The sequence below is a fragment of the Balearica regulorum genome, chromosome 5, assembly GCF_011004875.1.
Source record: "Balearica regulorum gibbericeps isolate bBalReg1 chromosome 5, bBalReg1.pri, whole genome shotgun sequence".
In the NCBI taxonomy this organism is placed as follows: domain Eukaryota; kingdom Metazoa; phylum Chordata; class Aves; order Gruiformes; family Gruidae; genus Balearica; species Balearica regulorum.
The window spans coordinates 62,093,042-62,298,608 of NC_046188.1; the positions used below are offsets into that span (position 1 = coordinate 62,093,042).

General features: G+C 39.1%; 4 protein-coding genes across 11 annotated transcripts; 1 reads left to right on the top strand and 3 right to left on the bottom strand.

The window, feature by feature from the left end:
* Window positions 1-2,277: 2,277 nt before the first annotated feature.
* Window positions 2,278-114,212, bottom strand: HIPK3 (homeodomain interacting protein kinase 3). 4 transcript variants are annotated; one of them, XM_075755258.1, is made up of 17 exons: window positions 77,061-77,201; window positions 60,969-61,138; window positions 60,043-60,871; window positions 25,342-25,465; window positions 21,176-21,295; window positions 19,188-19,274; window positions 18,088-18,272; window positions 17,237-17,396; window positions 16,722-16,845; window positions 13,406-13,527; window positions 13,121-13,236; window positions 12,852-13,013; window positions 11,581-11,877; window positions 10,494-10,634; window positions 8,339-8,574; window positions 7,920-8,047; window positions 2,278-6,293 (listed from the first exon to the last, which is right to left on the bottom strand). In XM_075755258.1, exons 3-17 carry the CDS (start codon window positions 60,717-60,719, stop codon window positions 5,817-5,819), a joined length of 3,156 nt encoding a protein of 1,051 aa, XP_075611373.1. In that variant the 5' UTR covers window positions 60,720-60,871; window positions 60,969-61,138; window positions 77,061-77,201; the 3' UTR covers window positions 2,278-5,816. The 4 variants fall into 4 exon arrangements, with proteins under 4 accessions (XP_075611373.1, XP_075611372.1, XP_075611370.1 ...); XM_075755257.1 differs by having other exon boundaries at window positions 60,043-60,224; window positions 60,576-61,138; XM_075755255.1 differs by lacking the exon at window positions 77,061-77,201 and adding an exon at window positions 113,413-114,212 and having other exon boundaries at window positions 60,043-61,138.
* A 120-nt stretch (window positions 114,213-114,332) lies between these two features.
* On the top strand, window positions 114,333-165,507 carry CSTF3 (cleavage stimulation factor subunit 3). The gene is made up of 21 exons (XM_075755267.1): window positions 114,333-114,557; window positions 124,083-124,184; window positions 124,314-124,409; window positions 149,081-149,113; window positions 149,497-149,594; window positions 151,034-151,100; window positions 151,197-151,231; window positions 151,338-151,464; window positions 154,136-154,213; window positions 154,416-154,578; window positions 155,103-155,212; window positions 155,623-155,739; window positions 156,894-156,968; window positions 158,046-158,189; window positions 158,282-158,384; window positions 160,207-160,276; window positions 161,556-161,751; window positions 162,981-163,134; window positions 163,534-163,628; window positions 163,753-163,813; window positions 164,813-165,507. Exons 1-21 carry the CDS (start codon window positions 114,528-114,530, stop codon window positions 165,013-165,015), a joined length of 2,157 nt encoding a protein of 718 aa, XP_075611382.1. The 5' UTR covers window positions 114,333-114,527; the 3' UTR covers window positions 165,016-165,507.
* Window positions 165,508-182,010, bottom strand: TCP11L1 (t-complex 11 like 1). Of its 3 annotated transcripts, none has more exons than XM_075755268.1 (10): window positions 181,875-182,010; window positions 177,878-178,044; window positions 175,286-175,418; window positions 173,053-173,173; window positions 172,275-172,495; window positions 171,081-171,217; window positions 170,463-170,656; window positions 169,898-170,079; window positions 169,055-169,227; window positions 165,508-168,857 (listed from the first exon to the last, which is right to left on the bottom strand). In XM_075755268.1, the coding sequence occupies exons 2-10, from the start codon at window positions 178,029-178,031 to the stop codon at window positions 168,622-168,624; spliced, it is 1,551 nt and encodes a 516-aa protein (XP_075611383.1). In that variant the 5' UTR covers window positions 178,032-178,044; window positions 181,875-182,010; the 3' UTR covers window positions 165,508-168,621. The 3 variants fall into 3 exon arrangements, with proteins under 3 accessions (XP_075611383.1, XP_075611385.1, XP_010300145.2); XM_075755270.1 differs by lacking the exon at window positions 181,875-182,010 and adding an exon at window positions 177,521-177,699 and having other exon boundaries at window positions 177,878-178,014; XM_010301843.2 differs by lacking the exon at window positions 181,875-182,010 and having other exon boundaries at window positions 177,878-178,063.
* A 2,103-nt stretch (window positions 182,011-184,113) lies between these two features.
* DEPDC7 (DEP domain containing 7) lies at window positions 184,114-193,853 on the bottom strand. Of its 3 annotated transcripts, XM_075755262.1 has the most exons (10): window positions 193,710-193,833; window positions 192,418-192,537; window positions 190,970-191,361; window positions 188,173-188,296; window positions 187,121-187,310; window positions 186,140-186,354; window positions 185,120-185,262; window positions 184,794-184,919; window positions 184,615-184,693; window positions 184,114-184,427 (listed from the first exon to the last, which is right to left on the bottom strand). In XM_075755262.1, the coding sequence occupies exons 3-10, from the start codon at window positions 191,126-191,128 to the stop codon at window positions 184,213-184,215; spliced, it is 1,251 nt and encodes a 416-aa protein (XP_075611377.1). In that variant the 5' UTR covers window positions 191,129-191,361; window positions 192,418-192,537; window positions 193,710-193,833; the 3' UTR covers window positions 184,114-184,212. The 3 variants fall into 3 exon arrangements, with proteins under 3 accessions (XP_075611377.1, XP_075611374.1, XP_075611375.1); XM_075755259.1 differs by lacking the exon at window positions 192,418-192,537 and having other exon boundaries at window positions 188,173-188,303; window positions 190,974-191,361; window positions 193,710-193,853; XM_075755260.1 differs by lacking the exon at window positions 192,418-192,537 and having other exon boundaries at window positions 193,710-193,853.
* Between the last annotated feature and the right edge of the window lie 11,714 nt (window positions 193,854-205,567).

Here is a 205,567-nt window from a genome sequence, read left to right on the forward strand (position 1 = left end):
TGACCTTGGCTGCAATGATGAGCACAGATCCAAAATTCCCTTGCTCGCAGTAGACCTACCACAGTCATCTTGAGTCCTGCTTGTCTCTATGAAGAAACCTACAGATGAGCAGAGACGAGTGGCCATGCAGTGACTTCTCCACGAAGCAGGGGGCAGGCCAGGGTCTCTCTCTTTGCAACAGAACAGTTGGCATTTTTCATTTTGATGAATAAACAAGGCCAAATTTATGAACATCTCACTCCACAGATACCACCATGGCATGGAGTCCAGCCTCCAGGCACCTCTACCAACAGGGTGTAGATGCTCCCAACCTGCTACTTCAGGATTTAAGGAGAAGAATCCATTCAAATGTGTATTCCAGCCTCCCAGCATGAAGCTTCATTGTTCTAGCAAAGAACAGTCAGTGCTGTTCCCCAAGACAAGGGCAGCTAGAATTACCTGAATCTGCTTAGAGCACGTACCCAACTCTCCTAAAACGTACCTCCTTACGGGTGAAAGGTAGGAAGATGTAATTAACAATCACCAGCAAATCTTACCCATGATTCAACACATCTTCCTGCGCATCAGGATCTCGTTGGTGTCAGACTGACCATTTACATCATGGTGTCATTCAGTGTGGAAACAGAGGCAAGAGGGGCTACAGCACATCTCCAGCCTTCCCCAGAGCTCTGTACCGCACACGACACACGCTATCGGCCTGTAAGGAAGCTAAAGCTCTTTACAGGGGGAGCAGTAATATTTCACAACCCTACCAAAACTTTGACTCACGCTGCCTCCGTTGGTTACAGGAGCTGAAGTCGCCATATGCATGAGTGGCAGCGATTAGTGTGAATCTACCGTGATCATGGGGACTGTACTGCTTTGTGAGTGACACCAGACAGCAGCTTCTCTGTTGCCTCCCAGAGACTGATCATGGCTCCAAGCTGAAAACCTCAGCTAATTACTGAGAAAACGTAGCGTCGTCCTGAACCACCGTTCGTCCCACTACAGAGCTGCAGCATGCGACAGCTCCAGACTCTGAAAGCTTTCCCTTGAATGAATCTGCTGTCACAACTGCAGTATGAATTCGTCCTTTGTATGTAGTGTATGTCCCTTTCCCGTAGTGACAGGAAAAATACTCACCAAATCTTACACCAGTATTAGTCATGCTAAAGGCAGCTGAGAGGAAGATTACTTAGTCTGTCCTAGTTCTTCCACAGGACAGGAAAGAGCATAGGGGACAGTCGGACATTATCACTAATAAAAAGCAAGAATGGAAAGGACTTTACAGACAGCACATTCCTTCCGAAAGGCTTTCCTTGTTTTTTAGATGTTGCCAAAATCAAGAGTGCAAAATACACCAAAGGCAGTGGCCCTATTTTCTATGGGAAATGCGGGATATAGATACCAACATCAACAGCCATTTAGAAGTCAACAATAAGCGAGTCTAACGGCAAAGAATGAAAAAGCAGCAGCTTTCATCGCAACAGAGGTATCTGTAGAATTTGGAGAGAGATGCGTTTTCCTGTAGCCTAAGGTGTAGTGCTGCAGGAAGAGCTTTGCAGACAGTATGACCAACTTGCATTTGAGGAGCGAGCAGTTGTGAAAGATCAGTAACAGCGGCACCTTGTATTTAGCAAAGTAAAGCTTTCTGTCAATTCCAAAATACTTTGGTATCAAAAATATATTGCACTGTCATTTCAGTCTTTTACATTTCATTTCTGACAGCACCTGAAATGCTATGTTGAGCGCAGAAACCATGCTACTTCATAAATATGTGTACCCAACAGCCTGCTTCGTGACAGCTTCCAAACCAGCACTGTAACCCCACGGCAGAACGAGCACACTTGGCTGGCAACAGCACCGGCAAATGTGCCTTCCGTGGACGTCCGGGCCATACCGGGCCGGCCATCTGGAGCCACGGGCCGCGTGGGGCCACCTGCCGCAGCGGGAGCCCCTTCCTGCTGGCCAAGCAGCAGTTGCCACAGGCTCGGTATGAACTCCAGCAGCAGCAATGTATCTGCTGGAATCTGGGTCAGATAACCTTTTGCTAAGGTTGTAAAAAAAAGTGGGACAACCAGAACAAAGAACCTTCAAGGTTTGGCTACGCTAAAGGCAGAATCTCAAGATCCTCCTAAGCAAACCTTGAAAGTTAGTAATATTTAACATTTCAGAAAGAAGAGAAGCTTAGCCAAATGATATCAGAATTTTAGAGCCCTCCCCGGGAATCTTCATCGCCTTCACCTTAATCCAGCCTTGATGTAAGACAGCAAAAAAACCGAAAGCCACCAAAAGTCATCTGCTGCAATATATATTTTAATTCAAAGTGAATCTCGACAGTAATACACCATAAATTCTTATTTTGACACTCACCAAAATAGTCACCTGGAAAACCCGCTTTTTGTGACAAAGTACAGAAGGCTTGGTCACATTTAAATCACTGAGAACTAGAAAGAAATACTATCGCAAACTGTAAGAGACATTACATCCATAAAAAATTTTCCCAGTCCTCATATTGTAATATTGCACAGTGCAATTGCTACATGGCGAACTAGTGTAGCATAGAAATCCAAAGCAAAAAAAAAAAGCCACAAGTCTACAAATCGTTAAACAGTAACAGTTCAAACTTAGTAATCAAGTCTCTATCACTGGGTATTTCTAGAACAAGTCTTCCTACAGCTTGCAGTGTGATTTAACTTTTACTTAACACAAACCAAGTTAATTAGCAATAAAAACAGAAAATTTAAAAATTAAAACCAAAAGTTAATACAGTAGCATATTTGACCAATAAAACACCCTGAAGTTAAAAACCGAACACAAGAAATTCATATAAAATCTTGCAAATTAAAGTAATATGCAGGTATGTAATTCTGTAGTCATGCAGTGTTTTATTTAAAAAAGGCATTAAAACGGTAACGTGTATAAATGCTTCTCAGAGGATGACTTTTTTTCATGGAAAAGGTCCTCACCCTGAAAGCCTTTTTTTCTGCAGACGGGCCCCGGGCACTTGCAGCGACAAGAGTCCGTTCTCACAAGAGTGGATTGCAGGATGGGGGGAAAGTCAGCCGGTATATTGAATTTAAGCTGTGGCAGATTCCCAAATATTTCGTTCTTTGAAATGCAGACATTTATAGAATTACAACACATAGAAAGAGCAGCAGATCTAATTTGGGGCGCATTTACAGCAACTTTTTCCCGTGTATGATAGGATACTGTGGTGATATACAGATAATGGTGTTAATTTAACAAGCATGTTAGCTTAAAACTTTAAGCACAGTAAAAAGAAAGTACAGTAAATACATTAGACTAATGAAGATCCCCATGGCCCCAGAAAAAAAAAAATGCAGTATTTTTTTGTTGTCACAATACAAAATTCATTTACTCCATTTGCATTGGCGATACTTGGTGTGTCCATTGCCTGCAATGGAGTAAGCACCAAAAAAAGGTCGCTTCCCAACACAAGGGAGTGAACAGAAAACTATCTGCTGGACCGTATAGCACAAGTTTGAAGTGGTAAGGTGGATATCCAATTTGAGCATTTCCTTGACTCCCTATATTTAGGCTTTATATATGTGTTGATAAGATTTCAAATTCATCAGGATACTCCTAGTTTCTAATGTATACTTTATATACACACACTTGTACAAAATGCATAGAGTTGATTACTAAAAACACTGAAACTTTTGGGAAAAGTTAGGTTTCTTAATTTTCAGTGTGATTAAAAATGTACTGCTGGTATTTTATTTTTCTTTTATGATCTAATACTGTGTATTTTAGTTATTACTTTAAAAATAAATCAAATGTAGGCACATTTATTTCATTCAGACATTCATTAAATAAAACACTGCTTGTGTTAGTGGAGTAAAGAAAAAGATTACCAGTTATTAGCTTATTGACAGAGTTAAACTCAAATGCTTTGCACTCTTATTCCAGTCAACATTGCAAGGATTGTATTCCAGATTTTGTTTTAAAAAAAAGTTAAGTCAAGCCTGCAAGATGCAGCTTCTTAAGTGTCTACACAATGCCAATATGAAAACATAAAAAAATTAAGTTACATCAATACATCCACTTATATGCAGTGATGAGCTCAAAGTTAATGGAGATAAAATACTGATGCAAATAACACACCCAAAAAAACATATGCAATCATCTTCCATCATTTACAGTATAGTAGTTACGACACTTCAAACATGAAAACAAAATAGTAATTTAAAAAAGAAAAAAATTAAACCCAAAACCCGGCTTCTATTTCATGTAATTAGAGTTGTACAGAAATTAGAAGGCTAAGAAAGAACTAGTTAATCACCTAATTTCACAGCTATCTGAAGTGGCAATCATTATATAGCAGCTTATCTATGATACATTCAAGATAAATGATACAATTTATTACTTGCCCATAAGCTAAAACACAGCCTCAGCTTAATACCTTCTGTAAATCCCATCTCTACACTACAGTATACTTGAGGTCTATGAAAAAGTAGCTACCTTTTATAGGAAATGGATGATTAAGTCTTTGGTGCTGCAAAAGCAACTTCATTTGAACAAAACAAAAAAACGAAAGAGAGACACACTTCCTAAGGAAAAAAAATAATGCAAAAAGCATGTCATTTACGTCCCTGACGGAATGTATTAAATAAGCAAACACCCGCAACAGGCTAAAACAAATACTATAATGTAAAAAGACTAAAATCTCTCCCATGCATAAATGAAAGATTGCACACAAAGAACTCACATCTTTTCAAGCTTCAATAGTAAATATTCTGCTACTAGTTATTAAATACTGCATGGTTTGCTCAAGCTAAGATGAAACCACATCATGGATCAATGAGCACTTGGCTTTTTCTTTCATTAGCTAGTCAGTCATGCCTACCACACCTCTAAACTTTTTATTATATCCAATTAGACAAACACTTTTAAAATAAACTACTTAGGTTGTATTGCAGTTCCATTTACCAGTATGAAATAGTGTGCTGTGTGTCACTACTCAATAACTACTGAATCAACTTTTCTTAAGCACTACTAAAGTCTTGTCCTGAAGCTAGATCATTCTGGGGGGAAAAAGACAGCAAAATTCGGCTACAGCAAAACATGCTGCCTTCTCGATAAGGAAAACACACCCAATACTAAAATCATACCACACAAAACCCAAAATGAGCATTACGCTATCAAAAAATCAGCAGATCTGAATTTTTAAGTGCTGCAGTCCTCAACATTTATATATAAGTAATAACATTAACAACCTCAAATATTTAAGGCACTATGTGTGGGAACAGTTTACAATGCAGCTGAGATTATTAGGACAACAACATTTAAGAGCAATGTTTAGGCTTTTTTTTTTTTTTTTTGCCCATGCAAAAGACACATGCAATGTGAAGAACAACAGCTCAACTTTTAGATAAGTGACTCAACATTTAAACACCAAGATACGCAATACAAACAAGTTACTTCTACACTGTACTGCTGACATATGTGCATCTGTTGCTCTAGTTCTGTACACTGAATGGCTTCCCAAATGTAGACGTGTCTTGCACTAGTTAGAAGGCAATTTTATAAAAAATAGCAGGAGCAAAACCAGATTTCTGCTCCCATAAGTCACCTGTCTAAAGTTACTATATAAGAAGATAACATGACCAAAGACAAGTTATACCAAATGTGCAAAACACATTAAAAGTGAGTTTTTTTTAAAGCTCAGAGTTGTTTAAATTGCACCCAAGTCTACATGATTCAAAAAAATAATTTTCCTGTTGTGCCATGGCTAATATTTAATAAATACCATGTTTCTTCTTAAATCAAACTTCTGTATCATTGAGCTTCCTCAATATACTGTATCTGAGTTCTCACATAAATGGATACTGGCTGAGTTTTGTCGGACTCAGTGGAAATCCTGTGTAAGCAGGTGATGCTGCAATGTACGAATGTGGTGGGAAAATCGGTTTGTATTGAGTCTGATGAATGGTTGGGGAAGGTAAGAGACGGGGATTTATGCCAACTGGAACTTGGTGTACTATACCACTGGGATGAGATATACTGTATGTTGGATGTTGTAACAACGGTCTTGAGGTACACGGCGAGGCGAGGAGGTGGGCAACAGGCGCAGCAGTACTAAGGGGTGCCGACGACGGGTACGGAAGAATAGCAGGCTGTCCTCCAAGGTGGGTACTTCCAGAGAGATGCGCGTGCACGGTAGTGTGATTTGGACTTCCTTGCGGAAGGGAGAAAGCATGGCCGGCAACGCTGGCTGGGAGGTAAGGCTGCTGCCTCCGATGAGCATAGTTTCCGTTCCATTCCTGCGGCCCAGATCCAAAGTGCTGAACCTGTCCACACACAGAAATGGGCAGATCTTAATATTTCTAAGTATAAAGACAGTTTGAAAAATGGAATAATGCACTAAAACTAGTCAACTTAAAATCAAGAGAAATATAGAGACAGGAATAATTAAATGCTTAAACAAAACAAAACAAAAAAATCAGCTATTTAGATAGTAGCACAGACAGGAAATCTGACAATAAGAGATGGGAAACAGAAAACAAGCTATTTTAATGCTCTTGCAAAAAAAAAAAAAAAAAGATAAAATGCCATGCTGGGCTGTTTTAACAGAAATACCATGTATCACATGAGCAAGGTGCTTATTCCACTCTACTCAGCACTGGCTTGGCATCAATTGGAAGTGCTGCATTCAGTTTGGGCACCATAATGAGGCACAAAGAGGACAAATAGGAGAGAAATTTTAGAGGAGAGCAGAAAAAATAATAAACGGATTGAAAATATCTGAGACAACTAGGCAAACAGAAGTCTAGGGCTATGATCACAGGAAGATGTGGCAATCATTAACAGTTATAAAGAGGAAGACTAAAAATCAATTACTCCCATTAAATGATGCAGATGACAAACTATGTAGGGCATCTACCAAAGAAGGAAGGATCAGCATAAATTTTTGTAAAGAAAATAATGTTCTATGCTTTCTGCCAAGAGGCTGAGGAGCAGCAGTCATTGATGAGATTAAAAATTAATACCATGCTGATCATATTAAGGTTTGCTTAGAATTAATTAAACCAATCCTTCTGAATAATCATGCAGAAGGGGAGATTGTGTCACCCACCCAAATGTTTCTATCTAAACTATTCAAGTCATTATTGGTAAATCCTCTTATCTACATACAGCATGCTTGCATTTAGTATTTAACTTAAAATTTATTATTCACAGTTAGACTGCAAGACTTACACAAACAGGTGCTGCGCTGATATCAAATTACCTCCAGATATCTAACCAAAAGCTCAATGCAGCTACAGCTCAAAATTAATTAATTAAAAGGCGCTTAAACTTGATGTCATGTGTCAACTTCAGTTCTCAGCCACAGTCGACACATTTATTATGTTGTTGGGTAACGATGAAAGTAGCTTTTAAATTAACTTTGGGTATCTTCCAACATTGGACTGAACTACAAACACAACCTCTTCCCTCCCCCAGCTTCACTGCCTGGCAGCAAAGGTGAGGAACAGTTGGATTTGCAAGCTCTATCTCATCCCTGGACACTCAAACTACAAGCATTTTCATGCATACTACTAACAGAACAAGACTGAAATCAAACTGCAGTTTTTAACTGCACACTATGAGCATTTTAGCATTTGGATGTAGGAGAAAAAAAGCTAATATATTTGTCATTTTGTCTCATGCTTTGATTTTGTGTAGGCATTGATAATTTTCCCAGTGTGGCTTTTCTATCATCTTAAAAAATAAAGTCAGCTGCTTTAAGAAAATGACTGAAAGATACTTATGACTTGCCCAGTAAGTTGAAATCCATTTTTCAAGATTTGAACACTTCTGTAATCAAGCTGTTGAAAACCTGCAGTTGCTATTGACAGCAATTGAAATTGTGAGCATTCAGCATGTTTGGAACCTCAAGAAAGAAAAAAATATTTCTTAGATATAACTACACATACCTGACTGAAGTTTATATGTTGCTGATGGAATGCTGATGTCAGTTTTTGCTGACGGTTTCCTACAACAGAAGACTGGTTTATTCTTCCCAGGACAGACCGACCCTTTTTCAGTGGCTGGCATGTAGCATCTTCCAAGATATAAATGAACAGTGTTACATTTTTGTTGTCACTATTCTCTTCTAACAAAAGTTAGACAAAGTTTCATTTGCTTCAGGTACCAGAGAGAAATAATAAAATAATACACCAATTAAAGTAAAAAACCAACACAATTTAGAAGTGTTTATTACAGATTAGCAGATATATGAATAAGTCAAAATCTTCATATGTACGGCTACTGAATAAATATTCCAATTTCTATTCTTATCTACTGGTATAGGAAGAAAAAAAAAAAAAACAAAACAAGACATGAACTAACTTACCTGTATTCACCATCTGTTCATCAAGATGTAACGTGTTTTCAAGTCTCATTGGTGGTACCACTACTGTGCAAACAGCTGATTTGGTTTCAGGATTAACCGATGCTCTTGCTTCCTTATTTTTATTGGTATTAGCTACAAAGCCATTTTCCACAAATGGGCTGTCACGTCCTGAAGAGTCTGAAGTTGGGGAACCATCCACCGTATCACAGCCACTTTCCTGTTCGTCATCTGACATACTATCAAAAAATAAAAAGTACTGCATTGAAAAAAATACATTTTCATAATATAGATGCACTTTATTCAATTACCACATAAAATTTATGGAAGTGAAACTATTCAAAGGTGGATAAAAACATTACATTTTAATTACACAAGCACAGACATTCAGATGGCAGTTCAATACTCAAACTCTTTCTCAGAGGAAGGAGATAACTTCTACATGAAGACTTAGGTGTGCAACTCAACTTGCACCCGCTTTGCAATTTATTTCTTAAATAATCTTGTACTTATAAACCACCTGAAATTTAGATTTTTAGGTCAAATAAAAGGTCGAAGATTATTTCATTTCTTTCTGAATCAAAACATAAAGGTCTCCCGATGGTTATTACACTAGCAAATGAGAACATACTGATCTAATTTCCTTCTAGAAATCAGCTACATGCCGGAGTCTGCAAAAAAGCCATCCCTGGGGCCCATGAGAGTCAGGATGGGATAGAGTGTGCTGGGGAAGCAATCTGCACAGTGGCAGGCAGCTCCCTCTCATCTGCATATCAACCACCAGCAGCTACACTAGACCTTATCTACTGAAAAATTGGGTGTCTCTGAAGTTCCTCCAGAGAGCCCTGGCTCTGCGTGACAGATTCTTTTTCACATATTTAGATTAAGGAGACAAGCGCAACCCTTTATTTACACGGCTGTTGTGTTTATATAAGTAGAAACAGTTATATATATAAATTATTCATTAAAAGTATCATTAGGTCAGGCTGGCTGTTTAAAACAAAACTGCCTGTACAGACTAGCAGTTCCATTTCCTTGTCAATACATGCTGTGATAGAATCTTTAATCACTTTAAACAAACTTTTTTTTTCATTTAGACTCCAATCTTACTAATTCTGCACAAAAAAACTGTTCCGAGTTTGAATCACTCTTCTCTACATATCAAGCTATTCTACAGAAAATAGGAAGTGAACTGTAGAGTAAAACTAAAAGAATTGGTCATGCTTATGTCAGCCATAGGTTGCTTGAAAAAAAATAATAATTTCTATGAGATACTGAGTAAATCATATTAAATCAAACTTTTCACCAGTACCAGCAACTATGTATCTCAAATGTTTCTTGGACCCCAAATTCATATCTAGAAATCTGATAAGTGCCAAGTGCTCATAGCTACAACTAAAGTTTCAACATGTTAGCACCTGGAGGGCAGGGACCAAAATAAGAAAAGCCCCAGCCAGAACATCTCAAGTCAGTGGGAATGTCTGTGTCACAGGTCCATGTCTTATGAGTATCACACAGATAGATGTTTTAGTGTCAAGCCCTCAGGTACTGTATCAAAAATGCCATTAATTTTCAGAGTTATGTTGACTGTTTTTCTAAGAGTAAATTTTGAATAATGTACAAAAATGAAGACTAAGTAGACATCAAGCAGTGAAGATAAAAATATTTAAAAGCTGCTCATATGAACAGTGTTCACCTAAGTGAAGCTTACGTTTGGTAGAAGAAAAAAGGCATCAATGTCATTAGTGATTAAAATACAAGACACACAATGGGAGAACAAGAGGGTGCAAAAATTAATGATGTTCTGGTAACTTCAAATCTGTCACATCCTGCTTTGGCTTACTTAATTTTGCAATCCTAGAAGATTTTTGTTCTAAAGGAAGTTGCATGCAACATCCTTACATTTTCTATGTAAACACCATTCATTCAGTATTCTGAAAACTTCCAATGTAGCAAGATAGATCTGTTAGGAATGATAAAAGAACAGTCTACGCTGTGCAACTGCAGGCCAACAAATTAATTTTTAAATACCTCATTTGGCATATATATATATATATATAAAAAAAACCATAACAAAACGTTCACATTTTTTATTATAAACCAGAGTTTGCTGTATCCTAGGATCTTTCTTTTTACTGAAAGGAGCACAGCTTTTTACCTGTTGGATCTCTTGCAAGGAGATGGACTAGACTGTCCCGAGGAGCTAGTACTCAGAGTGCTATCAGGACTGCTGAGAGAACACACACGGTCAATGTTCAGGGTGTTCTGGCAGGCTTCACAGTCAAGGCTACCTTTACACCTGCCACCCAAAAAGAAAGTCAGCAAACATATCATCTCTCATTCGTTCTTTCCATACACTTAAGTGTATGGAATAAAGGTTTAATTATGGAATAAAAAGAGGTCAAATATTAGAAAAGGTCCCTTAAATGTAAACTAACATCCAATTCCTTGTTTCTTTTACATCCTAAATAGAATTTTAAACCTTTGCAGAGTTCTTTTGGAAATTCTAGATTAAACATGCATTTTTTAAAACCTACTAAATGAATAAATTTTTTACTGAATCAATACTAAAACAAGTAGATACAAGATTTTACTACAACAGTTCAGAGCTTTGAAACATTTCACACAGTTTAGATTTAAATACAAGTACCTCCAGTTCATAATCATTACAAGTGAAAACAAGTCGAACAAATATTAAACTTTTAAGCCCTCAAAGTGATACATGCTTCTTTGATAACTTTGTGAAAGAAAACTCCTTTGGGGGACCATGCTCAGCATCTGCTTTTATACCCAAATGCACATGTTTTCATACTGTTAGAGAAGTACTTTTTACCCGTATGTATGTAATGTTATCTACTGGATGCTACTGCTAGTATAATCAATATTGTTATTCTAAGCCAGAAGACTGATCTTAAACAAATAAATAGGGTATAACAGTATTAAGCAAAAAAAAAAAAAAAAAAAAGTATGCTGGACCTAAAAGTATTCAGTTTCGACCAAATCTGTTACAAAAGAATAGTAATTTGTTTCCTGTTGCAAATGCCTAATGCATACAGATTAATGAGGCAGACTTTTGAAAGTATTTTTCACTTTCAAGATACACTGCTACAGAGTTAACTTCTTAGTGAAACTTGATTAGAAGTCATTGTCTTTTTCTAACTCAGATTCATTAAATACAGTTGCTATGCTAAGACAGCTATACTATATTTAAGTAACACCTTAATAAAGTAACCATCGATTCTTACTCTCTGAGTGAATGTGTTCGTCCTATGTCATCTTCATCTGTGTCACTGCTGATGGTGATCACACTGACTGCTGGGCTGGGGGAACCGGCAATGAAGATAGCCTGGCGCTGTTTGGTTGAAAGAGATGAATCAGGGTCCAGCCTGACCGATGCTTCACAACAGTTACTTTCCTGTCCTTCTGAGTTATGATTGTCCTGTGCTTCTATACAACTTATTCTCTTTACAGCCTTCAAGTTAAGTATCTTTGGAGATATAAAGGCTGAATTTTGGATATTGGTATTTTGTAACACATTGCTCCTGTGAAGAAAACACACCATTTAACATTTAGTGAATCTCTACCAACAAACCTGAAAACTGTACTATTTTCAACAAAAACAAAGCAAGCAACGTAGGCTAAAACACCAAGTTTCTACACTAATACAAAGAAAAACATAAACCAGGAAAGAGAGTCATAAATGCTTGGCATATATGATTTCACACATTAATAAAAAAAAATAAATCTAGAAACATGCTAATAAGAAGCTATGTTGCCACATCCAAACTAAGTAATATCTAAGACTGAAATTCACAACAACATTAAACACAATACATTGAAAATCCCATTTTCTTATAAACGAAAAAAGAAACTAAAATCCTGTTTGGGTGAAAAACAAGTGAACAAAACCTGACGAGATTTCCTGAAAACAAAAGCTGGTAGCCTCTGGATTAAATCCTTGCTTAAAACCAGACTGCTGAAATTGCCCTCTGTAACCCATGCATTCCCCTTTACTGAGCACCCCACACCTTTGCAAATACTTTGTATGGCAGTGGGGCATATTTTCTTCAGCAAGCAGCTAAAGTAATTCTGGCCACCAGTGAAAGACAGACTATTAAGATGATTGTAAGGCATACTGCAACCCTCTTATATGGTATCTATTTCTAGTTGTCTAAAGCTGATATATCCTCATGCACATAAGCTTAGGAACATCTCATTAGAGCTACCTCAACATATTCTTATATCTTCCCAAAGGCTACAAAGACAACTTTGCTATCATGACAGGCACATACAACCAACAGGAACTAAAATCTCTTACTATTGCAAGTATTTTGCCATCTAGTCTGTATTACCAAAATAACACGGAAAACTTAGAGCAGAAAGAACAAATTTTCCCAAAAGACCATTTCAGTACAATTGTTGCTAACAAGCATGCCACTTTTACAGGCTATTCCCTTGCCCACTGAACAGCAACTACAGATACACTATCTCTGAATGTTAGAAATATTCCACCAACCTGTTCTGACACAGTTTGTTCCTCTTGGTAGCTGCAGGCTGAGGCCAGACAACATGTGCAATGCCCACACTAATTGGCTGAGGGGCAGACAAGGTTATCTGATGTGTTAAAAGAGGCTGCGGTATCACTGAATTGTAATGGGTGCCCTGGGTAATCATCTTCCTGAGGAAAAAGAAAGGAAATTTTAAATTGCAAGTCATTTGCATTGCATCTGTAGATCTTGTTAAACCAAAGCTGTTAAGGTATTGCACAAAAATACGCGGACTTACCCCCAGTCTCCAAGCCTCTGTGGGCCAGCCACAGGATCAGAGGCCAGAGATGTAGCAGGAGCTGCCACCGGCTGCCATGCAGGAACCAGTATTTGCTGGGTCTGATTTGACCATGTCTGTTGTGAAGCAGAGAAGATTTCATGATGCAAAGAACGCCTGAATGTACATTAGCTGCTTGCAGTTCAGCACAAAATAGAAGAGGGATTGCAACAGAACTCTACAGGGCAAAAATATTTACCAACTAATAATAAAACAAGTAAGATTTTTATGTTAAAGTAAGCCAACCTGAGAAAGGATTCCTGCTCGAATCTGTAGCGGCTGAATTGCGTGGGCTTGGGTCACCAACGGAACTGCGTTATCCACCCTCAGGGTGAAACTGGTGGGTTTACTATGGTTTGTAGGAATTCCTATCAGGGAGAAAAACACACACACGAGCTTTAAGCAAAACACCAGTCTTGCATATTTTCTCTGAGCAGAATGCAAACATAAAGGATAATTTTACAACGTTTTACTATTTTTTTTCTTGATGTGTTTATGATCTAATTCCATAATTTAGATTTTCAAACCAAATAAATCAAAACTGGAAACATTTTTGTGCCATTACATACATGCACAAATATTTGGTACCATAATTTCCAGAAAGAAACTGCCAATAGCTACTATTTGGAAACAGACTACTAGAAAGTGGAATGACTTTGGCAGAAAGTTCTGCAAAGCTAAGCATTTTATACTTTATCATACATTACGTTAAAAGTATTTGAAAGGAAGCAGACAAAAGTAAGCAGAACTGAATTTCAAAGCTTCTCACAGCTGACTCCTGGACATCTCATGCTCTGTATTTCCAGCTCGGTGAAACCCATTCCTCTTAACTCTTAATAGCGGGCAATGCCACACATGTAATGCCCCTGTTTGTTACCATTTCTTTTGTGAGAAACAATGTAAAATTTTCTGTGCATGCCATCAAATATTTGCAGTAGAATCCATAGTCCTTTTCCTCCCTTTATCAAAATAATGCTAACAGTAGCACTGTTGGAATATTACAAGAGCATAATAGGAAAAAGATGCATCTTATGCTCTGTATAGATTTTATTATTGTCACAGGAAAGTAACAGACACATAGCAATGCTGCAATGTTTAATATTAATAATAATTTTTGACAGAATAACAATAAACTAAAATGAAAGAGGATTTCTTTTTTTTCAACAAATTGCAACAGAACAGCTATGCTAGAAGAAAATACTGGCTAGGTAAATATAATAATTTCAGCTTTTAACTGCACCTTGTGTCTCGTGCTTTAGTCAAAGATTAAGCAACAGGCGTTTGGAGGTAACTACTAAAGAACTACTTAACTAAAGATTAAAAGCATTGGGTATTTTTTTAGATCTTTACAATAAAGGATGAAAGAAAATCTTCATCTGATATATAATTCTCTCATCATAAAACAATACTAAGTTATAACTATGCAGTTCAAAGCTTTTAATCTTGAAACACTGTTGACTAGTTTTTTCCACACAGCCATCTAGAACAGCAACTCTGCCAGAAGTAGCGAGCTTTAGCACTTCAAATATTTGACAGAGCAGCCAAGCAGGGAAACCTTGAAGCAGGGCCAGATACCATTAATATCTCTTTCCCTCCATACCAGCAACTCAACTTGTCGCCTATGTGATGAAAACAATATACTCCCTTCATTCAAGCTGTAGCAGAATTTAAATTTGGAAAGTTATCATCATACTAAGAATACAGTATACAGATCACAGATAAAGTATTTGCCTGTATCTTTTCCTTTTCTATAACTACTGTATTCATCTGGGTATAATGAAAATAGTAGGCTTTTAAATTGTGGAATATGTCATTGTGTAAAGCCTATATGCAATTTAAATAAGAAATTACTCAACCATACTAAGTGCTCAGAAGGAAATCTGTACGAAGCTATGCATTTAGCTCATATAGCCTCTGACACTCTAAATACTCGGAACTTTCACGAGTTCTGGAACTCAGGGTGGATGCAACAGCCACAAACAACGTTACTGATAGTCTTCCGTATCTGTCTTTATCTAAAGAGATAAAGACTTCCTGGGCTCTAAGCTTTGGTTAAAAGTGTTTTGGGTTGGGTTGATTTTTGGGTTTGTTTGGTTGGTTTAGGGTTTTTTTTTTTCCAGAGTGAATCTAGTGTGATTTCTAGAACTTCAAACTGCAGAGGGAGAATTAAGGAGGAGTTTGAAAGTAATTTTTAAAAAAACCTGCTTCCTATAGACTCCATCATTTCAAGATCTGATCTCAACATAAAGTTGAACCATCACAGAGACAAATAAATTGCATGCTTGGACATGAAGACTATAATCAAGTTAACTTAATAAGCAAACAATATAAACTACCTTTCCCTCTCCATTAAATGACTATTACTAGGATAAGAAAGGCTGGTTTTCATCAGCTCCTCTCTGATCAGCCCATTATAAACAGAAAAAACAAGTTATGCTTGATATGTTCCGAGATCTAAATGAGGTTTTAAAGACTCCTCCAAAAAAATAAGACCTAAGTTTGCATGATGCAAATGCATTTGTTTAGGGAAACAGAGGTCAACTATATTACCATGTGTCCTAAAGACACATATGCTTATTTGGTGGTTTTCTACACTGCGGAAATACTTCTGTGCTAGTTCCACCTCAGTTTTCCAAATGTTTCTGATAATTGAACCCTCAGCCAATTATTTCTTTCCATAAATACAAAATTGTATTTTTAAAACAATCTTATCCTTTGTAATACTGGGGAGTTCAGCCAAGCTGCCCTTTCCTCCTCACAGCACGATGCAAACAACATTCTCAAAGATTTATTTATGTGTTTTTCAGCCATCAGAAAGCTGCAGCAGTTCTGTCTCGCATTATAACTGCAGGATAGTAAATGTGACATTTTACGTAGGGCAGTTACATCCTTAAATGAAGCCCCAAGTTTCCAGATGTTTTCTTACACATTCACTTGGAAGTCCAATTAAAAAAATCCCAACTTTATTATCCAGATTTATCACAAGAACTGTTATATTTTCTTATCCTTATCCCTAAGATACCCTAGGGATGTAGTTAGGGGGGAAAAAAACCAAACACAAAACAACAAAACGAAAAAACACCCAAACAAAAAACCCAAGCAAACCACCACAACGAAACCAACAAACAAAAAAACCCCAAACCATGCAACCACCAAAAAAGAAACAAAAAAACCCACACCACCACAAGACCTACCACAACACTGATACTCCTCTCATCTTTCTTGTTTCCTCTCAGATTTTATTTCAGAATACCCTCCTTTCTTGCTTCAGCTTCCACATTGTGTCCCTCTGTTTTATCCAAGATTATATATATATATGTATACATACATAAGTGCGTGTATGGTATATGAAGATGGACTCTGGATTTCTGCAGATGCCGATTTGCCATTTCTTTCAGAAGGGTGCAATGTATCTGGATCTGACTCACATACTAATTTTTTTATGACATAATTTCTTCTAAATACATAGCTTAAGTGGATATAAGGAAAAACTCAAACACTGCTATCAGACAGACAGTAACGCTCATGTTTCAGGAACTGTAACAATTACAGTTAAACATACCTTGAATAGTTGGAGGACATATAATCAATGCCTGTTGGAAAACATCACTGCAACCAAACTGAGCAGTTCCTGCCTGCAATGGTATCCCTTGGTGCAAAACTGAATGGGCAGATGCAGTTAATGCCTATGGGAACAGATTCAATACAGGCAACATTATGACTGTGAATCTAAATCTCTCACACACTTGCCCCACCAGCTTATATAATAAACAACTACAGTAAGTTATAAAAATTAAAATTTCAAATACATTTCACGGGCAGCAATCCCGTTTGGCCACCGGAGGGCACTACAATACACTACAATACGTTTGCTATGGCAACACCAGTTTGTAACTTAATTTTGAAACATACTGAATTCTAAATGGTTGGTTGGTTGGTTGGTTTAAAGAAAACATTAGGAAAAAAATCAGAGTAAAAGAAGATTTTTGTCACTTACTAGATGTACTTTTTCAATTATGAAATTAATTTGAGAAACTGCATTAACAGAATTTATAATGAAAAAAAGATTGGGTTTACCTGACTTCTTACTGGACCAATTTTGGTAAAGCTCGCAGTCAGATTAGCTGCACTGCCTGAGGCAACTGGTCTCATAAGTGATGTTTTATTGCCATTACTTAAGTCATACAAATTTGATCTGCATTTGCAAACATCCATGATATGAAAACAGGACTTCACTCTATCAAAACCAGAAAATAAGTTGCTTTAATTAGTATTTAATGTTGTTAAATGTATAAAACAATTCCCCAGAACAAGAAAAAAAAAATAGTTCAAAGCCCACAGTTCCTAGTTTCACAGAATGGCATTATACACAGACATAGAAAAAAGAAATACTATTGCTACGTTCATGCCAAGTCTTTGTAATACATATTTTTAAAATCAAGAAAAATACCGCTATTTCCTGCTCCTTGTATCTAACACTATTTTCTAACAACTGCATACAAGCAGGAAGGATAGTAAACTAAATGGATGGAAAGCTCTTTCTTTCAGTGAAATGCTTTCACTCCATTCCTCGTCTCAAGAGGAAATGCTGACCCTGGTTCTCAGTGACTGACAGGAACTAAGGCTCTGCATGCTTCCAAAAATCAAGCCCGTTTCTGCAGTGTTGGAATTTTATCAACCAGGCATATAAATGATAATTTCAAAATCTATAGCTCTAAATATTACTTTTCAGAAAAAAAAAAATGTAGTTATTCAGTTTCCTTGACCAAGCAGATGTATCTAATATTATAAGCACTTGAAAAAATTCTCTAAGACATTACAAAAATGACAAAAGATTTTTCTCCCTGATAGCAGATGAAACAACACTATTATACACATGAATAACTGCAATGGAGATTTGAAAAAAATAATTTGTGTGTGTTACATACTGGTTGCTATGAGGAAAATCAAGGAGGTGCTTCATGGTAACAAAAGAATGGTTCAGGGTCTCAGCTGGAGTGATTCTTAAATCAGCGTCGATCAGCAACATTTTCTTCAACAGACTGACAAATTCTCTCCTATCTGCCTTCTCCGCCAACAGGTCACTTCCTTCCAAATCCATCACCATGTTCACCTGGCGTTGAACAAAACAGTCAGACAGAAGACACGCATATTGGTTTAACTCTTTCTGTTATTGCTTCTGCTGTAACATACTAATATTCAATGAGTTTATCATGTGGTGACAATTGTTCTGCATCATGCCCTGCTGACTGTCAGCTGTTTGGCATATGGTGAATTTGTTAACTTATCCCAGTACGGTTCGCTTGGAATTGGTGACTTTTTTCTGCACACACACTGCTCCCCTTGGACCCTCCCCAGCTAAAGATCCCTGAAGGCTTTTAATTCCAGTCTGGGTCTTGGAATTTAAAAAGTAAGATTTGGGATAAAGATCTTTGTATAGTCTAACTTAAACTACAGAGGCAGTCTTCAAAAAAGAATTTCCAACATGTATTAATGCCAATCTTGCAAAAAGAGTTGATTCTTTTTTCAGGATATGAAAAAGAACAAAAAATTTCCTTTTATTATTGACTAGAGAGTTATAAATCCAAAGAAAAGTCCAGAAACAGTTAAGGTTGGGGTTTGTTTAATAAAAGGAAAAAATAATTATATTGAGAATCATATTGTTAAGATAGTAAAATTATATTGGAAATTATATAATTAAGATAGCAGGATCCATACGCATTCATTATTTACCCAGAAAAGACGACAAGGTAGAAGAGAAAGCATACATTACACATAAAACTAAAGGGTTCCCCCCATCACAAGGACAAGTATCTTTGTTTAACACAAGCAATGACAAAGGAAGATCTTTTTATAAAGCCCAGAGGACTGACATAGCTAGACAATTTCCTCAGAGTAACACATACAGAGAATAATGGATATGACTGATATACAATAAATAATATTCTAAAAGGTGTTTATTTCAAACTAGTAAAATGGTTTAAAATCACATGTTCCTTTTGCAAAGGAAAAATGCTTTAATACTCACATGCACTATATCATCCAAACTGTTGAAAATATACTTTCTGGCCTCTTTAGACTTCATACCTGTCTCTGCCTCGTGCTCTTCCAATGTCTCAAAAAAAGAAAAGGAAAGTTGAGTATAGAAGTTGATAATAATGGACACTTACAGCTACAAAGTAACTTTACATATTTATCAGCCTAATAAACCTGTTTTTTAAAAAACCAATATTTTGATTGTATATTTGTATGCTGCTTTGCTGACTACTGTCATTTTCTAAATTGAAATACAAAAAATACTGACTTTCACATCTGCACGATTACGGTACTGGATTACAATAGATGGTTTGTAAGTCACACAGGATGTGCTGAAAGCCTAGCAAAACATTGTTTAATGAAACTCTCTCGTGTGCTTATATTTTTATATATCACAGGTTTTCTATTACTTGTATTTTACACATTTCCTCAAACTCAGACTTTTAACTCCTAAAAGCAGCAACATCATATCGCTGTAAATAACTAAATAATAAAAACCCAAACAAACAAACCCCAAGCAGGTTGTGTTCAATTTCTCTTCACTTTCTCTTTTCTTTCATTATTTTTATACTTTTATTCCTTTGCATACACAACAGTTGGTGTAAGTATTTTAAATACTGAAGTACGAAACAAACAATTAAGACCCAGAGAATGAATGCGATCACCTATCAGTGATTTATGAGCTGGAATACCACCTTCTGGTACAATTTTCCTCCTTAAACACAGACAGCACCAGGAGGCAGGTTTTGTTTTAAGAGTCCATGTTGTAGGAGGCAAGGCAGGACTGCAGGGAAAAAAATTTCTTAACATACAGATTACAAAAAAATTTCCAAAATTAACTTTGACCAAAAATTCAAGTAATGACCAACGGTCCGTACAAAAACTCCTTTCTTCCCCCAAAACAGCATTTAGTCTGCTGTGAGAGATTTAACCTCTGAAAGGTAACAGCTTCTGAAAATGAGGAGGGCTGTTTGCATCAAGAACTCATTTAGGTTCTCCAATACAAAGAAGCCAGATGTAAACTGTCACCTAATGATCAACCACCTGAAAAACCAGAAAACTGGAATAATCGGGATGGTATAATCATGGAATCCTTACATAACCTGAGCCGGCAGCATTACAGCAGGGCAGCACTGGCCCCGGCCACTTGGCCCAACGCGCGCTGGGGATTTACCAAATTACTGTGGAGAGTTACGCAACTCACGCTTTGAGCTCGTCAACTGTTTGTTACTGCAGTTTTATGGTAACTGTAACTGTTTCCTGACTTCCCCCAGTCCTCAGTAAATTTGGTGAAGCAGTGCCACGAAGTAGCACAATTTAAAACAAAAATATTTGCATAGGAAATTAAAGCTCTGCTTGAGGCCAGTGTGCTATAATGTTGCTCAGAGAGAAGGAAGGTGTGCAGACCAAAAAAAGTACAGTTTTTTACTTTCATCTGCTTTAATTGTACTGCAGCTTTCAGTCAACAAGGACTGTTTTAGCATGAGATCTGAAAGTAATGAGCTGTACGCAGTCATATTGTTTCTTAATCCCCTTTCTCCTAGGAACTGCTGGTCCTGAAGCCCGTTTTGAACAAATTTTGACAGAGCAGCCTGGGCCTCAGAGACAAATTCTTTAAAGTGAAGTGAAAAGCAATGACTGACCAAAAAAACCAAACCAACTCATTTAGTACCTCTGGAGAGACAAGGCTTAATTAGAATTCAATGCTTGCTCTCCATCTGGAAGCCGTGCACTGGCCACCAAGCCACCACACAGCCTGGTAGCTGCACCAGACCTGCCCCTGGGTCCACTGGTGGGGAGGGAACGTGGGCACAAGCTTGGAGCCCTGCTTTTGGGGAATGGGAAAAATGGAAGCAATACACAGCAGGGCTGATAAAAATCACAGGAGATGTGGAAGGGAGCTAACAATTATCATAGTGAATCTTGGCCCCTCTGCTCACAAAAATAATATACTGTTTTCTACTATATTATACTGTTTACCTTTAATCTCCAACTAGAATATGGTGTATCCGTCTCTCTACAGAAAAATCTTGCAGTCTTCGTTCCCATGCTTAACAACTGCTCTCCTGGCAAACCTTGAGTCTGTGAAATGTAACGAATCTGAGGAAGAAAAATAAAACATGGGAAATAATTTACCTCTGATTTTCAAAATCTGATCCACACAGTTAAAAACTTGTCATTTCTTTTAAAAAATGGCAAAATGAACGACCCTCAGAGCACCTTAGTTCAACAACTACATCTTACATAGGAGAGAAACCTAACACTGAGCACTTGATACTGCTCCTCTCCATTTCTCAGAGAAAGCCTTACATAAACAAACCTCTGAAGTGACCTATATAAGCATGCATTTAAAGTTTGGTCACAGAAATGAGGAGCTGGGGAGAGTGGCTGTCATTACCTCCTCAACCCATTCAATTCTAAATGTAGTATTTTCATTCTAAACAGGAAAATTAGTAGGGGTGCTTTGCTTGCGTACAGAAGTCTGGTGACTTTTTTCTAGCATACTGTCATTATACAACACTATAAAAATCCCTTTCGTTGCTGTTTCCAGAGTATCAGTCTTTCACATGTCTGACACACCTGCATTGCAAGCAAATGTTCTGCTTGGAAAGGGAGCGCGCGTACAAACTCTAGGCATCCAGCAAAAGATACTGTCCTTGTCTCAGAAAATCTGCTACTGAATGCGATGGGAATGGACGAGCTTCATGCCTGAAATGGTCAGATGCTCTCTTCCACTGAAATTATTAACATGCATTTATTTTAGAAGACAATTTACTACGCATTTTTCATTACCTTTCTTCTAGTTGATGATACAAAGTATTACCTAAGATAGTTAAAATTCAAGGCTTCGATAGAAATCTGTTAAAACAAGATGTTATGATGTGTTTTTAATTACTGTGCATGCAACGTTAACTCACTGTACAAGGGGGGGGGGGGTTATCCCAGAAGTAATATTTCTTTTAAAATCAAAAACTCCACCTTCAAGAAAAGACTAATTGGAAGAATAACTGGCAATAATTAAAAACCGAGCTTGCTGCAGGTTGGGATGGAGGGAGTGGAGATTTAGCAGCCAGGGCTGAAGGTCTGAGGGGAGCAAGGGCTGAAGGGCATTGGGCAGGGTCCCACACTTCACACCTCCACAGAGGGACTGCTGCCCCTGGAAAAGGTGGAGCAGCCAGGGGATAAGGGAGGATGGAAGAAAGGGAGGGAAAAAAAAAAATCAGCAGGAGAGCACAGTGAAATACACCAAAACAGAAACTGGGAGATAAGATGAATTCAATGGAAGACAGAGGACTTGAGAGCTCGGAGCACCTGAGGAGAGAGAACCTGATGGGCAGTAGAGAGGAAAGGGACATGAGAGGCTTCTGCTGAAAGGTAAGTGACAGGCCAAAGTGGGGAGGAACAAACGCAATGTGGCCAACTTTTGGTATTTGGTATCCTCCATAATTCCCTACATCAGGGAGTAAATCCCACTCTGACCAGAACTCTTTCTAGATCATTTAGTTGATTTCTAAGCATATTACAAAAGTCTTCAAAATTAGGGGGGAAAAGACAATGCATTTATTAAAAAATTCAGCAGTTAAGCACCTGTGCCTGGTTTTAATGAGTATTAAAGCTCAGAAGACATGGCTATTTTCCACTGAGAAGTACAGCTGTTACTGGATATAATCACAAATTAATATAGTAACTAAGAGCTTCCTTTCAAGACCTAGCATGTTGGTTGCCACATGCCAGGGGGACAGGGGCGAATGCAGCACAAAGCCCTTGCCTGTTTGTTTACTCAGTGACACAAACCACATAGCAGGAGGAAAGGAATTTCTTTGGGAGCCATCTCCTGCAACTGCTGTACTCATGTACACTGAGGAAAACCCTGAATCAAATTTCTCGGAAGCAAGTGTTGCAGACCTGCTTGAGCACAAAGACCAGGCTGACTAAAGTAAGGCAATTCCTGCTGATGCAGAGGAGGTTACAGCTCCTCTTCCACCATGACTTCTCTGACATGAAGATCAGACAAGTTCCTAGATGAGTTATTAACTGATGCTTCCTGATTGTTGCTAGATGAGTTATTAACTGATAAAACTCGAATGATATGTCTGACTAAATGTCTTTTAAACTCAATATTCACTTGTAAAGCAAACAGAAAATCTTATGGGCATTAAGATTAACCCCTAATCCATGTAGTCCTTTGCATGAAGTACAGCACCTTGGAAGGTGGATGTCACTGGTGACAATGCTGTTTACTTGCACTGCCTGGCAGTAGCTAGAGGTCGAGCCATGTTGGCCCTGGGCCTACAACAGCAAGAAACAAGTGACAGGAATACACTGTAATAAGGACCTGGCTCTCTAAAACTGAGAAAAGCTGAGTCAACAAGCACTATGAAGGTAGTGCTCTGCGGACTGTAGGAAATGGCCTTAATCTGCCTGGGTTTTGTATGTGACAAGATGGCTGCAGCGCAGTGGGAGAAAGAAAGTCTTGTCTTTTCAAATTAGACTCAGTATTATTCCGAAAAAAACATCTTCATAATTATGAAATTGAGCTTTACACTGCTACTGCTCTCTGTATAAAAGTCAGAGGCTCACAGCTACATAAGCCTGTTGGCACATGTTAATAATCTGGGCTGCTGCCATCATGACAAATCACAAGTTGATTTGAGGAAAGAATTGGGACTTGGGCAGCATTCTCCACCATTCAGATCTCTACTGCATCGTAAGTGACTGAAGATGTGATTCAAAGCCACATTCCACATCCAGAAGCAGCATCTGCCTGTATGTGAGATCATGATCAGAAGACCATGAACTGGGCTTACAGGTCCTTCTTCACCCACAGCACCATCCCTTTTAACAGCTACTTAACAGAAGTACGGGGTCAAAAGCAAAAGTAATTCTGGAAATTACGTATTTTGGGACTTTTTTTTTTTCAAAGTCCAGATCTTCTCCTGCAGTTTCTTTCAAAATAAGAGGTAAATAAATTTGCCAAGTTCTTGGAAAATTTTAAGACAGTATTATAGATTCTTTCCAAAAACAAATGCCTTTGCTTTTTCCTTAAAGAACATAATGAATTATAAGGTTGTTAGTTGTTTCCTCTCTTGTCCTCTGTTTTAACAGCAATACCCTGCACAAAGGTCTTCTAACTGCATCGAGGCCTCAACCCATGTTCCACTCATAGCTTAGTTCCTACCTGTGAAACACTGAATTTTGTGTAAATGAAGGAAACTGAAATATGAAATGTTACCAAAATCAACACAAAAATCAATATATCCCCTGACAGTGGTTTTAACAAAAGGATTTTTAGAAAAGTAGGTCTGATCTGTAAGCACAGGGAGCCAAAAGCCCACTATATGAAGATCAGGATTTGAATAACCTAAACAACACGTTGGAGGAACTGCCCCTAAACTGAATGTTGAATCAAAGATGTAGAAGTCAGTAACAAGCCACTGTTGTTACTTCTGGAATCTTCAGACTTCTTTGAAGTTCAAAACCAGGTGGGGATAGTCAGAATGCTGATTACATTCCTTCCAAATTTCCACATCATGCTAGAAAAATAAGACTTCTCTCTTTTAAGTGTTTTTAAATGGAAAATCTTTCATTAGAAATAACTTTTCTTTTTAAAGTCAGCTCACTAATGCCAATGGTGTCAGTAGTTGAAAACTCCAACAAAGCAAAGGCACAGCTTCAAGCTTGACCATTGCATGTATACAGTATTACTATGACAGCTGATTCTCGTTCCTCATGAAGTATAGGCTCTCAAATCTCTGAGCTATGCTGAGTTTCCAGAAAGCATCAGGAATTATTCAGAAGGCAACTAATCCTGACATCTGAACAGACATTCCAGAGTCAACCCCATTCATGGCAAGTAAGACATTACAATGCAATGATAGTGGCCACATTTATTTCGCAAGATAGGGAAAAAAACCAAAAGGACAACTTGACTTTGATTCAGAAAAGCAGCAGAATATACAGTTTGGTCTGGAAACAGGATTTATGTTTCTAGGACAATCAATAAGACTAAATTAAAAGCACTAAATAGTCTTCAAGAAATACTACTTAATAGAGGATGTTATTAACATTTGAAATCCTGGGTTTAATGATCTGAAATTCCTAAGTTGCATAAAGTGTGCATATGCTTGTGAAATTTATTCTACTACCTGGTCATATTCCAGTGCTCCTGGGTACAGTGGCCATCCAAGAAACAGCTCTGCAATCACACACCCTAACGACCACATGTCTATGGCTTCACAAAACGGCAATCCCAGTATGATCTCTGGTGCTCTGCAAATTAAACATAGTTACTGAATTTTTTCCTTAGGGGGAAAAAAAAGTAATTCAACAATCCAATATGACAAAAAAAGCCCCCAAAATCTGTTATTTGAAAACACAGGCTAATTATTTCAATGAAATAACAACATCAGCAATTGCACTTTTCTTTATCTAGATAATCTGTGATAAAATTTTGCAGCTCTGAGATATTTTTTCCTACAAGTATCAGTTTGCTATGTACATCAAAATAATTGATATGCCTGAAAAACAGAATGTCACTGATTCAACATTTTTGCCTTTCCTCCAGTATGTCCCAAATGATTCGTCCACTCAATGTCATATGCCTGTAACTACATTCTTAACACAATACAGTAATTTATCTCAAAAACAAACAAAAAAGTTTTACCTGAAAATACACTTGCATACTTCCCAACTGGACAGTACACTTAAAGCTATTTAAAATATCAATTTAATTACATAACTGGAAATCCTTTAATGCACTCAAATCAGTTCAATGTGATCAATTTTTAAATCACTTAAATGAAACCACTGCACTTGCTAAAGAGACCGGGTCTTATTTTTCACCTAAACCAAATGTGAATTATTTAACCAATGGCATTTGAATTTATTTCTGTACTCAAGAACCAGAAAAATTGGTATTGACACAGCTGCTAAAGGGGCTTGTAACATTTCTCTTCAGCGTGGAACAAAATTCAAGTATTTCACAGATACCCATTGCATTTGTTCTTTTTAAACCTTCCCTCCCAGTTCATTCAAGCTATTAACAAAAGGAAAAACAATTAAAATATATCTGCATGCTAATATAGAAAAAGGCCTGGAGACATAAAGTATTACTTAAATCATCACACTATAAAGTGATTTACTTTTAAAACACAATCTGTTGTTAGCTTAACGCATCACAGAAGAGTAGGAAGGCAGTTAAAGCTAACAGAGTAATTCCCATTGCAGCTGGGCAGAACAGTAGCATTCAACTGACCAGGTAACACACTGGTGGGGAAAATCGTGATTTCTCACCTATGTAAAAGCTTAAAAACCTTACACTTCGGCACATGCTGGTGTATCATACTGACATTCCACATACAAAACAGAATCTCTGGCCATAGTAAAGTTCTACATATCTCATTTATCTTCTCTTCTGACATTTACCTTTATCAAAATATTTAGTTTACCAAAATTTTAACTGTTTAACATCTTTGTCGGCAACGTGGACAGTGGGATGAAGTGCACCCTCAGCAAGTTTGCTGACAACACCAAGCTGTGTGGTGCGGTCGACACACTGGAGGGAAGGGATGCCATCCAGAGGGACCTTGACAGGCTGGAGAGGTGGGCCCATGTGAACCTCACGAAGTTCAGCAAGACCAAGTGCAAGGTCCTGCATACGTGTCAGGGCAGTCCCAAGCACAAATACAGGCTGGGCAGAGAACAGATTGAGAACAGCCTTTAGGAGAAGGACTTGGGGATATTGATTGATGAGAAGCTCAACATGAGCCAGCAATGTGCGCTTGCAGCCCAGAAAGCCAACCATATCCTGGGCTGCATCAAAAGAGGCATGACCAGCAGGTCGAGGGAGGGGATTTCTCCCCCCCACACACTCTGCTCTTGTGAGACTCCACCTAGAGTACTGCATCCAGCTCCGGGGTCCCCAAAACAAGAAGGACATGGAACTGCTAGAGCAAGTCCAGAGGAGGCCACAAAGATGATTAGTGCAATGGAGCGCCTCTTCTATGGAGACAGGCTGAGAGAGTTGGGGTTGCTCAGCCTGGAGAAGGCTCTGGGGAGACGTAATTGCAGCCTCCCAGTATCTAAAGGGGCCTACAGGAAAGCTGGAGAGGGACTGTTTACAAGGGCATGGAGTGATAGGACAAGGGATAATGGCTTTAAGCTGAAGGACAGTAGATTTAGATTAGATATATGGAAGAAATTCTTGACTGTGAGGGTGCTGAGGCACTGGAACAGGTTGCCCAGAGAAGTGTGGATGCCCCATCCCTGGAAGTGTCCAAGGATGGGGCTTTGGGCAACCTGGTCTAGTGGAGGGTGTCCCTGCCCATGGCAGGGGGGTTGGATGATCTTTAAAGGTCCCTTCCAACCCAAACCATTCTATGCTTCTATATGATAAAATGTACTGACTTCAAACAAATTCCAATTTTCATGCTACACTGGGACAGAGAAGCTATTTGTTGTATACAGTAGACCAAGAGCTGAAGCTTCTCCATCCCTTTTCACAAAGAGTAGCTGACAGAAGCAGAAGCTGTATGTAGACATGCTCCAAGGATGCACATTCACCGCCAGGGAAGGACTCTTAAGACTGCCCCAATCCCTGACCACTGAAACCACCCAAGCTTCTGCTACTGGGAAAATCCAAGACTTTCCACAGATAAGAAAGTCTACAGGACAGGATATTCTGCTAAATATTTATGCACTTTCTGTTCATGCCAGTGCTTCAGTTCTTCCTATCCTTGTCACAAACCCTTTTGGATGCGTGGATAAATCTTGTCACACTGGCGGTGAAACTGGAGAGGCTCAGTTTTCCATTGCCTTCAAAGATTTGATTACCATAAACTTCTAGGGATCAAACATAACGTATTTTTGTAATGCGGGATCACGACACTGCAGTAAGTATTAGCTAGTTTCATTATCCAAGAAATAAATCTAATCTATCCAGATGCCGCAAGACTAGAAATAGCCGTAAGAAACGTCTGCCTTCAGCCGCTGGCTGGGTGCCAGCCTGCATATGGTTGTTACAGATCTCTGCTAAAATACGCTTCCTTTTGTTGTATTATGTTACAGCCCTGAATAGTTAATGAACATACACACGGCCTATGGATATAGGGGCTTTAACAAATGCTTCTGCTAAAATAAGCTCTTTAAAACCTCTTACGTTTACTCAATGTTAGTATGTGCACTGTATAAAAATAGCCATGGTCGGCCAGTCTGTCGCTCATCTCTTTTGAGGGACAGGATTTCAAATAAAAGAAGGATAAAGGAAAGAACTTTTACTGTATTTCACAATATAATAATCTGTTAGTTTTCAAGAAAAGTGTTAACAAGTCTAAGGAAAAGAGACGTATTTAAGGAGACACAAGACCCGTGCTCCTCACTTCCCGACCCACCATTCAGAAAGGAAGAGGAAATAAATGTGCCCCCAAACAGGGCTACCCAGACCTCACTACAGTACAGTGAGCAAAACTCATTTTCAGGCTAGCTTGAAGCGAGGAACACAAAGAGCTGCTGCTCCACAGAAATGTCAAATTTGCTGGTTTTCAAGATCAGTGTCTCTTACCATGGCCTCATGCTGGTCCTTAAAATGGAGCAACTCTCCCACAGCAAAGTTACAAGAGAACTTGTACTGGGTTTGATTATGTTTAGATTAGTTTTAACCAACTCATCTATTTTTGATAAAGGAAAATGGTTAGTTAATGGTATGCTCAAAGGCACCTTCCCCCTCTCCCCCCTGCTCTCCTTTTAAACTTCCAGTTAAAAATCTATTTGGACAATCAGTGAGGAAAGGATTAAAGAGGAGGGAGTCATTCTTCAATTTTTATTTTTTTTAAGATGATCCACAGCTCTTTTGTCAGGTAAGAAATATTTTTACACACAGCTTAAAAGGAAGGTATTCCCTTTCCTAACTACAACCATAGACATAAAATTAAGTGGTAGGAACTCCAGATGTCCCAACACAGTCACCTTAACATCAGATCACTCAAAAAAAAAAAAAAAAAAAAAGACTAACTTAGACCTTCTCTCAAAACACCACCACCACATGCTACTGCTTGGTATCTACTGCAGATGACAAAACGCCCAGTACATCAGAAGCTACTGTAGTCCACAACTTAGTAAATAGCATCTGTTTTCCCATACCAAGACATCAACAAGGAGAACACCAAAATTTTCTAAACTTCTTAGGATACCAAATCTTAATTAAATGTACTTAAATGAAATTAAAAGCTAGATTTTAGAGAGCATCTATTTCCTTCTTATCAATGTTAAACATTAATTTCTTATCAGTGTTAATTAAACATTAATTAAAAACATTAACAGAAAACTTCATTTAGAAATTGAAATGCAATATTAATAAAGTGAATCCTTCGAGTGTAGTAAGCAACTATTCCTAGATTAAAACATCTGACATCCTTTCTCACTTGACACAGCACAGCTCAATTCAACTCTCTTGAAGCAGACTTTTTAGACATTTCCGACTGAAAAGATGAAAAGATGCAAATGAATATTTGCTTCAGCTGCTTGTTTGGATAGTCACATTTCTATTTATTACATCACAGACCATGAATATACATATTATTTTATAGATTTTTGTAAGCTTATGAGGAAAGAAACCACAAAATTTGTTCTGTTAACTTGCTTAAAGACCAGAACATTTCATAAAATAATTTAGCTTCAGCATGTTGCTTCATTCTAAGCTGGCTAACAACATAAGCACTTTGAAGATAAGTGAAATAATTCCTCAAGGGAGGGTTAAAAAACAAAACAAACAAGAAAAACTACACAAAAAATCAAAACCTTAGCACTGCAACAGAGAAATTCTTCCAACCTTTACACTGGTGGAAACAAAGAATAAAGAATAAAAATTAGACATATTAAAAAAGTCATGACAAAAACTGTAAGAAGTCAAGCCAATTTAAATGATCAATGATCATTACCTAGAAGTCTGCAGTCAGAAATCCAATTTAGACCAAAAGTTAACCGTTGGGGTTTAGCTTTTTCATTTAACGTACATAACAACAACTGAAGAACAGCATAAACCAATATAAACAGCAGCTTCCTAGAACTGCTAACTTTATGAAAAATTCTGTTGAACGCATGAAAATTTCTCAAATATGTTCCCACTGAAGGTCCTACTCAATTATACGTACCCCCTCACATAGTAAGGAAATGAGATTAAAGACTCAGCAATTTTTATTTCTATTTCTCTTCTGGCAGCATATCTATTGTCTACCACATGCCATTGTTTTATTTATTGACCACCAGGTTGCTACTCTCCAGATGAGCGAAGACCATATAAATACCCTCCGTCCCCTCATGTCTCCCACTTTTCAACGCATCTATGTCATCATCATGTCATCTACAGCGGTCATGGTGCCGTATGAGGAATCCAGAGCTACTTTCTCTCCCCAGGTGCTATTGCCTACTCCAAAGATGCTGGACATCAGGAATGCTGGTATATCCTTGGCAGCGTTACCTCTTCATTACAGGTTTTGCAGTAAAATTCCTTCCAAACAGGCATATAAGCCTTATCAAGCCACTTGGACTTTGCAATTTAAAACACACCAAATAAGAATTTTAATACTGTCTCCATAATTTTTTGCTTCTGTATATTCATATAGCTGACAGTAAATGCAGGCAGTGTTTCTAATACGAGCATGCACCACAAAATTTATACTCTTCTCATATAAGCTAAATATTATTACCCCTAATTATCACTGTTCATTGCAACAATGGCTAATACTTCATCTGCTCAGGATACAGCACACTGTCATCATTATAACAAATACTTATGCAAAGAAGTCATCAAAAGGGTATAACGTTTATCTTATTTTTATTAATGGACTTGTTCAAAGCCATCCTATGTATCAAAAGAACTCGTGTAAACGAATCCAATTTGCAAGAGTTATAGTCAAAATGGATTACAAACCTGAGAATAACACTTTGTCCCCCCCACTACCATTACTAGCCTAACACAAGCATATACTTTATGAAAGAATTAACCAGATATGAGTTGTGAGATATGTATTTCTTCTTCTAAAGAAAGGAGGTCTAAGATAAACATCAGATGCAGCGAAGAAGTTAATGAGACATGGTAATGGGCATTTTAACGAGTATTCTCATGTACAATTCATTTTCTTCTCCTCTTCAGGATGAAAACTGGTAGTTGGAGTGCAAACCTTTCTAAAGGATCTGCAAGAACACAGGAAAGACTCTAGGCTAGAGGGATCCAAATCAAGGTGGCAATACTCAGAAAAAAACCCACAGGCAAATACACTTCAATAATCTGAAGGGTGCAGTGGAAATGAACCATGTAATGACAAAATCTGTGGATGATGAAGGATATAAAGAACAGTTGGACTTCAGAAGGAATTTCAAATATGCAATTAGATCACAGTGACAGGCAGTAGAGCATACATGGTGTATATAAACCATAGTGAAAATTGACAGACATTATTTATTCATTACCCATAAGAATTAACAGGTTATAAATTAACCAACTTTACAATGAAAAAAAATCTAGACAACTTTACAGATTACTCAACAAAAAAAAAATAGAAATCTTACAATTGGGAGCAAAAATAACCATGATATCAGTATTTATTTTTAAAGGACAAAGACATACCAAAAATTATTATGTCTTATATAAAACTAGTGATATTCCCTCACCTTGAATAGTGTGTGTTCACTTTTGAATTCTGTGTTCAGTTTTGGTCACCCCCATCTGAAAAAGGATACATCAAATAGAAAAGACGCAGAGAAGGACAATATAAATTAAAGACTTAAAGAGATTTAGGTACAGGAAGAAACCCTGGATAGAACTATAAAGCTTCAGGAAAGAATGAATGAATGAGCAGTAACATTACTCAAATTATATATCAAATAAGGGAAGAAAAGCAGCCAGGTGTTTCTAATGCCCTGCCTCGCTATAAAAGACCAAGGAATCCCCCACCCCCTTTGAGATTAAAGGCTGATGCAAATTTAAAGTATTTTTTTAAAGCCAGGACATAATTAGCCTTTGAATCACAGGCCACCACTGAGGTAAAAAATCATTAAGAGTATTTAAGAATGGATTGACAGAAAACACATCCGCAGCAGTTCTAGGTTAAACAGTAAGGTTCATATCAATGTACAACAAAACCAGCTATCAACTGTGTAGAGTTGGAAGAAACTTGCATCAGAAGACACTGAAGTCCAACCTTCTGCTGTGGTAAACTTCCTCCAGCAACAAAATACCAGAATACATAGACCATGGATCTGATAACATACATGTATCTCATTTCCTACATATTAAAAGCACTATCGTTGCACAAAGAAGAGAGTTACTCAAGCAAATCCCTTGATCCAAACTAAAAAGTCTCTGCAATCTTCCTCATGGTCAGAATAATTTTTATTCTTAATGTCATTTTGTTAGAATAAGAATTATGTAAATAAAATTTATAGAAGTCTTAAAAAAGTCTTATTATAGATAGGACACTGTAATAAAAAAACCCAAAAAGTCTCTTGCTTTTAAGCCCATTGAGATGTTAGAATACAGATTGGTAGCGTCACGTATGTTAACATACATTTGAAATGCAAGTATGGCACACTATACCAGACAACAAGCTTTCCTCCCTATCCTTTGAAAGGATTGTTGCTATAATGCAAAATTGCATTATAGATTTACATTCACAATCCTGGCTTTTCTTGTACAGTTTTCTAGTGTTATTTTAACTATGCTATGATTAGGCATTAGGAAGTACATAACTAGCAAATTCTGATTTATTTTTTTTTAAACTCTAAGAAGGTAAGAGGATTTAAACTGAAAGCAAAAATGTAAGTGCTCAGAAAGAGACTCTGGAAACATTAGATAAGCTGGATAGGGCCATCTGTGTCTAAGGTGGTAGGAAATAATCAAAATCACTGCTTTATAATTTAAGACTATGTCACCATATATCACAAAACACAGGGAGAACAAATATACTCAAGAAGATATGAGAAGTTATCCTCCCATTCATAATTTCATTCCTCCTTTGAAGAAGTTTGGTGCACTACCAGACCCTCACGTGGCAAGTGATAGTGAGGACAGGAGGAAATGAGTCACTGTATCTCCTGTAAACTTCTAAGGCCACAGTATTGCTGTGGTGGTGTCCACAGCACTGTGCAGAAGGAATTCTCATTTCCCAGTAGAAAAAACCCTTCATTTTAGCATAATAAAACTTCTTCATAGAACTATGCAATATTCGACGGCTAGAAAAGACCTACTCAACATCACAGCCTTCCACTGTTACATAGAACGTACAAGACTGACATGCAGCTGCCAGTTTAACTTCGAACCCTGACCCTGAGAAGGAGATAGGATTTTAAAACCTTATATAGAGAGTGGCCCAAATATCTAGCTACTTACAAAAAGAAGCTAATCACTGCAAAAAAAGTTAATTTGAACACAGGGTTCACAAATAAATGAGGAGGGGAAAAAAAAAAGACAACAGCAAATCAAACCAGACAAATAAAGATAAATCTTAGATAATTTAATCAAACAAAATTACAAGCAAAGTGTCCTAGCATTCTTTTCTAATACTGAAAAAGAACTTTGATTTGAAAGAGCCATCACAAATTTTAACCTAATACACCTCTTCCACTTACCAGAAGTACTAAAGATAACAATTATTTAGTTATTCCTTTTTGATTTTTTCAGCTGAGAAAAAGAGATTTCAACAGATTCTTTTCTACTTATTCACTATCTCTAGTGAAATGAGATGTTGATTTTATTAAAACCAGAACATGTTTATGCTTCTGCCTTGTGATGATTTTGGTTTTCCTCAGAAAGACTGCAACTTACCAAATGATTTATTTATGTACTTGAGATGCTAAGCAGTTTTTGAATTACATGAAAATTAAGCAAAGTAGATACTGATGTAGCAATATAATGAAGAAAATTGTGTACAGAGAAGCCCTTCAGATGCTTTATTGGTAAATAAAGTCTGCAATTTAATATATTTTATTTACATTTTGGATAGCAAAGTGTCAATATTCAAAGCATCAGATAAGGTTACTTACTGATAACTGAATGTTGACAATATCCTTTGCGTACTTGCACTTGTGTGCTTTACTCTTAAGTGTGAAACCACCTTGCAGTGCTTTATCCTTGAGTCAGCAGTTGCAAAGGTGGTTGCACAGATGTTGCTCGTGTCCTCACCTGCAGCGGGGAGCATGCTCTGCCTAAATGCCACGCTCCGGTCGCACAGACAACGTCAAGGTGCTAAGGCACACAGTTTGGGTGGCACACCGAAGTCACCCCTGACAAGTAACTGCCTTCTCAGACAGGTGAGTTTCCTCATCTTCTGCCTTCCTACCGAGTACAGTTGTGTGTGCAGCCTCCCAAATCCTACCCCAGAGTACAGGGGATTACAGGCTGCTACAGGTGTGTACGTACGCATATATACACATGCTCCAAGCTCACAGATGTCTACATTCTTGTTTTGCATGTCTCTTACTAGAAAGACCTACACATCCTTTCTTCTGCAGTTTTGTAAGCAGTCATACTAACTCTCCGAGCTGCAATAGCGGCCTGCACATCTAATTTAATGAGACTGTCTCTATCGTACAGTGTGTTGTTCCTGCCATGCCTCCCTGTATGCTACAACACCTTCGGGGTTGGGGTTTTTTTTCCTCTCTTCTATCTTTTCTTTTTATTGGGGCAAGGGGAAAGGAGGGATGGGAAGAAAAAAGAAACAACACTCAAAAAAATGAAAGCATCCAAAATCTTATGTCAAAACAAAAACCCAAGCCGAGCTGGTGAACTCTCCAGATTATTTTTGATGAAAACCTAGCTTGAAATTATCTTGCTTGGAACAGAGATAAGATCAAACATTAGTAATGATTTCCAGCTCTGAACAAGCATGAAAGAAAAATGAGAACAGCACAGTGTGGGAGAATTCAAGGGCTCACAAATCAGAGATGCCAGATCTTAATTCTACCCCCCTTGGCTTTGTTAGTGTTGATTTTGTGGGAATATCAACTTACAACCCTATAAGGGTCTGCATGGACTTACAGTGCCCAAACACACCAGCTGAAGAACAGGGAGGGAGTTTCTACAAAAGAGTAACAAGCAGGGCAGTATTTGCTTTTAGCATCCTCGTCAAAAATAGCAAGTCAGTATTGTGTGAAGGTTTCTTGTGCTTTCACCCTGATGACGACACTCCTATATCTGAATTGAGGGTACAAAGTCATGGTGGGCCTAAAGAAGCAAGCAGCCTGATTCCACTGCAAAAACCCTTCCAAGGGACTCCCACCAGGAGCTAGGCAACAGAAAGAGGTATCAGTTTCTGATATGACCGATTAGTATGAGGGTGTCTCTTACTCATTTATATTCAAATTGATTCTTGCTTTGGCATAGTTCAGGTCAAATACAAAAGAATGCAAGGATATGGCTGTTATGTCAAGAATCATGTGAATTGTATGTTCCTTTATATTAACTAGCTACCAAAAAAACAAAACCAAAAACAAACCAAAAAACCAAAACACAAAAGGAAAATTCCTTTTATTCTGCAGGAATACTTGCAAAAGTTTGCCTTCCAACGCAGGGCAACAACAGGCCTGTCTGCTGCAGGTCTGCAGCTCAGCCCCAAGAGCTCGAGAAACCATGAAGCTATTTGAACTTCCCTTCTGGCATACATGTGTCGCACAACAGTTCTTCAGGTAGGCACGCTGCACTGGAAAGGCAAGTGCCATACAAATGCCTGAGAAGGTAAGAAATTCTCTTCACGTATTTGTCCGTTGTGAAAAGAGGTTTTGTTTTTTTTGTTTTTTTTTTTTTTACTGCTGATGTGTGCCCATCTGGATGATACAAAGTGATATTCTGATGAAATTTTGCAACTCAGACTGACAGATTCTGACTCAAAGTTACATTGTTTGAATTATAAAAAGCTCAAAAATAAACACGAATATTCCAGAACAGGCAGAGTGATGTCATGTCATTCATCTCAGATCTCCAGATCATTCTGTATTCATACGAAACAGTATCTTCATCTTATTTACTTTCCTAATAATGTTCTATGTAATCTTGGAATAAGGATAACAGACTGCAAAAGCCTGACTCGTAGACTGAAGGTTTTTGCCCATGACACAATCCTGCCCTCAAAGAAAAAATTTGTCAGAAGAAAAAAATTTTTTTTTTTAAAGTCAATATTTTCATTACAGAAAATTCATTACATTCATTACATTTTCATTACATTAAATGCTCACTAAATAAATGGAACACCAGAATGCATTTCACTCTGGATATTCCCCTATATGAAGTATTATCTAGGCACTTAATAGCTATGTCAGCTGCTAATTAAAAAAAAAAATAATAGAAACATTACAAGACAGATATGACAGAAAACCTACAGAGTAGCAACTGGGGCAGGTGGGTTAACATACATGAAACTAAATCTGCTTTCTCAGGGTTACATAGTGGAGACTTCTTGGTGCATAAAAATATTTTTAAACTCTTCCAGGTTCTAAATCTACTGCTAGATTCATACGCAACAGATATATATGTCTGGCACAATGTTTTATTGGGATGCGTTGCTTCCATACAACGATGCAGAAAAATACACCCAACATACAGTACACACTGACATTGAACAACCTTAATGTTAGTTTGTATACTGCTGTAGTAATTTATGATGCACTGGCAAGCGAACTGACTGGCTGCCCTGGCAAGTTTGTCCCATACAAATTTCTATGATTAGATCCCAGTGTAAATATGATACCACCAGAACAAGTCACATCCTCACCCACGGTTTAGTGATCCCACTAATGTAATCACGGGGAAATACTGAAAAGCCTAAGCTTTGAGGCACTCTGGAAAATCATCTGTCAATATTCTGACAAAATTAAGAAACTACATTTCGAAATTTAAAAGGTTATTCTCTTCCTCCCTGCTGAATGAAACCTATGGACTGCTAGTGAGGAAAATTACACAAGTCTATTTTGGTAGGCTAGACTGTAAGAGTTCAGCCTTCCAGTGTGTCACATCACCTGCTTGCCACTGCGCTGCAGTCTGCTTAAAGAATCCATATGCAACAGTCCCTTCACCTGTTTTGCTCCAGCCTTGAACCCCACACCAGTACCAGCCTGCTTGTTTTCCCTTTTTTGTTCTCCTTAGATACTTCCTCCTCTCTGTTTTTTCCTATTTTTCCTTCCCTGGTATCCCATTTTAATTTATTTGTCCTTTCCTGTTGAAAGGAGAGCCTCTCTATTCTTAGAAGAGTGTCAGAGCCTAAAATAAACTGCTTAACTATGTATCTATTACATCTAGATTGATGTCACACCAGACCCTGACAACATGCTGCAACAGGAATGTGACTAGAGCAAGAACCCCAGCATTTCTGCAAGCTCCACTTTGCAAAGATTTTTTAAAGTAACATTACATACAAAAACCTAGCACACTCTACCCAAACATACAAACATAGGGTGGGGTTTTTTCCATTTATTCTTCTCACTACAGAACTGCTGATATCGTTTTATCTCGCCTGATACCTAATAGTAAAAAACAGACCACACTGAAGAGGAGGAAATCAGGGTAAGCAAATTACACTGGGAATTCTTTTCAATCAAACCGAATGCTATAATTTTACTGTCAGAGCAAATAAAAGTTAAAAACAGATAGTATAGTTTAGAAAAATAATATAATAATGAGATCTAGATAATAATCGGATAATAATGGGAGCCTTTCATCTGAGCACACCCTTTGAATCCAGTCCGGAACACTAGTAATTGCAATCAACTCATTATTTATGGCTAAAAACTTCATTCTGTTCCCAATAGAGACCGACATCCACATTAGGAAAAGGCACACTTGTTGACAATATTAACAGAAGCAGCAAGGATCAAATAGACAGGGAACTTTCCCCTCATTTACAGAAGTGCTACGGCTCAAATAGGGCTGTAGCACGCTGACTGCTCAGTGTCTTGAGCTGGTGTTGTATATTAATTTTTGTCTCCAAGAGAAAAAAAGGAAAGGTAAGCTATCTTCACTGCGTGCTCTTCTCAATGTACAGAGAAAATATTACATGGAATTTCACAAGACTCTGCAAGAAACTCTGCTGGCAAAGTGGGAGGAGCAATAAACGTTTCCCGAACTTTAAAAAAATAATAGCAGTATTTACTTCAAAAACACAACTTGCCCTTTCATTTGAACTCTTCAAAAAATGCATTAATACCAATAAGGATTGTGAAGCACTCTCAATTCTGTCCTAAACTGAGAATTGACATACATACCACATAATATCCATAATCCATCTAAGCATCATACTACATCAAAAATATATTCTAGTTTCAACTTCCAAGTGACTTGCACCAAAATACAGAATCAAAACATGACAACTAAGAATTTATTCAAAATGCCAACTACTAACAAAAATTGCAAAAATAAAACCACTGGGAACCCTGACTATTTTGCATGTAACATAACCTTTGGGCAAACCTGGAACACTGCCCTAAAGGCTAACATATTATGAGAATCTACACAGTAGGAGTATTTACTTGGAACTCCTGCTCTTTGAAAAGAAGAAAGCTAAAGTTCAGTTAACAAATCTCTTCTAAAAAGGTATTTGTGATTTCCTTGGAGATGCAGGGAATTAATACTTGTTTTGTTTCCAGCATGTATGAATTTTCCAAGGGGGGGTGGGAAATCCTCAAATCAAAGCATTACCTTTTCTTAGTCCTAGGAACTATTTTTGGATTATGTTGTCATACCACAAATTGATAGGACAAACTTTCAAAGGCCAGCCCTATGTTATGTCACCACTTTTCAGTAAGGCTCCCAAGATTGGCCTAGCTGTGCCTTCACTAACAGAGTTAATATTTCCTTTTGAGTCAAGTTCATTAAGTTCATTACGTTTTTTACATTGTGACTTCTTCCTAAAAGTGAAAAACAATCTAAAAACGTAACTGTAACTTGTGTATGTTAAAGCTGGGAGGAAAAAATAAATAAATCTCATCTTGAAAGAAAAAGCCCACCTCCCAGAAGCAGCCCACCACTGCTCTGTTTCAGCAATGTCCCAAGTTCGCCACCTGCAACCTGAACAATCCCTACACACACGCTTCTGTCAGAGGAGGAGATCTTTGCAGTTTTATTCTATACTCATGAAGTTCCTGTAGTTGTTCTTGGTCACTGACATCAGCCAAAGACTATAGAAATCAGACAGGACCATTACCATCAGGTCAGTAGGATTTTTTTATAACATGAATTTCCCCAAAGTCAATTTGTCTGAATGTTTTCCTTGTGAAATCTTGATTTTAAGATTGAGAGCAGTAAAGAGTCAACTTTTTATTGACTCTATACAAATAAGAAATTATATTATGCATGAACAGGGTAGCATAAACTATCACAAGTAGAACAATATACTTAAAGAAATCCTTGGCAGTAATCCCACTGCCAAGACAGACCTATAAATTTGTTTAGAATTACCCAGGAAGAGTTGCTGTCAACCAGTCTTGAAAAGACTTTATAAACAACATACACGTTAATGATGCTGCTGGGACATAAGTGGCAAAATTATCAATTATGAAACAATTGCTGAGATGCTGGAATACTTGAAGCCTTATACAGAAATAACCTCTCGAGAATAAATAGTTGGAAACAAGAACAGCATCAGGTCTACATCAAAATCAAAATAGAAGAGACTCAGAGGCTAGTAATGTAACCTTATGAGGAAAAGAGTCCATTAGAGCATAATGATAAATAAGAATATTTTCATTAGTGATTTCAGAACTAGACTAGATGACATTGAGAAACTTTTTTTTACTATTATTTTCTGGCTCTGACGCTGCAAATGCCCTTCGGCAAATCAGTTTGTACTATGATTCAAGATTACAGATTTTTTAAAAACATACATAACTAAAAATAGCCAACTGGGAAAGATAAAATCCAGCAGACATCCAAAAAAATCCCTGAAGCTGCATTTTTTGAAAGAAATTTTAATCCGAACATAAGAATCACTACAGTCTACAAAACAAAGCGTATGTTGATGACTTATCAAGTCTAGGCATGGTACTGTGAGTACCTAAAGACAAAAAGCTGCTTTTGTGAAGTACCAAGAGGTCTTTACCTACACTTAGAGACCTCACCCAACTGTCTTCTGAAATAAAAGGCAAGATGGTCCTGTTCCAAACAGAGATCATTACATTCTGCTACCATTTTATGTTCTCCAAGGATGGTCAATGTAATATTACAATGTTCACTTTAAGGCTTATTAAGCATGATGTAGCAATAAAATGCATTACGATTACTAAGTTTTCTCCCAAAGGTGGTTACAATTCCATAGAATAAGAAGTCATCATATACATTTTTGCAAGTTATAACCGTAACAGTGGAGCATATTTATGGTCCTGCTGCAGTTAAACCTGATGTAAATAGGTTTACATGATTTATAAAACTATAGGTGTTAAGGTTTCTCAAAGATGCCAGACCTGTTTCTAAATATTTCTTTTATTATTTTACATGTGACAAAAATAGATTATCAATTGCATATCCCTGATTTCAGTTTAAGTTCATATGAACTGTGGCAGATGACCAGTTGCCACTCACTTGCTTCCATTATCTTTCCAATGTTAAAGAAGCATGGTAAGCTATCAGGAACACTAACCAACCAACCTAAAAAAACACCATCAGATTTTATCTGCCAAGATCAGGGAGGAGGGAGTGTTCAACTTTGGTTGATTGGTTTCATCAGGGAAAAAAAAAAAAGAAAAGCCAAAACCCTACAGTCAGCCTCAAACATCTGGAAAAAAAAAAAAAAAGATTGTGCTCAAATGTTTTACATCTGGAAGGTTTAAGGACTCTACAGCAGCATCTTTTAATAAAGAATGGCATGGCAATCTTAACAAGGCACACTGTTACCAGCTCTACCAACTTCAAGAGAGCTACTGAAAATAGGCTTTGTTCTACAGAATAAGCACATACCTCACTGTGTTGTGTATTTCTTATCCCCCACTGGTGCCAGTATACCCACTGAAATGAGAGACAAGTAAAATCGTAGAGTTTGTTTCACTGTTCAGCATAGAAGAAAAAAAAAAAAGTATGTTAAAAATCTATGAATCGAGAGATTGAAGTTACAATAGAAGTTAACTGCAGTAAGTCATCATGCATTTAACCAGCTATCTTCTTCCTTCTAGTTGATTTGAACCATTGCTTAACTGTGGAACCACTGTCCGTACCCCCAAGAAGGGGAAGAGGATGGGAGCTGAACAGTGTCCAGGGGAACTCTCTGGTGAAAACTGACCCCCAGGGACACCTGCTTATCAGGCAGGTAAAGTACAGAGCACTGGCTTCATAAACTTCTCCAAATCATCAGCGTGTCTCAATGCAAGCTTGCTATCATTTAAAAAGCAGTGTATAAATGCAAGCATAATTACAACTGTCATAACGTTTGGTATCTTCTAAATAGTAAACAGGAACGGGCAAAAACTAGCTGACAAAGTCAATGCTTACATGTATCAACACAGCTTTAGATAAAAAAGTTCTGAAATAAATACCACCCAAAGCCACTGCATGTGCTACTGCTTCAATAAGGAGTTATTGCTGTGTCATAACCATGTCAAAAAAAGAAATCCCAAAAATATCAGGGCAATGTTTACAAGTTGCATTATTATTTTAAAGGTAATTATTTAGCTAGAACACATGACTCGTATTTCCCTATGAAAGGCTCTCTACTTAACTGGATTAACACACTATTGATAGCTAAATTCCACTGCCGGAGGCTACTGTCAAGTCATCATTTCCAGAACAAACCTATAAGCTATTTTCTTTATCCTGTGCGCGACTATTACAACAAGCTCATCATGAATTTGCTCCCAAAGTGCTCTAAAAAAACAAAAAAATGCTGCAAAGAACATTCAAGAGATGCATGACACAGGATTACCTGTTCTAACGAAATTAGACCGTCCATCAGTCACAGGTTGGAAGGCTAAATACATTTTGCAGCCAACCAAGAAATTAACTCCCAGACATTTTCTAGGGAAAACAAATCCAGCTCTGCATTCTCAGCAAAGATTTCTCATGAAAATGTTTATATTTTTCCTATCAAAAGCACCACTCACAGATATATATGCTCACTTGCTCCACCCACTTCTTAATATAGATGCAATAGGTAGGAGATTTATTAATACATACATGGTGAAGATTAGCCAGGAGAGAACAGAAGTGCCCTACCTCAAAATAACATTTCTTACACAAACATGCATTCAGGGTAACGCTACTGGAAAACACGCCCTGTCTGCACTGCTCACCTTTGCAGAGCCCTCCCTCGTCCTTCCATTTCTGCGGGATGGTAACACAGATGTAGAGCAAGGTAGAGGAACTCCTGACCCCTCCATTTTTGTGCAATCACCAAGAGCCATGCCAATACAAGCACAGCCCCTCTTTTTTTTTTTTTTTTTTTTTTTTTGTTATCATCTTATTCCCATTTGTAGCATCTAACCAAAATCAGAAAGAAGCAAACTTGGAGTCACAGTTTGTTCCTCCTGTGCTTCACACAAAACAGAATCGATTTTAAAGTTGGGTTTAGTAACAGGAACAACAACAACAAAAAAACCCCTAAGTGGTTCCAAACTGGGGAATTTTGAAGTCTAACTTCCTTCCTCCTCTCCCCTCAACACCATTTCCTGATGTTAACAAGGCAGGGCGGGAAACAAGAGCACAGGCCCCTCCTAATGAAGGGCCCCAAAATGTCCTCATGAAGGGGCAAAGGGGAACAACCAACAAGGTTAAAGTACACAAGGAACACAATCCAAAGAAAACATTTTCATTAGGGACAGGCTGACGTGCTAGCTGCAGACAAAGGACTCAGAAAACAAGTTCCAGTTCTCTCATTCTGTACCGGCAGAAAGTACTACCCTACTGTACTCGAACTGAGCTGCTTGGAAAATTTCATGAGACCATCTTTCCGACACAATTTACCCTATTTTCCTGGGCTCTTGCCTGGCTCAGCAACATCAGCAGCCAACAATCACATTTCAAAGCATTGATCACTCATGCAATAAAATTGCCTGTTGCACCACAGAGCAGCTCCTCATCAGGACCTCTTTATGCAACAAAAACAAAATCTATTTCGTAAAACATAACTGGACTGTGGAGCTCCACTGCTGGATTTGGCCATGCCATAAGCGTACATGTTTTTAAAAAAGCAAGAAGAAACTACCTCTGATGTGCTACGACACACAAAAGGTCCAGCCTAAGGAAGCTAATGAGCTCAGACTGCCAGCAGCTAGGAGAATATACTAGGAACTATCAATATAAATGTACCTTCTTTGCTGCTTTGTCTTTGCTTAGGCTTTCGCTATCAGACACTATCAGAGACTGGATACTGTCTGGATCTTTGATCATTCAGAGTTGGTTTTCTATTCTTCAGAAGGTCATTAGAGGCTCACAGGAGTATTCTGCAGCCCATTGCCTCATCCCACCTTTTATTGAACCAGTTGTTTGATATAGGAGAAAAAGTGAGATTAAGCAAGGGAAGAATCCTGCTTTACAAAGGAAAGGATATTGTACTGACATCTAGGTCTACTTGATGTTGTTTCACAGCAATGTGTGTCTAATAGTTATTTTTATTTTTGTAAAATGTATCAAAAATATTACCCCATAGCATGCATTTGTCAGTTGCGCGAATTCCACAAGTCACATTTAAAAGCATGACAGTGTTCACATTTTTCTTGGGCAAGTCACACATGACTGATGCACAACAGATTTAAGAAGGAGGAAAAAATATTTTGACTGCAAAAGAAAATATTCTTAATTGCACGTAGTCCCTTTTCAAGGACCCTCTTTGCTTTCCTACCTCTTTTGCACACTAAAAATTCTACCACGCCATGCCGCCTTGAGCCGGTAAGGAGCGTGGGAAGGGTCCAATTGCGTAAGATGTTATTAAGGCAGCAAAGCTGGCTACTTAACTGAAGATACTTAACTACTCAAAATAATTACACAGATTAGCCAGTGACTCTCAGACCAAAGAGCTGCCTACCTGGAGCTTAATAGCAGTTGTTCAAACACAGCCTCCCCATCTGCATTCTGCACAAGGTATCCGTGCCCCAAGGGCTGGTGGTGGGAGATGTTGAGCCTTGTGTGTTTACCACATTTACCATGAGGCAGAACAGAACTTACCACTATTCCTGGTACACCCACTCACTTTCAAGTGATGGAAGGATCCCCCAGTCACGGAACTAATTATAGTATATCAATAAGGCAAATATGTCCCCCCAAAAAAGTTAGTTTACAGGCATAAAGTATTTCTCATTTGGAGCAGAACAGCAGGAACTTGAACTCCTAAGGATATCCCTGAAGAGGCATCTGCTCCAGATGCTGCGGTTAGAAGACAGTGCCGAGTGAAAATATGTGAAGAATCCCACATGGCAGTCCTTCAAATGTCAAGTACCAGAGTGTATTTTAGAACATTCTGGGGCAATTTTAATTTTTCAGATACTTTCTCATAGGCCTAGACATACAGAAGTTTGGTACAAAATACTATACACTAGTTAAAGCAAGTAAGACATAAAATATTTGTTTCTATGAAGAAGGGTAAAAAAAAAAATCAAACCACACAACAGGAGAAGAATTAAATACAGCAATGCACTGCTCTGAGAAGACAGTCCCTAAGTACAGGTATATACAGCTGCAGTTACCTTGACACGTTTCTGAGCATGCACTCTCTTCCCATTCCCCAACAGATTTTTGGGTGGGGATGTCTTTTGCTTTTTGGGGTTTGGGGCTTTTTTGTTTGTTTCGGTTGCTAGGTGGAGGGATTTTTGTTTGGCTTTGTGTTTGTTGGAGGGGAGGGGTTATGGGTGTTTTGTCTTGTTTTTGTTTGGTTCTTTTGTTTTGTGTTTTTTTTAAATAAAGTTCCCTGCCCTGTCTGCAGTCTTCTGTTGTTCTTGCAGTGGCAGTGCCAGTCCTGAGAAGTGAGCATTGAGTAATGAGCTGGAGAGAGAACTAAGAACACAGGCTCTCAGTAAACATCAGGAAATCACTTCCATTTTAGAAGTCAGGAAGCTTTTCACACATTTCTCCACAGGTCTTTGTGCCAGATTCTGCTGAAGAACAGAATCTGTTGTCATGCTGCACAAATGTGAAGAAACGTAACAACCACTGGACTTAATTATACGTTATTGTTTTTTCAGATTTGCACTACTTCTTTCCCCAGATAAGAATGAACAACCCCAGATCTCTATTTTGTCTATTTTAGACCCACCCAGCAACCACCTTATTTCTTATCACAGGAGTTTCTTGCGTTACCCATTTCAGAACTGCGACGGCAGGCAACCAAATGTCCCCTCCAACAAGCTGGTCATGGTCCATCTTCAAAAGAGGTGCTTTCTCTTGTCCTCAGCTCACCACTGAAAGTTATAGATGCAACATATGCAGAGCAACTTCAGAGATTTATCTGTAAGTACTCTCTAAAGATTAGTGAAAATGTCAAAGAAAACTTTCAAAGAATCTTTAAGAGGAACTACAGCAACAGTCTTGTGCAGAAGAAAAATTAAGCTATACCACTAGAACTTAAGAACTGAAGAATGAATCCATTCAGATGATCGCCATTAAACTACAGAATGTGTACTTTTTGATTTGCTAATACACACTAGCCTGTGTACTGCCTTTCATTTTTGCTTTCACCTTAAACCCTGCAAGTCAGACGCTTGACAAAACATTAAGAGAGTTCCTTCTTAAGGCACAGCCCCAGAAAAAAACTAAAATAAGGGGAAAATGTTTGAAAAATCTCTTTATAAACTTCTGAACCAAAGCTGAAATCAAAGCACAGCAGCAAGGGGAAATGAGTTGTTGTATCCGATTTTATGCACGCTTAAGACACACAAGCAACGCAATTCATGAACAACAAGGACTAAGGGCACGAATGCATGTAATACATGGCAAGGGGATGTATAAATAAAACACAACCACACTGCTATATATAGCAGCCTTTTATTTAAGCAACTAGAAGTGAACACACTAGCTTTCCAAAACGTATGCATTTTGTTACGTAGTCCCTGGCTCCCCAAACAGCATGCAATAGCCCCGCTGCTTCAGAACAGCACTGGAAGCAACCAGGGGGTCCAGCCCCACACCAGCCACCCACTCCAGCGCAGGTGGGTGGGTTTCTGGTTCCTCCTCTTCCTCCCGCTCTAGCGCCGCACCAGTTCCCGTTCGCGTCTGTGCCACGCACAGGGACATGGCTCTTCAGGAGCCATCCTGAAGATGCCCAACAAGCCCTTCCCTAGCATGCGTTTGAACGTGCCACCGGCAGACTGCATCACCTACTTCCCGAACCACAGGAACAGCGCTCCTGCACAGCGCTCGTCCCTGCGGTGACTCAACACACCTCCCCTGACACGTCAGCCTGGCACCCCCCATCAGAAATGTGTGGAAACCTAAACCATGCACAAACTAGGAAATCGCAGGTCTCCCGGGTCGGGAGGGGGAACAGCACTAGTTACAGAGTAATTAACTTTTAGTAGAAGTTTAATTCTCTCAGTAGGAGAAGAGCTGACTGTTCTGCCTTTGGTATTCCTAATTCATGTAACACTGTATTCTGTGACACGGTTAAAAGTGATACAGATTATCTTGGGGGAATATAACCTGCATACACCAGTTAACTAAACGATTTAATGGTATTACACCAGCATTATTTCATACAAGCCTGCAAGAGTCAGGCAGTGGTCTCACATAAGCTCAATACTCTGTGCATGCAGAATGAAAATGCTGAATGTCAAAACATAGCTACAAAACGGGAAACTGCCTACAGGCACGACCTCCACCCAATCTAGTAAACCTGCACTAAATATCAGTCTAAGTTTTGGGGCTTCTCTTTTAATTTTACACTAGACATCTCTACGCTAGAGCAAGGGAGGAAAGTCATTTGTACACAGTCTAATAACAATGCTACAGATTGAAATATAAAGAAAAAAGTGTTTGTCATATGTAAATGCTTAATAATCATAACCAACGTTACCTCAGAACAACCAGAGATGAAGCAAAATAAAACTCATACTAATTAGGTTAGGCAATCCTGAAGTTGTTCTTTCAGAACAGGAACTGTGTGGCTACAAACCGACGTTCCCAAACGGCACGTGGCACCACTCCATCACCATGCGCCCTGTGGGACAGTAATTCAGGAGGGCAGGGTGCAGTACTCGGGCATTAACAACATGCTGATTCCCGAGTACCCTGCTACGTAATACCCTACAGTGCTGCAGCTTTTTGCTTCTGTTCGTTTCCTAACTTTTTTGGTAGGTTTTTAACAACTAAACAACTGCTGCCTATATTAAACACTACGTTAAATAGGAAAATTACACAGAGCAAGACAACATTGGGATGTCAGTGGTGTTGGTCATGAAAAACTAGGTCTCAACTCAGTAAGAGTCTCATCCAGTTCATCTACTGGTAAGGCAGAGAGACCAGTAAAGAAACAGCAAGAAATAAACTTCAGTATCAGTTAAGCACTCGACTTTTGTAAGTGCCTCTCTCTACAGAAATTACTCAGCATCATCAGACGGACATCAACTTTAACTACAGAGCTTTCCCAGCTACTTTGCACGTACAGGAAAGCTTTTGATTTAAGAATACTTTCTTAGTGGAAGTTGTTGAAATAATTCCAGGCTAGATGAAAACCAAAGCACAGTCAGAAGCCATACTGTATAATCTACAAATTATATGTTCCTGTTCTACTTTCTAGGGCTCTTGTTACCAAAAATGCGGAAGCTATCTGCCCAACTTCTAGCTATTCTTCCAGAGATGTAAAGTGTCCAAAACTGGCTGCATCTCCACACAACACTATGCCCAGTGTGATTGTCTCATGATGGGAATAGCAAGTACATCGGTGCACAGACACCATCCTGCAATCCTGCGTGCCACTGCCAGAAACAGAGGAGCAACTGGAGGTCTCTCCAGCCCCGCTGTCACCCACTGGTAGCGGCCAACACAGAATTCATTCATCAGGTAGTTCTCTAGAGGAGCCAAAAACCTATGTCTTATTGTAAATGCAGAGGCTATACCAAAGTCCAAACCCCAAGAACTACAGCCACTTTACCGAACCCAGAAACTTGGCCATGTAGAAGATGGAGATGTTTTAAAATGCACCTTACAAACCATCTTTATCATGAGGGGAGGATGGGCATGTAGAAATGATGATGATGATGATTTCAAGGTATTAAAAACACTCAACAAAATATGCGCAGACAAATAGCATACTTTATATATAAAGAAATACACACTAGATCTTAAGCTAAAACAGTACTGGCAAGAAGTGAAAGATTAATTATAAAGAGTGAGAAAATTAACAGCTCAAAAATTTAAACATTACTGGGGTCAAAAAAAGGCACTCAGCACAACATCCAGTGCTCTTCACGTGAACAACACTTTTGACATCAGATCTTTTTCGCTAGTATCATTACGTGCTACTACCAATTTGTGACCTATAGCATACCTTAACAACTCAAACCCATTTTAAAAATTATGAAGTTTTTTCAGTTGATAGAACTACAGTAATATGCAGCTTTTAAGCTTCATATAGTCTTGTATTTATATAAAAGCCCTGTACATCTGCATGCATTACATCACTTTTTTTTAAAGAAGTTATGAAATGCACATATCCAAAAATTATTGGGGAAGTAAGTTTTATTGAGAGAAAGTAACAAGAAAAATAAAAAACTCTGTTCCAATTCGATTTCTAGCACCAATTTTTGCCAATTAAAAGACATTCTAAATTCACATTAATTTTTAACCTGCAACATCAAAAAGAAGTTCATTTGCATTATATACATTTTTATATACACACACATACTCTGAATACTGATACTGTTGCTAAAGGAACAGCTCTTTTTCCAAGATTACCTATATATGCTCTCATGAAAGATTTCATCATGAAGTATTTGGTGTTTTTAAATATTTTGAACACTTAGTATTGAATGATTGACTATAAGGATGAGAACGTATTACTCTCAAAAATATCCAAAAAGGCATTCAAAATACTGATAACAATTCAATTACGGTGCAACCCTGAATTAAGGGAACCACGTAAAGAGATGATATTTTGCAAGAGATTGCTGCACTGTCCTGGGACAACAGAATCATCCTTTGTATTTACAAAGGGGAAAACAGCAACATTTACAACAGTCCTTAGAGTGCAGAACAAAATTCCACAAACGTTTGATTTTTAGCACCAAGAAAGTTTCCTGTGCAAGCAAACTTCACTGGCTACATCTCAGTTGTACGCAAACAGCACAACTGGCAAACTGCTCTGTTTCACTGCTTTAGGTAGTTTTAAATGCGGTACTCCCAGCACAGCATATGCCATGGAGGTACAAGTGAGATATCCTGAATCCCATGGAGCGTTTGACACGAGTTTAACACAGAAATGAGAACAGGTTTGACTTGCCTACTCTGAAGATGCACTGTGACAATCTTTTTAAGAGTAAAGGCTTCATAGTTAGGCTCCTACACTGCTGCAATCCAGATAACGTAGCACATTTTGCAGAACACGTAGTACTTTACATTTGATATAAGATTCCAGATACTATGCATTTCCAAATAAGCTATTTTTAAGAATTTACTCTTGAAGTACATATTGTGCACTGAGAAAAAACATTCTGGTCATAATTCTGAAGTTATCTTTATGCTAGTAAACAAAGCTTAGACTTTTGGAAGCACGAGGAAATTAAGCAAACCCCAATGTATTCTGAATGGTTTAAGTTGGCCTTCACTAATAAGTTAGTTGTTTTTCCACTACTTAACACCAAAATCTCACCATTAGACTGCTAAGACACGAGAGCTGAAGTCCGCTTGCAGTCATACCATGCCATACAACAAGCTGGACAATACCACACGATGGAAGACAACATTTCCCCACCATCAATCTTCTGTGGAGGCTCAGTACTGCTAGGGTAGGCTTCTGATCGCTTCCAAGAACGAGCCCATGGGACAGAAGGCATCACCCCCTCTCCCACATACTTTGCAACTACACCTGCAGGGAGATTCAGTTTTACTAAATGCTTATTAGGGATACAAATGATTTTACTTTTCACTTCACCAGCACAACCTTGTCTGTGTAAAGACTCACCTACTCACACACAAGTAATACAGATTTAAATTACACTATGCCTGCCCTTTAATCAACTGTTGCTGTCCAATTACCAAACCAAGATTTTTAAACACAATGACAATTCACATGTTCTTAAGGTAACATCATAGTTTCAAAATGCAACTGCTTGAAAAATCTTATCTGTGAAATGCTTTTGGCTTGCTTCCCCCAGTCTCCTAAATCCAACTGCACTTGTTAGAAGGTATTTTAGTAACAGTCCAAACAAAAATCCCTCCAAAATATTAGCTAGCACTGTAAGATCAAGGAACTTCAAACATACAGTATAAAATTTGACAATAGGGACATTTCAGGCAACTTAGTCATACGAATTTTAATTTTACTTAATTACATTCCATATACTTATTTTTATGTCAGACACCTCTACCATTTTACAATTAACACCAGAATTCACAAAAGGGTTTTTTCTTGTCACTGTTTTGTTTATAATCATGATAGTATTTTATTGCCGGTTTTGGTCCGAACCCACATGAGTGTTAGATGTTTTAAGCATGCCCACATTATCTGTTTGCACTTGTTCAACCTGCTTGATTTCCAGATCAACTGAGGCAGTTTGTGTTCTGCAGCTAACGGGATGAGACCCCAGCTGTGGTACATCCTCTCCCCTTCACAGGCTGCGTCAGCAGAGCAGCAGCTCGGCCAATCTTTGTGTACTCAACCACGCAGAAGACTTCTTCCCCCATGCGTCTGCTTCATCCTTTTCACTCATGTCGGATGCTGTGAGCTGATGCAGAAGGTAACCTTACCCCACAAAACAGCTCTGCTTTGAAGACAAGCATGTTAGATGGAAGAGACAGGGGCTGACATACAGGCTTCGCTTTCGATCACGTTGATTTAGATCTAATACTACCTGCTCTTACAACAGAAAATACACAGCCATATTTTCCAAACAGGCACAGTGGGAGCAGTTAGACACAATATTTACAAATACAGCATTGTGGCTTCCACTGATATTTTCTGCAATTAAGATATCCGATATAGCCACACTCACTTACACAAAGATGTACGATGAAAAATCTTTGTGACATAAATATCAGTGCTGCGAGAAAAGGATCACATTTCAGTAGGTCTATTTTAATATGTGAAAAATAAAAGCTGCTTCCCAAAACTTCAGCTATGACAAACTTGGGTCTAACATTCAACCACAAAAAAACCCCCAAAAAACCAACCAACCAAAACCCCAGCAAGAACCAAGAGCTCTTTTGCCTCCAAGATTATGGAAGAATTTCCCTTCTGTTCAAACAGAAGCAATCTAAAGACCAAGAGAACCATCATCTGAACTCTGATTAAGTTGTTGCTCTTGCCATCACTATTAATTTGAAATCTGGGCTGACATTACTAGAATCTCCAGCAGGTACATGGTACTTTTGAATGCATCATGTGTTACGCCAGCTTACGTTACTTGGAAAATCTCTAGCTCACAAAAACGATCAACTCGAAGGCTGACTGCCATTTCATCCACTCCCATGATACTCCTCTGAATCTTCTGAAAGGATTTTAAAAACAAAAAAAAAAGTTGCAAATTTACAGTAACTCTGCAATTGTTTACCACAGCATGAAAAAACCCATTATAAAACCCAAAACACACAACAAAACCAAAAAAACCTACTCTTATTTTCTGCTTCTATGAACAGAGAATAATAAGGTATTAGAGAGCATGTTATGTCGATTAGAAAGTAAGAGAACTGAAACTACAGTTGTTATCAAGTAGCTATATAAACATGAAGTTACGATGAGCTAAGATTGCTGCTCCTGGAGGATACATATAACAGTTTTGGTTAGGTCCTAGTAATCATGAAATCAAAGTTTAAAATGGGAAGTCAATTAAACAATTAACGAACGCTATGCAAATTCACAAACAAAATCTTGCCAAATCAATAAAGCAATTTGTTCTGTGACACAAGCCACAAAGGCTTATCTTGACATTAAGTTCTGTTTGCCCAGATAAGAACATAAACTAGCAATCACAGCTCTGCAACTCTAAAGGAAAAAAAAAAAAAAATAAAAATAGCATTGACTGTCCCAATTCACTTGTAATAGCAATTCCTTATGTTTTCAGGACTTTTCTTATATATACTACTGACGGTAACCATGCTTACAAGTATAGCAGCTGACTTTGAACATGCTGACCTTGAGCAAGCAAATGACCTTAGCAGCATGTACTTCTGGCTTATTTCATTGCAACAGTGAAGCAGCCTCACCATCTATAGTAGTCTAGAGTCTCTGGCCACCACCCCTGACTATTTTAAGATATCCCAATACACTTCAGTGATGCACAGTTCAAAGTGATAGAATAACATCTGCTAGCATGTTGAAGTGCAAGTTGTTTACAGAGGCATTTTTAGCTTGTTCTCGTACTGCACTTCCTTAACTGACAGAAAATTCAATTTATAACAGAGCTTTGCTTTTTGTTTAAACATCTAAACCCCAAAATGTAAAAAAAAAGAAATTGAGCAAGAATTTCAGGCATTGTGAAAAGGAGAAAAGCCAAGACATCCCACTCTAGATAAAGCTTATTTAGAAACTTGAAGTATGTGACAACAATGGGTGGACTTGAAAAAGCAGTTGCTTCCTGAGATGTCAATTTTGCATGACTTCTTCCCTTGGTCATCCCTCTAGAAAATCTATATTAAGATAGGTGTTTATTTGTATACAAGTTTTTAACTGATATTTTAAACATATGTAAGTTGCATATTGATCTGGTATTAGGAGAAGATAACTGACAAGTTACTCAGATGCAATGTATGTGTTACGGAGTCATAATAACCCATCCTGCTGACAATCCTAACCTACAAAAAGAAAACATTCAATTTAACAAAAACACTCTCGGGAGGTACTGGGAGCCTGTGTTCTCTGGAGTGCCTGCAGTGACAGGGACTACATCTAATCAAGTTAGAAATGCCAGGGGGAAAACAAGCCTCTTCAGGAATTTACAGCCATGAGAATTTTTTCTAATTTTGAAGGAACGTATAAGAAAGAGGGAGAACAACAGATCAAACAGTTTTCATTAATTTCAGGGGGGGGGGGGGGGGGGGGGGGGACGGGACACGGGACGACAGCATAAGCTGCCGGTGGCTTATTCTGAAACTAAGTATGACGCTGAAAAACTCATATATAAAAAGCTGTCCTAGTGCAACAGCCTCAAGCATGCACAGAGCCCTCGCCACAGCCCAGCTCATGGGCAGTGATTTCAAGCCACACAACTCAACTACTTTATTCTTTTTCCAAAACCCCTTAAAGCAGAAGAGATCGCACCAGCTCAAATCACTCTTCCCAGCCGCAGCAGAACTGACTGGGCAAGTGAAAGCAATGTCAGGACCACAGAACACAATGATTATCATTCTTTCTCCATCCTCTCTGATCTTTCACGGGAGATGAGGGTCAGAGGACAGGGAAAAAGCCTGCTCTTGTCCAAAAGGAATATATCCAACAGCGATTTTTTCCATCTCTCTGAGCTCCCCTGCAACACTAGTGACATTTGGCATTTTGTCTGGAACAACTCTGTTGATTAGCAACTATCCTTAGTTGGAAGGCTGGAGGGAGGATATCACTGTCCGATTCAGGAATGAGTTGACTCCACTGAGTGCATCTACTCACATCATTTGCTCTTCCTTGTGTGCACATTGCTGAATAACTAGGATCATATTTTACTGCTGTCACCAGCAGAGCAGAAAAATATTTCCAACTACGAGTGTCCCTTAATAACCAGACACCTTCCATTCTGCCAGCATCACTCAAGTCATCTGTCAGCCTATGGCAGGTTCAGCTGGTCCCCCGTTTTATACGGAGATCAATTATATTGCTTCCCATTCGTTTCACTTTCCCAATGAATGTGACTATGCTAAACAGCAGTTTGCTTACGGATCAATGGATGCCAAGAGGAGCATCCTTCCGTGAGGAAAGTGAGCGCTTGTTCTTGAAACATATTTTCAGTAAAATTTCCAGCTGTACTCTAACAGCAGCATGACCTGACACAATATGATGAAATAGATGTTTTCTTCAGAGGCAGGAGGCAAAAGATAGGAAACGTAACTGCTGGGGCAGCTACACAGGCACCTGGAGCAGTGACTGTTCAATTCTCTTCGGAGGCTGCACGTAAGAGGCACACAATGAAGTAACATACTCACTCCTACACCTGCAATGGCTACCGTTAAGTCCATGATATTTGAAGGATTTTATGAATGATAAGTTTTGTAAGGTTTACTCAAGTCTCATTTTCAAAATCCTGCCTTTTAGGAAGACAACCCCAAATTACATCAACATGAAGGTGATTTCCCTTGAAAAACAATTAAGCAGTAACTCCTCACCACACACGCTGCTATAGTTTTCCCTTAGCAATCTAGTGCAATGGCAACACAGTGATGTGTTTTATGAGTTCAGTTGGTGTTACAGTCAAGCGACAAGCAGGAGAAAAGTATCAGAGAAGGACAAGGCTTCGTCATTACCAAACCCTGCCACATAGATGTTACCATTAGATGGAACTGTGCTTCCTTTAAACACAATTTTACCTGCTCTGAACAATGGCTGAACGGTAAGGGCAACAGCGATGTTGAAGGCATCGCTAACTGTCATTTGGGTGTAGCTAACAAGTAAAACAGAACTCCTGAACTGCTGGTGTTGCGCACAGCTGTCTCAAAAAGGGGAAAGGATACACAGGTTTCAACAGAAGTTTTTCTGGGAAAAAACAACCCACCCTGGGGAGGGAGTACCAGAAGAAAAAAAGAGGTCTGCTGCAAAACCAAACCTGAAGAGTTATCTCTGAACACAAAACGCTGAGAAGGCCATTGCTTCTCCAGCAACAGAAAGGAAAGTAACACAGCTCCCTGAACCAGATGGGCAGAACTGCCTTCACCATTGCAGATCACTCGACTCTTCTTGAAGCCTGCCATTTTCAAGCCCCTCTTCTCACACCTGCTTCCCTAAACACATCTAACCTCAGGAGAGAGGCAAAGCAAAGGAAAATGACTTCCAGACAGAAACACTTTGGCCTGGGACAACAACCGTCTGCCTTGCCAAATGAGCGCAAGACACCAGACTTAGAAATAAATGTATTGATTCTCCTCTGCAGCCTGCAACGTGCGGTAAGGTGAAAAGAAGCTTTTGATTTTGGATGCAACACTCCCCTTTTTGTGACTTGGGGCACAGCTGACCAAAAGGCCAGCAACATACTTCTCATACCATTTCCATATATGATAAAAGCTTGATCACCTACACTGTATGGTAAGGGGTTTTTTTTCTTTTCAAGATGTATACACTGCCTAGTTATTTACCTACTTAGATCACTCATAAAAGGTCAACAGTCTTAACGTGTGAGGCCAGCAGCAGAGAAAAGGCTTCAAATACCAGATCTCTCTAGCCCACAGCTATTAAAGTCCAGATCAGCCTACAAACAGCGTGTGTAAGCACAGACACTGTCTTTTAGGGAAAGAGTATTCGGAATAACATTTCATCTTTAAAACAAACAAAAAATAATAATCTGTGACTTAAGACAGCGTGTTGTGGTTAGTATTTATTCATACCCATACTCTAACTGTTAGCAATGTATAACAGTCAGGAGTTTCCAAAAGGAAATGAAATGTCAAAAAATATTTTTATACTTGTTAAGCATTTTCTTACTTTCTCTTTGCCTGACAAAGCTGAAACAGAAACAGGAAAGCATCACATCATTATCACTCCCTCCAGTTTGTCTCCATTTTTCTGCTTCTCTACATCCTTTAAAAATTCAATTAGTCTCACTTTCTTACAACCTCTCCTCAAACAAAAGTACTGTAATGTCTCCAATAGTCATCATTATGTCACTACCACTTCTGCTATAGACTAAGGTAAGGTAAGGCAGCCCATTGTCCATTCACCTGGCTGTATTACGTTCCGTGCCTTAAGTCCTAATCCTCTTATTACTTATTTATCCAATTCATTACTCACTTCCTCTTGCTGATGTAAAATACTGACACTACCATTCAACAAAAACACTGCAACATTAGACTTTGTAGCATTCTCCATTCTCACAATAATTAGCTCACAACAGTCCCATGAACAAGAAAAAAGAGCCAAGACAAGATTGGGGGAAAAAAAACCAACCTAACAACAACCAACCCTTTCTCTTTATTCACTTTTGCAAAGTTTCCTTATGAGTTTCTCCTGAGCGCTCAACGTACGCCTCGACAGAGACTGGCGGGCATACGCTTCCCATAGAGCAATGGAAAGCCTATTCTTGAAAATGACCATGGCATAAGTTAACAGCGCTGCCAGATATAACAGTTCCTCGCTTCTCGCCAGGCCACCTCCCTCCCACCTCCCGCTGGCACAGGCACTCTGGCAGATGTGGGGGCTGAGCAGAATATGGGACAGGGATGTGGTTAGTGTCACCCCCGGAGCAGGACACCACTGGCACAACAGCGTTGAGAAGCGGCATCCCGATGCTGCGAGGATACAGCCCTGCTTCCTCTCAATGTACACCATCATTTCAGGGCATTTCATTCCATCCTTTTCTAAGGCCTCAGATTCTAAAACAGTAATTTTAAAACCAAAATGTTTCCTCCTAATACCTTTTTCTTTAAATCCTTGGGCCTGGCCAAGTGCTTTTGCACATCAGAAAAGGCCAGGTTCACATCACGTTTACCTAGGAAGTATCTGTATAAATGTCAAAGCAGTGTGTTGCGCCTGTCGCTTGGTGAAGCGTAATCCTCATGCACTGTCATCTCTGACCATGCAAGGATCCCCACTGGTAAGAGTTACAGATAAAGCTCATGACAATACATATACATCTTAGCACAAACGATTTTCAAAGACTGTACACAAGAATACAGATGGGATCATGCTAATAAAAGAGGTGCTGTAGGAACAAGCATTTAAAAAAAAAAAACACATTTCCAATTTGAACTTTAATTGGATTAATTTAGCTTGAAGCTTTAAATAAAAATCTTTTTAAACATATGTTTTCTTGCTAAATAACCTAAACAAGCACATAGCACCACTGAGCTGAAGGACAGAATAAAAAAAGCCCTGAATGCTGCTTGACTTTTTTAAAGGGTTTGTTTCAACATGTCATAGACAAACAAGTCAAACCTGCATTATCACTCCCACCCTTTTCTAGTACAAAAAACATTTAAGTAGAGTTGTATTTTATGAATTAGTTCCTTATTTGATTCCTTATTTGACAAGAAGCACAATCTCTTCCAAAACAAATTCCATCTCAATACAACATGTTCTCTGAAGGCCCTTTTCATTCCTCTTTAAGGCTTTTCTCTTCAAATTCCCCTGGTATCATCTATTTTGAGACCTTTTGGATCAAATCCCTATTTTTCTGATATTATTTACCCTAGCCAGGCGCTTCCAAAGCAATAAAAAGAAAGTTTGAGAAACTGTATGTCAAGCTACACAAAGGCAATTTGAATCACACAACTAGTAGAGAGCTATGCATCCACGATGAAATCCTGAAAAGCTTTTTAGCATGCTGAAGTAAACTTTTTGCTGAAAATAATTTTGGAGCATAGCATCTTCCCCCCCCCCCCCAAAAAAAAAATAAGTCAGTTTCAAATTTATCTCAACCAATATTTAGCTTGAATATTACACCCAAAAAATTCAAGTAGATAAACCCTAACCTTTTTTCTTTTTGTATGTCCATTTTACTTTCAAACAAATACTGACATAAATGCTACTTTGTAGAAGGATTATAAAGCTATACAAGATAGAAGAGTATCATCTTCTACTGAACAACCTGAATATTTACAAAGCACTTAAGTGCAACTTAGTAACTAGGGAATTTTAGGTGCACATGTTATATGAGCCTATATGAATATCATTCACCATCATTAAGACAAGTACATACAACCATGAATCTTATTCTTGGGGGAGAAGGAATATTTTTGAATACGCACGCACAACAAACCCCACTTACTCACACTTCAGTGCATGTAATGCAATACAAGTATCCAAAATGCACACAACGTGCCAAGGAGTTGCACACTGATCTTGCCAGCATAAAGACCTGCTCAACCTAGTAAGCATGTCAAAATTCTACAGAAAGTGTAGGTGCAAAGGAACATCAAGTAAAAGAAAACTACAGCTAAAATTTGTACATAGGCAACTGAATAAGCACAACACCACTATGTCTAATAAGCCATCTGAAACAGAAAAAAACAATTTGGAACTAGTTAGTGGAGAACGAAGTACAACAGGACCACCCAGTCCGGCTGTCTACAACCTCTCCCTTTGTCAGTTCTTGGGGAGGAAAGAGGGAGAAACGGCAATAGCTCACAATAATCTGCAATTGCTTCAATAAATAAAAAGCCAAAATATATAAGGAAGTATTCTCAGACCACACATCTTGAGTACCTGCTGAATTACGAATTTGTACAGAACAGCTGATATTAAGACATTTGCACTTGTCTAGAACCTTGCAGAATTAATGCCGCCTTTTCAAGACTTGCCCTTTTTTGTACTGAGGGGCCCAAAAACACTGTATCTTGAGTGGTGTACAGCTATCGCACCAAAATGAACTCTCATGTGACTTAATTTCTTATTTCCTCTCATGCACGTTTTTATATAATGTGGAGATGCATCAATGCATATGGGTTCCCAGTTTAGTTTTCTGTTGATGTACTTTGTGTAGTTTTTAAACCCTTAGTTGCGGTTTGTAATTAAGTAATAGAGAAATGCAGGTGATGAATTAGAATAATTTATACAAGTACTGTACATGAAGTGTTCTTGTTTACAAGCTACAATCAAAAAAATAGTTGAAATTATTCTGGCATGAACTCCGATCACTAATTTCATCAAGCCTAGAATTACACTGCACAAGTTTTCACTTCCAGCATCAATATTTAAGATTTTTTTCAAATTACTCATTGTCCTAGTTTACAAACTTTTTACTGACTTGGCAGACAGCCAATACACAGGACACACTATTGCCAATGATGCAAAGCAGAACTGAAAAAGGTCTTCAATCAAGACAAGTTCAGCTTATAAAGAAAACAAAAGGACCACAGATGCTAAATATTAATAGCTTTTAAATGTCACACAGATTGGATAACTATATGAAGAAAAGATTAAAAACAGCAACAACAACAAAAAAAAAAATCAAAAATATACATCCACTTTGAGGTCAATGTACAATGAACCACGTACCAAAATAACTCTGAATGCCCGCCTGGTATCACCTTAAATGTTTAAGTATCCTAACAGTCACTAACTCCAGAAGTTCGCTGAAGTCCACAGCTGCTGAAGGCACTCAATCTGAACAGAGTTTATAAGAACTAGGCAAAATATTTACAAATGCTGGAGAAAAACAGAGGCATTTACATAATCTTTGGCAACAGGATATAAAAGTATGGCATTTCTAGTACACTGCCCAGCTGCTTACAGAAAAAAACCCATCACGTCAGGAAGGCAGGAAAGGCATCCTAATCAAGCACGTGATAGCTAATTTTTTTTTCTATTTTCCTTTTAGAAACTCTCATCAGAGATCTCAAAATAACAGCAAGTGATGACTTCAGAGTCCAACACAAAACATACTTCTAGAAAAGAATAGCACTATAAAAACATTCAAAGCAAGTATTCACATTTAAAATGGTAACCAACCACTTAATCTTAGTATGGCCTACACTCTTAGATGGTCCTTACGTTTTCCAAATTATTCTTACTAGCTATCTGGAAGTGTTAATTATTTAAGCCATTAACTGTAATAGATGCTAAAACTTTGTTTCATTGAAAGTTAAAAACAAAGGAAAAGACACCTACCTGTAATACCGAGATTGTAAATAGGTTGAACAAATAGTCTTTGACACATGGCTGGCAGATCCAAAGTCTATTACTTTAACCCGGTAAGGCTGCCGAACAGGATCCACCAACATAATGTTCTCTGGTTTGAGGTCAGCATGGATTAAACCCAGACTTTTTAGTTTTTTCAGTGCAGTGGCCACCTGTTGCAGAATAGGCCGTATTACTTTCAGTTGCAGAGGGCTGAATTTGTTTTGTTTCAGGAAGTCATATAAATTCTGTTCCAACATCTCAAAAACCAGACAAGTATGGTTGCGATGCTGAAAGCATTCATAGGCTCTCACAAAGTTAAATTCATCAGCATTTTCAGTACTTAGTCTTGCTAATATGCTCACTTCTATTTGTCCTTGGCGTGCATACGAAGGATGATTCTTCAAGATTTTGATTGCCACAATCTCATTTGTCCCCCTCTTCCAGCACTTCACTACTTGTCCAAAGGTCCCTCGCCCAAGGAAATCAAGAACCTCATAAGTGTTTTTCACAGAGCACAATACCTCATGCTGTACTAACTGGTAATCTCCATCTCCGCTTGTACCACTTTGTTTTGAAGTTGCAGCCGTTGTCACAACTGTCACTGGGTTTCCTACGTTGGTTTGCAACATTGCAGGCAGGATGGACAGCTCATCAACAATCTGCATCGTGCCGTTTTGATTATCCAGCTCTTCGCTCTTACGCTTCAATCCACATCGCTGGGGTCCTTCCAGGATATCTGATCGGCTTCCTTGCGTCCCAGTCCGAGGTGCCTCTAACTGAGCTTGCTGCGCCCGCGCTGCTAACGCTTTTGTAGCACCTGCAATATTTTTTAAAGCAACAGCATTTGACTGCAACAAAAAGTTCTGTCCTCGAGGTCTGTCAAATGGGTTTTTAGTCTGAAAGAAAGTACTAACCCTGTGGGGAGAAATTCCAAAGTTTTTACCGTTCACATAGATTTGCGGGTAGGTTCTTTCGTGGTACACGCAACTGCTTGGTTCTAGTTTGAGTTTCTTCACACTACAAAAGGCACTTGACTGGGTTTGATAAACATATGGTGGATAGACCAAGACTTGTGAGGCCATACCTATGGAGGGAGAGAAAAAGAAAAAGCAAGTCAGAATCCCACATTCACATTTCCAAACTTTGCAGCAGCTTCCTCTTGTGTAAAAAAAAAAAAAAAAAAAAAAAAAAAAAAAAAAAATCAGGACACCAGTATATTTTCCAAACAGGCTAGCCTAAATTTATTCTGTATTTAGTTTCTGATGGCCAACAGCAAGGTCCTCATGCCTTACTAGTGCACACACTTCAGCACACAAGGACTGTGGCGGCAGCAGGTTACAGCAGTAAGTGCTTTTGCTGGCTGCACAGGGCAGGACTGAGATTGTCTGCAGCAGACCACTACTCATCATTCTTTAAGTGGGGGAACTACCTTTGTGCTATTAAAAACTCAGCTTTCATTTAAAAACCCACAGCATTTCTACATACAAAAGCACCGCAGTGTTCAGTAACATAAGTTAAATAACCGATTCAAATATTTATCAATAACGATGTAAAATAACTTAAAAGCTTTTAATTGTGAGTCAATGCTACCTGTTACACAAAGTATCTGACCTACTCCTGGTAAGCACCATCAGGCTTCTAAGAGCAGACAGACAAATGACACAACTGTCAAAGCTTGAAGAATTTCACCGTGATGAAAGTAAAAGTGATTGAGCCATGTGATGGGGCCCAAAATACCTTAGGGGCATGTGTACGTTCACACAAACAATTACAACTTTCCGGGTACATTCAGATGTACAGTAATCTAACCCATTCACGAAAGGCAGGTGCTTTCCCTAAATTATATACTGTCCCATTGCAGAAATTTGCGTATCAGTGACACAGTTGTAGGGGTAGAGGCACGAATCTTTCCTCCCTCTTCAATTCAGATTTGGAAACTATCAGCCTCATACTTTCAGATATCCCAACTTCAGTGTTATCTCAATGACGTGGCCATAAAAACCTGCACTCTAAAGCAATCTGTTAAATTAACTAAGCATAATGTTCTACAGACCTACAAAACATGTCCCTGATCAAGATAATTTCTGAAAACTGGGCTCGTAATTGCAGGTAGAGAACTTACAAGGACAGATTTCTCACAGGAAATTTATTTTCAAGTGAATGCAAAAGGAAGAAAAAGAATATGTTTTTCTACATCTATTTTCTACATTCTGTATATATTTTTTCATATATTTTTAATATATTTTTTTCTGCCAACACAATTACTTCCCTACTAAGAGAGAAGTGAAAGTCAGAATAAAAGATTGTGGATAATTTTAACTTTTGAATTCCCAGTAAGGCTGAGATCAAAATTTCAACCTGACTCCACCTTCCTTGAGACCACCACTTTTTGAAAGGCTACACCTGTGCAGTCTCTCAGAAACAACACTCACACCTCAGAAATCAGTAACAACAAACAGTTTTGCACAAGAGGAGGCAGTGTGCCAGTCTGGGAAGCCCCCGAGCACAGCATCTCCGTTCTGCACAGCCCGTGTGATGGCACACGATTAGTGCCGGTGCCTCCCCGATTTTGCCCTGGACTGAGGACACTAGCTCTGCAGCGAGCAGGGCCACAAGCCCATCCAGGGTCTTGCTCCATGCTGTACATCCCTTTCCCAGGCACAAAGCAGAGCATCGGAGGGAGGAGGACAATGGCAGTGGTACCTGGCCCACACGTAGGATGAGGAATCTCAATTCCACTTGAAATTGCACAGATCTTGCCTCTCTCAGATGCTGTACCTTCCAGCTCTCTGCACTGACCCTGCTGTGTCCCCTTCCAGACCTGTCAAACACCAGCCTTAAACTTTTATGTCATATAACGATAAACACCAAGAAAAAGGCACTGGATGGACTGCAGTGTAAATGACTACAAAGTTTCATGGAAGCTATGGCTTGTATCAGTCCAATCAGCTCTCCAAGACAAATTCAATACCAATAACACTTCAATTACATCACTTTTTCATACAAAGCACGTGAAGATTCTGGCAATAGGTATTTAAATTTCAGATGAGTCACATAAAACCTGAGCCAGACATTGCAGTGACTCTGATCAAACGAAAACTAACCAAACACACAGCATAATTATTCTGAAGCTGTGATTTGATTTATGCAAATGAACATTTAAATATCTTAAGAGCAATTAAAATAATCATACCACCACCTCAGTTTAGCATCCTATAATGGTTTTTGCCCCAGAAGTAGAAAACTTCAAAGCCCTTTCCTTTCCAAAGCTGTTTGCCCAGAGCCAGACGATGTAGAAAGCTGGAGATAGCCAACAGCCAGGCCATCTCACCACCAAACTTTATGGGACTGCCACTGGCCTCCTGCTCCACACCAAGGGTTTAAGACTAACTCTCAAAACAGAGGCAAAAATTCTCCAAGTTCTTGAATGCTCTCCTAAATAACATAACCCACTGCAAAGTGCCTGGTGCACAGCATAAGCATATTGACTATGGGACTTACCCTCTTTTTTATAATATTTAAATTGATCATTTATCCTGATCACATTACTTAAAACTCCAAAATTAACCCTTCCTGACTGCCCCCAAGCATGCACACATACATCCAAGCCTACTTGGAGCTTCTGGTGCCACCTGCACAGCTCAGACCAAGCCAAACTTTCTGCCAGCAACGTACCCTTCCTCCAGTTCTGCTCAAACACCAGATTTGCCAGGTACGGCCCGAGGACCACTCGAATCCTTACCTGAGCCTGTTGGGACCACTGGCATTCAAAAACATATACATTTTCTATAGCTCATGCTATTCAAACCAGTCCAGAAAGACTGGAAACACATAGTCCCATTTTTAATTTCAGTTGGATGAGAAACACTGGGCTATCATCTTTTGGGGTTTGTGTGTTTCTTACAGGCTTAACTCCATGACCTTGAACTCTGATCACAGTAACAGCTCTGTTCTCAGATAAGAAGTGTTTATTGAGTTATTATGAGAACATTTTTAGCAATTCCAAGAAGGAAAAAAAAAATTAACTACTAAATAAAATGATAACATACCCCAGGAGAACAACCTTTGATGCAATCACGACAGACTGAACTAAACCAGTCAAATTTTACTCCAGAAAAGTAAAAATGGTCTTAGAGTTCTTGTAATTTCTTACTTTCCCCTGAACACTTCTCCTTTACCCCCATTATTTTCTTTGTCTTTTTTTAAACATGTATTTCAAGATACAATCTCATTTGGAGCAGCTACAGTATCTTCATATAACCAACGAATAAGATGTTCCCCTGAAACAGGCACATTGAAATCCTGCGGCGTCCTACACCTGAGACAGCTTAAAGGCCTCTGCCATGTACTCATACACAGTGCTCAGAAGACACTTCAGACAGAAGCGCACTCTTTACTATACATTAACATATAGACAATGAAATACACCAGAATGGCATGTAACTATCCAACACACCCAGCTGCTGGAGGTCTTTGCTCTGAGAAGCTAAGGTTATTAATAGAATAGATTTCCTCCCACCCAGAGGAAAACCCAGCCCCACAGCCAGACAGCAGAGCTGCACAACAAACCTTGAAGAAAAAGGGAAAATACCACAACGCCCTCTGCTATAACAGCACTGCCTTGTTGTGGGGGCTTTTTTGTTGGTTTGGGTTTTTTGTGGTTAAGGGCAGTGGTGGTTTGGTTTAGGTGTTTGGGGTTTTTTTTTCCTAGGGTTTGTTTTTGTTTCTGGGGTTTTAGAGTTTGTTGGGTTTTTTCCTATTTTGGGGATTCAGGTTACAAGACAATCCTATGGAATCCACTGGAAATACTGAAGAGTTACTGTGTTGCAGGAGGGTTTTGTTGGTTTGGGGATTTTTGTTGGTTTGGTTTTTTTGTTTTGTTTTTTTAAAGCAGGTCTTCTCATAAAAGAAAATAATATACTGCACATTTTCACCTACCACAGAGTGGATCTTTCTTTCCCTCCCCTTGTCACAAACAATTTCACTGAGCTATACGTCTTCACACACACTTCTCATCAAGACTATTCCTGCTTCCTCGTACAAACTGAAGCTTGTCAGACTATATCTACGTTAATAAGTCCAGCAGCGCAATAAAGAGTGGGATGTGTAGAGCAAAGCAGCCAGTGCTAAAGGAAAGAAAAACCTCATTCTGTGCTCAGGGAGGTTACTCGAGACTGAACACTCATGAGCAGCTGGCGCACATCTTCCAGTGAAATTTAATTTAAAATAAAATCCAAATATGTGCACTACAAGACCACTCCAGGATGCAAACCAAAGCAGAGTAAACAAAACCATCAGAAGATGGACTGAAAAGCGCAATCCCCAGGTGACGTACCACAGGCAGCCTCTGGCTACTTGAGTAGCTTCAGACTTGATTTTCAGTTTTAGTCGCAGAGAAGTCTGTCTGTTCCCCCTATGCACATTTTTAAAGCCCTCTTCTCCTTCCTCAAGTGACGGATGCCCATCATCTTCACTCCAGCGCAGTGATCACTCCCAGGCAGCAGCATGCACAAGCTGAAATTGGCTCCGGAGTTCTTCGGCTTGCTTTGCTCCAAGACTGAGGTTGCTGCATCCCACCTCACATGCCAGATGCTGCTAGTGAATACCGCAGGGGACACGGAAAAGAAAGTCTGCCTTGAGACACCTACCAATTATTATTACCTCTAGATAGAGCCAAAAAGACTCATTTCCTTCAAAGGGAGCCTAAGTCTGAAGCAGAGAGAATTGGGAAGTCTACGTTTGGCTTATTAAACATTAAATTACACAAAATGTGTGAATTTTGAGCAGTTAAGACTGTGAATTCTGTGCTTCTGAAGAAAGTACAAAATAATGAAGTAAATACATTTAAAATAAATTCATTGTTTATTCATTTAAATAAATATGTTTTCACAAAGTAATGAAAATAAACAGGAGGCACTTCACGGTTTGCCCCCTGTCCCCATCAAGCTTCTCTCTACAGAAACTTAGTAGAGAACCACATACACGTTGCTCAGCAAAAGGCAGCACCTCTGGTAACGTCTTGCTAACGTCTTGCTAACGTTCACCTAACTGTACCAATGCTCTTTACTAGATTCTCAAAATTACATCTCCAGCCTTCTCAAACGGTTCTAGGCAAATTCATCAACATGACCAATCTGGCAGACTGTAGCAACCTCGAGAAGCATAGGCTGTTCCAGGCCTGATCCCCATTAATAATTAACTATAAATTGATATTTCCTCATGACAGAGTAAGGGGGGATGGGGAGTGTAGCAGAGTAACTAGTTAGGCAAGATCGCTACAGTGGAGCTGAAAAGAAATTGCCAAACTACACCCTTAATTCTCCAGCAAAATAAACAGCCCCTTTTAACAGCCCCGGGAAGCGCAATTGCTGCGTCGCTGGTTTTGTAGTAAAATCCTGGCAGGCAAAGCCCAGCCAGTGACAGCCACCTCGGACTATAGTTACAATTTAACTCAAGAAAACTTGTTTTCCAACTTCTTTCAAGCCTCCATTGGTGAGAATCGGTTCCAACACACTCACACCCTTCTCACAGCACAGCTGGGCATCAAGGGAGGCTTCTAAAAGCTCAGTAACTTCCAGAAAATGCACAATTTGAGCAGTAGCACTTAGGAAGTGTTTTACTTACATTATGCATCACTTTGAAAACACCATAAGGATGTCATTTTTCCCAGGTAAAAATATTGTTCTTTTTGTATTAGGTACCACCCAACTTTGAGTTGTTTAGCAAATACAAATCTGAATTATTTGCTTTCTCTTTCCCACCAGAAGCAGCTTTGGTAGTAGCAGCACCTCTATGTTATTGTTTATTTTGGATATGTAGCCGAACAAGCTGTACTGATGCGAGTGCTTTCGTACCCATGAACTGTTCACCCTGAGGAATTCCCTTACTCCAGCTGTCTGATTCATAACAAAGCACTGCCAATTGAGGCTTCTTGCAATTTATAAAGGAAAACACATCCACAGAAAATACAAAAAAGTGAAGAGATACAAGCCCAGGGAATCCCACCTCCCGGCCACCTCGAAACCAGCTTTTCGAACAAATCTCTGACCAACGGAAGGGAGGAAGCAGGCAAAGGAGAAAGCACCAAGGTGTTTCAAGTAACACGTGCCACACAAATTGTTTCCTTGCGTGACCATGGAGGCAATTCTGGACATGAAACGCACAGGCGCGCACACACATGCATTCCACCACAGAGAACAGAGACGCAGCTCTGATGCTAGCTCACCAAAGCAGCCAGCACCCGGTTCTATGGGTAGCAACCAGAGACCCAGAAGTTTAATGACAATAACAACAATTATGATCTCTGATTAAAACACATAAGGTATTTCAGAGCTCAGGAATTTTGGCACATCATACACCAAGAAAATTAAGCTCAGCTGATGGCAGCCTTTGCCTGACACAAAGCCTCACTCCTGTACAGATCAGTGATGAAGGTTGAGGCCAGAAGGCCAAAGGTTGATTCCAAACCTGGGGAGAGTCCTAGTGGGAAGCAAATGATAAAATGATCCAATTTTTGCAGTTGTAAAACACAGTTACTACCCACTCAAGAAAAATGTTACGGGGCTAACTTTAGATTTGTGCAACATTTGAGATATTTTAAATCGGATGCTACCAATGTTGCATTGAAACTAAAACTATAAGTTCATTTAAGTGTGATGCAAACTAGTTTCAATTTCACCATTGTTTGAATACTTGGAAAGAGAACTTAGGCCATACACTGAACACAAACATTTTTCACACAAAATATCAGAGTGAACTCCTATGACTCAATGCTGTCATTTTTACCAGTAGCAGCACTGAAGAACACAATCGTTATATTCATATTTTCCACAAATATCAAAAGCTAAATCTTGTGATGCCAATATGACTGCAATCATAGTTAAAAAAGACAAAAGGAACACTACTTCCAGCATTTATTTTTCTGCTGGGCAAGAAGCTGTTATGCAACTGAAAAGAAAGCACAAGCAGCACAGTATTGGCCACCAGCCCCGAACGAGAGCATGTTCTCCAAATCAGAATGTGCCACCATCGACACAAACGGCGTATTTTAACCAGCCGGGGCTTGGCCAGACTAATCTCTTCTTTTAAAAGACTAATACTTTTTGAACCTGAAAACATTAGGCACGCTGAAATAAAAGTCCTGAACAGCGGTGTTTAGGAGAGCCCACACCTTCAGGATCTGCACGACAGACAGTGCTGAAGGATGTATTCGAACTATTGGTACCGTCTGTCACTCTTCGATGCAGAAAGAGGGATCACAATGAGTAGAGAAGTAGGATAAAGCCACGCTTTTTCCATTGCTGCAAGTATTTCCAAAAGATTTTGCCACCTTTCCTGAAGGAGAAATAAAATTTGATAGAGGGGTTTCACTCAACTGCCTGTTGGTAAACCACCTGTTCAAATGCTGCTTTTCCTTTTTTTATTTTAAAAAAATTCCTAAACAAATATGCATGCCATTTTTCCTTCTTATTTCCAGACATTTTATTTTGATTTCATTGCTTAATTCTGCATTCTAAGTCTGCTGGGCTTTCGTTAGAATTAGAAGCAGGCCAACCCATTAGAAGTTTCATTTTAGAATAGCTCTAGACAATATCAAATGCAGCTTCTGTAATATAAATCTAGAATATAAATCTAGATGGCTATGGGTATTTTCCTCATTGCTACTTCACCATCACAGAATGGCTGGTATGCCAGAAGCTCTGCATGCCCATGACAGGGTCCTACTTACGTAAATTGATTCTTCATCAAGTCCTCTAAACTACTCAAGGTGGAGAAGGCTCATTTAAAGTTATCTTTCTCCCTCTTATTATGAAAGATTTTCATCTGGACAAAGCACCCATCAGTATAGTGATGCAAAATTACCATTCTCCCCACAGGAGTTCCACATTAAGTTTGCAACAGCGCACACACAAAAAACTTGTTGAGCGCATCCAGTCTGACATGACACAAAGATCTGTGAGTCAGGGTCTACTGTTCCAAGAGAGCACAGTTCAGGAGGTGTATAAAACTGTTTCCTTATGCATTAAGAAATACCCAGGAGCAAGTAGCATCTGAGTTAAAACTTTCCACAAATACATGAAAAATCACAGTCACTCTTCCAATAGGACCAACAAGAACTTAGTTACCAAGCAGTTACTGAGTCAAGACAGCACATCGAGATTATACTCAATTCCTTCGGCAACAAAAATATTACAGTAAATAAGAACCTTAGCCTTTTTTGTTTTAAATTGGACTTAACTGCAAAGGAATTAATCCTACACACTTCTCTTGATTTATCTTTTTCTGCTACAGTTTTCAGGTCAGTCACTTCAGCTACACGCAGTAACAACTTTCAAACATATACTGACTGAGGTGTATATATATATATACACACACAGAGTAAGCATATGTTTGATAGGTTTTTTATATACATAGACACAGAGAATGAAAACTGTTCAGAGTCTTAATTATATTTTTTTTTTCAGAATACAAATTCCTTAAAACTGTGGTTTTAATATTTTGCTTTTAAATAACAGGTGCTTTTCTTTCATCGTAAGCAACAACATCATGAAGATCACACTGGTTGCTCACTGAAAACAGTTGTATAAGTTAGACATGGCATACGTAGAACAATAAAGAAGGAATGGAGGGAAAAATAGGTGTTTACTACTCCTTTCAGATTTCTAAAGACATGGATGAAGCAGTGTTTCCCATGGGCAAAAATCAGTGCATTAGAAATGCATATTCTCTCACAGAAGGCTCAGCCTTTTGCCTCTTAACAAATCAGTAACTGTAATAACCTATCTTACAATGTTTCCCAAAGCCACTAGTCCCTGTCCCCATCCAGAGGAACTTATTTAACCATATGATTTAACTATACAGAAAGGTATATGCAAAAAGAAAGGCAAGATTACATGCAGCATATGACCCCACTAGCTACAGTATAATAAACATGCGTCAGTTTTTCCTCTGTTGTGTTCTCTTCCATATTTAATAATCTTTCCATTTGTAGCATAAATAAACATTTTAACATTCACTCTTGTTTTAATCTTTAAAACAAAGTTTAGACATCTCTTCAGCTGAGTTTTGAAAACACATCTAGTCTCAAAGAGCACTTGTTGCAAAGAGTTCCCAAAATATTTATTGAGAAAAACTCCCACGAAGTCCTCTTGCAGGGCTCAGAGCTGACACAGTCAAAGGAAGAAGTTAGCCTACAGCACCATTTCAAAACCCATACAGAAAAGGTATTAAAAAAAATCCTTTAGAATCTCATGAAAGCAATCTATTTCTCTTAGGCTGAATACCAATTAATTTCTTGAATCACAAAATAAGTTGACATTAATAGATAAGGAAAGAGGAGACACAGAGCTTTTTTCTTCTCTTAGGAACAAAGCCTGTTCCTTCCAAACAGCTTCATGAGGAAGATCCCAAACACCAAAAATCCCATAGTAAACAGTTTCAAGTGCTGAAAAATATCAAGATCTTGTGAGGACCTCCTCTATCCCTATAAATAGTTTAAAACTTCAAAAACAAGCTGTGGAAAAAACTTTTCAACTGTAACAGACAGATTGTAGACAAACAAGCAATTATAATAATAAAAAAGAAGAAAACACAGAATAATTGAAAGAAAAAGGGTAGGAAGTAGCAGATGACCGAAGTTTGTAGGAAAACACAGGAAGGGGTTTCCAAGGCAATGATGCACATTAACAGCTTTTCAGTCAAAGAGGCAGAAAGACATCTTTCAAGAAACAAATAAAAAGCCTTCTGGAAATTGTGCAAGTTCCACCAATTGTTGTGTACCAATACAGGCAAAACCTGCATCATACGGAAGAGGGGAAAAAATGAGTACATTTTACTCAAACTACTGGAGTAAGGTAAAGGTTAACATACCATTTTTTGTAAACACTGACAAAGGACAAAAACAAAGTATTAAACAACAGAGACTGTGGAAACAGGAGAGAAGAAATACGCTTTCATAGCTACATATGAAAAAATAAATTACTGTTGTAAAAGTAAATCACTAAGGTTTCAGATAAAATTGTCCATATAGATAATTTTTATGAATACCTGATGGTAGTGGTTATTCTTATCTTCCAGAGGGAGCTTACAACACCAGTAAGAGAAAAAAGTTTCTTTGCTTTCCTTATAATAAACTTTACATCAATTATTAGTAGTGAAGTTTGTTTCCTCTCTGCACTCTTGCATTTCTGTGACAACCTTCTCATTCAGACCTTGACCCTATGCTAGCTCCTTTCTGTGGGCAGGCACTTGGTTCAGTCCGTACCAACAGGATCAGGGAAAGGTTCAGATGGCAGTTCACATCCAAAGACTCTGGGGAGGAGTCCTGGAGGGATGGGGCACACTAATAAAAGCAACGAAGATGCTCCAGCCCTACACAAAGCACAGCTGCACCAGTTATCACAGCCCCAGCTGAAGTTGTTCTACCAGCAGTTTTCCTGCCCAGGGACCAGTTTTGCTGTCTCACTTTATCATGCTTCAAGGCGAGCACGGAGTGAGGAGATCCACTTCCAACTCAAGATTCACCTTCTAATCAAGAGTCAAGTAAAACTAAAGTAAAACTCCTAAAATAACCCAAAGCAAGTTGTCTCAGGTACTTGCCCCAAGGCAAGGCAACAGCCAAGCTTCAGCTTTGTGATAAAAATCTTGTCTCACCCAGCAATTTAAGTTCCTGCCAATCTCATGCCTTGGAAGTTAAGTGTCCCGGTCACGTAAAACCGGCTGCAGGACAATACAGTGCAGTAACCTAAAGGAGCACAGCCTCCAGCGCAGAGAAGGGTAACAGACACTCAGGTGGGAGGATTACAGAGCAGTTTCTGACAGGGAAAGTGGCTGTGAGCATCTCCCAGCTGTGGGCATCTCCCATCTATTTTAACAAGGACATTAATGGGACTCTGCACAGGTATTAGGACCTGAGCTTTCTTGTCCCCAAATTATCCACTGCTTGTTCTGAATGGGTAGTTACTCTGGTGCTGTACATATTCAGCAAGTAATGCTTATACAAATATGAAGGGATTTTCATTTGACAATAGCTGACTTTTTACATGAAAAGCACTAATATTTAATTTGTAACATGCTTTAAAAAGCACTAGAAGAGTTTTCTAGAAGGGTTAAATTAATTTAGCAAGAATGGAAAGAGTCACGAGTTTAAGATTACTGATTTTAAAAATAGTTTTTTTGACGGGAATGTCACTCATCACGTGCAATAATAATTCTCTGTCCATAAGAATCCAATTACTTTTTAAATATTGAGATAGTTGCTATAGCTTTGGTCATACTAAAAATAGATGAAAATATTTCTTATATCTGTTTTATCTTTGGATATTTCACTGGGTCTTATTTTATTGCTGTGGTTTAGAACTTGAACTTAACATTTTTCTAGGCTTCATCCTGTTATACCCAAATATTGTAGGGCACAATAGAGCTGGAGAAAAGGCCATAGTTTGAAAAAGGAATATTTTCTAATTTTTCCTGAAAATGCAAGCTGAAAAAAAAGTTTACATAGAGCTGGGATGATTAGATATGTAAAATGAATAACACAGGGAGAGACATTTTGAAATTAAACTGATTTCAAGTCACTGAATAAGAAAAAAAATCAAAACTAAACTACTTGAATTGACTTGCCTAAAACACACACCAGTTATTTGGCTTTTCTTCCATTTTCAAGCAAAATTGCTACGCTGGAGATTAATGTCATTTTGTCAGAAAGTTACCCACTCTCAAAATTGAAGTGGAACATTAAGACACTATATGAAAAAAAAACCCACAGTAACATAATGTGAAAAAAATACTATAAACTGTACAAACATTATCCCCAAACTGCATCTAAAAAGACTCACACCAATTCTTGCCATCTTTTCCAACATTCACTATATTGAAATAAAACAACTGAATAATTAAGGGGGGGAAGAAAAAAAGAAAGTACGTACCCCATAGGAAACACTACGCTATCAAATAAAGTCACAGACTAAAACCCACTTTCACAATTGCATATTGTTCCTCTGTTCACCTGTCACTCAAAAGCTAGTGCTCTGAAGAGAAACAGAGCTTCAATCTCTCTAGAAATCTGTAAAAGAGATAGAGATGCTAAATTAAAATGGTCTATAGAGGGGGTGGGGAAAGCCAAGCACAGGTAACAGGATTTTCCAGGCATTATGCTTCATTATAGGTTATTTCAGGTCAAATACAGGGTGTTCACTGCCTGTAGAAGTCAGAAAAGGTAACCCATTTCATACCACTAGCTATCGAAAGTTGTTTTAAATATAGTTAACAACATCACAAGGTAAGGTGCACAGCACGCTCATCAGCCATCTCTAACATGCTCAGTGCTCATCCTTGCTAATTTCTTCATATTTAGTTTCAGAACTCTGGTTGGGTTGTGCATGAAATAGTTTCAGATACCCAAAGATCCATCTCATACTTCACCCGAACAATGATCTTTTCTTCCAAGACCTGGGTTGAAAGTAATACATTATGTTCCACTCCATCTCAGATTTTCAGTCAAGAGATCTGAAGAAAACTCATATTTCAATGACTCAGGAACAGAGACATTAACTCAGTAAAAGCTCCCCCAGCATCGAGCTCAACTCTTACTTCCCTTATTTTCAAAGGCAAGAAAATTTAATAGTTAGATCAGCTGAAAGTAAGTATTTGACCAGCTGTGAGTTTACATCACCCATCTACAGGAGCTTCACAGTTTCAGGGAAGAAGTGCTAAGGATGTTTTCGTCATCAAATTAATCCCATGCCAAGACTTGTGAAATTCTCCTGTAATCACACCATAACATCATCAGGGAATTGAAGAAACTCAGCAAACACAAAAAGGTACAAACAAGCTTTTTCAAGGTATGAAAGGTGGATACTATTTCACAAAATTCAAAAGTGAATGCGTAACTGAGGAGCGCTGGTATCACCACGAGGACATCCTACTTCCACATTTCTTCTTCCCTCGATGGAGTATCACCAGTTGATTACCAGGCCTGCTCTACCTGATTCATACTTCTGTTAGTCACTAGAGCAGTTTACCTCAGCTGTAACACTTCTGCATATGGATGGAAATAGTTATGTATTCAGTGAAGCTAAGGCTTTTCTAAAAAAAAAAAAAAAAAGCATAGATGTTCTGCTTTTTTCCACAAAGTTCTGTGCAGAAAGCAATACTGCCTACAGTAACTATTCTGTATGCGCACAGCAGTTGTATGCATGCCACAATACCTCACATTGCAATAACAAAATTTAGCTCAACTAAAAGTAGCTTTCCTTCTGTATTTAACATTCCTCTGAAATACATGTTCAGCCTCAAATGACAGTGCTGCACCCATTAGCAATGCTCTTCTTCCCCCACTCACACATAAGAAAGCCAACAAGAAAATTCCTGTTTCAAAATGCACTGGTTTGTCAAAAGAATCTTTGTTGCTATAATCAGCATACTGGCAGAATGGAAACTACAAGAAAAAGAATACATACTGTTAAAAAGAGAACTATTCTAAAACCAAGAAGCATGCAATCCCTTGAAATAGTACAGAGAGGTACATCCCTAAACCCACAAGCTTGGAGAAGCACAGGCAGACATTCCTACATGTTTAGGGTGGGATTTTCACGAGAATTAAGCATAGTTAATTCTGTTCTACCCAGGAGCTGGTAAGCTAACACTCTGCCTCTAGAAGTGCTGCTCAGCCTCCCATCCGCTTTAACGGACACAATCAATCTGACAGATGCTTCCTGAAAAAATCACCTCCAAAACAACGTTTTGAAACAACTGCTATAAATTGAAGCCCACCACAAGAAAAGCAGCACACACAAATTCTAACATTTCTATCAGTTGTGTCAGCTTCTGCAAGAGGAGTTGAAAGCTCACTCTTCCTCCCCACACCCTGTCTTTGTCTCCGCCGTCTCGTTATGCAGGAGCCGTTCTCATTTCCCTGTTTCTGTAGGTAGTTGTTTGAAAGATAGGAGGGAGGAAACATGCAAACGCAAAAAACCTGAAACAAAGAAAAATCTCAGGCACCAGCAGAGACTCCAGGTCAGGGGCAGTTTCCTGAGCAATTTTTTAATGAAACTTTATTCCAGCTGATGGAATCTCTCTGATTACAAAGTATCCTCAAACCCAGACAGCCACGCACCACCACCACAACCCAAATTAGAGCATATACCCAAACGTATCTATGAAAAAATAATTTACAAGCACAACCGATGCCACACCCTGAGCAAGCAGCAGAACCCGCACTCCAACAGAAGCCCCTGGTAATAAGTACATTAAATGAAAACTCTACCTAATTCCTGTTTTACATGATTATAAACATCACCTCACCATGCGCTACCATAAATGGCTTGCGGCAGCACAGATAAAGCAGTCACCGCTGTATGGGTTTTCTCCTGGTAAGTCCACGTTAACACCTTGCTCTATTTATCTGCGATCTCACCATGCCACTTCGTAATACAGTCTTGCCCTATTTTCCAGATACTTCATTAATCTCTTCACTGGCTACCACGCTTACTAGACAGTTACTGGGTGAATTTAAAACTTAGTTTATAGAAACCTTTAACAAATTAACTCTGTTACAAAATTATTGTTATGTCAGAAAGCACATCTTCACAGTCCAGCCAAGCTTTTCTACCTTGTGTGAAGGGTCCTGCTCTCGAGAGCACGGACTTTTTGCAAATGATGTAATGGGAGGTAATACTGGGGGGGGAATCATCACAGAAATATGCATTGTTATCAACAACTACAGCTGTACTTAATATATTTGTCTCTCATTTTAATAACACGTTTTCCCACGATTTAGAGATATAAAGTATCTGAAATAAACAAGGCTATACGCAAGCAGGAAGATGCAAAAACATGAGAGCACCACATAATTCCTGGGAAGGCAAGCCTGGGAGCTCAAAACAACTTAGCAAGTTAACAAAAAAGGAAACCATCGCAGCTTTTGGCACTGACATTTTAAGTCAGACGCAACAGTTAGTAACAAAAGTATAGCCTCAAAAGAAAGATATATATATAAAATTATGTAAGCACATAACACTGACAATTGAGGGCTTAGTAAACATAAAAATTTATATTAAGAAAAATCACTATTTCCTACAGCGTTAAACACATCTGCCAGTGTTACAATTGATACCACGATGAATCAAGAACCAGAACAACCCCAGCACAATCTCTGCTGCAATCATTACGTTAAAGCCACCAGCAATAACCCCTCCGTTTTTACAGAACTAGCTCTTGGGAACTGACCAAATTTTAAAGCGCCAACTTCCTTTCCAGTTGTTTTTATTTATACCGGCCCCTCAGCACCATTTGCTCCCCCCGCCCCAGCACCAACTTCCCCCACAGCGCAGAGGCGGGCAGCCCACGGGTCTCTTCTCGACGTTCAGGGCGAGGGACTGCGGCCGGGTCCCGCCGGGGCTACGAGGAGCCACCGCGGCGCAGGCAGCCGAGAGCAGGACCCGTAACGGGAGGAGCCGCCGCCGCGCCCGGGCGCCACCCGCGGTACCCCCCGCGCGGCGCGGGGGAGGCGGCTGCCGCCGGCCGGGCGGCCCGAACGCACCATACAAGGAGGAGGCGGCCGCGGCGCGCCCGGGAGAAGAGCGGGGCACCGCCGGAGCCCGCCCGGCCCCGCCGCCGCCCCGCGGCCGGTAACGGGCGAGGCGGGCCGCCACGCCTCCCCCCGCCGAGCGGCGGCGGCCTCGCCCGGCAGCCGGGGCCGCGCCGGCAGGCTCGGAGACAGGCGCTTCCCCAAGCCGGGGAAGGGGAAACTTCGGGGACGCGGCGGAACAGGCGCCGACGAGGGCGACGGGAAGGGGAAGCGGCGCTGCCCGCTCCCCGCCGCCGGGCTTCGGCAAGGGCAGCGGCGCACCGAGCCTACGCGGTGGGCAACAGCCGCCGCCGCGCCTCGGGGCGGGGGGCAAGGTCGGCCCCGGCCCTTCGCCCCGGAGCCCCTCGCGGGAAGGAGACGGAGGCAGCGCCCCTCTCCGCCCGCCGGGGACGGCCCCGCTCCTCTCCCGGCCGCTCACCTTCACGGATCGGGCCGCACTGGCGTCCGAGGTGGAGCTGGTGCCGCCGCCGCCCTGGGCATGTCCGGGAACGCCACGGGGAAGCGCCGCTTCGGCCGGGCTCAGCCCTTCACGCCCGCCGCTCCTGCCGCCACCGCCTCGGCCGCTGCCATCTTGTCCTGGCGGCTGGGAGGAAAGAGCCCCAGCTCAGCCCGCTCGGCGGCCCGGGCCTCCGCCTCATCTTCCCGGGGAGGGACCCAGCCCGCCCCCGGCCGCCGCCTCCTCCGCCTCTGCCCGCCTCCGCCGCTGCCCTGCCCGCGGCGGCCTAGAGGCGCCCGCCGCCGCCCATCGCCCCGGAGCGGCGAGACGAGCCCCCGCCGAGCGCCGCGGAGGGGACCTGCGGGCCGCGCCGCACCGAGGCCCCGCTCCGGCGTGCACCGGCCCCGCGCCCAGCCTGCGGGGCTCAGCCTGCGGAGCCCTCCCGCCCCCCGCCCCGGCCCGGCGCCTCAGCGGCAGCGCCCCCGCCCGGCCCCGCCGTGCGACGCCCGCCGCAGCCGGGAGCCGCCCCACGCCACCGCCCTCCACTGCCTCCCCTCTCCCGAGCGCGGCGAGCCCGCAGCCGCCCCGAGCCCTCTCTCAGCCCCCTACGCGCATAAACGAAACTCCTCCACCGGTCAGAGCTGCCCTGGCTCGGACAAAGCCGGGCGCCGGCGCTGTAAGTAACACCTGGCGCTTGTCCTGCCCTGTCGCGCCGATGAGGCGAGGCACGTGTGTGGCCATCCTCTCCCCTAGCAGCAGCTTAGCGGCGGAGCAAAGGCAGGACCCTCTGCCCCTTCACCGCTACGTGCCGGTTCCGCCGGGAAGCTGTGTGAGGACCACTTGAGATGCTCCTACCGCTAACTCTCCTCTGCCCGCCGTGGGCCTCCCTGGAGGAAGGCAACCTCTTGCTTTCTGAGAGCTCCCCAAGAAGCACCTGCAAAACCCTTAATAGTGACAGCAAACCTAAAGCTCAAACACCAAATGGCACTCTTCTTCCCCATCTCGTTAGCCAGCAACTCCCATAACATTCACAGATACATAATGATGATGCATGATGAGGAAACTGTCGTCAGGGAAAAGACCTGACTCCCAAGACTTAGAAGATGACTATGTGAGAATGAACACATGAACTCCAAACTGGTTTACATGAGTGCTCTTGCTTTGTAAGATGAAGAGACTCCCTTACCCGGCCCTGAAAAATAACTGTGAAGCACCAGCTTCCTAGATCTGGTCTGCCATCTTTCCCGGACGAGCAGTCCCTGCCACATTAGCCAGATACTATCAAACACACCTCTTGCTCTGCAAGTAACAGGACGGAGCAAACGTAATGACCATTTTGTGGCCCACATTACAGTTCAGCATTTTGCCTTGCTCAACTCTTGACAAAATAACAGGATACACCCTCATTAACAACATGCCCCTAATATTATACATCACTTAAATATTAGTGGTTGGTGGTAGGACTGGTCAACTTCTACAAACAGCATTCTTGACCCAAAATAGTATTCAGCTGATGTGGGGTGAAAAAGGAATTACTGTTTGCCTATAGTTAGCCCCAAGATAAACCCTCGGCTACAGCTACAACTGGACATCACATGCTTCCCCACCTCTTGCCAAAAATAACCAACAATTGCTGTATTTACTTGCACAACTACGTGTACTCTCCTATTTTTCTCTCACTACTTGTTCCAGTATTTTCAACACGTGTCTGCTTGATTTTAACCTTTATTTAGGTCCACTCGTTTTAATAAAGATTGTCAGGATGCTAAGTCAGAATTTAAATTAATTAATTGGAGAAAACAGAGTTATTGTATGGAAGTACTAAACCCTAACATTGGGGTTACTACCATAATACCACCAATACTCAAGTCTTGTAAGTACTGAGACATAAGTTAAGGGTGGGGAAAAATAGGTGGGTGTCAATGTTAGTAAATTATAGCTCTCAAGAGCCACTCATCACATCTTTTGCTTACTAATTTTATAAATATTAATCAAGCTTCTCTTCACACATCTCCTAAAAAAATAACATCCTACAGAATTATTCACACATTTTATTAACATATAATCTATTTTAAAAGACTTTATAATGTTGATAAACATTCTTGTTGATTACTTCACCATATAAACTCTAAAATGACTTAACAAAATAAAGCATTAAGTATATGCTGATTCAATCTGTAAGTGTATTTCATCCGCAAACATAAATTGGCATACATGTCACTCCAAATTAAACACTTGTGACCTACTAAAAAAAAAAAAATCCTCCTTCTCAGCTACTAACCAGTCTCGACATATTTTTTACAGCTGTTCTTTAGGAAATATTTCTAGCAGTTTTCTTATTTTTTACCACGCAACTTCTTATAGTTTGATAACCAAAACAATCCAAGTATGGTTGTAAACTGGAATGATACTGATCCTCTAAAAATAGACAAATTTATGAATCTAATGCTCCACTGATACATTAGCACAATTTTCACCAACTTTCAGAAATAGATTTTAATTTAGGTTTAGAAAAAAAGGGGGTGATTAACCTCTCCTGTTATACCGGTCTCTCTTTGGAGTTTTGAGTTGGCCATGTTTGCTAAATAACAGAGCCTCCCAAAGCATCTCACCACCGTCAGTTTTGTCCTCACGTTCCAGTTTTTTGCTAATCAGATCAAGCTAGACTTCCATTCAGCCTGCAACGGGAGTATCACCATTGTGTAATCAAACTCTGAAATCTCTTCAAAACTCCTTCAGTTGCTTTTGCAGAGCATAGCATCTCTTTGAAGATCCATTAGTTGCCCATACTTGGGAGCTGTTTCAATTAAAGGCTTCCTTGTCTTCGCTGCAAATTCCAGCAGTTGTTAGGACTAAAGGGCCTAAGCGGCACGAAAGGCCCGGCTAGTGCCGTTGCAAGCTGAAACGCTGAATGTCCTCCTTCAGTCAGCTACTTGTAAGGCTTACTTTGGCCACAGAAGAGTTTTTAACTACCCACAACATGTGGTAAGACTACATAGGTAAGCAAGTTTTTAAAACTCTGATGAACATTTCTAAGAGATGTTAAATACGAGTGGGGCTGAGAAGCCCACGCATGATTTTTTTTGTCATTGGAAAACAGTAAATGACTCCTTGTCCTAATTTTCTCTTGGCAGGTACATTTGTGCTGGTAGGTGACTGAGGGGTTAATATGGAAACTCCTGTTACACCTGTAAGTAATGTGGACTACTGATACCATTTGGAAGGGAGTGTTTTGTTTCAAAGTACTTAAGTAACTCTGTGGAAGGAGGCCCATGTCATTTAGATTCATTTATAAACTTCAGCATTGAAACACACACCTCCACAGGCTCTTTGTTCCTCCTCGTTTCTATACTTTTGCAGAGGATAAGCAGTGGTTAGGTATGAGAGCTCAGACTAGAAAGAAGAAACCAAAGTTATAGAAGAAGGTATTTCCAATAGACGTAATCTATTATGCAGCAAAAAGAGATGATCTGAGGACAAATGCAGGCTAGCAGCTTTTGGCAGCACACCTACCAATGACATTTTGTGCTATTTTTGTTATCAAAATCCCAAGTGTAGACACAGAAAATATTTTGGCTAGAACAATTTGTTTTACTCAAACTGCTATAAACTATATCATCAAAACACTTGTTACGGCCAGTATGAGTTGTTTATATCAGATGGACTCTAAATTCTTGAATGAACTTGAGTCCTGACCGAGGCTGTGCTATTAGAGCTGCCCAAAGGAGCAAAATCAAAAAGATAAGGATGGAGAAAGCAAGACCATACAGCTGTAATTCCATCCACCAGGCCCTTCACTCAGTCACTAATAACATAGGGTGCAATTGCGTGAAACAGCAAGCCACACTCCAAGCTTGTCACTCTGAAAAGGGAGAGAACTCGTTTCTTACAATTTTCTTGATCCGCTCCCCACACATCCAGTTAAATTCTCCCAGCGATACCTCTGCGCTGGTGTTGAACCTTCCATTTAGCAGATTCAACTCACCCAGCAAGAAAAGGGGTTTTCTTGGGTGGGTTGCATCAGCTCAGGAAAACACTCAATGAACATCAGAGCTAACACAAAGGCGGCGGTTGAGTTTTTCTTTATCACATAGGAGGCAGAGCTGCGCAGACTTCAGTTTAGTTTTCTGGATAGAAATTATGAAAACCAAACAAACCAGATGCGTGCTGGTTGGCAACGCGTTGTTGTGACCACTGAAGGTATCCAGGCTGTACTCACCTAACCTGAAGAGTACAAGTAGCAAGTACGGATCAACACAAGGAGGGTGGAATAGGGAAGGTTCTATTTCAGTATTTTTTATTTCTTTTCCTTAAACTTTCAGGCCATAGTTTTTAGTCTTTCCTACAGCCTCTCCCGTTTCTCCTAGGAGTTAAACAGGGAATTAATTTGTGGTAGGATTTCAAATTATAGCATTACTTTACTGTTTTTCACATTGGCTGAAATACTTTATGTTTAAAATATTTATCCTCCCAAAACATACAAAACTGGACAAAGTTAACTATTTTTCTATTCTCACAATTCCTTATCTAAAGTATTATTTTTTTAACTGATGTAACTGTCACTGAAATATGACTTGTATTATGAGAAACAAGCATTCAATGTGATGCATTTGGGTAAAAAACTTGTCAAGATCCAAATTCCAGCTGAAACCTATAAAGGGATCAGAGTTAAACCAATACAAAGCACTTTTTTAAAACATAAAAATTTAAATTTACACTTTCTACTGATTACCATCATATTCAGATGAACATAGTTCAAAGTTCCCCAGATCCCCTCCTCTTAGATTTGTTTGCTAGACACATCAAAAATCAAAATGACTTTCAAATTTAAAGGAAACATATACTTTGCTCTTTTTGCAAGAACTGGAAGGTCAGCTGAGAAACACTGTATTTCCTCAATTAAAAAAAAAAAAATCACACAGTGTATTTCTTTACACAGTTTACATTAAATCAGTTGCAAAAATAAGCAGAGGTATTCAAAGCACAAATTTCAGCTTTTGTTTCCACTTCATTTTTTTGCATCAAAATACTACTGTCTTTATCAAAACAGGGCCATGCTCGTGCCCATATAAATTTCTTGAAGACATTGCAGTTCCTTGTGGATCTCCTAAGGTATGCAGGAGAAGCAATCCACTTCTGTGGCTCTTCCAAAGAGGAAAACCAGACTGAAAATGGTCTTCTGCTTGCCCGTCTTTCTGCTTGTTTCTTCCTCGGCCCTTAACATCCAGTTCAAGGAACGTCACACACCATCCTGACATTGCTATTTCAAATTCTACCAAGTGTTAATGGTAACTCTTAGGAAATTAACTTGTCTTGCATGCAAAGATACCAACAGGGTGACCAAAATGATAACTCTTAGGAAATGCAGAAGGAATGTTTAAAGTCTTTTTGGTTATGTATATAAAAGCTGGCTGTAGTCTACTTGAGATGAACTGCCTCTTCTCACTTTGTAAGGAATGTTTTCTTTAAGAAAAATAACGAACAGCCAATTTTGTGCAAACTTACAGCTTTCAAAAAAACCGTAAGTGCTGGCTAAAGAAAAAAACAGCCTTCAAGAACTGTTAGGGTATGTTTCTTCACTGAGAATTAAATGAAACTGCTGGAAACCTCCTATGTTTCCTCGGATGCAACCCAACAGAAGCGGATTTGCAGAGTTGGTGCTGAGGACTTGCAATCCATACTAAATGCAACTGATGGTTGGACCACATCTTCTGGTTTAGTTTCAACCAAGAAGAATAAAGTTTGCTCATTCCTAGGCTGCTCTGCGATGCAACCAAAGCATGGTTAATTAGGATTCACAAGAGGATCTTTTTGGAAATGCACACCTCATCCAAACTAAAGCACTAATCCCCTTATTTTTACATCATCACAGAAAGGCAGTATGACTACACTATAGAAGAGTGATTTCTATGTATGGAGCAGCAGAAAAAACACAGAAGTGGAAAAATATCAAGGGTTATCTTGAAATTACATAAATAATTACTACCTCAATTTAGGATTTGCAGGACTTAAAAAAAAAAATTGTTTGTTTTCAACCTTATTGTTCTTTTAAGTGCCACAGTTGTTGAAAAAAACAACTGGGACAACTATATTTTTAAAAAAATGGCACCCTGCCAATTGTCAGAGATTATTTTATTCAGGGATACTGTGAAATGCTTATTTCTCTGCTAGTGCTCATATTACATCAATAGGTGTAGATTTGACAGACGCTCTATCACGGTGCCTTAAACTATGCTAAGTGCTTGTTATATTTCCAGAGGAACATAAAGAGTTAGAGTAAGGCAATATTCTACAGGGTAGTTTAAACTTCTTTACTGGATCATATAAACAGTAATGTATCATGATATTTTATTTTTCAGTCTATATTTTAATCTTCAGTCTCTTTTTCCTCTTTGTAAGAGCCAAAGCAGTAGATCATTCCTCACGCATACACCTTAGGAGATCCACAAGGAAAGGGTGTATCTTCATGAATCGTATCAAGACAACATAAATTTGTAGTTTGACACTAAGTCTTCTTGCAAGAGTCTTTCTAACTACCTATTTTCATGTAGTTATTAGCCTTTGTGGTGTCCGAGCGTCTTTCACATAAGTATATTTAATATTCATATTTTTTTTCTCTCTCTCCAGCAGGAAAATAATTTGAAATTATTGTTAGGATTAACAAATGTTAAATGTGAACAAATATCTGGTATGTTTCTATTTTTGAGGCACTTCGCAAGGACAAATACAGTATTTTACAGTATCAGAATACTACACAACAAAACTGTGAGAATCTGATATAATCTGAGAAAGATATATTCCAAGGCAATTGATGAAAAATAAGAATTATAACACAGAATCACACTGACAGATTAAAAAAAAAGACATTGCAGCTTTAAAATCGCTGGCATTAAAAGCTACACTTAATTTTGGAGTCAAGTAGCAACAGTAATCTGTTACCAACTTAATGATATCAAAACATTGGAAAAAAGTATTTTTACTTAACAAAAAAAAGTTAAAAACACATTGAAACACTTTTTCTATGGAAGAGAAAAATTACTTCAAAATAAAAAAATATTTTAAACTAAAAATCCGATGATATAGTGCTAATTTGCAAAATCTTTAGTAGAAAATATTGTATTTTTTATTGTTGTTTTAAAATGAGCATCATTTCTGCACCCCACACTTGAGCATATTCATAGGGTACCATCCACTAATATTACCAACCATTTAATTTTTACAGTTGAGTAATCACTTCTTTTTTTAGTGACTGATACATTGCAAGATCAAGGGTTGCAGACAGATGAACACCACAAATGTTCCAGCTGACCTCACTTTCCAAAATGCATCATTCCTACAAATAAACGTCATTAAACATAAGTGGGCAGTCAAACTACAGAATTAAAACATAATCCTGTGTTATTCAAGTGAGCAGTTGCTTATTAGCAGGTCTACTGACTCCAGGAAAACTATTGACTCGAATAAAGATTTCTGGCATTGTGCTTTTGGGACCATATTCTAAATCCAAAGCCTTTTAAAGTAAATAGTCCGATTAACTGACTCCTAGTTTAGGCTGATGTTTTATAGTGGCAAAGAGAAGTTGTTTTATCTTAATGGAGAATGTACCAATCTCCCCCACAAACCACAACAGACGGGAGTGAAGCCTAGTTTAACTCTAGCAGGCACTGAATCGCATCCAAGCCTATTTTAGAATTAAATGGAAGACAACCTCGTTACCTTGGTCCCTCCAACCTCACCGTGAAAGTACTCGAGGACTGAGCCAGGGCTTTGCGATAGCAGCTATAGTCCAACCACATTAAAAACAAAACACAAACCAAACCAAACCCCCCTATTGTTGCATTGGTGAGAGGTCCTGTTACTAATCTGTCTGTGGCACAAATCCTTCTGAGTCAATTTGCACATGGCTTGCAAATGTTCACCTACATCCTCCCTTAATAGTTTAATACATCAGGAACTTATCCATATGTTTTCCTACTTTTTAAAAGCAGGTATCTTAAAGTCTTCCTTATTTTCCCCCATGAGACATCATTAATAAAATGCCAGTTAAAAATATCTTCTGAAGATTTAAATTACCACATTAGGACTCTCCTCCTAGAATGAACAACAGAAAAGGAACGTTTTAATTACGTGAGTTGTGAAACTAGATCAAACCATTATAAGGAGGAAAAAAAAACCACCCAACATTTCCTTCTTTAGCAGAGAACATCTTTTCCGATAAATGTGTTTATTCTGAGATACAAATATTCTAATGATTTTTTCCCAAATGTTACAAAACTAACTTGTGCTTATTTTTACTTATTTTTCTGGTCCAAACCAGTAACAGCCCAAATCTGTTCCAAAGGAAAACGTGATGCTCAGCAGTAGTTTAATAAATTGTTTTGACCGAGTGAAATACACCATGTCCACTCCTAGTAATGAGACACTTGGCAGAAAGTATCACATCACAAGAACAATAGCAGCAGACTGTCATTATGGTCCACAAAATACTGTAACTTCAGAGCAATCTCTCTACAAACAATGGAGGGCAAGATAAGGTAACATCTCTACTCAGCTAACTGCATGTGCTAGCGGTGCTTTAGCCTGTAACATTTTAAATCATAGGAAAAGGTTTATAAATATTTTCATTTGCTGATTTTCTTAACATGCTGTTGTTAGCAAGACTTAGCTCACATTGCTTTCTGACTTAGATTAGACATTTTTTATTAAACACCAAACATGAAATACACTAAAATAACATCACTGCATCAGGTTTTGAAGACAACATGTCTACCCATGTAACATCTTAATTAGATTTGGGGTGAAGGAAGACAGGAAATCGGTTTGTTTTTCTGGCTTTATCATCTTTTGATATAATTACCACTCTCTGTTATTGGAACAGAGAGTACAACCCCACACATATATGATCTAATGTTTAAAAGAAGATGACAGAGCAGAAGTGGAAAGGAAAATGGCAAATCTGTATCTATAAATAAAAACATGATCATAGACATCATGTCACGCTCAACACTAAAATGAATGGCAATGAGACACAACAGGTGAGAAAATGAAGGGACAGAGACTGCAAAGCATCCAACATTATTGCCACACCAGGAAGACTGAGCCTTGATAGATCATGACGAGATTTTACTGCATGTGTACGTGCAAAAGTTTTAACATTATTTTCAGAGTTTTGCTACAACAATGAAATGATGTTGCTGTAGCTTCTCTTGGAGAGGATCACGAGCAATGGAAGAATTGCCATCAGGACAGAGGCACAAGAAAAGGCCCACAGCATCAGTCTTGGATGCTGTTTAAAACAGACTCAAGAAAACAGAAAACATTCTACAAATATGTTATTTTTGTCAACACTGTACTTGTGACTTAGAAACCACAGTTTCTACACTTCTAATATGTGCACTGAACCTCAAGACCATTTTCAGATTTTTAAATAAAAACTGCATCTCTCAGAATAAGATATGGCCTGGCACGTGTTACACAAATAGTATATCTGGCAGGGATTAAAGTACTTCCATTCAAACATCTTGTGCCATATTTTAAAAAAGAAAGGGTATACAGCTATTCCAGACAAATACAATTTAATAAGTGTAAATTAATTTATCCTCTTCCTACTTCAATGACAAAATGCACCTTTGTAGACTTATTTTTCTAAATGCATTTTATAAAATAATTTAAAAATAAAAAAATACAAATCTGAAAGTAGCCACATCTTTTACTTAAAATATGCTTTGTTACTCAATTGAATTTATTATTCAATTTCCTAAATGTTAAACACTAATCTACAGTTCTTATTCTGGATAATACCTCAAAATATGTTAGAAGAGTATCCTGTGAGGAAATATGTCAACTATCACTCATGTTTCACAAAAATACCTAAAGGCAGCTCAAGGTCATAGGTAAAAGGGCAAGTGTTAGGACACAGACTGAAATACCCCAAAATTAAGGCATGAAAAAGAGCAGAAAAAAGCACTATTTAATCAACAGGTACGGACTTTTCAACCAACCTGTCTGTAGAGTAAAAGCAATGCTGTTTAATTCATTGAATGTGATTTCAGGTGTTTATTTTTGAGCTGTAAGTACTTGTGTATATGTGTATAGCCAGTTTTAGATTTGTTTTTATTCACTTGTTTACCATTTATACTTAAGCAGAGATTACAAAACAGGGAAAGGACATGCACAGCTCTTGGGAAGTGGCATCCCAGGCCGTGGAAGTGGAGTCATTACTTGGACAGAAATCCTGCCTGTTTCCCCACACAACAGAGGTCCCAGGCAGACGGAAGGTCTGTGTTCAGCACGGTCTCCATGGCAACAGCGGTGGGCATCGCACACCGGGTACCACATCCTACACTACAGTCAACATGCAAAAAAGCAGACCTGTTACTAGTTTTGCTGTCCTCCTTATACCTCGTACAGTTTCCTTTTATGCCTGGTTTTCCTCTTTCTAGTTATTAATCACACAATATTATTATTATCATCATCACCAGCACTACTATCCATTAATCATAATATATTCAGGAACAGGCTGGGGGGGTCAGCAGCATCAGGGCTGGGCATAAACTTTCGAATATCTGACATAGAAAGGAAGCTAATGGACAGTTATGCACAACACAAGCAACGCTGGCTAAATGAATTCCTGGTGCAAATCCATTATGGTCAGTAAAATTATTTCTAGGATGAATGTGGCTCCAGATGCTTATTGATTAATGAAGAAAACTTGCACACTGAGTATTTTATTTATCAAGTATTCTTCATAACTCTTATGTATACAGCTATGAAGATCAATGCTGGAATAATAGCAAAAGTTCCATTTTCATTCAAGTATCTCCCAGTGCTTTATGTGTTGTAACTACTACATAAAATGCAATCAAAATCACATAATGCTTAAATTAAATTATTAATTAACAGGAGTTAGTGGAAACACACAGAATATTAGTATTAATTTTAACAAACATTAGAAAAGTAGCCCAAATTATGGACCAGAATTTCATGGTCGAGGTCACCTAAAACACAAAAGAAAATTATAGCTTCTGAATTAAATCTTACGGAGCTTGCTATCTAAGTATCAGAAAAGAGACAACAGATGGATTCAGATAGAAAGACGGCATATACAAGGAAGAAAGGAGACAACGTTGGCCAGCATTATAGGCAGAGTCATATCAGTGCACCAGCTGCCCGCCTTCCTCAGGGGTGCTTATTTCCTGAAGGAAGAAAGTTTGCCAGTGCCAGTGTTATTCATTATTGTAGGGCTGCCAACATTCTCCCTCTTCTGAAAGACATAAAAATGTGTATAGCATGTAAAGCCTGAGAAATACAATACCAGTCTGAAATCTTCAAAAAGTACATCACTGACATGGGTGGGATCAAGATTTTACTCTGCTATTTTCCTTTTTCTTCAAGTGCTGATTACACACGTATCAAAATACCCTCAAAAGCCAGTACTTAGAGATAAAAAAATTACTGAGAAAAGTAAAAGCAAAAAACAACAAAACAAAAAAATCCCCAACAACAAACAAAAAACACACACACAAAAAGCACCACAAAACCTGAACTGGATTCTTAGTGTGGTTCCATTCATCATTACATGCCATATAAATATGGAAATCAGCTTTTTATAGCCTGGCATGATGACAGCTATTTACTTGTGAATGTAAAAGTAGTATAAATATTTTTGTTTTAACACATAAAATGTAACTGTCAGTCATCAAACATTCTTTACTATTTAAAAATCATTTCTTTAGCAGATGCAAATTCATGTATTATACTAGAAACTAACAACTATTTCACAGCAGGGTATAAGTAGCTCTTCATTCATTTTTTATTAAATAGTTGTATCTATTACATGTGTGAAAGATTGCTTTAGCTGCTTATATAAGGCTTTAAAGCCAGAATTGCATTCCACTCAGCAGATGATACTGAAAAGCACTAGTTTATTTCAATAATTACTTCTTTAACTTTCTCATGTTTCAATTCCAAGCTGAAAATATTATCTTTAATTAAAAATACCATAGGAAATTGCTTAGTTATCTAGTTCTTTAGCAGTGTACTTCTTAGTATAAGGCACTTAAAACTAATTTAATCACTGTCTGCAGCCTTTGCACTAAGTGGTGCTTAAAAATGAGCTGGTTAACTCATGTGCCTTAACTCATTTGCTTTATATATACCCAAGAAAAAAATCAGCTCCTAGCTAGATCTCTGATCAGTGATGGAGTATCTTGATTGCAGCATTCTGGTCATTTATCCTTTTCCCCTTACATTTCAGTAAGCATATCTTTCAACAGTAGCCTCAGAAATGCCTGTTGGTCTAGGCAGACTCAATTCTGTCATTTCTAGCATCAATTGCATTTACATTATTTACAATTATTTTATATTGCCTTTTGTACCTTATTACCCTCACTAAGTGACTGTGGAATCAAACTTACTCATTAAAACATCTTTGGCAAAGCTCCTTTCTGAATAATACTTTTCATTTAGTTTCTTTTCAGAGTATAATTTTTAAAGCTTGACATTTATTAGACAAACAATAACGAAGTTGTGAGACTGCCCAAGTAATTTATTTTTGAGACCTCTTTCTAACCTTTTAATTTAAATCTTAATTAGGAATTAGTTTAACATGAGAAAGTGAAATCTATTTTTCACTCTAATCCTAAGTCAATATTAGCTCAGAGAATTATTTTATCTGAGCCAGAGAGCATATATTTTACCATTAAAAGTAATCTGTGGCAGGGAATATATTTAATGCTGCTTAAAAATTATTAATTTCAGTTCACAGAAAACTCACAATGTCCTACTTTCACAAATCACAATGAGAAGTCTGCTTTTTGTTTCCCCCCAGACACCTTAAAATAATTTTCTCTCTGTAGTCCTTCTCTGTATACTGGTCTCACTTAGTTGATACCAATGGGCACCTAGAAATGAGGTAGTTAACACATCTCCCGAAAGGTTTGCTTTAGACATCTGTAGAAAGATTCTTCTACCTAAGACACATCAAGACAGCCCTCAGAAGTGATTGAGCTGAAGTATATTGGAAAAAAGATATGATTTAAATGCAAGTTTGATTACATTGCAAAATGTTGACATCACTTATTACAAATATCTATAAAATCACTACACTTTCATGAATCCTTCCCATTTAGTTGAATCAGTCTTTCTTAGTAGAAAACCAGGTTTAATCAGTATTTCCCAGAAAAGAATGGTAAATATTGCAAAACTTGCTGAACCTAATCTAGGTGTTAATCAAAATAAAAACTCTAGTATTTTATTCTGTAGGAGAACCTTACAAATATAATCCCATCCATTGGCACTGGGAATGTGCAGGTGGTTTTGGGGGGGTTTGTTTTTTTGTTTGGTTTTGGTGTTTTGGTTTTTTTTTAAAAAAAAAGCTGTTCGTTCTTCCATCGATAGTCACTCCCCTATCATTAAAGCTCTTGAAATGAGTTTGTGTCATGAGGCCAACTGGTACTTCCCATTCCACAGCAGGGAATGCTGACTGACAATGCCTCAATACCAGTTTCTGACCAAGCAGTGGCTCAGGAAAACCATGGTTGCTGCCAATCATGTATTCAACATATTGCTCAGTTATCTGAAATGCTCCTTAGAAGGCTGGGAATGAATGACACCCACCAATGACAGTGGATGTGGGTAGCTGCACCCCACCATCATCTAGAAGACAGACACAAAAGGAAGATACTCATGCCTTAAGCTCATCTTTCTCTTCCTAGCTGCAAGATGGTGGGTAGTAATTGTACCATTTCGCCAAAGACTTTTCAATGTTTTTCAAACTGTCTCCCTCAGTCACGGAATGAGAGGCATATGGTCACAGACTTTGCAGTCACCTGCAGCATTTCCTGTCACTGATGCTGTTTCAATGCAGAGCTAAACCACCCACGGATGTGTCCACAGTAGCTATGGTGTTGCCTTCTGTCCTTGATGGTCCAGCAACACGGCAGGACTGAAAACCAGCCAAGGAATCAAAGAGAAACAATAGAAAAATAGTGTCAAAGAAAGCTTTATAGTAAATTCACTTTCCAGTTAAGGGAAATCGTAGTGCCCTGCAGTGGTCTGTCAGGAAGTACAAAATTAGCTGTACCATCAGCAAAGTTTTTAATTTCTTTGAATGAGATGATATTAAACTTTACAGTTAGTTCAGCTAACACTGTAGAAATTTAACGTTGTTAAATTTAATCACATTTAATAATTTTTCATCCTGTATTAAGAACACACTTCTCCTGGGCTGCACGATTATTTTTCCCTTTTCCAGAGCTCTCCCTCCCACATGCTCAAAGGTTAAGACCCTTCCCTTTCTCCTCGTGTGCCGTAATTCTGACTGACTCTGGGAACTGAGGTTTCTACATCGCAGTTTTGTGCCACTGCCATCACAGCCTCCAGCACAGAGGTGTGCCAGGGCACGCACTGTACTCCAAGCCTGCGTAGCTGCTGGAATGGTCCCTGAGGGGGTTGTCAGACAGAACCAAACTGGAATAGTTCTCATCTTTCATAGACACCAACCCGGCTCCTGCTTTAGCTTTAGGAATGGAAAAGCTGTAAAGGTACCATTTAATCAGCTGCATTCCCCAGTTTTGTCTTCCAACTAGCATTCTGGTTTGTTTTTTCCTACAGGTTTTAGAAAAAACTATGATAGTCAATTGATTTTCTATTAAAGGGCATTTTAATCTCAGAGTTAAATTTCTATTATAATTAAGTTTTATTTTGGTTTGGTCTGGGGACATGACAGTGGCTAACCCAATTCACTTTTATAGATCATATTAGATGAATCATAGATGAGGATGATAAGTTTCCTAGGTCATTCAAGGTGAAATAGAATTTCAGACATAATACCTTCTTACTGAAGAAACAATACTTACATGACTATTGAACAAATATTTGCAATAAATTCTAACTAACAAATTGCACTGCAGAAGGAATAGTGAAAACAGAGACACTCTTCTTCCAGATTTTGTGCTACATGTATCATATCAAATACGAAGCCTTGCCCTGACACGTACAAAGCTTTGCATAACAGTATGAAATCCCAGTGCTGATGAAACTCAGATTACCACCCACTGAAATGCCCAATTCCTCTCATGCTTTTTTGCATATTTTTCCCCCCTAGTTGGCTGAGCCATCTTAGCTATAGTCCTGAAGTGTCTCTTAGTTTCTGTGTCTCTTGGGGGGGGGGGGGGGGGGGGGGCAGTGTGTATGTGTAAGAAATTTTATTTCTAGTAAGAATTTTTATTTTTTCCTCTGTTTTTTTTCCTTTCTTATTCCTGAAGAATAGCATATTCTCTAGTTAAAAAAAAAAAAAGTCTAACAGTGTGAGATAAGGAACACTAATTAGTGGAATGACTTCAACATATGCACTTTAAATTTTTCAATTTTACACTATACATTAAAAAAAAATTTAAATTGATCAGCCATCTAAGTAATTTTGTACTGCTGTACGACAAAAACTCATTTTACAGAACAGTTTTGCAATGTAATGAAAAATAAGAAAAAAATTAAAGGTTGAAATATCAACAACATATGCTTTTTATGAAGAGCATACTGCAGGAACCGTCTCATCTCCATGAATAAGCATTTACTCATCCTTGTTAGCAGATATATATGCCTACTTGTCTTGTAACTTAACATTGAAGGCCAAATTAAAAAGATTAATACATGAGTTGCTGAACAAACCAGAAATTATCCATATAAAAAGTTTATTATTAAAAAGACTCTTAAGAGAACGCCAACATTGATTTGCGTTGACTCCAGGTGTTACTCTGCTTATTATTTGGAAGGTTGTAAATTAATTCAGTCGTGCTTCACTTTGACACAAAAAAGGTAAGATGCAAAACTGGAGCCAGAGTAATAAACTTTGACAGAAAGAAGACATTAATAGGAGCAACCAATGACAAAATAAACTGTACTTCTAAGCAATGGCTAATCAAACCTAAGAGGATTTATCTAAATCCTGTGTTGTACAGCTATCCAGATTGCTTTTCTGTCCAATCCATATTGTAACTACTCATTACCTACCCTTAGCTTTCTAGAAACAAGTGACATATCACATAACAAGCTAAACAGTATTACCTATTTTTGAACTGGTTTATAGTACTACTGTGTAAGCAGTTGGCTAATGCCCTGCAAAAATAGTTCCAAAGCTCCAAACTGTTTGGAATTTCTTTTTTAAATCACAAACCAAATGGTAACAGTAAACATTAATTATTTGGAGAGCAGCATTTGCCTTTAGAAGGGAATCTCTTTTTAAAAAGAAATTGTGGAAAAACAACTTTATGTCTGCATAGTTCATGTTTGGGTTTGAGTTCATCAAAGAAAACATACAGGCTAATAAGAAGTGTATTGTCAAAGAAACCCAAATGGTTACAGTTTAAAGGCTGCTCTAATTGATACATTTCAAATATCTGACAAAGAAGCTTCAGAATGTGGCAGCTGTGTGTCATGTATAGTTTTACTGTCTAAGTAAAGCAAACATACGAAGAGATTAAAAACATAGATTAAGTGTTTTATAAGCTACTGCTAGCCTACACTAGCCAGCTGAAGGCTTTAAATAATTTAATCCCTTCAGCAACTGCCAGTCCCAACTGCAGTACTGAAACAAGGTCTGAATTCAGTTTGAAACCCAACAGGTGCAGTCTAATACTGCTTCCTTAGTACAGCTACTGGTCTATGTTTATGCTTGTAGAGGACAGCATATTCTTAAATTCACCATGGCATTAATTAAATTAGTCTAAGTGCCTCTTGTTTTATCCCACCTTCTACTATCAAATTTACCTCAGACAGTGCTCTGTTTCTTTCCCCTCCCCTCTAGAAATGCTCATCCTGCCAGATGGAAGACAAAGTTCTCAAAAAGCTTTTAAAATAGTTTTTTCTTTTTATATAACTTATCCAAAAATACAAAATAAACCAGGGAAACTGAACAATATAAATCATTTAATGCTGATTTTATTAGCCTGAATTTTAATATTTGAAAGTGGAAGGAGGTACATACAGTTAATGGCAAGCAAAGTCTCTCATGGCATATCACCACTTGTACTCAGTCTTTTCTTCGGATAATCCAGGCAATTTAAATTGCACCTGATACAAATAAGCTATTTCTCACTTTTATATGCTAATTATTCTTACCAACATTTGCTAGTAGCACAAACTAATGCATATTATCAAAAGTAGTAATTCACCCAGAAAAAAGTCAAAGTACAAAAGCAGCACTACTATGAAGCTCCTACCAACAGTAACAGGGTTGGGGTTTTTTCCCCCCCTTCTCTTTCAAGGCAAGGACAGTTTAACAAAGCACAGGGAAACACTGCTCAGTATCCTGCTTCCCACAGAAATTTAAAGGCCAACCTATATTTTTCTCCAGTTACAGGACAAGAGAAGAGGAAAAGTCCCACCACCTTACGTCGGTTTCCCTCTGCCAACGGAGCTGGAAGATGAGACAATTCAAGGCAGGCCTTCCTTTCCCTTTCTTGCAGCCTGGGGCATACTCATACTTGGGATGCATATGGAGAGTTTTCTCTCTCAAGCAATTAAACATTGTGTTTGGCATATGCTAATGACAGGATAGCACTACCTTTTAATGCAACCTTAATTCAAAATTTTCTCATGCTAAAGTAGTAAGGCACTGGAGTAATAAAGCAATAGATCATAATTCAATGTCATTTGATCAATCAATCCTATAAGATGCCATGCAAGTGACATGCAGGCTTATGAAAATGAAAACAGATTAAAAGTACACTAAAACAAAGTATTTTCTTAAATCCCAAGCTGCTCAAGATATTAATACCTAGCTAAAAAATGCAAAGGTTGTGATCCATAAAAGAAAGTCTTGTGACTACAACAAAAAGTGAACTCTGGTGCACCAGCAGATTTCAATTTCCAATAATTCTATGAGAACATGGATGAACAACACTCAAGTATATTAAAAGTATGTTTGAAATCAGATACAATATGATTATTTCCACAGTTTTGATATATACCGAATGCAACTTTTAATTATTAACCAACAACTATTCTTTCAATTAGACAAAATAATACAGGTACCATACTTTCTCTATTTTAAAAGCAAATGCATTGAATTGCACATTTTTGTTTTATAGTTCATTTAATATTGATGTAATACAGTTTTATTACCATTTAAAGTGTGTTCTCTCATCACACTTGTACTTGCAACCCAAAGTGAATTCAGAGCTAGTGATATGGCTCTGCCAATTAGTTTCTACAAACCTGAAATTTAGAATTCAGGTTCAAAACCAGCTATTCCAGTACCGTAACTTTTCAAAGAAAGAAAAGTCAGAAGGGCAGAAAATTTACAAAAGACAGATTGCAAGAAGGCTCTGTCAGTGATAATATCTATATTCTATTAACAAAGCCTAAGTAAAAGTTTTAATTCAGAAATGCCTATATATCAAATAACTTACAATATTTAGGGTATATAATTTCAGTCCTGTAAGAGTGTATTTACATGAACAACTTTTAGTCACATGAATAGTCACTGCCTACAAATTCCTTGTGTAATCTTCTGGGATTAAGAATTTGCAGAATCAGATCTTTGTTAAGTATTTAATTAACATGATGCTAACTGATGCTAAAAAAAAAAAAAAAACAAACCAAAATAAAACCAAAAAACCCCATGGCATTGCAGTGGTAAAATACAATACTACTCCATGGACTTTTGGGGAAAAAAATAGTGCTTTTATGAAGACACTCACTCCCACAGACAGCTGGTATGAGAAAGCTACCATGATATAACCTAGAAACTAAAACAGTTAGCCAAACATTCAAGAGATCTCAAAATAATAACAAATAGTGGGTTAGTTTAAATTCCAGTCTTTGTGGTTTTAAAGTTCACTACTTTGTTCTTTTTTCTAAAACAGTTGCTCAAAAAGAAACAATTAAACTAATCATTTATTTTTCAAGAGCAGCAAAATTTAGGAAAAAAAAAAACCCAAAACCAGCTGCTGTGAAACTTAGAAGAGACTCCTAAGACTTGCCACTTTGATCAGACGGCATTGCAGCCTTTCCCTGCCATGTCTTGTAAAGATTTAAATGGGGGATATAGTCATCTTGGTCGTCTTGCCCATCTTCATTCTGGCAATCTTTGTCCCCAGGTGTACATACAGAGCAGGAAAAATTAATACATGTTTTTTTGCCTACTGTGTGAAGGGTACACGATGCTCCTGGTAGCTCTTATACGACCTGAGGCACAAAAGCCTGGCAGAGTCTCACCTCTCTATGAAAACAGTGTTCCAAATCCATTTTTCTTTCTGTTAAGCTACTTCTGCTTTATTTTGTTGTTGATTTGTCTGCAGAAGAGTCCTGATACAAGACAGAAAACAATACTTGCTAGAGGCAGGCATGATCCTGAAAGACACAGCCAAACTTTTCCTCAAAGTTCTGCCAATGTACAGTATTACTGACTTGCAATGTTTCTGCTATTCAGATCCTGGGAAAACTGAGACAGGTCACCAAGCTATCATGATACAGTGACATGGAAAACCATCCAAACTGGCTCCCATGCATGCTGTTTTGCTATACTGCATAATAATGTAAGTATCCTCTAATTGTATCAGGATTATTTCATGAAAGCCATTGTCTTATTATTTATTCTGGAATCATTTAGTGGCCTTTATTGTTCCTTGGATGAGCAGCAATTGGTCTATGTTCAGTCTTTACTTAGAAGGCATCACAGCCTGAGAAGAGTCAGAGCAAATTAAGGTTACAGTGGTGGGAACACCCTGCCCGCTGTCGCACTGTATGTCTGTTGGACCCATTTGTCAGTATTTTGAACTGTAAAAACTTCTATGGGAGCAGACAAGACTTCTCTAGGGATTCCCAATTTCATGACAGATTTTTGCCATAAATCAAAGGGTGGCTCCAAATTGACAAATAATGTTTGCCTTTATACAGCATCTTTTTTTCCAAAGCCTGCAAATCAGGCTTCAAAAACACACTCATGTATTTTAGTAGACAGAATTTGGCAGAGAAGCACAGTGTAGAGAAATCCAGCCCTGCCCTGCTTGTGCCAATGTGAACTTGATCACTAGGTCTTTGAAGTGAATACTGAAGTCTCAAGTGTCCACTATACCTCCGTAAAAAGAGTACTTATTATACAGGTTAATGAATAGCCTTGTTTTATGGACACTGGAAATAAGATTAGTAACTCACTTCCTATTCTGTTTGGATTCCATCCCATGCCCAGTCACCTCAGCATGACTGTCTTCCCCTAGTCAGGTAAACGATAGGACTAACATTTGTCTCCTGTAGTTTCTTTTTCCACCCCCTCCAGAAGAGGGAAAGCCAATGTTAAAAGAATACCTCTTGCCTCGCTGTTGTCTAGTGACTGTAAGTAATACATAGTAAGTGATACACAGAACGTAAGCAGTGGTCTACACCCAGAACTGCATTACTGCAACAAAAGGTATTACATCAAAGATTAACCTAAGATGTACAACTTTGCATGTTAGCATGGCCCTGGAGCCTATAACTCCTAGTCACCATTAAGAGACGTATGATGCAGTACACTCAGGATGTATATTTGCTCATTAGACTTTCTTTGGGAATGGTGTCATTGATTATATGAGCTAACCCTCCCCACAAAAACCCTTACAGTTTCCTCTCACCATGATACAGCTCACCAGATAGTTACTACATATATAATTTTCAGCAGCTGACTAGTACAGCACTCACTCTATACGAACATGTGTGACCACTCTGACTCTCTCCTGAGAGCCACCACATAGTGACCACATGGCTTTTGTGAGTGCTCTGCTCTCAGTCCAGCCAAGTCCACCTACCACGCAGCAAGCAGCAAAGCCCTGCTAAGAAACTAGCACAGGCTGAGGATTTTTCTGAAAGAAGTCTCGGCCACTTGCAAAGTGTGGCAGAGTAAGGAAAACTTCAAATACTTAAAATGTAATTTCATAAGTATCCTTACTATTATTAGTACTTAGGACTATTATTTTCCTTCCTTCTCCCCCCCCCCCCCCCCCCCCCCCATTTTTCCCTCAAGATTATTTTCTAATTTTTCCTCTTCGGCATTTGGACTCGATTCTATTTCAAGTTGTGTATGTAGGCTTTTAATTATCTTCTATTTTGGGGCATTAAAAGATTCTGAATCATCCCACCTTCTGGGAGATTAGTAAATCCAGTGATTACCAACAAAAACACTGCTGAATGCTTATTATCCATGTTAATTATTCAATTAAAAAATACGTTGGAGCCATCAGCAGGACACTTCCATTTCATGGTTGAATAGAAGAAAAAAAAAATCTTTCAAAATTGCTCTAAAGCAATTATTTTAAAACTTGTTTTTAAGAGCTAATCTTTCTCCTGTATCTACATGATGGCATGATGGTACAATAAAACCTGTGCATAGAGGTCAACGGATGTAGCAGCCCATGCAGTAGTTATTCAGTAAATACAGAGGCTTGTCTTGGACACCCCACTAAGATGAAGCCCTCATTTGTACCCATTTTCTTCCTTTCTGCATGTGTTTTGAGTGGAATACATTTTGTTTCTGCCTAACCTTTTTAGATATAAGGATGCCGCCACATGTGTTAGTATCCTGCCACTCATTTTGTTTCAGTAATTTAAACATACATTTATGGTCATTAAGAGAATTTTTTTGCCTGATCAAGCTTAGAACCATCAGTAATTCAGAGTCTTTACAGTGATTTCTCCTTGTTCTTGCACTTCCATGCTTCAACCTTTATTTTTCTTCCATTTTTTAATCTTGATTTTGCATCCAGAGTGCCTATATGCCACCTTATCATCTGTCTACAGTCTGAAATGAGTTGACTGGCTAAGCTGGCAGGGAAACCCAGCAGCAGGTGGAAGAGTAGCCTGGGATGGAGCCCTTTCCTAACAGGTATTAACAACACAGCCAAAGCACTCACTGAAATATGCTTCCTCCCAGGTCTTTCAAGCTGGTCCTAAATTCATATATGTCCTCATACTTCATCACCATGGCAAAGTAAACTACTTCAAAACTCTTCCAAATCCTACTAACAAAAATTTTTCATTTCTGGGATTTGTTTGTGGCACCTGAGGAACAAGTGTTAGGCAACATGCAGTAGTTTGCCAAAACAAGTAATTCTGATATTAGCTAACCCAACAAGCACCACTACATGCAGATCTCGCATTACCTGTCTGAGGTTGCTATTATCAGAACATTTAGCCACTATATATAAAGATGCTCTAGAACACAGGATTTGAGCAGAAAATACACCTGGAGGTATACCTGTATTAGGCAACAACTTGCACAGCTTGCTTGCCTTGTATACTTTCAGAAGGATTTTCACGAGGACTTTCAAATGGAAGCCACCATAGAATGGTATCTACACACACCCTGCTTTGAAGAAGGATAGCAGCAAGTAGGTTTTTTCCAAGAGACAGCATTGCAGGAAGCCTGTCACTGCCTTGTAATTCCCGTTACAATCTCTGCCCATCCTACCAGCAAGAGCAACGTGGATGTTAACATATAAAATGGGCTCTGGGGAACAAAGCAGATAAATGGTAGTCAGCTGTGCATGATGCAAATGAATGGGTCAGGGATTACCGTTAAAGGGGCCTGTCATACATATTTGTATATGTATTTTTATAGATACATATATAAATATACACACATGCTTTAAAATATGAAACAAGGATGAATATATAAGCTTCAGACTTTCTATTTTCAGGTGCATTAACATCTGCTGTACAGACACAAAAAGCCAAAAAGGTTAGACAAACAACTATATGCAACTTATGACTTAATATGAAAGAACTGTGCTGCCTGTCTCTAGGGACTGCACTTTCATTTGGGGCTAACTGAAAAGGTTTCTGCTTCCCATCTATTTCTAGCCAAATGTAAAAGCTGTGACTTCAGCAGACCACTTCAACTATCACAACCACACTTGTTTAGAACAACATAGTCGTATCCTTCGTTGGGTCGCTCTGCACCTTTGTGCAGCTAGCACAGACAAAAGACTAGTGCTCCATGGAGAAATTTCTCCATATAAAATAGAGAAATTATTCTTCCCGGTCCAACCTGGGAATGATTCTGCTCAACTTTCAGTATCAGGCTTGACAGGTGAGAAGGCTGCCATTTGGTAAAGCCACTCACCCATCAGCTTCATGCAAGCTCAGGTCAGCTGATGAGCAGCATTTCTATTCTCTCCTACCCAAAGCACAGAAAAGTAATGTAAAATCCAAATAAATATTAAAAAAACCTTTAAGCACTCTTTTTACATTACGATTTCCATCCCCATTTGCTTTTCTCAGTTGCTTAACTTAAAAAAACAAGACAATTTTCAATCCAGATCCACTGTGTACGTAGATGCCTGACACACCCCAGTGACTTGTTTTCATGGGAGTCGCGCAGTATTCCTTGTGTTGCCTCAGTAACAACTCCTACACTAGGATACTTGAGGAAACCAGGGCACAATTTAATGAGTACCATGGCACGTACTCCGTAGTCCTAGAGCTACTTCAGTAGTGTCTGGGAGGAGGCTGTTTACCTCTTACCTTGACATTTACAAAGAGAATATAAAGTAGACTCTGTCACCCATGACACACGTGCAAATCCCAGTGCTGTGCAGAGCAATGTGACACAGTTACTGGCACAAATTATATCAGAGAAATGACCAGAGTACGTGCTTTGGGTTTGGAGGTTTTTCCTAAATATCTTCTACTTTTTTTTTTTTTTAAGATCCTGTCTGAATGGAATTTACTAAATCGAATGTTCTGTAAGGAAGAAAAGGCAGAGAGAATAAAATAAAGAGAGAAAAAAAAAGAAAAAGAAAGAAAGAAAGAAAATCTTACAAGCCTTTAGAGAGAATAGGGAAGATCCTGCAAGGAAAACAGCCCAGCTCAGTATCCACTAAACTAGTGAAGTTTTACAGGTCCCAAATCACATTCTGGATTTCATACGTTGACTTGCTAACGGAGCTAGCTAACCTATAGTAAAGAAGAACTACTGAGGTGCAAGCATACTGCCAGTAGCAGAGACAGCAATGAAAAAAGCAGGACTGATGCTTTATGAATAGCAGAGATGGATGTGATAGGATTCTCAAAAGCTGGTAGGGAAATTTTAAATAAGCAAGAAAACAAGCTAATATGTCTTCTGCTGGTTTTACCTTTTTGCTCTTCGTAATTGGAACCTTCTTTATAAAAGCTGGTTACTTCTCCCCCTACTCAAACAGCCTAGAGGTGCCATACCAGCCTGGACTGAATGCCTTTTTTTTCCTCTTCTCTCCTCTTTTCCCCCAACCCCTTTTTTCTTTTCTGGTCAGGAACAGAGGCAGAGGATGCAGGCCAGAGAGCCAATTCAATAATGATTTTGTGATTTTTTTTTTTTTTTTTTTTTTTCAAAAATAGCCAGTTCCTAAAAGGATTTGAAGGATCAATAGGTGGCAAAAATACAACTTCCTCTAGAACAACTACAGCACCTCTTCACATTTTTATAGTAATTGTTAGGGACAACAAGACATTGTTCTTGCAATTAGGGGGCAAATGCCCTAAATCCTAGTCTACAGGATCTGACAGATCTGATGTGTAAAAGACAGCATTGCACTCAGAACAAGATACCTCAAATATACTACAATCCCATTTTGCAGCCAAAGCTCTGCAAATTACCACAAGTGATTCTTTAAAGCAGTACACAAGTAAGATCTTTGTGAGCTTTCCAATTAACTTCTCTAGGATCAGAAGTTAAACCAAAGCCAAGGACAATCTAAGGAGAAGAAATAAGGATCCAACAGTCAATATGAAATGATACCCATGCAAAAAGCACAAACTCTCCAGATGGTAGGTTTGGACTTTTTCTTTCTTTAGTAATGGTGACCCCAGGTCTGGCTGTTGTTTATTTTTATAATATTTTTGAAATTACACTCCAATTTTAAGCATTCATTACTCTGTAATTAGAGACGGATTTGACTGTAAATGTCAAGAGTGCCTACAGCTTGAAGGAGGGAATTCCTTCCATACAGAGAAACAGGCTTTGACAAATCAAAGATTTTAGCTTTGTATTTACAATTTCTTATTTACAAAGTCAGATAAAGAGAAGTGGGTGGGGGTGATTACTCTTTCCTACAGTAATAACTTTGTGAACTGGTGATGCTCTCTGAGCACTTGGTATCTGCTTTAGCCTATGGCAGGTTTAATTATTACATATTGTAACACTGGATTCTAAACATTATTTCAGACATTGTTTTCGGTATGTGCCCTTTTTTTAATAGAAAAAACCCCTGCATTACTCCCTAAAAAGTATTACCTAGAAGGTCAACTAATGAGATCGCCTCTTTACCCCCAGTAAAAAAATCTGGGCAACTTCTATAAAGGATATTCTACAGTTATTTACTAGTACTGCTCACAGAAAAGAAACATAAAACTTTCCCTGATTTGTATCATTTTACAAGTGCCTAAGTATTTCTTTACCTTTTTATTCTCAGAATAGAACGGGAAAACGTATTTATTCAAAACCTTTCTGAAATACAGAAGAAACTAATTGAATCCTACATATTCAGATCATCATTATGAATAATATTTTTTTCTGAATTCACAAAAGTACAAGCTAAATTAGTTTCTCTCAGAATAATTGCTTGTGTTTCATTCCTCTTCCTTACACTATTGGAATTTCTCAGTCATTTGTTGTTCACTGTCACTCAGATGTTTTACCGAAATAGACGGCAATGCTACCAGAAAGCTGCCAGATGGCTCTGAGACAACATGCTGTATCACCTTAGATGTATGTAACTTATGTCCTACGTTTGTAACAGTTCAGTTTGTTTTCTATAATCCTATGTCAAATAACCAAAATATGAGAAAAAAGTATAAGCCATGCCCTGAGTATACAGAAACAACAGCATCAGCCCAAACAGCTCCTAAGGCCTGTCTGAACTAAAATGTATTTTAACATTATGAAATATTTTAAACAGATTTAGAAAAAAAATAATAAATATGTATTTCCACATTCAGGACTGAAACTGTCTTTTCACCCAGACACTGTACATCTGGGTTTTATAAATGCCTTTGTTCATGTTGTTACCATCATGTGCTATATGGCCTCCTTTTTAATATGAATTAAATAAAAAAACCAGTATGAATGAAATACAGCTGGAAAAGAGACATGGCAGTTCTTTCCTCAATTTTATGTATGCATGTGGATACACTTATAGGCATTTTAAAAAGCTGTATAGACATTTAAAATGTATTTAATCTAACTAGTTAGTTCTCTTGGATAGAGTGCTTCTGTTTGAGTATTAATGACAGATGCTCAAAATTTTAAGTACAAAGGAAAGGAATAAAACAAGCCTTAACACTCCTTAATCCATAGTATTCTTCTGAGGATTTTGAAAATATTAGTAAATATTTTTTCAAATTTTATCATGATTTTAATGGTCATTTCCCACTACATTTAAAACAGTGGCATTTTTCCTCATTACTTCTTGGTATTAATTTACATTTCTTACAGCGTTCTCACTTTTCCGGTGCATACAGCAGTGTTTTCCCCTACAGACTTGAATATGTTCAGAAAAGAAGAGATACATAATGATCTGGTAAATAGCTTAGGCACGGTTCTTTAACACTGGTAACTAGTACCGACAGCTAGCTTCTGCTAGAAAAATGCAGAAAAGATCATGAATTTATAAACGTATGAATTCTCAAAGCAGATTTGAAAAGGAGAGTAGCAAAAGGAAGGAATAGGATTAATGATGAAAAACAGCAGATAATTCTAACAAAAGGGTATTATAAAAATGAGTCATACAGCAAAGGAAGAAACACAAAGCAAAGTGGAAGAATAAAGATAAGGCTGAAAAAAAGCACATTGAACTAGGTAACATACACAAAGCATTAAGTCTTTTAACTACTCTAACACAACCAGCCAAACCTGCCATCTTTCAGCTTTTCTAAACACAATTACATCCTTTGATGAGTAAATAACTTACGAGACACTATTATGTGTCACCCTTCAATCTATCACATAGGTACAGTCATTAGTTAGCTTATCATACTCCCTAAACATTTGTCAGCAGTATGTGAATCAAGCAGCAAGTTATCACATGCTTTTCAACAAGACTCGTATATCCCTCCATAATACCATGCCATTGTTGACAGTTTCCATGCTGCTGCCATGCCTTCGATCTCACCAGCACGTAGACAACTAGAGCTCCCTGACTCTGTGTTCTGAGACGTACAGGACCTCAGCACACAACGTTATTTCTTGCTTGCACCCAAAAGGAATTAAGGGATAACTTCTCTGCTCATCTGGGGGGGTCATGGGATAAAGGAGGCCCCTGAAATTTATTTCTTAGTAGTAACAAAGTTAATGTAGGAGTAGTCTATAACACAACATAGAAATGGATTCTGTTCTCCCTAATTACTAGGATAGAGACCCGTTGCTCTTTAGGCATGCAATGTTTCTGCAAGGAGATGGCAATGGGAGTTTCAGAAGGTGTTTTAGAGCTGAAGTTCACAAAAAACATTAGCAGCAAGTTTGTCAGACTATATTGACACAGATCCACAGACTGAACTGGTTCTGTTCTGACAGATCAGTGATTCTTACATAGGCTGTATTTCACTCAGGAACACGAGCGCATGCTGCAGAAAACACATCTTGATGTGTAAACCACAGTAGGTCCAGAGCTTTTTATACACATAAAGCTTCGTGAGAAAGTTCCCTGGAACTTTTAGCATCCAAACAATAACCTAAAAGCATGTTTCTATCATTCCGTGAAAACAGTTACTGCCAAATTGTTTCAGATCTGCTGGCAATATGTTTGTAACTGGGAAAGCTATAGTTGTTGCAAGGGGCACTTGCATTTACAGGTAATTAGCACTGACAATATCCCCAAACCTACTGTCATGTCTGAGTGGATGGCATTCCCAAAGTGTGCTGGGATACATACATCCTTCTGTGCTCATAATTTCTAATGAATTACAGAAATAAAAAGGAAAGTTGTGGGATTCCTTCACTGTTGATCAAATTTGCATTGAAATGCTGGTTTTCCTACAGTGGAATGGATGCATACTTGTGATACAGCTTTTGTTCTGCTTCTTCCAGGAACAAAACCAGAACAAACTACCGCAAGAAGAGTGACAACAGAAAGACTGAATGATGAGAAATAGAGGCAGATAATTTCTGGTCAAGGAGCAAACAAACATAATAAAAATCCATGGCGCACTCATTTTTGTGTTAGATCATTGCAAGATCATTATGTTTTGGGTAATTTTACATTTACATACTGTCCTGGTTTCAGCTGAGAGGATTGATTTTTCTTCATAGTAGCTAGTGTGGGGATACGTTTTGGATTTGTGCTGGAGACAGCATTGATAATATAGAGATGTTTTTGTTCTATGGACTTATTGTTGAGCAGTGTTTACACGGGGCCAAGGCCTTTTCTGCTTCTTGCACTGCCCTGCCAGCAGGATGGCTGGGGGTGGACAAGAAGTTGGGAGGAGACACAGACAGGACAGGTGACCCAAACTGACCAAAGGGGTATTCCATACTATATGACGTCATGCTCAGTTTATAAGGAGCTTGGAGGAAGAGGAGGGGGGGGGGCGGCGGCATTCGGAGTGATGGCGTTTGTCTTCCCAAGTAACCATTACGCGTGACAGAGCCCTGCTTTCCTGGAGATGGCTGAACACCTGCCCGCCCATGGGAAGTGGTGAATGAATTCCTTGCTTTGCTTTGCTTGTGCACGCGGCTTTTGCTTTACCTATTAAACTGTCTTTATCTCAACCCACGAGTTTTCTCACTTTAACTCTTCTGATTCTCTTTCCCATCCCGATGGGGGGGAGTGAACGAGCGGCTGCGTGGTACTCAGCTGCCGGCTGGGGTAAAACCACGACACATACACATATATGCAACTAAAATTATATTAATACATGAAAAGAACTGCTTCATGGCCTGTCCTGTAGCTCACCATTGAGGGTTTTAACTGCTTCACCGTATAGCGATAGCAACTCACAAACAGTATGTGATAATGCGTACCATAATCAGGGAGGAATTTTCCACAGGAATTGTCCCCAGTCTTCACAAAGTTACTGCTTAGAACAAGAGCTTTTCTGCCTCATTTCCCTCCACATGCTAATAAAATTAAATGAGTGTTCCAGAGTAAACAGTCATCCACGTATTATTATTTAAAAACTGTCAAAATAACACAAAGAAAAAAACCCCACAAATGCATGAATGTAACATGAAATTAATGTAAGATTTAAGTACCATCAATATGTAATTAGAGCTCCCTAGAAGAGGTAATACTTTTCAGACTGACTAGAATATTTTTTCTTATATTTAGGCTGAGACGTTTCCTTTAACTGAGATTTCAAAGTGTAGTGTTATGCTAGTTCAGAAATACAAAACCAAAGCAAATTCTACTATAGCATGTGATAGTTGAGCTGAGGTACCATGACTGAGCTTCAAATGCAGTAACTTCACTGCTAACTACAAGCTTAGCTAATAAAGAGAATGTAAAAGCACCTCCTTCGCTTTGTGTCCCTACTAATTTACTAAAAAATAGCATATGCTAGACTTGGAATCACTGTTTTTACTAGAGAACACAGCTCTGTTAACATGAAGAACACAGCTTCTTATGGAAAAGGACCCTGGCATTATCAGCTAACATTAAGTGCAAATTTAAGTGTCTGCTTGTCTGATCTGATCACCATGGTACCCAGATGCTTTATAGATAAATATGAAAACATAATCCTTAATTCAAAGAGCACGCAATCTGCCAAGGTAAATTTACACAGGGATAAACTCAAAGGGAGCTGTTATTTCAAGTGCAGCATGCAGGTCTAAGTCTGGACTAGGTAACATCACCAGTATAGGAGATTTACAGAGGTCAGAAACATTAGTTATTTCTTCAAAAACTCTGCCAATAGCTGCATTAGAGACAGAAGTGCAGCTTGAGGTGGGACACACAGGACAGTCACAATAGCTTTTGAAGGTGTACTGAGGCAAGGAACATTTTGTGGATCAAGCTGTACACCATGAATGTGGAAGGATGGAGTGATTGCTATTCCAGCACCAGGAGGATACTTGCATTTCCAAGATTTGTAAGTCAAGCTTACCTAAAATAAGGACATTACAAGAAGCCTAAACATTAGTTCCTTTCACATTGCTTCCAGGTTTCTGAGAGTTTGCGATGTACTTGGAACACATAAACAAGCTTTGTTTCGTAATAGAAGGAAACTAACTCAGAAGAAAGAAAGATTGATTGATTCTTATGTAAACCCTTGTTTCCTGGAGCTGAGCTTTCAAGTAAAACATCAAATACTATAGTCACATAGCAACCTCCCCACCCCCATTACAGGTGGACTGGTTGGCCAGTTCCACCTTTCCTGTTTCTCTAGACTGCACAAACACAGCGCTTGAATAGGTAGGATTTATGTCAGCAGGCTGAACTTCCTAGTTTGTGGACAACTTGTATTTAAGAAAACAAGAGTTCTACCCAAAACAGGCTGAGGTGGAAACCTGTGATGTTCTATGTTTATGTATTCCAATATATTTTGAAAATTAATAGCATCTAATGTCTTATAAACTTACTTGTACGCCCTCATCTTACGATCATTGGATTATTCAGCTAAGTAAAAGGCATTTGAGTGCAAGCAACACTATGCTTAGGTACTCAGTTTTCATTTGCTGTTAATCACTAACATTTTTGGAAGCACTCCAGTATTATATCAGATAATCACAATAAACACTGAATTTTGTATCACTGATCCCAAGTGAGAAATAACTGCATTCAGCGCTGTTTTTAAAAGGCTTTGTCTATGTATTTACAACCAGAGTAAGCATACACTGGAAAACAACCGAAGCTGAATACTGGTTTGCAAAAATGTGCAACACCTATTACAAATAAGTATGTTCTGCCCCACCCTACTTTGTTCTTTTTATTTGTTGGATGATGATTGCTATGCCACATACCGGCAAGTTCCCTCTTTGATTTCCAACCATCCTTTGATGCCTCTACTTTCCTTCCGTATTCTTCTATTTTCTGCCCTTATTATTACCTTTGAGTATTAATATCCTTAAAACTCGGATGCGCGTGACTTTTTCCTAAAATAAGGTAAAGTTAAAATACTATAAAAATGATCCATCGTTGCAAGCTGTGACTCATAGTAGGATTCATAGAAAGCCACTTCTGATGTCAAATAGTAACACGGCAGGAAAAAGTCCTGTAATCGACACAAAAAGACCCGAAGTTACTGCCTTGCCATTTTTTGCTGTTGGGCAGCTGCCAGGTCCGTGCTGCCTGTCCCCTTGCTCCGGTTCCAGGCGAGCCGGAGCGGTGTTTGTCTGCCACCTCCCGGGGGAGTCGGGGCTGGGGACACGGAGCGGTCACAAGCCGACAGGGACAAACGGCAAGAAGAGATCTAGCCATGGTAGTGGTCATTGAACAGGTTTTAGCTACTTCAAAAATACTTAGGTTACAAAGTCAAACACTCAAAAATTTGAGAACGCTGCAACTAGTGAACTGTGCTGCTGTATTTGTATCCGTTGCTTCATCTTTATCCCTCTAGCTGAAAGGCTTGTTTGGACTCCACTTTAATCCAGTACACAGGCAAATAGCATTATTCAGCTGGGGGGGGGGGGTTTATTAGTTTGGGGGTTTGTTTCTATGGGTTTTTTTTTATTTGGTTGAGAGTTTTTGTTTGTTTTAAACTTTGTTCTGCAATTTGAGTTTTTCTAGATTTCCTCTATTTTTCTGCCAGAAATTTTGTCCAGGCAGAACTGGAGGACATTAGCCTCTCTCCGATTTTCAGACACTTGGACACTGTTGCAGCCTGGTGGTAGGCATGCAGGAATGCCATAGAAATTGCTGCTGGACATGCGAGACTGTGCATGTACTGGAGAACTGATCTGCACACATACTATACACCCAAAGCATTCAGGACATGTTGGACTCACTATATGTAGACTATAAATGGTACATCCATAAATATTCGTCCACAAATCTTAGAAAAAAACCCCAATGTAACTCTGCCTCTGAGGATATCCAGCTGTTGGCTTAACTTTCAGTACTATTCTCTCTGCTTAATGTTTCATCATTGAAATACAGTTTTAAACAGACATCCAGCTTCAGATTTCATTTCGTTATGGTAAATCTTCCAAAGAATCCACAATGTAATATAAATAAATGTTGAGGAAGACTAATACTGATCCACAACAGCGAGTAGCGTTATAGAAAGAGAACAACTACTTATACTGGAAAAGCACACTGGAATAAAAACAGAACAAGATTTTTAAAAAGCTTGTTTGGTCTACATGTGGATTATTTATACTTTTCTTGGAAAGCTGAAAAGCTACTTACAAAAAATAAACAAGGCAATACTGTGTTAAATAGCATTAAATGATAGCCAATTCAAGCAAATTAATTGATGTTGAGGAGGCTAGAATTCAATCCATAATTTTAACATCTTTTTACACTATTAAAATACATTACTGCAACTATGCAGTCCGCTACAATTATTGTCTACTACTCACCCTAGTTATTCACTAATCCATTCACCTTTGTTCTCTGCTTATATACTAAATTTCTAAATTAGTTTCACTCCTTAAATAAACTGATTTTAAAACGTGACAAATTTCTCTCTATTCTCCAGAAAAGAAACTTTCTTTCATTGCATTACACCCACATTGTTTACCACTGCATGCCACTGATTCCCTTCTTTCTAATTTCCTAACAGACTGTGATCATGAAGCCTGATTCACTGGGTAACAGGGGACACAGTTTCATCCTTTGCTATTGCTGTCATAACTTAGGTTTCTGTGCCTCTAATCTAGACACCTTTCATGACGCATGACCCTCTCCACATTTTAAACCTCGACTGGGATGATAACCGCCAGCATCTCAGACACTGGTAGCTGGAATAACACACACACCGTGAACACCTACCATGCCTTTCAGATTGCCTACAATAGTCAAATGGGAAGCATGGCAACAGAAGACATGAATTGGAAACAAGGCAGAACAAGACAAGACATCTCCTCCCCAGCTACTGATAATAGAAGAGACCACTACTGGCTGGCAACATAGGCGCAGCAACAGATCCAATACCCAGGCTGCATCATTTTGACATATTGAGGTCTTCCATATTCCAAATCCCACAGTGCATACATCAGTCTGAGTCTCACACAATGAGCAAGTGGCTCACTGCCTTAATCTCCTACTTCAGCACCTATAAATCACGTATTTAGAGCAAAGAAAGGCTCTCTGTAGCACCGTGCTGCACGTGACATGGTGATCAGAATGAGAAATGCCCAGAAAGGAATCTATTTCAGACAGTATTACTCAGGCAACAGATCTGATGCCACAGCTCCTACCAGTCACACAGCCATGCAAATAGTTTCACACACTGACATTCCTGTCAACTGAAAGGTCCTTATAGGATACCATTTTCAGCTGAGCACTATTGCCTTACCACCACCACCACCCCCCAAATCCTCCCAGCTGCTTCCTTCACTCTTCACTACAAACTCCAGCAGTACCAGTGCAGAGCCCAAGAAAACAAACTCAGCAAAGCTTGTTAGCTTGGATTTTGCTTCCTTCCTCACCTTTGCCATTGATGTAACCAATTAGTGAGACACACCTCACTCTAAAACAGTGGATGTCAAATAGGGAGCAAAACTAGTTTGGCAGAAAGATTAATTTCGTTCTTAATTATGGCCTATGGGAATATAAATTTGGACTACCTTCTTTTTTTAGTTCACAGAATTCCCATGGTGTTGTTAATTTAGAAATATAAAAGGACAGATTGTGGGCTCTATAGGGGTACTCAAGTACTGCAGAACTCTCAGCTGAAGAAACAACAGGGCTCACCATCACCCTGGCCAATAGCAAGACAAGGTCTCTCGGTTTTCAGGTCAACATATCTTCCTACCCATGCTGAAATCCCTCTCAGAAGAGGGGTGACACAGCACACAGCCTCCAATAATATTATGGTGGAGTGGGGAGGACAATTCTCAATATCCTCTGCATTCAGGTAGTTTGAGATTCAGCATTAACACACAGAAATTATTAGGGTAGTTCAAATCTAAAGCTGTAAACATTCTCTCTAGCATTGAGCAGACAATTATATCTGTGAGTGAATCCTTTTGAAAAAAGTTTCCAAGCAATGTTTTTAGTGGTTATAGAGTTGCACTAAAAGGGTTGCACAAAACCTGCAATTTCATAACTAGTATTAAAACATAATCTGCCATGGCAGCTAAAATCACTTGGAAGACAGGTGTATCAGCTCTATTTGATAATGACTGCCCCAACTCTGTGAAAAGAGTTTCCTTTCAAGTTTGCTCCACTTTATGGTTTGCCAAGATCTTGGCCTGGCAGCCTTTAAGGTTCAACATCTATTTGTTTTAAGATCTCATTTTCTTGCAGTTGTGGGGGTTTTTTGTCTATTTTTTACAAGCAGAAATATTTAAGTACCACTGAACTGTAGGTATAGTAGTCTTCAACTCATGTTCAGTTTCAGATGTTTTCAATTTCTGCAACAGTCACAGAACAGTATAATCCACAATAGTTTACTTGTTAACTCATAGCTTGCCATTAAGTTTCATGTCAATTACTGAACTAAGCATGAATCACTACAGCATAGTACATATTATCAAAGTCCTGTTGCTTTGATAGCACAAACCATCTGAAAATTAAAGTGCAGCCTTCCCAAGCAGACAGGCCTGTAATCATGTCTTCACTGCTCCAGTTACCTCAGACTAAAAGCCTTCAGCTACTCCACTAGAAATGACGCAGCTTCAGAAGGAAGGGAAGGAACAGCCACATTCTAAAACAACATTTGAGCTACACAGAAGGAATTAGCAACTAAGTTGTTGTTATAAGCTTAGCTGCTGCATCCCTATTATTCGCTCCCATACCATCAACAAGAAAGCTCCAAATCAGCCTGTCAAATGGGTCAACTAACAAACTTACAACACTACTCAGAAGCCAGTAGACTTTTGCATGAGGACCAAATTTAAGTTACAGTGAGGCAAAACTTGAGTTAAGCTAACACTGTTATATCTAAACTCTAAATTTAAGACAAGAAAACATTTTCAAAGTTACTTTGAAACATAACCTATCATTTGCACACAGGTTTTATAAGTAATACTGCCCCTTGTGAGATTCACATCAAAACATAAACATCTTCATTATCACACAGTTGTGAAAAAGTTCACATTTACCTTCAAAACAAGGGAAGCTATTAGGACTGAAGCAGTAAGATACAAAGTATCAATAAGAATTTAAAATTTAATTTTGTTTCTGTACCTTAATGGTCCTTTTAATTTTCTCCAACTAACAGATCAGAGTTAAGACCATCATGTATTAGAGCTGCAGCTCACTCAAGATATCAAAGCAACACTTGACAGAGAGGAATAGGCACTGGTTGTATTTACAGCAGCTGGAGTTTTGCCCAAAGTCTGTTCTATGCATGCAATTACAGAAATCAAGAACACCACCAGTTTAAGAGAAAGCACATTATTTTATTATGCAGGGTGAGGGGCTATAGGAGGTAAGGAGCAAAGTCTTAATGACATTAGGCATCACTTATTTTGCTCTTTACTACTCATTCTATTAGTCAAGCAAGATGTTGTTGGTGCTGTTGTCATTCAAACACACCTTTAACATTTTATGAAGCTGAAGGCAATCCCAAAATCAGAAGCAGCTAAAATTAGAATACAAATATACTTGAACAAAAAACCAAAGGACTAGAACGAAATGTCAACCAGGCCACTAAGACAGCTGACAGTCTGTAGACCTAGAATAACATATGTATTATCTAATTAGAAGTTTCACCAGCATTGCTTTAAGCAATTACTTATAAGGAATTGGTTCCTAGATGGGAACTGCAAAAACATTACACTGATGAATTAGAAATGCCATTTTTTGGAAAGAAATTGTATTTATCTATCAAATACTTTTAAAATGGAGCCTGTTGTGACACAGAAGAAATAGCCCCTGAGAAACAACAAATTAGCCTCATATACCAAAATCACTATTCTCTAGGAAATCAGAGAACAGGACAGCTCATCTATCAAGACAAATTGATAGGCATGTTTGTATTTCACTTCTAAAGAATAACAGAATCAAAATTCTTCAGTACTGAGAAGAAAAATATTACTTCATAGATTGGTCAAATAAGTGTTTACTATCTGCTCCCCCTTTTTTTTGGGGGGGGGGGCAGGGTCAAGCTTCAGGAAAAAAGGTTATATGTAATGTTTTTCTTATGTCCTCTTTCCACACATTACTGTGGTTTAAGAAGGTGACTTTTGGAAAATGAAGCCAAGAGGAACCCAAAGAATGCTAGTATCAAGTATTTCTGTATAAATATGATTGTATTATACAATGTTAATAACACTTACACTGTTGTTGTGAAGGCAGCCAAGTCAGCTTTCACCTTAGTATCTGTCAAGCCTCCTTCAACGAATTTGTTTCATATAGCAGACAGTTTCTCTGCAGTGGCCGATTCAAAGCCCTTCTCTCACAGACAGACTGGTGATTACTTTGTAAATAAAGTTAAGTAGCTTTAGGGGGAGCTGCCTCCTGTGTCCTTGAGGTCTTTTGAGATGACGACCTCTTAGCCTGTCTTTTGAACTTGCCTCCTTGATTAACAAGAGCTCTTGTGAGGTGGACGGGATAGGTCTACTGCTAGCAGACATTGCTGACGTTACCTCACCAAGGGCAGAGTGCCGGCTTGCTGCAAAGAAGCGACTGTTCAACAGGCAACGCTTCGTTAAAGAAGTAGCCCATGACAAGCCCGCATGGCCAGGGCTAGAGGTCACCAAAACCTCCTAGTTTCTGCCCGCTGTCCTTCGGAACTTCAACAACAAGCGGTCTGCCACGAAACGGGGACCGAGCGATGGGAGAAAACGCCCACACTGCGAACCTTACGAGCGCCATGAGTACAACCACTGCGGCCCCCAGGGCCCTACTTGGCCGCCCCTCAGGGAGCGCCCCGTTCGCGGCTCCGGAATGGACCCCGGTGCTTCGCCCTTCTCCTACGCGGCGGGAGGCAGGCGGGGCTGGCCCGCGGGAGACAGGCCTGCCCCCCACAAGGCCGGGGAGGAAAGCCAGGCCCCGCTGCGGGTGCCGGGCCGCCGCGCCCCCCTCGCCATACGGAGCCTCCCTCAGGCGCCTCCCGCGGGAACACACTCACTGATCACTTCCGCCCCAGAGCCTCGCGCTGCCGTGATGCACTTCCTGCCTCCTGCCTCTTTCCCCGCGTGCCGCCTCTGGCTTTTCCCATCGTCCCCCGCACGGCGCGGCGCCGCTCCTCCCCCCTCCCGCCCCCGCTGAAAGCCGGACCGGAGGCGCTGCGCCGCCATTTTATTGCTAACGCTGCTGGAACTGCGGGCCGCGGCGCTTGGCGCGACCGGTGAAGCTGCCCGCGGCGGCGGCAGCAGTGCCGGGCGCCCTTTTAAAGAGATTTTTTTAATCTGTTTAGGGCCTCTGTGCCCCAGCCGTGTTTTAGCACGCCATGTCCGGAGAGGGACCTGCCGGCGATCAGGTGAGCAGGAGGAGGGTGAGGTCGTAGGCCGCTCACTGAGGGCAACAGTGAGAGCTAGGGCCACCGTGGCGGTGGGGCGTCGCGGCCCGGCCCGGGGCTGCCTGGTGGTGGCCGGCCTCGGCAGGCCTCGGCAGGGCGGCGGGGCGCAGCGCGTGGGGCCGGCCGCCGCCCGCAGCTGCCGTTGTGCTGGCAGCCGCACCGCGAGCCGCCCCGGTGGCTGAGGGGACCGCGGCCGGGGTGCGGAAGGGCGGCCCTTGCCTCCTTCCCACGCCTGCAAGCTCTGCCGGTGCCCTCAGCGGCGTGGTCGGCGAAGGATTCCCCTCCCCCACCGCACACACCCATTTTGAGGAATTCGAGTTTATTCCGTCAGCGAAGCGTTGCGCTGGGGGAAGGGGGTGCGGGGAGCCGCTCCCAGCGTCCGTCCTCGGTAAACCCGATAACGGTCTGAAAACTATGTCTCTCTCAGCCTTCGCGTTCCTGGTAAGCGAACTTTAATTCAGGTCGAGGTGGACAGTAGACACTCCAGTGAGCTTCGCTTTCCTTATCTCATTTATTTGTGGTCATTGAGTACATGCACTCCGCAAGAAAACTGAAACCTGGATGAGCTGCTTACACTGCTACATTTGCAGTGTTTTGTAAAGTGACCGTTTGCTGAACATACGCGCTTAACATATAAGGCTATGTGCCTCTTTAACAGTACTCCTTTCCTCCAGAATAAGACGTTATTAAAACACGTTTAAATTAGAAACAAGAAAAATATGCTTATTTAATAAAGAATCTTCTTTGTGGTGCAGCAGTCTTGCTCTTAGGGGGGAATAACTACCATTTCAGTTAGTTTTGGCTTGGGTTTTTTAATATACTAAAATATGTATCATAACTTATTTTCTAGGCAGGTGCAATCAGAGTTTTGTATGTCATCTTTTTTAAATCTGGTATTACCATGAACTATCTCCTAATTCCTGGCAGAATTTCTCTAAACAGGTGTTTTTAATAGTTAGGGCTATGTTTAAAATCGGTATTAATTGGAGAGATGGAGATGAAAGTTCCTGACCAAAGGAGGAATGATTGATAACACTGTGGCATGCCTTAGTGGCCAACGTAGCCTAGAAAAATACTTAAAGTTAAGCTGATGTCTTAGTGGTCCCTTAAGAAGCTTTTCTTTGTAGAATGTCAGTTTCTTTACAAAACAGGTTATGTTTGTGTCTGGGCCTGTACTCTGAAAGGGTGGCATGCAAATTCTTTGTAAGATCACCAGTTCTGAGGGGTAGGAAAGACAAGTGCTCAGAATGTGAAATACCCAGTTTCTGTCTCATTAGGAAAACATCTTATGAATTACCAGCCTGTATGCTCAAAGCTGGTCAGGTTAATAAGTATACTTGTAGTATGTTTAAGCAAGAGATTCTTCAGAATGGTTTACTTCATCACAAGGTAGATGGCTACAAAGAAGTAACAATATGCTACAGTAACATTTTGGTAATCCTGATGTGCAATGCATTTCACATTTAAGCCTACCCACTCCAATATATTTTTTAAACAAATTATGTTGATGTTTAATTGCATAATGAAACATCTGGTTAAAGTAGTGCGATTCTGTAGCTTGAAATATATTACTATTTAACTTAAAAACAATGCTGACAAGGTTTTATTTTCTTTTGCAAGGGAGAATTTAATATGCAAAAGGTTGAATTATTGTCTGCATACTGAAGTAAAAGTTATTCTGGAAAGTAACAGCTTTAATATTATGATGCCACATTACAGAGGGTTTTAGCATTCAAAAAAAATGCAAATCATTATTTGCAGCCAAAATAGAGCATGTAGTTTAACATATGGTTTGGATTTTTTTTTTGATCCATATTAGGGTTCATCCTTTTTACCCATTGTGATTACAATTTTCATGTTAGGTGCACTTTAAATTAAAAAAAGGTTTATGGGTTGGTTTAAATTTTGGGGTTTTTCCTACTCCCATCTTCCTTATGAAGGCCTCTGGATTCTGGTTTCCTAGAAGTGTCTAATTTTGTTATGGACAGTTCTCTCCCATCAATTTTCTTCCATTTCACTAAGTTGTCCTCTACATTTATTTTTTTTTTCTTACCCTGGTAGACTTCTGTTGCTTACTTCTAATGTTAAGATAGGCCATAATTTGATATCAGTGTATTTAGCAATACTACCGTGAAGTTTTCCACACCATAGGTGCCACTCATCCAGTAGTGAGGCAGGTGTACCTTAAGTAAGCATTGATGCCAGTCTAAGTGTAGTCTTACAGAGCACAATAGACCTAAATCCACTGTGATTCTATGGAAGGACAAACAACAAAGCTTTGTGATTGGGCCAGTTGTGCCTTGCTCCCTTCCCCACACTGGAGCTGTTCTATATTGTAACCTAGTGCTAACTGAAGGGCGCTCTGACTTTGCATGCGCGATATTCTTACAGTTTTAAATGTTCCTTTCTGTAGGAATCTGAAGTTAGGCAGAGGTTGAATTGCATCTCATTTGGTGTTTCAGGTTTCATTTTCGGCTTCCATGACCAACTGTTGATTTTTTAGGTGCCATTTTCATTGATTGTCACATAGATCAATATAAGGGGGTGATTGTACAGTTAATTTGCATCCATGTGCATAAGATGTACGTGGGATAGTGTATGATGCAGGTGTTAAGTTCATTAACAAATCAGAATTGTTAACTCTGACTCACTGACATGCAGAGGTGTCTGCATCTTGCTTCTCAGATCTTAGGGTTTGGAGGGGACTTTCCAAAGCAGCCAGGTGACTATCAAATTGCCATGCTGTCTCCAGTAAGTACAAGGTTGTGGTGGTGTTGGAAGGAAGAACAGTGTGTGGAATGTTGGATATAGGGAAGGTGGGAGAGTAAAGGGACTGTAAGGTTAAAGAGACCCAGCCTGGGGTTTAGGAGGCTTTATTTTGTACCAGGTGCAGTGGAATTGAAATGTGGCTTTACTGCCTTTAGGCTGAGCTTAGCTTCAGTCGTTGTTAGGCTGCTTTACTGTGTAGATCAGGAGTCTAAGCTACATTATTTAGTTTTTTCTCTTCCTTGCATCATTATTGTAGACCACACTGAGGCAGGGCGGGAAAAAAATGTGATGTAGTCACCACTATGGTAGTATATTTTAAATTCTTGCACTGTGTTAACTATGCTGGACCCAAATTAATTTCTGCAGAACTGGTCGAATGACATCAGGACTTAAAATCTGTTAGGTCCCTGCCAGACTCCTGGTAAGGTCTGCATGATGTTTAACAAACCAGAATTTCCAAGGTCAGTTTTTAGAATACCAAACACTTAACCCTGTCTGTATCATAGAAATCCACATTTGTAGACTGAAAGGCTGCATCTGCCACTGTTTGCCAGAGAGTTCCCTGACACGCTCTTCTCAATCTCTTCATGTGTCAAGGTTACAAAGAGTAGGCACTCGCACCTATGTATGTCTTTACATTTTTCTGGACCTTAATGTACACATCTAGATTCATTTCAATCGTGTGGTGGTTGTTTCATGTACTCTCTAACAAGACCTAAATTCATTGTGCTCTCTGCCGCTTTCTACCATGGCCGAACCTCTATTCTTGTCCACTTCGTAAATATATACTTGCCAGGCATCAATTTTATCTGAAGACTTGATGCAATATTTGCTTTACCCCTGTATTAGTTGCCTTCTAATCTTTTAAGGCTAGAACATGCATTTCATGCTTACTGTAACTGAGATACATCCTCCAGTCTGTGATGCATGTTACTTTACATGAATATGAATCTGGTCCAAGACTGAGCTGTGGAAAACAAGATGTCTGTATTGTTTCTGTGGCTATAGAAAAAAACCTCTAGAGCAGTCTGTTCCAGTTTCTTACTGGTACTTTTGTCTCTTCCTACTCCTTCCTTTCATTCATGCCTTGTGTCTGCTATAGCACATTGTGTAAGTTTCTGAATTCTGAATGCAATAGTAAATGTTATTGTAGTTAACTTGAGCTTAGCATTTTAAAAATAGATGTCATTGCATGCAATACTGAAAGCAGAAGTTTATTCTTGCAGGATTGTGTGGATTTAACTTCTCAGGAGGAGCCATTTGAAAGAAACTCCTCTAAGAGCATATTGGTTTATATGATATGTAGCAAAACTGGGTTTACTGTCACCATTTACATTTACTGTAGGAATGTGTTGTAAACAGAATGAACACAAGGATTGGTGGAGGAAGACTTGAGTTGGTAAATGTGGATTTTTTCCCAATTTTTACACAATTGTAAACAATCTATGTTTTAGCTGCATTTCCAGGGTCAGAAAGTTTCAGGTATGCCAAGAGGAAGTTAGTGGTAAATGTGTCTGTCTAAGTGCTAATGTTTGGGAAACAGTCTCATGAAGAAAGAATGGCAATCATTACTAATCTAAAACTGTTGATTTGCTCAGAGGTATACAACAGTCCAGATTGGGGGGGACGGGGACGGACAGGCAGTACTTACGAAAGTATCCTTTTAAATTAATTACGGTTAATATGCTGGGTTATGTCTGTTAGTAATGACCCAGTCTTAAAAGACAAAAATTGAATTGACTTAGCTGTAGAATAGAGTAAGGCAAGGCATTAAAAAGCAGATTTAAGAAAGTGCAAAGATTGATAAGGTGTAATTATAGTGCAATGAAGGGATGTGTTACCAAAGAAGGGTTTTTAAAACTTGTTCTGTGCACATACAACTATAACTAAACTAAAAAGGAAAAAAACTTAGGCTAAACAAACCTGTAAATTAACCTAACTGGACAACTAACAATGCCTTTTTAAGTTGCATGTTAGTATATTTGAAATCATATTCACTGGGTCTGTTACAGTCCAGGCTGTGCTAAACTGCAACAGCCAGCCACAACCTCCAACCAGTAGCTTCTATCTTAATGGACATAAAACTCCTTTTGGATGTTGAACCAATTTGAATGAACTAGTCATTAAAATTCCGACTTTTTTGTGTACAATGGCCAATACATCTTGGTGGTAGTTTTTAAAGCATCTTAAACTGACCACTTTGGTGGAACAGCTGTTTAAATACCTTTCCTTTTGACTGCAGAAGATCCTTTAGTGGAAACACAAGGATGCTTTAAGCAATTGATACATTAGGTGGTGCAAATAGTCAAAAGAGGTGTTAGGCTGGGTATTTTATTAGACACTTTGGAATCATGAGAGTTCATTCTCAGAGGCCTGGGGAAAGTGTTAAGTGTTGCTTTTAGCAGCAAGATATAAACAAAAAAAATTTCCTTGAAGATAATTGATAAATAACTTTTACTAAATACTAAAAGTCAACTTTGTTTCTTCTGTTCTTGTTCTCTCAGGCAGAAGGAGCTCCTAGACTTCCTGTTGGATAATTTGGTTTTAGGTCTTCTCAGATTTTTGGAAACTGTGGTCATAAATACCATTTTACACTCTTAGTTAGTATCAATTCGTAGTAAAAATCAGTTGCTATTTATCTGTGCATAAATAATAAAAAGCTGTGAATCAGACTAGATGGTAATAATACGGATACTTGCGAACATGGAACTTTAAGTGCTAAAATAATTCCGTGATCTTCAGAGGGTTGTTTGTGGGATAGGAGCCTGGTTATGTGGGAGATATACCAAACACGGTTATCAAAAGCAGAGGAAAAAAAAGTATTTTTCTAGTTTGTGTGCAATAATTCTTTGCAGCATTTTTTTTCAGGCACTAAAGAAAAGTTAAAAGCCAGTATCTATCTCATTAGGTGCAGTTCTATGGTAGTTTAAGCTGAGCTAAGTTGGGACTGCTAAAGTCCTGTATGATTTTGCATCCTTTATTCTGCATCACATCTTATCCTGATCAAGGAGCTGAACCGTTAGAAAGTTAATCACTTTTTTAATAGGATTATTTTTCTGCTGATTTAACTCCCTGAACTGGCTAGTTACAGGACATGATTAACTGAAATGCCTCTGTTAACCTGAAGGAGGGACTGAAAATGCTTATCTATGGGCAGGATCATGGCAGTGAACAAACACCCATGAATTAAGTCTTCACAGTGTTGGGTATTGGTGTTGTGCAAGCAGTACAATAAAAAATACATAATGAAAAGCCAAATATCCTTGAACTGTGGTAACTGCAGATCAAAGTTACTAAGTTAACTCCAGATCTAACCATGGAGTACAGTTAACATGCAGTTTTCAAAACTGGGATCAAACATTTCTGGCTATAGCTGAGCTAGGTTAAAAGTCAAGCTCCTTGTTCATTTCACTGCGTGCTTGTGGTAGGTGTCCTCACAGGTTTGATGTGTAACTGAATGTGTCTTTGCTAACACTCCTAGTTCTGGCAAAACGGTCCAGACTGGAAATCCTGTGTTGATTTCTCCAGTGTATCAGGCATGATTATTTGTGAAGGTGCAAGGTAATGAGTCCTTGTTTTGGCTCGGATACAGCCAGGACACTCTCTGAAATGCGGATGGCTTTTATCCATCCCGGAGATGGATATGGACAGAAGGAGTGCTCACTGGCCTTAAGAAGTTGGGATTTTTCTTACATGTGACATAAGGTACAAGCAATTCTAGGCAGTCTAGTTTAAAACCCTGATCCTATCACTATTTTCAGTTCTGTAGAATTCCTGTAGGTTTTGTCTATATAACTGCATGGAGAACTTTATCTGCTGCGAAGTGAATATTTGCTAATTTAGGAAATTTGTATTTTTTTTTCTGATAAAAGAATGAACATTTTATTACACTTCTTACACAGATTAGGAGTCCTGTATCAAACATACAAAATTAATGTAGAATTGCTATGATTATGCGTTTTATCAGCACTTATTTTTTCACCAGCTTGATTTGTTTCCACCTTTCTGGGTTTATTGCCCTATATCTGCATTGATGAAATCAAGTTCCGGGAAGCCTTAACTGTTTCACTGCCGTGTCAGTTGAGTTTTGCATGTCACATGGAAAGGTTTGAGATAACACAACTGAACTACTACTAAAAATAGCTGAGGAGAGTTTCAGTGGCCCATTCTACTTTTTCCTGTTTGAATGTCACTACTTTCAGTGCAGGACACTGTCTTTCCACAAATGCTTCAGTTGTTTTTTTGTAGGGTGGTTTGGTTTTTTTATTGTAGCCAACATTAACGGTACTCCTGATAAGTATCTCTATCTAATTGAATGCAGAATAATATATGCTTGGTGGAATATCTGAGACAAGTCAATTTCACTGAAATGGAATATGGGAAGCAATGCTTACCACTCATGTGGACAAATTTGAATTAGTGCTTTATTGAATAAACAACATTTCGACTTTGGGTCATCTGCAGAGATAAATAGTCTTTAAACTTTGGAAATTTCAGCTTCAGTGTTGTCTTCTGTAAGCTGAAATATGTTTATGCATATCATTGTGGAAGAAATAGATCATTTCATACTCTGTTTTGCTTCTTAAGCCTGTATCAGTTGAACTATAACATGCAGTATTGCAGAGTCAGAATTTTGATGGACTTAGGGATGTAAGAATATTCATATGGAAATGTATAAATTTACTACTTTTGAGCTGACAACTTTGAGCTACTAATTTTTGATTTTTTTTTAAAATCAAATTAATTTTATAATTTGGTTTGCTGTGGGACGTGATACTTGCCTTCACAGCTTTGCACTGAGCAATTAATGCGAAGAATGACTCAAATTAAATTGAAAACTCCTATAAAGCCCCTCGTACTGATTTTTTTCCTTGTCCCTTTCATGCATGACTGCTATTACATGTCAGTTTAACAGTTCTGCAACATTTTTGATCATTTGTCCATTTTAAAAGTAAGTTTAATTTAAATTCTTCTAAGGGATATGCCTTGAGTTGTATCCTGCTAGTAGGACTGACTGTAGTCAGGTAGTGCTGAAAAATACTCAAAAATATCGTAGCTTTTTTAAATGATCAAGTTGAATTGCAATGTATAACATAAACAACTGTTGTATAGTGGTGCATTTGCAGAGGTTGACAAAAGCAAAGGGGCAGAACACTCCTAAAAATAAAGTTGATGTTCCTAAGCAGCTCAGGCTTACTGCATTTGCTAGCCCCAGCTTTTTCTTGTCTTTTTTTAAGTCACTGTTTTGTACAATATTTCACTGGCAGCTTATCTTCATATAATGCCACTGTAAATGGTCTTCCAGTAAAATCCATTAATAATACCTTGGATTTGTATTCTTGGAACATCTGCTTTCCTTCAGGAGTGATGTGTGATAATGATGCTTGTTAATTTTACTAGAAGTCATACCTCTGTGATGTCTAGTTACCTTCTCTTTCCCTTTAGAAGTGTGTGATGGCACCTTTGATAGGAGTATCAGTTCTCTCTGTCCTGTTTACTGTCTTTTTCATCTTCAGAGCTATGTATTGACCTAGGTCCAATATTAAGAATTAAAATTATTTCCTTGAAATAATCTTTTAGCAATTGACAGAGTTTTTTTTAGAATTTTCTGTACAGTGAATCAGTCACACTGCACTATACAGGATTGTATATTCTAACAGTAATTATCTAGCTAACTTGTAAAATTTCACAAGAAAGGTCTTGTAGTAATAATTTACAGGTTATCATTACATCTCATGAAGGCAAGAATTTACTTGATCGTGTGATTTGGGACTGCTAACATCTGCCTGAAAATGAGTCAAGTTTGGAAAGTTAGTAAATAAGCTTTTTGGAGTACAGGTCAGAACCATATTTCATGCTTAATAAATAACTTCATATAATTTAGGATTGTAACAAATGTATTTTAAAGCTTGTCTGTATGTGATCATCGGATTGTAATTTTTTTTCATCTACTTTGTGCTAGCAGTGTTAAATCTAGAAAAAATTTCTGGAGAGCATAAAGTAAGATATTCCCACAAGTCTTTTAAAAGAACCCTTAAACCTATACTATAATAGTAACTATGTTAACAAGTTGTTCAATTTGGTAAAGCTTTTAGTATCAAAAAAGCTTTTAAACTCAAATAGAATGTCTGAGTGTAAAAAAAAAAAAAAGTGGTTTAAGGTAGTTAAAGAATACACTGACTGACAGATCAGAAAGTTAACAAATTATGCTTGAATAACATATGTATGTTGCTGCTAGAACTGTCATCTCCTAGCTTTATTGTTAAATCTCTATGTAATGTGTGATATGAAATACTGTCCTGCATATACAGAATGACTCTTTGCAGTAACCTAGATTTGTTTGGCTGAGGTCTGCAATAGAAAAATTGACCTGAATTTACTTTTTCATCTTAAGTTTCAGGTCAGTCAAACTGTTTAAAATTCATAGTGCAATAAATCTTCTGGCAAATTCAAATTTGTTCTAGTGTTTTGGAAACAGTTTAGTCCAGCTTTTTTGCTAGATCACCAAGTATGTAGAACTTCTTGTGGCAAGAGTGCATTATCTTACTGGGACAACTTTTTTTCCAGAAAAAATAACAATTTTGTAACTACAGCATAAAAACTGTGATTGGGATTATTACACTGTCAGAATGTTGTCGTCAGCTTGACTTTGTAGCGGGGACAGAACTTGTCAAACTCTACTTGTGATCTCTTATGTCTTCTTTTTGATTTTTCTAGGCTGCTGAATATGTCCCAGAAAAAGTGAAGAAAGCTGAAAAGAAACTAGAAGAAAATCCATATGACCTTGACGCGTGGAGCATTCTCATTCGAGAGGCACAGGTTTAGTGACATAGGATTACATTTCCTTATCTATGGTCCACTCACACTATTTGGTTCTGGAGTAAAATCAGCATATTCATTTACATAAATCATAATATTGTAAATGCTGTTTTGATTTTCAATTTTTAGAATCAACCTATAGACAAAGCACGGAAGACCTATGAACGCCTTGTTGCCCAGTTCCCCAGTTCTGGCAGATTCTGGAAACTGTACATTGAAGCAGAGGTTAATATTTTTACATTTTTTTCTTATATAACATTTAATAGGAGTTTAAGTTTACACTTTGATAAGCATAAATAAGATAGGTACATAATATCTAGGGTAAAGGGGATTTTAAATATGCCTTGCCTTTATTTTGTAAAATAGGTACAAAGGAGTGATTAAAATGAATTCTAAAGTATTGGGTCTTTTATGAGTTGATGATTGTTGCATTATGGAATTGCAACAACATTAAAACCGTTTTAATGGTATTGGAGTGCTTTAGCCTTTTATTTACTTGTCGTGTCAATTTATTGCCTCCCGTGTCATTTATTTAGAGGACTTTTTTTTATTTATACGTACAAACTTATTTGAGTGGCTTTCTGTGAATGGATCTTTTAATTTTTTTGCTTCCTTAGGGAATTGTTTCTGTGAACAGTGTTTTCAGGGAGGGTGTGGGATGGAAGCTGATTTCTGGAATGGAATCCTGGGAAAATGCATTAGCACAACTCATTAGCTTCTAAAAATCCCAACAAAATTGTGATTATTTACATAACTATATAAAACTTCCCATTAAGTGCATTGATCATTTAAACAATCTTTAACGACATGCCATGAAATGCACTGAATAATTGGATATTTTAAAAAAAATTTCTGTAGCTGATATTTAATACTAATACACATGCATTTTGTGGGGATCTTCTAGCTGCACATTTTTCTTGAGACAGATCTTCTACATGCGGAATTATGGGGGTTGAGACTTGTGTTCTGTAGATAGAAATGAGATAGCTATTTTTTTTCCATTTTATGTGAGAATTGCTGAGCAGCAATCTGAGTAGCCAAACTGCATTGTATAGCTATCATATCTTATTTTACATTAAATTACATATCCGAGTGTGTTCTGGCAGTAAATTTTAAAGATTCTTAAATAAAATTGGGATTGTGGTAATCTAACAAATTTTTATATTGCAGTTTATAGTAAGATGTTATAGTGCAACCTAAATTTAATATTACCTAATTAAATATCATAGAATTTTCACTATTTTGTTTCCAGTAGTTTGTAGGAGTAGTTGGAATGTCTGTGATTGGACATATTTGGGATATTGTGAATGCACTAACACATACAGATGTGTATTTTTCCTCTTGGGACCCTGCAGCCAAATCCATTAGTCTCTTGTACCCTGCGATGTTTGCTACAGGATCTAGTCTTTAGAATCTAATTTAGTTAGCTTACATTATCTGTTTTCTGTGTTTATTTAAAACCTTTATCTTTCCCATGCCTCAGATTAAGAGTTAAATAAGACCACCTCAGAAAGCCTGTACTACATTGTAGGTCTTTCAGCGTGAAGTACAGTGTAAAGCTTCTTGTCTTGAACCACATTCAGAGATGAATTGCCAAACATTACCTCCCTTAATCCATACCTTTTAACTAATTTATAAGTAGTAGTATTTAGAAACATTAACAGTGGCAAAGCTTAAAACAGGTCTAGGGTATAATTTTTTTACATGCTCCTTCAAGGAAGGAAGATCAGCCTCTACCCAGCAGGTATGGTAACCAGGTAACACAAGGTAAATTTGAGAAGGAAGGAATTGGCATAAAGATCATTAGCTTGTGTGTGTGTGTCCGCCTGTAACTACACTTAGATAAGATAAAAGATAAGAGAAATTGAGTATATGATTCTGTTATCCAAAACAATGGAAAAACATGAACTGTAGAGTTCTGGTAGAGGTTACACTTGAAAAGGGTTGTATTTGAAAGAAATATAAGAAGTTACTTTTTAGAAATTTCTCTCTCATCTTAGGCAATTTTTTTAAAATACCAGTTACGACTTAAATTTTCAACTCTTCTGGTTCCAGTAATTTTTCTCAAAACTCACATAGTGACCAATTTAAAAAGCAGTGTGATTATCTCTGCCTCTTTTAGTATGTGTAACCATTTATAGCTATAAGCTTCAATAACTTATTTTGAAATTCCTCTCTAAAAATACATATTCACACAATTGGACACTGTTGTCAGTGTTTTAAGTTACATATCATATGTACAGTCCCATCTGAGAGTAAATTCAAAATGAAATGTTTTCTCAAATGTTCTTTTAACAGCTTGGTTGAATATTAGTCAAGACTTCAATTAATTTTGTAAGGCTATCTGAGATAGAGGAATTGATTTGAGGTTTGTTTTATTGCAGCCTCAAGATGTACAAGGAACGTAGGGAAGGTATTTTCCAAAAGCCTTTTTCCTTGGAAATCTTAGTAGTCTCCTCCTGCTAGAAAGTTTCTCTTGGACAATTCAGAAGTATAGATCTTTCCAGCCTTGAGTTGGGAAAGTAAACCTGTGGTAAATCTTTAACATTGTTTTTGATTCACTGTCACTGCCTTGGTATTTAAATCTGAAAATTGCTGAATCTTCAGTCATCTGTAAGCTGGTTGTCAAAACAAGCATATCATTTTTCTCTTTAACGTGATAATGTTTGGTCTTTACATCACAGACAAAAAGGGAGAGGAGAGTGGTGGGGGGTTCTGGCAGGTGGTCTTTCAGTACAGAATTTTGTCCTCTGAATGACATAAATCTGAGCTAAATATCATTCCATAGTGTTATTCTATTATTGGAAGATGAGCTAGGGTGAGGGTTATGATTATGGCCTAACGAAAAAGGAAGTAGCCCTTTAACAGCTGTATTCTTTATAAAATTGTTAGAAACTTTTAAATTTCCTTTTCCCTAACTTGAGGAATGTGTTCTTTTTAGTCACTTCCAATTTTCAAGTAGAAATCCTTGTTTATAATCAACATGAACAAAAGCTGTTTCCTTGCATATGCCCATTCATTTTGTGATGTAAAACTTCTAAGTGCAAGCCTTACTGCTGTGATTACCTCTTGTTTTTATGCCAGTGTTTGTTCAGGTCCCTGACTCTGTTTTCCTTTTTGCGTATGACTTTGTTCCCTAGTAGAACATAGTGTAAAGCAGTGCTCAGCACTTCATCTATCATCTAACTTTGTGCTATTGATACACAGACTGTGCTGAAGTAACTGAATACTTCATGTTTCCATTTTATGTGCCAAGCACCAATTTATATGCTCTGGCCTCTCTATTGTGACTGATTTGGTAGTCAGTAGAACATGGAAGTTAGTTGGGAAGAGCATGCTTTCACAGCTTGTTAATGGGAACTCTGCTATTAAAGTTTGAATTGGTCAAACATTTTGGATTCTCTCACTGGTTCTTATTTCTTCTGACATTCAAAGAAGCAGTTGCAGGACACAGAAATAATAGAATTGGATGAAACAACTCTCAGCTCACAATGTTTTTGGGTCATAGCATTTGAATGCTTAAGACTTGTGAGAATAGAGTTTCATTTAGGGAATTTGACAGACTATGTACTCTATTTTTGATACGTGTTTTAGCAAGTAAAATAGTTAACTTGCTATTCTGGATCTACTAAAATTTAGGAAGTGGTACAGTAATGACACTCTTCTTACTCAGACTCTTGTTTTCTTTAGTTGCTTAAAGCACATTTTTCTCTTGATATCTTTCCCATAAAAATCTGCTTCCAGAAAACTTGAATCAATTCACGTCAGTGCCTCTTTCACAGTTTTAAAAAGGAGCGTGTAAGTCTCCCACATGTGCCATAATGTTAAATTCATAGATCACATGATCTGGATTCTAGCCTGCTCTGCTGATTTGCTGTGTCTTCTTGGGTAAGTTATTTAACCTGTTTTGCCACTATTAAAAGATACCTACCTACCTCACAGGGTTGTTGTGAGGCTCACTTAGTCATTAAAGTGCTTTTGGCATCTGGCTGAAAGGTGCTACAGAAATGTAAAAATAAATCCTGATGTAATATACCCTATGATCCCATAGACCCCACTGTCTATTACTATTTCCTTTGTCTCTTTGTTTGAACCATCTTTTAGATACAGAAAGACTTGATAATGCTTTTCATGCACTTGAAAGAGCTTTTACCAGCGTTGTAAATGTTTCAGTAGTTCTGAAGCAAGCATTTGAAGTTGTCACCTTTTTCTCTGCTAGTTTCCTTGAGAAATCACCAGGTTGAAAATCCTCTTAAGCACATTATTAAACTTATGTTCATGTATTTGCAACATATTTTATGATCCAAAGAATTTTTAATTCCAGTTGCTCTAAGTGGGAACTTTAATCTGTAATTGTCCTGAATGTTTCAGGCCAGTTCACACCACACCTTTTTACCTCTTTCGTTGTTGAGTTTATTGCATTATATCCTGATCACTTTGAACTGTTGTTAGTAGGGGTTGAAAAGTTGCCATCATTAAAGATCTAAAAATCATAAGCACAAGACAGTTGTGACAAATACCCCAATCCTAGAAACAATAAATACAAAGCTAGTAACATGCGTGTAAAGTGTTTGGCTGTTAATATGTATTTTTTGTCTTGCGAAGTTTGCAAGTAAGACTCTTGTGTTATTGCTTGTTCTAAAGAAATGAAACTAGATATATTTGTTCAGATAACTTCTATTTGATATGAACACTGAATTTTAGATGTCTCAGTAACAAACCAGATGCTGTATGAGGATTCAGAGGGTGGGACCAAAGCTTAGGGTTGATTGTTTTGCATTTCATCATATGCAATACATCAGTATCTTTAATTCATGTAATTCACACTGGTGTGGATACTAGTCAGAATGTATCATTTAACGTACTTGTATATGAAAAATGTAAATAAAACCATTTAGAAAAATGATTGTTTTTGTTTAAAATGTTTGTGTTTCTTCAAAGCATTTTCTTCCCCTGTTTTACTTTAGTCTGGTTCTGAGTTCAGAAAAAAATTGTTGTACATACCACCAAAATTATTCTGCTTGGGGAAATATGGGAACTGACTTCTGTCAGGATGAAGTTGGAGAGATCAGAAGTCAAAGTAGAATAGACTTCTTGGCTGAGATTCTGTTTAGTTGTACTTTCAACTGAAAATATTGTGTATATCACTAGCTGATCTTTGTTGATTTCTTAATGGAAGACATACTCATTATAATCCATGCCCACCCTGCTAGTCTGCCACATTTCTCATAGTGAACTTCTGCTTTTGAGAAACTGCTGTACAGGTGCCCTGTACAAACATCCGTATTGCACATTTCTTGACTACTTCAGTCTGATATTTTAAATCTTTTTTGCAACTGTATTATTTATGATCTTCTCTTACTCATGTGTGGACTTGTTCCATTCCTGTTAATAAATGTTGTTCTGTCTGTGTGATTATTGTAGACTTGCACTAGAAAGTGAATGCAACTTCTTTCCTGTCTTTTCTACTCGATATGTAAATACAGGCATGTACATCTTGCATAGTTGCCATGGTCCTACAAGTTGTATAATATCAGAAAGTTGTCCACATAATTGACATTTGCAGTTTCAGAAGATGCGCAGTACAACACTAGTGGGTTTCTTAATAATTCTGTTTTCTGTATTTGATCATAAAATTATAATGGGAAAGTATTAGGAATTTTAATTTTTGAAGTGGAAGTGATGCCTAATGAAGAGATTACTATGAACCCTCTTCTATAGTGTGTTGCTGTTTTCACATGAATAAACATGAACTACTTCCTGTTCTGTTGTATTCTTTCCATGTGGGGTGACAGAAGCATCCCTATTAGAAGTGTTAGTTATATAAAACTCTTGTTCACAACACTTTTGAAGTCTGACTTTCAAATGTAACAAGGACAGTGAAAATTTTTCTCATTGTGTGCTTGCTTTTGTTGAAGTCGTTTGCTGATCCTTCTATTGATGGTTTGAGGGGGGAATATGTGTGTTAGGTCAGGCACAAACTTGAGCTTCTTTCTTGTGTCTGAACCTGAAAGAACCAGAAGCAAAAAATACCGAGCTTTCTTGTGTACCCTGTATTAGCTACAGATTGGTTATCTTCATCTGTGTGGGTGAGGGAACTACAATCATAATTTCTCATTCATTTCTACGTCTCTTCCAGCTTCCAGTTGTCAGCTGGTTGAGTTACCTGATGCTCTTTATTCAGATTTTGAGAAGCCTGATGGCTGAGAGAACACTTTCTGTTGAACCTTATCTATTAGTGCTACTCCGTAAAATAAATGCTTGACTTTATTTGCTGCAGAGTCTCTTTGCAGACTACAAAAAGGCTTTGAGTCACTGCTGTGATGGAATACAGTAGCTTCTCTTAGCTAGAAACTTCTGCGAAGGCAAGCCATTCATTCTGGCACTCCTGCATCCTGTTAGTACAAATGTTTTTCATTTCAGAATGTGCATTGGTTTTTCCGCTTGTATAAGGGTATGCTTTTTCTCACTGATGGCTTCAATGTGACAGGTGTTCTACATCCAGTAACAATTCTGGACTTCAGCAGTGAAGTGTTGTGTACCCAATACCGTAAGCTTTGACATTTTTCCTTTCTTACATAAAATAATTCAAAAGTGAGAAATGATATGCATTGGTGCATAACTGTACCATTGCACAGATGGCATTCATGTTTTTTTGTGGCACATTGTGTACATGCAGTTAACTACACACGAAGATCTTACCATGATCAGGATCTGATCTGTGTTGGGGTTGAACTAGTTTCATAGTGGTAACTTCATAGTGTAGAAGCATGGGAGCATTTCCAGAGTTCATTGGAACTGTGGCATCAGAAATGTTTCAGTTTAAGGACAGGCATTGTATGTAGAAAGACATTCTTTTAAGATTTAGTTTGTGAACGTTTTCAGTAGTACTACTCTAGAGTGGAGTCCTGTTACATCTTGAGACAAGTGTAATAGAATTCACTTCTAACCTGAAGCGTAAATGTTTTGTCTGGCTCTGGATCTGTTCCCTTAGAAGTGGATTCTGCTAAGCCATATGCACTAATCTTGAGTTTTCACAGGTCCAGTGAGCACACATTGCTGATCTAATAGTAGATCCTGTAACCAAAGGTCTTGTAGACTGACTGCTGAGCTAAAGGCTTTCAGAGCTTTTTAATATCTTTGACTTCTTCCAGAAGGAGGAGAGCTAGAATTGTTGGTATGCTGAGAAAGCTTGGTAATTTTACTCATTTTCATGCTCGCTCTGTGTTTCAGCAAAACAGTTAAGGAGCTTATGCATATATCTAAATTGTATAGGCTTTATTCATTCAAAGTATTCCTCTGAATCAACTAATTTGAAAATTTCAGTAGTGTGTTGGAGGGTCAACTGTTACCTTATATGATTTCTGTAATATAACTATATAAGACTTAGGCTTTCTGATGAGGGCAGCTTACTCTCTCCAGTTCCCCATGGCTTGCATTAGTGCATGAAATAGAGAGTTAGAAATAACCAGTGTGTGAAACTGGAAAGGGAAGTGACTGTACATTCTTTGAAGTGTTAACCCATGACCATAGCAGAACAAACTCTTACTGTAAAATGGTCTGATACGTCCATATTGGTTTATGTGAGAATGAATATCAAATACATTTTAGAAAATACTTTGCAAGTCATGCATTCGGACTGGAAAGATAAATTGCAAAAATGATGCGTAGTTGTTGATGTAGTGTTTTCTATGTCCAGACTGCAGGAAAGCCATCAACTTCCTTCAGATAGCAGCTTTCCTGGAAGTATAGATTTTCTAGCATTTTTACTGTTTAAACAAAATAAAAATAACCTATCTACTCAGAGATTAAAGTGGGTTAGATTTACAAAAATGAGGTGGCACATGTGTAGTAGTTAAGTATGTGCTGTCCTGCAGATAGAACAGACATGGTAAAGTTAGCATGTGAATTAATTGTGCTCAGTGGAACAACGTTTATACATGAAACTAAGTAGTTTAAATGTTCATTGTGTGACCAGATAGGAAAAAAGGCAACTCAGTTGCAGCTGGGTCTTGTTTTGTTTTCCTTAGGAAGGAGGAAGATGCCTTATCAAAGAACAAAAAGCTGCATGCGTCTTTCCCCCCACTCCTTCCTACATCATCTGTTTATTTCTCCTGCTTGGAGAAATAAAATGTGTAACACTGGTTATAGTTGGTGGTATTTTATAGTGTATATATGGGTTCTGGTACAACTTCCAGTTAAGTTCTGTCTTAATTTAGGAGCTGGTTTAGCATATTTTCAAAATAGTTTCAAACTGGAATTTGAACTAAGTGACTTGTCCTATTTCAATACTGATACCATTCCTTTCAAATCTGTTTTCAGGCTATGTGAAGGGAAGGAAATAAATGTTGTATTTGACTTCTGTCAAATTCCACATCCCTACACTTCCATTAAGGCTCTGGTCCCCAATGTACGCACTCATGTATGTATTAAGGGCATATTCCCCAATGTATACACACATGCATATATTACTTAACCAAGTGATGGATCAGAAGTAAAAACCAACCAACCAAAACCCCAAACCCAACATACTTAGTATTTCCAAAGTTAGAAAAGTAAAGTAGTCATGCACCATTTAAAATTCACTGACAAAATTTTGATTGTTTTAGGTTTTTTGGTTAAATGAACACGTTATAGGTTCCATGCCTGTGGATTCTTCGGGATCTCTCAAACTACGTATGTGTATACATGTCCATTGATGTGTTTATACATGTTTAGGTAATAAGGTTGCATGGCATAATTTTTTTATTACTAGAATATTTAGAAATAATAGAAATCGAGTGTATGAGCATATCAGTGCAAATTGTCTACAGATAATTTACTTAGATTACTTAAAAGTTTATACGCACTTGTAACTTAAAAAATTCGTGCATAATCTTGAATATATTTAGAATAACAAAGGAGTTTTTTAATATTATATACAGCTTCAGTCTGAGTGCAAAATCATGACCTGATGCAGTATGTGAAGGAGTGCTTTACTTTTGTTGCCTTAATCCCAGTATTGGCTTGCCTTCTCTCCATTTCTCCCTATCCATCAAAATACTATCTTGGGGTATTTTCATGGGCAGTATTAGAAGTGTATTTGTGTAAGAATTGTGGACCCTATCAGGTAGTGCTGTGGGCTGTATCTTTCAATGTGCCCTTGCAATTTATGTTTCAGATGACGAGGAGGTCCCAGGAGTCTATCAAGAAGCTGTCTTTGGACATGTTCTTTGAATTTAAGTACCACTTAGCATTTTTGATGGGGCAGATAAGTGAGGGCTAGAGGGGGAGATTCCCTAGTAATGAAATGTAACTTTTTCCCACCACCTTCCTGATCTTGTTTATTTAAAAAAAAATCCAAAACTAATCTCATGGCAAACCTTTTTTGCATCCTAATTACTGCAGAAGAAATCTGGTGCTCTTAACGTATTTTAATTATGCAATTGCATGGCTGCTGGTGAGATTGTAATGGTATTGCATTTGTAAAGCACGCAAACGTGTTTAGCAGCCTATGATCTGAAGTATGCTGTAGGAATAGTTCTGAATGAGTTTCATTTAAACTCTCCTTGGAACTTGGTTTAGTTAATCTGTACAGTTTACTCTTTTGTACTGTATCACTGATACTTAGAAGATAAAATGGTAATAACATCGTATCATGCAGGAGCTTGAGGTGTAAGAAACCCTCTCATTGACGTTGCTGTTGTGGAGAATAGAATAATGATAACTTAATACGTGTAGGCTTTCATCTGTGTGAAGTTTACACACAAGAAGTTACACACTTTTACTAACGTGTAGTTAATGCAGGTTGAAGATGAGTGACAGTGAATAAGCTTACAGAAAATTGCTTTTGTAACTCATCTTGCTGGTGGAAGTTTAGCTTGCAACTTTCCTTCCCTCAGTGATGTCAATTGACCCCTCTCCCCAGATTCTCCATAGATGTTGCAGTAATTAATAGTTTCAGTACAAGCAGTATGCTTTGAATCTGACAAGTTCATACATGAAGAAACTTCTCCTTCCTACTAAATTAGAATGGCAAGCCTTGCACCCAGAGCCTTAGTCTCACAGCTTTAATTTCATAAGGGAAATTTAATCATTCTAGTAGTGACTGTGGCTTTGGGAATTGTAAATTCTGCCTAACTATAAAATTGTGCTAGAAAGGCTTACTCTGTGGTGATGATAGATTATTATATAAAAAATAACTGAAAAAAGTACAGATCGTTTATAATGTTTCAAGTGGACTGGTCTGTAAATAGACTGGGATAAGCCTTTAAAAGTAGGTGCCACTGACAACCCTACTAGCTACTTAGGGTTTTCTTTATAAAAATGCACACTAAAATAGTCCCCAATGCATGACCTTTCTGGTTGCAAGTTACCTGAAAAATGCTGAGGATGCAAGCTAAGATGTTTAATACAGGGTACTGTCCCCAGCCTTACCATACCCCCTAAAAAAAGGAATTGCTGCCCTGGAGAGTATATGTTACTTGCCCATTATTGTTGCCCACTGGCTAGCGTTCCTCAGGGAAATGTTATCAATATATTTATGTCAACTGAAATTCTGCACAGTAGTACTTGAGCAGGATGGGCAATTTAAGAAGTTGTTTAAAACCTTGGAGTATTCCATGGTATTTGTCCTTGATAAAAATCTCAGTGCTGGTAAGCTGGAGCAGGAAACTGCAATTTACTGTTAAAGGATAAAACTTCTAATTTCTCCACATAAGATGTGACTAAACATAATTCAGGCCTTTTTTTTTGTAAATTCAATTTAAGATATTTGAAAATTATATTTTAAAATTAGCTGACAGACTTCAATTCAGCAGAAATATTTTTCTGGCACTAAGCAGATGGAGGTAAGTTTCTCTTTTCATAATGCCACAAAGTTTCTGCTATTCTTGCTACTAGTCTTAACTGTTAAAAAAGTATTGCATAAGAAATCTCACCTATTTACAAAAAAAAGGCACAAAGATGTTACATGTTTGTCATTTCACTGATGTTCCTAAAATTCAGTTTTACCCCCAGAAAAATTTTGTGATTTTTCTTCTTTCCCATTTGCAGAAATTCTAAAAATAAGGTCCATCTGTGGGAGTTTATTTACTAATAATAAAAATACAGGTGTTTATAATTAAGTTTGATAATTCCTGTTGATCTTTGGTCTGAATCAAATGAAGACAGAGCACTAATGAGCTGTTATCATTAGGCTGCATGACAGTGGTCTGTTATTTCTGCAAAAGCTTCGCAGTCAAACATTTTTCATGGCTCTTAAGAGTGTATTTTTGTGCCTCCCAACACGAAGTCTTGACCAACTGCTAAGTTGCACCGACTGCTTGAACTCAGTAGTAGTTTCTGTTCTTTTAGCAGAGTTGCTAAAAACTGTCTAGACTATCATCTTTTCCGCCTGAGATTTCTGCTACGATCTGTATTTGAGGTCAGTTCTCTGCTCAAGTGCTGGCTGATCCAGTGAATCACAGAGATTTTGTAGTGATGCTTCACAATGTTGCTAAATCTTCAGACTGGACTTCTAAGCACACTGCGTCACCGTGATGACATACACCAAAACAGAGTCAAGCACTGTCGTCTTCCAATGCTAGGCTAAAGTTTGAATGCGGGGAAATTCATGCCTTGAGAGCCACGTCTGCATTGCTGTGAGCTGCATCTTCTCAATTTAGGTAGTTTACATTGTGTTTTAGTAGCAGTTCTCTCTTTTATGCTTACCCAAATATTTTCTGCCAGTGATCATCAGTAAAGCTCTTGTGTTAGTTATGTGTTGCTTTTACAGGTGGTGGTTTGGTATTGTGTGCTCAGTGTCTTTACATCAGACCAAGTGCTGCTCTTGGCATCCTAGCTTAAAGCAGCCAAATATAGTAGAACTGTCTTAGTATTTCTGAGAGCCCTCCTGTGCAAATTAGATGCAAGAACTCAGCTGAGAGCCTATATACTATTTTCTAATGCAGTGCTTGAAACTGGCAGGCACTATGCAACATTCTTTAATGCAAATGCTATCCGAAAGTAATCTGTATTTTACTATCCAGTCTTTATCTTCATAACAATGCATCTGTCCTAGCAGTTAAAGTCCTCCCAGTCCGAATCAAATATTACGTACTGTCCATCTGCTGAAGAGGTTCTTTTTTGCAGAAAGTTTTAGACCACTTTGGGTTTCTGAATCATCAGTTACAGTAGAAGAGCCACAAAATGCTCATTTTGAGGGGTGGGAGTAAGAAGTATGAAACTGACTGGATCTCTGTTGTCTCAAACAGCAGTTTCCTAGAATGTGGACACCACTTCTTGGTGTCAGGGTGTAGAAGCAAACACATTTTTCACTATGAAAAGCAATAAAGAAATGATTAGTATCAAAGAGGGCTTTATTTAAAAGAAACTGTAATTATTCAGAGTGCTCTTTAGCAAGGGGGACAGAACTACCAGCTGTATTTATTTGTTTTGTACAGGTGTACATAGAAGTAGCAATTGCATTTCTGGTCAGTAAGCAGGGTTCTCTAGCTTATGGGTCAAGGCTAACCTTTCTTTGGCAAGTCGAGGGCTTTACCTGTGCCAGTGTCATTACACCAAAATCAGAGTTTTCAGCTTAAATACTTGACCCTAACTTCTGGTATTTCTTCTACTGAGATGGGGAGAGGTGGGAAGAAACTGGGATGTCAGTTGTGTTCCATCTCTCTCTCTTGCTAGACTACATGGGCTGAGTTTCTGTACTGCTTTTATGACCGGCTTTTGCATTTCATCTTTCTCATAAGGCAAGAAATAAACTGTAAATGCACCTACCTAGCTGCATGTGAAATGAATGTTAGCACATGACTTTTTTTTTATATTGAAATCTGAAGTCAGAGCAGCTCTTCTCTCTGCTAATCCAACACCAGTGCGTTTCAAATAGGAACCACATAATGAACTTGTAAAGACAATTGTCTTTGAGTCTTTTGTTGTACAAAAAGTACAGCTGACTTAAATGGGTGATTAATCTTATTCTCATCACATGGAGCGTTTAAAAAAAAAAAAAACCAACAACCACAAACTAGCCTCACATAAGGTCTAAGCTATTTTGAGTTGACCTGTAAAATTAAAGACAGTGTGGAGCTAACCCCCTTCCTTAGAAATGTCACCTACGTAGCTTTCATTTCTAAAGCATGAGAATATGTAATCTATATTTTTATTTTCCAACTCCAGTGCATCTCTATGTAGCCAGTTATTCAAGTGTAAGGTAGTTTATCTAAGCACTAATATCAACTCATAGATTTAAAAGTAGCTGTATGTGTATTTTTTTCTTGATCCTGTTTTATGACTAGTGGGACTATTCCCAGAGATGGAAGCCCATCAGGCTTAGTTTTAACCTTTGAAGGCATCAAGCTGAAGTTTAAAAGGGAGGGAGAAGGGGAAGCCACTTTAAAACCTGTACTTGTGTTTGAGTGGGGAAAGCAGTATAGCATATAAATGTTCTAGAAACCTGATTTTTAATGTACTAAGCAGTCTGATTAGCTGGGATAGTAATTACACTCAAATTCAAGTATTCTGGAAACAGAGGACCCAGAATAGTTGTGCAGAGTCTATCCACCTAAATGTTTTTGGATCAAGTTTTTGACCAAAAAGATTTGCATTGTTCATGTGGGTTTGGATTAGGCTGTGTGTGATCAGTCCAGACTTGGTAACTAAATGTTGAGAAGACCCTGCAGTAAAACTCCTGCGTTGAAGGAAACTATTAATTCTTATCACTGAAGGCCACTTCTATAGTGAATTTTGTTTTCTCTTTGTTGCCAAAAGACAGAAATCTGGATTTTTAATTCTGTAATTGACTTTTAAAATACAGTCTTTCCTTTCGTAACATTATAGATTAGACTTTTCAGTAACTATGATTAGGAGCATGCATTCTCAGAAAGGAAACAGTAGAGAATTTGATTTCTGACAGACGTATGAAGGATTTTTTATTAGGGCAGCTGCTAATTCCCTGAACTTCAGCTGGAATATCTCATTGCTGTAGAACAAAAACAGCTCAGTCATTAGGTTAATCTTACATTTCTGAGGCAGATTAATTTCCTAGTTTAGTCAATGACTGACATTATAAAATGTTTCTTCGTGATTTCATGGGAAATCCATGGCAAAGCCAGGACCCATGTGCCTTCTTTAAAAGATTATTTTTGTAGCATTGCAGTTCATGTGCACTTGGTTTGGTTTAGTCAGGTTTATTTTGTAAGGCAGTATACATCCTGTCAACTGCAAATTGATGCTGCAACACAATTGCAGAGAATTACTTGTGCCTGAGCATTATTCTCCACTATTAACTTCTAGATTTCTGATTCTTGTTTTCCTGTGATGAGAAAACTCTCTTCTGTGGTCAAACATTAGAGCCTCTGGGCACCTGTGGAGACTTAGGACCAATCTAATGATTCTGAGAACCATTCTTTGGGCCATTTTTGCAACAAATTATTGGAAAATTGGTCTTTACCTTCCAACCATGGAGACGAAACATTAAGAACAATTTGTCCTCTGCTGAAAGGTCAAGCTAGTCCTGTGCTAACAGTAAGAAAATTATGCTGTATGATACAATAACATATCTAGCACCATTTTTTTACTCTTTGAGCAGCTTATTCTCCTTTTTCATAGGATAATTGCTTCTTTGACTGTCTTCATTTTGGAGAGAACTTTTATTAGACCAGATCCACTCTAGAAAATGGTAGGAATTAAGGCATGGTCTCTGAATGAATTTGACCACTCAAAAGGGCAGAAGTACTTTTTGGTCCTAAGATTTCTTCGTTTGGACTATTAGCCCTTTTTGCTAAGTCAGTGTGGAGACTGTTTAAGGGACCTTTGCTGCCTTCTAGATATGTTGCTGCTTTTTTAAAATAGATATTCAAGGATCCCTTTAAAAAGTAAGATCTTTCTGAAATTCTAGCTTGTTCGGATGTAGTATTAACATATAATCTTGGTGAATGAAGGAGAATTACTAAAAACTTCCATGCAAAAAAATGTAATTATTATTCTACAAAAATATTTTTCTGAAATATAATTGTGTGAAACAATTACGGTTATCAAACTTATCCTTTTCTGCACTTTTATGCAAGCATATTTGAAAAGAATATCAAAGCTGTAGGCATGCAATGAGTGTAGTGAGAAGTCACCAAACTGTAAACCTAATGAGGAACTTAATGCCTCCTAAAATGTCCATTTTCCCCAGCTATTTCATCAAATTACATAGAAAATCATCACTTTCTTACATATGTTGCTTTCTTTCTCCAAGATATTTTGAGGATACCAAAATCGAAGGAGGAATGATTTTTTTAATGAGCTGTACATTACTGTAATGAACACTGATTTCTGATAAGTCAAAAGCAACTAGATGATTTCAAATTAAGGGTCTCAAGTTAGATCTTAAAGCATTTTAACGTGTGAGATCTGTGTAATGAAACAGTTGGCTTTTATTTTTTCTAGCTAGCAATACCTCATGTATCCCTTCTCATACACAATCTGTTGCAGCGCAGCGGTCTAGTCCTTGCCTTATTTTTAAGGTCTTAGTATTGCAGGGATTTTTTTAGCTTGAAATAGACAGTTAGTGTCTCGCTAGTGGTGATGGCAGACTGCAATGTATCTGTGCTCCTCAGTTTGGCGACTTTGTGTAAGATACTGGCGCCTCTTCTCTTACTAAATTAGCTGGGAAAAAATCATGCGGAGTGCACATATCCAATCCCGTTGCCCTGCAGAAGGACTTTTTGCTTATGATGCATGGTTGAGGTAGACAACTGGTGTAATTTATCTGAGTTAACAAATCGGGGAGCTCTAGCCTGGTGAGATGAGCCAAATACCTTGCTTTTATGCTTTCTTCTTCATTTAACTTTTAACTTAAATGATCTGGCCAAGAAATAAGACAGCAAGTCTTTACTTTATCTCATTGCATTTTGTCATGTTAACAGATTATCTTGCAATCTGTGGGTGCTGTATGTGCTTTTGAATCCTATAAATTCATTCCTCTGAGAGTTAAACCCAATATAAAATGAATTCTAGGTGAAAAAGCACTCCTTCTTTGTGAAATGGCACAGTTCCTAATAACTGCAAAAGGTATCAGTAGATCTGTTAATGTTAGCCATCTGAAAACACTTTTTAAAACTTCCCACTGCTTATGTAAAATACACGACATTGAGAAACAGGAATGAGAAGCAGAAGTGAGCTAAAGTATGTAGGAATAACCAAAATGCATCAGGCAGGAAGGAAGCAAGGTATTTTGCAGGAGTGTGAATGTGGGCTGATGTTTTTTGCTGTGGCTTAAAGTGACTGTAAAATTGAAGAGGAAATGACAAGCCATGGGGTGTGCTGAAAATTGACTTTTTATTAAAATGAGATTTGCAGACAAATTGAGAATCTGGGCATGAAGTTGAATCTGGCTAGAAAGGAGTGGAAAATAGAAGGATGCTTAGCATTTATAAATTACTGCATACAGTTAATATTACATTAAATTTGATAATGGACAAATTGCCTAAATAACCATTTTCCTGATTTTGAGAAGATATTAAAGAATGGGTACCACAGGTAAAGATGTGTTGTAAAGTGCAGGCAAGTCAGGTGAAATCTCTGGGTAAGGAACAGTATCTCAGAATGACCCTGTGAAGATGTTAGAAGCAAAAAATGAGCAAAAGATAGTGAAGGGGGCAAAATTGACTAAACAGGAAGGAATGAATCAAGATTTCTGTTAAAAATATTTAAGAAAAGTAACTGTAGTGATAATGTAGTCCTGTCTGTCTCTAACCAGGAAATGCTTGTTTCCATCTACTAAATGTAGTATGACCGCAAATAGAAGGGGCTTATTAAAGAGATCTTACGGTCTATTGATTTTTAAATTGGCATATGAGAACTGCTTATGCTAAGAGCGGATATATGAAAAGTGATTTGTGGGGGAAAGTGTAACTATTGATTATATACCTAATAGCAAATTTTGTTGGTGATAGTTGTCTCAAAACATTAGTAGAGGAAACAATGATTTTGCACGGAAGAGTTTGAGGAGGTAGAACAAGGAAGAAATGCTAGCAGTGCTGCTGCTTGACATGAGCTATAATATATACGTGAGCTTTACCCATACAGCAAAATCAGTTCAGCAGACTGAGGCAGTACTCAGAGGTAAAACAAATGTAGAGGTGCAGCAGCTCTCTACTTCACCCCCAATTTCTGGGCAATTTTAAAATGTGAGATCTGTTGGGCAGTGAAGTAACAGATAACTGAAGTTACCTTTTTTTGAAGAATAGCGTGGAGTGTACTTTTCATGGCTTGAAAAGGGCTGTTTCTGCAGCTTTGCTTGATTATACTAATCCACAATAAGTATTTGCTATAATGGCACTCTGTCAGGAAGGAAAATAGCAGTGCAAAGATTAACATAAGGTGGGTTTGGTGTTTAAACATAACTGCAAATCTGAAATGCTTTTTCTGAAAGCATGTTCTGATCTGGAAGAAGGAATGAGAAATTTCTGGAAAGGAAATAAAACAAGCAAAATGAGAAGAGATAGCAGCAGAATGAAATAGATGGGGAGAAGGGGGAAATAAGCTTGAGAAATCACTTCTTCATTTTTGTAATCCAGGTTGAAAAAAAAAAAAAGGAAGAAATAATAGAAGTACATGTGACATCAGAAATAAATGAGATAGTGAGTGAATCAGTGATTGTCATTCAGTACCATTCTCCAACTAGAACAATCATTTAAGTTTTCGCAACACAGAACTTTTTCTTTTAAGGCTGCCTATAAAGAAATAAGTCTCTGTACAGCTTCTGGCTAGTCTCTTGACAGTGGTGCCTGAAATTTATGCTTGCTTTTCAAAGTATTAATATGAATAAAGGGCCTCATTGCAGGACCAAGAGGACAACATTTTTTGTAAGGGAGTAGAGGCAGATGCTGGTCCTTAAGATTTGTCTGGATGTGGAAATTAATTCAAATTGCACTAAGGTGTAGATTAAAGCACAGTAGCTATTTTTTAGTCACTCTGTCTCTGATCTCTTTTATTTCTTAATTAAGTCTGTGTTCTTCTTTACAGTGGAGTAGATATTTAGGAATTAGATTAGGTAGGTAATTCTTTAATATTCTATGCTATATTAGTAGCAAAGTTAAGTTTCTTTACTGCGATGCATTGATCTTTATTCAAATCTAGATCAATCCATTTTACTGTAAGTTTGTTCAGCAAGGTTGTCTAGATTCTCAGTCCTTGTATTACTGCACTCCTAGAATGCAGACAGTTTGCTGATACCTAAGGATATTCATGTGTTCTTGCAGATTAATTTCTTGATGCAGCTGAAAGTTAAAGGTGTTGGGATTTTTGTAGTCTAATAGATAAAAAGGTGTCTTCCTCTTGTAGATTTTTTTTTTTAAATTGGTAATTACTTGTTTACATAGTTTTTTTTAATTATGACTTATTTAACTCTGTTTTAGCTGGGGCATATGTTACTCTGTCTTCAGAGTAGCATTTCACAATTTTGTATGCCCTCTTTTCTGAAAAGACTTCTGTTCTGATCTGCTCCCTCACCACCCCCAGCTAGGCACAGCTAGGTTCGTCCCTTTCCCAAGCTTCCAGATAAATCTAGTTTTATGCTCACAGTTTTAGAAACAATCTTTTCAAGTCTTCAGTCATGCTTTTTTTTTTTTTTAAACAATTAGATGGTGGAGATGTTGATGTAGAGGCTGCTGCCTCTGAGAGGGGAAAGGTTGGTAAAGTGTGTTAACCTAATATGCTTTGGTTAATTGTTCCTGAAGGGTGTTAAAGGCTTGGGGTCGTGAGACCATAATGACACAATTTTCAAGAAGTTAGAGAGGAGCAACCTTGCATGTCACGGGCTATTCATGCAGCAGGTCTCTAGCTCTGCCACCATCCTGTCCCAATCTCCCACTGCAGCTTAGCTGCTTAGGAATAATGCTGCCCTTCATTTACTAATGGTCACTTTCCCTGGAAACAGGGCTGCCTTTTGCTGGATTTTTGTCTTTAAGAGGAAATGAGTGACAAGGCCCAGAATTTTGCTGTAGAAAGTTAACATTTTCACTAGCTGCCCAGTAAGTGCCGTTGTCATATTTATATATCTAGGATATTAACTGATAAGTGGGTTTGCAAAATTACAAGTCCTGTTCATTAGCTTAAACAATAGTTACTGAAAAGTTGACTTGTTCTTAAATACTATGAGCAAATTCAAAGTATATCAAAATATAAATACAAATAGATGATAGGGCACTATTTTGTTAATTGGGAAACAACTGCAAAAGCGAAAAGGCGGTTGTGATCAGGAAGCAGACTGGAAAATGGTGTGCTTTTATTTGGCTCTGTATTGTAGCCATCTACATGGCAGCTGTGACTGCATCCTGTAAGGAGACTGCTTTTCAAGTGATGGTATATCTAGTGGAAACCACATGATTTTAAAATTTTGATGAATGCCATGGTTGTGGAAGCTCTAGAAATAATACATGTAATAGTAGTTGGAGGCATTTCATTTAGAATAATTTTAAGGAACTTCTCACAGCTGATTTTATGGCAGACTTTGAAATTGAGACACATAACCATGTGAATGTGAAAATTCACACCATACTGAATGAAAATACTTAGAATGTCATCTTATTACATTTTGAGAAAATGAGTTTTCCTGTACTTGGTGTACTATATCTCTTCCTTGCAGTCTTTGCTAATAGCAAGATAAAAGCTGTATTTTCACAAGAAATATTAAAACTCTGAATGAAGACTGCAGAAACACCAAATCATTCAATCCTTATCTAGTACAAATTGTAGTAAAATTATATATTACATAAATTCCATTTGTAATTACATGCTAATGTTTTTAAAGAAAGAATTTCATTGGTTAAGCCTTTTTCAGCATACATACGATAAATTTTACATCCAGTTATCTAGGCAGTTATAATGCAGCCTCCTTGGGTTAATGACCACATGCAAGTGCAATGTTAGCCCTGCATTTCATGTACTTGAGCAGAGCTTGGTTTGCGATTTGCAAAGGTAATTGCTGTTATTTGACCCGTAGGAAATGAGTTTGTCATGTTAAGTGCTCACGCAATTAGTCACTGACTAGAAGCCTCAGCAAATAGCAAAACGCTGAATGAGCTACAGATAGAAGAATGAATTAGTGTGTTGCTCTCTTCATCCTTTCAAGGATGACATTTCTTTGAGGCAGTCTGAAACGTTTGAATTGCTATGGTCCAAGCAGTATTTATTCTGCAAATAAAGTGTGAACATCTCTCCAGCAAGCCCTAACCTATATTTTGGAAACAGGTAGAGAAATGTGAATGTATTTTATTACATCCACAGTTCTAGGTTAGCAGAGACCCACATTACATCCCGCTGGACTTGACAGTGGGTAGTTGATTATTTTACCCTAACAATCAAGGTGTAAAAAAAGAAAAGTTTCTAATTACCTAATACCTCGTCATCTAACTGCGTGAATGACTATAGGTCTTTAATGGTGAGCTCCCTTCAGTTGATAAACAAAATCAATACTTCCAAATAAATGTATGCTCTGGTTGTAATTTTGTACTCCGAACCATGAAGATGTTGCATACATGGTAATGTTTATAATGAAACCAGATTTTCATGAAATAGTAGTTCTAAAAATACGTGTCACTATTAACTAAATCATTGGAAAGTTAATGCCAGCACTGCTGTGATGTTTTCTTCTCTACCAGCCTGTCCCTTATCAGCTGGTTGGTGCTGTCTGCCACAGGCGCGTGGCATTTCTCTCCAAAAAATGTTCCAAAAACCATGGGAGACCAGTGCAGGGGCGGTGGGGAGGAGAGAGGGCAAGAGGATCTGCCACACCAAAGGGAGAGCTGGAGGCAGTAGATAAGGGAACATTTGAGAAGACGAATTTTTTCTGTGGAAAATAACCATTGAAAAAGGAGAGAGAGTTAGGATATAGAAATAGGTGAGGCCCAGAAGAAGGAAATGAGATTCATGGCAGAAAAAGCTATGCAGATCCTGGAGTGCTGTGTGCTGACCTTGCTTCCTTAGGAGCTTGGTCGAAACCAAGAAACACTGAAAAGGTTAAAATAAAACAAGCAAACTTTTTAGGTTTGTGTTGTATGTTTCCAGACAACTACAAGCAGTCCTGAGTCTCTAGATTAATCACTTGCTTTGCATAATCATAAATTATACATATGTGTTTTAATAAGTATTAAAAAGGGTGACGTGATGTAATTTAAGGATTAAATTTTGCCCTTGAATGTTTGTGAAGCTCATTATTGGGAAGCATGTTGTGTATTCTGGGAAGAAATTTGACCCTGTTGTTTTAATTTCATCTTGTACAAAGCTGATACAGTAATAACTTAGATTTCCTATTGGAGCATCAAATTTAAAGTTACTTTTTCTGCAAAACAGCTGGAATTTCTCATTGTCACAGGCAGAGGAAGGCAATGTCAGATGCATTTTACTACAAGAGTGTCCAAGTACAGCTGATCGGACTAGGTGGTCTTTGTATAGTGTTCAAGGATGGACGGGAGATATTCATATATACCAGTTTTACCTTAGAATGACGGTACACCTGAGCTTGTTCTGTAGGTGGTGGATTTGTGGTGGAGACACTCCTATATGTTAGCCTCCATCAGGGTAATGCCTACCTCTTGAATTAAAGCAATTGGAATAGGAATACAGGTAGTGGTAGAAATTGAAGGATAATCTGTAGTAAAGATCTATAGTTCACTTTATGTTTGTCATTAAGGATAAAAATACTGTATTAATGTCAATCCTTTAATGCTTGTCCACGTCTAATCACTGCTTGTTCCTGTGTCTGTAATAGGGAAAACAAGATACGTAACAGAGATGTGTGATGCTGGGTCCTGGGGGCAGCGTCTGCCCTCTCTGGGGATGGGCTTTCCCCATCCCTCAGTGTCCCCGTGCCAGGGTTTGCTTGGGGAGCGGTGAGCCAAGAAATACAAACAAATTCCTGCAGAAGAAATAGCTGCTCTTCCCTCTGGCTCTGGGGGCTTGGTAAAAACTCTCCAGTGAGAGAGACCCAGTAAGCATTGACCAATATTGCTTTTGTCTTTTCCTTTATTTTTAACAAATCCTGCCAATCTCCAGCCTCCTAACTTCATCAGTACCAAGACTTCTGAATTTTCAGATATCGATATCAAACCACTTGTGTGGATTTAAGAAATACATAACAGACTCGAAGTCCAGATGAGGACAGCAGCTTTTCATGTATGTGATAATGCATGTGGAAAATATTTTGTTCTTTCAGTCATAACATATGCAAACAAAGAATATAGCTTTTTCTCTTAGCAAAATATTTCCTTTCAAGGTCTTTGGTTATTGGAAGTGCATGTAGTCTAATTCACTAAGTCTCCTTGTGCTCCATCTTTTTGTTGCTTGGTGACAGTGGTGCCACGCACTCATAAAACTGCTCTAGTAAATAATTAAGTGGGCTTACTGTGCACTTACTTGATGCTGTATACAATTACTGAGGTCAGTCTGGGTCACTTACGCTGTGTAATAGTTGTCGGCGGGCTTTTGGGTGACAAGGGGCAGGAAGATGTTCAAAGCGGGCAGACAGCATTCACAGCCCTATCAGCTACACCTAGGAGTTGTCTTTGGTATAGTAACTCAGGGTGGATGTGCAAAACATTTTTTGCATGTCTAAACCTGAAGGCACACTTAATTTTTGCCCTGCGTGCTTATAGTTTTTCATTCTGAGCTTTTAAAAATTATTTTTTGGTCTTGTTCTTGAATAACTGCAAGGTGATGGTATTTGTCAGCGGCAAAGCCATGGATTAATTTTACTTAGTTTTCACCAAAAAAAAAGGATTTATACTGTCTCCTGGGGATTCACTCTTAAAAAAAAAAAAAAAAGTTACTGCTCATCTTATTGAAGATTTTACTTGAGTAAGTATAAGGGGAAAAAAGTGCAGGCAGCTGTTCTCTTTGCTAGATGTAAAAACTGAGATTCATTTGTTCTTTTCTACTCGGTGACCAAGGCTAAAAGGAATTTGCAGAGAGTGGGAGCTCTTGCTATTTAGTGAGAGTTAAATCCTTTTTGTCATAATCTAAGACATGTTGAGAAACCTGAAAAGTTACTCTTACTGTCAGAAAAGGTTGAAGTAAAAATGGCAGATGCCTTTTTTTGGACTTTACAGTGGAGGAGAAATTGAAAATATAAGAAGTTATTTTCCTTCAACTAGAAATAGGGCAGGATCAGACTCCTTAATTTGTGTCTACAAGAGACTTCTGCCTAAACAACCCTGCAATTACTATAAGTACTTTTTAAAGATTGAAAGATTGTGCTTGTCTCATGAAAAGCTTTGAGAAAGTGGCAGTAGGGTACCTGCCTGTACCTGAGGGTGTGTTGGGTCTGTGTGTTTCACCACAGGGGTTAGAGGTGTTCTCCGTAGCCCAGATGTGCCACCTCCTGGTTTGTTCTAGTGAAGTGTTCTTTGAGAGCAATGCTATTTCTGTAATCATTTCTCTGGTCAGCTATCTTTTAACCAAATAGTTTGCAGAGAGACTTTTTGAAAATTATATATGCAAGATGTCCTTAGACTTAACTTCCTGCAAACCTGGATTTTTTGAAATCATTTTGACCACGGCAGGCTACTGCTGAAGTTTGAAAGCGGTACAGACACAAGGGTCCAGTCTGCCACATGTGCCAAGTTTTTCTGCAAAATCTGTTTGAATTCTCTCGGGTTTAATTGATCTTGTGCAGGAGTGAGAGAAATGGGGATACTCTATGGGACCCCTATGGTTTAGGGGTCTTGGAGGCCGGGGTGTTGCAGGGGTGTAGAAACTTGGGAAACAGCAGAGAGCAAAGGTAGTGCACAGTGTGATACAAGATAGATTATTTATTTTAGGCCTCCTGCAGATAGGATAGTGTTTCCTAACACTTCTATTAAAAATTCTCTCATGCTTTAGAATGAGAATGATATAAAAATGATATAATTAATATGTGGTGCGAAAGGGTGCTGTTTACTGCCTATCGCCGCTGCTTGGGGAACAGGAAAGGCTTTCAGAGCTGCTCCTGTGGCACTCGTCTTTCACACCAAGAAGTAAAGCTGTGAATTCCCTAAATAAACAAAGGACAATGAGATTTAAAAGGAAGTTTTGATACTTTAAGAAAATGCAGTATAGCATAACAAATCCTTATTTCGTTAAAGGCTCTTTATTTCAACGCAGATAAGCATCTTCTAGAGGCATTGCAGATTTTCCTTGTTTCGTCAGGGCGTGTCTCTATGAATTGCCTAGTATGTTAACATACCTGGAGCTAATAAATGAATGAAGGGTGCCAGTCTCCCCTCTATATCTGTCTCGTGCTTTTCTGTGTCCTATCTGAAAGGCAACCTGATACTTCAAGACTAGATTTCACCCTTTACTGTTGCGGTGTGCGTGCTGTCTGAATGAAACGAGTGCTGAGATGTGAGTGTGGTTTGGTCCCTCCTGGAAGGGGGCATCTGTCAAAAAACAGGTTCTCCATGGTTTGTTATTCCCTTATTCAGCATCAGCGTATTATAGCAAAGTGTACTTTGAGAAATAAATATTCAAGTATAATACATTCATTAGCCTATTAGTTTTGTAAATAAGGTGTTTTACCCTTAATTTAAGAAATCCTGATCTAGAGGCTTTGGTACCTAAATCAGTATGTGCACTTAAGGCAACCAAGTACCAGAAAATAAGAGGCTAAGTCTGGGTGTCCAAACCAGAATACAGGAAAGCGGCTTTACCTACTGATACCTAAATTTTGGCCCTAGTGGAAGTGAAAAATAAAATGTAAAAAATGCTAATTTCAAAAAAGCCAAGCAAAGTACATGATTATTTTATGTTTAATTATATTTTTGCAACATTATGTGGTGTTACAATGTAATTAGGCAGCCAAATTACAAACTGGAATGCTATAGTACTGTATGAAGAATATATTCCTACTACTCTAAAATAGTTTCTTAAGTGATTTGTTTTTTTCTGCTTCCCTATAGATTAAAGCAAAAAATTATGACAAAGTGGAAAAGGTGAGTCCTATAAATATATGTAATATATCTCTATAGTGAGAGCAAGTATCTTGTGATTAGGCTAAAGCAGATTAAATAGAACTATAGTTGTCGTTGAATATGCTACTCAAAAATACAGATAAGAAGATCACTGAAGTCGATTTGCTGTTGCTACCAAGCCGTAATCAGTGAATTGTGCAGAGGAATTTCTCTGCTTAATTCTCTCCAGTTCCCTTGCATAGCGTGGAGATGCTTTAGTCAAAAGGAGGAGTAGCTTAACTTTTTCTTACAAATCTCAGTCATAATTACAAAGGTTATTTTAATTCATAATGTATAGCTTTAAAAGTAGAAACCTAATTTCTATATCTGGAATCCTGATCACGTCTTCTTGATGTATTAAACAGTTATTTCAGCGATGCCTTATGAAGGTTTTACACATTGATTTATGGAAATGTTACCTTTCCTATGTACGAGAAACCAAGGGGAAGCTACCTAGTTACAAGTAAGTTAACAGAGTTGCTCTGAATTATTCTAGTTTTACTGTGGGTCTCTTCATTTTTGACTAGGGGTGGGGAGGAACCTGGGTGGCAAACTTGCCATGAATGATCTGGTAGAGTGTCAGGGGGATAATATATAATCTGCGTTTAGAAAACATTTTCTTTAAAGTTTCTTTAATTGAGCTTGCTGGGTAAAATTGCTTCCTTAGTCTGGATCCATATGAGGTGGGACAAGAGCGGGGGAGTAGCTGGTGTATCCATGCCGGTTCCCTGCAGATGGGATTGGTGTTTGAGCCAGTCTGAGACACACTTCTTCCCCAGATGGGACATTTGCTGCCCCCTCCAGTGCCCTGCTTAGAGTCTCCACAAAATTCAGCATTGATTCCAGCTGATGGACTATATTTGACTAGCAATAGTAAATAGTTCAGTAATTAGAGAAAGTTTTGGCAGGCATAAAAAGGTATAAAAATCAGGTAACTTAATTTTGGGATGCATTAATCTTCATCCCTTTTCATTTACAACATTTTTATAGTTCTGCAGACTGAGTTAAATGCTTTTTCTTCCTGCTTGAGGATCCAAAAAATATCAGTACCTTTCAGCATCTATAAACTTTCTTTCCCAGCCCACCATAATTTCTTTGTATTATAACTGGCAAGATAACTAATACCTTAACAGAAAAAAAACAGATTTTTAAATTTAATTTTTACAAGACTGTTTTGAAACAATTTTTTAAAAAGTACCAGTGCCCCCCCCCCATCTTTTTATCTAATTTAACTTTCCTCTAATTTTCCTGCTAATATGGTCAAGGAGGTAGTAAGGTACTGAAAGATGTTTGAGTAAAGGAAACTGGGAGAAAAATGGGAGAGAGAAAAAGCTGTTTTCATTGAAACTTGACCAAGGAAATATTCTGTGAACATTTTAAATTTGGGGGAAAATACTTTGAATTTGGGGGCGGGGGAATAAGAAATCATGTGGCAGATTTTGGCCAGTTTCCACACAGGGGAGCTACTCCTAATTGTCCCAGCCTTTTGGTGTTCCTGGAGAATTACAACAAGGTTTGGGGGATTCTGGGAAAAAAATAAACCATGGGTACATCTGTCAGCTAAGATGATGTAGGGATCAGTTGTTTTCTATCTTCTCAACTTCCAGTGCACATGGTACACATGGATTTCCACTTAATGAGGAAGGGTAGGGGAGGTCGTCTCAGGAGCTGTTAGTGTGCTAGATTGCCACCAATAGATTTAAATTTTTTTTCTTAAAAAATAAACAAAACCCTAAATGCAGAATTTAAAGCTATCTGAATGCCAATTTTTACTCTCAGCTGTTGAATGATACTTGTCGTACCTCAATGTTTGGTTTGCTGCACAAATAACATAATAAATAAAGACTTTTTTAAATACTAAAGGCTTGCTCTATGGTCTTTGTGGTTTGTTTTTTTCCTCAGAGAAAAAATGGCTCAGGCATATGATTTTGCTCTGGATAAGATTGGCATGGAAATCATGTCATACCAGGTATGTTTTTTTAATGAAAAAACATTTTCTTTCTTGCTTTATAAGAAGTACAACTAAACATTGGTTTCATTATATGTAATATTTTTTCTCACATAGATCTGGGTGGATTACATCAATTTTTTGAAGGGCGTGTAAGTACCTTAAAAGAATTTTTTTAAGCTCAGTTAATGTAATGTTGATGTTCATACCAGTTATCATCTGTAACAGCTGACGTTAATCTCTCTCCCCACTATTTAGAGAAGCTGTAGGATCTTATGCAGAAAACCAGAGGATAACAGCTGTCCGTAGGGTTTACCAGCGTGGTTGCGTGAATCCAATGATAAACATAGAACAACTCTGGAGAGATTATAACAAATACGAAGAGGTAATCAAGAACATGAAATTTCCTTGTGACATTTTAAAAAAAAGAATCGTATAATTAAGTGTGGTGCCCAAACTGTATCCACTAAAGAATTATGTGTGAAAGAGATGGCTGGCAGTATAAACACATTTTGTGTGTGCAGTATGTACTAAGACCTGTGGCAAAACTGTACAGGTACTTGAGTGATAATTATTTTTTATTTTAAAGTCTTTCTATAGGATACATTTAACTGTCCCATTTCTTAGTTGGCTCAGTAGAATTGCTAGTGAATTAGAAATCACTCGTAACAATGACAGAGAATATATTTAATGGAAGCTAGAGCAGATCAGCTGGCAATGCGGGCTTACTTCCCCAAGGAGGCACTCCCCTCCTTTCAGTTATAGTTGAACAGGGTAAAATGGCATTCAGCTACGATGGTTTGGACTTCCTTTGTGGTATTAAGTTATATAGTCTCAAGCATGTATAAAATGTTCCTCACCATCCTTCACCTGAAGCCGTTACAGCCTCAGTTCAGGTGAGCCTGCTATCACGCACTCTTCAGCAAGCGTAACCTCAACTCCTTGCCCTTGCATGCTAATTTGTAGCTACACCTTTATAGTGTATTTGTAAACACATTTAGCAATGGCTTGTTAAGCTGTCCCCGTCAGCAGAGGTGTGAATGCAGAACTGAGAGTAGATGCTCTCCTGCTCGGCACCCTCAAGCACAGATGCTCATATAGCACTCCGCTTGTCCTGCTTACTGCACCAGGGTTGCAGATGCCAGCATGCTGTGGGTCAGCTGTGAACTGAGCCAGAAAGAAGGGACAATTTCTCTTTCCTTGTTGCTAATTACGGAAGTTGCAGGATTGGTGACCTGGCACTAATAGGGCCACTGTGCTTAGCCATGGGAGTACCGCCTGGCATCCACAGCCACGAGTGTGTACTGTAACAGCTCATCACCGTGTCGGTACTCAGGGATACCACAGATAGCCTGCTGACCTCCAGGGAACATACCCAGCGACGTGCCTCCTCCTCTGGAGGAAAATCCCCGTACAACTTCCCTGTCACCCTCCTCTTCCCCTCCCACATAGTAAGTGAAGGCTGACGCTGCTGATTCCTACTACTTTCATTAATAGGTAGGGAGACTCTCAAAATGATAGCTGAAACCTGTCCTACATTCATTCTATATCTTCTTCTAGTTGAGGCAGCTCTGGCTGACACCTGTAACACAAACCAGTCCCTCGGGCTGTTCAGAGTTGCTGGAAGCCAAGGGCCAGTGCTCTGCTTGGACGCGGATTTCTGCACATCTGTTGTGGCTAGGCTGGCCTCAAGGGAAAGTGCTGCTGATTGCAGGTGTCATGGCATGGGGAAGGATGTGCTGCTCACCAGAAGGGCTCTTTGAGGGCAATATGATTCCCCACGTCAGTAGCCCAACAACACAGCAATCATGTGCAGGTCTCAATAAAAAGATTACTGGCTGCCAAGCTTCCCTTTAGCTCAGTTAGTAGCACTGAGTAGCAATGTCAGCCTGTCAGTCACCAGTATCTTTAATTCAACACGTAGTCAGAAGTGGTAACACCCCTAGTGAGACAGAGAAGTGACAATCTTTGGCTCACAAAGCTGCACGGCTGCACCTCATGAGGCTGGGAGTGCGTACTGGGAGAACATTGCTGCGTCCTCAGCCTGGTCCTGGGTTAAATGGGGCATTGCTGGCTTTGTATGCTAACTGGCCCAGATAGCCATCTCTTCAGCGCTCTGTGTGAGTCCAGATGGTACCTTGCTGCTGGACTGAGTCAGTACGCAGCTCAGGTGCCTGTTTGGAATAGGACTGAAAGCTGTGCTCACATTCCTCAGTCCTGACAACCACGCCTGCAAAATCCACTGGGATACAGGCTTGAACAAAAAGGCGGTTGCTTATCTTGCCATAAGAGTGGTTCTTTGATATTTTGTTCATGCCTGGGACCCCGTGACCAGGCCTGTGTTGCTGATGCCAAGGCGGGGCTTGTACCTGGGCACCTGGCAGCCCCAAACCCCCTGCTGCTCTTGTTCAGCAGCGTGGCTGGGCCTTCTGCGCATGCGTGCGGTCCTGGAGCGGTATTGCTCTGCGGTGACAGGTCTCAAGTCTCAGCTGACAAAGGTACGTGTATGGCAGGGTGTATATTGAATAAAACCTCTTTTAAAAGCTGTCTGTTAACTTCAGGAACAGAAGAGAAGGCAGAGCTTGGAGCTTTGAGGTCAACCTCTGTTACTACTTGTCCAGGAAAACTGACCTGCTCATATGCTGTCTCAGTCTTCACTTGATCAGCAGCAGCAAGGCAGGGAGCTCTGACTCTGACTAGGCATTGACCAGGATTTAAAAGGAAACATGTAAATCACAAATATTCTTTCCACTTTCTCCCCCAGCAGATTTATGTAAAGTTCACTATATTTTTGAAAGCTGTGATTAAAAATATACTGAGGTACTTCAGGGCAGCTGATTTTGAGTAGTGAGTTTATTCTCTGATAAATAAGCTCTTGACCATTTGTGATAAGTGTATTAGGAGAAATGCAGTAGCTTTCGAGATCAGTGTTTTAAAACAACTTTGCCCTTGCTTGCTTTTGCATCCCCTTTCAAGCTCTTTTTTGTATGAAATGAGAATCAGTCATTGCAGAGTGAAATTGCACATTCCCAGTTCCTTTTTTCACCCTTCTCCAGGGCATCAATATTCACTTAGCGAAGAAGATGATTGAAGACAGGAGTAGAGATTATATGAATGCACGACGTGTAGCAAAGGTACAGCCTTCTGTTGACTTTTCTTTGTTCTATTTAATTCTACAAACTAGCATTAAACTTGGTTTTTATTTTCAAATAAAAGTGTGCGTTAGACTAATAACGTTGGTATGCTACAATATTTGTATCAGTTTGGTAAAGCATAACCTAAAATAAGCATTTAATGTGCTGAAATCTGCTCTGCAAAACATTGCTTCTGTTTCAGGAATATGAGACAGTGATGAAAGGTCTGGACCGCAATGCTCCCTCTGTCCCCCCACAAAATACCCCACAAGAGGCTCAGCAGGTAGACATGTGGAAGAAATACATCCAGTGGGAAAAGAGCAATCCTCTGCGTACAGAAGATCAGACTCTCATAACAAAAAGAGGTAATTAGATCCTGCGCTAGGACGTGTAGAATTGTATTTCTTAGCTCCGTTAATGACCTCCAGTGTAAGTAATGATGTGCTTCAGTGTTCAGGGATCATGCTGTAGCAGAAGTTGATCAAGTTTCTTGAATTTTTGGGGTATTTCTTTTAAACTACTGTTTAATTTTTGCTCAAACCAAGCTGAAAGCAATACATGGATTTTGGGGTACAGTGCTATAGTCGTGTGCCACTGAACCGTGATTGGAGGTCAGGAAACAGTGGATTGCAGCCTGATTTCATGGCTGATGTTCTTGAATGAGTTCTGCTTCTTCCGCTGTGGAGGAGGCAGGTTTTAGCTGGTGGTTATAATTCGTAAAGTTCCTGGCAATTAAATAACTGCAGTTGTGATCATTGTATTCAAAGCTAATTAGTGTTAATATTGCCCAATTTATTTGCTGGTTTTTGTATTTCATACTTCCATTGTGCAAGACGGTACCATTTCTGCGATAACATACAAGGAATGTTTCTCTCATTTCCCCCCCTAGTTATGTTTGCCTATGAGCAATGCCTTTTGGTTCTGGGCCATCACCCAGATATCTGGTATGAAGCTGCACAGTACCTCGAGCAATCTAGTAAACTGCTAGCTGAAAAAGGGGTAAGCAGATTGCCATTGGTTTTCTTTCCTATTTCATTGCTTTGACATGGTGTACTGTTAATTTTTCCTCACATATTTAAGAACCAAGGAGGAGAGTGTAAAGAATATTTAGCACCATAAGTTGTGTCATGCTCAGAATTTTAAAATTTGGGCTATTTTAAGAAATAAAAATATTTGCATTTCAAATAAGAATTACAAAAAAATATTGCAGTGTTGGCTGGTTTTGGGTCTGGTGGGTGGGGGAGGTTTGGCCTGACTTTGTGGTTCCTTAAGCACTGGGGAGATGATTTTCTCTTTGTTGGAGCACTGCATGGAAGTTCACTGGGACTTTTCACACATGTAAAATATTCCATAGATTTGCCTTGTCACAGATGCTGAACAATTATATTATCATACTTATTTTATAACAGGACATGAACAATGCTAAACTTTTCAGTGATGAGGCTGCTAATATTTATGAAAGAGCGATCAGCACTTTATTAAAGAAGAATATGCTGCTTTATTTTGCATATGCAGATTATGAAGAGGTGAGCAAAAATAGTGATGTAACGACGTTAAAACCCAAAGACATCTCTCAGCGATAACGTCATTTATTTGAAACATACTGAATACACAGAATTCTATAGAATTAATTTACTGATTCTTGTAGCCTTAACCTTCACTGTTTCTGAGACTGAGCTGACAAAATGGAAAGGAAAAGCCCATAGCATGAGTTACAAAATTTTTGAAAATTGTCTTTCCACTTAAACATTGACTATATTTTTCATATAACTATGAAGTTGAAAGGTGAAAGATTTACATTTACCAGAGCATCAGCTTCTTCACGTTTAAAATGGGGATAAAGAACACTTTTCCTATCTAATTCTTGGGGGTTTCATGTTTATATTTGCATGGCTGTGAGGGAAGATGGAAGGCACCCTGTACAGCAACTTTCTTGAGAAACCTTTTTACCTAGGCTGCCACCGTATTGCACAGCCTCCATAATGAGTAGTGCCCTGACAATGCTTGGTTTTGCACATGAACCATCAGGAATAAAAGCCTTTTCCCACTGATCAGATGAGGGCTATGAAATCCTCTGCAGGATATATTTTGCCCACTTACCATAACATGGAAGAGTCTTTGCAGGAAGATCCTGAGGACCACAGCAAAAAAACCCCTTTGTTCTTAAAGAAAAAACCCAACCTTCCTTGGCTTTCAGTGCAGCCTCTTGTATCCTAAGTGTACTAGCAATTTAAATTTTTTAAGCTTGCACAATACAACTTGGAGGGCTGCAGCTGGCAGGGAACAGAATGGATTATTTGATATGTGTAGGTTGGAGAGTGACCAAGGTGGTTTTTCTAGCTGTCTGCACGTTACTTTTAGACGGAGGTAAAGGAAACAGTCGTCTTATTGCAAACACCTAGAATGGTAGTTCTGCTGCAGTATTACTAAATTAGAGACTTCAGAGTTTCTTGAAAAGCACGTACCTGAGCACTAGTGAGAAATTCATGTGGGAAGTAAAGAAATGACTGCACAAGATAAAAACCGCATCTGAGTTAAGGGACTGGCATACATAGTGTTCAACTGGGGAAAAAAGGAAACAGAAAAATCTTAGGTTTTTCTTCAGATTGATTTTTGCATTCTCACAGGTGATTTGTGGTAGTATTACTAAGCAGTCTGTATTTCCTTTTTATTTACTTAGAGTCGAATGAAGTATGAGAAAGTACACAGCATATATAACCGACTCCTGGCTATTGAAGACATTGATCCCACTCTGGTAAGACGATCCTTAGTATTGAGTTTTTCTTCATTTGCACGGACAGTCACCTGAGTACCCCCAAAGAATGGGGAAGTACTTAGAGGAGTTCATTGGGTCACAAGGATGATCGAGCAAGTGGAGTATTGAGATGACAGGATTAGATTAAAATTTCACCAAGGGTGATGATTATAGCCTTTAATCCACTTAGATACACTAAGTTGTGTGCGCTTTTCTCCTAGGTCTGTTTTGGAGAATCTCATAAAACAAGCAATGAAGGTGTGAGATATTAAAGATTTCATGACGCAGCTCATAAGAATTGGTGTATATTTTGTTGGTTCAACTAAAACTTCACTTTGCCTCCCCTTAACTGATTACAAGCACGTTGCCTTTGCCTATTGTTCTCCCCATGTAGAAATACACCGTACTGTGTACATAGAGTTTGGAAATAAATGTGTAATGTACCATATAAGTATCAAAGAGTATTACTGTACATCTGCTTAAGTGATAAAGAACATTGTAGTGCCAGCTGTGCTGGTACTGAACAAAGGGTGTGAGAAAGTAACCTACCCTCCAAAAGTTATTTAGTTCATATATAGACACGACAAAGCATGAGAAGGAAAAAAGAAGGTCTGAGGTCTCAAACTTAAACAACAGGTCAGTGTCAGAGGAAAGGTATCCATTTACTGATATGTTCTAGTCATTAAATACAGATCATAATGCTTCCCAAATACACGTTTTCTGAGAAACCAGTTCCTCCTATTTGAGGAATGCTGTTATTTGTGATCTAATTCAGAGTGGAGGAAAGTTAAATCCCAGAGAAATGAAAATCACAAATTGGCCATTGAATTATATAGCACATTCATTATTTCCTTGATAGGGCATAAATAGTTGCAGACAGGATCATAAAAAGTATATAAAAAGCTTTGCCTCAGTATTTATAGCAAAACAACATAGACACACAAGAGAGTCTTGTTTCTATTTTGACTTATTAGCTGTATTCTGTGAGTAAAGATTATTTCAGATATAGTAAAAAACTTCATTATATTTTAGTATTTGTTAGCACTGATACTATATAAATATTAATATACACCTTAGGTTTATATCCAATATATGAAATTTGCAAGGCGAGCAGAAGGCATAAAATCTGGAAGAATGATATTTAAGAAAGCAAGAGAGGATGCCCGGACCCGCCATCACGTCTATGTTACAGCAGCTTTAATGGAATATTATTGTAGCAAGGTAATCACAGACGCTCAATTTGATATTAAAAAAGTGTCAGTAGGGTGCATAGCTCACCAAAGCTAATAACTGGTTTTTTTTAATGTTTGCAGGATAAGTCTGTGGCCTTTAAGATTTTTGAGCTAGGGCTGAAAAAATATGGAGACATTCCAGAATACGTACTGGCATATATCGACTACCTTTCTCACCTTAATGGTAAGCTTTAAGCTTTGAGAGGTCTAATGAAGCATTAATGTGCCTTCTCTGTGAGTTTAGGTTGAGGCCAAGTTGTTTGTATTTTAGTTTGAATTCTTCCTGAAGAGCAATGAAACCTTTTCATAAAACTCAGCAATTAATTTGGAAAAAAAACCTGCTGTTCTGTTACTGAAGTTCCAGAAGGGCATTGGCATCAGGTCTTGATTCTACTGAATAGAGGAGAGTGAACTTTCCAAACTGCAACTCACTTGCTTTGCAGGAGTTTTACAGCATCTGCTATGAGCAGGGGGGAGTACACTGAGACAGCTGAATCCCTGGGAAAAAGATCTATAGGAGGTTGAAATCAGCATGAGAGGAGCGATGGGTTAGTTGGTCCTCAAGTGGATGAGATGAGCGACATATAAAATCAACACTGTGAATATCAGTCCAGCTGGGAAGTTGTGGGGAGCTGGTTTGCAATGCAGAGGGCAGGGGAAGGGTACCCAGCTCCTCGGGCTGGTGGGGGGTGGTGGGGGTGGCAGAGAGCGTCTCTGCGGGATTCCCTGACGCAGGAGTGAACAGCGATGTCAGAAGAAACCCCAGCTGCTGTGGGGAGCCGGGGCTGACAGAGACCTTTGTGTGGGACTGTCCTGGCCCACATTTCATGGGGAATTAGAGAAGACGCAGAAGAGTGGTTCATCCCAGGTTCTTCCTCTGCTCAGTCCTGTCTGCCAGATACCCATTAGATTTTCAGATTTCTTCGGGTATTTCTTCAAGCATTCAATACTCTAGCTCAGTCTGTGTAGCATAACACCACAGAGGTGTAACACAATCTGGGTTCTATTAGGAATTGCTAGCTCAATTTTGTGAGCCAGCCTCCATGCCGCAGGTGTGAACGATGGCTGCAGGTAGCTCTGCTGCTGGATCTTCTGTACCTGACGGTGCGTTCTGTAGGCACTCGGCACAGGAATCTCTCCTGTCAGACTACAGTACTCCCCCCCCCCCCCCCCCCCCCCCCCCCCCCCCCCCAGGCTCTGAAAGTTTGAACAGATTTAGAGCTTTTTTCCCTCCTGTGAGCTGTAAACAGAGATATTTTTTTTTCAAGTCAAAGTATATTTAATTTTGCAAGAAATTATTTTAGGTCTACATAAATATTTGCAATGCCTTTTCAACAGATTGCCATCAGAAAAAAATTATCTTAAAACTTGCCAGTGTATTGCTCTGTCTTAGCAACCCAGTAGACTTTATTGAAAAACAAAATTGATTGCTCAACTCCTGTAAATGTAAGATATGGTAAAATACACAGCGAGAGACAGGGCAGACACTAGCAATTTTAAGAACAAAACCACCAACCACTCTGTTCCCCCAACTGGCAATGTACAAAGGCTGACTCCTCATTGGGAACCAGGTCTAATAATTTTGGGAGGACTTCTGAGGAATATAGAAGCATATTAATATTGCCCTAATTTAAAAGGGAAGTAATGAATTGAAAGGCTAAATTTGAAATTACCGAGATATGCCATTGTGATAAAGAAAATGGAAAAAAACAAATGATCCTGAAGTAATGCCAAGCAATAGCTACGCTGTTGTAAAAGAACACCTATTAGGATTGGTTTGTTGCTATCAACAAAAATAGACTTTCAAATAACAAATTCACAGTAGAATTTAACATTGGTAACATTTTATGTACGTTCAGATTTTTTCTCAACTTACTGAAATTCAAATCCAGGTATCAGAATGTCAGCCTTATATTTGATGTACACATTTCTTTGGAAATGATTTTAAGTTGTCTTAAATATATTTTACTCAGTGTGATTTTTCTCTTTTCTTTCTGTTTTTAAAGAGGACAATAATACAAGAGTTTTGTTTGAACGTGTTTTAACTTCAGGGAGCCTTCCACCTGAGAAATCTGGGTATGTCTGCAAAAGCAGTTGCACTACACTAAAAAAGATACATAACCCCTTTCAACTACAAAGATCCCACAGAAACTAGAAAAAACGAACAGCAGGACAAAATTCAGTACAGATATTCCTTCCCCCCTTCATGCTGTCCAAAACAGCAACAACCATGACAGATTTGTGAACATCCCCTATCCCACTTGCAGTGAAATTCGTTAATTTATTGACTTTAAAGCCTCATTGACACAGGATTGCTGAGGATAGAGTGAGGATAGAGTCCTGCTCAGGAAGGATTCAGTGTTTGAGCAGGTGGTGTGGCTAATGACACATACTGCTCGCCAGAGAGACGTTTTAGGTAGATGGGGAGAGGGAGTTGAGAAAATCTTTTAGGAGCATTATGTTAGAGAAGGTGAGTCAGGAATTTATTGAGGAGGATGCTGAGCAGCTCCCAGCCAACTGAAAATAAAATAGGGAAAGAACCAGAAAAGACTTGGATTAACCACTCACCGCCACATTTTCATTGCTACTTTATCAATTTATTTCTCTGAAATAATGCTTACCAAACCCTTTGCAGTCTAAGTGTTCAGCATTGTTATGCTGGTAGACATAGGCATCAAAACTAAGAAATCAAACATAGCACTGCTGTGCACATTCATTCCGCACTTTAATTCTGTCTTTCATGAGAAGTATTTTTATGTCCATTTTAAAAGTGAGAACAACCAAGAATGTAAAAGCTGAATCTTCTTCAAAGGTGAACTCCAAAACTAAAATCAAAGTTGAATCAAGTCCAGAAATATGGTCAGATGTTGCTTAAGTTATACATGAGATTTTCCACAGAGAAATAAGCAGTGACTGTATATATTTTGGGCAATGTAAAATTCTGAAGTGCCGCCTATTGTGTTATAGGGTATTGCTCTTGCCTGCTAGAATATGCTAGTGTATGGAGATGAACTAAATCATCACACATCAGGAGCGGAGGGAAATTCTGTCTAGTGGGATGAGTAAAGTCCATTTGTGCATCTTACATTGAGGATAAAAGCTTACCTCAAATGCTGGAGTCATTCACTCCTTTCCATAACAATGTCCTTTATGATCCAATAGATTGAAAGCTTTTACAGAAATGTATCAGGCACTGGGAAGGTAATGCATGTTACAGATGCATTTAGAGTAAATAATAGAAACAGTCATGCGTTCCCAGATTGCCTCCTTTGAATGTCTCGTGTGCTTTGTAATTGGGTCGCAATCCGTAATTCCTTCTCCTTCAGCAACTGTCTATTTATCTGTTCTTTTACAGGGAAATCTGGGCTCGGTTTTTAGCTTTTGAAAGTAACATAGGTGATCTAGCTAGTATACTGAAAGTTGAAAAACGGAGGTTTACAGCATTCAAGGAAGAATATGAGGGTAAAGAAACAGCTCTGCTGGTAGACAGGTATAAGTTCATGGATTTGTACCCTTGCTCTGCTAGCGAACTGAAGGCTCTTGGTTATAAGGTAAGTGGATAAGAACACTTAATTTTACTGTTATTTTCAGTCCTAGCAAACTTAAGCTCCTTCAAAACCCAAAATTCTTATGGAATTTTGTAGAATCGAGTCATCTGTATGAAACATCACTGGCTGTCCTTCTACTCCAGTTAGCAAAACTCCACTCATTTCAGTGAGAACTGTATCAAAACCAACATACTGCAGTCCCAATGATTGCTGCAAGTGGCTGAGGAAGATTACCTATACAAATTAGTGGCTGGCTGCTTTTTTCAGTTGTTTGTTACAGTTAAAGTGCTTCGGTGCTGCTATTCAGAATGTCAAGTCTAGGCCAGACACCTGTATGTGGTGGTCTCCCATCTCATTTCTAAGCACATGTATTTTAACTACTATTGTAGTCATGTGGAAGGCTATAACGCTTTGCAAAACCACTAGAACAGAATAAAATGTTGATTATTTTTTTTATTGTTTTGTTTAAGCATGATGTAAAATAGGCTGCCAGAGAAGCAGAAACACCTCTGTTGGAGGAACTGCTATTTTCCACTTGCATGAACAGGAAGAGAACCTTTGATTCACGTCTCAAAAATAGTGCCTCAGCTTCCGTTTATTTCTTATACAGAAAAGTAATTTTTGAAAAATACAGAAGTCATCCAAGTTAGCAAAGCAGCTGAATTGTTGGTCTTCACACAGTTGTAAAATAATCTGATAGGTGGAAGTAAGAGTCACATTGAACCACGGAATATTTTTCTTTTAACGCAATCAGGACAAGTTATTTTGAAGTTACAGGTGTAACTGTACTGTTGCGTGTAACATGCCAAAATATAATTCTATCTGAAGTGACGCTTTGCGGGCCTGCTGACTGCCTTATGCTTTCTTTCTTTTCCAGCTAAAGCAATCTAGAGAATGAAATGAGGGAGAAATGATAGTTGTGAAGGCCTAGTGGTCTGCACCTGTTCACCTAAAGCTTTTTAACCTAAAAAAAGGAGCCACTCAAAAATGACAAATACAGTCCCATTCGGTAACAAACCCAAGTGTTTCCACTCCCGGCTGGGACACTGTAGGACTAAAATGTTTGATGAAAACATGCAAGTTTTGCCCAGATGGTCTTCTAAGCAGACACCTGAAATTATAACGATGACAAAGTGAGAATAAGCGACTGGTCTAGAGAGATGTTTTGTTCTGCAATTTAAACAAGCACCATGATCCTGCCAAGTTCAGTGCTCTCTAATTGGCTTTTGCAGGATGTCTCCCGTGCCAAGCTGGCAGCTATAATTCCAGACCCTGTGGTTGCACCTTCCATCGTGCCTGTTCTCAAAGATGAAGTAGACAGAAAACCTGAATATCCAAAACCGGACACTCAACAAATGATTCCATTTCAGCCAAGACACCTAGCACGTAAGTCAGACGTTCACTTGGAAGTGGTTATATTTCCCCTGGTGGCAAGTTATTAACCTGTGTGTTTAGCGAACCTAATCACAGAGACTTTCCTAGTCTTCAGTCAGCAAAACATGTACTTAAATTTTAGGCTGTTATTTAATCAGATTGCTAAGGGCATACATATTTAACTTAATACCAAGATCACATGGAAATAAGTACAAGTAGTTTGGGGTCTGGAAAATGGTAATAAGCTGTTATACACGCTGCTCATAGACTTCAGATCACTGACTAAACAATATGTAATTAGTAGAGGCAAAAGTGACAGGGTAGTAATTACTTGCATCAAATAATAATGCTGCAAAAGCAATTCAAGTCTAGCTGTCTTGCACTGGCTTCATACAGTTTTTCTGCCCACAGCTCCAGGTTTACATCCCGTCCCAGGTGGTGTATTTCCTGTTCCACCAGCAGCTGTAGTTCTCATGAAGCTCTTGCCACCTCCTGTTTGTTTCCAGGTTTGTTTTAATGAATTCTCAAAACTTCAAAAAGTTGTAGAAGAGATTCTGTTTTGACAGAACTCCAGTATGTATCACTCTATTGATAATAACCTTCTAAACTTTTTTTTGTGTAACAAATCAGGGTCCCTTTGTTCAAGTGGATGAGCTCATGGAGATATTTAGAAGATGCAAACTACCAGACAGTAAGTTATTTGTTCACTCTGGAGTCTGGGATAGTGCTACATATGACTGGTTTACATATGGATTTTGCTGTCCAAAATCCAGAGCTCATTTACAGATCTGCAGTTATTATTTAAGAGTATCCTGCTGAATTGGCTGCATTTGTAGGTTGGAATCTACATAGAGATGTTTGTACACTTAACTGGGGGGGGAGACTGACAAAAAGTCACAAAGCTGAAAATCACCAGCTGCTACTTTAATAACATTTTGGTGGTAACCGTTAAAAGAAAGAAATGAGGATTTTCAGAATATCCTTTGAAAGAAGCAAGGCATTATTTCTGGCAGCATTGTAACAAACTTGCAGTGTGATAAGTTCGTTGGCAGGCGTAACTCTGAATACACATCATTGCAGTGCTTGAGAACAATTCAAGAGTAGAGTTTTCTGAGCTCCTACAGCAAAGGCAGAGTTCTGAAATACAAAACCAGGACAGATCCATACTCCAGGGTTCATGTAAACTATGGCAGATGATATGTTACTTTTCATAACCTCTGTTAGTTTAAGGAACAAATGATCAGAGAGAAAGCAAGCTAGGATTTAATTTCTTTTAGAGGGAAAAGAAAACATCTATTTAAATTATACATGGTATTTTTGAAGCTTTCTCTGTTAATAAGCAGAAATGGGCTTCCTATGCATACTTTCTGATGAATCATGAACTAGCCCTACTGTTTCCCCAGTAGGCTTTCCTCTTTTATTAAGCTTGCAAATGACCTCAGTACTCATGTAAAGGGAGGTCTCAAGCTAAAGCAGCAGCATTTACTTTATATTTAGCGTTTGCCATAGCTCAGAGTTTTAGACAGTTGAGACTTAATTCTTAACATTTGTAGGAGAATAGGGTAGGAAAATGTCTCATGTTCCAGAAATCTCCACAACGATCTACCTTCGTGTCCCTGTTTGCATGCTTATTTCTAATTAGGCAATTTAATTTCACAAATTAAATCAATCTTTTTTCTCTTTCTTAAAGCTGTGGATGAAGCTGTCCGAATAATTACTGGAGGCCTACCTGAAATAGCTGTGGAAGGCAATGGACCTGTGGAAAATAACGCTATGCTCAATAAGGCTGTTAAGAGACCACATGAAGATTCTGACGACGATGAGGAGAAAGGATCTGTAGTTCCCCCTGTACACGACATTTACAGAGCACGACAGCAAAAGAGAATCCGGTGAAACAATTTTGGAGTTCTACTGCGACAGACAAAGACTTGCATTGAGTCCATCAGTTTCTTAAAAGTCAAGCATTGAAAAGGGACAGCTGCAAACAAAAAAAATCTTGAAAATGGTTTTGTTACTGTGGTGCCTCTTCTCCCATATGGTTCTTGATCTGAAAACAGCCAGAACAACCTTAGAATGTGCTCTGAACTAACTAGGTTTTCAAAACCAAAAGCGCAAAATGTCAAAACTGCGTTTTGTTCTACAAGGGTGTTCACATCTACCACTTGAAATCTTGTGGGTTTTCAACAGTTTTATTTTAAAAACTGGATGGCTTATACTTGTGAAGCATTTTTAATTCACATTTTCTGGAAAACAGTTGTTCTCAGTTTGTTCATATAGTGTCCTGCCTTATTGTTCGTTTTTATTTATGGCAGAATGTATGGAATCTGTTTTGTAGTTGAAAATGGGAAAAAAACATTCCTTTAAAATAAAAGGATATCCATAACATCATGCCTCATTCTGGTTTTATTCAAACACAACAAGTTACTTCTTAAATAGTACTCAGCCACTTCAAAAGCGATGTTAATAAGACCATCACAGGAAATTGATTGGAGCATACATATTAGAATTAGCTTTTTTGCCATTTTTCTAGAGGATACAGTATACTTTTGCTTTTAATTCCATGACTGCTTAAAGAAGACAGCATCGTAAGACAAACTCGGTACGTATTTCTACTGTGGATTGTCCAGGAGTACTAGCTAACACACTCTGTTCCTGGATAACTGCATTGGTCTTCCACCTAATGTACAATGCTAAATGTTAAATTAGCTACATAGTTTAACCTGTTATTTCCAAACAAGCTAACAAAAACACTACATGAACTTCCAAAGCAGTTTCTATGCACATGTTAGATTTTAACTTGTAATTGACTATTCAGACTTGCACTCTGATAAGACCAGAAGAACCTCCGTGGACTACAGGAAAGTTGGACAGTCAGACGAGTTGCAAGACATTCTGCCACCAGCAGTACAGATGACTGTAGGTCAGTGCTCCTCTCTACCAGACTAAAAGGTGAAACAGCGTTATGTATAACCATATAAACGTTCACACAGAGGTGGGGTCTGGCCTTATCAATCCTAGAATTTCCTTTCTGCTTTGCCACTTAATTGTATCTCCCTGTTTCTTTTAAAGACGATGTAGGATGTGTGCCCCCAAAGGTGGGACTGGAGCCAGATGTGGGTACTGCGCTTTTTTCTACATGAAGCCTTAGGATCAAACCCCTGCTGTGAGGAGAGACGGGACTTACTGTATTGACCCTGCGAGCAACACGCATGCACTAGTGGCAGTACAGTCCATGCTTCGATGGCAAGAGTAAGCAGGAGGTGGCAGCCATGGACATCTGGACCCTGAATTCCAGAACTGGGAGCAGCCATCTCCTAGATTAAGCAAGTACAGTTTTATCGACGATAATGCAGTCCTGTTCATTCTGGCATCAGTCACACAGTTCTCAAAGGGTTTTCTACGTATGTTGTTTCGCCATGATGTTGTACCTCCCCCTGTCCTTCAGATCATCCCCTACAGCATCTACATTTTTGTAGTACACATAATTCACAGGGGCCTTTAAAGGCAGCTTCTAGGCAATACGAAAATATAAAAATAACAGCAGCACTTTATAACTTCTGCAACTCTCATTTAACAAAAATGAAAACAGCTTTGTCTTGGTTATTTTGGTTTTTTTAAATCTCTCTAGCAATAATGCTTCTGGTCACTCTGCTGTTATGCAGACTACTGAATTAATTTTCTGGAGCTGCAGAGGTATAGGCTGTATTTTGAGGTGGACCCTGCACTAATAACAAAGCACAATAAGCAGCTGCAGCAATCTTGAAGACCATTGTAGTATCCTTTGTGGATTCAAACAATGAAATAGACCACACCAAATACCTACTCAGAAGTCTTTTTTCTGGCTAACCAACCTACTCATTTTTGAGCTATCAGAAAAAAGATTCACAGACATCTATTTTACTATCCAAGTACATTTAGCCAAGAGAAAAAAGCACTTGTCTGAGCTAGTGATCTCTTACAGGGTTGTGGTGGGGAAACCTGGAAAGGGAAGCACCAACACTGATTCATAACCAAGTGCTTCCTTCTAGAAGTTCCATTATTTTGGTTGACTGATTAATAAAATGAACTTGGATGTTAGCAATAAAAGTGGCCTTTTATTTATTTATTTTACATACTTTTTTTTTTTTAAAGAAGACAACACATTCTATTTTGGATAGTCTGGTACTTGGGACACTTCCTGTTTTTAACTATGAACTTTGCTTTCATAAAAAAATCATCAAATTTTGATTACTGTAATACAGCGTTGTGCTCAACTAGAGGAAAATTTCCAATGGACTTACCTCCTAGCTGAGCCTGAAATTGCAGTAAGACTGTAAGACCATTGAGCTCTTCTGTGAATACTCATCTATACGACATGTAGCTCATTAAATTCATGACCTACAAACATTTTAAGTTTCAATAACACCTCTACAAAGCTGGAAAAAAAAAAAGTCTTCTACTGAAAATATTCCCTATATATTCAAACTAACATTAAATCATTCACTTCTCACAGGACATTAAAATCACTTATACTTCCAATAGTGCTCTGCACTTCCTGGATATTTTTGAAGATGTAATTGAATACGAACCATCTCCAGTTGTAGTTTTAAAAAAACAAGTACAATTTTCAGCCTAAAGTTTCACACACTTTAAATCCACCTTCTGAAAATGACAAAAATTTACTTTAAAATTAGTATTTCACATAAAAAGGAGTAAACTACTAGCAAAAAAAAGGTAGGAAATGCAACTTTTATCAAAACATTTTAGCTCTGCCCTTCTGAAGTCTTTACAAGAGATAAATACAGCCGCAATCTATAAGATTGCCACCTCTGTAAGTACTGTACATAGCAGAGGACAGTTACCCAATAACCAGAAAATTTGCTACAAAAATATATTATGTGTTTTGTAACATCTGCAGGTAAACAGCAAAAAAATGCCATTAAAAAATGCAGTAAAATGCAGAAAAAACTGGTAGCCTACCATACTAACAATAATGTTACAATAAAGTGCTGTTTGGCTTTGTTTTTTGCTTGTTAAAGTTTCTCTTATCTAGAATTTTAGCTTACTTTTTCAATCTTTAAATTTGTTTTAAAGCCAAATCAACCCTTCTGGGAAGGACCATAGCTAATCTGCTCTGGGGCAATTAAACTAAATTCAGGGTAAATTAGAGTAAAATGCCCTAAAATGAGCCACTTAAATACAAAGTTTGGTTCTTAAACTTGTTTACCTAACTTCAGCTCAAAAATCTAAAAATTGCAGCCAGAAAACTACCAAGACATCCCCCCCCCCCCAAAGGTTGCATACTTACATTAAAATTGCATATCTCTCTCTATCTCTCTCTCTCTCATCATTTACTTCAGAACCCCTTTTGCATCTCATGTATTTTCCTCATCAATCATCACTAGTGAATTAAAAGGAACCAGTATTTACACGGAAAGCTGTTTTCCTAGACAAATATTGGTGCAATTTTTAAAAACAGCTGACAAAGTTAATACCATATCGGTAGCATACAAACTGGTTTTACAATTCTTCTGACTTCCCTGCAAGTTGGGATTCTTCCTTAAGCAGTATTTTGCCAAGGACTGCATCATAGTAAGGGCTGAAGACCATTTTGTTGTAGTTGACAAGACGAACATACTTGACAGCGATCTCTTCCAGCTCTCTTTGAATAGGGCCTAATCCTCCAGGAATAGCAGGGAATGATTTCTGGTGACTAGACGCAAGACAATTCTCCAGAAACTTTTGAATTCGAGAATCTGGAAAAATTGGACCAAGGGTTTTGAGACAGTCAATTAGAAATAGTGTAATCTCATGTAAAACACAGAAAGCCTGAACATAGCAAACAAGAACCTGAAACAGATTCAATGAGAAACCATGCATGACATGCCACCACCAGTGTTACGAAGACAGACAAGCGGTCACTTGAGAACAAAGCATTTTTGTCAAAGCATACCTATGAGCTTGCATATGGTGTTATCCGGATTGGCCACCGCTTGGATTTGTCCTTTAAGTACAGTCTCTCTCTCGGCTGAGAAGGGTGTAAACCCGTGCTGGGAGAGGCAGCTGTTAACTTCAGCGCACACCTTTTCACTGACAGTAGCCAGAGCTTCCTTCACGTTAAAGGAGCTGGAGAACACGGAGTAGAGCATTACTTAGCTATGCTAGTTATTCACTTTTTTCCCACCTTATAAAAATAAACTATCCAATTACAGTTGCCTTATTTATCAAATGTAATGGAAGACACATAATCCAGAACCATCAAGAACAATACATTTTATGTACATAAAAAATAAAGTTGAGATATAAAACAAGAAGGTGGGATAGCGTTAAAGATTTCCAACCTGAACAATCCGTGCAAGTAAGAGCTGCCTTTCCTGCTACACAGACAGCTCTGACTGACTAATGCAAAAAAAAAAAAACAAAAACAAACAGTTATCAACCCAGAATGAGCACAGCAATCATTCTAAATATGCATGCAGCTTACTATATCACACTCAAATTCTTGAGGGAGCCAGGCCCAAACTGTGAGCATGGTTACCTGCTTGCAATCTCATGTGGCAACCAAGCATCATGAAAAACATACGCTGACAAAAGGTGCACATTGTACCTTTGAGCAAAAAAAGACAGTTCTGAGTAAGCCGAATAAAAATTGCCAGCCTGGGCTCATAGGGTCCTTCTCACTTCCTCTACATATTCTGCAGTCCACAGCCAGAGAGGCTTAAATTGATTATTTACTAGGGTGAAAACAGAACTACACTTGCCTCTAGGTGTGTGACTAGGATTATTCAATACTCACGGAAGATGCATTCCTGTCAGCAGCACCTTGACAATGGTTTTGATTTTCTCAGGAAATCCAGGCATATCAACGAGTGCCGAGCCTGCTGCACTGAATGTCACCAGAAGGACTGTCCCAGTCAAGAGGAGTTGCTCCAACTCCAGCTGTATTTCCTGAAAGCGGGTCTGGTCCATAAGCACTGTCTGCAAAGAATGAGGAAGGCAGCACAGAATAAAGTCAGAATGCTGGTCTGTGAAGTGACATAGTGATACCTACCTACTCACATCAGTGAAGGTAAGACAAAGACACAGAAAAGAGCAACACGCACTCAGCGGGCAAGTATCAGGAACAAAATGAAAAGAATTCATTCCTATTTTCCAACTAAGTAAGTTTCAATACTGAAAAATAAATATCTATTAGAAGAGCTACAAGAGCTCTCAATCAAGAGAGAAATGTTTTAGTATTGTACTTGGTTTTGCCTGTTAAAGTTTCTCCTATCTAGAATTTTAGCTACAAATCCCAACAGCTTCTGTTATATCCCAGAAATAGACAAGCACGGAAATCAATTTTTCTGTTAAATACCTACTTCTGGAAAAGGCCTGTTTACATGATCCCACTTTAGGAGCTTCAGATAGGCCTGATTTTGTACAGCAGTGGAGCACAAGGTGAAAGCTCCACCAGTGGCACCATCGCTACAGTGGGGAGGCAACATTTTACATCTCAGCTTTGCAAGATCATCTGCTGCTTCTTGCAACCACCTTGTGACAAGGTCTAAAGAATCTGGAAGAGCAGGGGGAAAAAAAAAATCATGTTAAGAAAATTCCTTTTCAAAGTTAGGGGGTTTTCCACCACTGATTTCCAGATACTCCCATTAGTTACTATTCCTTATACCCATGATATCAGTTAGTGACATGCATTTCATTTATTGCATCAAGCAGAACATCTAAACCAGAATTAAAACCACACAGCTACAGGAAATCAGAGGTGAGATAACGGCAGCTATTTATGCCCTACACTGTATTGAAATGAAACTAAACTCCAATGTACTAAGTGCAGAACTGTTGTTTTTCAAACAAGCTGGCATTTACCATATGAATTCTAGAAATTATAAAAAAAAAATCTGATCTCTTTTCATGATCTACAAGCAAAGACACGCAGTTTACTGGGAGGTCAGAGGGGAAGAAAGAAAGGAACAAAGTCATACTTGGCTGTTTCTCAAGAAACTCCTGAAACTTCTTTCTTTCATATTCAGCAGACTGCTGCATTAATTTTGGCCTAATACTACTGACAGCGAAGTTTGCCATATCCATTTTCATTAGGTCTAATACAGAGAAAATTGCTCTAAACAAACAAACAGAAAAAGTTATTCAAGGCTGCAGATGTTTAAGAGGTACTGTTTACAAGATTTATTACAGATTGTCTAAGGAAAGAGCAAAAACATGCATAGGAAACATTAACAGGGTGCTTAACAATTTCAGAGTATGAGACAGAGAGAAAGCTTGAGCAAGCACGTACATGCATGCATGAGCCTCTTTCAAGTAGGAAATAAAACTTGCTCTCCTGTAAAAAAGCCTCCATGGAACTAACTTTACTAGCTCCATAGATTATACTTCCCAGGATGTGCAATAGTGTACGTTGAATATATAAAAAGATATCTGGGTTTCCAAGCTTGCATACTATCTCTGTTGGCAGTGTATAAAGCCAACCTCGGTGGGAAATGAACAATCAGACCCAAGGGAAAAAAAGAAAGAACACCCTAATTTCAAAGCAACCTAATTCCTGCTGGCAATATTTCTGCCAAGTCAATCCTGAACTCTTGGAAGCTTATCAAATTAGAAAACAACAAGGTTAATAAAATTTCCTCTAACCATTGAGACTTTGAGCTGTTCAGCTGAGAACATGATGACAAAGCAGAAGCACCCCATGCACCCAGATGTGGTATGTATGCTCCCTTTAGGATTGAAAGGATGTTATACAGGGAGCAGGCTGGGGGGGGAAGAGAGCTCAAACTGAGGGGAAAGGAAGAACTGGCTGGAGAACAATAATACCTTTTTCCTATGCTCCTGCTTGCCCTTTCCCCTGCTTCTGCTGTTTGTATTAAATTCTGATACAAACTGACCATTCACCTGCTATCTTCAGGCTTATATGTGTTTGGCATTTAAGAAAGTGTCCTTCAGTGACATGCAGGAACCAGAAAAATACTCCACCAGAACAAAGAGAGTGCTTGTTACAGACTTCTGGAGCATCTCTCCCCTTCATGCCCAGAACTATATCACTTTCCCTATCACTCTTTTTTTTTTTTCTACAAAGATCTGCAGGTTGCCCTGCTGCAAACCCCCATCACATCTAAAATTATTTAAGGGACTCTCAACACAACTAATAAATACCATTCCAGTACCTGAACAGAGGAACTATTTCATGAATATCTTTCAGTTTCTTAATTTCTTCATCTCGAGCTGGAGCACAGAGAGTCCCCATCATCCCAATAACAAATTCAACCAACTTAGAAATGTCAAGGGCCCCATTCTCTGCCTCCTGTTTTATCAAATCCAGATCAAGAACTTCTGTAATTTGGCTTCTCAGTCTAGTATGACCAGGCAACAAGAAAGACAGGAGATTCTGAAATGGAAAGTTTTTCACAATGCATTAGTTCTACATACCAAAGTCTACAAGGATCAAAACAGTTACTGAACCACTTCTTATTTCAACTAATTGCCATTTAGAAGTGAAATCATCTTTTTTTTCTTTTTAACCAACCAACCCTTCACCAACTCCACATGTTTCACCTCGTTCTGTATGATACTGAAGTTACTAAGTGGTAAACAGTCTGTAGTACAGATCATAACTTAAGAATCCTGTGCTTGGCTTTGTCAGGTTAATTGGGGGCATCTCATTGATTCCGTAACTAACACCACCATCATAACATGAAGGAAGCTTGGAATGATGAAACCAGTATTACTTACCTTTTATTCATCTTACATGGCTTTGCATTTGTTTTTACATTCATACTTCTCCTCTGGGGTTATACAACTTGTATACATTCACAGGCAATGATACAGTAATGAAAAAGATCAAGAGTGTCCTTTATGAACAGCCAAAATTCAACCGCTTTTGCACATTCATATCAATGCAGCTACTCAAATTCAACAATTTACCTTAATATCACATCATCTTACCTCTTTAATTTCTCCCAATAGTTTAATTGCATGGTCATATGTTGGTGGATCTTCCTTTAACTGAGCTTCCAGACAATCCCAGAAAGCTTTATGCACAATATCTCTTACTTTTTTTTCTAAGCTGTGGGTAAATATGACCAGTTAAAAAGAGCAATACTTGTATCTGCACCACTTTACAAAGATAACCTGCAGCTCCTGAAGAACAGCATGTAATAATATGACTATAATGTAATAATGAATATATGATGATTAACAGATCTGTCATTTTAAGTTATTCAGAAAAGCAAGAAAAACTGGACACAGGATTTGGAATGGCTTATATCCTAATAAAGGGTTACACACAAGCAAAGGCAGCTACAAATTAAAATCCTTGAAAATATCTGTCATACGCTACCTCCAAAGTAAACAACTGGAAGAAAAAAAACAAATCACAAAAATTACAGCTTGTCTTCAAAAGACCAGTATTCATGTTCCTCTCAAAAGCCTCACTAAGTAAATGCAATTCTACTCTGTAAAATTCATTAAGTAAACCTAACAGAAATGAAGTGACTTCCCTGACAAAAGCCTCTGCATTTCAATGCATAAATACCACAACTACTCTGAGATAAAGGCCCAGTTCAGTTCCTGTGAAAAATAAATGAATTCCACTGCTTCGGTACCAATTCCTAATTCAAAATACTAATACTAATTCAAAATACTTTTAAGTTACTCCTCTTCAGCAGGCAGGCTCCTGTTCGCAGCAGGTTTAACTTCCCCACAGAAGAAGTAAACTGCTCACAGGTACCGCACACAAAGAATGCCCACAACAAGAACCAGGCTCCCAAGGCTCCAACTCCAGCTGAGGCTCAAACCTGTTCTGCCAACAGCACATACAGCTGCAAATACAGTCACAATGGCTTCCTCCTCCAACCACTTCTTTTGACGTACATTCAAGCTGCGGGGGACTCTAAGCTATACACACACACAAAACATTTAATCCAAGGAAGATTCCAGAGTCTCTCTTCAAGGAAAATCTGAAGGACTGCTCTTTCTTTTCTAGGTGGTAAATAGCTGTACACAAAACCCTCACAAAAGCCAAATACAGGGATCTTGTACCAAAGCAGCCCTGGCCCATCACAAAGCCCAGGCACTCCTGAGCAAGGTGACCTCTGCAATACATCTGCCTCTGCGATCAGGTGAAGACATGCAAATCAGCCGCTCTGGTGAACAACTACAGCCACTGCTCAGAACCAGTATGCAAAAGCATCCAGCCTTCCATCTATAGGGTTGCTCTCCAGCTCTTCCCCCCCCCCCTTTTTTTTTTTTTTTTACAGGAGGCGGGAAAAGGATGGAAAAAAGGAAAATATGCTAAAATTCTTCTTCCCTGAAAAATGCTGAGATCAATTTTATGGCACTGAGGCATACCAGAAAAGTTATCCACTGTCACAGCCCATTTTCACATGAGAAATCCATGTGGAGGAACACAGAGCAGAAGCACACATTGACTGGAACAGCACTGTCTTAACTGTGGGACTTTAGATGAAGCATTTATTCTCAGCCATCAACTTCCATGAAATATGCACTCAACTTTCACAAATTAACCCAGGAAGCACACTGTCTGCCACATCTCTGTGTGTGAAAGAAAAAAGGAAGAGCAGACAAAGCATCTGTCGATAGGACTGGGTCAGCTACGTTGCCAATATGCGACCAGACATCAAGGCCTCTTCTGTTCTCCCTCTCCCCTTAGAGCAGGAAACAGAATTACTGTAGGTCAGAAAAAGAAGGAAAGACTTCAAACTTAAAGGGAGAAAGGACTAACCTAATAAAACATAGGAATCTCTTCTCCCCCAAAAAAATCCCTGGAGAAACAGACATTAGGCTCAGAAAAAGCTAAAATGATCAGTTTCATCTTACTCCCACGGGCAGTGAAATCTTAAAAGATGCTAAAGCTGCACCTGCAGCTAGACTTGGGTATTCAGAAGACCACAAGGGGACACCAACAGAAACCACACCACACTGGGATTCGCACCACACGTGCCCAAACAATTACTCCCAAGAGGTTCAACTTTCACACACACACATTTCTGGGGAAGCAGAACTGCATGCTTACATTCTTCTTCTTAGGCTCTTTCCTATCTCGTGTCTGGCACTGCCAGACAAAATACTAGCCAGAGCCTTTACCTGATCTACTGAGCTGTTCTGCAGTTCTACAAATGCAAATTTAATTTATGTATCTGTTTGGTAACAATCTTACCTGTGTTCCGGTAATTCAGCTGGTTTTATCTGGAAGTCTCCGTTAACAACAATTTCGTGCGCTAATGCCATGTTGGTTACACCCTTAGCTGTTTCCATGAGCTCTTCTATTGACACAGGCCGAGGAGGACTGGCTGCAACATAAATTAAACTGTCAGACAGTTATCTATAAAAATCTGTGGGAAAAAGTCTGCTTTTGGACCCTTTCCATCTTCTTGATAGTACAAAGGGCCAAAAGACAGTATCATCTGAAGATTTTTCTCCTTTCCTTCCCTTCCTCTTCCCAGCTGGCGGATGACACAGGTTTGGAGTATTACAGGAAACAAAGGAGTGAACCCAAATTGATATTCTGGGCTCAGTACGTCAATTGCTTTGAAGTTTCATCAAGGTCTTTTAAAAAACAAAAACAAACCTCACACCCAAAACCCCATTTCTTTAGGATTGCTTAATATAATCTTTCTCCATGCTGTAGGAAGAAATCATTCAAAATACAAGTATTTTCACTGCACTATTTCCCCAATTATTGTGCAGATGTTGCCATTTCAATTTTATATTTTTCAAAGAAGTGACTTCATCTCTAAAGCAGCTAGCAAACAAACCACCATTAACATTAAGCAACAACGTACTAGTAGCTAATTATTCTATTTCCAGTGCAACTGGCACTTCTCCAAACTCTTTTTCCCCAGAGGCCATCTTCCAAGTGACAAAGGACGTCAAGACCTAGTCCCAGCACCAATGCCTAAGACTTCTTCCTCTGGCAGGCATTTGGGACTGACGAGGATGAAGAAGCAGGTTCAAATTGGGCCCTGGGGCATACAAGCAAGTAGGAGGAAGCACCAAAGCTGAAAACACAGACCAGTTTTCATGAGGCAGGAGACAAAGGTAGTGACTGACTGTAGAAATCTAGAAGGTAGAAGAGGGACAGGGACAGTTTCAGAAAACTTAATTTGCCAGGGAGCACCACAGCTCCTCCCTGGTCCAGGTATTTGAGAAAAAGGAGAAGACTAGATTATTAGTGTCCTCAGGTGAGGCAGACAAGAATGGCAAGTTTCATCTTGGCTCCTCCAGAAAACATCTAGCGGAGCAGAAGGGGGGAAAAGAGCCACAACAGAACTGTTGATTGATTCCTCTCTGTAGTTCATTCACTTCAACTGCAATCCAGGCATAGGAATGACATACTAATTCTCAAAATGAAAGAAACCAACCCAGGACCTTCACAGGCTGGGTTCACTGAGATATGTTTTAGGGAAACTATCGTGTCTGCCTCATTTGATAATCCAGTTTGAATGGACTTAAGCTAGTAACACAGAAAAGGTCCTTTAAAACTAACTGTCCATCACTTGTCTGCCATTCAAAGCTGTTCCAAGCATATACAGCATGGTTCCAATGTGCTAATTTTTCATTAATATCTTGGTCTTTTTAGGCCATGCTCTTAAACCCCTATTTCCTTCTGCTTGGAACTCAATCTTGTACAGTGGCTCTGGGAACACAGCAAGGACTGATATTCTGAGAACTAGCAGGACAACAAAGTTCACAGCTGAATGAGAGTGCTCTTGTCCGACTGCCAAATGACATCACTCTAACAGTGGATGCACTAAAAGCTAAGACTCTTTCATTTACCAAAGAATGCTCTTAAACCATCTACTTCCTTCTCATATTATATCTGCTCCCTGACAAGAGGGGAGGGCTTGAGACCAATGACTTCTTTGTGGTACAATGCAGTGCAAGACTGTGCTATGCATTTTACTTTGACGTACTCACAGCCTCTCTCCATACATACACCGCATTTCCTATCAGGCAACCAGTGAGACGTAAGAACATAAACTCCCTCAGAACATCTCCTCTGTGTAACGTCACACTAAACCTCCAGTAATAATGAACACTATTAAAAAATAAAAAGAATGCAACAAATAAAACGTTACATGCTGAGACACTCTCTACAGAAATTTGGAACAAGTTATCTGAGCAATTCTGCCTCTCTGAATTGAATCCCTGGGACCAGAAAACTTCCCCTTGGTTTTATCTACAGATTTGCCAGAAATAATTGGTAGCCATATTGCACTCAGCTCCTCATGTTAAAAGCAGAATGGCAAAGAAAAATATGCCCGAGGAATAAACTTAAAATACACTGTCCTGCTTGACATTAGAAGTATTATTAGGATTAATTATACAACTTTCCACCTGTATTGTGAGGGGAATGACAGGACATTACTTTGTTGATAACAGCCTTCCTTACCCTGCGGTAGAAACAGAGGCTGCAACAATCCACAAGGTTCAGCTGATAACGCAAACAGCAGCAACAGTTTAGCTAGAATACACTGGAGCAGTGCTCATCCTTTCTGTGAGTGCAGACACGCAAAGGTATCTAAGATATATGTGGCTCAGAGCAACATGGTTATTGTGTACAATTAAGTACTAAAACAAAATGGGGAGAAAGGTGTTACAAACAGTTTCAAAGCAAATGATCAGGAGTCACACAATATTTAATTGCAAAACAGTCAAACTTGCATAGAATGCTGTAAAACACCATGATTGTCTCCACCAAAAAAAATACAGATTTTTTTTTTTTTTTTAATAAAGCAGTTTTGCTTACACTTCGGTGTATCATCTCTGAGTGACCCTGGAACACTCTGTCGTATTCTTTTTCTGATAGACTGATCCGGGTTGTCCAAGCTCTCCTCTTGATCATCCTCCAAACCACTCAACTTTTCTTCACTTGAATGTGGCTTGTCAGGATTCTGAGACATTTTTCAGTTGGTTCTTTTCAGAAGAAGAAAAAAAAGATTAAAAAAGGGAATGAATAAGCATTTTCTGGTATGTCTGAGTGGGTAAACATCACCAGGAGTTCTCCTGATTAAGAAAAAATTAAGAATAAAAGAAATCTTTTGAGGAATTATGATGTCATTCAAATAATGGTAGGGGACCTCGACTCAGTGACTCACTTCCCATCTTACAAAACACAGGATGCTCTCAACACAGCTACCATTTATTTAATCTGCATTCCTAGTAAGTTCTCAAAAATCTGAAACTCTTCCCTTGCCATAATGCATACCAATGAGAAAGAAAAATATATTTAATTTTCTTTTTTAGCATTGCTTATGAGAGAGCAGTGAAAAACACCTTCAAAATAGCATTACATACATGTTTTACAAAAAGACTATGCCAAATGAGACATTTCTCCCTACATAATGATAAAGCTTTCTGAACATAACGTACTCCTGAACTATGATCTGCCCCAACTGCTCAGAACCTAAAAGTTTTCACTCTGAGCCATCCAGACGCATTAAGAAGCAGAAAAACGAAGGACTAGAGAGAAATTAATTTAAAATTCTAATCCCATATTTTCATTCCATGCAAAAATCATGATTTAGGCATAATACATCAGGATTATTTTTAAAAAAAAACACATTAAGACAGTAAAGACGATAGTTATAGCATTTAAAATATTAGTTTATTAAACATTAGATATTAAATAATATTTATATTAAATTACAGATACCTGCAGTGTACTCAAAGTTACACTGAAAAAATGACCATTAGAAAAGCATGTCTCACCATGCATTATCTTCACTTGTTTCATATTCACATTTCCCTCTGAAGAACATAATTTGCACATCTTGCCACTGAAAACTCTCTATCATACAGGAAGCTACTGTTCAGACTTCAATTTTACAACAAATCTATTACAGATCACATGATCTCTCTAACTCAATTAAATAACCTGGACGTTCTGTGAAATGGGCAGTCAGGAAGAGTCTGCCTTTCAAAAGAATTAAAAAAAAAAGAAAAACACTTCTGGAAAAACAACTTCCTCTTTCATGTAGTATCCCACCATCCTCACTCTCAAAATTAGAAAGAAACAAGCTCTCAGCAAGAGATACAGCCTCCAGGGACACCTCACAGCTACAGGAAAAAATACTTGCAGTGTCCAAGACTACACTGAAGAGGATGCAGCATAAGCAAGCAACAGTGTAGAAACATAAAACACAGCACAGAGATTTTTTTTTATTTTCATACAACAGCTGTAATAACTAACCCTACTCCATCAGTGCTTAAATTGATTGCACCAATGTGATTCTACAAGACAGCTGGAAGACTCGGTGCATGTAAGAAATGGTTTTGTTTAACAGCAATGACTCAGGATCATCATCTTCCTAAATGCATGAAATACACAACAACATGCAACACTTGTCCACAGCACTGTGTGATTTCTGTTTTAGAAAAGAAGCATAAGAAGTGTGGGATAAATTACACAGGAAAGCTAAGACATCAGTACAGGTATTGTCAGACCCATGTATTAGCCCCCACCTCTAGCTGGAACAGAGTCACTGATGTCCCTGCTCCAAACTCCACACACACGGACAATCCCAGCTGGGACAAGCAAGCAGTAGTCCGTGCAGAGCTGCAGTCATACTGCCACCCTCTCGCCTAAGGCGGAGAGAGCCTCCAGCTAGGCGTAACGCATCCAAACCAGCACGCAAGTGGGACACCGGTGGGAAACCACTGGTGGGAAACCAGTGATGTGCTCCAGAAGCAGATCTCCAGTCTAGCAGAGAAAAGGTCTGTTACTGCAAACTCTCTAGCAGCCAGAGGATGAGTAGCTCTGTTAGTAAAGAAGCAGTTAACAGAGAAGATCATAGCAACAGTTGCAATAGAAAATATGACTGGTTAAACAGAGGACGGAAACGCATCGTTGAATTTGGCTAGAATGAGAGCATGATCATAAAGGCTTCAACATTCATTGAACCAGACTAGATGGTTGTTCTTCCTATCCATTCTCTTCCACAAGGCATCCTCCTGAAGTCAAAATCTGAAGCACACAGATGGCTCAAACAAGACCCACTTAGATCTTTACTGCACATGACACTTCATAGTGCCTGCAATCTCTCACTGCACTTTATCCTCACTACCCTTCGAAAAGTAGAGAAATATTATAATATAGCTTGTTTTCAGAGAGGAAACTGAGGTGTCAGTTAAGTTGCTTGAGGACTCAAGGAGGATAAATGACAGGGCCAAGGTGACAATCAGTCTCACAATCACTACCCCCAGCTTTGCCAACCAGGCCACCATTCCTACCACACAGATTACATCCTAAAATATCGCTTTCCATAAAGTGGCAGATCAAGAGCTACAGTCTCAAGATGAACAATTTCATTTAAATACCATTTGTTAAAAAAAAGAAAGAAAAAAAAAGTCCTGTTTCAGCTGTGGAAAGCAGGTACAAGCACTCCTGGGCCATTCTACCAAATGACTGTTCAGCAGATGAGGTAAACAGACACGCTTGTTGGTTTGTTTAGTTTGCAATAGTCTACTCTGTTCTGCTGGATTACTGCTATTATTTGCCAGAATACATCTAGAACAAATCCTCTTTCCAGTCGGCAAATAAGCTTGACAACACCTCTTCCAAAAGTGTGATCATCAGCTGTCCTCACAGAAACAATTCTGACTCTTAACAGAACAAAGCCTACTTCCTGGCACTTTCCTCCAATTTATTTTTAATAAAAATAGAAGTGCAAGAGAAAACCCAACAAATTAAAACTTAACAAAATATTTTCCATAGGTTCTGTTCATCAATGGTCCTCAAATCATCTGATGCACACCAGCATTAAATAAACTTCACTGTTCACTACAGAGTACAAGCAAGGCTGAAGCAGTTTCTCCTTCAAGCGTGGCCCCACGTAAGACTCGAGAATTCCACCCACCTGCAGGCCGAACACGCAAGCCCTGAAGGCCGCCTTTCTTCAAGCGTTGTTTCCACGCTGAACTCTCTCCTCTTCCCTCTGTTGACCTGCCACATCACAACCTACTTTCCCTCATAATCCACTAAAAGGCAAGCTACGCCTCAGCTCTGTGTGGTGAAGCTACAGCCTGTCCTCCCTCCCTCTTCCAAACTAAAAGGAGTGCTTGTGAACTCCTACCGTTTTCCCTGCCTGCAGCCTGTTCTGCGTAAGGCCCTCAAAGCCCCGGTCCATCAGGAGGGTCTACCAAAAGAGCGCGTACAAAGTACCGTAACAAAAACGCCACACCACACAGCAGCAATGTTACTATACCCCCCTTACCCTCCCCAGTACTGGGCACCAGTTTTCCTGGCAATACTTTCACACGGGTTCAGAAGTTTCACGGCGCTTTCTCTGAGCTGCCCAGCCGGGGTGGTAGCAGCAGCCCCGGGCACAGATGCCACCGAGGCTCAGAAACGGGCCGCACGGAAAACGAGATCCTGCAGCGCTGCCAGTCTGTGTGTGTGTGTGTGTTTTTCCAGACGCCAAACGGGCAAGGCACGGAGAGAAAAGGGGATGTAACAGCCTCCTTCGGCCAGCACCGACTCCCAGCCACCTTCCCCGGCAAACAGTCCCGGAGGCGGGGCTGCCCGGGCCCAATCCCACAGGCAGCCCCACCGGCCCGAGAGCCCCCCACTCGGAGCCGCGCCGCCGCCCGCTGCCAGCCTTGCCGGGCCCGGGGCCCTCCCCGCCGCCCCAGGCCCGCGGAGGCCCAGCGGCCTCCCAGCCCCGCACCTCCGCGCCGCCGCCAGCCGCCTCGCCCTCCGCCTCGGGGCTGCGCTGCGAACCGGGGCCCCGCCGCCTCCGCCTTACCGCCGCTCGGAGAAGGAGCCGCGGCCCCCAGCTCCCTCCTGCCGGCCGCGGTGCGAGGCTGGGCCGGAGGCGCAGCCCCAGCGCAGGGACGGGCCGCAGCGGCTGCCGAGCGGCTCCCCACGGCCCGCCCCGCGCCGGGCCGGGCCGCACCGCCCCTCTGGGCGTTTATTGGTGGTTTTCCCCTCAAAGTGGGCCTAGAGGGGCGGGGATGGGGCACCGCTCTCCTCTGAACCAGCGATGTACGAATAATCCTCAACAGCATGGCTCACCGCTGCTGTTTTGGGGGCAGCGGGGGTTTGGTCTATGTAACTAAGCAAGGAGCAGCTCCCTACAGCACTCACAGCTGGGCCAGAGCAAGACCTGCACCCCTGTAGCCTCCACCTGGACCTCAACATAGATAAGACATGCCTGCTGCTATCACACCGTGCTTATTTAGATTAAATCCACTTGGCAAACAGGGAAAGAAGCCACGGCTTGTTGCTGTCCCGCTAGAATGTCACTTACAGACACCTCATGCAGCTCACTGTGACCATCAGTCCCCTTAGCCAAACTTAAAGCTTAGGTCTTGTCAGATGAGCTGTATCACACCAAAGCAGAGGAAAGGCCATGCTGGCCCTGCCTTGCGTCCATCAGTGAACGGTCCTGAACATCTCTCCCACCCTGTTCTCTCCAGACTGCTCTTCAGTAGCCTGAAAGCCAGCTTGGCACCACAGCCACGCAGTGACATCTGTAATTCAGAACTTGTACTCCAGCAGGCAATGCCCATAGGCAGGAACTCATCATCAAGATAGAAATCTCATCCTCTTAACGGTGAGGTCAGCCCAGACAGCAGAGAATGAGGAGTTAGAAAGGGAATATGCTTCTGCTGAAGAGGCAAGTGATGCAACATCACAAGTAACTTAAGAAAACCATGACCAGAAGTTCTAAGAACAAGAAAGTGCCTTTCCACCTCTGCATTTTAAAGCGTGAGTTAAGCCACTTTTTCTGAGAAAGTGCATTTAGAATCTTTAAGTTAAAAACTAAGAACTACAAAAAACCCTACTAAAAAGTGTTACACTTCCCCCCATACCATTAGTTTTCAATAACTGATTATCTTTAAGTCCTTTCCAATTTCTAGAATAAGCCTTTTATACATTTGCCTGCCATCCCCCATCAGAAGACAGGAATACATTGTCTTCTTGCACAGCAAGTTGTCATCTTGCTTTCAGAGAAAGTACTCTGGAGAAGCAATAACCAGTGGCAGACACCACTAATGACTGAAGAGTTAGTGATACAGTACAGTAGTATCTCAAAGAGGATTGTGCTTCAAGAACAGCTCACCATATGGGTTTAACAGTTGTTACTACTGTGTCTTCATTATTAAATTAGCTTTGATCCCAATTAAACTAGGTCCCGTCCCATCCTGTCCCCCCCCAAATAAAAGAGAACCGAGCTCTATTGACACTGCATATGGAACAAAATTTGTGATTTCTTGCAACAGTAACTCAAATGAAGTTTTGCTGGCATCCTAAAGTAACTCCGCAAGAATCAAAATTAGATCTCTGAGAGACATAGATTAAATATACAGCCATAAGAAAACCCAAGGGCCTTTCATTTGTTCCAGCTCTTTTCTAATTATAGCTGGTGACATCATTAACGCTTACAGACAGAGCAAAACACTGCAGGGATGAAGATAACTAGCCATAAATAGCACGTTCTGTGGCAGCCAAAGCCAGACTGACTTAAAAATCCAGAATATATTTACCATCCCAGGAGAGTCAATGGGAGCTCAAGGTACAGAGTAGGATTCAGCTGGGAAAAAAGGCATCCTCCCTGGCAATGCCTCAATATGACATCATTCTAGCTTAAAACAGCATAGTAATTTGTCCTATACATACACAGTGTAGTGAAGCTTGAAGAAAAGCTGTGGACTATCAAGCAGAAGATGTGATTCAGCTCTGTCCATTACATAGCAAGTCAAAGATCAATGCTATGTGATGGAGTCATATAATGCAAGGCTAATTAGAAAAAACAGTTCAGCATAAAAGGTGGCAGAGAGACCTCATTCATGGATAGATGTTTCCCATCTCAGTAAATCTGATACTTGAATAGAGGGAGTCAATAGACTTGGCTTTAGATGAGGAAAAGGAAGGATTCATTTTGTCCCTACAGCAATTAAGAACGAGCAAAGCTACACTGTAAGTACAGGCTCTTACTTGGGTACCATTGGCTTTGGTAATAATTGTATACATTCCATCCATTTCCACAAAATAATTTTATTAGATACATGAATACAAAAGATATACAAATATATTAGTGTTTTCCATGCCAGAGTATAGAAAGTAATCTATATTTAAAGTCACACACACATATTAGTAACTCTGTCTCCAAAATACTGCATAAAAATACTTGGATTACTGCTATGAAACTGACCTAGCAGTCTCTTTCTCTCTTTGTCAGAGAGCTTTGAATCTTCATCAATAGCTTTCAACAGAGATAACAGCTCATCTTTTGTGGTCTTCTCTGTATTGGAGCAATACTCTCTCTCATCAAGTTTTTGGCAAAAGGTATAGCCTGAAAGGAAACATGAAACATTCAGATAGTTAACACCTCAGTCAACCACCCTCCAGATTCTACAGACCCATCTTCCTTCAGAGTCCAATTAATCATTGTTACAGCAAATCTTTTTGCATCCTCTCGGTGCCTTCTATTTCTCCTCTGGGTGGATGACAAGAATAAAAAGTTGAGTTTAAACTGTTACCTGTTATCTTAGTAGGATCTTGGCCTTTTTGCAAAGCCACTAGTTTATTGCTGACCATTTTATGCAGTGTCCCTGGGATCTTGAATAGAAAGAGAAGACAGTCAAACAGCAGCTTAGAAAAAGACAATTCTGCATAAGCATCCAAGATAACAAAAACTTGGTAATTTTCTAGCACCTACCTTTAACACATCTTTTTGGTTATCCACAAGGAACAAGATCAGGAGGTCAGTTTTCCCTCTGGATAAGGTTTTATTGTTGATAATAGCTTTAGAGAATGTTCTTTTCACAACCATCCTGTTGTCACTCTAAAGGATAATGGGAAATAGCAATCAGAAGAGGATAATTAAGTCTCCCCCTTTAAAAAGGGCATTGCCTTTGTTCTTCTAGAGTCTTTGCTTCTCCTCTAGTCACATTTTAGCTACAAATATTTTTCTGACCCGTATCTGGGATCTCTAGATTTCAGTAAGTGTAAAGCAACATGTAACAGTTAAGTATGCACATTTACCTCTTTCTGTAGTTTGAGGTCAGAATTATGTGCTGCAACAGCCATGAAGTACAGTAGTCTTCTGAACTCTTCCCTGACTTGGCTGTCTAGAAGTTTCAAATAGAGTTGAACAGCTTCTAAAGATTGCTCCATCTTCCCATTCACTGGGGAGAGATAAAGGTATCCATTGCCATATTTATTATTTAAATAATGTTACAGTAAAATACCTAAATTAGCCACTGAAAAGAAGTTAATCTCTCTAAACAGAATGGGTTAACCAAAGCAGTTCATTCTCACAAAAATTCCTCACAGGCTGATGAAAGCTGTTTGCATACAATCTGAGAACAGCCCACACCCAGGCTTTTAGCCTGATATTTAAGAAAACTCACTTCCAATTAAAGTTAAGCCACCTTGAATGGCATGTGAAATACTGAAAAAGGAATCTAGTTCTGTTTAGAACAAATAATGACCTCTTGAGGAATATGTCCTAGATAAATGGGCTAGCTTGATGAATTAATTGCAAACCATTCTGTAGAGCTTCACTAAGTTTTAATTGGCCTTACTATGCAGAATACCTATTTTAGATGTGTGAATTATTTAAATTAAGCAGGCTGTACTAGTATCCTCCTTTTATCAGGTAGGAATACGATATAAATGCAAAATATTCCTACCAACACAGAACAAGACTAATGAAGGCACAGAAGGATGAAAAATAGGCAGAAGAGAGATGAGATGTTAACTCATGACTGAAACATCAAAAGCTTTCTAAAATACTGTCTAAACTTAAGAAATGAACATTTCTATGGACAAGAGAGGAAAGTTTCAGCCCAGTTTCACGGCCATTCTACACAGAACTGAACACAAACTACAGAACTGCATACAGTCAGGACCAAAATTTCTCTTTATTTCAAAGCACAGTCTTCATGACTAGAAATGAAAAAAATTGCAAAGTCAACCTTTAAGCTTGGTTGTTGTAGTAAATACTCAGTCTGCCAGTACATATCTCACTTAAGCTTAGGAATATAGCTTTATTTTACTTACCTAACAGTTCTGCAATTCCTGAATGAATTTCAGATGCATGGCTTAACAGCGGCTCCTTTTTTTGGCTGTAGTATCTACCAATATTTTCAAACAGCAGTATTTTCCATGTGTCTGCTTTATCTGGTTGATCAGGCAAGTTCCTGCTAATATCTACCACCATGTGATCTGGAAGATATTCCAAGCAATCTATTGCTGCTGACAGCCATTCATCTGTTCTAAAAGACAGAGTGGTTTAACATTGTAGCATTACTGATGCCTTCCAGAGACAGTTGCATTGTTTTTCACAGAAAGCAAGTAGACTGGTTTCTCACTGCATGAGAGTACTTAAATACATCAGAAATTGACACAAAGACAACACTTTTTCTGATACCCTCAGGTGGATCATAGGCATATATCTCTTTGTTTACCTCAGAGTTACTAATTCTTCATCTAGATTAAATACATAACAGTCACAAGCAGTTAAAACTAAAGTTAGTGACATCCTCTACTGTTAGACAAGGACATAACCATTGCTAGATGAACAGAAGCCTGAACCTTGATCTGATTCAGATAGCTAAAAGCTTTTCAGACTATGTTTTTAATGGTTTCAGGCTCAGCATTCCTGGCTTTTTTAATATAGTAGGAGAAGCTAAACTATTCCCTCACAGATAATGTTTTAAGGAAAAAAGAAAATCAAGATGATTGCAAAATGCTCTATTCTTCCCTCAATGCAAACAATTTCCCCTCTGAATACGATCAAATACTATCATTGCATTCAAAAACTCTTCCAGTGTTCAGCACAAATTGTCTCAGCTACTTCTGGTTTAGAGCTCAACAACTGGTATTTACCAATTAATCCAGTCAAGTCTAACAGGAAAAGTGCCGCATCCTTTCTGCGGTACTGGAGACTACTACATTTCTACTCAAAGATCAAACATGCTTCACATTTCTATGAAAGCAGAAAGTTTTTCAAAGTTGCAGAGATGAGCAATGAATACTTACTGTGAGTCACTGAAAGCCTTGAGAATTTCTCTGTCTAGGTAGTTACTTGTGATGACATATCCAGTTCCCTTCCTTGGTTGTGGAAGCTGAGGTCTGATCTCTTGATGCTCAAGTAAAGACTCAAGGAGCGGGAGGTCTACAAGCTGCAGCAGACGAGCAATTGTTTGTTCTTGCCATACTTCATTAATAACTGGGAAGGGTGGAATACACAAAACACACAGGAATTCAGCATGTGCTAAAAGAGATTTATGAAAAAGACAACTCCCCTTCCTCCCATAAGTCTTAACAAATTAGTTTTACCAAAATAAAGATTTACAGTAGCAGAGAGTGTGGCCCTTATCAGCTTTAAGTGCATTTTGTCACAAAAGGAAAGAATTAGCCATTTGTTAACTACAAATGTCAGAGAACTGCTTTTTGGGTAAGTCTGAAGTGCCTTACATTCTTCATATTCCAATTTGCAAGCCTTCTAGATAAGGAATTAAAAAAAGTAACAATGACACTATTCTTATCTTAGCTTCCACAATTATGATCTGGCTCAAGTTTTGAGAGTTTCTAGGATGCATTAGCATTTTTAACCAAAGGAAAAAACACATTAGATCATAGTTTAGTCTGAGAGAAGACATGAATTGTCAGGAACAGTTTCACAGAACACTGAAAGAGCACCAGACAGTGCAGATCCACAGTTAAAAAGCTAGGGAAGACTTTTAGCTAACAGTAGACTATTGGGCATGATTAAATCAAGTAGTGCAGGTAAACGAATATTATTAAGAACATTCCTAACACAAGTCAAGCTCTACACAATTGCTGTATTCTTCTCCACAAAATTCAACACTGATTTATTTCAACTGGAGATAATGGGTCCTGTCTGATGAAATAAAAAGTGAGCCTGCAACAAATATAATTTGCCTTTGTTGTGACATGGCGTTCAAAACAAAATACTAGGAGACTCAGTTTAACTCCCCCTCCAATCTGACAGGCATAAGCCTTTCCAGTCCTACAGTTATCATGTTCCTTCTCCCACAAACTAATGATGGGGATGTTATTTGGCTTACCTCGACGGGACAAACTATGCAAGATGTTTACTTGAGGGGTATTTGCAGGCTTTAAGCTCAGGTTTTCCCAGAGATCCTCCAAGCTTTCTGGTTTGACAGGAGTAGAGTGAAACAGCACGCTCTTCTCATGTCTGAGATTAAAAACAGTTTTTATATATTTATAACCATATATATGGATAACCAAACATACCATGTAACATAGGTATGGGTAACTGTTCAAGATATTTTAAAATGTGTTCTCTATATAAATATTTACATAATCTTCTCTCTCCTCTTCCCCACCCAACACTTTCTCTGTCAAAGTCTGACATCTGTACAAGGAGAATGTATGATACCTTAAAGAATTATTTGCATACAACAGTCACATGCAAGCGCACAGTTCCTCTCTCGGAACTTGTCACAGCTGGCATCAGTAAGATACCTCAATTACCACAGAGAAAATGGTTAAGGAGGGGAAAATATTTTAAAAAAGTTTCCCCCTCAAAACCTCCAGAGTTTTAAGACATTATTCCTGATGGCAAAGTGAGGACAAAAATTAAGAGCTGTTCTTGAAAAACCTAGAAGGTGGTTGCTCCATAGCAACACCATTCCTACAGTTATGCAGCAACTAATGGAAGGCTTCAGAAACCTGTCACTCACTTCTGTGTGTTAGCTGGTTCTTCTCATAACTGCTTTCATCTGCTATCAAGTAGATGGCATAACAACTCCAGCCACAAAACTACTATTCCTCCAAGCATATTTGTTTAGTTTTAATTTCTACAGCTTCTTTGTTCTAGGGCACTGCAAAATCCTTTTGATGTCCACTATCTTTGTTACGTATGTGACAAGCTGCATGTATCAATAGATCTGTTCCTTTCACTAAATGAAGAAATGCAATCCAATGGATCTGTGCCCTGCCCAGAAGAAAAACACCTTCAATCTACACTAATAGAACACAAATAACCTTGTTTCATGACTGTTTGTCCAACATTTTCTAAGCCTTGCTTTAACAGCCCTTGTAATGAATATATTTTTAAATACCACATTTGACTGAAGTCTTTAATTTCTCACGAATTCTCCTCCTTCCAAATAAAGACTCTGGACAGTTTGCTTTAGCACACAGCAAGAGCTAGTTGGGGGCATAGGAGAAGCAGAACCAAGGAAGTATCCATTTTTAATCTCTGCTTCTAGAATCTTCTGATCACTGGGGCTGATGCACTAAAGTTCACATTTACTACTCTCATGAGCACATCACAGAATGGTTTGGGTTGGAAGGGACCTTTAAAGATCAACCAATCCCCCTGCCATGGGCAGGGGCACCCTCCACTAGAACAGGTTGCCCAAAGCCCCATCAGACCTTGAACAATGGCCTTGAACACTTCCAGGGATGGGGCATCCACACTTCTCTGGGCAACCTGTTCCAGTGCCTCAGCACCCTCACAGTCAAGAATTTCTTCCATATATCTAATCTCAATCTACCCTCCTTCAGCTTAAAGCCATTACCCCTTGTCCTATCACTCCATGCCCTTGTAAACAGTCCCTCTCCAGCTTTCCTGTAGGCCCCTTTAGATACTGGGAGGCTGCAATTAAGTCTCCCCAGAGCCTTCTCCAGGCTGAGCAACCCCAACTCTCTCAGCCTGTCCTCATAGGAGAGGTGCTCCATCCCTCTGATCATCCTCATGGCCCTCCTCTGGACTTGCTCCAACAGGTCCATGTCCTTCTCATACTGAGGACCCCGGATCTGGATGCAGTACGCCAGGTGGGGTCTCATGAGAGTGGTGTAAAGTTGGAGAATCGCTTCCCTTGACCTGCTGGTCACATTCGTTTTGATGCAGCTGGCTTCCTGGGCTGCAGGCACACATTGCCAGCTCAGGTTGAGCTTCTCATCAACCAACATTCCCAAGTCCTTCTCCTCAGGGCAGCTCTCAATCCATTCTCCACCCAGCCTGTATTTGTGCTTGGGATTGCCCCAAATGATCACCACAAATCACATAAGGTATTTTCTTTTTAGGTCAATGCTATTTGCAATTTTCAAACATGTATTGCAAAAACTATTGCAATAGCTACACAAATGTAGTTTCTTGTAAGAATATGTTCAGAGATGAACACTTGACAAACTATTTATGGGAAGTTATTTGGCAAAGTGTCATCTACATAGCAGCGTGCTCTGGTTTGTGACAGTTTAGTTGACACCAGGGTTTTCTTTGCTCATGCCTAAAGAGACAGAGAAACAAAACCTCACAATTGCAATTCCCTCTGGTTCTGTGATGGCATGCAATAGCACAACAGCTTGCTATCTATCCTAGGTGCAAGTCAAATGCACACAGACACAGCTGAGAACATTTCAAAAAGCTAAATTTGAAGTGTAGCAAAGCTAAAATAATGAAAGAAGAAAGCCATGTTTACCTGTTTTTTTCCTTAAAAACTGGATGGATTACTGGCTTAGTCCAGAGCTATGTGCACAGTGACTAAAGATTGCTCCATTGCATTAGCCTGATGCACCTGAATTCCAGTTGGTTATATTGGTTTAGAGCCTAATAGATCACTATCTGCAACACACTTAATTTCTACCCTGCTACCCCCCTCTCCCAAGGCGATGTGATAACAGACGCAGAAAACAAGTAACTATACAGGCTGAATGACTTACTTCAAATTGCTGTTTTCTACCTATCTTTCATCCACAAATATCTGTATAGTATCTACTTTCCCACCCCTCCACCCCAGGTCCTGTAATTGTATAACAGTTTTCCTTTCTCTCCCCCAGAATACATAGCATTTTCCTATTGTAAAAAATTTCTTATCTTCACATTCCACGTACTAACCTTTGTGGTGTACACTGCTGGTAATCTTTATCAAGTTCCATTTGGTTTGAGACATTTGTGAATCTGTAGAGGCTACTGCTACTGTCTTCAAAGACAGACCGTTTGTCTTTTCCAAAGACCCTAGTTGAAACAGACTCAAATACTTTGTAATCCATCAGTGCTTGACATACACGCACTATTTTAGCACGGGAAATATCCACATCCCCAAAATACTTGTTCTGCAGAAGATGGGCAAAGACAACATCCACTGCATCTGAACCAATAAAACAGTCATGATAGCACTTCAGGTTCTGGCGACGCTTTTTCACTTCCACCTGAGTTTGAAGTGCATTGATAATGCTGCTCCAGACATAGGTTGCTCCAAACGGTTTCTGCGCCAAGCTAAAGCCTAAGAACAGAGAAAGCATAAAGATTCAATTTATGGTGCAAATAGAAACAAACTGCCCCCTTTCTGGCTATTAGGTTTCATGAATCTTGCAAGGATTTAAAAATTTGAGATTTCCAGTTTGGCTTGGGTTGCTCATGTATTAACATTTTGTTACTTAGCAGGTCTGTCTGCATTGTACCAATGTATCTCACTCTGGTGGTTGCTCTCATTACATCAGCCTGAAGCTTTGCAACCCGGAGCTTCTAACTTTTTCAGCCTGTCACTTCGACACTGTCCTTTTCCATACTCCTCCATCACCTAATGGTTACACTTGCAGAGCCTACTCCTAAGCACACGTTCCCACAACCAAAGGCTAGCTGTACATACTTGTAACTCCCCAGTTTCTCTACTAACACTGACAAACTATACAGCTGAGCAGGGGAAGAGGGAAGCAGGGATGAAGAAACACATTAGAACCTCATTTCCTATAGAGCTGTATATACACACAGGCAACCTAGTATCAGTGTTCAGCATATCACTAAGGTCAAAAATTCTCAAGACACCACTCACTCACTTATCCCACAGAACAGCCTTCTACCACCACAGCTCCAACTGAGATTTAGGCTCTGTGTACTCAATGCCACTTCCTTGAGCCAACCAGTCTTCCCTTCCCCAATAAAACCACTTAACTATTACTCATTTACCAATCTGACTAAGAACAGCATGCTGGCAACTAACAGTTTGACCAGAGGCTAGACTCAGCCTCCACAAGGACTTAAAAACACAGAATATACTTACAAAGTTTGCAGGTGGCACCTAACCGGAAAAGTTGCAGCCACCAGAGAAGCTCCAATAAGAATATATGTTTCTCAGGAAATCAGATGAATAATTTATTAAGAGAAAAAGCAGAGGAAGAAGAGAGAAATCAAAAGCTGAAGAGCAAAATACAGAATGAGGAGTTGGCAGCAATCCTACAGAAAACCATCTGGGCTTACGACAGACCTCAAACCAAATGAATTAACAGTGCAATGCAGTGTTTAAAAAGAACAACATGCAACTCATTCTGGAACATATTACCATGAACATTTTCCACAGAGATGCAGGAGGTATTTTTTCCTGTTCTGCTTAATCTGAAGTGGCTTTAGTTAGAGAATTGTATTCCAATTTTGGGCACCAGAGTTTCCAGCTGATCTCCATCTACCAGAGAGCCCAGAAATTAGCAAGGTGGCAAGGGGAGGGGAAGAAGTTAGGGGGGCAGTAAAAACTGAAGAAAAAAAGAAAAAAGAAAAAAAGCAGGGAACACAATAGCGTTTGAACACACCAACACTGTTATAAAGGACATCAATGGTTATCTTCAGAGCCATTATCAATCAGATACCTGCTTTCCAAAAAGATTCATGTCAGAAAAACAACCAACTTTTTAATATAAGGCATTGAACCAGGCTAAGTAGACACCTTCCAGAACCTCCAGATGCACAAAGCACACACTTGCTTATACTTCAGCCTGATGACACCTTCAGGTAGGCAGAACAAACCAGAATACAGAATTTCCTTCTAGCCCTATATTTTGATAATTGAATTGCCTGTTTGGAAGAAAAAAACCCCAAACCCAACACCACCAAATATATATCAATGCTGGTTGCTGCTGCTAAACTAAATAGCAACATATACTACCTGCAATAATTCTACTATTAACCACTGCTTTATTGCCTCTTCCTTCCACACATCCCTCCCCAAAATCTTTTTTTTTGGGAAGTGGTATTAAGCATAGCATTAAGATGACACGGTTTTACAAAGTTAAGGAGCTTGAGGTGAGGGAGAAAAGCAGACGTTGTTCTCAACAAGTGCCCTTTAGCCCTTTGCGTTAAGGGGCCACCCGCTTCTCAACTCGCTTCCAGGACGGCGGTCGCCGTCCGAGTCTCCCTGTTACTCACCGCCGCCCGCCGCTCCACGGGCACTCGGCAGGCACCGCCCCAGCCGCCGGCCCCTGACCCGCGGGGCTGCCGCACGGTAGCGAAGCTGCGCCACCGCGGCGACGGCGGCCAAGATCGGTGAGGGGCGGCGGGGCAGGCGCGAAGCCCGGACGGGGGCCTCCCGGGCGGAAACGCCTCCCTCCACCAGCGGCGGAGAGCGGCCAATTTTTGAACCTCTGTGGAGCGGGGATAGGCGCCGGTACGGAGCTCCCGGCGGGCAGGGGCCAGGCGCACAGCGAAACGGCTCCGAACTCCCAGGCCCGCAGCGGGTCGGACCCGCCTCACCTCACCAGCTGTCCCCACCAAGCCTAGGCTGAGGACACCCCGCCCAAGCGGACGCCGCGGCCCGCTCGCCCCCAGCCCCACTCAGCCGCCGTCCCGCTCCCTGCCCCGTACCCGGCGGCCTGGCGGCAGGGCTGCAGACAGCGCTGAGGCTCAAAGCCGCCGCCTTCTCCCGCACTGTAGCCATGACCGGCGACGGCTCCGCGCACTGCCGCGCTGCTCGCCGCCCGCGGGCAGAAGTAGCCCGCCAAGGGGCGGGGCCGCCGCGCCCGCGCCTACTACCATTGGTCGAGCCCGGACCCTGGGGTGGGGTGTGCGCGGTGGCGGTTGAATCGCCGCCCGCGTGCCGCCGGGACTGCCGCGGGCGGGGGTGCCTCAGACCAGCCGAAGGCGGAGATGGCGGCTGGGGGGGCGCTGAGGTGAAATGCAGCCCAGCCACCCTCCTTTAAGGGCCTGCAACGGCTGAAAGAGCAGCGAAAGCCCGTCTAGACACCCCGCCCCGGAGCTGCGTCCGGGCCCATCCTTCAACCGGGCGTAGCGTGACCCGCGGTCCCACGGATTTATAAGATTTCGTTTCTGTGAATGGGAACACCAGCAGGATCCATAACCGGTGACTGTCCTCGGGGAGAAAATACAGCAAAGAGATCGTATGTTTACCAGCATTATGCTTCTGGTGCGAGAGGGCACTGCTGTTCTCATCTGGATAACAGCACCATCAGTGCCAAAACACCAGAGCTTTTGTAAAATCCCTGGTGCTTCCTACAGCAATACAAATGCTATCCTGCATTCCTAGCAATAGGATATATAACCCTATTGTTAGAGTACAGAAAGCATTTTTTTCCCCTGTATTTACAGTGTAGTTTAAGATCAAACTAGCCTGCTCTATTTCTTCAAGTTAACCCAAGAATAGGCCTTGTACATGAGCGTGGATGAACAGTTCAACGGTGTTCTTGCTTGTTACCAGGACATAAGGCTTGAACAATCACATATGCTTGAGATTTTCCTCTGATGTCTTGTATGAGCTGTTTGTTATAGCAGTAGGCATTTTTAATTGGGATGAAATAATAAATTTACTTTCAGGGTAATTTTTTTTCTGCTCTCTGCAGGAAACAGCTGAGAGATCCAATGTAATTTTCTAGATAGGGAATATTTTGATGATTCTTACTCAATGACAGTGTATTAGGACAACAAAAAATTCAATTGTGCTTTTGGACTGATTTCAATAGGAGCAGACACAAGGTCAAATTGACCTCCATGATACACAAACTCAAAAGTATACAAATGCACATTAAAGACCGAATAATATAGATCTTACAAGTGATAGAAAAATTCATTTTGAGTTCTCAGATTATTGAACTGTTGATGGTAGTTTTGCAAGATAAAATCCTCAGTGAAACTTTAGCCTGTGCTACTACGCAAGCAGGTGTAAAGTGCAGGCCCTCTGCTACCCAATGAAGCTCAAGTTAGCCGCCTTTTATCCTTAAAGGTAGGGCACTTTGTTCATCCTATAGAAATGAATAAACAATAGACTTGCTTCATTTCAGGCTGTGACAATTTGCTACAGGAAACTAGATACCACAAACTCATGGCAAACAAACATTCCTTCATGTTTCACTGACAGAGCAGTAAAGTATTTAATAATGGAGTTCTGAGAGTGGAAGTTCTTGTTAAGTTTTTCAGATAAAGAAATCTTAAGTCTCTGGACTTAAGCCCAGAGAAAAAGGGATCTATTCAAACTGTAGCAAAATGTTAGCCTTTGAAACTGAAAGTTCATATTGTTTTTCAACAATAGGAAGCAACAAACATTTCTTTCTTGGAGAAAGAGGGGAAGATGTTAAAAAAAGTAGTTCTGACTTGCAGGTGCCTGTTTTGACAGTTGTCGTTAAGAACCTAATTAAAAAAATATATAAAGCATAGGTCAATGGGGATTTCCATCATACATTATTACCTACTTTTGTAGTAGTTCAATGCTAGACTTTTTTGATGCATTGTCAAAATGTACTATCTGCAAATCAGTAAACGTCTGAGATAATTTTCATTTTTAAAAATAATTTATTTTTGCATAGTTGTTGAAATAAAGCAATGCAGTCAATCATTCTGCACTATTTCACTGTAATCTTGAGAGAATTTAGAACTACAAACATTTTCAAATAGGAGGTGTACCAGTCAGTTAACGAGAACATTACACCTTACATCACAGAACGATTTGTCAAAATAGAGCTTTGCAGGGAACAGAGTGAACCGCGGCTAATGCACTGTGAGTTGCTAATCTAGAAGGTCAGAAGATTTTTATTATTGTATTTTACTACCCGGTGATCGGCAGTCTACCCTGGATTTCTGCCTCCGCCTCCATGTTTGCCCACAGTGACCACAACACACCAGTTTCTCCATGGCCAGACGGCAGCTGTTGGCTGGTCAGCCAGCTGGTCTCAAACAGTATCTGCTATCAAAGGATGTTGAAAAAATACAACTTTTAGTATTTCTTACAGTAACTTTATTATACTTTCCTAAAGCATATATATTTTATGTAATTATTAATACATACATTATCAATTTAGTTCTACTTTTATATAGTCATTTAAAAGAATACAATGTCATGCAGCCAGCATGGTCATTCTTAGCTGGTGTAATTCCTTCGACTGTGGCAGAAAGATCTCAGGATGAAAGTGCAACACGTTGTATTTGGTTCACCTTCCACAGCGTCTTCTCCAACTTAACCTCCATAAAGTTGAACACAGGATGCACAAGAAAATGCCAGTTACAAAGACATAATTAATATAATTCATTCATCAAATCACTTAGGACCGACTTAGTGGCATTCCTACGTGCACATGGAACGGTAACCTTGCTGCAAAAGCAGTTCCACTGAAAAATATAGGACTACAGACGCGACTGTAGGTAAAAACCTGGTCTGTAGGGTGCAAGTCTGCAAGGGAGATTATAAACAGCACCAGGGAAGGAAGTCTGATGATATGGAAAGCTTTACCGTTGGCTCTCTAATAACGTTATATGAAGTTACACAGAACAACAATTTTGTGATCTAGTTATGGTGACTAAAATGTATTTTTAACAAATTATGCAACCGAGTCCTAATTTGTATAGTTGTGTCAGATTCTTTGAAACTGTTATAAAGAACTTTTATAGTGAGGAACAGCAAAAGAAAAATCTATTTTGATTTATTTCTAGGTCATCTAGAAATGCTCCCACCAACTACAACACAATCGAGAGAGTGGCCTATGTTTTGAAGAATTTACAAACTTAAGTTTTCAAGCATTTCTGTGAGTCTGTGTAAGAACTGTAGGGTTTAATTAGAAGCATACAGCAGAAACAGAGTATTTAAATTCCACAGCCACAATTTCAGGCATGTCTGCTGCTCAGGATCTGATTCACTCACTCATGTCAATTAAGTCTTTGCTTGAGGATAAAGATGATAAAGGATAATGTGGGCTGTCACCCACATTCAGGTCTTCTGATTATGGGGAGACAGAAGGCAAAATGGAAACTTGTATCATCACAAAGCGATAAACTGATGAATACTTTTACGTAAAGTGCTGTCTAGCTTTTTCCATAATAAACTTGGAAGCTGGACAGCCAACTCATGTTTGGATGTGAGAGCACCTGTAATTTCCCAGTATTCTGGGCACAAATGAAGGAGATATAATTGAATAGAGACCTCACAAAGTAAAAAAATGACTGTGTGATTAAGTCTTTCAATATCATTACTGAAAAGACAAAAGTTGGAGGATGTGTTGCCTAAAAAAAGATGGAGGCATATTATTAATAGAAAATACCGGGTGCTGCTGTTTTATCTACAGCAGATCAATGCTTGGTGAAGTGATTGGGAAATGTTATGTATTCTTGAAAGAAACAAAGGGAAAAGGCTGTTGCAATTTCAATTTTTTTAGAAAAACTGAAAGGACCCCAAACCTGGAAAATAAAATGTTCTAAACCCAAGAAATGTTCAGTGTTCCAATTATATTCACATTTTAAGTGCCAAAAACTAGAAAAAAATATTGATTTGTCACTCAAAATTAACTGAAATAGAGGGATTCTTGCAGAAGAATCCTGTCCAATTTCTTATTTTCAAAATAATTTAGATCCCACTTTTCTGCAGGATTAATATAGAACTCCACATTTCAGATGCTAATCTTACATCTCATAAACATGCCAGACTATAGAAGGCTCTCTTATACCAAACTTTTTTCTTTAGATTTCACATCTTCCCATAACAATATAAGCTTTAAAGATTAAGTGTATGATGTCAACACAGCTTTAATTTATATATAACATAACATTTTATTGCCATAATCGCAAGGATCTATTGAACCCAATCTTTATGGCTGTTTCTGAAAAAGCATAGAAATTCATAATTACCATAAAAATTCAGAAAAATATTCCAGTTATTTAGAACAGTAACTCTTTTGTTTTTTCCCCACTTAAATATCAACAATGCCTGTATTCTTTGCAGTGCTGAAGTTGATGAAAGCAGAACATTTTAAACAGTAACCCTTAAAATGTTGCTCCATTCCATTCACAAATGATGAGACAAATGACATTTCAACTTACGGTTCACTGTCACATAACGATACTCATGTAAAGGAAAAATCAACAGCTTCAGTTACAGAAATTACTATTTTTTAAGTCACAGTTATATCAAATCCCCTCCATTTCACTGCATGAAAATACAAAGTCCAGTAGGTGGGGTTTTTTTAATACTGAAACTGTCCTGGAAAAAGTCAGAGAACTCTCTCTTCCACCTTTATTATCTCAAATTTAAGAAACTACACAGCTATTCATACAATATTGGATTGCAAAAGGCTATTTGATATGCCAGACAGATATGGTGGAAGCTGAAAGAACTCCCATGGTGAATCTGTCTTATTACTAAGTACCATGTTCTGCTATTTGTACTAGAGAGCACCAGAGGTTTGCCTGGGGCTGAACTCCACGGGTTAGAGAGGACTGACATTCTCCCATATGGTGCAGAGCAGGTTATTCACAAATTCACTCTGCTTAGTCCCAATTTCCCATCTGCATTTGAATTACAAAAGATCACATAGTAGTAGTACGTTCTGTGGGATACAGCGATGCCATCCCGCAACGTTCAACCACGATGCCAACCACATCTGCCCCACCGTGAAGAGGCTGCTTGCAGGTGCGCTCTTGCTTGGGCAAGAGTACAATTTACTCCCAAAGCGCAAAACTTCAGTATTTTACACCGATGTGAGCTCTGTAAGGATTCCACCCTCACATTTTTGAAGAGACCGGAACAATAAACAAGTTCCCAAGACAGAGGCTTCTGGATGACTGCCTGTTTGAATCAACAAAGGGTGCATTGTTCAGGAGCGCAATCCTTCCATTCCTGGGCTGGAATACCAATGCGACTGCGGGACCAAGTCAAGCAGGGCAATGGCAAACGAAGGGCAGGGATGCAACACGCCGAGCCTGCGCTGGTGCACACTGACCTCCGGTGGAACACACTGCACTCTGAGCATGGATCCACGCGCAGGGGCCGGAAAGGGAGCGAGCTGGAGCCAGAATTGCTTGAGATGGCTTGCTGTAAGGAAGTGTACAGGGGGCAAAGACTATTAGCGATGTCACCAAAAACACAGGGACAAGCCTCTGCTTCTCAGTTTTAATAAATGCCAAGGAATTTTGTCTTAAATGGATTTTTCAACTTTTCCTCTTGCAGAAGATTTCTGAGATATTCAAGAATTACTATAAATTATAACCAGAGATTGATTACAGCATGCCTAAATGTGCACAGGATGGCACAGTCCTAGCAATGCTGTTCAGATAAAGACTCCTCACAGAACAGTAAAGACTCACTGTCATCTACACACCAGGAACCTGTTAAACCAGAATGAGCAAGTACAATCAGACACAAACAATTGTAACATTACCGTCTGCCCAGCTGGGAGGTACTCCCGAAGTAAGCAGCCACTAGTGGCACGAGCTTGATGGGACAGAAGGAGCTGATAGATAAATAGGGAAAAAGTGAGAACTCTAAATGGATTTGCGAAGCATAACTGAATTTCTGATTTTGACCTTTTTTTTCTTTTTTAACTTCTTTAGAAAACAGCTACATACCAATTATATTGTATGCAAGACTTGTGTTCTAGAACAGAGGATCAGGCTGCTTCTACAAGCAGGAATCTATAATTCACCTTTTGATATCAGTGTACAATGTGCTGGGGCCACCAAACTCAATTATGCCATGTTTTGCCAGGCTCACAGATGAGGATGGGAAATGGCGCTGGAAGCATCCTGCAGAGTGCCTTGCTACCCCACTAAAACTCAGAACTTGCAGAGTTCACATCAAAAAGTAACAAACCCCAGACAAGCACTACTTAGTACTTTTTTTTTTTTTTTTTTTTTACCAGCTGGTTCCAGAATTGCAACACTTGGATTCTCACAGAACACATGAGCTTTCGCTTCAACTACTTTAGTGCAAAGTCCGTTGACTGTGGTCAAACTACCTCTCTGGCTGTTTAAACAAAGTTGCTGGACCTTGCACTAAAGCAAATAAAAAGCATTCACTTACTCTCTTCTGTTACCAAAGCTGCAGGGATAGTAATTTCTACGTGCTGACCAACAAGAAGAATCTGGAAGGTTTCAGAAACCACTTAAGTTGCTTTACTTAGAGAACAGATCTAAATCCTTACTCTCCCAGAGCTTTGAACGAGTTACCAATTTGACGTAAACACATGATAAACCATTGATGCTTCAGCTTTTATTCAATTATCATATACCATTTACCTTCTGTTGCCACATAAATAATGCACAGGCAAATCACACTAGCAGCCACCACAGTTAGAAAGGAGACGATGATGCCAAACAACGTAGTTTTACTTAAAAGGTCTTGCTATCACAAGCCCTGGAAGTCTTAGAAGGCTACAGCATGTACTCACAGTGACAGGGTTCAAGATTTTAAGTAACACATGTAGAATAAAGAGAGACTTAACTATAATTTGAACCAAAAACACCTATGATAAAATAACCAGAGCATTTTAAATTAAATTTTTAAGGCTAAGCATAGTAACTGGAGGCAATGTTATACTCATTTTGGTTTGGGAAGCAGCTCTTATACACAGGACCATTAAGAAAAATATCCCAGCCCCTCAAATTCACCTTTTTCTCCAAGTGGCTCAGAGAGGGCCTATCATGTATCTTACGGCCAACTTTTATCGTATGCACAGGATCAGATATACAATTAAAATTTTCCTCTGTGTGTAAACATCCCAGTGTGCTCAGAAGATAAATACTCTGATTTTGAAGCTGTTACACAAAATATATGATTAATAGTTAACTGCTCAGCCTGTTCCATTAGGACTCAGTTACAGTATTTTAAAGTTAATATATTAACTGTATACTGGATGGAAATTTTACAGTTGAGTTTACTGCTAAGCATCATTACTCACGCATTTTCATACTACTCCTGTTCTCATTAATGTGCACTTACTTGAATGCCCCTCTTCTAATGGCTGTTTCAGTGTATGCTTACCATACACACCTTCATCTACATCAGGGAAGAAGACCTGAGTGGAAAATGTTAGCAACTTATGTACAAATAAATTCCCATAGGTACGTCAAAGTCCTAATTTGCACAGGGCTGTAGCATTTTTTGGTTTTATTTGGAATGATCATCATTCCAACACTACACAGAGAAATCAACGCATGCTATGACACAGTCCAAAAGTAAGGGTTTTTTTTAAACCCTTCACATGGGCATCTGAAGAAAGGCAAGTGCCGACCTTTTGATTATATACCTGCATTTGCACAAATAAAATAAAAATTCTTGTCTCAGATGATTGCAATACAAATACTTCTTAAAAGGGCTTTTGCTCTCCTCATACTTGTTGGAACACTAATGCAAGTAGGAACCATGTTAATACAGATGCTCAAAAATGGACTATAGTAGGAGGCAAAGAAAACCCACTGCTTCTATGCAGAGATACACTGGCATCCATGCTTTTCAAAACTGAAGAAAACTCCTTTTTATAGCAAAACAAGACAGAATTAGGATCAGACTGAATTAATAAGTCATTGCATGTGGCAAAATGCTGACGGCCCTCTGGTGGGACGCTCTGCTAGGAACCTTCACCTGCCCCCAGATCATGTTGCTGGCTTGTCACTGCTTTTCAGTCAGCATATACGTTGCAGCATGCCTAACTGCACCCATTTCCTAAACAGAACCACTCCTGACTCCTACATCATCTGCTCCTCAACTGCCTCCATTACGAAAGCTCCCCTAGCCTCACCCTTTCCAAAATCTTCTTCCCTTCCGATGTCCTCCCACATCTGACCCATGTTTCTTCCAACTTCCCACCCCTCTTCTCCCTCAGATTCCTCCTATATGAACCGTAACATACATATGAGCCCTCCCACCTTATTCTGAGTCTAGTTTTTACTAAAAGGAAGGGTCTTAACTGCTCCTTCAATCCTGCTCATGGGCACTGCTGTTATTGCTACTTCCCTCTACCCTTTGTACATCAGGTAGCTAAAAAAAAACAAAAACAAAAAAACCCAAACCAGCAAAACCCATCCAAAACTAAACACACACACACACAAGAAATAGCCCAATGGAACTTCTAAAAGCAGAAACCTAAGGCACACCCAGGACAAAGGAGAAAAACTTTTGCAGGGATGCACTCTTTGTTTGCAGTTTTCCCTGACTCACCTTTTATTTTTCTCCTTTATCAACAGCTTGTTCTCTGTATTGATTGCTGTGTTCTTACAAGAGATCAAATTAAAGTAATTTTAAGACAGTTTTCTGTTCTTTAGTTTCTGGAAATGAAACAAAGATTTGTTAAGTTTTCTATAGGAGAGGCGAATACCTAATGCAGTACAAGTTATTTTGATTGCCCAAGATACTTACCAACAAATTGCTGATAGTAGGAGATGCTGTTCTCTAAAAAGCTACATACATTCAGCTTCTTGCCTTTTTTTCTTTTTTTTTTTTTTCCTTTTAAAAAACCCACCTTAATTTATAACCTGTATCTGGAATGCAGTATCAGCAGCTTCAGCCTCCACACTGCAATAGGACATTCTCTGTGTCTACCCACTTCCCAAAGTGTTTTTTGGAGAAAACAGCAATCAGCTCCATGGGCAAATGTGTCATGTTATACTCATTTTGGTTTGGGAAGCAGCTCTTATACACAGGACCGTTAAGAAAAATATCCCAGCCCTTCAAATTCACCTTTTTCTGCAAGCAAGTGGCTCAGAGAGGGCCTATCATGTATCTTACGGCCAATATCCACATCATGGGACTTCAGCCCTCTGTGTGTGGGAAAAATATCTGTAAGAATATCTAGAGTAATTCATTGTAATCAGGAGGAAACAAAAAGACTAAACCCCTCTACAGCACCATTTCTTCCCATAGGTACACAGAGATTATACTCTAGTTTAGCAAGAAAGAGAACAAAAGAAAATAGTAGAGCTAAAAACCACCTGAATCACAGCTGTAGTCTCTCTCTTACCCCAATTGTCTGGCTCCTCACTTAGCGCATCAGTTTAAGACCTGGCAGATATAGCATGAAAATTAATTCAGACCATTCAGAACCCATACATGTAAAAAACCAGATCAACCAGACATGCTCAATCCATGCAATATAATGAAAAAAACAGCACCCTAGAACTGTATTTCTTCACACTGAGATCAGAAAATGTAGTCTAAATTGCCAATTTTTTTCCAACAATCTAACTTTTCAAGGCTTAATATTTTAATAATAAATGACTAAGCATTATAAGGTTTTTTAAAAAGTGTTTTCACTTTAATGGGTTTAGTTAATAACATCATGAATGGTACAAAACTGTCCTTTTTCACATTTCCATACATTGTATTACGGACCACCTGAAAATCTGGACTAAGAACGCATAAAGTGTCTCTTAATTAGCCCTAGCTTCATTTTTGCCATATGTGGAGGAGATACACAGAAAAACATGCATTTGTTAACAATGACATGTTATTATTAGCTTAAACAATAAGATACGGCAGAATGTGCATTGCGTAATGCACAGGTATGTAATAGGGTAAGAGAGACCAAATGTCAAGTGTTGGCAACAAAATAAGAAATGGTTGATGACACACTGACATTTTGTGACCATAGTTTTAGCTTTTCTGTTTTAAAATTGTTTTAAATAGTAGTAAATATTTAAATAATATTTAAAATATATTTCCCTATGGAAGTCATTTACTTGGAAGACAGTCTGTAAGATTTGACTTTTTAAAAAGTAGTATTTCGACAATATATGAATACAATACATGTCATAGAACTTCACAGACCCTAAAGTCCTTAGCCATTTTCAGAAACAGTTTTTCAAGCCAATTTTGTCTCTGATTTTTTGCTAGCAAAACTTTGGAAGTAGCATCTCAAAGAAAACCTGCCTTTAAGAGAAATACTGTATTTCAATAAACCCAAACCCAATATAAACGGGGATGCCATACTAAAGGAAAATACAGTGGAATTAGAAACCAAATAATTCATCATGCAATTAGTTTAATTTCTGGTTTGCTAATTCATAGTCTAAGGAGGGGTTTGTTCCTTCCTAGTGCATCTTCTCTCGCAGTCAAATGAGTGCTCAATTTCCACTGCCAGATGTTAAGGGTTGAAGACCTCACTGTTACTTCAAGGAAAAAAAAAAAAAAGATTCAGCTGTGGGTGCAGAATTAATTCATTATCTAAAATGCAACAAAACAAAGCAAAGTATCTGTGCAAAAAAGTAATTTGTACATTGACTTTTTTTCTAAGTTTGCTTCAGTATAAAAAAACCTCTTCAATCCCACTAACAAAGCTTTATTTTGATTTATGATCCTTCAACACCCTTTAGAGTTCCATGTTTTTACTTATTCTAATTTGGTAAATTAATAATCCAGCCACCATTTTTGCAGCCCAAGACAAAGATGGAAGCTCCATTATATTAATCTTTAATAGTGTGGGGTAGTTACTTTTACTCAAGACAGGTTTTTCCTGTCTTCTACAGGCACAGTGCTTGTTTAACTGGCCTTGGGAATAAAACAGCCAAAAAAAAGCCAGGTCACCTTCTATGGCAGTGCAGAGCATCCTGGCCAGAGATATTTTTAAATGCTTGTTGCTAAAATTACCTTCTTTTTAAACAGGGACAAGCTACTCCAAAAGCCTCTCGTTTCTTTTTTCAGCTTCTAAGGACTTGGATTAAAACAAGTAGCTTCCTAAAGCTACTCCCAGATTCAAAAATCTAGAGTAAGCATACAGTAGCAGTATATAAATCATTTAGAAAGCAGAGACCTCTCTTGATTAGTTGCTTCATAGTCATATTAGGAAGCGACGTGTGAGACACAAAGTCTGACGAGTTCTTTACCATACCATCAAGGAGCCAACGTTATTGTTCCTTCAGTCTGCATCCTAATCATTTTTAAAACTACAGATTAGGAATTCCCAAACTGTGCTGTGGATATCACGGTGATGTGACAACTCTGCCTGGGCAAGTAAATACCTCTCATGAATCTACACACACTGCCAAGCACCCCCACCAATAAGGGAATACACTACTAAGTAAATTTTGGAAGCCCCACTATCAATTAAAGAGTATACCAGGCACATTTCTACTATATCACCAGTGTGCATATTTACATTAAAATCATTTCAGCCGATTCCTACAGCGTTGGTAACTTTGCTGTTTGGTTTCACCATATAAACTCTAGCTCCTACCAGATTCAACACAGTGCGACTGAAACAACAGCAACTCTTCAACCCCGTGCCTACCCTTCTTTTCACTCTGGAAACAAATTGGCTTCAAGATTGCTCCAACAATCTACACATTCTTCCTAAAGCCAAACCCATCTCGCTCGCCTTGATTATAGTAGACATAGCAGTAGCACAATGCATCTATTAACGTTATAGTGACCTCCCTTTTTAAAGCAAAACCGTTACCAAGAGGCTTTAAAAAAGGCAAGGGCACATACCCACTTCTGTTCACCGTAGTCTGCATAC

Coding starts and splice junctions, on each gene's coding strand:
- HIPK3 (XM_075755255.1), bottom strand. CDS start 61,136: ATGGCCTCACAAGTCTTGGTCTATCCACCATATGTTTATCAAACCCAG. Junction 13,528..16,721: donor ATGTCCTCCAACTATTCAAG/GTATGTTTAACT, acceptor TCTCCCTGATAG/GAATTCCTACAAACCATAGT. Junction 11,878..12,851: donor AACAAACTGTGTCAGAACAG/GTTGGTGGAATA, acceptor TTTTCTTCACAG/GAGCAATGTGTTACAAAATA.
- CSTF3 (XM_075755267.1), top strand. CDS start 114,528: ATGTCCGGAGAGGGACCTGCCGGCGATCAG. Junction 151,232..151,337: donor ATCAATTTTTTGAAGGGCGT/GTAAGTACCTTA, acceptor CCCACTATTTAG/AGAAGCTGTAGGATCTTATG. Junction 151,465..154,135: donor ATTATAACAAATACGAAGAG/GTAATCAAGAAC, acceptor ACCCTTCTCCAG/GGCATCAATATTCACTTAGC.
- TCP11L1 (XM_075755268.1), bottom strand. CDS start 178,031: ATGTCTCAGAATCCTGACAAGCCACATTCAAGTGAAGAAAAGTTGAGT. Junction 175,419..177,877: donor CAGAGATGATACACCGAAGT/GTAAGCAAAACT, acceptor TTTATGTTGCAG/CCAGTCCTCCTCGGCCTGTG. Junction 170,657..171,080: donor GTTTCTTGAGAAACAGCCAA/GTATGACTTTGT, acceptor CTGCTCTTCCAG/ATTCTTTAGACCTTGTCACA.
- DEPDC7 (XM_075755259.1), bottom strand. CDS start 193,782: ATGGCTACAGTGCGGGAGAAGGCGGCGGCTTTGAGCCTCAGCGCTGTC. Junction 187,311..188,172: donor GCATAGTTTGTCCCGTCGAG/GTAAGCCAAATA, acceptor CACCCTTCCCAG/TTATTAATGAAGTATGGCAA. Junction 184,428..184,614: donor AGATCCTACTAAGATAACAG/GTAACAGTTTAA, acceptor GTTTCCTTTCAG/GCTATACCTTTTGCCAAAAA.